General features: G+C 37.1%; 1 protein-coding gene, 1 long non-coding RNA gene and 1 other non-coding gene across 5 annotated transcripts; 2 read left to right on the top strand and 1 right to left on the bottom strand.

Moving 5' to 3' along the window:
• Positions 1–46728: 46728 nt before the first annotated feature.
• On the bottom strand, positions 46729–277980 carry ALCAM (activated leukocyte cell adhesion molecule). 3 transcript variants are annotated; one of them, XM_059886023.1, is made up of 16 exons: positions 277232–277980; positions 118059–118159; positions 113460–113679; positions 106409–106473; positions 104658–104745; positions 104013–104195; positions 98926–99053; positions 97092–97224; positions 78031–78143; positions 75269–75404; positions 75026–75163; positions 71889–72017; positions 69995–70033; positions 69588–69705; positions 50711–50826; positions 46729–49158 (listed from the first exon to the last, which is right to left on the bottom strand). In XM_059886023.1, exons 1-15 carry the CDS (start codon positions 277302–277304, stop codon positions 50739–50741), a joined length of 1752 nt encoding a protein of 583 aa, XP_059742006.1. In that variant the 5' UTR covers positions 277305–277980; the 3' UTR covers positions 46729–49158; positions 50711–50738.
• On the top strand, positions 128110–136249 carry LOC132345526 (uncharacterized). Its single transcript, XR_009494922.1, has 3 exons — positions 128110–128152; positions 129884–129973; positions 135484–136249. It is a non-coding gene; the product is annotated as an uncharacterized lncRNA (long non-coding RNA).
• Positions 262908–262979, top strand: TRNAW-CCA (transfer RNA tryptophan (anticodon CCA)). The gene has a single exon. It is a non-coding gene; the product is annotated as a tRNA-Trp (tRNA).
• Positions 277981–288358: the final 10378 nt, after the last annotated feature.

The following is a 288358-nucleotide window of genomic DNA, read 5'->3' as shown; positions in this document are numbered from 1 at the left end:
CATACAAAAAGCTAGAGTGATCAAGAGAGTATGGTACTGGTACAACAACAGAAACATAAATCAATGGGACAGGTTAGAAAAACTAGATTAAACCCATGCACCTATGGTCACCCAGTCTATGACAAAGGAGGCAAGAATATACAGTGGAGAAAAAACAGTCTCTTCAATAAGTGGTGCTGGGAAAACAACAGCTACTTGTAAAAGAATGAAATTAGAACACTCCCTAACAACATACACAAAACAAACTCAAAATGTATTAAAGACCTAATGTAAGGACACTATAAAACTCCTGAAGGAAAACACAGGCAGAACGTTCTTTGACATAAATCTGAGCAAGATCTTTTTTTGACCCACCTCCTTGAGTAATGAAAATAAAAACAAAAATAAACAAATGGGACCTAATCAAAGCTTTGCACAGCAAAGGAAACCATAAACACAATGAAAAGACAGCCCTCAGAAAGGGAGAAGCTATTTGCAAATGAAGCAATTGACAAAGGATTAAGCTCTAAAATACACAAGCATGCCTGAGAAACCTGTATGCGAGTCAACAAGCAATAGTCAGAACCTTGTATGGAACAACTCACTGGTTCAGGATTGAGAAAGGAACACAAGGCTGTTTATTGTCACCCTGCTTATTTAGCTTATATGCAGAGCACATCAGGCAATATGCCAGGCTGGATGAGTTACAAGCTGGAATCAAGATTGCCAGGAGAAGGATCAACAGCCTCAGATACGTGGATGATACCTCTCTAATGGCAGAAAGCGAAGAGGAACTAACAGCCTCTTGATTAGGGTGAAGGAAGAGAGTGAAAAAGATGGCTTAAAACTCAATATTAAAAAAACTAAGACCATGTCATCCAGTCCCATCACTTCATGGCAAATAAATGGGAAAAAGGTGGAAGCAGTGACAGATTTCCTCTTCTTGTGCTCTAAAATCACTGTGGATTGTGACTGCAACCATGAAATTAGAAGAGAACAGCTTCTTGACAGGAAAACTATGACAAACCTAGACAGTGGATTAAAAAGCAAAGACAAAGGTCCATATAGCCAAGGCTATGGTCTTTCCAGCAGTCATGTATGGATGTGAGAGCTGGACCTTAGAGAAGGCAGAATGCCAAAGAATTGATGTTTTCAAACTGTAGGGCTGGAAAAGACTCTTTAGAGTCCCTTGGACAGCAAGGGGATCAAACCAGTCAATCCTAAAGGAAATCAGTCCTGAATATTCACTGGAAGGACTGATGCTGAATCTGAAGTTCCAATACTTTGGCCACATAATGTAAGGAGCTGACTCATTGGAAAGGCCTTGATGCTGAGAAAGATTAAAGGCAGGAGAAGAGGGCAACAGAGGATGAGATGGTTGGATGGCATCACCGATTCAATGGACATGAACTTGGGCAGACTCCAGGAGATTGCGACAGTCAGGGAAGCCTGGCATGCGGCAGTCCATGGGGTCTCAAAGAGTCGGATACGACTTGGTGACTGAACAACAACCACCACCAATTACTAGTAAGGAGGTTGAATCGGTGATAAAAAAATCTCCTAACAAAGAAAAGTGCAGGCTTCACTGATAAATTTTACCCAACTCTGAAAGAGGAATTAACATCAATCCTTCTCACACTCTTCCAAAAACATCCAAGAGGAGGGAGTGCTCCTACACCTATTTCACAAGGTCAGCCCTGGTACCTCATACCAAAACCAAAAAGGACAGCACTGGAAAATAAAACTCCAGGCCAATATTCCTGATATAGATGCAAAATCCTCAACAAAATACTAGCAAACCAAATTCAGCAGCACACTGAAAGAATCATTAATCATGATCAAATGGGATTTGTCCCTGAAATGCAAAGATATGCAATATGCAATATACAAAAAAATCAACATGACACATCATATGAGTAAAATAAAATAATCATATAATCATCTCAACAGACGCAAAAAAAGCATTTGACAGAATTCAGTATTCATTCATGATTTAAAAACTTAACAAATTAGGCATATATTAGGAAAATATCTTAACATAATAAAGCCCATAAATGACATACCAAGGCCACAGCTAACATCTTAATGGTGAAAGGTTGAAAGTTTTTCCTTTAAGACGAGAAACAAGACAAGTGTGTCCACCCTCATCACTTCTATCACGGTACTAGAAGTTCCAGCTGGAGCAATTACATCCCCCCCCCAAAAAAAGAAGAAAAGGTATCGGAATTGAAAAGGAAGAGGTTAAAATTATCTCTATTTGTAGATGCCATAATTTTATATATCAAAAAGTCTAAAAACTCAACCAAAAAAAACAGATCTAATCAATGAATTCACTAAAATTGCAGATAAAATTAACATACAAAAACCAACAGTGTTTTTATATACTAACAAAAAATTTTCTGAAATTACAAAAATATCAAAAAAAAAAAACTACTTAGGAATAAATTTAAGAAGGTGAAAGATCTCTACTTTGAGAATGCAAGGCATTCATGAAAGAAACTGAAGATGACACCCAACAAATGAAAAGTTATCCTCTAGTCATTAACTGGAAGAATTAATGTTGTTAAAGCATCAGTAATATCAAAATCTTTCTGTAAATTCATATGATCTTTATCAAGATTCAAATGGCATTTTTTATGAAAGTAGGAAAAACACTTTCCTACTTTTATGAAAGTAGGAAAAACACATGACTGAATGTTGCTCAGTCATGTCTTGGAATTCCCCAGGCAAGGATACTTGAGTGGGTAGCCATTCCCTTCTCTGGAGGATCTTCCCAACGCATAGATCAAATTCCGGTCTCCCACATTGCTGGTGGAGTCTTTATCAGCTGAGCTACAAGGGAGGCCTCATAAAACCACAAAAGACCTTGAATAACCAAAGAAATCCTGAAAGAGCAAAGCCAGAGGCATCACACGTCCTGATTTTAAGCTATACTATAAAACTACAGTCATCAAGCCCATAAATAAGCCAATGCACCTATGGGCACCTTATTTTTAACAAAGGCAGCAAGAATATACAATGGGGCAAAGACAGCCTCTTCAATAAGTATGCTGGGAAAACCAGACAGCCACCTGTAAACGAATGAAATTAGAACACTTCCTAACACCATACACAAAGATAAACTCAAAATGGATTAAAGACCTAAATGTAAGACCAGAAACTTTAAAACTCTTAGAGGAAAACATAGACAGAACACTAGATGACATAAATCAAAGCAAGATCCTCTGTGACCCATCTCCTAGTAAAGTTGCTTAGTCATGTCCATCTCTGTCCATGGGATTTCCAGGCAATAGTACTGCAGTGGATTGCCATTTCCTTCTCCAGAGGATCTTTCCGACCCAGGGATCTAACCCAGGTCTCCCACATTGTAGACAGACACTTTACCGTCTGAGCCACCAGGGAAGTCCTTATATCTCCTAGAGAAATGGAAATAAAAACAAAAGTAAACAAGTGGGACCTGATTAAACTTAAAAGCTTTTGCACAGCAAAGGAAACTATAAGCAAGATGAAAAGATAACCCTCAGAATGGGAGAAAATAATAGCAAGTGAAACAAATGACAAAGGATTAATTTCCAAAATATACTAGCAGATTATACAACTCAATATCAGAAAAACAAACAATCCAGTCAAAAAGTGGGAAAAAGACCTACACAGACAATTCTCCAAAGAAGACATTCAGATGGCTAACAAACACATCAAAAGATGCTCAACATCGCTCATTATTAGAGAAATGCAAATCAAAACTACAATGAGATACCACCTCACACCAGCCAGAATGGCCATCATCAAAATGTCTACAAACAGTAAATGCTGGAGAGGGTGTGAAGCAAAGGGAACACTCTTCCACTGTTGATGGGAATGTAAATTGATACAGCCACTATGGAAGATGGTTTGGAGATTCCTTAAAAAACTAGGGATATTTCGATATTTGGCAAAACTAATACAATTTTGTAAAGTTTAAAAAAAAAAAAAAAACTAGGGATAAAACCACCATATGACCCAGCAATCCCACTCCTAGGCATATACCCTGATGAAACCAAAATTGAAAAAGACACATACACCCCAATGTTCATTGCAGCAAACTATTTACAATAACTAGAACATGGGAGCAACCTAGATGTCCATTGACAGATGAATGGATAAAGAAGATGTGGTACATATATACAATGGAATATTACTCAGCCATTAAAGGGAACACATTTGAGTCAGTTCTAATGAGGTGGATGAACCTAGAGCCTATTTTACAGAGTAAAGTCAGAAAGAGAAAGATAAATATCATATACTAATGCATATATATAGACATAGAGAGATGGTACCAAAGAATTTATTTGCAGGGCAGCAATGGAGAAACAGACATAGAGAACAGACTTAAGGACATGGGGAGAGGGGAGGAGAGGGTGAGATGAATGGAGAGAATAACATGGACACTTACTTTACCATACATAAAATAGATAGCCAATGGGAATTTGCTTATGTCCCAGAGAACTCAAGCAGGGCCTCTGTATCAACCTAGAGGGGTGGGATGGGAAGGAAGATGGGAGAGAGGTTCAAGAGGGAGTGGATATATGTATACCTATGGCTGATTCATGTTGAGGTTTGACAGAAAACAGTAAAATTCTGTAAAGTAATTATCTTTCAATTAAAAAATAAATTTTAGAAAAAAATCAACTAGAAACTGATGAAAAATGGCAAAAACAAAAACAAAAACAAAAACCTACATTCATCAAAACAGTAGACCAATGAAACACCTTTGAGAGCTAAAATATAAACCAAGTAGAGAGGGTTTACAAGGGAGGGAAGAATACTCAATGGAGAAAATACATTCTCTTCAATAAATAGGTCCTGGGATAAGTGGATATTCACACACAAAAAAGTGAAACTGGATCCCTATCTTACACCACCTACACAACTTAAAATGGATTAAACACTTAAATGTCAACCTAAAACCATGAAACTCCTGAAAGAAAACATAGGAATAAAGCTCCCTGATTTGGGCCTTGGTAATGATTTTTTGCATATGGCACCTAAAGCACAAAGAACAAAATCAAATACAAACAAAATTGGACTACATCAAATTAAAAAACTTCTTGTGAAACAAAAGAAACAATCAACAAAATGGAAAGACAACCTACAGAATGAGAAAAAACATATCTGCAAATCATATATATGACAAGGGATCTAATACATACATACATATATATATATATATATATATATATTAAAAACCTCATATAACTCAATAGCAAAATAATAATAACCCAACTTAAAAACATGCAAAGGACGTAATAGACATTTTTCTAAAGAATACATACAAATGTCCAACAGGTACATGACAAGATGTTCAACATTACTAGTCATTCAGTTCAGTTCAGTCGCTCAGTCGTGTCCGACTCTTTGCGACCCCATGAATCGCAGCACGCCAGGCCTCCCTGTCCATCACCAATTCCTGGAGTTCACCCAGACTCAACATCCATCGAGTCAGTGATGCCATCCAGCCATCTCATCCTCTGTCATCCCCTTCTCCTCCTGCCCCCAATCCCTCCCAGCATCAGAGTCTTTTCCAATGAGTCAACTCTTCGCATGAGGTGGCCAAAGTACTGGAGTTTCAGCTTTAGCATCATTCCTTCCAAAGAAATCCCAGGGCTGATCTCCTTCAGAATGGACTGGTTGGATCTCCTTGCAGTCCAAGGGACTCTCAAGAGTCTTCTCCAACACCACAGCTGCTAAGTCACTTCAGTTGTGTTCGACTCTGTGCGACCCCATAGCCAGCAACCCACTAGGCTCCCCCGTCCCTGGGATTCTCCAGGCAAGAATACTGGAGTGGGTTGCCATTTCCTTCTCCAATGCATGAAAGTGAAAAGTGAAAGTGAAGTCGCTCAGTCATGCCCAACTCTTAGCGACCCCATGGACTGCAGCCTACCAGGCTCCTCCGTCCATGGGATTTTGCAGGCAAGAGTACTGGAGTGGGGTGCCATTGCCTTCTCCTCAGGGGAATGCATATTAAAATCACATAAGATATCACCACACCTTTTAGAATGGCCATCATCAAAAAGACAAAGATAATAAATACTGACATGAATGTGGAGAAAAGGGAACCCCTGTGTACCACAGGTGGGAATATAAGCTGGCATTGCCACTATGGAAAATAATACAAAGGATTCTCAAAAATGTTTAAGTATAATTACCATATGATTCAGCAATTCCATCCCTGGGTATGTATCCAAAGGAAACAAAAACACTAACTTGAAAATATCTGTACCGCAGTGTTCATAGTAGTATTATATTTACAAAAGCCAACACATGACAACTACCTAATTATCCACCAATGAATGAGTGAATGAAGTAGTTGTATAAATACACAATGGAATATTCAAAAGTGAGAAAATTCTACCATTTGGGACAGTGCAGACAGACCTTGAAAGCATTATGCTAAGTATACTAAGTCAGAGAAAGAATACAAATAGTGTATGAATTCACCTATATAGAATCTCAGAAAAATAAAAAACAAAGCAAACTCAAAGAGGTCAGACTTAGTGTTACCAGAGGCTGAGGGCTGAGGGAGAAGAGCTGGAGGAAGGTGGTCAAAGGCACAAATTTCCAATTAAAAGATAAAGAAGCACTAGGAGTTTCATCTACAACATGATGACTGTAGTTAACACTGTTAAAGGATATATAGAAATTTAAGAGTGTGGCTCAGTCTTAAAGAATCTGCCTGCCAGTACAGGGAATGAGGGTTCAGTCCCTGGGTTAGAAAAATGCCCTGGAGAAGGAAATGGCAACCCACTGCAGTATTCTTGCCTACCTAGCAAATTCCAGGGACAGAGGTGTCTGGCGGGCTACTACTGCACTTGGGGTAACAAAAGAGTCGGACATGTCTTAGCAACTAAACAAACAACATGATATACAGAAGGTTGTTAAGAGAGTTATCTTAACAGGTTCTCATCGTAGGAAATTTTCTTTATTCTTTTTTGTATCTATATGAGATGACAGATACTAGCCGAAATCAGACCATGATGCTATGAGCCTCAAACTTGTACAGTGGTGTGTGTCAACCAACTCTTAATAAAACTGGGTGGGGGAGAACAAAACTGAGATGTCCCTGAGTCAGAAGAAATTCCATCTGTGGACTGCAGTTAGCTCCTGCTTGAGAGTGGCCAGCCTGCTGGTCTGCCCTGCAGATCTGACTTCCCAGGCCTCACAATCATGGAAACCAGTTCCTTGATCTCTCTTCCCCACTGGTGCAGGCAGAAACAAATGACTGCACTAGAATCAGTAAGCATGGCTGCTGTAATAGAAACCAAGTCCAGAATATTAATCAAAATGTTTTGATAATTAGGAATCACTGGCAGTGGCTTAAAATATTTGGGTGGAATACTGTTGCCAAACATATTTTTCTTTGAACAACAAACTAAATCCTATCAAGCTACAGGTCTGATCTATGTGCCCCTAACTTGAATCTCTATCATTATAATGATAGAGACTGGTTTTATCTAGACTGGCTTATCTAAGACCTTTGAATCAGGAGATAAGGTATCCCTTTGACACTGTCACAAGTATGTAATGCAAAGCTTCTTTACAGCCTCCACAAAGGTGCTGCATCTCCTTACTAGTTACAGCCAACCAGGAAAGGACCTTGGCTCTGGGAGTCTGGATGCCAGCATAAGACATGACAGGCTGAGGGCAGGGGGTCAGGAGATAAACCAAACTTCAGCCTAAGTGCATATCAGAATAGGCCAAGTGAGTCTGCAAATACACTCTAAGGTCATTTTCCTTATGAATGCATTATTGGTACATACATACGCTGCAACTACACAGTTCTACCACTGGCTCCCTGACCAAGGGAGTGAAGCCTGCTAAAATGAAAAGGGGATATTTGAAACCCCTAAAGTAATCCTTACCCATAAAACACAATACTGAACCTTTGGAAAAAATGTCAAAAGTGAGTACCAACATCAAGTCTTGAGAAGATATAAGAGTGCTGGTCTGGGTTAAGTTGTGTCCCCCTCCATCCTCATCCTCAGTACCTCAGAATGTAACCTTATTTGGCAATAGGGTTGTTGCAGATATAATTAGTTAAATTAAGATAAAATCAGGCTGGTGTGGTTTCTTAATCCAGTATGACTGGTGTCTTTGTATTAGAAGAGGAGAGACACAGAGAAGAGAATGCTATGTTAAGAAACAGATACTCACAGAGGGATGATCCCGTGTGACGATGGAGGCAGAAACTGACGTGATGAGCTACAAGCTAAGGAATGCCAAGGCCTGATGGGCAGGGCCAGAAGCCAGGTAGAGGCAAAAAATGATTTTTCTCTGCAGATTTCTGAGGAAGCATGGCCCTACAACAACTTGATTTTGAATGTCTCGACTCTAAGACTGTAAGACAATATATTTTCTGTTGTTTTTAGACACCCAGCTTATGATACTTTGTAACAGCAGCCATAGGAAAATACAAGAGACCTGATCCCTTTCCTATCTTCATTTAACTTCCATTTCATCAGTGAAAAAGTTAGATGGGTCTTGAAGAATTCAATGTCTTAGCAGATCAGGTAGTAACCTCAATTATAGCTGACTACTCAGATGGGCCTTGCCTGAAGAAAATCAACAAAATCTCTAGTACATAGTACAAAGTTACTGAGAAGGCAGATGGTTTATTATTTTTTTAATGATATTATACATGTTTTAATGCCATTCTCCCAAATCATCCCCCCCTCCCTCTCCCACAGAGTCCAAAAGACTGTTCTATACATCTGTGTCTCTTTTGCTGTCTTGCATACAGGGTTATCATTACCATCTTTCTAAATTCCATATATATGTGTTAGTATACTGTATTGGTGTTTTTCTTTCTGGCTTACTTCACTCTGTATAATAGGCTCCAGTTTCATCCACCTCATTAGAACTGATTCAAATGTATTCTTTTTAATGGCTGAGTAATACTCCATTGTGTAAATGTACCACAGCTTTCTTATCCATTCATCTGCTGATGGACATCTAGGTTGCTTCCATGTCCTGGCTATTATAAACAGTGCTGTGATGAACACTGGGGTACACGTGTCTCTTTCAATTCTGGTTTCCTCGGTGTGTATGCCCAGCAGTGGGATTGCTGTGTTGTATGGCAGTTCTATTTCCAGTTTTTTAAGGAATCTCCACACTGTTCTCCATAGTGGCTGTACTAGTTAGTTTATTTTAAGCCAAGTCTATCAGAATCCATTTTCTTTCACTTGGAAGAGCCAATAGTATTTTTTACAATCTTAATTAATCTCTATGTTAACATTCTAATTCTCCATCATACCTAGGTCCACAGGGATTTCTGTCATCACATTTCCATCGAACATTGCCTGTCTGCTACATTAAAGACTTCATGTCTACTGGACTTGATGAGCATAATACACATAATATCTCAGGAAGAAAAACGCATGCAGATAATGCACAATAAACCCCAAGAACATTCAAGGACATGCCAGTTTAGGGAAATTTCTGGATGTCTATTTCCAGGCATGGTACAGCTGTAGAGGAATGACAATTGCTTCACTTTGTCCTACCAACTACAGCGAAAAGGTTAAATATTCAGTGGGCCTCTTTGATTTTGGATGCAACATAATCATATCAGGATGTGCTGCTCTATCTACCAACGGAGAAGGCAATGGCACCCCACTCTAGTACTCTTGCCTGCAAAATCCCATGGAAGGAGGAGCCTGGTAGGCTGCAGTCCAAGGGGTCGCGAAGAGTCGGACACGACTGAGCGACTTCACTTTCACTTTTCACTTTCATGCATTGGAGAATGAAATGGCAACCCACTCCAGTGTTCTTGCCTGGAGAATCCCAGGGACGGGGGAGCCTGGTGGGCTGTTGTCTATGGGGTTGCACAGAGTCGGACATGACTGAAGCGACTTAGCAGCAGCAGCAGCAGCAGAGTAGGTGCCCCAGCTGTCCTAGATTGTGTTCCAAGAGCTCTATCACCTGAGTCTTCAGATGATCAAACAGTGCTTAAATATCCCATGGACCAGAGTGAGTGAAGTCGCTCAGTCGTGTCTGACTCTTTGCGACCCCATGGACTGTAACCTGCCAGGATCCTCTGTCTATGGGATTCTCCAGGCAAGAATACTGGAGTAGGTTGCCATTTCCTTCTCTGTGGGCCAGTGGAATGTTAAAGGGAGCCTGCCACAAACTCCATATGAGTGTTTCAGAGTTTCAAGCAATAAAACACTCTTTTCAACAATTCTCCTTTTGAGACATAGCTTTGGGCTGTTGCAGGTTCTAGTAGAGACTGGAGAAGTCTGTCACCAAAGAGCCAGGAACCTGAACTACCCATGTTACATTGAGCATCATCCATGGCCTAAGCCATCTGGGCATGTGCAGCAGCAGAGCGGCATCTAATGGCGCAAGAATTTTGCATGAGCAGGTGACTGATATGTATAGCATACTTAAACCCGATGCACTGATTCCTCTCCCTCGTCCCACATTTTTGGTCTCATGAGAAAGCTCCCTATGAAAAGTTGACTGAACAATAAAATGGCAACTGCTTTACTGACATTCTCTCCAAAGATATGGAAGATCTATCCCTTTAGTGTGAAGTGACAATCATTAATAGAAACCAAGGAAGGATGCAGAAGTCTAGGTAAGTGCCACAGATGTTCTAATACATAAGGTCAGCGTGGCAGTTGTACCTGTCCTGAGGGTACAATAAAGGGAGCTTCCAACACGTGAAACAGAGCTGACTAGCGGGAGGGAGTGGGTGTATGGAAAAAACCTAGCAGGGAGATTTTTCAGAAGAGACTAGGCAAACAAGTATTTGAAATTTGAGTTAGATTGGATGTTACTATGTGTTATCTAGTAAAGAGAATATACACATAAGTATTTAAGCCTTCACAAAAGAATCGAGCTTTTAAACATTTTAAAAAATTAGAAATTCTTGTGTGGAATTCTAACATTTAAAATACACAAAAGCAAAGACACTCTGATTGAATGGGAGACATGCTGGAAGCTGACTGCTTCCCTGTCTTGGTCTCCTTCCTACTGTTAAGCTGCCACTGGTTTAAAAGCCATCAGTGTTTAAGTTTTTACTGAGAACAAAATCATACCTGCGTTTTTAAAAAAACAGCATCAAATTAAAATGGAAGACAACCCAAGCTTTCCCCAAAAATGTATTTGAAAATTGTAAAAATGGTAGTTATAAATTATCCTCCTGTATATTTGACAATTTTTACACTTATAAGTCTCTTGTTTTTTCTGCAGTCTCAAAAAAGTCTCAGTGTGATTCTAGAAGTACAGAGTAATGTAAAGGCTTGAAATAAGGATAAAATATGTGTTTACCAAGTGTGTCTGGGCCCCATGGGGATTTAATAGTCTTATCCTACACCTACCTTGAAGGGGGAATTAACATTTCAGTAAAACCTATAGCAGTTTCTAAGGCTTTGTGAAATTAAATTCGTTTTGGGGGATTCAATACAAATTTTGTAGGAAAAAGGAGGAGAGGGCTGTATTTGCAAAAATTTTGCCACACAAAAATACTCAATATAACTCCCCCCTTAGACTTCTGAGTTCTGTCTCCAAAGTTCTAATGCATCTACAGTCATGTTATTTCCCTCCCATCCTTTCAGAACTCAATGTTTCAAGCTCTCTTGACTTTGGATTTCACCAACACTTCTATTCTCAGGTCTTGCTATTAATATAATCTTTCCCTTATTTCCTCCCCTAGATACAGAGCCTTACCATTTGCTCAGCAAAGCATGCAGTCTTCCTACACTCCATTTTTCTGAGAAGTCAGTAAATAGCTGATTATTCTGTCATTATTTTCTATCATATTTTTAACTTACTTAGGTTCATGTAACTGGTGGAATAAATCTCCATCGACACCCAGTTATATATATTTCCCACCTCCTTCATTACTTATATAGTTCCTACCTACCCCTACCTATGGCCTCTTCATGGCATTATTACAGCAAACTTCATAATACTATACAGGCAGAAAAAGCTAGATTAAGTCATAGTAACAAAGGAATCCAAAATCTTGGTGATAGGAAAAAATCTAAATATATGTCTTGCCCTTTCTGCATACCTGCTGTGGCTTCCCACCACACTCCAGAACTTAGTCTGATGAAGCAAACACCATCTCAAACATTCCTGGTCACAGTAACAGGAGAAAAGAGAGCTCTGCTGGCGGGGAGGTAGGGGTGCTGGGGGGGGAGGTGGTTTGAAAGCAATAATTGAATGCACAGGTCCAGATGTGCTATATATCTTCTTATACCTTATTACCCATCCACAGAGAGGCCAAAAAGCACATTATTCTATATGTGGAGAAGGCGGGAAGCCAGAAATACTTGTAGTCATCATTAATGATTACCATGCTGTATTAATAACATCTCAACCCACCTCTCATTTTTCTCCCCCACAAATGCAGAGGTGTAATTTCTAAGGTTTTGACACAGTTTGTTTCTTGCCACTTATTTTATATCTTGAAGGATGTACTGCAAAAACAGCTCTTTCTACTCTACTGTCTCCTTTTTCTCTTCTGAATCTCCAGTTTCCTTTTTTCTAAGTATTGTCAACAAAATATTTTATACACGCTATAGAAGAGCTGGAGGATGAAGTGTGGAATTTTGCCAAATTCACTCTAAAATGTTGCCTGAAAGCTTTCTTGCATGAGAATTGTCAGAAAATAATCTGAAGATTCTCAGTCTCTTCAATTACCCCAAGGAAAGACAAAAGCGAGCCAAAGATTAGTAGTAGATATAAACCAAAATGAATTTTTGTCACTTATATCATTTAAAGTGAGGGCTGTGTGTGTATGTGCACGTGCTTGGTCATTCAGTCGTGTTTGGCTCTCTGCAGCCCCATAGACTGTAGCCCACAGGCTCCCATGTTCATGGAATTCTCCAGGCAAGAATACTGGAGTGGCTATTAATGCTTTGGCCCAGATTCATTTGTCAGAACATATAGTTTGAATTTCAAACCCTGAACAAATGAAACACAATAAAGGTGAAGAATACTGCAGTTACAAATAGAGAGGAAGAAAGAGCATTAAGAAAAGGGACTAAGTGAAAGTGAAAATGGCTCAGTCACATCCGACTCTGTGACCCCATGGACATACAGTCCATGGAGTTCCCTAGGCTAGAATACTAGAGTGGGTAGCCTTTCCCTTCTCCAGGGGTCTTCCTAATCTAGGGATGAACCCAGGTCTCCTGCATTGCAGGAGGATTCTTTACCAGCTGAGTCACAAGACAAGTCCAAGGGTAGTGGCTAACGAGGGCATTATCAGTGGTGATGTTATCAGTGATTGAAAGTGGAGGACAGAGTTAGGAAGAAGGGACTGAACCAAATACACCTTCACAGAATTGTGTGTATGTTCTTATCTCCAAGGACAGTCTTCCTTAAAATTCTTAAGAAAATAAAAGTAACCTAGAGTGAAAAAAAAAAAAAGAAAGAAAGAATACTAGAATGGGTAGCCATTTCCTACTAGTGGGGACCTTCCCAAACCAGGGATCAAACCTGCGTCCCTTGCATCTCCTGAATTGGCAGGTGGGTTTTTTTTTTTTTTTTTTTTTAACCACTAACACCACCCAGGAAGCCCATAGTGAGGGGGCAGCAGTAATTCACCATTGGCTTATAATCGATTTGTAAAAATTTCTCCTTTCTATTTAGATTGGAGTTGATCGGTGGCTAACCTCAGATATCCAGATGACACTACTCTTATGGCAGAAAGTGAAGAAGAACTAAAAAGTCTTTTGATGAAAGTGAAAGAGGAGAGTGAAAAGTTGGCTTAAAGCTCAGCATTCAGAAAACTAAGATCATGGCATCTGGTCCTATCACTTCATGGCAAATAGATGGGGAAACAGTGGAAACAGTGGCTGACTTTATTTTTCTGGGATCCAAAATCACTGCAGATGGTGATTGCAGCCATGAAATTAAAAGACGCTTACTCCTTGGAAGGAAAGTTATGATCAACCTAGACAGCATATTAAAAAGCAGAGACATTACTTTGTAAACAAAGGTCCATCTAGTCAAGGCTATGGTTTTTCCAGTGGTCATGTATGGATGTGAGAATTGGACTATAAAGAAAGCTGAGCACAGAAGAATTGATGCTTTTGAATTGTGGTGTTGGAGAAGACTCTTGAGAGTCCCTCGGACTGCAAGATCCAACCAGTCCATCCTAAAGAAAATCAGTCCTGGGTGTTCATTGGAAGGACTGATGTTGAAGCTGAAACTCCAATACTTTGGCCACCTTTTGTGAAGAGCTGACTCATTTGGAAAGACCCTGATGCTGGAAAGATTGAGGGCAGAAGGAGAAGGGAACGACAGAGGATGCAATGGTTGGATGGCGTCACCGACTCAATGGATATGGCTTTGGGTGGAGTCCGGGAGTTGGTGATGGACAGGGAGGCCTGGCGTGCTGTGGTTCATGGGGTCGCAAAGAGTTGGACACGACTGAGTGACTGAACTGAACTGATTGGTGGCTGGTATTATAAATGATTTTTTCATCACAACATCCAAGACTGATTTGCAGATAGTAGGCAGTTCCAAACTGTCAGTTACATTGTACAATAAGACACTAATTGCTTCTAGGAATGTTTAAATAGGCCAGTAGAAGGATTTTTTTTTTTTCTGCAAAGACCCTTTCTTGTTTAGAATTAATTTTAATACTCTATATAATCTACTTTCACAACAACTTTATAAGTATGCATTATTTTGCCAAATTTTAAAGTGGAAGAAAATGTTCTCCAAAAGATTAAATTACTTTCTCAGTTGTAAGTGATGATTTGGTCATCAGGTATCTACAACAGGAATTCATGCTTTCATAAATCCAGGATTGTTTCCATTAAAAATCTGTTATAACTCTTGAAGCCAGATGTATCATTTAGGATTGGGTTTCGCTGCGTATATCCAGAATGGAACAAGACAGAAGTTCTTTTCTGTTGTCTCTATGGGGAGGTGGGCAGATTTGAGCCGCTGTGGTGACCCTAGGGAATGATTCAGGACTCCCTCTGCTGTCTTTATTCCTCAACATGGCTGCCACCCTCAGCAACAGTTTATGCTCCAAGAGCACAATTGGTCTCCTGGGGTTTCCAGCCATCCCCTCCCTATTGAGGGTTAAATGGAGAATTACTAAAAATGAGCATTTCCCAACCAAGTCAACTCTTCTTAAGCTGTGTATTTTGAAGTCCTCACGACACTTCCATCTCTGTGTCATTGGTCAGAACTTAGCATGTGACCAATCTCATTCTAAGGGTGGCTGGAAACCTGTGGAATTAATATTTAGTTCTGAGAGATATGAACTCAGTAAAACTCATGGATCTGATACCAAGGAGGAGGGGAAGAATGGACATGACATAGGACAATGGCTGTCTCTGCAACAGTTTGGTACCTATTTTAATCTGAATATTCTCTCCATCTTCAGTTCAGTTGCTCAGTAGTGTCTAACTCTTTGCGATGCCATGAACCACAGCACGCCAGCTTCCCTGTCCATCACAAACTCCTGGAGTTTACCCAAACTTATGTCCATTGACTCAGTGATGTCATCTAACCATTTCATCCTCTGTCATCCCCTTCTCCTGCCTTCAATCGTTCCCAACATCAGGGTCTTTTCAAATGAGTCAGCTCTTTGCATCAGGTGGCCAAAATAGGAGTTTCAGCTTCAACATCACTCCTTCCAAAGAACACCCAGGACTGATTTCCTTTAGGATGGACTCGTTGGATCTCTTGAAGTCCAAGAGACTCTCAAGAGTCTTCTCCAGCACCACAGTTCAAAAGCATCAATTCTTCTGTGCTCAGCTTTCTTCATAGTCCAACTCTCACATCCATACATGACCACTGGAAAAACTATAACCTTGACTAGACAGACCTTTGCTGAAAAAGTAACATCTTTGCTTTTTAACATGCTATCTAGGTTGGTCATAACTTTCCTTCCAAGGAGTAAGCATCTTTTGATTTCATGGCTGCAATCACCATCTGCAGTAATTTTTGGAGCCCAGAAAAATAAATTCAGCCACTGTTTCCCCATCTATTTGCCATGAAGTGATGGGACCAGATGCCATGATCTGTTTTCTGAATGCTTAGCTTTAAGCCAACTTTTTCACTCTCTTCTTTCATTTTCATCAAGAGGCCCTTTAGTTCTTCTTCACTTTCTGCCATAAGGGTGGTGTCATCTGCATATCTGAGGTGATTGATACTTCTCCCAGCAATCTTGATTCCAGCTTGTGCTTCTTCAAGTCCAGCATTTCTCATGATGTACTCTGCATATAAGTTAAATAAGCAGAGTGACAACATACAGCCTTGACATGCTCCTTTTCCTATTTGGAACCAGTCTGTTGTTCCATCTCAAGTTCTAACTGTTGCTTCCTGATCTGCATACAGGTTTCTCAAGAGGTAGGTCAGGTGGTCTGGTAGTCCCATCTCTTTCAGAATTTTCCACAGTTTATTGTGATCCACACAGTCAAAGGCTTTGGCATAGTCAATAAAGCAGAAATAGATGTTTTTCTGGAACTCTATTGCTTTTTTGATCATCCAGCAGATGTTGGCAATTTGATCTCTGGTGCCTCTGCCTTTTCTAAAACCAGCTTGACATCTGGAAGTTCACGGTTCACGTATTGCTGAAGCCTGGCTTGGAAAATTTTGAGCATTACTCTGCTAGTGTGTGAGATGAGTGCAATTGTGCAGTAGTTTGAACTTTCTTTGGCATTGCCTTTCTTTGGGATTAGAATGAAAACCGACCTTTTCCAGTCCTGAGGCCACTGCTGAGTTTTCCAAATTTGCTGGCATATTGACTGCAGTACTTTGACATCATCTTTTAGGATTTAAATAGCTCAACTGGAATTCCATCACCTCCACTAGCTTTGTTCGTAGTGATGCTTTCTAAGGCCCACTTGACTTCACATTCCAGGATGTCTGGCTCTAGGTCAGTGATCACACCATCGTGATTATCTGGGTCATGAAGATTTTTTTTTGTACAGTTCTTCTGTGTATTCTTGCCACCTCTTCTTAATATTTTCTGCTTCTGTTAGGTCCACACCATTTCTGTCCTTTATTGAGCCCATCTTTGCATGAAATCTTCCCCTGGTATCTCTAATTTTCTTGAAGAGATCTCTAGTCTTTGCTATTCTACTGTTTTCCTCTATTTCTTTGCATTGATCACTGAGGAAGGCTTTCTTATCTCTCCTTGCTATTCTTTGGAACACTGCATTGAAATGAGTATATCTTTCCTTTTCTCCTTTGCTTTTCACTTCTCTTCACAGCCATTTTGCTTTTATTAATTTCTTTTTCTTGGGGATGGTCTTGATCCCATTCTCCTGCACAGTTTCACAAACCTCCATCCATAGTTCATCAGGCACTCTATCAGATCTAGTCCCTTAAATCTATTTCTCACTTCCACTGTATAATCATAAGGGATTTGATTTAGATCATACCTGAATGGTCTAGTGGTTTTCCCTACTTTCTTCAATTTAAGTCTGAATTTGGCAATAAGGAGTTCATGATCTGAACCACAGCCAGCTCCCCGTCTTATTTTTGCTGACTGTATCGAGCTTCTCCATCTTTGGCTGCAAAAAATATAATCATACTGATTTTGGTGTTGACCATCTGGTGATGTCCATGTGTAGAGTCTTCTCTTGTGTTGTTGGAAGAGGGTGTTTGCTATGACCAGTGCATTCTCTTGGAAAAACTCTTATTAGTCTTTGCCCTGCTTCATTCTGTATTCCAAGGCCAAATTTGCCAGTTACTTCAGGTGTTTATTGACTTCCTGCGTTTGCATTCCAGTCCCCTATAATGGAAAGGGCATCTTTTTGGGTGTTCTAAAAGGTCTTATAGGTCTTCATAGAACCGTTCAACTTCAGCTTCTTCAGCATTAGTGGTTGGGGCATAGACTTGGATTACCGTGATATTGAATGGTTTGCTTCGGAAACGAACAGAGATCACTCTGTCGTTTTTGAGATTGCATCCAAGTACTGCATTTTGGACTCTTTCATTGACTATGGCTACTGCATTTCTTCTTAAGGATTCCTGCCCACAGTATCTGAGTTATCTGAGTTAAATTCACCCATTCCAGTCTATCTTAGTTCGCTGATTTCTAGAATGTCGACGTTCCATTTCCAATTTACTTGATTCACGGACCTAACATTCCAGGTTCCTATGCAATATTGCTCTTTACAGCATTGGACCTTGCTTCTATCACCAGTCACATCCACAACTGGGTATTGTTTTTGCTTTGGCTCCATCCCTTCATTCTTTCTGGAGTTATTTCTCCACTGATCTCCAGTAGCGTATTGGGCACCTACCGACTTCGGGAGTTCATCTTTCAGGGTCCTATCTTTTTGTCTTTTCATACTGTTCATGGGGTTCTCCAGGCAAGAATACTAAAGTGGTTTGCCATTCCCTTCTCAGTGGACCACATTCTGTCAGACCTCTCCAGCATAATCCGTCCATCTTGGGTGGCCCCACATGGCAAAGCTTAGTTTCATTGAGTTAGAGAAGGCTGTGGTCCATGTGATCTCCATCTTAAACCTCCAGTAAATAATGATTAACGCAGAAAATTACTATGAAATTATAGTTCTGCATTTTTATCATTTGTGAGGTATACTCTTTCACCACCACCTTTTCACATGATGTATCTTATTGTCAGTAGAACCAATACAATCAGTGAGGAGAAACTTATCATTACTTGTCACCTGCCCTAACAGCCAGCTTCTGTTTGCCTAAGTTTACCATAGATGATGCATAGATGTCGCCTTTTGTTGTTGTGTTAGTTGCTCAGTCATGTCTGACTCTCCATGACGCCATGGACCGTAGCCTGCCAGGATCCTCTGTCCATACTGGAGTGGGTAGCCATTACCTTCTTCAGGGTATCTTCCTGACTCGGGGATCAAACCTGGGTCTCCTGCACTGCAGGCAGATTCTTTATCATCTGAGCCACCAGGGAAGCCCAGGTGTAATGGAGACTTACATTAATAAGAGCTCCAGAACCTGAGCCTCTTTTGACTGAAGGACAAAATTCCATTCCTTGCCACACTTGGATAAATTTAATAGTCATTTATTCTTTCATTTACTCCATAATTCAGAAGTATTTCTTGAGTATCTAAAAACAAGTATTGTCCTGGGCCCTGAGGATGTGCCAGATACCATGTCTTTGCTTTCATGGGTATGGCAATCTTCTGGAGACAATGTGACACGGAAAACAAATTGTATAAATATACACACACACACACACACACACACACACACACACATATACACACCAGAAGGGCTAAGTGCCAAGAAAAATAAAACAGGTATGTGATAAGGGGTGTGCTGTGGGAAGCAGGGTCATCTTGGAATTTACAATCAAGTAAAGTCTGGTAGGTGATACTTTTGTGGATAGTTAATTGAAAGCAGAGTGCTGACGTGCATGCCCAGAGGAAAGACACTCCAGGCAGCAAGGGATTTAGGATTAACCTTATCTCTCAGACACAATATTTGATCCAGTGACAAAAAAAGAAAAGAGCTATCAAACCATGAAAATACATGGAAAAAACTTACATGCATATAGCTAAATGAAAGAAGCCAGTTGGCAAAGCTTCTCCACTGTGTGATTTCAATATGACAGGCTTGAGAAGGCAAAACTGTAGCAACAATAAAGGATCAATGGATAGATACTAGAGGTCTGTTAGGAAGGAATGATGAACAAGTGGAAAGCAGAGGCTTTTTATGGCAGTGAGCCTATTCTCTATGATGCTGACAGTGAACACACCGCATTATGCATTTGTCAAGACCCACAGAATGCACAACAGAGTGAACCCTAATGTGGACTACGGACTTTAGGTAATTATAATATAGATATTGGATCATCAACTGGAACACATGTACCATACTAATGCAAGTTATTAATAACAGGAATGTGCATGTATGTGAGAGGGGGGAGAAAGGAGGGTTGGGGAAAAGGAGTATAGGGGAATCCATTCTTTTGGCATAGTTTTCCTGTAAATTCTCTAGAAAGCCTTTAAAAAAATAGCTAGGGGAAGAAATATGCATAAAAGGATAAGATGAATTTGTGACTGCTTTTGCGATCTACCACAGCATCAAAGACCATCTGCCAAACCTCCGGATTCATCTCTTAATTCATCTCCCCAGGCTTCTGGTCAAATGGCTTAGCAACTCCCAACCCAGGCCCTGAATACAACTGCATTTCTACACCCTGGTACATTTCCTGATGTTCTTCCCTTAGCTCGAGGGCTCCAAACTCCCCTTCTCTGTGTATTAAAGTTCTTTTCATTTCTTAATCAGATTCTCTTATTTTCTCCATAAATCTTGTTTGTATCCTTTAGTCAAAAATTATCCTCCTCCTCTTGTTTTCCAACAACATCCTGCTAGTGCCTTATTATTGATCCTGGTTGGCCTTATGTTATGCTGTTGTTGTATGTTTTTGAATCTGTTCCCCTTGAGGGCCAGTTCTTTATCTTAATTTTGATTCAATTATAACACTAAGCACAGTGCAAGGCATGTAAGTGGGACCAAGTGACTGTTAATTGGAAACAGTAATTTAAAACGTAGAAGAGAAGTGATAATTTAGTCACAAAAGTCTTGTTTTCTTGGTTTTCCAAAGCAGTTTGGATTTCCTGGTCCTCTTTCACTGCTAATGACCCAAATTACATTTTACTTGTAAAATAGAGAGAATGATATGGAGAGACAGTGTATGTTATTAAATTACACAAACAATAATAATAGGAAGTGATTTCATGTAAAGTATGTAGTGGAAAGGGAAATCGGATCTATTGAATATAAAAAATATCACATTTAACTTAGGGGCTGTGGTGAAGGAAAATACATATAAATTATTAGCTATTAGAGCTAGCAGATTCCTATTGTAATTGACAATGCTAACACTATAAACACAGTTTCATGAGAATAAATTTGGAGTCAATGCTATACCATTTGGGGGTATATTTTTCTTTATTACCTTGACAATCAGAAACAGTGGGGATTTGAGTTGCTGATTTTAATTGATAAGCAGATTGCTTTTTGCCAACTATTGAGCTCTAATGGCCAAGGTCTGCTCATTTTTTCAACATCATTTCTGTGCAATTGAAATAAAATGATCAATTATTCTTTTAAGCACAGCATCTGTGTTTCGAGGGCAAGTTAAGAACGGATGTAAAAATTGATTTTGTGGATGAGTCTCAGAGGGGTACTGGCTCTTTCCCTTCAGGAAAGTTCCCATCTTTGAGCAGAAGGCAGCTGCTAGAATTAGGGCACACGTGGCAGATATGTGCAGGTTTAGTACACAACCTATGGAGCAGTTTAAACTGGTAACAACTGACATAAGTGAGAGCTAATCTAATGCCACATTAGCTGAGAAAAACAAGTTACCTAAAGAGAGCAATAACTACTCAGTGTTACATACCTAGAAGGGAAAGAAGGCCATGACCCTAACAATACACAGCCTCTCCCGCTGCCACTATGAGGGACATGTGGGGTAGGGACAAGAACCAAGGAGGGAGAATCTCCATTGATGGGAAACTTTATCTTCTTCAAAATTCGGTAACAGCTTCACATAATCCCCTGGGCTTTGTAATATACACTTGTTAATACAAATGTTTGTAGGGATGTGCTTAGTGATAGAACATGGTGCTTACAGATGTATGTATTCTATTATATCTGTATGCATATCTGTATTATGTACATCTGTATATCAGTTCAGTTGTGTCTGACTCTTTGCAACCCCATGGACTGCAGCATGCCAGGCTTCCCTGTTCATCACCAACTCCAGGAGCTTACTCAGACTCACCCCCATTGAGTCAGTGATGCCATCCAGCCATCTCATCCTCTGCCATCCCCTTCTCCTCCTGCCTTCAATCATTCCCAGCATCAGGGTCTTTTCAAATGAGTCAGTTCTTCACATCAGGTGGCCAAAGTATTGGAGTTTCAGCTTCAACGTCAGGCTTTCCAATGAATATTCAAGACTGATTTCCTTTAGGATGGACTGGTTGGATCTCCCTGCTGTCCAAGGAACTCTCAAGAGTCTTCTCCAACACCACAGTTCAAAAGCATCAATTCTTTGGGGTTCAGCTGTCTTTATAGTTCAACTCTCACATCCATACATGATTACTGGATAAACCATAGCTTTGACTAGATGGACCTTTGTTGGCAAAGTAATGTCTCTGCTTTCAAATATGCTGTCTAGGTTGGTCACAACTTTTCTTTCAAGGAGCAAGCATCTTTTAATTTCATGGCTGCAGTCACCATCTGCAGTGATTCTGGAGCCCAAGAAAATAAAGTCTGTCATTGTTTCCACTGTTTCCCCATCTATTTGCCATGAAGTGATGGGACCAGATGCCATGATCTCAGTTTTCTGAATGTTGAGTATTAGCCAATTTTTTCACTCTCCTGTTTCACCTTCATCAAGAGGCTCTTTAGTTCTTCACTTTCTGCCATAAGAGTGGTGTCACTGGATATCTGAAGTTATTGCTATTTCTCCTAGCAATCTTGATTCCAGCTTGTGTTTCATCCAGTCCAGCAATTCTCATGATGTACTCTGCATATAAGTTAAATAAACAGGGTGACAATATACAGCCGTGACGTACTCCTTTTCCAATTTGGAACCAGTCTGTTGTTCCATGTCTAGTTCTAACTGTTGCTTCTTGACCTGCATACAGATTTCTCAGGAAGCAGGTCAGGTTGTCTGGTGTTCCCATCTCTTTAAGAATTTTCCACAGCTTGTTGTGATCCACACAGTCAAAGGCTTTGGCATAGTCAGTAAACAGAAGTAGATGTTTTTCTATACATACACACATACATACATAAATGCATGCATATCCATATACATACATAAACGTATGTATATCTGTACTTTAGAAAATGTATGTATATCTGTATGTATTCTATTAGTTAGAAAATAGTATTCATAAATGTATGTATTCTAAAGTGTATACCTAGGATCAAGATAACACCAGAAGAAATAATCTGTAGAAGAAAGAAAGAATCTTTCTTCTACATATAGCCCAGAATGTAGAGGGAAAAAATGAGCAAGACTATGATATGCATAAACCCAACTCACTTAATACTCTACATGACATCCAAGACATGCCTAGTTCGAAAAGCTCCACCAATTCACTGACATCCCCAATTTTGATTAAAAAGATACCCTCCTGTTGTTTCATTTTCAGTGATGGAGCCTAGAGTTCATATGATCCATTCCTCTGCTGTGAACACCAGCCCAGGCAGCTATCTGTATCCCTACCCAACCCAACACACACACACACATCGCACTCCAACCTCAAGGGAGGAAAGACAAAATTCTTCATTTACCAAAACCATAAAAGCATTTAATTCATTTAGTTGTTTTGACTAGTAACTGAGCCAAATTTTATAAAATTCCTTGTACATGGCAATCTCATAAAAACTGCTGTTACTGTTACTACTGTTGCTGCTACTGTCTGATTCCAAGGCAACACATAATCTAGGTATTAACCGTGATGCATAATGAGTTCATTGTGATATAATGTAAAGTGCTGAACCTGGAATCACATTCAAGAGAGTTGGCTTATTTACTCTACCTCCCTGAATCTCCACTTCTCCCTCTGTAAAATGGAGCAGTAGCATTTACCTCAGGATTGTTGTAAGGAATTGATGTACAATAATTAGGAAGTGGCTGGTGATGGATAAATGTCAGTATCTTCTGCGATCTTCTTCTAAACCCTGCCTGTGAGTGTCTCCACTCGAGATAAGAGGTCGCAGCACTTGAATCAGTGGGTTGTACACCTGCCATTCCTTCCTACTCTGAGTGATGGATGAAAACCTGTTATCTCTTTCTAAGCAGCAGCTGCTGTTGACTGCCACACAAGTGTTCCCGGAACATATTGTGAGCAGACAGTGACACTTTATGGCCCATAGTCAGCTGACCATTTCTCTGGAGGAGTGAAAAACCCAAATACGGTATGTGAACCAGTGCAGTCAACCTATTCAGAATTTGGACCTGGATGGGTACAAGAGTGATCGCGTCCTTAACTACCCCATTTCCAGCAACACTGCATGCTTACGAAGCACTTAAAAGTCCATTCATTGTAAATGTGCATTTAAAATGCCCCAGTTTTTATGTTTATCTCTAAAGCCAATTATGTTCCTAAATTTGTTTTGCAAGTTTTCTCCCAGGAAATTTCCAGTCATTCTCCAGATTTAAGCTATTGTATGACTTTTTATCTCTTTCCACCATTCTTATCTATTCTACTGGCCACCAAGAAGTTTGTAAAGAAATTCAAGATGAATATTAACATGAATCCTGTACTAGCACTTCTGCAGAGAGGCAGAGTAATCTGGGAGGCAAGCAGGATACAGGATACTGATCGTCTCTCTGTAGGGGATCTGTATCAGTCAAGCCTCGCTTCTCTCAATTATGAAAGAGAGAAGAATGCATTCTGGTAAAGAATGGTTGAAGCTTAAGTGAACACACGAAAGGGAAATGCCTAGCACATAGCTGATGCTCAACTTTTCTATGGGTCTTCCTTCTCTACACACCGATTTGCTCAGTCTATCCTTGATTCCCCTTGTTAAAAACTTACTCTGAGCCTCTTGCCTATTTTAACTCAGCCCTGTCACAACTTCAGAGAAGCAATTTGTAGCACGTAGCTGCAGAAATACCCCAACTGTGTAATTTCAGAGCTCCCGTGCTTGGTGGCGGGGATGGGAAGGATGGAGCCTTCCTGGGAAGAAGCAGTGACACTGTGGCTCCACCCGCTATGAGACCACAGGCGGCCTGACAGACAGGCACGTTTTCCAGGTGCCCACTGGGCTCAAAGCACCTGATTAGGCTCAGTGAGGGCAGACAAAGGAAAGAGATGATGGACCTCCTGCCTGGCTGCTCCTTCCACCAACTGCTCAGAAGCCTGAGAGAAGCCAGGGAGTCAAGGTTAGCTGGAAGATGTCATACCACAATGTACTCTACTCAAGCAGAGCTCATTTTGAGCTGGCAAGTATTGTTAGCACAGAAAATATTCATTCCTGGAGTAAGGAAGCTGGAAGTTAACCAGATTCAGAGCACTCAGGGGGCCTTGTAAATCACAGAGCTGCTGAACAACCTGAAAACTCCACTGAGAACAGTGAGAGTATGTATTCCAGTTACAAAGGAGCATAGAAGCTTTTTGTAAACCCAGTGAAGGTAGATGCTGTGCGATCGCTTCACAGAGAGGACAAAATCTAGGACAGCAGCTACAACAAAGCCACAGAGAAGCCACAGTCCTGGTGTCTTTATTTTTACTCAGTACTTAAGTTTTTGGATCTGTCATTTGTGAATATTGCCTGATCAAAAGGAAAACCTCCTGTGTGAACAGAGAAGGGGTGGGGAGGGCAGAGGCTACTTTATCTCTGCAGTGGATCCGTCCCTCTGCCTTGCCTGAGGAGCTTGGAAGAGCAGACTGTTCCAGCTGGAGATAACGGGGAGCATGATCGCCCCGCTGTCTCAATTATTTCTGAAATGCAAAAGTGCAAGGGCAGATTTGTATTTAGGAAAAACCCAAGCCTTCCCACACAGTTGTGGGCTTTGTTCTCCCAGTTTTCTTCTCAGAGTTCCACTCTCTCTGGGAGAACTAGATTCTCGCAGAAACTGAACCAAACTGGGAAGATTAATCCAGGTGGGTTACATGCCAGTTTTTCAACAAATCTTTGAAGGTGGATGTGTAACAGACATTTCTAATTATTTATAATGACACTTCTATTACTATGGCTCTTTTCTCCTAAGGACTTAGATTTCAGCATGCTCTAGGGTACTGCTATTCATCACAGGTTATTTGTTTAAAAATTGAAGTAAGGGGGATATGCAATAGGCAATCTAAAATCACATTTTATGCATCTTTCCATTATTAACATTTTTATATTACCAAGAGTGACTACTTTCTTGTGTCAATTATATTTTTTAAAGACAAATTTCAAAGTTGTAACTTAAAAGATTTAAAGTCAAAGTCAACAATAAACTTCAGTATAGGAGAAAGAACTTCAGATTTGAGACAAAACACTAGGTTTAGTTTAACTGTACCACTTTAGAAAATGTTATTTACCCTTTCCAGCCCCAGTGTCGTTAGGTATAAAACAAGGATGAAAGTGTTTATGAAAATGAAAATGTTGTGGTTATTAGAGTTGAATTGTAGCTATGAGTTGAATGTGATCAATTAAATACACAAAAGCTATCAGGTGAAACAGTTTATGACAGTGTTTTCCTGGGTAGCGGTTCACGTTCACAGACGGAAGGATAGCTTTAAACAGAGGTCCCATATTTGAGGACCATGGATAAAGTTTCAAAGATGGATTTCCCCAGGAAGTCCACAAATACCCTGAAAACAATGAGCAAAACTTCCGGGCACCTGTGTATGTTAGGACTCTGAGTTGCAAGTGACAGAAACTGAACCCATATCAACTTACCCAGACAAGAAAGTACAGGTAGAAGCCTGAGGAGCTTGGAACAGGTGGAACCAGGGCTTGGAATACAGCCAAGTTGCTTGCCCCACTTGGTAGCTGTTTCTTTCTTAAATGGGCATTATTTGTAAGCAGATAGGGTGTCGGGGGGTCCTAGAGAAAGAGAACCAGGCATGGTTTTCTTTACATAAGAGAAACTATTTTGGCCTTAACCATTTTGTGATCTAAGCCTAGCTAGAATGCTTGCTCTTGAGCAGGTCTCAGTAACTGATGTTCTTAAGGAAATGCAGAAACAAAGGAAAAGTAGTCAAGAAACAGTCATTCAAAATACAACAGAGTCCTGGTTCCTTCTCCAAGGTATACACAACAATCTGATACAAATCTGAGTTCTACAGGAACTAGGTCCCCCCACCCAGGTGGAGGATGGAATGATGATGTTGATCCTCCAAACTTCAATCAACTAAAGCTTGGACTCTGGCAACCTTTGCCCCAATTCTATAATGAATTCTGCTCTGCTCAAGCCCCTTCAAGTACACACATACCCTTTTGTCAAGGGTTCCTTCATTTTGGTGTTGGGGAGACACTACTTTGTGAACGATCCCTCGCATTCTTCATACTTGCTGCAAGTAATAATAAATCCCTCCTCCCGATCTCTGGGTTGGTTGCGGATTTCAGCAAACCTAGTTTTTGCATAACATATTCACTTTTACACAGCTGACCAGCTCCTCAAAAACATGTTGACGGGCATGGATTCAGACTATCACTCACCCATACTCGAGAGGAACTGGTTCTCTCTCTTCCCAAGAGGTCTCAGGAGACGACTCCTTGTAAAGAGACTTCTCTCATTTTAGAACATCACTGTGACCAGGAGGCAGAGTATTGAAGATGCTAATGAGTACCACCTGCATGCCGCAGAGTAGGAAAAAGGAAAGCATTTCCCAGGAGAAAAGGAGATTGCGTATGGGGAGAGAAAGTTCACATAAATGGACTATTTTGTGGGAATTCTTTATCAGATTTTCAAATGTTTACATTCACCATAGAGGAACCACACATATCTACAGATTTGAAAATTAAAAGGGTATTTCCTCTTGTGGAAATGTCTTAAGGCAGATATTTCTTAAAGAAACCTAATGTTCTGTGATACATAAAAAGTTTTCACTTAATTTTAGTTCTGTGATTAAAAGATTAAGTTACTCACTAAAACCTTCACATAAACAAATTAATATTCCAATTGACATGCAAAGAAGACTACAATTAAATTCTCAGTCGGCATCTTAGGTTCCATAAAATGGCTAATATCTGTAAATAGACATCCGTTAACTTCAACAAATATTTGAATACTTGTTATGCATAAGATTTTGAGCTTAGATAATGTCAAAATATAGTTGATCATTTTGAGGAAACATCCTTAACATTTGTGATGATTAATTTTACTTGTCGACTTAACTAGGCTATGGTGTCCAATCGCTTGTCAAACACCAATCTTGACGTCGCTTTGAAGGTACATTTTAGACGTGATGAACACTGCAATCAGTAGACCCAGGAACGCAGATTAGTCTCTATACTGTGCACAACTCACCTAAACAGCTGAAGCCTTTAAAAGCAAAAACGGGTTTCTCAAAAAAGCAGTTTGGCCTCAAAACTGCAGCATAAAAACCTCACCTAAGTTTCCAGCCAGCAGATTCCCAGCTTTCAGATTTTGGACTGAATACTGCAACACTAACCCTACCTTGAATTTCCAGCCTGCTGTACAGATTTCAAGACTCGCAAGCCCCACCATCATGTGAACCAATTCCTTAAGGCAAATCTCTTTCTTTCTCCTACTGGCTTTGTTTCTCTAGACTCTGGCTAATACAAGATCCCTAAAATATAAAGAGTATCAAAAATTGAGCTGAAAATCCAAAAATTAAATCAGCAGAAGAAGCAGACCTTCTGCAAGGTCACCTACCTTGACGTGGACTTCGATCACCCGCTTGAAAACATCCCACCAGCAGCGCAAGCAGCGGGGACAGCGCGGCGGGCGGAAGAGACCTTTGCAAGAAGCCTGCTCTGGGCCAACGCGGCTGCGTGAGGCTGAAACCCAGGCGCCGCCCACGGAAAGCCTGAGATGGTAAAGATGCATGTGTGGGTCATGATCGTCCTGCCTGAGATGGTGGTTAGCGTGGGATGGGGTGGGTGGGCTACAATTGCAAGAGCTTCAACCAGGTGCAAATCAAGCCTGATGGGCCCCCACCTGAGCATGTTCTCAGTCACCTATAGGGCCTCTGAAGCTCTTGGGGGGCGGGTGGGGGGGGAGTGCACCACCCACTCCAGTGCTCAAGTAGCCTGCTCTGCCAATAAAGGCACAGAATTCTCAAAAAAAAAAAAAAAGAGTTCTGTGACTGTTTCACATAAAAAGAAATACCAAAGACACTTAATGTTTTTCAAGATTAGGGAAAGCACATTAACAGTAAATTAAAATATCTATATTACATATCAGAATGACAAAAAAAGAAATAGTTTCAATGTGTACCAGTAAACAAATGAACTCTGTTATCAGGTAACCACACAGAGATAATTTTTTTAACCTGTGGTCACTTAATTATATTAAGGTAGTTAAAGAGACTTTCAGTGTGAGAAAACAGAGAAAAGATAGGCAAAGTAAAACAAGTTAAATGTAAAACTGCTAGCTTAAATTTGAATTAGAAACTCATTTTTCTCTTAAAAAACAAGCACATTTCTTGACTCTGTCCACAGAAAACACCTAATAGCAACGAGAAGCTGTGTGGTTTGTGAATATAATTTCTACTAAAATATTCCAGGGCTCTTGATGAAATAAGTGTTTATAGCCAGACCTGGGGCAAGTGATGGGAACATGAACTTGAGACATCTTACTGTACAGGAAATAAGGAGTTTGTCTAGACCAATGTCCTCACATCAAAAGAAAACAGAAACCAACATGTAAAGTGCTCTCTCCCTATTGGCCTAAAATGTGGAGCCCTATAATGGCACCCCACTCCAGTACTCTTGCCTGGAAAATCCCATGGATGGAGGAGCCTGGTGGGCCGCAGTCCATGTGGTCGCTAAGAGTTGGACAAGACTCAGCGACTTTGCTTTCACTTTTCACTCTCCTGCATTGGAGAAGGCAATGGCAGCCCACTCCAGTGTTCTTGCCTGGAGAATCTCCGGGATGGGGGAGCCTCGCTGGCTGCCATCTATGGGGTCGCACGGAGTCGGACATGACTGAAGCAACTTAGCAGCAGCAGCAGCATACCAAGGTCACAGGTGTGGAGCCGTGGACCACAGTCACAGGAGAAAAATCTCTGGAACTTACCAAGCCCCATAGCAGCTGTTGCCTTGAGCCTTGTGATCTAAACTGGCCAGGTCCCTGACCCCATGTTTGGTAAAAATACCCATGCTATTACGCACCCTGTAGCATCCTAACCAATCACCTAGTGCCGCCTTTCTAGAAGGAATTTTCTGTCTCGAGGCTATAAAAATTGGCTACTAGCCTGTGAAATGGTTTTGCTCTCCCTTGAGCAGGCCTGCTGTTCTAACAGCATCTCCCACTCTAATAATTTTATTTTCCTCTCATTCTGCCTCGTGTTTGGAAATTCTTTTTCAACCTGCACACAGACCATGATGAATAGGACAATGTGAGCATCAAAATAATAATAATGCCAATGATAGATTGAAATGCATATGATATATAAAAATCCATTAGCTCATTAATATTCCTGAGGAAAAACTATTCCTTGGTTACCATTTGGAGTTCGTAAGACCCAATGCTGTTCCTCTAAAAACTGATGCAAGAAGAACCAGGCATCTATTCTTCCTTTCCTGTAGAAACTTTAGGGTAGGGTAACTAAGTAATTAATGTGTGTAGTTATTTATAGAAGACTCTCCTCTAATATCGGAGAAGGCAATGGTACCCCACTCCAGTACTCTTGCCTGGAAAATCCCATGGATGGAGGAGCCTGGTGGGCTGCAGTCCATGGGGTTGCTAAGAGTCAGACACAGCTGAGCGACTTCACTTTCACTTTTCCCTTTCATGAATTGAAGCAAATGGCAACCCACTCCAGTGTTCTTGCCTGGAGAATCCCAGGGACAGCGGAGCCTGGTGGGCTGCTGTCTATGGGATCACATAGAGCTGGACACGACTGAAGCGACTTAGCAGCAGCAGCAGCTCCTCTAACATATGCTGAAATAATGGTATAATTAGAAAATCACCATTTGCAACCTCCAGGTTATCAATGGAGCTGGAAAAAGGTCATCAATGTATGTTCAACCATTTGTTAAAGATTGATAGGGAAATTCATAAGAAATACTTTGAACCCCAAATCTAATAATCATTAAAAGTGTGACTACCACTTAACAAGTGTTAGTGAGAATGTGGAAAAATTGCTACCCTTGTGCACTACTGGTTGACATGTATACAACTGCTGTGGAAAACAGTACAGCAGGTCCTCAAAAAATTAAAAATAGAATTCCGATGTGGTCCAGCAATCCCACTTCTGAGTGTATATCTACCAAAATTGTAATCAGGGTCTTGAAGAGATATTTGGACACCTGTTTTCATAGCAGCACCATTCACAATAGCTAAAATGTGGGAGCAACCTAAGTGTCCACTGAAGGATGAATGGATGAGCAAAATATAGTATACACAAGCAATGGAATACTATTCATGCTTAACAAGGAAGGAAATCCTGAAAATACTACAAGATGGATGAACCTTGAGGTTATAATGCTAGGTGAAATAATCCAGTGACAAAAGACAAATATCCTGTGACTTCTCTTGTATGTGGTAATTCTGATAGTCAAAATCATAAAGACAGAAAGTGTAATGGTGGATGCTAGAGGCTGGGGAAAGGGAAAGTAGGTTGTTTTATAATAGTTTTAGAGTTTCAATTTCATAAGATAAAAAGCTGTAGGGCTAGACAGTGTTGACAGTTGCATAACAATATAAATGAATATGATACTCCTGAACTGTACATTTAAAAGTGGTTATGCTGGTGCCTAGGTGGCGCAGTTTTAAAGAATTGCCTGCCAATGCAGGAGATGCAAGAGACTTGGCCTCAGTCCTAGGGTTGGGAAGATACCCTAGAGTATGAAATGGCAACCTATCCCAGTTTTCTTGCCTGGAAAATTCCATGGACAGAGGAGCCTGGTGGGCCACAGTCCGTGGGGTGACAAAGAGTCGGACACGGCTGAGCAACTGAGCACAGCACAAAGTACAGCATGCAGGCACATTTTATGCTATGCATATTTACCACAATTTTTTAAACTGAGACTATTAGGCATGAACCTCCTGATGTGATACAAAAGGAACTGCATATTACAACCTACAAGAGATGTTTGCCTAGATAATTGCAACTAAATCTACTCAAGCATCTGCATTTAACCACGTGTTTACAAGGAATGTATATGTATGTACTCAGTCACTAAGTTATGTCAAACTCTTTGTGATCCCGTGGACTGTATCCCACCGGGCTCTTCTGTCCATGGCATTCTCCAGTCAAGAACACTGGAATGGGTTGCTGTGCCCTCCTTCAGGGGATTTTCCTGACCCACGGATCAAACCCACATCTGCATTGGCAGGCAGATTCTTTACTGCTGAGCCACTTGAGTTGAATTTGGAATGATAAGCAGATTGAAGTTTGATAGGAGAAGGGAGGGCTTAGAGGAAAGCATTGAAAGCAGGGACCATATCACAAGAATAAAGGAGGAGCAAGCTGTTCCTGCAGGAAATAATAGGCATTGAGCTTCATTCTGGAAGACCTTGAGTGTAGATGTGAGAAGACACAAATAAATAAAAATAATGGCAATCACTCATGAGTGCTTTATAGGGGCAAGGCACTGGATTTTTTGTGCTCATTTATTTCTCAGCAATCTTGTATGAGAGGCATTGCTTTCATTGTTATACAGATGAAGAATCTGGGGCTTACAAAAGGATAAGTGATGTCCTCAAGGACGTGTGTACTCACATGCTCAGTTGTGTCCAACTCTTTGTGACCCCCTGGACTGTAGCCTGCCACGCTCCTCTGTTTGTGAGATTTCCCAGGCAAGGATATTGGAGTGGGTTGCCATTTCCTACTCTAAGGTCCCCAAGGACACTCAACACTTACAAACAAAGACGATTTCAAAGGTTCAACATCATTGCTTTCTTGACAATAGAATAGGAAATTCTTGAAGAAAGTATTGCTTATACCTCTCTAGCTAAAATGCAAATCACTCTTTGTGACTTGTCCCTGGATTATTTATCATATATTATATTTAATTGATTCAAATACCTTCAATTACAAGACTCAATGATTTCATGTACCAAGAAAAATGTTGTCAATTAGGGTAAAATACAATGTTTCATCATTTAGAATTTTTATTTGCTACCCATTGAAGGAATTTCTATGGTATTATTTAGACATTTATTTTGCATCACGTATCACTGTTATTATATATAAAATTAATGATATTAGCAAACTATGTTGGCTAAGGATTCCTAAAATTTCTTAGCATGCAATGTGGACTCTCCTACATTGCTTTTCAACTCAGTCAGCAAGGTCTATATTCTTCTATACATTTTCCTCTGTGCCATCAAGAGCCAAAATATACTTAAAGTCCACTGGTGTTGGGTACTTGTCTGTTTTGCCATAATATACAGATAGTCTACTTTTGAATTCCACTTAGAAGTTAATCCATTTTTTTTTTCATGTCCTTCCCACCTCCTCCTGCAAATGCCTTTATCCTATGAGGTAAAAGAGTGCTTCTGATTTTCCTCCAATATACTGAAATTTAATTTTGCAAGTTTTGATGCTATAAACTTTCATATTTTCTTGTAAAATGACATCTATGGCACAAATGCTGTGAGGCAAAATAAGGTGTCATTGGGTATAACTTGTATCTTGATTACAGAGGTGTTAAAATGTGAGAAAGAAAAATGAAGGCCTTAGCACTGCTAAATATGGTAGTGGAAAATAACGTATTTGCTTAAACATTATGAGGTGTGGAGACAGAACCAGCTGGGAGACTGCCTGGGTTAAATCCTCTCTTAAATTACTTACTGCAATGGCACCCCACTCCAGTACTCTTGCCTGGAAAATCCCATGGATGGAGGAGCCTGGTAGGCTGCAGTCCATGGGGTCGCTAAGAGTCGGACATGACTGAGTGACTTCAATTTCACTTTTGCTTTCATGCATTGGAGAAGGAAATGGCAACCCACTCCAATGTTCTTGCCTGGAGAATCCCAGGGACAGGGGAGCCTGGTGGGCTGCCGTCTATGGGGTCGCACAGAGTCGGACACGACGGAAGCGACTTAGCAGCAGGAGCAGCAGTGTTTCAGCAACAGCCTCCCTTTCTCCCTAATTTCTCCCTGTCTTTCCTTTCTTCCTTCCTGCACATATTTATTGAATGTCTGTCATGAACTAGACATTAGTATAGGTATTTGGAAGTCATTAGAAAAAAAAATAAGGATCACACCCTTATCCATTTTGATTTTAATCTTAAGGAAAAGAAACATCTGAAAATTGTAGAGAAAAATAAAGATACTTTAGATGAGTGGGCTATGCAAACAAGTCAACAATCAAAACAAAAACATTTTTTCCTACAGTCAATTTAGACTCTTCAGAAATTACTTTCTGATCTTTATATTAATCATTTGCATAATTATGTGAATAAATTATGTATATGCATGTATTACTCTTTAAAATTGAAATACATATGGAGCTATTTGTACAGAACATCATGTATTCGTCAAGGTGAAGAAGAAAGACTTCTGCCTAAAATGATGATCAGTGAAATGCAAAAAAGGCAGCAGCATGAAAATGAAACATAAATGAGGTTTATAAAATTATCTTGGATATATTTCTCTGTGGTGTTGTTTTCAGCCCAGATGATCCCCACCCCACACCTTTAGCACATGAGTTCTTGTTTAAATAAGATGCCTTTGGAGTTACTTTGCTGTTACTCATATGTGTTATGAATTTTGTTTTTCCTCCCTTAAATCCATGGAGAATATGTATCCTCCCTAAATGCATTTAGTCATCTTGAACTTGAAATATTTCCTTGGATTCCTCATATAGGAACAAATCTATTATTTTGTACAGGGAATATTTTTTTTTTCCCTTTGCTTGATATCACAGGATAAATTTTCAGCAATTTAAATTTAAATGAATCAATGTGGTAACTTTGATTTGCCTCTGTTCCTTCACAGCCATATATAGTAGTTTGCATTAATCAAATTAATAATAAAGGGATTAAAATCTAACTTCTAAGGGAAGGATGTGTCAGTGGTATTAAATGTTGAACTTGGAATGATTGTTCTTGCATGTTAATTATTAGCTGCCTGAGATACAGAAGAAATTCAAGGAAATGATACTCTAACCATATGTTACCTTAATTTAGGAAAAGTTCCTTTAAAGGGTGAACTGCATTGCACTGGGCTTTCTAATCTGACCACACACTAATTTAGATCAATGACCTCTAGTCCTGTAAGTCCACTGTCATTGGCAGTCATTGGGAGGCTTTTGTAAAGCTGTTTACAAAGTTACATATCAGGACACAACAAAAGATGCATTTGCTTACAAAATCGAATTTGTAATTGTGTGCAATAGAAAGGTCATCTCATTAGTTGTAGTGGTGAACAGATAATTTGTGGCATCCTGTTTTTGGTGTGTGGGTAGACTTGAGAAAGAGGAGAAAGTGGAAGGAACAGTAAGCAAGAAAGGATCACAAATGTGGTTTTTATCAACTGCTTAATTTCTTTCAGCAGCCTAACTGCTGCCACTTAATGGATTCCACAACACAGATGACCATTTTTCCTTTGTTAAGCCTAGGTATACAAATAATAATGGGGCTAAATCAGCAATTGTTTGGTTGCTGTAGTGTCCGTTCAATGACTTTCAGTCTAAAGAACTAGACATCCCAGAAGAAAAGAGCCTTCTTTTTGAGTCCCCTATCCCTGGATGGAAACTTGGACAGGACTCATGACTTTTTGGCTCACTGAGAGCTAATAGACAGTTCTGTAATTACTTGAAATCACAAAACATAGTCTCATTTCAGCAAGGAAGAATGTTCAGTCCAAGATATTAATCAAAAATTTGACAACTCAATCTTCATTGTGAAGGAAGGCTTTTCATTTTCTATTTGCTCTGACTAAAGCTTGAGCACAGAAGTGCAGTGTGACTGCTTTTTCCCCATTACCACCACACACTTGCTTTGTATCTGGAGCTTTGACTTTTGGGACTTGGAGTATGGGGAAGGAGGAGGGAAAAGCCTAGAGAGGCAGGAAGTTTATTTATTGATGGTTTCAAGGTCTCTGGCCTTGGAGGATATTTAAAGCTGTCTCTTCTAATTATTCAATATTCTCCCCCTCCAATATAGCACAGTAGGTCACAGACGCAATAGACTAAGCTACAAAATTCTCCAAGCCAGGCTTTAGCAGTACGTGAACCATGAACTTCCAGATGATCAAGCTGGTTTTAGAAAAGGCACAGGAACCAGAGATCAAATTGTGAACATCCGCTGGATCACCGAAAAAGCAAGAGAGTTCCAGAAAAACATCTATTTCTGCTTTATTGACTATGCCAAAGCTTTTGACTGTGTAGATCACAGTAAACTGTGGAAAATTCTGAAAGAGATGGTACAAGACCACCTGACCTGCCTCTTGAGAAACCTATATGCAGGTCAGGAAGCAACAGTTAGAACTGGACATGGAACAACAGACTGGTTCCAAATAAGAAAAAGAGTATGTCAAGGCTGTATATTGTCACTCTGCTTATTTAACTTATATGCAGAGTACATCATGAGAAATACTGGGCTGCAAGAAGCACAGGCTGGAATCAAGATTGCCAGGAGAAATATCAATAACCTCAGATATGCAGATGACACCACCCTTATGGCAGAAAGTGAAGAGGAACTAAAAAGCCTCTTGATGAAAGTGAAAGTGGAAAGTGAAAAAGTTGGCTTAAAGCTCAATATTCAGAAAACTAAGATCATGGCATCTGGTCCCATCACTTCATGGTAAATAGATGGGGAAACAGTGGAAACAGTGTCAGACTTTATATTTTGGGGCTCCAAAATCACTGCAGATGGTGACTGCAGCCACAAAATTAAAAGACGCTTACTCCTTGGAAGGAAAGTTATGACCAACCTAGATAGCATATTGAAAAGCAGAGATATTACTTTGCCAACAAAGGCCCATCTAGTCAAGGCTATGGTTTTTTCAGTGATCATGTATGGATGTGAGAGTTGGACTGTGAAGAAAGCTGAGTGCCGAAGAATTGATGTTTTTGAACTGTGTTGTTGGAGAAGACTCTTGAGAGTCCCTTGGACTGCAAGGAGATCCAACCAGTCCATCCTAAAGCAGATCAGTCCTGGGTGTTCATTGGAAGGACTGATACTGAAGCTGAAGCTCCAATACTTTGACCACCTGATGCGAAGAGTTGACTCATTGGAAAAGACCCTGATGCTGGGAGGGATTGGGGACAGAAGGAGAAGGGGACAACAGAGGATGAGATGGCTGGATGGCATCACTGACTAGATGGACGTGAGTCTGAGTTAACTCCAGGAGTTGGTGATGGACAGGGAGGCCTGGCGTGCTGTGATTCATGGGGTCGCAAAGAGTCGGACACAACTGAGCGACTGAACTGAACTGACCTAAGCTACAAAGGAAGCAAGTAACTAACTGATTGAATTAGAAGAGGTGATGTCACCCCAAACAATACTCTATCAGTCTTAGTTGTACTGGGTCATGTGCGTCCATATTGCTACAAACTGCAGTAGACTAGAACAGAGTAAGGTGAACGTACATCCATCCAGTGTCTCCTGTTCAGCTGGTCCTGTGGTCCTTTTGCTTATGTCAGACCTTGACAGGGCCATTGAGCATGCTAAAAGTGGCACAGATCTGACTTTAAGCTAGAATGAGGACCCTTCCATGGGTGTTTTCCAAGGTCTCGTTTTCCAAGACCATTTCCAAGGATAACTACAAACAGATAGGCCAGAATTTGCCCAGGAGCTAATCTATTAGACCACATAGCACCAGCACATCAGCAGTTCTCAGAGACTTTGTCTTTCTAATGCAGAAAAAGATACTGTTCATGGTTTTGATATTTAAAAAAAAATACCTATTTTTTTGCTTACTGCCTCCATCTTTGTAATCTACACTCTGTTTTACCGGGTTTCCCTGCTCTGCCAAAAGCTCCAATTTGCATTCAGTAGTGCACACAGAGTCATTTTCTCCTTAACATTTGTATTTTATTCTTTAAAAGGCAATAGTCTCTGATGTAATCACCATTCTTGCCATTTTACAGATGAGATAAGTGAGGCTCAGGACTTTGAGTCTTGCGCTCCAGGCCTCACTGCTAAATAAGTTACAGATCCCTATTCATTTGGGAGTCCATTCAAAGACTGCAATTTTTTCATTAAACCAATAAGTACCTCTGTCTCTCAAGAATAATCTGTGCCATTTGGGGAACACAAGAAATAAAGTACCCTTCTCTCCCTTCATACCATCGTCACCATTACTTTATCTCGGAGGTAGTGGAGAGTTGGGTTTGCAGGATCTGCAAAAGTTGCAAGAGAATTCAGTGAGGGTGTATGCATGTGTGAAAGTGAAGTTGCTTAGTCATGCCCGACTCTTTGCGACCCCATGGATAGTAGCCTGCACCAAGCTCCTCCGTCCATGGGATTTTCAAGGCAAGAGTACTGGAGTGGGTTGCCATTTCCTTCTCCAGGGAATCTTCCCAACCCAGGGATTGAACCCAGGTCTCTCACATTGTAGACGGACGCTTTACTATCTGAGCCACCAGGGAAGTCCGTATGCATGTGTATGTCTGTTTAATAACGCCATCCCAATTATTCGCTATTTAAATAGCCCTATTCATATTTTCCTCTGCTTACATTGAACCTTCCTGCTGAGAATTTTTATGTCTTTAAAACTTGGTGCCTGAAATGTGAAAACAAAGGAAAAGGTTAATGAAAGCATAGAGAAAACTTTCCTGATATCTTTTGGGTTGTTGCCTGTGCTCTTTTAGATTCATGTTCTGACTTAGTGTCTGAATACCTGAGTGCTTGCTGATTTGTATGATTGTCCTAATGACCAATGACATGAATTACTGAAAACCTAATTAGGCCTTTTGAGCTAAGAATATTTTTTAAGAGACTCTGACATTTGGTGAGAAATGTGGTGTCAGCGGAATATCTAGCCTGAATATAATTTCTAATTTGGGAAAAGTATTGGCATGTAATTATATGAGCATATACAGAGAGCAATTATATGAACCTGTCTTGAATGCTGAACTTTGGAACAATGAGAAGGGATGAGTGTGGGCCAGAGCCAGACAGAACACATAATGTGCCCAGTCTGACCAGAAGCTTGTATATACACTTACAACTTATATACTTAAGATTGCTGGATAGCTACTTGGCATTGCTCCAGATAATTCTATGTGTTGATGCCAAAGTGCATTTAATGCCACACAGAAGAGTTGGAGGTCCTGGTGGGAGAACATTGATCCCAGAAAGGTCAGAGAAGAGGGAAGCATTTCAGAAGCCCAAAAATCTAATCATTGGGGTTTTAATGAAATGTCTCTGATTTTTAGAGGAGAAATCCTTTTGATATTAATCTGACCTCAGAAGTCAACCAGGAACTTATTTGCCTCTGCAGAGGTGTACCAGTTATCTACTGTCATATAACAATAGTCTCAAAACTCAGTAGCTTGAAACAACCCTCTATTATTATAACACTCATGTCTGTGGGTCATCTGACAGCTGATGTGACCTGGGCTCAGGTGATCTTGGCTGAGCTTGATCACATGACTGTGGCTGGTGAGGAGCTCTGATCTAGCCGCGGCTTGTCTGAGGCACTTGACCTGGTACAGCTATGGTCCAAAGGTCCTCAGCCTCCTACTGGCATTAACAGGCTTGTCTTGGCTCATCCTTCTCATGGTGATGACAAGAAGGCAAGAAGAAATGTTGTAGGCCCCTTGAGGCCTAGGTCCAGAATAAGAAAATGGCTACTGGTCACTTCTACACAATTTTATGGGTCAAAGCAAATCATATGGCTGAGTCTAGAGTCAAGGGGTGGGAAAATATGCTCCACCTTTTTCTAGGAAGAACTACAGTCACATGCAAAGAGTATGAAGACAAGTTAGGGAAAATAATCGTGGTAACTAATGTAACAGATAGACCATAGAAGAAACAGGAATGCTGCTTGCAAAAGCATTTAATTTTAGGAAACATCTTCTGAAACATACAAAGAGAGGAATGGAAGGAAAGGACTTATCGTATGGTAGAGCTGTGGTGTGTCTTCTTCTAAGAAGAAATGTGAGCCAAGGAGAAAATCAAAGGTTGTGGAAGCTTTGTGACATGCTTCATATCACCAAGTCATCTTTTAGCAAAAGATCAGTTAACTGCAATTCCAAATACATGTGCTTTAAATCTGGGAACACGAACTGATTTGGAGAATCAAGTCATAACTGAACAGTTCCCCGTGCACCTCTAAGTTCCCAGACCTCTGCTGCTCTGTTCTGCTCTTTCATTTCTAAATTGGAATGTAAATTATTTTGGTAAAGCCCATTTGACTTTGCTTCCAACCACATCGTTTCTCCATTGGATCAAAAGCCTGGAAAAAACATTTTAAAGAAGAAACTGAGAAGTCGATTTCCACCCTCAGCTATACACATCCATATACTACTTCCGCTGGTTAAGAATGGGGAATAATGGAGCTAGCCCGACAAGAACTGTCTTACTGGCAGTTTTTCTTAGGTGCAATGCCAACAGTCACTGGGTAATGATACTGAGGGGGTTAATGTAAATTTCATTCCATCAATAATACAGCATAAAAACCACAGCATTACTATTTATAAATCTAAACAACCCTTTGGATGGAACACTAATTCCATATATTGCTATTGTCATCAGGACAACAAAAAATATAATGAGTCCAGTTGCTGTCTGAGGAGGCCTTACAAATAGCTGTGAAAAGAAGAGAAGCAAAAAGCAAAGTAGAAAAGGAAAGATATACCCTTTTGAATTCAGAGTTCCAAAGAATAGCAAAGAGAGATAAGAAAGCTTTCCTCAGTGATCAGTGTAAAGAAATAGAGGAAAACAATAGAATGGGAAAGACTAGAGATCTCTTCAAGAAAATTAGAGATACCAAGGGAAGATTTCATGCAAAGATGGGCTCAATAAAGGACAGAAATGGTATGGACCTAACAGAAGCAGAAGATATTAAGAAGAGGTGGCAAGAACACACAGAAGAACTATACAAAAAAGATCTCCATGACCCAGATAATCACGATGGTGTGATCACTCACCTAGAGCCAGACATCCTGGAATGTGAAGTCAAGTGGGCCTTAGGAAGCATCACTACGAACAAAGTTAGTGGAGGTGATGGAATTCCAGTTGAGCTTCTTCAAATCCTAAAAGATGATGCTGTGAAAGTGCTGCACTCAATATGCCAGCAAATATGGAAAACTCAGCACAGGCCACAAGACTGGAAAAGGTCAGTTTTCATTCCAATCCCGAAGAAAGGCAATGCCCAGGAATGCTCAAACTACCACACAATTGTGCTCATCTCACACACTAGCACAGTAATGCTCAAAATTCTCCAAGCCAGGCTTCAACAGTACATGAATGGCGAAATTCCAGATGTTCAAGCTGGTTTTAGAAAAGGCAGAGGAACCAGAGATCAAATTGCCAACATTTGCTGGATCATCAAAAAAACAAGAGAGTTTCAGAAAACATCTGTCTACTTTATTGACTATGCCAAAGCCTTTGACTGTGTGGATTACCACAAACTGTGGAAAATTCTTCAAAAGATGGAATATCAGACCACCTGACCTGCCTCTTGAGAAATCTGTATGCGGGTCAGGAAACAAAAGTTAGAATTGGACATGGAACAACAGACTGGTTCCAAATTAGAAATGGAGTATGTCAAGGTTGTATATTGTCACCCTGCTTATTTAATTATATGCATGGTACATCATGAGAAACACCGGGGTTGATGAAGCACAAGCTGGAATCAAGATTGCCAGAAGAAATATCAATAACCTCAGATATGCAGAAGACACTTCCCTTATGACAGAAAGTGAAGAAGAACTAAAAAGCCTCCTGGTGAAAGTGAAAAATGAGAGTGAAAAAGTTGGCTTAAAGCTCAACATTCAGAAAACTAAGATCATGGCATCTGGTACCATCACTTCACAGCAAATAGATGGGGAAACAGTGGAAACAATGGCTGACTTTATTTTTTTTTTTTGTCTCAGAATCACTGAAGATGGTCACTATAGCCATGAAATTAAAAGACACTTACTCCCTTACACTTTATTTATTTATTTTTTTGGCTCAAAATCACTGAAGATGGTCACTATAGCCATGAAATTAAAAGACATTTACTCCCTGGAAGGAAGTTATGACCAACCTAGATAGCATATTAAAAGCAAAGACATTACTTTGTCAACAAAAGTCTGTCTAGTCAAGGCTATGGTTTTCCCAGTAGTCATGTATGGATGTGAGAATTGGACTATAAAGAAAGCTGAGCACCGAAGAATTGATGGTTTTGAACTGTGGTGTTGGAGAAGACTCTTGAGAGTCCCTTGGACTGCAAGGAGATCCAACCAGTCTATTCTAAAGGAGATTAGTCCTGTGTGTTCATTTGAAGGACTTATGTTGAAGCTGAAACTCCAATACTTAGTCCACCTGAGGCAAAGAGCTGTGTCATTTGAAAAGACCCTGATGCTGGGAGAGATTGAGTGCAGGAGGAGAAGGGGATGATAGAGGATTAGATGGTTGGATGATATTACTGACTCAATGGAGATGAGTTTGAGTAATCTCCGGGAGTTGTTGATGGACAGGGAGGCCTGGCATGCTTTGCTCCATGGAGTCACAAAGAGTTGGAGACAACTGAGTGACTTAACTGAACTGAATAGGCCAGTATCACTGATGAGCATAGAAGCAAAAATCATCAACAAAATTCTAGCAAACAGAATCCAACAACATATTAAAAAGATCATACATCATGACTAAGTAGGCTTTATCCCGGGATGCAAGGATTCTTCACTATTCACAAATCAATGTGATACACCACATTGACAAATTGAAAGATAAAAACCATATGATTATCTCAATAGATGCAGAGAAAGCCTTTGACAAAATTCAACGTACATTTATAATAAAAACTCTCCAGAAAGCAGGTATAGAAGGAACATACCTCAACATGATAAAAGTGATATATGATAAACCCACAGAAAATATTATCCTCAATGGTGAAAAATTGAAAGCTTTTCCCCTAAAGTAAGGAACAAGACAAGGATGCCCACTCTCACCACTTCTATTCAACATAGTTTTGGAAGGTTTAGCCACAGCAATCAGGGAGTAAAAAGAAATAAAAGGAATCCAGATTGGAAAAGAAGAAGTAAACTCTCCCTGTTTGCAGATGACATGATCCTCTACATAGAAGACCCTAAAGACACCACCAGAAAATTACTAGAGCTAGCCAATGAATATTATAAAGTTGTAGGATATAAAATTAATTCACATAAATCCCTTGCATTCCTCTACACTAACAATGAGAAAACAGAAAGAGAAGGAAACAATTCCATTCACCATTTTAATGAAAAGAATAAAATACTTGGGAATAAATCTATCTAAAGAAACAAAGACTTAAATATAGAAAACTATAAAACACTGATGAAAGAAATCAAAGATTTCTTAGATGGAGAAATATACTATGTTCATGGATTGGAAGAATCAATATAGTGAAAATGAGTATACTACCCAAAGCAATCTATAGATTCAATGTAATCCCTGTCAAGCTACCAATAATATTTTTCACAGAACTAGAACAAATAATATCACAATTTGTATGGAAATATAAAAAACCTCGAATAGCCAAAGCAATCTTGAGAAAGAAAAATGGAACTGGAGGAAGCAATCTGCCTGACTTCAGGCAATACTACAAAGCTACAGTCGTCAAAACAGTATGGTACTGGCACACAGACAGAACCATAGATCAATGGAAAAAAATAGAAAGCCCAGAGATAAGTCCATGCACCTATGGACACCTTATTTTTGACAAAGGAGGCAAGAATATACAATGGAGAAAAGACAATCTCTTTAACAACTGGTGCTGTGAAAACTGGTCAACCACTGGTAAAAGAATGAAACTAGAATACTTTCTAACACCATACACAAAAATAAACTCAAAATTGCCGGAGCAATTCCAACTCCAGCAACCAGGGATTCAACCTGAAGAGGTGAACGGTGTCGGCGAATGAGACAGCCTCTTATTTTTCTTGGACTGCCTGTTTATTTCAAGTTTAAGATTCTCTTTTATACTTTTACAAAAACATTAGGCCAGAGGTTTGACATTTTCAGTTCCCCCTGTCCCAGATTTATTATCTCCATAAATCATTGTTGCTCTTCAAACAGAGTTCCTGCTTCAGTGATTCTTTTGGAATCAGCCTTATCATCTATTATCTACCTCCTCTAACGTGTCCTATAGTTAACTTGTGATTACCTAGTAACTCATGCTACATTCCTCAGTTTAGTACTTATCTTCCTAAATCCTGTTTGCCCCTAACATCCTGAGCTCACTATCTCTTAAAAAGGCTTCTAGCTATAGTGTCTCTAAAAATTCCTAACTTCTAAAAAAAATAAAATAAAATTTCCTAACTTCTATAAGCTATTGTAAAATATGTTAACTTTACAACATTCCTTAAATCTTTAACTTCTAACTGTTTTAATTATTTCTAAGCCCTAAATTCAGTAAACTCCTTTGCCATAAACATTCTCCTCACAAATAGGCTTCAGATAGCAATCCCTCCCATGGCCCCAAGCTATGGCCTATGTGCTCATCCTGGAACACTCTTTTGTAAAAATCCTTGAACAAATGTCAATGGTTAACTTTATGAATTATTTTCTGAGCACAGCTGCAGAAGGCTTTGTGCCTTCTCATGCTCTTCTCAGGAACAATAAGCACCTTAATATTCCTTTTCAGTCAACTTAGCCAAGGAAAGGAAAAGACAAGTCAGAATTACAAGGCCTAACTCCTTCATCCTGGGGCAGTGCCTACAGAATGAGAAGAGGGGTCTGGGGCCGTGCCTTCATTTTGTCAGTAATGTCTAATGAGGCTCCCAACACAAAATGAATTAAAGATCTAAATGTAAGACCAGAAACTATAAAACTCCTAGAGGAAAATATAGGCAAAACACTCTCTGACATACATCACAGCAGGATCCTCTATGACCCACCTCCCAGAGTAATGGAAATAAAAGCAAAAATAAACAAATGGGACTTAATTAAACTTAGCTTTTGCGCAACAAAGGAATCTATAAGCAAGGTGAAAAGACAGCCTTCAGAATGGGAGAAAATAATAGCAAATGAAGCAACTAACAAACAACTAATCTCAAAAATATACAAGCAGCTCCTGCAGCTCAATATGAGAAAAATAAAAGACCCAATCAAAAATGGTCCAAAGAACTAAACAGACATTTCTCCAAAGAATACATACAGATTGCTAACAAACACATGAAAAGATGCTTAACATCGCTCATTATCGGAGAAATGCAAACCAAAACCACAATGAGGTACCATCTCACTCTGGTCAGAATGGCTGCTATCAAAAAAAGTCTACAAACAATAAATGCTGGAGATGGTGTGGAGAAAAGGGAACCCTCTTACACTGTTGGTGGGAATGCAAACTAGTACAGCTACTATGGAGAACAGTGTGGAGATTCCTTTAAAAACTGGAAATAGACCTGCCATATGACCCAGCAATCCCACTGCTGGGCATACACACCAAGGAAACCAGAACTGAAAGAGACACGTGTACCCCAATGTTCATCGCAGCATTGTTTACTATAGCCAGGACATGGAAGCAACCTAGATGTCCATCGGCATACAAATGGATAAGAAAGCTGTGGTACATATACACAATGGAATATTACTCAGCCATTAAAAAGAATGTATTTGAGTCAGTTCTAATGAGGTGGATGAAACTGGAGCCTATTATACAGAGTGAAGTAAGTCAGAAAGAGAAATACTAATATAGTATATTAACGCATATATATGGATTTAGAAAGATGGTAACAATGACCGTATATGTGAGACAGCAAAAGGGACACAGATATAAAGAACAGACTTGGACTCTGTGGGAGAAGGTGAGAGTGGGATGATTTGAGAGAATAGCATTGAAACATGTATATTACCATATGTGAAATAGATCACCAGTCCAAGTTCAATGCATGAAACAGGGCACTCAAAGCTGGTGCATTGGGACAACCCTGAGGGAGGGAGGGAGGTGGGAAGAGGGTTCAGGATGGGGGACACATGTACACCCATGGCTGATTCATGTCAATGTATGGCAAAATATACTATAATATTGTAAAGTAATTGGCCTCCAATTAAAAAAAAAAAGTTATGTGGTGCATGTATATGTGATATATATATATATATGTATGTGTGTGTATAGGAAGTACTTAACAATGTGATGTGATATATTAAATTTAAATACAAAATTGTTTGAACACACATTATACAATTTAAATATATAATTTCTAATATATAATATTAAAATATTATAGTATTTGTATATTTAGTCATTTGAATATCTAGGAATAATCCTTTATAGATGGTATAAGCAGTTCATGTACCAATTAATATTTCTCAGTTTTACATATCATGAAAAGGAGGATCTCTCTATTAAAGAAGTGTGGAACTATAATAGATTTTGGTGAGCCCAGCCTTTAGAATCAGATCTGGTTTGATACCTTACTTACCTACTTAGAAGGTAAATGTACTCAGGAGTTATAGTATCTCTCTAAAGCTTAGTTTTCTTCTCTTAAATGGGGGATATTTAATACAACTTATAACTTTTAAGGATTAAATAAGATAATATATAGATGGGCAGAGCTCACAGTACGGGCTCAACAAATATTAATTACTTTCTCTGGCATGCTGCAGTCCATGGAGTCACAGAGTTGGATATGACTGAGCGACTGAAATGAACTGAACTTTCTCTGACACACATAGCTAGCTTTACCTTATTTTGAGGGGGAGGCATTTCTAGGTTCATTCCTAGGTAATGTCAAATAGTATGCTGAATGAAGTGTTAGAGAGGAAGTGAAGAAATAGGTAAGGGTCCTCTTAGTTCAGTTCCGAGGACAGCCACATGGGACACCCACATAAGCATGATCCCATGGTTGAAAATGGAGACACATATTACAGAAATCACCACTTGTGAAATCGAGGACTAGCTGAAGTGGCCCACTTGACATAATAGGAAGGCAGAGACAATTTTATTTTGCTGCATTACCTCTCCAGGGCGATGGGGACTCATAGTGAGTTTTCAACTCTATAATAAAGACAACTACTTTCTATGCATTGACATCCTAGTTTAGACAAGAGGCAGACCAGCTGTGAGAGATGTGAAGACATATTTCAGTTTTATTATTTTAGGTATAGATGGGTATGTTAATCCATTTCCACATACAATTCCTGTAATCACAGATAGGGAGTGAACCTTGAACTGGCAAAACCTGTCTCCTGTTGTCAAAGAGTTAAGTTGGAAAGATGGAACCTCAAAGTTGAGAATTGGTGTATCATCTTCCTTCCCAGCCTTGCTGTGCTGATGGTTGCGGGCACACACACAAGCTTTCTTTTTTATCCAGGCACTGATCCACAGATAACAATATTGTCTCTTTCTTCCCCCTGGCAAACTTTCTGCTTTCAGTCCATAGCTCAGAGTTTCCCATGTTCTGCTCTCTAGGTTCTGACAGCTCTTTTCAGACTTATTAGAAGCCAAGAAATAATTGTAGTATAAAACTCTCTTTCTATTGTCACATTGCTTCTTTCTGCAAATATATCTCAGGAGTTAAACTTTGAACCTTTGATCTCTCACACCAAAAGAAAAAAAATATTTATATGAAAGTAATTTAATTTTAGTGTTCATGGTTTATTATGGAAAGGAGGTGTTTAAAATTTTTAGAATTTTTTTAACAAAATTCTAAGATAAAAGAAAAAAAGAAATCACAGTATTTACAGAGATAACAGAATGGCATAGCCATGCAGAACAAATAACTTTGGTTTTTCCCCTTTCACTTTGGTTTAAATATTGACCAAGATTCAATTTTTTTTCTGCCAAATAAAACTTCAATAAATCAAAGTTTAGAGGCAAAAATAACATATTTTCTTTTTTCCCATCATATTTTATACAGCATTGAGTCTAAATAGGATATTTTATATATTTAATTCATACCAATACACTATAGGAAGCTTTTATTAAACTGAGTCACTATTGCTCAGACAGCAAACGGTTTACAAATGTACAACAATGTGTATTTCTAAATAATGCAAAAGTGGCATTTATTCCTAATATTCTTCTGACTTTAACCTTTAATTTATTTTTCATTGCCTTCCTAATTAATTATTCCATCAATCTCAAAAACAAACACCAGTTTTCCTTTCCTCCCAAAGAACACAGTTCTATACCTGGGAATCTGATGTTCATTTTTTTTTGGATAAAATTATGTAAATCTTGGGACAAAAATGGCCATGCCATGTTCTCCCAGAAACCAGGCTTCTACTTGAAAGAGCAAAGTTTAAAAGTCTAGTCACAAGCAGCTATTGGCCCATATCCAGTCTACCTCAAAAATTTTCATTTAATACTACCACCCTATAGAGTTCCTTCAGCATAAAACATGTTTATAAAGTTACAAATTTGAATGTAACTAAAGATACATAGACATTTTATTATTACACTTTAACATACTGCTTGATAAATTATGTACCAGTTAAAAACACTAAATGATCTCAAGGTGCATTCAATATCTGTAGCATAGTTAACAAAAACACACACGAAAAAAATATATATTCTATATTCTGTGGAAAATAACACAGCTTTGATAATGATCACTGTTAAAAATCTCCAATTCTGACTGATATCTTTTTTTTAAAGGAAATAGGTATAATTTTAAGGCAGTGGATAACCCAAAGGATTTAACTCCAATTTTCAGTTCCAGTGATATACATTGTAACCTATGAAAATGGGAATGTTAGCCATGAGTTTTCCAAACTGTCTCTTATACACTGACTTTCTTTTTATTTTGACAGAAAATAATTTACTAGCAGGTGTCTCTAAAGGTAAATGGTACCCAAGTTCTGTGTGCTGTTTTTTTTCATAACAAGAAAAAGCCTCAGTTTGGGAGTACTATTTATTATTATGTGTATGTCCATATGTGTGTGTGATTGCTTCTGAGAGTCAGCTGGTGGCACATTCACAGAAATAGTTCATCTGGTGCTTATCAACCTGACTCTCTGCCTGCTCCTCCCTAGTGAAAAAAATCAGTTTTTGATAAGGGCAATGTGTGTCCCCAATCTTCACAAGCTTCCACCTTTGGGATTTAGGTGCTTGTGAGAAAGTTTGGGGGGATTACTGATAGCAATCAGAATCAGAAAGGTACCTGCTCAGATTATTCATATAAACAATTAAAATAAAAACATCACATTATACATCAGATTAACAGCAACTCCCAGAACAAAGCTTACAGTGTATAAAAATAGCTACGTAAAAAATTTACATAAAAGGCAAACCAAAAAGAAATTCTCAGTGCAGACATTTACAGAAAAAAATCAAACCAACACAACATATGACCTATCATCATGGCTGCCAAAACTTGTTATTGTTTGTAATTTCATTTCATTGTTTTACTTGAGATAATTCCTGAAATCCTGTGACAGCTTGGTAGAATGAACTGCTTAATACTTGAACCATGAATTGCTATCAGTGTCTTTGTATATGTCTTAAATACAATCCACGTTCATGCTTCAATTGTTCTATATAGTTTTTTTCTGAAATTATAAAAAAAACACAATTCAGATAAGTTACCATAGCAATCACTTTTTACAATTGGTATATGCTTTATACTAAATGTGATACTTCACAAGAACTTTTTTTTTTTCCCCACAAGAACTTTTTATAAAACTCTATCATTCCTGAACCTAGCTGCAATCCCAGGTATTGTTGCAGCTCTTTGATTAATAATTTTTTTTTCTGAATTGTTGAAAGTCTTTATTTTGGGGAATCTTGCTTAATTCTTATGAAAATTATAAGGTTTTCCAGGAAAATATTTCATTCTGTTTCTTTTCAGGTTAAAAATCTCATTTATCCCTTCAAATCACACCCTATTTTGTAGGCTTTGTATTCAAGCTCATTTTCCTTTGAGAATTTACTCTATCTGATTTTGAAGAAAACAGAAGGCAAACTCTATGTTTATAAAGGATTGAGGAATGAATCCTAGAGAAGCAGAAATAAAAATCAGGTGGGAATGCTGCATGCTTGGCCTGCAGTGGAAGGCAGTATGGGGAAGGAATTCAGTTTTTACTCCTTTCACCCCATCATTTTGAAATTCTGGTTTTCAGATTTTAAAAATGTCTTATTTCAGTCATTTTATTTTTCTTTCCTTTGTGCATCCCTCTAATTTCAATTCCTTCCCTTGTTCTCATCTCCTTTATGAGATAAACTTAGGTGACCTACTCAAACTGTTAAACTTGTGGTTTACTTACAATCAACCAAATTTCACTGTGGTTGTTGGGGACTTTTACATGTATGAATAAAGTATGGTAACACTTATTCTCAAGGACATAAAAAATAATTTGTCCAAATGACTTCTCTGTTGGACTGGCTTGAGAGAACATAAATAAAAATAAAATGTTCAAATTGCAGGTGGCAATACCATGGAAACATACCTCTTGGAAACTGTCTTTAAAATCAAATTCATATAGCTATTATATATAGATATATGCAATATATATGTATGTATATAATATCAATATGTACATTATATACACATATATATGCATATATAGATACATACATATAATATATACACTATTTGGAAAAGTGTGTACACACATACAAATTTGTTCATCTTTTCATTAGAATGATTTGAGAAATGGCTGCATAAATACACTGACCCTTCTAAGTATATTAAACCCTTGGATTAAAATTTTTATATTTTAAAATTGTTCTCATAATTGCTTTTTAAAGTAAAATATGAGAATGGCTCTTACCTAACCAAAACATCAATTTATAAAATTAAGCTTTTTGTACTCAGCAAAATTTTTGGCATTAGACTGAAAATGCTCATTGAATGTTAAAATCTCTAAATTGAGTTCAATTATCCTGAGGACAATGATTTGCTTGAGGATGGGGAGTCCATTGAGATTCCATTCTTCTGAGAATACCTTTCTGAGTAACCAAAGTTTTCTTTGGAAAAAATTTCTTCCTGTTTTTAAAGCTGCAATTATAATGCATGTTAATGTCAAGGCCTTCCCTTTTACCACTAGAATGTTTCATATTTTCCTGGGAATTATCTTTGTAAACCTCACACAGCCTACCCACCTGGATGACAAGTGGAACAATTTCTCTCTTAGGCTTCTGTTTTGTGATTGTTTTCTTCTAACTTTTTGTTTTCTTCCATATTACCAAGGTCCTTGTTTACATGTTTTGATGCAGTCCTATAAGAGAATTAAATACACATTATCACATTGACAAACATATTTAACTTTTCTTAAAAACTGGTTTAAAACTCAACATTCAAAACACAAAGATCACAGCATTCAGTCACATCACTTCATAACAAACAGATGGAGAAACAATGGAAACAGTGACAGGCTATTTTCTTGGGCTCCAAAATCGGTGGACGGTGGATGGTGACTGCAGCCATGAAATTAAAAGATGCTAGCTCCTTGAAGGAAAAGCTATGACAAACCTAGACAGTGTATTAAAAAGCAGACACCTTACTTTGCTGACAGAGGTCCATGTAGTCAAAGCTATGGTTTTTCCAGTGGTCATGTATGGATGTGAGAGTTGCACCATAAAGAAGGCTGAGCGCCAAAGAACTGATGCTTTCCAACTGTGGTGTTGGAGAAGACTCTTTAGAGTCCCTTGAACCCTAAGGAGATCAAACGAGTCAATCCTAAAGGAAATCAGTCCTGAATATTCATTGGAAGGACTGAGGCTGAAGTTGAAGCTCTAATACTATGGCCACCTGATGTGAAGAGCCAACAGATTGGAAAAGATCTTGAAGCTGAGAAATATTGAAGGCAGGAGGAGATGGGGACAACAGAGGACAAGATGGTTGGATGGCATCACTAACTCAATGGACATGAGTTTAGGCAAGCTCTGGGAGTTGGTGAAGAATAGGGAAGCCTATCCCATGCAGACCATGGGGTTGCAGAGTCAGACACAACTGAGCAACTGAACATTTTTAATATTAGAGTTCACATTAATGTACCTTTTAAAAGCAAATGTTTTACATCAAATACACATATGCCCTTAGGATGAACAATTCCACATCTGTGAGCCTTGACTGGTAATAGAACACATTTCACTGAAACTATCTTGACCCTGGGGTTGCATTACATATATGCTAAGAGAAATAGAAGTCATCAGGGAAACCACAGTGATGGTACTTCAAATTATTGTTGCTATATAATTCCTAGTAATTGTTATTGTTGTTCAGTTGCTAAGTCATGTCTAACTCTTTGCAATCCCATGGACTGCAGAATGCCAGGCTTCCCTGTCCTTAACTTTCTCTCAGAGTTTGCTCAAACTTATGTCTATTGAGTCAATGATTCCTAGTAATACTTACACTTTTAAAAATTATATAACACCAGATGTGTTTCTTGATTAAAGAAGCTGGGGTAGAAAATGCCATTTTTCCCTAAAAGTGAAAAATTTTAGAGAATATGCTATGCTTTAAATAGAATTCTGTAACTCATTTGCCAAGAATCACAACTTAAAAGTGTTAATAGTATTTAAGAGTGTATGTTTTATGTCCAAGTGAGATAAAGACATACAGCTCATTCATATTGGGACATTAATTATATTTAGCCTAAATTTAATTTGTGATTAAAAAAATTTTAATTTAGCTTAAATGACAGTCTTCTAAATTGTTCATAAGCAGGAGAGAGTCCTATAATATGTGACAGGACAGATATGAATTTCAGTTCAGTTCAGTCGCTCAGTCGTGTCCGACTCTTTGCGACCCCATGAATCACAGCACGCCAGGCCTCCCTCCGTGTCCATCACCAACTCCTGGAGTTCACTCAGACTCACGTCCATCAAGTCAGTGATGCCATCTAGCCATCACATCCTCTGTTGTCCCCTTCTCCTCCTGCCCCCAATCCCTCCAGCATCAGAGTCTTTTCCAATGTGTCAACTCTTCGCATGAGGTGGCCAAAGTACTGGAGTTTCAGCTTTAGCATCATTCCTTCCAAAGAAATCCCAGGGCTGATCTCCTTCAGAATGGACTGGTTGGATCTCCTTGCAGTCCAAGGGACTCTCAAGAGTCTTCTCCAACACCACAGTTCAAAAGCATCAGTTCTTTGGCACTCAGCTTTCTTCACAGTCTAACTCTCACATCCATACATGACCACTGGAAAAACCATAGCCTTGACTAGATGGACCTTTGTTGGCAAAGTAACGTCTCTGCTTTTCAATATGTTATCTAGATTGGTCATAACCGTTCTTCTAAGGAGTAAGCGTCTTTAAATTTCATGGCTGCAGTCACCATCTGCAGTGATTTTGGAGCCCCCAAAAATAAAGTCTGACACTGTTTCCACTGTTTCCCCATCTATTTCCCATAAAATGATGGGACCAGATGCCATGATCTTCACTTTCTGAATGTTGAGTTTTAAGCCAACTTTTTCACTCTCCTCTTTCACCTTCATCAAGAGGCTTTTTAGATATGAATTTACATATATAATATAAAGGTATATATACCATTATATATATACATATCTATAATATAGATGGTGTATATATATAATGTAATGGTATATATATATAATGTAATGGTGTGTGTTTGTATATATATATATATTTATGTATATATGTATATTTATATATATATGTATATATATATGTATATTTATATATATATATATAAAATGTAGATGGATATATATCCAGTATTCTTGCCTGGAGAATCCTGTGGACAGAGGAGCCTGGTGGGCTGCTGTCCATACGGTCACACAGTTGGACACGACTGAAGCGACTTAGCATGCATGCGTGCATTGGAGAAGGAAATGGCAACCCACTCCAGTATTCTTGCCTGGAGAATCCCAGGGACAGAGTAGCCTGGTGGGCTGCTGTCTATGGAGTCTCATAGAGTCAGACACGACTGAAGCGACTTAGCAGCAGCTGCATACATATCACAGATTTTTTGAGTTCTACTGTCTAATTAGTTACTTTGTGTGTGTGTGCTCAGTCACATCTGACTCTTTGCAACCCCACAAACTATATCTCACCAGGCTCCTTTGTCTATAGGGTTTTCCCAGCAGGCATACTGGAGTGAATTGTCACTTCCTTCTCCATGGGATCTTCCTGACCAAGGCATCGGACCCGTATCTCCTGCATTGGCAGGTGGATTCTTTACCACTGAACCACCTGAGAAGCTTAATTAGTTACTTAACTAGTAACAAATAAAGTCTTAGTAACCTCAATAATGGAGTTTTCCAGGTGACTAAGTGGTGATGGACAGGGAGGCCTGGCGTGCTGCAGTCCATAGGGTCGCAAAGAGTCAGACACAACGAGAGACTGAACTGAACTGAAGTGAAGTGGTAAAGAATTCACTTGCCATTGCAGGAGACCCAGGAGATGTGGGTTTGATCCCTGAGTCAGAAGATCCCCTGGAGGAGGAAGTGGCAACCCACTCTAGTATTCTTGCCTGGAAAATCCCATGGACAGAGGAGCCTGGCGAGCTACAGTCCATAGGGTCCCAAAGAGTTGGATGTGACTGAGCAACTGAGCATGCACACATGCAACCTCAATAAAATCCATAGAAGATAATGTACCCATAAAAAGTGTACAATGAATTTTCAAAAGTGGATGCACGAATGTAACTGGTAACTGGCAACTAGCTCAAGAAACAGAATGGCTTCAGATGTAGAAGTCCCCCATTATACTCCCTTCCAGTCACTGCTACCTCCCCAAAGGTTATCACAATCCAGATTTTTCACAGAATGGTTTTATCTGTTTTTATAATTTGTTATAAATGGAATCATACCACATGTATTCATTTCTATCTGCCTTTTATTTAAACTCAACTTTATGTTTGTGATATTCACATATTATGTTGCATGTAGTTGTAGGTTGTTCATTCTTTTTTTTTTTTTTATTGCTGCAAAGCATCAGATTCTTTTTTTTTATTTTTATTTTTTTATTATTTTTTTTAATTTTCAGTATACATCCCACTTGCATAATATCTAAGACAGAACTATGTCATACCATATTCTTTTTTTTTTTTTCTGAAAAATTTCACAATATAATGTTGATAGTTTACCATGAAGAAATTAAGAAAAGAGAATAGTTTCTAATGTTTATCCATGTATTGACTGTTCGTAGTGCTCTTTACTCCTTCCTGTATTTCCCAGTTTTGTTTTGATATCATCATCATTCATAAAGGACTTTATCATTTTTTATAGCTCGTGCATGCTTCCTTAGCTTTCATTTCTCTGAAGGTGTTTTCACCCCCATTTCAAAAGATACTTTCAATGAATATCTATTACAGAATTGACAGCTTTAATTTTTCAGCACTTTATTATTATTTTTTTTATTTGATAAATTTAACGCCTTTTATTGCCATACCTCATTTTACTGTGCTTTACTTTAGTGAGCTTTATAGATACATGTTTTTTTTTTTTCCTTGTTAATTTTCTGTTTAGTTGATCTATCCATAAGTGTGAGTGGGGTATTAAAGTCTCCCACTATTATTGTGTTATTGTTAATTTCTCCTTTCATACTTGTTAGGATTTGTCTTACATACTGTGGTGCTCCCATGTTGGGTGGATATATATTTATAATTGTTATATCTTCTTCTTGGATTGATCCTTTGATCATTATGTGGTGACCTTCTTTGTCTCTTTTCACAGCCTTTGTTTTAAAGTCTAATTTATCTGATACGAGTATTGTGACTCCTGCTTTCTTTTGGTCCCAATTTGCATGGAAAATCTTTTTCCAGCCCTTCACTTTCAGTCTGTATGTGTCCCCTGTTTTAAGGTGGGTCTCTTGTAGACAACATATGTAGGGGTCTTGTTTTTGTATCCATTCAGCCAGTCTTTGTCTTTTGGTTGGGGCATTCAACCCATTTACGTTTAAGGTAATTACTAATAAGTATGATCCCAGGTTGTTCATTCTCATTACTGTATAGCTTGTTATTGGGCTGATTTATTTCATTGATGATGGACATTCTTACTCTTTATTCTTTCTGGGATTTCACTTATGTTGATACATAAGGTAGACCTTTATATGTGTCCCACGTGTCTCTTATTCTCTTAAGCATCCTATGTATTCTTTTCCTCTCTGTGCCTCAACCTCTATGTGTTCTATTGATCTGTATTCTAGTTTGCTTCTCTTTTGTACTGCTGTGGCCAATCTACTTCTAAATTTATCTACCAGAGACATATTTTTAATAACCCAAACCCTAACCTATTTTAATATATTTCAGACCTATTTTAATATATATTTTAATATTATATAATGTAATATGGTGGCTTAGACAGTGGCTCAGATGGTAAAGAGTCTGACTGCAATACAGGAGAATTATATTTAATATTATATTTTAAAAAATATTTTAAAGTTAATTTCAATTTTTGACTCCATCTCCTTTGGCCATCTTTCTTTCACTTTCAATATATTATTTATAGTTTTAGTAATATCCTTGTCTGTTAACTACAATACCCAAATAATTCACAGATCCGCTTGTCTGCTTTTCCTCTTGATTATTGATTATATTTTCTTGACTCTTTGTAAATCTAGTCCTTTTTATTTTGCATGACACCATATACAAAATAATAGAAGAGTCTACACACAATGTTATTTTCCATCAAATAAGGTCCCCCCTTTACTTTGTTAAGCAGAAAGGTGAGCAGATAGGATGACTTCAATTCGGTCAGGGTTTGAGCTAGGTTGAAGCTCAGTTGCAGTTTTAGTAAGATTCAGTCCACATCTGGTTTGTCCCTATCCCTAAGTCATGGCCTTCTCAAGCTTCTGATTGAGATTCTGACATGTCTCGCTTTCTCCAGACCTTAAACATAGAGAGATCCAGCTCTTCCCATCATAGAGTCTCCACCCCGGTCTCCAGGCATCTGTCCTGTAACATTTCAAATGTGGTCAATCTCTTTAGTCTCCTTGACTTGAATGTAAACTCCTTGATAGTAAGGACCATGTTTTACTTATACCTTCTTGTCTGAATAAGGTAGGCACCCAAAATATATTTCTTTTACTGAATTGAACTAACTGGCCTTATTACACTTCTTATGTATTTCCTTTTACTGTTCCTTATGATATTAGTGTTCACCACTATCAAGTCTAAACTAAAGAGCCTCTTGACAAGAGGTGAAAAAGAGAGTGAAAAAGCTGGCTTAAAACTCAATATTCAAAAAATTAGGATCATGGCACCTGGTCCCATCACTGCATGGCATATAGATGGGAAAAAAGTGGAGGCAGTGACAGATTTTTTTTTTTTGGGCTCCAGAATCACTGCAGACAGTGACTGCAGCCATGAAATTAAATGATGCTTGCTCCTTGAAGGAAAATTATGACAAACCTAGTGTTTTAAAAAGCAGAGGTCATTTTGCTGACAAAGGTGCATTATAGTCAAAGCTATGGTTTCCCAGTAGTCGTATATGGAAGTGACAGTTGGACTATAAAGGCTAAACACCGAAGAATTGATGCTTTCAAACTGTGGTGTTGGAGAAGACTCTTGAGAGTCCCTTGGAGTACAAGGAGATCAACCAGTCAATCCTAAAGGAAATCAACACTGAATATTCACTGCAAGGACTGATGCTGAAGCTGAAGCTCCAATACTTTGGCCACCTGATGCAAAGAACCAATTTATTGGAAAAAACCATGATGCTGAGAAAGATGGATGGCAGGAGGAGAAGGGGACGACAGAGGATGAGATGTTTGGATGGCATCATCAACACAATGGACATGAGTTTGAGCAAATTCTGGGAGATAGTGAAGGACAAGAAAGCCTGGTATGCTATAGTCCACGGGGTCTCAAAGAGTCAAACATAACTTAGTGACTGAACAACAACAGTATAAAGTCAGAACACGCCCAGCTGCTTTTTCACAGATAGGTAAAATAGAATACTTTTGATAGCAATCAGCATAGTGATTGCCTAAGGGAAAAAGGATGACAGGGCTGTATAGGAAGGAATTCCAAAGGGGTGATGGGGTGCTCTATATCATGATTGGAATAATGGCTACAATGGTGTATACATTTACCAAAACATATTTAATTACATATTAAATGTAAGCAAATTTTACCTTAATATAAAATTATTATATAGAGAAAAACTAAAGCATTATCCTCATGGCCAAGAATTGCAAGAATCAGGCAAAAAGTACAATGAGAAACTGGATACCATTCCTACTTCCAATTCTACTCACTTTATAGGTGGATTTAGTATTTGTGTAGGGATGAAGGGTAATTTCTGTGATTTCAAAAAATTCTATCAAATAAAAGAAGGGGGTCTTGAGAGGAAGGGAGTGACTAGAATTCTAAGGAAGTTGTGATTTTCAGGGAAAATCACAATATTTTTCAGCATATTGGTCAGGTAAAATCAGGCTAAGAATCACTGCTTACAGTTTGGTATTATGAAAAAGAGTTTGTTAAGGGTAACATGAAACATATTTGTAGAATATGTTTGTAGAAGGAGAGTTGAGCAACTTCAAACTGATTATTTTTAAAATTAAAAAAAGGAAAAAAAATTCCCATCTTTTCTTAATCTCACTGTCCAAAAAAAAATAACTGCTAAAACTCTTATTATGCCTCATTGTGCCCCAGGCCAAGCATTTAGAAAAGGGCCTGGGGCACACTGAGGCATAATAGCTTTAGGATACCTCTGTTTTACATTGAAGTACACTAATAAACTTGCTTGTGGTTACACAGCTAGCAAACAGCAAAGCCAGGATTCAAACTCCAGTAGTCTGGCTCCAGGATCTATGGGCCAAGTTACACAGTTATACAAATATGCCAAGTGTTAACCACTGTGAAATGTTTTAAATAGAAATAAATTAGTGTTGCTGCTGGGGGAGGGAGGTATTCACTGAGTGCATGTATGTAAGATTTACTTGAAGATTTTACAAATTTTTGTTACTGAGAGTCTGCTCTCTCTAACTGGGAAAAAAACTCTAGAACTTACTCTTGGGCTTGATTACTTTTGGGCTCAGTTTAGAGCTTGATGTGGTAAAAATAAATATAATTTTATGGATGTGTCTTTTTTTTTATTTTATTTTATTTTTAAACTTTACAATATTGTATTAGTTTTGCCAAATATCGAAATGAATCCGCCACAGGTATACCTGTGTTCCCCATCCTGAACCCTCCTTCCTCCTCCTTCCCCATACCCTCCCTCTGGGTCGTCCCAGTGCACCAGCCCCAAGCATCCAGTATCCTGCATCGAACCTGGACTGGTGACTCGTTTCATACATGATATTATACATGTTTCAATGCTATTCTCCCAAATCTCCCCACCCTCTCCCTGTGTCTTTTTTAATTTTTGGAAATTTTAGCGGTTTGAAAGCATTACACAGGTTAGAAATCTATCTACTACTGGAAGAGAACAAAATTTTATTTAAACCATTCTTTTGAGCAATATTTTCAGTCAATATTTTTTTTAAGTTGATTGATTTAAGGAAGGAGGTTAAGGCATTTATAAACAATGAGCATTTCGGTTAAAATACAAATTATTACAATTACTTGTCTGGAGAGTTATGCATCAGTCAACTTTTTTATAATTTTAAAATGAGATAAAATTTAAATAATAGAATAACAAATTAATATTGGAAGAAGCTCTGGAGGTGACCCTCTAATCAGTAAAGTGGAGAGAAGAGTCTTAACCCTGAGGTTAGTAAACCTGAGTTCTAATCCTCATGTGTCAAGTGTGAGCTGAGTCCTTAGACAAGTCCCTCCTCTTAAGATGTTTGCTCTTCTGTAAATGGGGGACAGTAGGTCTACTCCTAGGGCTGGTGTGAGGATAAATGTAGAATATATGTGAAAGTCCCCAGGAAGTGACAGGGACTCAAAACAATGGTGAGTCCTGGATTGTTGCCCAGCCACATAGCTACTGAGTGGCCGAAGAGAGTTCAATCCTCTCTCTCAACTACTCCTCTGTGTTATTTCTGTAAGTGCAGTGCTGTTAAGCATTCAAGTTGCTTTTAAGTAACATTTTAGAAGATTCTTTAACTTTTTTGTGAGATTTTCCCCAGTACTATAAATTTGTTACCAGATCTCTTTGAAAGAAGGTAGGGAACTAAATCCAGCAGTGTCTTCTAAATGTGCCTTTGCTTTAGAGTTACTAAGAGATGGGATAGAGATGTTACTAATGCTACAGTGGAAATCACATTGCAGTATATAAATGTATCAAATCAACACATGGTACACTTTAAATTTATTCAATGTTATACATCAACTATAGCTCAACTAACATAAATTTAAAAGGGGATAAAGGAGGTAGGAAAAGTGAAGGGGGTAGAAATGGCAGACATAGCCAATATATCATAATCTTGGAATGTGGTGTCATTTGAAAGGATACATAAAGTGTTCTAACAGAGTTGCACATTTGGAAAATAAAAACAATAGCCATGTATAATAACTCATACATGAAAGAATTCATAGGACTTTAGGTTTTCCAAATGTAGGCATATGTATAACAAATTTGAAAACTGAGAGGCAACATGAGGAATTATTAATACTTCCCAGTTTAAAAGGGCATTTTCTATGATTTCTACTATATAGCATGCCTGGAACACAGCACAGAAGGGCACCAGGATCACAGGTATTTACAACTGGGACCCTGGCAGTGTGGAATTGCCACTCTCAGCAAACCTGCCATTGATACCTGTGCAGGTAATCAGGATAATAACCATGAGAATAGTTATTTTTCTTTATTCCTTGGTCACAGCTCTCAGCAAAGTAAGCTTCCCCCTAGGCTAACCTTAATAAAGAGTTAGAAGAGGAGAGGAGGGCTCTAAGCCCCACATCTCTGAAGGACATTTGTCAGCAGTTTTGGGGTTTGAAGAAGGAAATAAAGAAAAATGAATAGTTGGACTTCTTAAAGTTTTGATTTGATATCTTTAGCATTTCTTCAAATGACTGTCCGAAGAAACTCTCTACCAAAACAGGAAATCCTAATATTGGCAGTGAAAAATAGAAGACAGCCTTTCATTTGGGCAATAGCAGATATGGGAACCACCATTATGTCAGTGGATCAGTGGATCAAAATAAATGTAACAACACTGAATGTGCACAAAAGCAGGATGCCACTGGCATGTATTCAGCATCATGGTTCAAAGCATTTCCTTTAGGTGGGTGATTTAGGCGTTTCCTTTAGGTGGGTAATTTAGGTGTTTCCTTTAGGTGGGTAATGTGGTAACAGTATGGGCAGAAGCAGAAACTTGAGAAATAGGACTTCCCTTCACTTTTGAAACAATGATTTAAAAAAAAAAACACATGAAATTAAACAAATTAAGTGAAATGCTAAAAGACACTTACTCCTTGGAAGGAAAGTTATGACCAACTTAGACAGCATATTAAAAAGCAGAGACATTACTTTGCCAACAAAGTCTGTCTAGTCAAGGCTATGGTTTTTCTAGTGGTCATGTATGGATGTGAGAGTTGGACTGTGAAGAAAGCTGAGTGCCAAAGAATTGATGCTTTTGAACTGTGGTGTTGGAGAAGACTCTTGAGAGTCCCTTGGACTGCAAGGAGATCCAAACATTCCATCCTAAAGGAGATCTGTCCTCGGTGTTCATTGGAAAGACTGATGTTGAAGCTGAAGCTCCAATACTTTGGCCACCTGGTGCGAAGAGCTGACTCATTTGAAAAGACCCTCATGCTGGGAAAGATTGAGGGCAGGAGGAGAAGTGAACGACAGAGGATGAGATGGTTGGATGGCATCACCAACTCGATGGACATAGGTTTGGGTGGACTCCAGGAGTTGCTGATGGACAGGGAGGCCTGGCGTGCTGTGGTTCATGGGGTTGCAAAGAGTCAGACATGACTGAGTGACTGAATTGAACTTAACTGAAGTGAAATGCATGTATATAGACAGGCTTCTCTGGTGGCTCAGTGGTAAAGAATTCACCTGCCAATGCAGGAGATGCAGTTTTGATCCCTGGGTTAGAAAGATCCCCTGGAGAAGGAAATGGCAACCCATTCCAGTATTCTTGCTTGGGAAATCCCATGGACAGAGGAGCCTGGTGGGCTACAGTCCATGGGGTTGCAAAGAGATAGACAGGACTGAGGGACTAAGCACTCAAAGAGAGATAAAAATGGAAATTTTGATGCTATCTCTTCCCACTGGAAATGGTTCAGTTCACATGTAGTAGGAGAGAGCAGGGCCATGGACACTTCTGCTCTTTTGGGGGGCCACGACCTTGTGACTGACTGAATGGGGACTCAAGCATTCCCACATTGTCTTATTTCCTATTTAGTCTCTTCTATTATTTATGCTTTGATAGAATAATGGGGCATTGTCTTTTATTCCTCTTTTGGCTGCCTGCCAGGCTATGCGGTAGTGAAGGAAAAAGAAATCAAAGCTTGGATTAGCTTGATGTCTAATATAAGGCAAGAGGCCACATCAGCTCTGCACTTGAAAACACATCCTCCAACCCCTAGCACTACATAAAATGCCAGCATGCAATTAAAGTCAGAGATGAAGTTTTAATTCCAAAGAAGTCCTTGTGAGGCAGCAAAATATATTTGAAAGTTTATACGGGATACGGAATAATATACTGCATGCATTAACTTGGGCAGGTAATATTCACTGAGCCTTAGATACTATGAAATATGTTTAAGAAGGCAATGGCACCCCACTCCAGTACTCTTGCCTGGAAAATCCCATGGACGGAGGAGCCTGGTGGGCTGCAGTCCATGGGGTAGCTAAGAATCGGACACGACTGAGCGACTTCACTTTCACTTTTTACTTTATGCATTGGAGAAGGAAATGGCAACCCACTCCAGTGTTCTTGCCTGGAGAATCCCAGGGACGGGGGAGCCTGGTGGGCTGCCGTCTATGGGGTCGCACAGAGTCGGACACAACTGAAGCGACTTAGCAGCAGCAGCAGCAGCAGCAGCAAACTTACCTCATTAAATTTTGAGGATTTCAGTTAAGTAGTAATACACTAGGAAAGTCACTCAAAATGTACCATAAATGGTCCTTTAACCCTGTATTTTCAAGTCATTCAGCGGGGAGTCAATCTTTCCTTATGGGAACATTGATTTTAGAGAGAATATTGATTGAAAATAGAATTCAGTTAAAATTAAATTTCTTGCAAGATCCTCTTCCATATACTAAGAGATACTAATGAGAAGAGTTTTAGAAAGGCTTAATATAACCATATTTCTTAAAGTTTTGAGGTTAAAGACTAGTCTTCTTTAGTCTTTTGCCAATTTAGGACTGCCTGGTTTTTTTCCCCTAAGACAGTAGGAGAATAGTAAAGCATTATATAAGGCAGAACTGACAAAAGATATTTGTGAATTTTAGACTTCCACATTGTCCTCATATTGTACAAAAACTTCATGAAAATAGTCATGAGTTTCACAGTTGCAAAAGATAAATCTCTTGGTAAATTTCCAAGATCCATACAACATGTATTTTGAGATTATAAAGGTTTGGTTGGTGCTTACTTTCAGTTTAGTGATAAGAAGTATGGTGGCCAAGGGTCTCTTAAATGTAACCAATCAGGAAATTATGGTTTTAATATACTTCTGAATAAGCTTGTGGCTACATCATGCTGCCTTACATTTTTTCCTTTATCTCTGACTCTTTCAATTTTTCAGTAGTTCTTATACCATAAAAAATGTGGGAGAGAATTTAGAACTCAAAAAGTAACATTTAACTTCCTCCAGATATAAAAACAATGTTCAGAGAATATGATGGAGTGAATGGAGTAAATAATTTTAAAAGTCATTGAATTATCTCTAGGTCTAGGTCTTCATGTTTCCATGTTTCCTATTAAACATGGCTCAGATGGTAAAGAATCTGCCTGCAATGTAGGAGACTGAAGTTCAATCCCTGGGTCAGGAAGATCCCTTTGAGAAGGGAATGACTACTCACTCCAGTATTCTTGCCTGGAGAATTCCATGGACAGAGCAGCCTGGTGGGCTACAGTTCATTGGGTTGCAAAGAGTTGGACATGACTGAATGACTAATATTTTCACTTTTTTTCACCTGTTAAACAACTAGATATGAACTGGGTTTAGTCAGTTAATATCTTTTGCCTGGAAATGACAGTTAATACCCTGCATACATAGGAAATTGCTGGGATCCGGCATATTGCATATTGAGTGCATATTGCATATTGCATATTGAGTGCAGCACTTTCCACAGCATCATCTTTCAGGATCTGGAATAGCTCAACTGGAATTCTATCACTGCCGGGAGCCAGCGTGAGGAACTCTGCCCATGACAAAGGTCATGAGGAAGGAGGCTCGGCATACGCAAAGGCGGGATCAAGCCTCAGGAGTCCCCCTGGAAATTCTCGAGCATCTACCCCCAAAACCAGAGTCTGCCTACTTTCTGCTTTGTGCTTTCACCTACACCTCTGACTTTACGGGGGGCTGTCCCCCACTACCTCTCTCTGAAAAAAGAGTTAGCTTACAGCTCCAGTTAATAATTCCTGGGTGTGACAGTGTTTAACCTACAAACTCCTTTGGAAATCCTCTAGCCTACCTGAATAGGTTTTTCCGGCCACATGGGATTGTTCAGAGCCTCCCAACTGTGAGAGGCAGGAGATGTTCTAAACTGTCTAAACACAGATTCCTTTGAGTAGTTAAAAGATTGATTAGAAATTGTATTGGTGAAGGGTTTTTCACTTATTGGGCCAATGTTTGCTGCTAAGTCTCCATACCCCTTACCTACTGTGTCCTTGGCAGTGTATTGATTGATATAATGGGTGTATAGAAATGTAAGTAGTAGCCTCAATGTTTGTAACCTTGGACCCTTGAGTTAATTCTTTTCTTGATTGAGCCCACCTCACCTTTGCCCTGTAGGAATGCAGCTTTGTCCAATGCTTTTTTGGAGGCTGGTGCCTGACTTTGGAATAATCACCTTTAGAAAAAGATAAGTTTCTTAAAATGTTAACAGACCTCCTGGCCACAAGATGATATAATTCACCTGAACTTTTGCATATGATAAGTTTGAAAGCCTGGCTTCAATTAGGACCAGGAACTGCTGTCCTTGCATGACTCCATCCCTTCCCCCATTATCCTCTATGCACAACTTAAGGTATAAAAACTACTTTGGAAAATAAAGTGCGGGCCTTGTTCACTGAAATTTGGTCTCCCCATGTCGCTCTCTCTCTCAAATTCTGGCTGAGTCTCCATCTGGAGCGCGGAACCCGCCATGCTTGCTAATTATGCCTGGGCTTCTAAGATCCGACCGGGGAGGCCTCAGTGTCTCCTCTCCTTCGGGAGAACGGAAGGACGCCTGCGGCCTACGTAAGTGGTGCAAACTTCTTGTCTTGAAGTTTTATTGGTCTCCCACGTAAACCAAGCTACTCAGCCTCTTTTCTCCACTGAATTTTCCTACTGAGCTATCCTCATTCTATTACTCTTTATATCTTTGATAAATATTTAAATAAATAGGTCGCCTATGCCGTCTCTTCTTCGAATACCCTGGATCAGCCGGGGCTGGACCCCGGCAGGAAATGATGAGTTATCTATTCTCACTATCAAAATATCTCAAAAAAAAAAAATTTCCAGTGAGCAGTTATATGAATCAAAACAGTAGAGAAAGCACGAGTCCTTATTCTGCAATGAACATACCATATCACAACGTCAAGCACCACTGCTAAGTATTTCCTGCTGCAGTTTTCCATATTTAAAAATAGATATAAAAATATGTATCTCATATGAATGTAATGGGGAGTTCCTGGTTTTTGAGTAGTCATTAGGTATGTTGTACTCAAATTCTGCTGCTAAGTCACTTCAGTCGTGTCCGACCCTGTGCGACCCATAGACGGCAGCCCACCAGGCTCCCTCATCCCTGGGATTCTCCAGGCAAGAACACTGAAGTGGGTTGCCATTTCCTTCTCCAATGCATAAAAGTGAAAAGTGAAAGTGAAGTCGCTCAGTCGTGTCCAACTCTTCATGACCCCATAGACTGCAGCCCACCAGGCTCCTCCATCCATGGGATTTTCCAGGCAAGACTACTGGAGGGGGTGCCATTCTACTTGGGCATAAAAGATTGTTTCTCTCATTTCTCTCTCCACTGACATTAAATTGCTAGTGCAAAGAACTAATTTAATTGTTGCTACAAGTTGTTTGTAATAATGTGTGACTCACTAAGATTTTTGACGGCATCATTTCACAGGAGGGTAAACACAGGGGTATATTTCTTTAGGTATCTGAGAAAAAAAGTCTGAACCATATCTTTATTATTAAATTCTCTCATATCCATATAAAATGGTGATGAATTAAGCTAAACGTAGAAATGAAACTCATATTGATTTGTAAAGGTGAAGTTACCTAGAAGAAAAGGAAGAAAGGGAGTATAGTGGACCCAAAAATAGACTTAAGAACTCTTAACCTGAAAGCTCTTATTATGAATCTGCATTTACTCTGGGCATAAGTATTAACAATAACTCATATAGCAAAAATGCTTGCTTATCTCAGAGGGGAGTAAAAAAGCTAGTCAGGAATGTGAAGCACTTTCTAGGAGAAGGAAATGGCACCCACTCCAGTATTCTCACCTGGAAAATCCCAAGGATACAGGAGCCTGGCAGGCTACAGCCCATGTGGTTGCAAAGAGTTGGACATGACTGAGTGAGCACAAATGTGAAGCACTTAGCAAATCTGAAGAGTTCTGCAAAGTCTTAATAAAAACACTTTGATGCTTGAGGTAAAACTGCAATTTATTTTGATTACCAATAATACTGACTCTAGCAAAGTTGGTGCACTTTTCAATAAATAACAGTTATTTAGACAAATGTCCAAGTCAGATGGTAAAATAAACACTTAATTAACTGAAGTACTTAATTGATGCTTTTGAACTGTGGTGTTGGATAAGACTCTTGAGAGTCCCTTGGACTGCAAGGAGATCCAACCAGTTCATTCTGAAGGAGATCAGCCCTGGTTTTTCTTTGGAGGGAATGATGCTAAAGCTGAAACTCCAGTACTTTGGCCACCTCATGCGAGGAGTTGACTCATTAGAAAAGTCTCTGATGCTGGGAGAGATTGAGGGCAGGAGATGAAGGGGACGACAGAGGATGAGATGGTTGGATGGCATCACTGACTCGATGGACGTGAGTCTGAGTGAACTCTGGGAGTTGGTGATGGACAGGGAGGCCTGGCATGCTACAATTCATGGGGTTGCAAAGAGTTGGACACGACTGAGCGACTGAACTGAACTGACTGACTTCAAAAGAAATGTATGCAGTCTTAGTCCTTAAACTAAAGACATTATGAAGCTAAATGTCCAGCATTTATTTACCCATGATTTTAATTCTGGGTTACCATATGGTAATATACAATGACATAACAACCTCCCTGCCCTCCACACACATTTTTTTCCTATTCATAGAAAGACAAATAGGATATGATGAAATATTGGCAATCAGAGTAGGATGATTAAGGACACTGGAGAGTGCCATGAATTTCACATTCATTTGATCATAATGTACAAGACTGCTGTTTATTTTTCAGTGAAATTTCAGGATACAGAGAAATTTTATTTTTATTCTTTAAGAAGTAAAATTACTTTGAAGTACCCTAAATAAAAATTACCTTCAGAAATCCTAAATAAATAAAACCAAAATACTTTAGAGGCCAAGTTGTTAGATTTGTGAGCACCTCATTATAGATTATAAAGGAAGGATAAGATTTTGATAGTCGGGAAACTTAGACACATAGAAGGAGAATATCTAATAAGATAGATACTGCCTCTGGGAAATTGCATTTCCTCTCTTCTACATGGTACAGACAGTCTTCTAAGCTTTCCATGGAAACCATGGGTACAAAGCAACAATGAAGAGTTTGTAGGTAAAATGTTCACTGAGAAAAAAACCCACATTTGTTATCAAGTGATAGTGTGGACTGTTTAAGACTGAGGACTAAAGTGCTAAGACTAGCAGTGGCTATGCCCTAGTGTGAGAGTGGACATGCATATCAACTACAATACACAACAGGAATGTGTTTCTGCCTCTCTGAAGAGAGAAAAAGTAAGGCATAATGAGAGAAAATAAGACTTAGGAATTAAACACCAAGATTATAAAACACTACTGCCTTAAATAAAATATAATTCTGTCGCTTACAAGTATATGATCTTAAGCAAGCCTTATAACCATTCTCTGCCTTAGTTTTTTTCCAAAGTGAAATATGTATAATAAGATTATCTACTTCAGAGATGGACTGTGAGAACAAGGCAGAACTCAATCCATGCTCATATTATGTGAGTTTAAAAATTCTAAGCTACTACCTTCCTTTGATGGCAGATCCGTTCAAATATTACTTCACTGAAATTTGTATCTGTAAAGAGTAGAACCATGGATCTGATTCAGTCTGTTTTTTCTTTTGATTTTAAGTTAACTCAACCTGAGTTGTTGATAGGGGTTATATCAAAACATCAAGAAAATACAAAATAAAGTCCAAAGTTACCACAAGCTACACACATTCCCTTGTAAAATTCAATTTCCTCATTTATAAGATACAGGGGTTTGAAACTCATGATTGAAACCAAGGGTATGCCACAGAATCACTAATAGAATTTTTATAAAATGCAATGCAAGAACTCCATCTCTGTCCAATTGCATCTGAATCTAGGGTCAGAGCTGGGGCAATGAGGAGTACTAGGCACATGTGTATGTTAAGAATCTTCACTGTTAAGGGTGAAAGAAGGAGTAAAAAAGCATGTTTAAAACTCACCATTCAGAAAACTAAGATCATGGCCTCTGGTCCCATCACCCCATGGCAAATAGAAGGGGGAAAGTGGAATCAGTGACAGATTTTATTTTCTTGGATTCCAAAATCACTGTGGATGGTGAGTGCAACCATGAAATTAAAAGATGCTGGATCCTTGGAAGCAAAGCTATGAAAAACCTACACAGCATAGTAAAAAGCAGAGATATCACTTTGCCAACAAAGGTCTGTATAGTCAAAGCCATGGCTTTTCCAATAGTCATGTACAGATGGGAGAGTTGGATCATAAAGAAGGTTGAGTGCTGAAGAATTGATGCTTTTGAACTGTGGTGTTGGAGAAGACTCTTGAGAGTCCCTTGGACTGCAAGGAGATTGAACTGGTCAATCTTAAAGAACATCAACCCTGAACATTAACTGAAAGGACTGATGCTGAAGCTAAAGCTCCAACTGGGCCACCTGATGCAAAGAGCCAACTCACTGGAAAAGAACCTGATGCTTGAAAAGATTAAGGGCAGAAGAAGCACGACAGAGGATGAGATGATTGAATGGCATTGCTGACTCAATATACCTGAGTTTGAGCAAACTCCAGGAGACAGTGAAGGACAGGGAAGCCTGGCATGCTGCCGTCAATGTGGTCCAGAGAGTTGGACACAATTTGGCGACTGAACAACAACTGTTTATTGGATTTTCATTATAAAACACTATTAGATGATTTGTGAAGTTGACTCTACATTTATTATTGTATCATTCTAATAATCTTTAATCTAAACACCATTTAGTCATTTTTAAAGTAATTTTATTACTTTAATCATTTTTTTTAATTCAACACAGCATAATGATGACTTTTCCTCTGAATTAGATCCTCCTATAAAACAAAGTGACCTAACTAGAATCTAAGAGGAGTAGTGACAGCAAGGCAGCTTGACCTCACCAACAATTTTGCTGCTGGCCTGTCACTGTAAAGACACCTGATGTCCCCATGGGATATACTAACCACTTTTAATTAATGTCCACAAACCTCCATCAAACAATTCAGAATAGCTGACTCCTAGGGACTATGTGCTTTTTAAAAACCTACCTATGCATTGAGAAAAATAAGATAATTCAATTTGGACTACTGACTGAAAAAAATAAGGGGACACGTGTGAAATCACTCCAAGCCATGTCCCCAGTGTTGGTAATGTAGCCACGGTGAGCTGAAGCAAAATGTTATCAGCCTGACTTTGGGCAATATGTCTTTCCTCTTAGAGAAATTTACATGCTCAGCTGAAATAAACATAATGAACACATTGAATTTTCTCCCTGTGAAAGTCAATGAACAATGAAGATCTTTTTTCTTCAACTTACTTTGATTTCTTCATGTATAGCCAATAGACGACACCAGCAACTAGGGCAGCGAGGAGGAGACCAACAACAATTCCCACAATTAGTTTTGCCTGGTCATTAACCTTTTCTTTGTTTTCATCTACAACAAAGAAGAGAAGCCCATGCAATTACAGACAATGCCAAGCATTTCTGAAAAGAAGTCAATCTAGTTATTATTTCTGATTAAAAATGACCAAGGCTCACTACTAAGAGTAACATGCAAACTTGTGCTTCTAAGGGATTAAAATTTTAGCATTCTTACTATCTTGTCTCATTTGCTATTTTAATTCAAATCAAAATGTGGCAGCTAGGAAAATTATTTATGCAATGACACTTCATAAATCTTGAGCAGATAGTCAAGGAAGAAGAGCCGGCAGCATAGTACCTACCACTTATCTCGTCTGCCTCATCGTGTTCTGGAATACTTACTGAAATGAAAAATGTTAATATGAAATTAAAAACAAAATTTGTTGATATATGAAAGTCACCTTTACCATTATAGTATGATGTAATAATACTCAAAGATAAAATATCTATTCTACAGCTGAGGGTAGAAAAACTTACATTTAATAAAGCATGAACTTCCGTACAAAGAAATTCATCTTGTTTTAAAGAAAAGACAGTAGTTAAAACTGCAAAGGTATTGATCTACCATAGAAAACTTCACAACTGACAAGCTATAGTATTAATCTGAAATCCATAACTTTCCCACTATCTACCACCTTTTAATAGGATTTCTTTTTTTAGGAGAAACAAGTTGCAGTGCATGGAATCTACAGTGTAGTGTTTCTCAACTTCAATTTTCCTGCCTCGGTGAAGGAGAATTTATTTTCATACTCTAGTGTCAGAAATTTGCCACTTAGAGACATTTTCAAAGTGGTAGGAGTGGTGGTTAAAGCTGGGGACATCTCAGAGGTGAAGGTGCAATATATGTGATGCTTGTAAAAACCCTCCAAATGACTAATAGCACGATGATCTTGGCCCATTTAGAGGATTGTCACTGTGGTGGATTATCATTTAATATTAGACTAAATAAATATTTTTCTATGAACATGGGCTTCCATCAGAATTTTCAGTGATCATTGTTAAAATGCAGATTCCTAGACCCCTCCTCATACCTACTATATTGGAATTTTAGGAGGTGCTCATTGACTTTGAAAATGATGGTATTAAATGTTGATCAAACCACTGCAAGGTCTATAAGCCACTGTTCAGTGGGTTAGAATTAAAAAGAGAGACTTGTGTTCAGGAAGAAAGGATAACTTCTCTTTTAGGTAGGACAAATCAATACTCACTGAATTGAATTCAGAGAAGTCAATGCTCCTATTTTAGAGTTAAATTCATTTGGCTCTTTTCTCCTGTCAATCCAAAAGGTTTTTTAATTCCAGTCATATTCTGTTAAGGGCCATTATCTTTAGAAAATTATTTTCTCCTAGCTTCAGCTAATTCCTAGCCAGTATATCTCTATCTTGCTAAAATCACATAGAGAATTCCAACTGACTGAAGAATGAAAGTTTGGAGAGTCAGTTGGTATCCTGCCCAGATTTGAGTCTCAGTCTAGGCCAGCCCTGATTTAAGACTAACACAGCAAAATAAAGAATTATAGAATTGAAGATGAGAGATAACTTCAACTTAAATAAAGAAGCAGCTATTGGTATCCATTACCTTGATTTCAGCATTGACAGGTTTTTTTTCACTTTCTCTGAGATTATCTAATTTGTTTGATTTTTTAACCTATGATTCAAATTTGATATTCAAATGCATCAATTTTTGAAACTAGATTTTTGGATTCCTGATATCAGTTTTACTACCAATTTTCTGAGTGACTTTATGCATGTGGCATTCCTTTGCAAAATAAGAATAGGATAAATACCACAAAGAATTGAAATGAAAAATAATAGATTAAAGGGAATTAAAAATTTACTAAAATTAAAACTGTTAGAGAAATGTTTTCAGGTAATCTTTGAATCATCTGAACACAAAACATGGATTAAGTAAGAGCAACATAGTCCTTATCCTCTGTTGATCTTGGAAATATTCCTGTACAAGATAAAGTCTCTGATCCATAAAACATGAAATGATTTAACTGTCAAGACAAGGATTGTAAAGAATAGACACCAGGAAGAAAAAAAAAAGAACCTTATGATGATGATACCAAATGCAAAATAAATAAATAAAACTTACCATAATGCAGTACAGGAAGATGGAATTGAAGATTTTAAACTAATGAAGAATAACTTCAAATTTTCTTACTTTTTTTAATGCCAGAAAGGAAATACTCACTAGCAGAGACATTCAAGGAGTTTACTGTTCTCTCCAGCTGGTTTTCTGCTGTGCAAGTTAATGTAACATTCTCTTCAGGGGAAATGATAATTTTACTATAATACCTGCCATTGATATACGGAGATTCCTCTGTCTGGAAAAAGAAAAGGAAAATGGCTTTAGAAATGGAAATGAATTAAAAACATAGGAAAGAGTAACACTGAATGAAACAAGATAGGTGCGGTGCTCTGCGGCATTATCTGGCATGCAAGGGTATATGTAAGTTCATAGATGAGACCATTTCAGGTTTATAACTACATCAGAGAGGAAAAAGAATAGTGAATCCATACTTGGATTTCTCTTTATGTTTCTATTATTAATTTTAATAATTAAACTAAGCTGTTCTTTTTCAATAGATGCTCGTTAGTTTATATTTTGGCATGATAGTACCTATCTCAAAATAATTAGAGATTAACTCATCACCAGTTTTCTTCTAATAAACTTATGAGTTTAATTCTATTTGTAAACTACATCCTCAGTTAGTAGAGCATGAACCTCTTAATCCCAGGGTGATAGGTTCATGCCCTAAGTTGGGTGGTTGCTCTCCTATGTTTAGGGCTTCCCTGGTGGCTCGGCAGTAAAGAATCTGCCTGGAATGCAGGAGATGTATGTAGGAGATGTGGGTTCAATCTCTGGATCAGGACGATCCCCTGGAGAAGGAAATGGCAACCCACTCCAGCATTCTTGCCTATATTCTTGCCTGGGCAATCTCAAGGACAGAGGAGCCTGGTGGACTACAGTCTGCAAAAGAGTTGGACGTGACTTGTGGACTAAACAACAAAACTCATTCCCCTCCACTATAACGGTGAATTCTTTTATTTTAAACCATGATACATACGTGCATAGGTATGTATGGTTTTCTCATGGGAAAACCAGACTCTTTTTCTCAATTTATTTGAGTTAAATACAGAGGATGGGTTCTTTTTCAGTGACTAGTGATGAGGGTAACCACTGCTATTTAATTTCTTCAAACATAAGAGACAATTCACATTACTCTCTTCTGGATTCTCAGTCCAACTCCACTAAAGCAAGCATGTACTGGCATTGTTTTCTGAGACATATTATACACACCACGTCCTCTAGTCCTCTATTGCTCTATATGTGCTTTCTTCTCAAATGCATTGTAAAGGCCTTGAGGACAGGAGAGAGCTTCATGATTAGAGATATCATGGAGTCCCTGGGATAGGGGTGGGACAGAGGTATCAGCAGTTGTAAAATAATAGATTCACCATGTGATTGAGGAAGGAACAAATAAAAAAATTATGGCTGGATCAGCACAAGCCTAGGACAAGAAAAATAACATATCACCTAGTGGGCCAGAATCAATCCTTCTCCTTGACAATGAAGAATGGATTATTATTTTTATCCTCATAGTAAGTTCCCCTGCTATTTTTCCAATTCCCACCAGTATTTTTCATATGACTTTCTCACTGGACTTTTCTCATATGACTTTTTTTTGTTTTTATTACTTTATCTCTACAAAATGCCTTTGCCTATTTCTAGGTTGACCTTTTAAATCTTTGCACCTTTTTCTTCATTAAACACTTATCTGATACTTATTTTTCTATTTTTTATGTTTGCATTATCCAGAAACAAAAGGTTTTTTTGATATAATTATTATTAAATTGAACTAGAGAGCAAAAAAAAGAATAGAGTAGAATAGAAACAGTCATTTTTGATGCTAAAAAAGAGATCTAAACATTGTTAGCAATTCAGGTCTTTATTCTGAAATCAAGAGCCTCTTTGTCATCCTCAGGCATATTCTCTTGCTTGTGTGTCCCATCACATATAACCAAATCAGGAAGCATTTGCTTGTGTCCACTCCTTTAGGGACATTCCATACTTGAGTTATGCAAGTAAACATGCATCACGCATAGCTGAAAGAGCCAAAATTCACCAAGTTCTGCAAAACTAGACTACATAAGCTGGACCACTAGCCCACCTTCCCTAGACAGAGAAAGGGTGGACACTTTAAATTATGATTCTGGTTTATGCATGCCTTCTCAGATTTCAACTGAGTCTAAAGCTGGGAAAGAGGGAACACAGAAGATTCAAATAATCAAATGGCTCATGGGGGTATTCCTGAGGAATCTTTAAGTGGCTCCACTGAGAAGAGAGACATGAAGACTGTTGTGGAGAGAATGGAATTAACCAGTATGTCAGTAACCCAAGTTGACTGGCAATTTAATGGGATTACATATCTGAACAGTTTGTGATAAGCCAGATTCTCATATTTTTTTTTCAAAGAGAAAATTATTGGTAGTGTTCATACATTCTTAGCCTTCTACTACTGCAAACTAAAATGGTGTGACAAAGGTACAAATATTACTGTTTGGTTTACATACAAGTTTGTTCAGCAGAAATCATCCTAGATACTATATATTTAGCTAGCCATACTTTGGCCCCAGTACACACAGATCAGACCATATGTTCACAGTGACTATGTTCTTCACCATTCCCCAGGGCCAAGTCTCAAGAAGAAATGACCCATAATGTGCATAAAAGTAAGCAAAGTGTAAGTGAGGCCACTTATACTGAGATATGGAAGTTCAGGATGTAGGTAATATATACCTTAATGTTTTAATCACCCAAATTTCAGGAATTAGTGACCATGGGGTAATACCTAATTTATATATTTTTAAAATTTATTTTTAATTGGAGGATAATTGCTTTACAATGCTGTGTTGGTTGCTGTGGTACAACAATGTGAATCAGCCTTAAGCATACATATATCCCCCCACTTGAGACTTCCTCCCACCCCCCACCCTATGACACCCCTCTAGGTCATCACAGAGCACCCTATGCTATATAGCAGCTTCCCATGAGATATCCATTTTATACATGGTCATATACGTATGTCAATACTACTCTCTTAATTTGTCCAGATACTGACCACAACAAAATAAGTCTTCCATGCTCCATGACCCTAGGATTTTAAATTTCTGTTTGAGCTACGGTCTTCCTTTGGGAGAAGTTAGCAAAAGCTTCCTCTGAGGACATAGCGTGAATTTCGTGTTGATAATGTTAGCTTACAGTTTAGATACCTAAATAAAACCCTACACTGCACCAAGTACAGCACTCAACAAGAAGACAAATACTTGCTTGGTTTATGACACTTCCACTGCCAGTAATTGTCCACTGTATAGCTGGCTTCGGAAAACCTTCCACATGGCAGATTATTGTTTTAGACAGTCCACTGGGATCAGTTTTCTTTGTCATTTTGATTTGAGGTTTTCCTAAAAATATTACAATTAAAATAAGATGTTGAACTGAGATCATAAAAGAAACAGATATTAAATTCTCAAAGAAAATTTTGAATTGGTGCTCACGTATTTTATTACCTTCTACAATTAGAGTCAACGACTCTCTTTTCTTTAATCCTTCAACCTCTTGCAGAGCTGTTTCACAGACATAGTTTCCAGCATCCTGATAATGAAGACTAGAAAATGATGGGCTAGATCGAAGCTTGACGTTATCCTGATTAAATAAAAAGTTAATTATGTCACATGGCACAATTATAGCTCTCCATGTATTTATTATATAATAATAAAGACTAAAATTATTCTTCTGGGTCTAATGAAAATTTCTTTTCTTAACTTCAAATGCTTTCACAAATAGACTTCCTTTTTCCTCTGAACTTTTAGAGTTAGACAAATCAGAGTTTTATTTCAGACTCTTCCATTTACTGAATTTATATTTGGAACAAGTTCATAAACTTCTGAGATTCAGCTTCCTTACTTGTAAATAGGGTAGTAATCTTACCATATTAAAGACAGTTATCAAGACATGGAATCTATTACAGAACAATTAAGACAAAAATGTTTTTTAAAGAAAACTTTTAAATGGCTTACTATACTAAAATTTCTATGAACAAATAAAATGCAACATTTAACTTTGAAAATAATTTTATATATAGAAAATAATACTATTTACCAGGAATTGAAATGCTCCTAAGGCAACCAAACACAATCTTAAGATTATATGGTCTTTGTACACTATAATTTTTTTTCCATTTCCATCAACTTACCAACAGGCAGGCAACATTGATCAGCACTACTGATATGAGTTATTTAATCAACAACAGTAACTGCAGCTTCTGTGGAAACTGGTTTAACCAAGTAAACTTAGCTTCTCTAGTTCTGAGTAAAACACACCGTGAGTGTTCATATACCAAAAACCTATCAAGCCCTTTGACCATTAACTACCACAAACACATCATGTTAAGTATTCAGTCTATGGAGTGACATTTTAACTATCTGAGCAAATGAAATGTTGTGATGAGGCTGTGTTTAAGAGAAAATGAAATAATAAACTGAGTTTTAAGAGTTAAGATAACAAGTAACAGAGGATCTGGCATGAAAAGAGATCAAAAACCAATAGAAAATAATTTACATTTTCATCTAAAAGAAACTGGAGCAATATACTTCCCACAACTTTTTACAAAGATAATTCTTGTCAACCCCTATTTTAAGTGGTTTGATGTGTTTTTGTCAACCCAATACTGCTTAAGTGCTTCTGCTACATGTTACATTACAGGAATAAACAGACAGGGTGTATACTAGTTAAGGATTTGAGTGGAGGGAACATAGTAACAACCTTTCCCTTTGTTGATAAAGAAAGAAAGTGAATGTGAAGTCGCTCAGTCATGTCCACCTCTTTGCGACCCCATGGACTATAGCCTACCAGGCTCCTCCGTCCATGGGATTTTCCAGGCAAGAGTACTGGAGTGGGTTGCCATTGCCTTGACACAGGGATTGAACCCAGGTCTCCCAGATTGTAGGCAGACACTTTACCATCTGAGCCACCAGGGAAGTCCTGGTGATAACCTTATCTATGTTGATAACCTTAGTTAATAACCTTATCTCAAATCACCAATTTCCAATCCTACTAATCTCAGTCTAAAAAGATAACAGCAATGCTTGGGTCCCCAGATAATGACCTACATTTCAGATGATAACAAGAACATTAGCGCTCAGGACAGCATATTAAAAAGCAGAGACATTATTTTGCTGACAAAGGTTCATCTAGTCAAAGCTAGTAGTCATGTATGGATGTGAGAATTGAACCATAAAGAAAGCTGAGCACCGAAGAATTGACGCTTTTGAACTGTAGTGTTGGAGAAGACTCTTGAGGGTCCCTTGGACTACATGGAGATCCAACCAGTGAATTGTAAAGGAAATCAGTCCTGAATATTCATTGGAAGGACTGATTCTGAAGCTGAAGCTCCAATGCTTTGGCCATCTGATGTGAAGAACTGACTCATTTGAAAAGACCCTGATGCTGGGAAAGACTGAAGAGGGGAGAAGAAGGGGACAACAGAGGATGAGATGGTTGGATGGCATCACCGACTCAATGGTCATGAGTTTGAGCAGGCTCCAGGAGTCGGCGATGGACAGGGAAGCCTGGCATACTGCAGTCCACGGGGTCGCAAAGAGTTGGACACAACTGAGCGACAGAACTAAACTGAACTGAAACACTCAGGAAATACAGACTAAGCTCTTAGTATGTTCCAGGTGTTCTACTATGGCCCAGGGGTGAAAAAAGATCACTACCATCAAGGAGCTACTAATTCATGGAACCCACATTCAAACACTTAAGGTCAGTCTCCAGAAAGGCAGAAGGTTATGTGACTATAGTGGTGTTTATGCTGGGTAAGGCCTGAGCCTGAGCCTCTACTCTGTCACCTATGAGCTCTCTGATTTCTCTCACTTCAAGTTCTTTGAAATAAAGTAGGGAACTAACCATTTTCTTGCATATTTCACAGGGTTGTTATAAACACACTGTTAACAACATTATGGGTTAAAACACACTGGAAATTGCTAAAATATATAACTGTATATGCGTGTGTGTCCATATGCATGTGTATAATTATTTAGTAAATACACATAATTAAATTAATGCCCCAAACTAAGTTTCAGAGCAACAATTATGGATGCCATAGTGATGTTGAGTACCTCTAAATTTTATTGTAGTAATCTTTATTATTATATATAAAAAAAAGAGAGTATGAGTTTTTGTATATAAACATATTACACATGAATATACAAGAGAAGCCTAAAAGGAGTCAGTCCAAAAGTGGAACATTACCAAGAAAATTACTTACTTTCATCCACACCACAGTTGCATTCCTACTGGCAGATATTGTGCATGACACAGGCAGAGCATCGCCAATCTGCTTAGTCACCTCCCCACTTGGGTTTAAGGACAAATCCAAATCTGTGAAGCAGAAAAATATGCTTGAAATACAACTCCAGAAAGTAAGACAGTCAAAATATTTTTGGAGAAAAAAAATAGATGAAAGAAAGAAAAACTCCTGCTAACTCTACTTGAAATTCAGAAGTGATTTATGTGACTGAAATAACTCAAGTGTAGCATAATCACTCTAGTTTTTCAAGCCAGCTTTGAGACCAGTTTGGGCAAGTGTGAATGGTCAATTTAATTGATTATGCGTTTATATGCAGTTATCATGATTGATGTTTTGAATGCATGTAAGTATTCATTTGGGGTCTATCACCTTCAGAAAAAAATTCTTAAATCATTTCTGGAAGAAAATAAAGATGATGACTAAGTAAATATTATGAGAAGAATTGATAAGACATACCATGGGAAATCAAGTATATTTAGACAGCAGGTGATAAACTAAATTATCATAAGGTGTTTACACGTTTCTTCAGAGAGAACTGACTACAGTAGCTAGATATTAAAAAAAAATGCTATCCCATTTCTCATGCAGTTGAAATTTTAAATTTAATTTTTTTGTTGTTGAAGGATAATTGCTTTATAGAATTTTGTTGTTCTCTGTCAAACTTCAACATGAATCAGCCATAGGTATACATATATCCCCTCCCTTTAGAACCTCCCTCCCATCTCCCACCCCATCCTACCCACTAGGTTGATACAGAGCTGCTGTTTGAGTTTCCCGAGCCATACAGCAAATCCCCATTGTCTATCTATTTTACATATGGTAATGTAAGTTTCCATGTTACTCTTTTCATACATTTCACCCTCTCCTCCCCTGTCCCCATGCATAAGTCTATTCTCTATGTCTGTTTCTCCTTGTTGCCCTGAAAATAAATTCTTCAGTACCATTTTCCCAGATTCCGTATATATGCATTAGAATACGATATTTATCTTTCCTTTTCTGACTTACTTCACTCTGTATAATAGGCTCTAGGTTCATCCACCTCATTACTACTGGCTCAAATGTACTCCTTTCTATGGCTGAGTAATATTCCATTGTGTATATGCACCATAACTTCTTATCCATTCATCTGTCTATGGACATCTAGGTAGCTTCCATGTTTTAGGTATTGTAAATAGTGCTGCAGTGAACAAAGGGATACATGTTGTCTTTTTCATTTTGGTTTCCTCAGGGTATATGCTTAGGAGTGGGATTTCTGGGTCATGTGGTGGTTTTATTCCTAGTTTTTTAAGGAATCTCCAAACTGTCTTGCATAGTAGCTGTATCAATTTACTTTCCCACCAACAGTGGAAGAGGATTCCCTTTTCTCCACACACTTTCCAGCATTTACTGTTTGTAGACATTTTGATGATGGCCATTCTGACTGGTGTGAGGTGATATCTTATTGTAGTTTTGATTCACATTTCTATAATAATGAACAATGTTGAGAATCTTTTCATGTGCTTATTAGCCATCTGTATGTCTTCTTTGGAGAAATGTCTGTTTAGGTCTTTTCCCCATTTTTTGATCGGGTTGTTTGTTTTTCTGGTATTGAGTTGTGTGAGGTGCTAGTATACTTTGGAAATTAATCCTTTGTCAGTTGTTTCATTTGCTATTATTTACTCCCATTCTGAGGGTTGTCTTTTCACCTTGCTTATAGTTTCCTTTGCTGTGCAAAAGCTTTTAAGTTTAATCAGGTCCCACTTGTTTACTTTTGTTTTTATTTCTGTTACTCTAGGAGATGGGTCACAGAGGAACTTGCTTTGATTTATGTCATCAATTGTTCTGCCTTTGTTTTCCTCTAAGATTTTTATAGTTTCTGGTCTTACATTTAGGTCTTTAATCCATTTGGAGTTTATCTTTGTGTATGGTGTTAGGAAGTGTTCTAATTTCATTCTTTTATATGTAGCTGTCCAGTTTTCCCAGCATTTATTGAAGAGGCTGTCTTTGTGTCATTGTATATTCTTGCCTACTTTGTCAAAAATAAGGTACCCATAGGTGCATGGGTTTATTTATTTGCTTTCTATCTTGTTCCATTGGTTTATATTTCTGTTTTAGTGCCAGTAGCATGATGTCTTGATGACTGTAGCTTTGTGGTATATCTGAAGTCAGGAAGGTTGATTCCTCCAGCTCCATTCTTCTTTCTTAAGACTGCTTTGGTTTTTTGGGGTCTTTTGTGTTTCCATATGAATCATGAACTATTTTGTTCTAGTTCTGTGAAAAATGCCATTGGTAATTTCATAGGGATCACAATGAATCTGTAGATTGCATTTGGTAATATAGTCATTTTCACAATATTGATTCTTCCTACCCAGGAACAAGGAGTATCTCTCCATCTGTTTATGTCACCTTTGATTTTTTTCATTAGTGTCTTATAATTTTCTGTGTACAGTTCGTCTCCTTTGGTAAGTTTATTCCTAGATATTTAGTTATTTTTGTTGCAATGGTGAATGGGATTGATTTCTTAATTTCTTTTTCTGATTTTTCAGTTAGTATATAGAAATGCAAATGATTTCTGTGCATTGATTTTGTATCCTGCAACTTTGCTAAATTCACTGATTAGCTCTAGTAATTTTCAGCTACTTTCATTAGGGTTTTCTATGTACAGTATCTTGTCATCTGCAAACAGTGAGAGCTTTATTTATTTTCTGATCTGGATTCATTTCTTTTTCTTCTCTGATTGCTGTAGCTAGGACTTCAGAACTAAGTAGAACAATAGTGACAAAAGTGGACACCTTTGTCTTGTTTCTGATCTTAGGGGGAGTGCTTTCAGCTTTTCACTATTGAGAATAATGTTTGCTGTAGGCTTATCATATACGGCCTTTACTATGTTGAGGTAGGTTCCTTCTATGCCCATTTTTTGAAGAGTTTTAATAAATTGGTGCTGAATTTGTCAAAGGCTTTTTCTGCATCTATTGAGATGATCGTATGGTTTTTATCTTTCAATTTGTTAATATGGTGTATCACATTGATTGATTTGTGTATATTGAAGAACCTTTGCATCCCTGGAATAAACCCAGCTTGATCATGGAGTATGAACTTTTTGATGTTTTGCTGAATTCTGTTTGTTAAAATTTTTTGAGGATTTTTTCATCTTGTTCGTCAGTGATATTGGCCTGTAGTTTTTGTGTGTGTGTGTGTGTGTGTGTGTTGTCTTTGTCTGGTTTTGGTTTTAGGGTGATGGTGGCCTCATAGAACAAGTTTGGAAGTGTTTCTTCCTTTGCAATTTTTGGAAAGAGTATTAGAAGGATAGGCATTAGCTCTTCTCTATTTGATAGAGTTCTCCTGTGAAGCCATCTGGTTCTGGGTTTTTGTTTTTTGGGAGATTTTTGATCACAGCTTCAATTTCAGTGCTTGTAATTGGGTTGTTCATAATTTCTATTTCTTCCTGGTTCAGTCTTGGAAGATCAAAATATTCTAACAATCTGTCCATTTCTTCCAGGTTGTCTATTTTATTGCCATATAGATGTTCATAACGGTCTTTTATAATCCTTTGTATTTATGCATTGTCTGTTGTAACCTATCCTTTTTCATTTTTAATTGTGTTGTTTGCTTCTTATCTTTTTTTCTTGATGAGTCTGGCTAATGGTTTGTCAACTTTGTTTATCATCTCAAAAAACCAGCTTTTAGTTTTATTAATCTTTACTACGGTTTCTTTCATTTCTTTTTCCATTATTTCTGCTTGGATCTTTATGATTTCTTTCCTTCTACTAATTTTGGGATTTTTCTGTTCTTCTTTTTCCAGTTGTTTTAGGTGTAAAGTTAGGTTGTCTATTCAATGTTTTTCTTGTTTCTTGAGGTAGGATTGTATTGCTATAAACTTCCCTCTTAGAACTGCTTTTGCTGCATCCCATAGTTTTTGAGTTATCATGTGTTTATTGTCATTTGTTTCTAGAAATTTTTTGATTTCCCTTTTGATTTCTTCAGTAATCTGTTGGTTATTTAGGAATGTGTTGTTTGATCTCCATGTGTTTGTGTTTCTTACACTTTTTTTCTTGAAATTGATATCTAGTCTCATAGTATTGTGGTCAGAGAAGATGCTTGATGCACTTTCAATTTTCTTAAATTTACTGAGGCTTGATTTGTGACCCAAGATGTGGTGTGTCCTGGGGAATGTTCCATGTGCACTTGAGAAGGTGTATTCTTCTGCATTTGGATGGAATGTCCTGAAGATATCAATGACATCCATTTCATCTAATGTATCATTTAAGACTTTTGTTTTCTTATTAATTTTCTGTTTTGATGAACTGTCCATTGGTGTGAGTGGGGTATTAAAGTCTCCTACTATTATTGAGTTATTGTTAATTTCTCCTTTTATGTCTGTTAGTCTTTGTCTTATGTATTGAGGTGCTCCTATGTTGGGTGAATATTTTCAATTGTTATGTCTTCCTCTTGGATTGATACCTTGATCACTATGTAGTGTCCTTCCTTATTGCTTGTAATCTTCTTTATTTTAAGGTCTATTTTGTTGATATAAGGATTGCTACTCCAGCTTTCTTTTGCTTCCCATTTTCATGGAATATATTTTTCCATCCTCTGATTTTCAATCTGTATGTGTCTTTAGGCCTAAAGTGGGTTTCTTGTAGACAGCATATATATGAGTCATGTTTTGTATCCATTAAGCCATTCTGTGTCTTTTGGTTGGAGCATTTAATCCATTTACATTTAAAGTAATTACTGATATATATTCCTGTTGCCATTTTTTTAATTGTTTGGGGTTGATTTTGTACATCTTTTTTCTTCTGCTGTATTTCTTGACTATATAAGTCCCTTTAACATTTGTTGTTAAGCTGGTGTGGTCATACTGAATTCTCTTAACTTTTGCTTCTCTGAAAAGCTTTTTCTTTCTCCATCAGTTTTAAATGAGAATTTTGCTGGGTACAGTAATCTTGGTTGTAAGATTTTTCCCTTTCAGTACTTTAAATATATCCTGTCATTCCTTTCTGGCCTGCAGAGTTTCTGCTGAAAAATCAGCTCTTAAGAATATGGGGTTTCCCTTGTATGTTACTTGTTGCTTCTGTGCTGCTTTTAATATTCTTTCTTTTGTATTTAGTCTTTGTTAGTTTGATTAGTATGTGTCTTGGCATGTTTCTCCTTGGGTTTATCCTGTATGGGACTCTTTGTGTCTCTTGGACTTGAATGACTATTTCCTTTTCCATGTTGGGGAAATTTTCAACTATAATTTCTTCAAAAATTTTCTCATACCCTTTCTTTTTCTCTTCCTCTTCTGGGACCCCTATAATTCGAGTGTTGGTGCATTTGATATTGTCCCAGAGGTCTCTGAGACTATCCTCAGTTCTTTTCATTCTTTTTACTTTATTTTGCTCTTCAGAAGTTATTTCTACCATTTTATATTCCAGCTTACTGATTCATTCTTCTGCTTCAGATATTCTGCTACTTATTCCTTCTAAAGTAGTTGTGATTTCAGTAATTGTATTGTTTGTCTTTGTATGTTTATTCTTTAATTCTTCTAGGTCTTTGTTAATTGATTCTTGCATTTTCTCCATTTTGTTTTCAATATTTTTGATCTTTACTATCATTATTCTGAATTCTTTTTCAAGTAGTTAGCCTATTTCCTCTTCTTTTATTTGTACTTCTCGTTTCTAGTTTGTTCCTTCATTTGTATAGTATTTGTCTGCCTTTTCATTATTATTAACTTATTGTGTTTGAGGTCTCCTTTTCCAAGGCTTCATGGAAAGTTGAATTCTTTCCTTCAAGAAGGTTTAATTTTTTCTTCCTTTTGGTTTCTGCCATCCTAAGGTTGATTCAGTGGTTTGTGTAAGCTTCTTATAGGGTGAGATTTGTGCTGAGTTTTTGTTTGTTTTTTCCCTCTCATGGGCAAGGCTGAGTGAGGTGGTAATCCTCTCTGCTGATGATTGGGTTTATATTATTTTTTTGTTTGTTGCTTAGATGAGGTGTCCTGCACAGGGTGCTACTGGTGGTTGGGTGATGCTGGGTCTTGTATTCAAGGGGTTTGTTTGTGTGAGTTCTCACTATTTGATACTCCTTAGGGTTAGTTCCCTGGTAGTCTAAGGTTTTGGAGTCAGTGCTTCCACTTCAAAGGCTCAGGGCTTGGTCTCTGGTCAGAAAAGAAGATTCCACAAGTGGTTTTTTAATGGCATTAAGTGAAATTAAAACAAATATCCAAAAATGAGAAACCAAAGATGAACCCCAGACAAATGGCAGTTACAAAATCAGGCAAATAATAATTAAGATAATGGAATACATACACACACACACACACACACACACACATATATATACCCATGAGCAAAGTCAAAACTGTCCAACAAAAATAAAGTACAGTTGATTTATCCAGCAAACAAAGGAAATAAAAAATTATATTTACCAGTTAAGAACAAAACTAACTAAAGCACAAACTCAAAAAAAAAAAAGAAAAACTAAAGCAAGGTGCCAAATGAGGAATAAAGCTATGAAAACAAAACTAATAAATATGTTGAGAGGAAAGAAAGAAAAAAAAGAAAGAATAGATATGCAAAGTTAAACAGAGGTAGATGAAGATTTATACTTATTAAAGATTAACTGCAAGGGGAAAAGAACAGTAGGAAGGGCAAACAAAGGAATAAATGTAGAGAAAATATAATAGGTTTAAAAAAATTAAAAATTAAAATTATTAAAAGGAGAAAAGAAAACAAAACAAAACAAAAACAGAAGAAGAAAGAAAAAAAAAAGGAAAGGAAAACTCCACTGAACTTCAAAAGCCCAATGTAGAGGCAGAGGTTTATAACAACAATAAAAAGTGTGACTGAATATATACATATACATCTATAAGCAAAATCAAAACAGCCCAACAAAAATAAAGTACAGTCGATTGACCCAGCAAATAAAGGAAATCAAAAATTATATCTACCAGAACAAAACTAACTAAAGCACAAACTGGAAAACAAAACTAAAGCAAAGTGCCAATTGGGGAATAAAGCAATGAAAATAAAACTAACAAATATGTTGAGCAGAAAGGAGAGAAAGAAAAATATATATATGCAAAGTTAAATAGAGGTAGATAAAAAAGATTTATATATGTTAAAGATTAACAAGGGGAAAAGAACAGTAGGAAAAGCAAACAAAGGAATAAATGTAGAAAAAATAATAATAGTTTTAAAAAAATTAAAAAGAAAAAAAATAGGAAAACTCCACAGAACGGCAAAAGCCCAACATAGAGGCAGAGGTTTATAACAATAAAAAAATGTGACTGTGAAAAAAAATCTCAAAAGCTTAATTGGATTTCATAGTGCCAATAAAACAGACAACTACAACAGAGGGGGTTCAAAAAAGGAAACAAAAAGAAAAAAGTCCAAAAGATTCTACAGAACAAGTCAAAACATAAGAATAATAAATGTTTTTCTTGAGTCACTGCTGTCAGGGTCTTTACCCTTGCTGGGAGTCACAGTCTACCTTACCTCCCTAGGATGCCCTCCAACACTGTGCTGATCTCTGGACCTGCTTTGGGCAAAGCAACTCAGATTCAACTCAGATTCTGGTCCTAGTCCTGTGTGTTCTTGCCTCCAATGTCCACAGCTATCAGAACTAGTGCGTTTTCTTTTGTGGTAGCTCTCAATGACCTTTTATATATTCCATAGATACAGAGTCTGCCTAGTTGATTGTGTGGATTTAATCTGTAGCTTGCACAGTTGGTGGGAAGGTTTTGGGTCTTCCTTAGCCACACTGCCCGTGTGTTTCAGTTGTGGTTTTATTTCCACCTCTACACGTGGGTCATCCATTGAGGTTTGTTCTTGAGGCTGCCCTGGAGGACTTGGATTTGTCCCTGTGAGGGCCAGGTGGAGGTGGTGCAGCTGCTTGGGTTGCAGGGGTTCTGACAGCAACAGGTACCCAGGGAAGTTGGCAGTTAGGGCAGCAGGAAATATAGTGCTCTAGAAGGGTATGGCAACCAGTATTGGCCAATATGCTCCCGTATTCTTGCCTGGAGAATCCCCCTCCCTGACAGAGAAGCCTGGCAGGTCACAGTCTACAGGGTCTCAAAGACTCGGACAGGACCAAAGTGACCCTGTGCGCATAGATGAAAGACTTTTTTGGCCTTTGGCAGCTCTGCCCCACTGAGAGTTGAGTGTGAAGGTGGCGCAGCTGTTTGCCTTGCAGGGACCCTGGCAGTGCCAAGTGCGTAGGGACACAGACTGCCTCCGCTGCAGGAGTTATGGCCCTATCAGGGTCTTTTTTTGAGCCTCTTGTAGCTGGCGATCAGAAGGTCTCTTTGGCCAGTCTTTCTCCATAGCTCCACCCATTCAGGCGTTTAGTGGGTTCCCTTGCCTGGGGTCCTTCTGTGTTGTTCGGCACATAGAAGGGCCCCCTAGCTGGGGTCCTACTGTGTAGATTGGTGTGTCAGGTACTTACAGGGGCACCCTGGGTGGGGTCCTACTCTAGTTCTGCACCTGGGTGGGGTCCTACTTTGTAGTTCAGTGCGTCAGGTGTTTGATGGGCCAGCGTCTGTATTGTTCAGCTGCTGATGCTGGCAAGTGGGGAGAGAGGCTATGGTGATGGCTCCACCCCCTACGTGTGACTCAGCATTATTGCCTTGCTTCCATGGCTGCCTGGTTTTCCTCCACTGGCATTTCCCACCACGATCTCCTCCCTCACATCCCCTCGATCTGTCTCTCTGCAGTCAACAGTATCCCTTGCTCTGGGATTGCTCCACAATTTCTAAACCCCAGCTCCCAGCCGCTGCACCTTCCAGGGGACCAGCATTCCTGTTTGGGATGTGTATGGCTGCAGCAAGGACTATCTGATTCTCATTCCATTTAGACTGCCACAGATCAGCTGTTTCACTCTCAGCCTTAAATGCTTCTCCTCTGACTTAGATAATTGCCTTGATGTAGGGATCGGACCATTGCTTCAGTTCCCCTACACAAGAAGTGCAAGTCCAGTGCTACTAACACTCCTGTTTTTTCCCCTAGTTTCTTCATCCTACTGAGCTTGGCGTGGTTTTATATAATCTTTTCCACTGATCAGGTACTCCTGTCTGCTCTCAGCTGGTGTTCTGCATGCACTTCTGTGTCTGAAGGTGTATTCCTGATATATCCGTGGAGAGAGATGTGTTCTACATCCACCTACTCCTCACCATCTTGTTCTCTCCAGTTGAAATTTTAAATAAGATTTATTGTTAGGTACATTGTCAGCAGATACCATTTTTTAAAAACACAGCATAAACACATCTAAGGAAGTATAATCTTTCAGATGGAAAGTAATTTCTATAAAAAACTACTGTCATAGTATGATTTGTATGAGGAAAATCCAGTTCAATAGAACCTTTATTGTACAGCTACTAGGTTCCAAGCACTGACAGGAGATACTGAGATGAATAATGAGCTTACAATTCACAATTTGAGGTAGAGGTAATATGCACTCTATGTGATGACACTACATAGCAGCATGAAATCAGTACCTAGTGGTAAATGTGTTATAGATTAGGAGCTCAAGACATATTTGCTGAAAAACTAGAGTAAAGGCTACAGACAGAGGTACAAGCAAAGACTTATAGGAGAGTGGAGAACAGAACCAAACTGGGTTTCAAGGCAGTAATAAAGGTTTTGTATGGGAGGTGATATCTGTCTGTGGCCCCTGATGGTTGAGAAGGGCTTTGGTAAGTGAGATGTTGGTAAAACTTCTGCCACATAAGTAAAGGCAAAGAGGTAAGAGAGGGTGGTGGATTTCACAATGGTGAGTAAAATGGTATCAGGGGTTAAAACACATGGAGGATAAACCTATACAAGTAATTAAGGCTAGCCTATGAGGGACTATGCTTGCCATACTAAGTGAAGTGAAAGTACTAGTCTTTGCAACCCCATGGACTGTAACCTGCCAGGCTCCTCTGTCTTTGGAATTCTCCAGGCAAGAATTATGGACTGGCTAGCCATTCCCTTCTCCAGGGGTTCTTCCTGACCCAGGGATTGAACTCGGGTCTCCTGCATTGCAGATGGATTCTTTACTGTCTGAGCCACCAGGGAAGTCCATTTCAATTTGGTGATTTAGATGTATTCATTCATTAGTTAAATAAACATTCAGAGATGACAAAGCCTATTAGACATTATTAGAGTTATTGTATGCATCTGTGCTAAGTTGCTTCAGTCGTGTTCAACTCTGTGCGACCCTATGTACTGTAGCCAGCCAGGCTCCTTCTGTGTCTATGGGATTCTCCAGGCCAGAATACTGGAGTGGGTTGCCATGCCCTCCTCCAGGGAATCTTCCCTACCCAGGGACTGATCCCATGTCTCTTAAGTCTCCTGCACTGGTAGGCATGTTCTTTACCAGTGGCATCACCTTGGAAGACTGCCATATGGAGTTGGGACTCTATCCTATGGCAGTGGGGATTTGCCATTGCACCTTGTCCTTCCCTTTGGTTTTTCATGTTATAATCACAATTTGTTGATTGTTTGCAACATTATTTTTAATACTTGTTTCACCTACTAGGCTATAAGCATCATGAGGGTAGGGACCATGACCTGAGTTGTCACTGTGTATCCACAGTGCCTGGCACATTGTAGTCCTTCAAAAACTATTGTTGAATGAAGTGAAGAAGCATGTTTCTCAGTTTCTCATTAATATAAAAATATACATTATCACATAGAAAAGTGGAGTTTCCTCAGACAATTTTGTTGAGTTATATTTAGATGAGAATTCAATTCAGGTCGAGTTAAAGCCTTTATTAGTTGGACAGATAACTTGCCAGTGAGAAGACAGAAGTTTTTTTAAAGAATGATGATGGAGTTTGAAAGCTCAGATGAAGAATCTATATGTGAATGAATCAGCAGAGGACTAGTACTTCAGCAACTATGATTCTGTGGACTGAAAGCCTAATAAGAGGTCTGTTCTGCTATCATGTGCAAGTGCTGATGGGCACTTCTCTATCCACTCCCTTTAGTCATCTATGAAAAGAAAACAAATCTTGATTTTTTGGAAACAATTTAGGATAAGTAGGCTAAAGTAGGATTTTTATGTTTTCATTTCATGTGAAAGTGAAAGTGTTAATTGCTCAGTTGTGTCTGACTCTTTGCAACCCCATAGACTGTAGTCCTCCAGGCTCCTCTGTCTATGGATTTTCCAGGCAAGAATACTGGAGTGGGTTGCCATTTCCTTCTCCAGGGTTCATTTCATGTAATTTAGAGGAAAATCTTGATTTACTTGCAATGTTGGTAGCTCAGCTGGTAAAGAATCTACCTGCAATGCAGGAGACCCGGTTCAATTCCTGGGTCAGGACGATCCTCTGGAGAATGGATAGGCTATCCACTCTAGTATTCTTGGGCTTCCCTGGTGACTCAGCTGGTAAAGAATCCACCTGCAATGCAGGAGACCTGGGTTCAATCCTGGGTTGGGAAGATCCCCTGGAGAAGGGAATGGCTACCCACTCCCAGTATTCTAGCCTGGAGATTCCACAGACTGTATAGTCTATGGGGTACCAAAGAGTTGACACGACTGAGCAACTTTCATTTTCTTCACTACTTTACCTTTTAAAGAGCAATACAGGCTTTAAAGCCCAGTGTTAGAGCCTACCTTGCAAAACCTAAATGTATTTAAATTAAATTTAATTAAATTGTGCTGAAATTCAATTAAACTGTTGCATGCTTTTAATTTTTCTTTTTTTTTTTTAACCACAGCTGATCACTGAGTTATTATGCAGCTGCAGCCAAGCCTTGTGCCTAATCCTTCTGCTCTCTTTCCCTTTCTGCATGATATCCAGGTGGGTTCTGAGTAGCTAGTATCTCTTAAACATAACCACATTGTACCATCTCTAAGCACTGGATTATTGATTACTGGTCCAAAGATCTCATGAGCAATGATTACAGAAAATTATTCCACAGGCAATTCTATTTACTGGTTATATTCCCTCACTTCACTTCTTTTTCCCTATGGAGCAAACTGAATAAATGATCCCAGGACAGAATAGTTCTCAGAGAAAAGGTAGCACAGTTGTTCTCTGAGAAGTTGCTGCTTTCTCTCTAACTTGCCCCTGATGCCAGACACATTCTGATCTGTTCGACATGAAAATGAGCAAACAGAGAAGTAGCTTGGTTGTGAATCTTAATATTCGACTGTCACCACAGTGCCCTCCAGGGTGTGCTCCCAACATGAGACACTCAAAAGCAACCGTCTGGTTACTCTATTCCCCAATGTACTGCCTTACATCTCCTTCAAAGTTTTAACTCCTCTTCTACATGTTTTCCAAGCATTATCGGTAAAGTGAAAGATTTAGAAACATTTTCTCAGAACAGTTTCTAACATCTCTTTCCACTTTGAAACAAAGAAACACAATGAATAGGATTGTAATGGATCATGTCTAAAGAAACCTTACTGTAATGGGTCATGGCTAGAGGTGTTGTTGGGTACAATGGACTTATTAAAAACTTCCATCTATATCTCTAAGCAAAACTGACATTTGCCCAAAGAATGCTGTGAATTCTAGTGTCACCAGGGAGAAGTTCAAATTAGTTGCCCATTTCTACAATGCATTGGGTACATCAGTACTATAGACAGTCAGGAATTACAAAAAAGAGAATTGAAATAAAGGTCTATTTTCTATATATATTTATTATTTTAAATCTCCGGGAATAAATATAACTTTTGGAGCATCTTGTGTATAAAAGAGGGTTAAAAAGTATGTCCATGGTGATTTTCAAGTTATGTTTCCAGAAAATTCTTGTCCTTCTGTACAGAGACCATTAAACAACTCTTGGTGGTATCTACCTCCTCCTCCAAAGGAGGAGGTAGATATTCAACTTTGAGTCTATTCAACTTTGTGTTGCTTGGGTTGAGGGATTAAGAGTACTCTGTAAATTAAAAAAGATACTTAATCTATACTTTTCTAGGCCAAATGAAAAGTTTTTAAACTTCAAGAATACTCTAATATTAACTTAAAATATAAAACAATTTGTTACTTTAAGGTATATGTATTGTTGTTATTGCTCCTCTCGGCTGCTGCCCCTGATCTCGGACGTGGGGTAACTCCTCCTGGTCTTGGACCCTGACCTCGGATGCAGGGTAGCTCCTCCCAGCCGCCGCCCCTGACCTCGGACGTGGGGTAGCTCCTGTTGGCTGTTCCTGCGCGTCGAAGCCTGGCACTCTTGGCCACTGACCCTGACCTCGGACGTGGGGTACTCCTCTTGGCTGCCTCCTCTTGGGCATGGGGTCCTCCTGGCTTTTGCCTCTGACCTCAGACGTGGGGTAGCCACCAGCGCTAAATGCGCCGGTTGCAGCTGCCTGCGCCGGAGGCCAGGGGCAGGGGCCGGGAGGACCTACCCCACGCCTGAGGCCAGGGGCGGCACCCAGGAGGAGCAACCCCACCTCCAAGGAGTGGTGGCTGTGCGGGCACAGGAGGGCCTAGAGGAGCTATTCCACGTTCAAGGTCAGAAGTGGGGGCAGCAGTGAGGAGATACCTCTTGTCCAAGGTAAGGAGCAGTGGCTGCGCTTTGCTGGAGCAGCCGTGAAGAGATACCCCATATCCAAGGTAAGAGAAACCCAAGTAAGATGGTAGGTGTTGCAAGAGGGCATCAGAGGGCAGACACACTGAAACCATAATCACAGAAAACTAGTCAATCTAATCACACTAGGAGCACAGCCTTGTCTAACTCAATGAAACTAAGCCATGCCCATGGGGCCACCCAAGACAGGTGGGTCATGGTGGAGAAGTCTGACAGAATGTGGTCCACTGGAGAAGGGAATGGCAAACCACTTCAGTATTCTTGCCTTGAGAACCCCATGAACTGTATGAAAAGGCAAAATGAGAGGATACTGAAAGAGGAACTCCCCAGGTCAGTAGGTGCTCAATATGCTACTGGAGATCAGTGGAGAAATAACTCCAGAAAGAATGAAGGGATGGAGCAAAAGCAAAAACAATACCCAGTTGTGGATGTGACTGGTGATGGAAGCAAGGTCCGATGCTGTAAAGAGCAATAATGTATAGGAACCTGGAATGTCAGGTCCATGAATCAAGGCAAATTGGAAGTGGTCAAACAGGAGATGGCAAGAGTGAACATTGACATTCTAGTAATCAGCGAACTAAAATGGACTGGAATGGGTGAATTTAACTCAGATGACCATTATGTCTACTACTATGGGCAGGAATTCCTCAGAAGAAGTGGAGTAGCCATCATGGTCAACAAAAGAGTCCAAAATGCAGTACTTGGATGCAATCTCAAAAACGACAGAGTGATCTCTGTTCGTTTCCAAGGCAAACCATTCAATATCACAGTAATCCAAGTCTATGCCCCAACCAGTAATGCTGAAGAAGCTGAAGTTGGACGGTTCTATGAAGACCTACAAGACCTTTTAGAACTAACACCCAAAAAAGATGTCCTTTTCACTATAGGGGACTGGAATGAAAAAGTAGGAAGTCAAGAAACACCTGGAGTAACAGGCAAATTTGGCCTTGGTATACGGAATGAAGCAGGGCAAAGACTAATAGAGTTTTGCCAAGAAAATGCACTGGTCAAACACCCTCTTCCAAAAACACAAGAGAAGACTCTACACATGGACATCACCAGATGGCCAACACCGAAATCAGATTGATTATATTCTTTGCAGCCAAAGATGGAGAAGCTCTTTACAGTCAACAAAAACAAGACCAGGAGCTGACTGTGGCTCAGATCATGAACTCCTTATTGCCAAATTCAGACTTAAATTGAAGAAAGTAGGGAAAACCACTGGAGAAGGCAATGGCACCCCACTCCAGTACTCTTGCCTGGAAAATCCCACGGACAGAGGAGCCTGGAAGGCTGCAGTCCATGGGGTCGCTGAGGGTTGGGCATGACTGAGCGACTTCACTTTCACTTTTCACTGTCGTGCATTGGAGAAGGAAATGGCAACCCACTCCAGTGTTCTTGCCTGGAGAATCCCAGGGATGGCGGAGCCTGGTGGGCTGCCATCTATGGGGTCGCACAGAGTTGGACATGACTGAAGTGACTTAACAGCAGCAGCAGCAGCAGGGAAAACCACTAGGACATTCAGGTATGACCTAAATCAAATCCCTTATAATTATACAGTGGAAGTGAGAAATAGATTTAAGGGACTAGATCTGATAGATAGACTGCCTGATGAACTATGGATTGAGGTTCGTGACATTTTACAGGAGACAGGGATCAAGACCATCCCCATGGAATGGAAAAGAAATGCAAAAAAGCAAAATGGCTGTCTGGGGAGGCCTTACAAATAGCTGTGAAAAGAAGAGAAGTGAAAAGCAAAGGAGAAAAGGAAAGATATAAGCATCTGAATGCAGAGTTCCAATAGCAAGGAGAGATAAGAAAGCCTTCCTCAGCTATCAATGCAAAGAAATAGAGGAAAACAACAGAATGGGAAAGACTAGAGATCTCTTCAAGAAAATTAGAGATACCAAAGGGACATTTCATGCAAAGATGGGCTCGATAAAGGACAGAAATGTTATGGACCTAACAGAAGCAGAAGATATTAAGAAGAGGTGGCAAGAATACACAGAAGAACTGTACAAAAAAGATCTTCATGACCCAGATAATCACGATGGTGTGATCACTCACCTTGAGCCAGACATCCTGGAATGTGAAGTCAAGTGGGCCTTAGAAAGCATCACTATGAACAAAGCTAGTGGAGGTGATGGAATTCCACTGGAGCTATTTCAAATCCTGAAAGATGATGCTGTGAAAGTACTTCACTCAATATGCTAGCAAATTTGGAAAAGTCAGCAGTGGCCACAGGACTGGAAAAGGTCAGTTTGCATTCCAATCCCAAAGAAAGGCAATGCCAAAGAACGCTCAAACTACCGCACAATTGCACTCATCTCACATGCTAGTAAAGTAATGCTCAAAATTGTCCAAGCCAGGCAACAGCAATATGTGAACCATGAACATCCAGATGTTCAAGCTGGTTTTAGAAAAGGCAGAGGAACCAGAGACCAAATTGCCAACATCCACTGGATCATCGAAAAAGCAAGAGAGTTCCAGAAAAACATCTATTTCTGCTTCACTGACTATGCCAAAACCTTTGACTGTGTGGATCACAATAAACTGGAAAATTCTGAAAGAGATGGGAATACCAGACCACCTCACCTGTCCCTTGAGAAATTTGTATGCAGGTCAGGAAGCAACAGTTAGAACTGGACATGGAACAACAGACTGGTTCCAAATAGGAAAAGGAGTACGTCAAGGCTGTATATTGTCACCCTGCTTATTTAACTTCTATGCAGAGTACATCATGAGAAATGCTGGGCTGGAAGAAGCACAAGCTGGAATCCAGATTGCCGGGAGAAATATCAATAACCTCAGCTATGTAGATGACACCACCCTTATGGCAGAAAGTGAAGAAGAACTAAAAAGCCTCTTGATGAAGGTGAAAGAGGAAAGTGAAAAAGTTGGCTTAAAACTCAACATTCAGAAAACGAAGATCATGGCATCCGGTCCCATCACTTCATGGGAAATAGATGGGGAAACAGTGGAAACAGTGTCAGACTTTGTTTTTTTGGGCTCCAAAATCACTGTAGATGGTGACTGCAGCCATGAAATTAAAAGACACTTACTCCTTGGAAGGAAAGTTATGACCAACTTAGACAGCATATTGAAAAGCAGAAACATTACTTTGCCAACAAAGTTCCATCTAGTCAAGGCTATGGTTTTTCCAGTGGTCATGTATGAATGTGAGAGTTGGACTATGAAGAAAGCTGAGTGCCAAAGAATTGATGCTTTTGAACTGTGGTGTTGGAGAAGACTCTTGAGAGTCCCTTGAACTGCAAGGAGATGCAACCAGTCCATTCTGAAGGAGATCAGATTTCTGGGATTTCTTTGGAAGGAAAGATGCTAAAGCTTAAACTCCAGTACTTTGGTCACCTCATGCGAAGAGTTGACTCATTGGAAAAGATTCTGATGCTGGGAGGGATTGAGGGCAGGACAAGAAGTGGGTGACAGAGGATGAGATGGCTGGATGGCATCACCGATTCAATGGACGTGAGTCTGAGTGAACTCCGGGAGTTGGTGATGGACAGGGAGGCCTGGCGTGCTGCGATTCATGGGGTTGCAAAGAGTTGGACAAGACTGAGCGACTGAACTGAACTGAACTGATTGTTGTTATTGTTTAGTTGATAAGTTGCATCCGACTTTTTGTGACTCCATGGACTACAGCAAGCTAGGCTCCCCTGTCCTTCACTATCTCCCAGAGTTTGCTCAGATTCATGTCCATTTAGTTGTGATGCTATCTAAACATCTCATGCTCTGCTGCCCCCTTCTTCTTTTGCTTTCAATCTTTCCCAGCATCATGGTCTTTTCCAGTGAGTTGGATCTTCGCATCAGGTGGCCAAAGTATTACAACTTCAGCTTCAGGATTGGTCCTTCCAATGCATATTTGGGTTGATTTCTTTTAGGTTTGACTGATTGGATCTCCTTGCAGTTCGAGGGACTCTCAATATCTTCTCAAGCACCCCAATTCAAAAGAATCATTTCTTTGGCACTCAGCCTTTTTTATGGTTCAACTCTCACATCCGTACATGACTACTGGAAAAACCATAGCTTTGACTATATAGACCTTTGTCTGCCAAGTAATGTCTCTGCTTTTTAGTACACTGTCTAGATTTGTCAGAGCTTTTCTTCCAAGGAGCCAGCATCTTTTAATTCTATGGCTGCAGTCACCATCTGAGGTGATTTTTAACCCAAGAAAATAAAGTCGTCACTGTTTTCATTGTTTCCCCGTCTGTTTGCCATGAAGTGATAGGACTACGTGCCATGATTTTCATTTTTTGAACGTTGAGTTTTAAGCCAGCTTTTTAACTCTCCTCTTTCACTTTCATCAAGAGGCTCTTTAGTTCTTCACTTTCTGCCATTAGAGTGGTAACATCTGCATATCTGAGGTTGTTGATATTTCCCCCAGCAATCTTGATTCCAGCTTGTGATTCACCCAGTGCAGCATTTTGCATGATGTACTCTGCATATAAGTTAAATAAGAAGGATGACAATATACAACTTTGATGTACTCCTTTCCCAATTTGGAACCAATCCATTGTTTCATGTCCAGGTCTAAGTGTTGCTTCTTGACCTGTATACAGGTTTCTCAGGAGGCAGGTAAAGTAGTCTGGCATTCCTATCTCTTTAAGAGTTTTTCACAGTTTGTTGTGATCTACGCAGTCGAAGGCTTTAGTCAGTGAAGCATGGTCAATGAAGCAGAAGTAGATGCTTTTTCTGGAATTCCCTTGCTTTCTCTATGATCCAACGAATGCTGGCAACTTGCTCTGGTTCCTCTGCCTTTTCTAACATCAGCTTGTAAATCTGTAAGTTCTCAGTTCACACACTGCTGATGCCTTTCTTGAAGGATACTGAGCAGAATCATTTGAAATGAGTACAGCTGTGTGGTAGTTTGAACTTACACACAAGAACTATACAAAAAAGTTCTTAATGACCAGGATAACCACAACAGTGTGGTATCATTCACCTAGAGCCAAACAATCTGAAGTGTGAAGTCAAGTGGACCTTATGAAGCCTTGCTACAAACAAAGCTAGTGGAGGTGATGGAATTCCAGCTGAGCTACTTCAAATCTTAAAAGATAATGCTATTAAAGTGCTGCACTCAACATGTCAGCAAATTTGGAAAACTCAATAGTGGCCACAGGACTGCAAAAGGTTAGTTTTCATTCCAATCCCAAAGAGAGCAATGCCAAAAAATATTTAAAAAAAGATACACATGAATATTTTAATACCACAAATTGAAGACATTTAGATAGGAGACAGAGGTTTATCACTGCCAACAGTTACAATTATTAGATCTGTTCAAGATTTTAATACTGTAGGGCAAATTTAATATTGTAGGGCAAAGGGTAACATCAGATATGCAGATGTTACCACTCTAATGGCAGGACCAAATTTGGGTTCACTCTGATGGTCTCTAGTATATCTATCGAAATCACATTATTTAAGAAAAATAGAGTACAATTTATTTGAAAAGACAGCAGAGTTAGACTATGAGAAAAGGCCTTTCAAATGAAGTTAGTAAAGAAGAATAAATTGACTTACAGTGAACTGTGATGGCTGCTGAAGCAATCATGCTTTTTTTGTCTACCAGGGAGCATTTATAGTCTCCTGTTGCATTGCGTTTCACATCTGTCAGTGTGTAAGTATTTGAACTTCTAATTCCTTCAGGCTGTCCCTTTTGATAGAGGCAAAAACATCAGATGATTATACTTGGTAGCTACAATAAGAACAGTTGTATTTGTTGATAAAAATGACATTTTTCTCAGATAAGAAAAACAAAGGAATATGTTTCTTTGATTGGAAAAATGATATTAGATTTTGTATGATCTGAATCCTGGGAAAGTAACTGATAATTTGATTCTAAGGAAATTGAGAAGGTAATTTACATTGTATTGATGGCATATATTTTGACATTATGGCTTGTGTTAAAGTAAAATTTAAAAAATAGCTAATATTTTATTTTTACATTTATCTCTTAATTTAACAAAAAGATTTGAGAGAGCTTAAAAGAAAACATAACATATATCAAATTAAAGAAAGAAAGCAAGGAGGGAGAAAAGAAAGGAAGGGAGGTAGAAGGGGAGGGAAGAAGGAAGGAAGGAAGGGAGGAGAAAATAAATTTTTAAAAGAAAAAAGAACTAGTAACTAAGAATTAAAAAATATATTTTAAGTATTAGGAGTATATATTAACAAAAAACATAGTGACTGCTAAAACTAAGACACAAATTTGGCTCTGTAATCCCTGAAAATCAATGTAGAAACGTAATTAGTTTAAAATTTTCATTTGTATATCAGACAAAAACACTATGTCAATTTATTAGGATACATAGAATCATCTGTCAACATTTAAGTATAAAGGTGAAAGTGAAAAGTGTTTAGTCACTCTGTCGTGTCCAACTCTTGGCGATCCCATGGACTGTAGGCTACCAGGTTCCTCTGCCCATATTCCAGGCAAGAATACTAGAGTGGGTTGACATTCCCTTCTCCAGGGGATTTTGACCCAGGAATTGAACCTGGGTCTCCTGCATTGCACGTAGATTCTTTTCATCTGAGCCACTAGGAAAGCTCCTTAAAGTAAAAAGAAATCACTTATACTTGTCTTCTGAGTAATCTGTGGTTGATAGTCTTAAGCATTACTGAACAATGCAGTGGGTAGCATAATGAACAGACCCCTGCAGTAAACACAGTAAGAGTTGCATATGGCTTCTCCCAAAGCAATGTTTTGTCAAACACAAACCTGAGAAGGCTATGGGAGAGCAAGCAAGTGTCCTCAGACGTAGCTCTCACCTAGTCTGGTTCCACAGCACTATGACATCTAGAACACAGCCAAATTATCCTCTAGATGTCACTTCTTTCAGTTCCAATACTGATAAAAGTTAAGAAAATGGCCCTTCATGACCATGTATGATGGCAAGATATAGCCCATTGCTTTCCTCTATCAAGCTAAATATAATGGGCAACACAAGTGTCCCTATATTGGACGTGTTCAGGAACACCCTCTGTGTGGATTTAGAATGCACATCAAACCACTTGCTATCATCATTCTACATTTTATATTTGTCTGCTTATGAAGAGCAGATTATTTTGGTTTATTTGGATGATGAGACTTTGAGTTTCTACCATTATGGTTTCCTATGATCAGGTCTTCTCCTCTTTGTCCCTGATTCCACTTAACATTGAATAAAAAAAGGCAAGAACACTGGCATATGCCAAAAAACTTTTAAAGGACATTCCACAGGTGTCCGTTGTCTCTAAGAATAACATCCTTTCTCACTTAAGCTGCCCAAGAACATACAATTCTTAATGTCAGCCAACTGCCAAACAATAGGGCAGAATGATAGCCGTCTAGCTCAAGTAAAAATCCTGAATCACTTACTGGTAAGTAAAACAAAAACTCCTCAGGAGGAGGGTTACCATTTCCCAAGCATTTAAGAGTGATATTGTCCCCTTCTTTGATGGCATTTTTTGATGGCAGCACTTGTATTGTCACCTGCTCTGTAGGATCTGCAAGAGTCACAAACACAAGTTAACCATTTCATCAAGTACCAAATTACTTTGTACATATAATGTAAGTGACTAAATTATACACAGTTTTCTCAAGAAGCTAGTAATGGTAATTACTTAAATGTATCTTTTTATAGAAGGACTGAAGTTAATAGCTACTTGCTATAACAAGTACTAATCTTGGTTAGAGCAAACTACAAAGAAGCTCTGTTACATAAAAATCAATTTCTTCTTAGCAAAATGTCTTTACCTGAAATAGGAATGACCATAATTATTTTATGTGTAAAAGACCAGTAGGAACAATCTCATTGTATAATCTCATTATAAGGACATTTAACTATATTACACATATCTTACAGTTTGGAAAGATTGCTAGAAAAAGAGCTAAAACTATCAGGCACCCCCACACTCATATTACACAATAATATCTTATATTAAATAAAAAGGGACATGAGCCAAATAATACCAGGAAGATTTTTGGTCTGCAGGAGAGCAGATTTGCTTTCAGAAAGATGAATCCCATAAACAGAGCAAGACCCTTAATATAATACAATCAACAGAACTGTGAATGTATTGTAATTCTTTTCTGTTCATTGGAGCCAAGATGCAACCTTAAATTCCATTTTGGTCATTTTTAAGGAGAAAATAGGGCTAAAGGGTATTCTTTGGTCAAGGCTACTGCTCAACAGTAGAATGCTAAAGGAATTAAAAGCTGGATGCACAGTGGACCATATCTACCCAACAGGAAATCAAAGGAGGCGGTGTTGGCAGTTATAAATGACCCATTTTCTAATATATTCACTTGTTATGTAGCTGGTAATACAATGAACAATGAATTTGGAAATCATATAATGTAAAGGTTTATTTTAGAGAGCCTTTTCCACAAGGCTTAATAACTACTGAGGCATGTGTCTATATTTCCAAACTGGCAGCACTAAAAAGAATCCATCTATGAAGACTTACTTTGCTATTAGCTAATAAAGTGAGATGAATAAGTAGTATAGCTGTTTTTTCTTCTATCTCTTTCAATCATTTACTTGCCTTTCTAAGATTAAAGGCAGAAAAAAAAAAAAAGAAACCTAGAAGGGTTGTTATAGATTGCCTCTGACTTTTTTCATGCTTGGGCATTTCTGAATATTTGCCCAGAAGGTTCTGAGGCTAAACAGTAATTGACTTAGTATATTTGTTCATTTTTCTGAATTTGCCCGAGGTAATTCCCTGACCAGTTCTCAGTACAGTGGGAAAGTAAATAAAGTTTGTCCCCCACTGGCCTTCCATTTTTAGGCCTCCCTCACTCATTCACATGGCCCTTCTCTGCCTGGTTTGGTCTGTCTCACGTCACTGCAGCATATCTCTGACCAAAGCTGACACCAGAACAGCCAGGAATCATAATCGATCTTACTTTCTGCTTTATTTTAATCCTGCTTGTCTGTATCCCTTCTTCAATAGGCTCTGCTCTGTACTGGAGAGTTGAAGACCTAGACTGAGATCAGGGGGTTAATGTAACACGTTGGAGTTTTAACAGTGGCTTTCTGGATGCTGGCTAATGTGCGTCCAACAAAATTAATGATCTCATACTCTCCCTTTGACTTTGAATTTTACTCTATTAGTAAATCATCAGTCTGCCAGTTACTCCAGCTTTCTCCTTTGTCTTCTCTTATCCACTCAATCACCCAATCTTAATGACTAATCCTTATATTTTGCATCTGATTCTTCCCTTCTCTTCTCCCAACACTTCCCTAGTGAAGGCTCTAATTAATCTACATCTGAAACATTGCCACTAAACGACATTTAGTTCCTCACCATAAGCCTTTCTGTTTTCTACATCTTTATACATATTTTCTCTAAATCAGTTTTGGAAATAGTGCTTTGACTATTACAATGATATTTAAAGTCTTCATGCATTCCCAACAAGCAAAGATTGAAATAAAAATTTCTTAATCTGGTATCCACAACTGCTTTGAACTTACTTTGGGTAAGAATCATATATCTCATTACTCCATATATACCCCTACATAATAAACAAAAGGGTCTACTCAGTTTTTCTTTTTCTCATCTCTCCATTTATCTTATGTTCATTCATTTGGTTAATACTTGTTTAGTTCAAGTACTAAGTGCTGGAGTTACAAAGTTGAAAACAGCAATTCCCTGTCCTTAGTGTCCATCATAAATAAAACTCTTTTATGATGACATCAAACTTATAAATTAAGACTGTAACAACATTAAAACTGCCTAAGATGCATAAGCATAGCAATCACTGGTAGCTTATAGATTCACCAGATGAGGAAGCTTCCAGTTGGAGCTGACCCCAGAGCTAGGTTTTGAAAAATAAGATGTTTGCTGGATAATAAAGGTGACAGCGTGACAGCATATAAATAGGAATGTACACAGCATTCTACAGGAGGGATTTGGAAAATAGAACAGATTACAGAAGGCAGTGAAGTGGTGAAGGTTGAGAAAGGAAAGGGCCACGGCTATAGGAGACTCAAGGCATTTTTGAAATTGAAAATGTAAACATCACCCTGAAAGATCTGGGGAGTTGCTAAAGAGTTTTCATCACAGGAGTAACATGTTCCCATTTGTGTTTTAGAAAGATATTTCTGGCCGCAGCTTGCAGGGAAGTTTGGGGTGAATAGACAGGAGAACTATTTTTGAAGCTGTTACAAAAATACCAGCAATGAGGAATGGTGGCATAATCTTAGGCAGTGTCAAAAGGCACAATTAGATACACACAGATGAAAGAGGTATACTGTGAATCAGATATACACAGATGAAAGAGGTAGATTCTATAAAACTTTCAAGATGAATTGATCACATTTCTTTATCTTGAATGTATACTTCTGTACTTTTCATTTAGTTCCTCTTTCTCTTCTCTGAAGTCATACTGGAGCAATGAAAATCGCTCAGTCATGTCCAAGTCTTTGCGACCCCAGGGACTATACAGTGCATGGAGTTCTCTAGGCCAGAATACTGGAGTGAGTACCCGTTCCCGTCTCCAGGGGATCTTCCCAACCCAGGGATCGAACCTAGGTGTCCCTCATTGCAGTACCAGCTGAGCCACCAGGGAAGCCCACGAATACTGGCATGGGTAGCCTCTCCCTTCTCCAGTGGATCTTCCTGATGCAGGAATCAAACCAGGGTCTCATACCTACTGGATGAGAAACTCTAGAGCCAGGTCCAGTAGTCTGTATTCTCACAAGTCCTTCAGGGGGTTCTGATGCACAATAATGTCTGGGGATCACTATTCTTGCACACCTGAACTCTCAGGACTATTCACTGAGTCTCTGTGGCACTTACCAGTTGCAACCTTGCACTGACAATTTCCTTCTGATGCACATATCTTCTCTACTGGAGAAACCTCTTGAATGTCAGGACAATGTCTTAAACACTTTTGGGTCTTAGCTTTGAAGGCCAGCACTGCATACATTGTGGCTTCTCAAAAGCTCTGCCAAATATGTCCCGCACAGCCAGTCACAGTAAAATCATTTCTTTCTTATTCATCCAAGGACTTTTCTACCCATCTATTTCCCCATGCCTGATATTCACATAGATTCTGTTCTTTCTAAGCCAATTTTCCAATCTTTTCCACTCATCTTGATGTTCTTTCCTATTTTGTACTTCTGTACTTACACCAAGATAGTTTATTTCCAATTGAATATCTCTGAACAGAGTTCTATTTCCACATACAGAAATAATAGTTTGATTTTAGATAAGCTGTACATGATGAAATCCTCTCAATCCTTGCTTTTAAATCAAGTTGAAACTTGTTTACAAAGTTTAAGGCAAAACATCTCATGATGGTTAGAGCAAGTGGAATTTCAGTTTTGCTCTTTATATAAGATTCTGCACTTCATGGAACCCAAATAGAAATGTAGCTGAGATAAAACTCTTTGAAGGTTTAATGGGCATTTCTACCCTTTCTCTCAAATAGATGTAGAAGTATTAGGTTATTCTACAACATATGACAGTATTATGGGAATTTATAATTCATTAAAAATAGTGAAATATTCTGTATCATTCCCTGAAATATATGTCTATATATTTTTCATTCCCTGAAAAATATGTCTATATGCTTATTAGGTAAAAATGATAATAGTACTTATTAACAGGCATTTAATGTGCTACATATAGTGCTATTTTAGATTTTTCATTTCACTTAATCTCCATAACACCACCATGAGTTAAGTATTATATTTTTCCTATTTCAAAATATGAAAACTGAGACAAAGTAGTTAAGCTTATTTTCTAGAAATACATAGTAACTGACAGCAATGAAACTTGATTGAGCCAGCATCTTTGCTCTAAATCATATTATCTTGACTTCCATCTTATAGGAAGGAACATAGCATTGGAGAAAAGGATTCTAATCCAGTTGCTAAAGCTAATTTAGGGCAAGTCTCTGAGTCTCATTTTGCTGTTAAATAAAATAATGGACTTAGATGATCAAGAAAGTTCCTTTGTAGTCTAATATTCCAGGTTTTAAAATCTGTGGTGTAAAGTTAAACAAAATACCTTGGAATTCAACATCCTATCTAACTTATGCAATTGATTGCACTATTAAAATATTTCTCTTTATTAAAATGGAAATTCCATATCTAGAAAACCAATCAGTCATAAGTCTCTATTCATCTGTCATTCATTCAGAAAACCATCAGCGGCATTCTGAACTCCTACAAAATCCATGACTATGTACCAGGGTTGAGAATTAACAGAAGAAATCAGACTAAGTTAGAGAATACAGAGGAGATGATTATAAATAACAAAGTAGAGACTTAAAGCTATCATAAGATGGGTGAGCATTTATTCTATAGGTCTTGCAAAAAGGAAGATATTACTTGGGTACTATGGAATAGGGATGGGAATTTGGAAATAGATTCCAAAGAACTTATGAATTGGGACTTAACATTGGAACATTTTTTCCAATATATTAAAATTGTATAATTATATTGAGGTACTTACAGTAAATATCAAAAACTGCTTGTTCAGAGTAAACTGTTTTCTGGCCAGATGGTCCATAATATGTCACAGAGCAGGTGAATGGCATTTGTATGTCAGCCTTGGTTGTCTTGTACTCCAGGGATGAAGTCATGGTATAGAGCTGAGTTACTGAGTCCATTTGCTTTCTAAAAATTATGACCACCGCTGAAGAAAATAAAGAACACTAATGGTAGGATCTTTCATCGGAAAATCACAGCCCTTAATTAACTGTCATAAAAACTTTGAGAAGTGGTTTCGTCCTTCTTACTGCATTTAACAGGAGGGAAAATTGACATGTAGTGAGGTAGATGTCTTTTCAAAAGCATGAATCAGAGACATGGACAGAAATAGAATCCTGGGAATTTTATCTCCCACTCACTTTAATTAACTTCTAGAACATGCCATATACAGAGATAATTTTCTCTGCTCTTGATTCTTCTGCACAAGGTCTAAAATGACGGGTTTTAAAAAATCCCTTACTGATTTAATGGATACTTAAGTAACAAAGAATATAGAGTCATAAATCAAAAGAGGGCAATGCATTTAGACTCAGGATAGACTAAAGAATGCTTAGACAAGAGAAAGGCAAAACAGGTCACCTGAATTTATTGCCCACTTCTTACCCACCTCCTTCAAGAGGTTGCAGAACTTTTCCATTCCTGTACCATGTGATGTTGCCATCTGGATAACTGTCTTTTGAAATGCACTCACCCAACTGCAATATAGAGAGGAAATATTACAACCTTGGTTCCATCACGGGTTGTCCATTTGAAAGCCCCAGACTCCTCAAGGGATGCAGAGTTACTCCAATGATTTCTTGATCCATTCATTTTACAAGTCCCAACTAAGGACTGAATGAATGCACTCTTACATAAAAACAATGTCTTGTGTTTAAAATTATAGTCTTGCCCATTTTAAAATGTGCAGTAGATGCTGCCACCATTAGTAAAATCACATTCATTTAAAAGCATTACCCAATTCATTTTGACAGTCTTCATTTTTAACGTTAACTAAATAATATAACTGCATTAACATTGGCTATTACCATGGTTGATAGATCTGCATTTGAAAGAATCATTAACAGTGTTAAAATGAGGCTGCCTCTCCAACTTCATGCTACATTTCAGATGACATATACTTACAATGAACTGTAATCCTCACCACTGTACTTCACATGTGTTTTTAATATTTGTGTGTGTGTGTGTCTGTGCATGCGTGTACATGCTCAGCCATGTACAATTCTTTGCAATCCTGTGGACTGTAGCCCACCAGGCTCCTCTGTCCATGGGCTTCTCTAGGCAAGAATACTGGAAATGGAGTAGGTTGTCATTTCCTACTCCAGTTTTTAATATTTGCTGCTGCTGCTGCTAAGTCGCTTCAGTCGTGTCTGACTCTGTGCGACCCCATAGACAGCAGCCCACCAAGCTCCCTCGTCCCTGGGATTCTCCAGGCAAGAACACTGGAGTGGGTTGCCATTTCCTTCTCCAATGCATGAAGGTGAAAAGTGAAAGGGAAGTCGCTCAGTCGTGTCCGACTCTTTGCGACCCCATGGACTGCAGCCTACCAGGCTCCTCCGTCCATGGGATTTTCCAGGCAAGAGTACTGGAGTGGGGTGCCATCGCCTTCTCCGTTTTAATATTTAGTGTTTATCAAATAATATTATGCAGTCAACTTTAATCTGATTCAAGGAATTTTGAACTTGCTTTTTCCTCCAATAAAGGAAATTTGGGCTATTCTAATTAGTGAAAATGAGATTATGAATCAGGTGATGTGCTCATATATGGAACTCCAATTTTGTCTTTCCTTCAAATCTCTGCTAATATGATTGTACAAATCTGATCTTATACCTTTACTTCAACTTTTCAATAGTTTGTCAGTAAGATAGAGACCAAACATTATACATGACAGAAGGTTTGTCAGAATCCAGCCTCTCTTAACCCTTGAGACTTACTTCTTACTGGGCTCTCTTGCCCACTGGCTTGAGCACCCAAAATTCCAGCAGTACAAATAATGTGCTTCCCAACCATGCCGTTTCCTTTCACATGGTATTATTTCATATTGTTGGAAAGCCCTTTCTGACTGTGGTGTGCAGAAAATGTACTCATCTACCATGACTTCATTAAACATTCAGTTCATTCAAACAAGAAAGACTTATGCTTTTTTTAAAAAGAAACTCTCATCTCCCCCTCCTCCCTTCAGAAATAACCACATCTTCCTCTGTGTCTCCTTTCTACCTTGTGCAGACTTTCTGACTGGTGCCTGGAACACTGGCAACTCCACAGAGCAAAGTCTATCTTATTTGTCCTGGCATCTGGGGACAAGAAAAGGCATTCAACAATATACTAAGGAAAGGCAATCAATCAAAAATAAGTTCTTACCTTTTTAAGCTTGTCTGTCTCAAGAAATGGGGCTTTGCTTACAATTTCAGGTTTCGATGGTTGCTCTAAAGTTAAACAGAGAAATTTTAAGTGTATGTGGAAGAAGAAAATGGACATTTGTGATTTGGTTTACAGAAAAATAATTTACTCAAAGTAGAAAAATAAGCAACACAATAAAGTTTTCCCATATAATCTATAATTAATAAATCTGGTTAGCTACCCATTCCAGATATTTGCTTTATTATATTAAATATTATTTTAAATGCTTATTACTCCTGTGAATAAAATATTGGTGACATTTTCTGGATGCTTTATAAACAGTGAGTATGGTTTAGATGGTAACAGAGGTTAATGTATTAAAGAGGACATATTATCTGCAATTGATTACCATGTGCACTTTCTACTTATCAATAATTTCCAACTCTTTAGATGAAAACTGGAGTTCACATGAATTTGAATCACAGGGGTGCTTATTTAAAATACAGATTTCTGAGCTCTACCAGGCCAACTGAATCATATCTAGGGGAAATCCTATAAACCTATCTATTCTTAAAACAAGTTCCATTGGGGATTTTGGGGCACAGTGTAGTTTAAGAATCACTGCTCTAAAATCAAGGGAAATATATAGTGGTTAAGGGATGTAGAAACTCAAGTTTCCTATTATCTCAAACCTTGTCTTTTAAGTGAAGTTATATTATGAAACTATAAATGTGAGAAAATCTTTCAAATTTGGAACCTAAGATAATGGACAGAGGCATTTTCAATATAGGAAGTTCTATAAGCATATATTCTAATAGAGGCTTTGGGAAAAACTGATTACAAATTGGATCAGCATGGTATTATTTAAACTTATTTTATTCTAGCCTTTAGTTGTCTATCACTGATGGATTTTTTAACTTATTAATTGGCCTAACAATTAGTCTATAGAAAATGGATACTTCCTCACACTGTCATTGATTTTTATGAGTTTCATGGAGAACTATTCTATTCTCAAATAAATAGACAAAGACAACCAGCTATCCTTTCTTCCATAATCTTACTGTCTACCACTGTACATTTACTACCGAACTAAACTTGTTTTTCTATAATTATTATTCAGTTTGGAATTCAGTTATCAGACATGTTACCTAACCAGACCATTATAGGAACCATGAAAGAAGACAAAAAGTCTTTGGAACAGCAAAATGGGTATCACCAAGATTCCAGGCAAAAATAATGTAATCTTCTTCAAGTTAATATCCAGAGTTAATTTTCCCTTTGCAATTATTTTATATTAGAAATTAGAACAATGAATAATAATAGTGAATTTGCCTATGTGTTGAACTTGCACTTCAATTATAGGAGGCCTGCTGCTGCTGCTAAGTCGCTTCAGTCGTGTCCGACTCTGTGTGACCCATAGACGGCAGCCCACCAGGCTCCCCCGTCCCTGGGATTCTCCAGGCAGGAATACTGGAGTGGGTTGCCATTTCCTTCTCTAATGCATGAAAGTGAAAACTGAAAGTGAAGTCTCTCAGTCGTGTCTGACTCCTAGCAACCCCATGGACTGCAGCCCCCCAGGCTCCTCCATCCATGGGATTTTCCAGGCAAGAGTACTGGAGTGGGTTGCCATTGCCTTCTCCAGACTATCTACTGTTAATTCTAGAAATATAATTTTCTTGATACAGTTTCCTGAAGACCAATTATCTATATTCTAAATGCACAGATTCAGTTCTAATGAGGTAGATGAAACTGGAGCCTATTATACAGAGTGAAGTAAGCCAGAAAGAAAAACACCAATACAGTATACTAACGCATATATATGGAATTTAGAAAGATGGTAACAATAACCCTGTGTACGAGACAGCAAAAGAGACACTGATGTATAGAACAGTCTTATGGACTCTGTGGGAGAGGGAGAGGGTGGGAAGATTTGGGAGAATGGCATTGAAGCATGTATAATATCATGTATAAAACGAGTCACCAGTCCAGGTTCGATGCACGATACTGGATGCTTGGGGATGGTGCACTGGGACGACCCAGAGGGATGGTATGGGGAGGGAGGAGGGAAGAGGGTTCAGGATGGGGAACACATGTATACCTGTGGCGGATTCATTTCGATATTTGGCAAAACTAACACAATATTGTAAAGTTTAAAAATAAAATAAAATTTAAAAAAAAGAAAATATAAGAAAGATTAAAAAGTGAAGAAAGATAGAAAAATAGAAAAGAATAACAAACAATTACATTAATACAAATAAGAAGTGACCTGGCTATCTCATTGCTAAGAATGTGACCAAAAATTATGAAAAACTACTCAAAATAAATAGCAATTTCTTGGAAATATGTAGCCTTCTACACATCAGCAAGTCCTAATTTTGTCACTATTTTAAAATACAATAATTAAAGCTCATAATTACAACTTGAGTTACTGATAAAACCTTAAATTTTGTTCAGAATCCAATGTTTGATGGCAAATGTCCAATGCCTTTGCGATAGGGCTACATCCAAAATATTTAAACAGAATGAAAATCTTGGGGTTTGAGTAAGTGAAAGTTCTCTGGGAACTAAAGTCAGCTACTCAGTGACACCTCTTTCAGAGCTCAAAAGGGGAAAAGTATTATATTAATTTATGTGGTTGATGAAAAGTCAAGATTAACAAGAAAAAAAGAGCAAATAGTTTTCTGTTTTCTCTTCAGTTACTATCTACGCCTGGAATATATATAGATTTGAAAAGATCCTCTAAAAAATTAGATTTTTAATAGAAAGTGCAGGTGGGCAGTTTTGTTAGGTTGCACTAATGTCTAGTTCATGAAAATCAGATGACAACTCGGTTAGACACATATTTCCTCTAATGTAGAATATATTCCTCTACTGTAATTTATAAACTCTGTATAACTGTCAATACTGGTGTGATAAAACTGTTGGTCTTTTCCACATGTCCATGTGTGCTTGTTTCCATAAACACTCTCTAAAATTTATTATTTCAATAAAAGAAAGTTGCAGCAAACCCAGGGAAACCTGATGAAAGGATACTTAAAATTTAGTTCTATTTGTACAGTTGTTCATTTTCCTATTTAGAAGAAAGAGTCATATTGAATACTGAGGAAGTAAGGCTAATACCAATTGCATTTCTTTGAGTTATTTTCTCAAACTTTTGTTTCAAATATTTCATATTAAATACATATTTTGCAGGTAACTTTCTCTCATATTAGCTTATAACAATTGATGAGTATCGGTTAGAGGACCATAAAAGAGGACGTGTACTATTTTAGCAAAATTGCATATTGATTCCAAAGTGTTTGAAAAAGCTTTATGTGAATTACATCTTAATATGATTCATGGATTCATAACTAAGTATAGAATTGAAAGGAAAGGTCATGTCACAAATTTATTAGCATTATTAAAATAATTTTGTCAAGGGTTTCACAGCCAAGTGAGGATGAAGTGATGAACACAAAACTACTCTATATCACCCACAATGCACTAGAGTTATTCTCAAAAGCCAAACAGAGGACAGCTCAATTTGATATGGGAGGAGAGTAAGAGGCAGGTGCACTGGCTACAGTGAGTCAAGGATGCTTCTCTCAGTATTTTCTCGACAATCACCTCTTGATGTACTTTAAGTAATCATCATGAGCATGAAATTATAGTTTATTTTCCTTATGAGATGGGAAGAGGTATTATTTTTTACATTTAAAGGATCAAAATTAAATATACAGGGTAGATCTCATTTGTTGAAAGGGTTATTTTCTGCTTCTTTCACTAAAAAAAAGAAGTGACTTGCATTTGAAGTTGAATTATTTTCACAGGGAGGGTTGGAGGAGGGATGCTCAGTTCTGATAAATATTGAGCTCAGTGTCCAAATGAAAGCTCTAAAATAACACTGTGATGTCAACCATTACTAGGAGAAGAGCTGGCTGGTCCAGGTAGACACCAGACTCGGAGTCACAGAAATAGTCTTCCTTTTAACACCACACACACCAGTGCAGAAGATTAGTCTAGACTGTGATTTTCAAAGGCTTTTTAGTGCTCAAGCCCTTCTCTCATTTTTTTTTCCCCTGAAAAAAATATCATGAAAAAACTTTGAAACATCGAGGGACTAGAATTCTAGTTAATCAAGTAGAAGCAGCTCCTCACTTTCCTCAGCCTTTTTCATTATCTCCTCAAGAGAATTCTAGGAACAGAGTGGGAAAATCAGCACCTAATCTGAAGTACTCACAGATGAAGAGAGACTTGCACCCCTTGCCCTGACTGGTGAAGTCATTTGTCCAAGGTCAGAAATTAGTAGCAGATCTAACAAAGCTAGATCTCCTGATGCCCAGTTCAGTGATTTTCCTATTATACCACCGACAGCCATTTAGCCATTTGGCTCTCTGGGCACGCATTCAACCTCTAAGACTTTTGCACAATCACAACAATGAATCTTTGGGAGAACTTTTAAAGGTTTGCTCTTGCTAAGGGATAGTTTTATTAACTTCAAATGTACATTAAATGCAAACAGTCTGATTTTAGTGCCATTTAACTACCAAACAAAAATGCCTTATTAGTGGTGACAAAGCACCGGACTTATTTTGGATCTGGTCTGCTTTACCGGCATGATTTCTTGCATGAGAGATATAGCTTAGAACTGAATAAACAAACCTTCATCAGAGTAATAAAGTCATCAGTCATGGCCTCTAGTTTGAACGAAAACAGTTTGACTTTGCTTATGAGGCGGACATTCTGCAGCAAGCTGATTTGGGATTAGCTCACGTTAACCATACTCATTCTGTGGTACACAATGCATGTTGCTAGGTGACTCGACAGAAGGAAACAGAGGACTGATTGATGAGCCTAGTAACTCTTAAGTGACTTCAATATGTACATGCACAGAATGAAAGCCTCCATGTCACAGCTGCTATTTGCTTCACAAATAACGATCCAAAGTAAATTCATTATTTTTTAAAAAAGCAAAGTACCTATATGCTCTTGCAAACTCTTTCTTTATCAAGAGCTGTGCTGTTTATTTAATTGGACTTGGAGGGTCCCACAGTTTCTAGTATAAAACCCCATTTTCAAAAATGTATAACTCATCTATTTAAATTCTTCCTGGCCCAGAGCCTGGAATGCAAATTCTGTTTCTGAGAATCACTTTGTTTTCAACAACATCCAAAAGAGAAGGGGGGTAGCGGGAGCTGATGGTATACAGGGTGTGAGTTTGTTTTTACAATCATAGATATCCCTGTATTCCAAAGCAGCTTACAAATTTTATCGAATTAAGCCAACTGAATTTCTGAGCATTTAAAAATTATATTCTAAAAATTGTATTCTGAAAATGGAACAACCTGGATTTTTTCAACTTTCTTGTAGCTTGTCTTGATATTTGGTAATTTTAACATAATAACAAGAAATGTGACAATGACATCAATACACATAATCTTTAGAGTGATGTGACTTAATCTCTGTACCTACTGCAGTACATTCCTGTATACTTATATTTACGACATCATGGCCTAATTAAAAGATTTTGGATGCTCTCTTTAGAAAAAATGTTTCTAGCAGTGCAAAATTCATCTTCCTAATAACACAAAAGTGAAATAAAAGGAAAGAAAAAAATACATGGGACTTTGGCAAATACAGGATGGAGATTATTTGGGGTGTTTACTAGAAGGGGGCATAACTGAGAAACACTTGGTACTTGGTTTGATCCATAAAATAATTGAGTTGAGTTGATGGTTTCTGGAAAGTGCCTTCTAAGCTGAAAGGTAATCAACTGAAACATGTAATATGCTTTTACACGGTTCTTCTGGAGAACAAAGGCTTCTTTGATAGTATAAGCACTCTTTGAATCCTTGTCGTGAGCCCAAAGGAGCTTTGAAGTCCATATAAATGCTTAAGGGACCATCCTACTTAGTTGCATGGGCTATTATAAGAGAAACAGGAAAAATCCAAGGTTACTTGCTGTAATAGCAAGGCCCTCTGGGTTTCTTTCTTCCCTGTTTATTTTAATAATTTCTAGGTGCTGTCAAGTTATCAGAAAACAGTGGAAAAAACAGAAAAGTAAGACCTTCTTGCCTAATTAAAAAAGACTGGCATTCTGAAACCTTTGAGACCTATTTTTCTCCCTGTAATTTCTAAGATATGATGCAATGAAGGTGGGATATTTTAAATATTAAAACATAAAACATTTTAATTAGAACTTCTCAAGTCATTTATTTGCAGAGCTATTTGTACCCTCACATTAACTACATAGTATCATTAGCCAAAGTAACCTACAGTAATTATTCCAAGCTTCTTTACAACTTTCTCTTCTTCCAATCCTACTCTACTTTTTCCCCTGATGGATTCCACATACACCTTCAGAGTGTGGTGAACTTCTTTATTTTATGGCAATTTTCTAAACCATTTGAACACTCTCAGAATGTAAATCAACAAGCATTAAGTGCTTAAGGTCAGAATGTGTGTGTGTACACACACATATACACATATACATATACAGAAAACTTAGGTCTCCTGCTTGCATTTTGTTATTGTTATACATCAAAATGGCAATTTTATATGGTTTAGCTTAATGTATACTTATATATGCATTGATATGCATGAATATGTGTATCAAAAATGTTCAAATTTTTCCATAACATTGTACAGAAAATCCCAATGAACTTTCTGGCCAACCCAGTATTATGTATCTATGTATTAGTATTTATCACATAACATTTATTTGTACATGTCAGTGAAAGTAAAAGTTCACAGGCTAGTTTTTATTTAACAGTACTTCATATCACAGGAAATTGTATCCAACAAAACAACAGAATATTCTTTTATTCCCTCACTGCAAATAAAAAAATATTCTGTTTCTTTGTTGGATAAAATTCTTATTTGAATTTCAGGTTTTTGTTTTTCTCATTGACAGTATGCATGAGCAGAATGAAGATCTCTAGAAGTCCTCTTACGCGATACCTGCTATACTACAGGTATCACTACAGAGAGTGATAGTACAGGAGACACTACCGAGAGTTCAGCCTTGTTTCTAAAGAACATTTTCTAGGACCAGTCATCAATCCCACTTAGCAGTTGCATTCGGACTACTTACTGAACACCTTGACTACTGTAGGAGCCTCAAACACGTCGTCCTCAGTTACTAGCATGCACACAAATCTCTTTTCATCACTGATCTTTGCATTACTGATAGAGAGAGTATAGTTTTCTGAGAGGTTCAATCTGTCTTTGTATTCTGGTACATCGTCGTACTGCACACTTTTCTTTGTAGAGGACCTGAAGGCAATAAATACTGGGGAGCCATCGGGCTTTTCCTAAAAGTTAAAGTAACAATACATTAAAAAACAGGCATATTTAGATATTTCAGTATTACAGTCAGAGCAACAAAATTTTCTTGGTCATGTTATTCCATCAATATTTGTAGTTCTGTCCAAGAAGAATAATTTTGGATATGAGCCTCCCATAAATCTTTGGTTACAGAGGATCACTCTTCATAAGGGAAAAGCTTTAAGTTCTTTTACAGCCATCAGCAAGTATACAAACATGAAAGGATGGAGCTTAAGTGATCCCAGCTTTTCTTGCATCTGAAGGACAGAATTGGTATGTTTTGAAATTGACAAGGGTTGGCCTTATGTATAATATAAAAGAAAAATAGGTGAAAACAAATGTGTTTTGTGTTATGCTACAAAAGGATTCTCATTTAACTATCACAGTAACATACAGTTGAGCTGCAAACACTCGTTTAGAAATCCTAGGCAATTACCTTTAGCATGTTCATTACTTTAATCCATATACTTTATGTGCCCACACTTTTCAGTTTCAGTCAGAACTGACACAGTTGACCTTTACACATAACATAGTTTAATGAATCCTCATGGAGGAACAGTATATTTGCCCTTGCAAAAGGATCGTGTCCATTAAAGCAATGGAATCCAATTAATCACTAAAACCCATGGTTTTGCTATCTGAGTCATAAAACTTAGCTCAGAGGGCTTTCATACAAAAACTTATTATCAAAATAAAATATAATCTGGCATATACACTTATGCCAAGAGCACTGAGACATATAATTCATTTCTTCCTTTGCTCTCACAAACATTCTCTTACCTAATAACAATAATCAAAAATAAGGGGCAATCTCTCTTCTACTTGGGGCTTCTCAGTGGTACTAGTGGTAAAGAATCTGCCTGCAATGCAGGAGCCACAGGAGATGTGGGTTCGATCCCTGGGTCGGGAATATCCCTTGAAGGAGGGCATGGCAACTCACTCCAGTATTCTTGCCTGGATAATCCCATGGATAGAGGAGTCTGGCAGTCTACAGTCCATGGGGTTGCAATGTATTGGATACGACTGAGCAGCTGAGCACACATGCGTGTACTCTCTTCTACTAAACTCACAAGGTCTTGAAGAAAATAAAATATAATAAAACATTTTAAAGTGTATGACAAATTTCAAGGTGTTAAGAGAAGTAACATTTAAAAAATTGTTTTATTTACTACCGTTATGAACTCAATGCTTGTGACCCTCCCAAAGTTGTACGTCTAAGCCCTAACCCCCAGTGTGGGCCTTTAAGAGATGATTAGGTTTAGATGAGGTCTTGGGGATGGTACCCTCATGATGGAATTAGTGCCCTTATAAGAAGAGAAAGAAGCACAAGTGCTCTCGCTCTCTCAATGAGAACACAAAGAAGAGGTCCTATGAGCGCATAGCAAGTGGCTGCTGCTGCTGCTGCTAAGTCACTTCAGTCTCGTCTGACTCTGTGCGACCCCATAGATGGCAGCCCACCAGGCTCCCCCGTCCCTGGGATTCTCCAGGCAAGAACACTGGAGTGGGTTGCCATTTCCTTCTCTGATGCATGAAAGTGAAAAGTGAAAGTGAAGTCACTCAGTCGTGTCTGACTCTTTGTGACCCCATGGACTGCAGCCTACCAGGCTCCTCCTTCCATGGGATTTTCCAGGCAAGAGTACTGGAGTGTGGTGCCATTATAGCAAGTGGCAGGTGTTGGCAAATTGGGAATAGAGCCCTCTTCAAGAACTGAGTCAGCTGGCACCTTGATTTTGGACTGCTCAGACTCCAGAACTCTGAGAAATAAACATCTGTTTATTTAAACTACCAGTCTGTGGTAGTTTGTTATTGCAGCCTAAGGTGATTAAGACAATTACTAAGCTAAAATTGGAGTCCAAAAGGTTCAGTTGGTTGAATATCTGAATACATAAGTAACATTCTCTTTAAATCTTTTAATATTGCTACAGGTTTACAGCACGAATCCTTGTACTAAATCATTCCTTCATTAAGAAAAATATGTTAGACCAGTATCTTAAATTTCTATAGTTGTTCACTCATGCAAGAAATGACAGTTATGACATTTTGAGCACTTAACTATAAGCCAGGGTACTTTCTTTGGGCTTCTCGTGCATTAATGGATTAAATACTTATAACAACCCTGTAAATTAAACATAATACTGGCCTCATTTATAGACAATGGAGACAGAGGTTGGTTAAATAACTGGTCCAGAGCCCCAGCCAGTGTATCTCAGCAGGGCCAAGACTGGAGCTTCACAGCCTGGCTCCAATATGACTACATTACATCACTCTTGACAGCCTCAGATGCTTCTTCTGTACGAGGCACAGAGGTGGATGCTGGTGAAGAAGCAGTGGGAGTCGGGTAGGATGGGGTGCACAGGGAGGTATGATCTCCATTATGGGAGATCTCCATTATGGGAGATTACCATGCAGCAAGAGAGAAATGAATCCATCTTTCCTCTGGGTTTGCTCCCTTTCACTCTTTCCAAATCTGCTCTTTGTCTTTCAGGTTACATTAAATTGAGGTTGTATACTGCATCTGGGAATCAAGACTGCTTTCAGAGCATATGGCACTTCAAATATAGCTCATCAGTTTATTGCTGAAGCTTTTTATTTCATTAACAGTTTGAAACCTGCCATTATTGTTTGTTTTCACTGCCATTGTGCCAGTTCAGTTTAGGTGAAAAGTATTCCCTGAGCATCAGAAATGTCGATAATCACAGAAGTTTTTCACCACTGGATTCCATTTATGTTAGCACTAAGTTTGACTCTAGGTGGTAGCCTCTCAGACCCTTGGGATTTTAGGATTGTGAATAGACTTTGTCCTCATAGGCCTTAACTTTGTATTTCCATTTTCATACGGAACCAGAAATAGTTAAAAATTACCCAGGATGAGCTGGATATTAGGAGGAGGGAACAGGGAAGTGCTATGCTGCCTTGCCTTCTTCTTCTGCCTTCACCTACCCCATCACAGACTGTGTTTAGAACTCAGTGGTACCACACTCACAATAGTTTACATTTTTCACGCAATTATCATGTGCCCAGTACTAGGTAAGTATTCTTATATAAATTACTTCATGTAACCTTCACAACAGTGTAAAGAAGATTATCATTATCATCTCATTTTTTTTCCATGAGAAAGTGGGGATTAATTCACTTGTCTGGAATTCTATAGCCAGTACATGATAGATTATGTCAGTCTGACTTCAGAACCTGTACTTCAAGAGATTGTGTTTCACTATCCCTTGGATGCAACTATGCACATTTCTATTCTGTGGAACATTTGTTCTTGCAGATATCTGAGAGAAAAAGTTGTGTGGTTCAATAAACCTAAGAAATGAATGAACTCAGACAATTCATCATGTAGCTGTATATAGGAAAGGCTCTGAGAAGTATTAAAATACAACAGTTTTCAAGAATTATTGGACCATCAAATCCTTTTCCTATTCAAATATCTTTTAACATTTCAAGGACCTAGGGAAAATTTGCCAATTGTGTTCAATGAAACATATGTCCTCTGTTCAAACTTGCAAACTATTGTGTCTTATGTGATCTAGCACTGGGAAATGGGCCTACAGATGCTTTTTGTTGGTTTTGGTAAATAGATTGAGGTATTTTATCAGTCAAAGTTTTCCAGCCTTTCCACTTCACCTACTAGGATAGCTATCCTGCATTTCCAACCTTGATACCTGAGAAAATATGATTTTGCTAACTGTAAGAAATGAATGGATGAGATGGTTGGATGGCATCATCAATTCGATGGACATGAGTTTGAGCAAGCTCCGGGAGTTGGTGATGGACAGGGGAGCCTGATGTGGTGTCCATGGGGTCGCAAAGAGTCAGACACGACTGAATGACTAAACAGAACTGAAAAAACGAATAAAATCAGCAATGTTAAATTTTAAAAGAAGCTACCACATCAACTGAGTTGTAAGACCAAGTACCAGAAATAGGCTGCTAATACTGATGACTAGTTTTCAGTGAACATTTGAATGCTCTGGTTCCTGGTACATCTTGCCTTTAGAGTAACAATACCAAACAAAACATGAGTATGTAGAGAATGGCAACCATTTTCCTCTAAGCTCTGTCCTATACTCCTTGAGTTTATTCTGGAATTCTGCCATTTCTTTTGCTTTGAAAACTTCAGGGTGACTCTTTCAGACTAATTTGAGCTACGAATGATCTGTTTATTGGCTTTATTTTAAAATAGCATTTGTTATGTAAGGAAGTATTCTTCTGATATACTCAACACATTAATTTCATCTTCTTACATTTATACCCACAGTTAAATGTTACCATTATGTTATTTGAAATTCACATTTACTCATAGAAGGAACTTTCTTTAAAAGACTAGAGGCAACTAACCAAGTCCTAGATAGGTCACACTTACATATTTCCATTTGCCAAACATGAGATTCTGAGGTACATCAACTCGGCAAGGCATGATAATGGTATCTCCATATGCTGAGTTTACAGTATACCATCCAAGACCTTTAAAGGAAAGGAACAAAAGAGAGACAGAAGAGTTCAAATATTCTCTTGAAGCAGCAAAGCAAATAACTTTAGTACAAGATGCAAGTCTTAGCGAAGGTTTTGTATTATAATTTTATCCTATATGAAATTTGTATTTCATTAAATTATGCAGTTAGAACATATTTCCTATTTAAATATCAACAGCTCTTATTTAACTACTAAGCCTTTGAATGTTATATGATTCAAATCCATAAATCTCAGTTTTACCAGGGAATAGATAAGTGCATGGGTGCATGGTAAGTCATTTCAGTTGTGTCTGATTCTTTGCGGCCCTGTAGTATGTGGCCTGCCAGGCTCCTCTGTCCATGGAATTCTCCAGGAAAGAATACTGGAGTGGGTTGCCATGCCCTCCTCCCGGGAATCTTCATGATATAGGGATAGAGCCTGCATCTCCTGTGGCTCCTGTATTGTAGGTGGATTCTTTATCACTGCTGCTGCTGCTGCTAAGTCGCTTCAGTCGTGTCCGACTCTGTGCGACCCCATAGATGGCAGCCCACCAGGCTCCACCGTCCCTGGGATTCTCCAGGCAAGAACACTGGAGTGGGTTGCCATTTCCTTCTCCAAGGCATGAAAGTGAAAAGTGAAAGTGAAGTCACTCAGTCGTGTCCAACTCTTAGCGACCCCACTTACTGCAGCCTACCAGGCTCCTCCAACCATGGGATTTTCCAGGCAAGAGTACTGGAGTGGGGTGCCATTGCCTTTATCACTGAGCCCTGTATAAATAAGTAGTATTCACCCACTGGTGAAGCCCCATATAAATAAGTAGTATATGCCAAAGGAACCATATAGCATCTGGGATTTATTTTCACCTTCAACTGTATTATATAAGGAGAAAATTCACTGTATTTCATAGAAACATAGGACTATACAAAGAGATTAATATGCTTAAATTTTTCAAAACTGGGTTCAAATATATTTGTGATTTTTATTTGAAAATACTCTTAAATTTAACTTCCAGAAAATTTCAAAAACTATCAAAAACTAAGAACACATACAAATAAGCCCACAACTGAATCTTAATTATAAGTGGCAAAATGAGCATGAAAGTGTCCTGCTTTACTGTAATAATGGTTAAAGTACTAGTTTTCATTTTAACTCTACACAAAATATTAACATGATAAGAATCTGTAGGGAATTCCCTGGTTGTCCAGTGGTTAGAACTTTGCACTTTCACTACTAGAGAGAGGGTTCAATCCCAGGTAGGGGAAACAAGATCCTGCAAGCAAGGAGAGGGCAAAAAAGAAAAGATTTGTAGTATGAAGTTTCTTCATGAAATGATTACACTGCTTTTTCGGTAGACAATCTAACTTGTCACTAAAGTATAGAAAACTTCCTTATTCAATACTTTATTGAAAAGAATGAAAATTATAACTAATTGAATTATCAATAATTTCCACATTTTTAATAGATATGTAACATACTATTCAAATTTATGACATTTAAAGAAACATAGGCATTTAATTTGGCAATAATATAGTATTTAGCAGATCTTTTTACCTTACTTTATTTACATCTGTCTTTAAGATTAGATACATTTACAATTATTTAATTGTATTAAATGATTTAATATCTATTAAGATACAACCAGTACTTTTGCCTGGAGAATCCCATGGATGGAGGAGCCTGGTAGGCTGCAGTCCATGGGGTCGCTAGGAGTCAGACACGACTGAGTGACTTCACTTTCACTTTTCACTTTCATGCATTGGAGAAGGAAATGGCAACCCACTCCAGTGTTCTTGCCTGGAGAATCCCAGGGACGGGGGAGCCTGGTGGCTGCCGTCTATGGGGTCACACAGAGTCGGACACGACTGAAGTGACTTAGCATAGCATAGCAAGATACCTCATAATGGGATGCGGAGTGTGAAGGGGCTAACTAAATTGAAGAGAAAAACAAACGATATTTTGTCCACCAGGTGGTGCTAAAGTGCAAAGCTAAGGTATTGTACAATGCATAAATAAGACCATCTTATGACTTTCTGAACAAACAAGACAGGGTGGATACTATCTTTCACTGTTACCCATCAGTCACAACATGTACAAAAATTTCATATTAACCTTAGTAAAGAAAGAAAAGGAATTCTGTCAACTGAGGAAGGTACTTTCCTTTAAAGCAATTTTGCTCCAGTGAACAAAAACATTACAGAGAACACAAATTTTCACAAAAATAAACCACACAACTACTTTTCAGGATTTTTAACATCATTAAAATGAAGAATACAAAGTATAGTATAAGCCATAGAATGTGTTTTTAACTTGCTATTAGAGACAAAATTTGACTAAAACTTTCATTACCTATTATTTTATAATGAAAAATTAATTTTTATCAATAATTTTCAATTGTTTAATGCCAATCATATTGTGATTTAAATTTCTTTTTACAATAAATCATTGAAGAGCATAAGACTGTAGATGAAGAAATGGTCTCTTCAGCTTTATTAAAATAAAAATTGTAAGGATTTAGATATGTGGTTGCAGACAAGCAAACTTCTGGCAGTTAAGAAACTGTTTTATTTCACAAGTAGAACTTGGTTTTGTACAATACTTTGGCTCCTAAATGTGGAACTTGTATCATGTATTTTAGGATCTGTTCAAGCACTGTACACAGGGTCTTCCAAGCCATGGAAACAATTTTGTGATTTAGTATTTTTTTCATGACTATATAGCAAGACACTTGAATATGTAATGACTCTAGAAAGTTGTGAATCTCTTCCTTAAATTATGGCAAGACATGAATGTCTAATTATTTTCTGTATTATAAAAACATCTTTTGACAACTGATGGTGTTCCCACGGTTAGTCCAGGAGTGAAAACAGATTACAGGGCTTAGGTACCAATGAGGTGATCCTTTGCTAGGTAAAGGGAAATAAAAAATGCCTTTTCTAAAAAATGTAATGCTCTGCTCTATCTTACAGACCATTTTTCTTTCCTCTTGTCTATAAAGCTTCAATATACAGCAAACTTTATAATTGATTTAAAATTTTAAAATGCTATAATTTTATAATTGAAATTAAACCTATGTGAATTTCAAGTACATAATGTATTAGCATGATGAAAGCACAATTATAGCAGGGAAGGGAACACATTTTTTTTAACCACAGTATCCCAGGAATAATTTCTGGCACTTAATGGGCATCTAATAAGATAATTTTTCATTTGAATCTTGTGGAATCCTTTCCACTTTAGTTATCAAATTAACATCTTTGAAACCAGGGAGGCATTGACAACACCAGAACTTTCAAAATTCTTATTCCTGTCACCTACTGTAAAGGCTGTCATGTACTGTCTTCAATGTTTAGGGAACATGGATTTCAGCTTGAATGGCATGCTCTTACTTGAAGAGAAACAAACACAAATTCGATGTTTTTATGAGTTTATGGATGAAACTACAGGAGAGAACATTTCTTCCTTCCCTTTCAAGAGAAATGAAGCACTGTTTGTACTCCATGATTTGCAAAAGTCCTTAAGAAATACCTTTTCCTTACCTGTGATGACCATAATACAGAGTTGTTTTTAAAAGTATTTGCAAAGTTATGGACTGGGTCTTTTACTGACAGCTCGATATCCAAAATTAGCCATGACAGGACTTCCCAGAAACATAGAGCAATAAGACATTTGACAAGAATGAGCATAGTAGGTAAAAGAGCGAGAAGAGAGCGAAGCCCTGGTCCACAGACTGAGGGCAGAATGAGTGATAATCATTTGGAAGGCATTAGGAGCCACAATCACAATGATTTTAGAAATAATTTTCAAGTTTGCCATATTCATCAACTTTCCTGTTCAGGTAGGAGTATAATGACTCCCAGGTTCATCTGAAAGAAAGACTTGTACCTGTGGGAGAGCTAATATTGTTAACCCTCTAGGGATAAAGTAGCTATAAAGACTACTATGATTTCATGAAACATTGGCTTCCTGACACCTCTAGGGCACCTCAGTCTTTGAGATGGAAGTGCCAGGTAGACCCAAAGCACCTGTCAACACAAATAATTCTGTTTATACTTTTCATGGAAGCAAGAGATTTTATCTTTGAATTGCCAAGTCTGAATTAAATTTAGCTTACTAGAATCTCCCTGCAATTACTTCCCTGTAATATTAGTTTGTTAAATTATTCATGGTTTTGTAGTCTAGAGATTATTGGATATTATTGCAAATATAAAATACCTATGATGTCCTTTCTCAAAGAGGCTAAATAGAAAATATAGAAGGAAATGTGTGTGTGCACAAAGGTTTGCATTTCTGTTCTATAACATGTTATGTCTATATGTACATGTCAGAAGATACTTTAAACTGGGCTAAATCACCTTCTGTATTAAATGTGTTCTAAAAATTTAGTGTAATGTTATTCATTATTATTACTGTTGCTATCAAAATGTCATGACATAGAATAAAACATAAATATGTGCTATACTTGAATAGCATTGTGTAGTTATTCAGTCATTCTTATGAAGAATTATTAGCTACAGATAAAGAACTATAGAACTAGAAAGGTGACATAGGAGAATTCAGTGAGAAAAAAATAAGACAAGCACAGACCAAGAAAAATCTCTTGACCAAATAATTTCACATATAGCATTCTCAGGCAAGTGATCATAAAATATAAGATAATTATAGTTATGTATTTTATACAGCAAATAATTTAAAGAGGCACTAAAACAGACTCTGGCAACCTTTTGAAGTCAGGTGAATGCTTTATATTTCTAATTAAAATAATAAAACTGTAATAATTTGGGCCATATTGGTGAGAATTTCTTTTTCTGTGTAGAGTAATTCTTAAGGATGGTCAATGTCTGAGTAATCATTCTTTTTGCATTATTGACAAATAGACATCTGCATTGAGGTCACTTAAAAGTCAGAATCTGCTACCATATTTCAAGCAAAAGTGCAGCAAATAATATAGAATAGTATAAGACCAAAATTCATCAGAGTCTGTTTTACAGGCTGTAATTTAGTGTGGTTAATTATTTTTTATTGCACTGATACTTTGAAAGCATCATCATCCTTAAAAGCATTTTTTTTTTTTTAGCTCTGTAGCTCTGGTCGGTGCCATAGAAGGGTAAATCATTTTGCAATGGGCTCAGAGCTTATGACATAAAAACTATATTCCAGTTCTACAGAAATGTTAGAGAAATTTATTTGTGCAAATGAACTGTTGGGGGAGGAAGTAGGTAAAAATGAGAGTTATCCTTAGAAATTACTTTCATATGTATTTGACTGATTTTGACAAACATGCCAGTGTCCCTATTTGCTTTATTAATGAATTAAGATATGTACAACTCTAATTAAAACAGGTAGTGTTTCTTAATTTCATCACTGTTGACATTTGGGACTGAACAAATCTTTACTGTGGGGGGCTGTCCTACATAATTCTAGCAGCACCCCTGTCTCTGCCCCTCAGATACCAATAGCACCTTCTTCTCAGTAAGACAACAGGAAAATCTTCAATCATGGCAAATGTCCCCAGGAGGCAAAACTGCCCCCAGAAATCCCAACTAGTTAAGAACTACTGGTTTAGACCTTCATTCATTTAATAAAACTGTGGTTTCCAATAAAGGGATCATTGTTTTAAAACAGAATCTTAGCGTAGGACTAAATAATCACTGAATATGAATGAAGGGATGGAGGAAGCAATTGCACATAATAATATCTATCAAATTGGTTTTCTTCACAGAAACATATTATATTAAACTACAATAGGAGGATTGATTTCTGACTTTGAAACATTGGGATCCAATCCAATCTAAGAAATTACAAAAGATCTATTTCACAGAAATCTACTTCATATATTCATTATACTGAAACAAATTGTATCTACTATATACACTTTCTAAAGTGTATATATCACATGTATCTTATTTTTTTTTAATTTAAATTTATTTATTTTAATTGGAGGCTAATTACTTTACAATAGTGTATTGGTTTTGCCATACATCAACATGAATCCGCCACGGGTGTACACGTGTTCCCAATCCTGAACCCCGCTCCCACCTCCCTCCCCATACCATCCCTCTGGGTCATCCCAGTGCACCAGCCCCAAGCATCCTGTATTGTGCATCGAACCTGGACTGGTGATTCATTTCTTATATGATATTATACATGTTACAACATGTACCTTATTTGATATGATAAAATATAATAGCTCTACTGATAGAAGATTAAGCTGATGTCTTTAAAGAGTCTTCCAAACCTGATTTTATGATTCAATGACACATAATTATATCTCATAATTCCTCTCATAAACTACTATATTAAACAAGAGTTTAAAATCTTTGTCAAGGTCATGTAAAATACAACAAGTAAGATTTCTGTGTGTGTGTGTGTGCGAGCGTGTGCATGTGTGATGTGAGTTCTTGTAATTCCCAAATAACTTGGTTGCATGGCAGATGGGAGAAGACATCTAAGGGAATCCAATGTCACTTTGTGAAACTGAGAAAACAGCTATGCAGCCTCTTTTTTCTAATTCAATTTCATTCATAAACATGGCCACATGGGGGGTCAAATTGGGTCTTTGCTGAATCAGAATTAGGAATACAATTTTTCAAAGTTTACTTCTACATTGCCTTTCATAAGTATCATATATTATAATGTAGATATAGTTGTGCAATGGCTACATATCAGAAAAATAGTAATTCTTCCTTTTTTTTTCTCTCACCAGTTGCTACAATTTTAGATATGCATTGTGTGCATACGTGCTTCAGTCATGTCTGACTCCTTGCAACCCTTTTTACTGTAGCCTGCCGGCTCCTTTGTCCATGGAATTTTCCAGGCAAGAATACTGGGGTGGGTAACCATTCCCTTCTCCAAGGGATCTTCCCAATGCAGGGAGTTAACTTGCATATCTTGCATCTCCGCCATTGCAGATGGATTCTTTACCATTGAGCCACTGAGGAAGCCCCATAAATGCATTATATTATGTCTTTTAGATAAATGGTTAGGCCACTGTGGAATCACATTCAGATGAAAAAAATCTTTTTACTAAATTATAAAATACTGCTAGTATTCAGGAATACACTATAATATATGTGTTTTTAACATTACTTCCAAGTTTGGCATGTTATAATGCTCAAAATATTTATCTTTTTAGTGGAGTATAGGTCAATTTAATAATCCATATTATATCACAGAAGGGACATCTAGAAAAACAATATAATTTAAAAAAATATAGTGACCAGTTTGCATTACTGTGCTGAACATTACCTTCTCAATTTACCATGTGAAAATAAAAGTGGAAGTTACTCAGTTGTGTCTGACTCTTTGTGATCCCATGGACTGTACAGTCCGTGGAATTCTCCAGGCTAGAATACTGGAGTGGTTAGCCTTCCCCTTCTTCAGGGGATCTTCCCAACCCACAGATCGAACCCTGGTCTCCCACATTGCAGGCGGATTCTTTACCTGCTGAGCCGCAAGGGAAGCCCAAGAATATTGGAGTGGGTAGCCTATACCATATGCCTCATTATATAAATATCCTAAGCATATAATGATATATGAGCCTGATAAGTCACCCTTATTTCCACTTAGTTTAGGTTTTACTTCATCTCTGCTTCATTTTTTATCATTGCTCCTTGGGACCATCTGCTTTGACTGAATTCCTACATATTCTTCAAGGCCCATCTCAAAAAATCACCTATTTATACATTAAACAAGCATCAAGTGTTTACTGAACACCTACTACAATCAACACCTACTACTACTATCAGGGCTTCCCTGATAGCTCAGTTAGTAAAGAGAATTTGCCTGCAATGCAGGAGACCCTGGTTCAATTCCTGGGTTGGGAAGATCCCCTGGAGAAGGGATAGGCTACCCCTCCAGTATTCTTGGGCTTCTCTTGTGGCTCAGTTGGTAAAGAATCTGCCTGCAATGCAGGAGACTGGGGTTTGATCCCTGGTTTGGGAAGATCCTCGTTTTTTATTATAGTAATTTTGACAAATTATATCTTTGCTTCTCATAAGGAACATGTCCTAAAACTGGCAGTTTACCCAAATTCATAAACGCACATAAAATTTTCTTAATAAAATGCAATAAACTGTTACATTTTTTTACTTTTTCTTTCCTTTCACCATCAACACCAGCATTTGGATTCCATTTGGGGTCACTTTTAAATTATAAAGCAAAAATTTTACTTAGAAATGATTTAAAAGCAACAGAAATGATTTAATTTATGGACTTTTTTCTTACTTTTTGTGAAATGCCTCAGGAATTTTAAACCAGCAAAACACAAACTCTACTGTACTTGTTAGAATTTCTTAACTTGGGATCCATAAATGGACTTTATGGCATCTATGAATCCTCTAAAGTTATTTTTTAAAAAACCCAAATTGTAGTATACCGAGGCATCTCTTTTTAAAGAAAGAGAATTCAGAACTTTTATTAGATTGTCAAAGATTGCCTTGAATTAAAAAATAAAATATTTAAGGTTCATTCTAAATTGAACAGAACTTATGGAAGCATAATTTGATGCTATCTATCAAATTTAAAATGCAAATACCCTTTGATCCAGTAATTATACCATTGAGGATCTAGCCTACAAAAAGTTTTTGCACAAGTGCATGATTATATATAAAGATAACACAGAATTATTTTGAATACTAAACAACTGAGGAAACTAATGTTCATTAAAACAGAAATATAAGCTAGAGGGTGTATCTACACAATGCTCTCCATGAACCCACTGAAACAAATAGGCAAATACTTTGTTTTCCTTTTTGTCTGCATATATTTCAGTATTTATTCTTTATCATTCATTTATTGGCTATTGAGTGCTCGCTTTGTGCCAAGGGCTGTCTAGGGTAGGCAATTCACATTGATAAAAGGAAAACACCCTGTATTCAGAGTTTAAATTCTAGACATATATATATATATATATATATATATATGAATTTTAATTTCTTTTCAAAAGAGGGAGAAATTATCAGTTTAATTTCTCCACTATGCTGCAACCTATTTGAAGGAAAAACCTACATTGCCCTCACTTTGAAATTCATCACAGCGCCATGAAGGTTGCAGGTGCTCAATAATAATGGGTAAAATAAAGCCCCATTGCAGTGCACTGAAAGGAACTCTATCAGATCATATTCTTACAGCCCTTAACTTTTAGTCTTCATTTAACATTTCAGAAAACCATATACTATTCTTTGGGATTCTAGGGAATCCGGGAAGGTGGGGATAAAGCAGATACTGAAGTAATTAGAATTCAATATCTTAGCATTGTCCACCACCAAAAAGCTATTGTGTTTTAAAAATATTTTTAATGGAATAAAACATACACTCAAAACAGTGCACCGACCTAGATTTACATTTGAAATGTCACCAAGAGCATCAGGATTTAGGGTTTCTTTGACAGTTTTCTTCACATTCTTTGTTCTGAAGATGAAACTGGGGTTTCCAAAAATTTGTTTCAAAGGGGAGCTGTGTGTCACCAAGTCCTCATTCCTCAGTGATGAGTTTTTGACTGGACTACACAGTCTCTGTAAACACTGGTCCCTTTGTGGGGACAAACTCAAATAAAAATACTTAAAAACACTTCATGCTCTATTGCAAGGCAGGGGGAAGGCAAGAAGACTACATTGAACCAGAAATTTAAAATTTGTATATGAAAATACTAATCTTCTATATTTTATTTTAAAATGTAGTAAAGGAGACTAAAGAAAAGAACGTTTAATCATGTTTCCCTTTATATTCTACAGTTCACACATTATAATAATTACAAATATTTATGCAACTAATAATTTATGTAAGTTGAAATTCATAAAGTTGACTATTTTCTACTATCATGCTTCTCTCCTAATTATCTAGGACTTGATGCTATGTCATTAAGGAATTAATCAATAAAATGAAAAGAATCAGTAAACATTATTTTCCTTTTGTTTCTCTCCCTCAATTCAATTTCCTGCATTAATTTTTGCATTGTCTCTATTCAGATCCTGAGGACTTCATTTGGGAACCAGCTTAACTAAAGAGGTAGGTAGAAGAAACCCCTATTTGAATACTGTCCCATGTTAGATGCAAAGGAAGGATGAAAACATTTATGCTCAAAGTTTAACTAAGTGTATCAGTTCTATTTGAATACTGAAAAGTTACATTTTCCCATGTAAGTTGTATTGAAATTGTGAATATGACTTAATTATTTTAGCAAAGACAATAACTGTATTGTATTCACGAAAACACTATCAACAGGAAAGCAGGCACAACGCTTCACAAAAGACCTTAAGTGCATCATCTGAAGTAATGGGAACTTTTGGAATTTAGACTAGAGCCTGTCTTTAGAAAGAGTTCAATAGTTATTGTGACATTATTAAATTTGTTGTGTGCAAATAATTTAATGCCATGGCAACAAAAAGACCTCTTGATTTGAGATAATCAAAGCTGTCCTTGATAACACTCTCCAACTCCCAAACAACAAATTCCTAATAGCTTTTACATTTCTCAAATGTCTTAGAAAAAACATATCATAAATATTTTTAGCCAATAAGATCATCATTGTTTTCAGAGAGCTTCTATTAATAATAGCTTGTGCTAATTTTATTGCTTTAGCATTTAAAGTAATATTCTATAGCATTAGAGAATTTTACCCAATAATTGAGGTAATGAATTACGGGGGAGAGGGAGGGGATAGCAAATAAGTTGTCAAGGCTCCTGAATGAGCAGAGAAGTAAACTTTTGCTTCCTAATTGCTTGAGTGATCTTGTCCAGGATGCCTGCTTCTGGAATATTCCTGGTTAAGTATTTAACTAGGTACCAAAAAATGTTTACATAGGTTGAAATAGCTTTTTGCTCTTTTCTTCACATGAATTCCAATTAGCACTGCCTATGTCTCCTGAGGATATAGATTTGTACAATCAAACATGGTAAGTAATAAAGGTTAAAAAGCTATTTAATAGATTTCCCCACATATTTTGTGAAGATTGCTGGCTGATTTCCAAGACTTAGATTCGTGTAAATTCCACGCTTTTAAATTGACAACTTCCCACAGGAGTTGTAATATAAGTTAAGGTCATAGGAAGAAAATGATGGCTTTCTATGGCATTTGCCCTTTTTTAAGAACTAAACTCAGCTTACTATGAAATCTAGTTTTCTAGTTCTTATGAGGAAGAAGAAATAGAAACACTTGTCCAATACATATTTTTTGAAAGCAATTAAGACCGCAGGAAAAATAAAATTTTCTTTAAAAAATTTAAAAGTAAAACAAATAGTTGCACAATAGGAAATCAACATAATATACTACATAAAAATGAAATTATCCTCCACTCTTAAGAGGTTTTGTGTTGCTTCAAGGACAGGTCAGCATAGAGAATGACACCTGCAGTAGCTTGTCTACAGTACAAGCTCAGTGGTATTGCTCTGAAATGCATGAACTTAGACAATATTAACAATAACTTTGATATATTCCACTTTCCCTGACAGTCATTACTCTTAATTGATGAGTGGGAGGAAAAGTGGGAAAGAGAACAAGATAATTTAGGAAAGCAATGAATAGAAATGAGAAATATAGGAAGTTGTATTGAAAGGTAGTTTTAATCTTTTCTAAGGATATCAGAATGGGGAAATGCTTTTAAAGACCTTGTAAAATCTGGACCTTAATTTGGCTGAGCTTTGAAACTCTTCCTTACTCTTAAATAAGTTGCTGAACACTTTGTAATCCCAGAGGCTCATTGTAACTTTAAAATGTGTCATATTTATACTGTGATTTAGGAAAAGGTTTAATGATCCGCAGAGTTTCTGGAAGACTAACCATCATGGACAAAATGGCAAAAACGATAACAACAACAAACACCTAGAAAGGTGAGCAAGTTCTTACAGCAGGAAATGGCTCTTTTGCATTCAGCTGAATTATCTAGGCCAAAATACCAGAGTGGGTAGCCTTTCCCTTCTCCAGGGATCTTCCCAACCCAGGATCGAACCCAGGTCTCTTGCATTTCAGGCGGATTCTTTACCAGCTGAGCCACAAGGGAACTGGCCCTCTAAAATTAGTAGGTTATTGGATCCTAGAAAATTCAGATTGCAATAGGGGTATAGTGAAAAAAAAAAATCAAACCTACAGTTTGATTTAGTAAAGAGTTAGCCAAATTAAAAGCAAAAAATACATTAGAGCAATTATAGCAATAATAATGGACATTTTATGGTGATTTATAGTTTGTAGTACTCTTTTATGTATATTGTACATTTTTGCATTTGAATCTCACAATAGCCCTATATGATGAATGAATAAATGTTTATGGTGAACACATACTATGATGCTTCCTTTGCTGATGGGATCCTGTTCACCCTTCAAAGCCAAGAGACTACTACACAAGAGACTACACCAACAATATCAAACCAGTATGTAGTGAAGCTAGAGCACCAAATTAATTCTCACCTGAAGTCCAATACTCATCACTATCAGATAAACAGAAAATGATGACACATTCTTATTTCATTTTAAATTGTGGTTAAGCTAGGAATATTGTTTGAAAAGTATAAAATGTTTTCCGTATGTATTAGTAAATAAAACTTTCATATTTAACATTATAAAACCTATAGATCAGAAGGACAGAAGGACTAGCAAGAAAATAAACTATCAAGTACCACCTCTTTCTCAGTTGGATGTTATATACCAACTGAGCATTTATTGCCAGGAAATATGTGAAGTCTTGTCTATGACAGCTCATCTGATTCTCAGAACACAACAGAAAACTGCTAATATCTGAAATAGATATCTTTCATATAAGGAATCAGAGGTATAAGAAGGCTTTTAAGTGTAGACGAGGCACCTTTGACAGGTGGAATAGCACTTTATTTAAGCATTTCAAACACCCAGCACAGTAGTGAAAATAGAATAGACTACCAAGAAAAATTTATTGGATGAATAAAATGAAGGTTAGGATTCAAATTAAGTCTAACTTTAAAACTCATGCCTTTCCTCTCCATCAAAAAGAGTTTTCACAATTACAAGTTTTTGAAAACTTTTTACTTTTTATTGGGGGTATAGTTGACTTACAACGTTGTTTTAGTTTCTAGTGTTGTAGTTTAGTCCCTAAGTCGTGTCCAACTATTGTGACCCCATGGATTGCAGCCTGCCAGGCTCCTCAGTCCATGGAATTTCCCAGACAAGAATACTAGAGTAGGGTGCCATTTTCTTCTCCAGGGGAACTTCCTGACCCAGCAATCGAACCTCGGTCTCCTGCATTGAAGGAAGATTCTTTACTGACTGAACTATGAGGGAACTCCATCAAAGTAAATAACTTTATCAAAGTAAATCAGTTATACATGTACATACATCCACTCTTTTTTAGATCCTTTTCCCATTTAGAGAAGCATCCTTTTCCTATTATAGAGTATTGAGTAGAGTCCCTTGTACTGAGTTAAAAATGTTTAAGTTCACAAAAAACCTTAACATAATGTTTATTCATAACTGCCAAATTCTGGAAGCAACCAAGATGTCCTTCAGTAGTGAATGGATAAACTAGGTGGTACATGCAATGGAATATCAGCAATAAAAAGAAATGAGCTACCAAGCTCATGAGCTCAAGCTCATGAAAAGACAAAGGAAACTTAAATGCACATTGCCAAGTGAAAGAAGTTAATCTGATTGATCTTCTGTATCAATCTGTATGACTCTGACATTATAGAAAAAGGTGAAACTATGGAGATAGTAAGGAGAGGAGTTCCCAGGGGGTTGATGAGAGGAAGGATGGGATGGATAGACAGAGCACAGAGAATGCTTTGAGTAGTGAAATTATTCTGATACTATGATGGTGGATACAAATAATTATACATTTGTCAAAACCAATAAAACATACAACACAAAGAGGAAAACATAAATTATAGATGTTACTTAATAATAATAATGTGGCAATACTGACCCCTCAGTTGTAACAAATGTACCACACTTATGCAAGATGTTAATAATAGGTAAATAGGGGGATGGGGACTGTTTAAGAGTATAGGGGAACTCTTTTCTATTGAATTTTTCTATAAACCTAAAGAAGAACAATGTACATAGTTTCTTCAGCCTATGGAATGTATACATTCTATATTCAGACAATCTCATTTAAATTCCCTTGGTTAAGATGGAAGGAAGGACATAAAATCTTCAAGGACAAAGCTTTGCATCCACCAGTAAAGGTGATCTCTGTCTAACCAGCTGCATCCCCAGGCAGCTCTCTGCAGGTGCAGACAACACCAAGACCTCTGCTGAACAGTATCCTGGGTGGTTGTGCTGCAGTAAGAAATGGTGTTTTATGATTATGTTTTCTACATATTCTCAATCCCACCAAGGTGCTAATAATATATTTGGTTCATCTTTGGATTAAAAGAGATAATGTCTTTGATAATTCGTTCATGGTTACTTCTCGGGAAGATAATGATGCTCAAAATCCCCCTAAACTTCATTTTATAATATTTACCTCCTTGGCTCTGCTATTCTTAACAGTTTTTAAAGACAATAGTGTCATTAAGGTTAAAAAAAAAAATCACTGTCCCTACACATTAAAAGAATACCAGGTTACAGAGATGAGCTGCTGGAGTGTTAGCAAGGCTTCATGTTATATCATGTGTTTGGTTTATGAATCTCATTTGAGTTCTATAACTGAAAATACTCCTAAAGCTTCCTCTCAAGGAAGAAATTAATTAAAAACAAACAAACCAAATAGAAATGACTGGGATGCTTAGACTGTGTCACTGTCTGAAAATCCAATGGCAATTTTCAAGTTAGTTCCCCCTTAAGAGCTTTACCAAAACATGCTGTAAGTGTGCATTCTTCAGCTACAATTTTACCTGTGTATATAGAACAGATGATAAAGAACATCTCTGAAATCAGCTTTAAAATGTTTTCTTCATTATCATTTTTTCAATTGTCAGTAGCCTCAACATACAAGTATGAATATTGATGCATATTCAATCTCTCTCTCTCTCTCTGGAATATATATATATATATATATATATATATATATATATATATTCCATACCTTTATAGGTAATCAGTATGATTTTAGAATTTGTTATTCAGAAATTCATTGTTTCTTACCTCTAATTTTAAAACCTGAGAGATATTTTACAAAGGCAATTTCCAAACCAACATCATACCTAATAGTCACCCAAGGTAAACCTATATGGTCAGTGAAAATAACTCATACACAAGTACTTCAGAAAGATATCATTAGGGAAGTGTGCTATTCATTCTAAAACCTTTAAAGCTAAAAGATAATTTATAATGATGTACATTGGAAAGCCAGTGCAATCTACTGAAAATGGAAAATTGCATGTGCCTGAAGAATAGTCTATAGTAATTACAAGTTAAACATTTTTCCAATATTGTTGATGTAACTGAGAAACTATAAAAGATATATGCTAAACACCAAGATCCACAGTTTGCATCTCATTATAAGTATTTTATTATTGACTTGAGTCATATTTTCCTTAATTTTTTCTAAAAGCCTAAGAAAATAAAATTTCCTTAACCCAAAAGATTGTATTTCAAGTAATTTATAAAAGCATTGTACCATAAAGCAATTGGTTGGCTACAATATGTCAGATACTGTATTCCTGTTCAGCACACAAACATAAAAAAATTATCTATTCGAAGGAGATTAAAATCTAGAAAAAGAGGCAACAGACAACACTACACAGGTATGGTTCAAGCCCTAATACTAAGAAGGTAAGTGACCTACAGAGTTAGTTGAACTATATGTTCTCCTGTTTTCCAGCCATTAAATAGAAGATAATAGTATCAAGCTCAAAGGGTTATTGTGAATATTAAATAAATTAATGTGTAAGCTGCTTAAAGGGCTTCTCTGGTGGCTCAAACAGTAAACAATCTGTTTGCAATGCAGGAGACCTGGGTCCAATCCCTGGGTTGGGAAGATCCCCTGGAGAAGGAAATGGAAACCCACTCCAGTATTCTTGCCTAGAGAATCCCATGGATGGAGGAGCCTGGTGGGCTACAGTCCATGCGGTCACAAAGAGTCAGGCATGACTGAGTGACTTAATACACAAACTGCTTGAAAGAATACTTTTCATACAAATGCTCAGTAAATGTTAACTATTAATAAAAGATGCTCAACATCATTAATCATTAGGGAAATCAAAGCCACAAGATACTACCTCATACCTCATAGGATGGCTCTTACTAAAATGGTCAAAAGGTACATGCTAGTCAGAATGTGGAGAAAAAGGAATCTTTGTACACTGTTGGGGGGAATGTAAAATGGGTACAGCCATCATGGTAAAGTACAGATATAAATAGAAATACCATATGATCAGCAACCCACTTCTTGGTATATATCCAAGAAAACAAAATCACTATGTCTAAGTGATATTACACTCTCACAGTCACTGTGGCATTATTCACAGTAGCCAAGATATGTGAACAATTTAAATGTCCATCAATAAAGAAAATGTGATACACACACATACATACAACCACATAATAGAATGTTATTCAGCCTTAAAAAAGAAGAAAATAAGGAAATTCTGCCATTTGTGACAACATGGATGAATCTAGACATTTCACTGAGTGAAATAAGACAGACACAGAAAGACAAGCACTGCATAATCTCACTGATATGTCGAACATAAAAAGCCCAACACACAGTAACAGAGAGTAAAATGGTGGTTGCTAGGGCTTCGGGGAGGGGGAAATAGGGAGATACTGGTCAAAGGCTACGAGCTTTCAGTTATGAGCAAGTTCTGGATACCTAATGTACATGCATGTGTGCTTAGTCGCTCAGTCTTTCTGACTCTGGCGACCCCATGGACTGTAGCCCACCAGGTTCCTCTGTCCACGGGACTCTCTAGGCAAGAATACTGGAGTGGGATGCCATTCCCTTTTCCAGAGGATCTTCCCAAACCATGGATCAAACCTGGGTCTCCTTCACTGCAGGAGGATTCTTGACTGACTGAGCCACAAGTGATTATGCTGCTGCTGCTAAGTCGCTTCAGTTGTGTCCGACTCTGTGTGACCCCATAGACGGCAGCCCACCAGGCTCCCCCGTCCCTGGGATTCTCCAGGCAAGAACACTGGAGTGGGTTGCCATTTCCTTCTCCAACAAGTGATTATAATTATTAGTAATGCACACATGAAATTTGCTCAGATTAGATATGAAGGTTCTCATTCTATCCCCCCAACAACACACAAAGGGAAACTATTTGAGGTGATGGATACACTGGTTAGTTTAAATGTGGTAATCACAATGCAATATGTGTATCACAGCATCATGTTACACACTTCGCACACATACAATTTTTTTTCTGTCAATAATATCTCAGTAAAACTCAAAATGTTAGCTATTATACCTCTGTCTTTTATTATTTAGGGGAATCAAAGAGATTATGTGCCAAATGTACAAGCAGAGGAGAGATTGATGAATAGACTGAAGAAGGCTTTATTCCAAAAGGACATTCATATTGACCTTCACAGACAAGGATTTCTTCAAGTGAGAAGGAGAATGAAGGAAAGTGCATGCAGATGAAATGCTGGGAACAAGAAGTATGATCTCATTCAGCCAGTGTGGCTAAAACTTAGGGCATGTGGGAGGTAATGGAAGGAAATACAGCTGGGAAGGCTGCTTCTGGAGTGATACTTAAACAACAGCTTAAATAATCTGGATTTTACCCTATAAAGAATGTGGAAGCAATAAAAGGGTTTTTTGGTGTATTTTAAGGATGGCAGTGAAGTGGTCAGATTTTTGCTGTTGAAAATTCTCCTTAGCAGTGTTGTGAAAGATAATCAACTACAGCAGAGACTAGGGGATGGTAACCTTGTTAGAAACTTACAATGTTTAGAAGGTCAAGTAATCATAGTGAAATATGGCAAGAGAATGAAGAAGACAAAGCACAGTGAGGAGGAGACACTTCCAAAGTGGAATCTATGTGAGCTTCATGTAATCACAAAGTTCACATTTCCCAACCCAGCTGGGTACACTGCTCATGTGAAGAAGAGATAACACTTTGTCTCGTAGAAGCACATCATGCACCATGTGTGAAACCACACACAAACTAGGCAAATAGGAGAGCTGCCTTTTTATGTTAGCTTTTTGGAAAAAGCTTGAGACTAAACAATCAGAACCGTCCAAAGCAAATATTAAGTCTGGTGGTGTTAAGTGCTTGGATTTCTAAATGCAAATTGTTAATGTAACTTGCATTTTGGTTTTAACACATGCAAGCCCTTTTTGGTAAACACCGCAAAATACAGAAAGAGAAAAGCCATGGTGCTGGAACTTATATAGTCCTAAAGACAATTTCCTGCTTATTATTCCACTAAGGCTTTGTGTTTACCAGTTAGAACTTTTGATGAAAAGAGCAAAAATGAAATGTAAAAGAAAAAGACCTACAATATTGAGCTTTTAGGTCACTACTAATTTTTCTTTTTTAGAGCAGTTTCTGAATTCAATTGGGATTCCAGAAGTGTTTCTTCAAGCACTGATGAGTGGGTCAAGGATCTCATAAAGCTCTGATATAAAATACAAAACCTGATACTATGTATAAAATAGAGAACTAATGAGAATATAATGTATAGCACAGGGAACTCTGCTTAATGAACTGTAGTGACCTGAATGGGAAGGAAGTCCAAAAGGAAGGGAAGATATGTATATGTGAGCTTCCCTGGTGGCTCAGATGGTAAAGAGTCCACCTGCAATGTAGGAGACCCAGATTTGATCCCTGGGTTGGGAGGATCCCCTGGAGGAGGAAATGGCAACCCACTCCAGTATTCTTGCCTGGAGAATTTCATGGACAGAGGAGACTAGTGGGCTAACGTCCATGTCCACAAAGAGATGGACATGAATGGGCGACGTGGGCCCATTTTTCATGTGTATATGTTTAGCTGATTCATTTTGTGGTACAGTAGAAACTAACACAACATTGTTAAGTAATTATACTCCAATAAAAATTAATTAAAAATACAAAGCCATTGTACTATTATAGTTTAAACATTCCAATTCAAGTGACAGTGTGACCAAAGATGGTTGCCAAAGACTATAAAGGGAGAGGGTGGAAAATATTACTTCTATATCTTTCAAATACCCCTTTCAGAAGTTGCTGGTAGCTGGGAGTTAGCAGCCTCTGGTGGTGTTCTCTTTCTTTCCTTGCTGAACAAAAGCATAATCAAACAATCTGTGCCCTTGCTGCCAGGAAGTCAATCAATTCGACTAACCTGCACCTGCCTGTCTAATGTCCTTTCTCCTGTTCACCATTCAGCTGCTTCTGCGTGCTCTCCTTAAATGCCTGGACTTTAGGAAATGATTTCCAAATTATGGCCTCAAGTCCCCAGGATCATGGACTGTCATCTCCATCCACTTTTTCATTCTTAAAATGTCTGCCATTGATGTGATAGAGATTATCAACTGTCTTTATTAATAATTCAGTATAAAATATTGAATCTGCAACTCATAGTTGAAAGAACTCTGATGTGGTAGTCTAGGAACCTGAGTTCTTGCCTCATATTTGCCTTGAAATCATCAAGAATATGCTTTCTTAGGCCTCCATTTATCCATGTATAATATGATATAAAACAGGGCTTAAATATTCTAGGTTTAACATTCCCAAATATGAGAAAAGGATTCCCATGTTGGATTCTCATAAAGAATTCTTGTTAATTTTCAGCTGGCATTTGAAGCCATATTACTTTTATGTCTGGGCTGGCAAAATCTTTAAAAAAAAGAGAGAACATGTCAGATTTCTTATTTTCGCTTTATAACTTAAATTTGCTGTTGGCATTTCCAGTGAATATTTTAGAAACTTGACACTGACAAACTTTGGTTTTGGTTTCTAACTTCGCATCAATTGATGAGTGTTTTTAATTTAATTTTAGTTGGCTTTATATTGGTTACCAGTATCACTCAAGGATTATTAAAAACTTTTATACATTGGCTCAGCATGTAGTATGTTTTCAGTATGGGCATGTATCATATTTTGCATTACTCTAACAGTATGCAATACTATCATAACAGGCTCATGAGTCTAGAAACAGTGTTACAGAAAATTCTAAACTGAGCACATAATAATTTTGTTTAATTTTGGAGCAAAATGAATTAATATTATTTTAATCTTAATTACTTCTACTATAGATAATAAAAAATTACTGCCTTTCAAAATTAGAGTAGCACTTCATATATTTAGGATTACTCAGATATAATTTTTAGGCAATTGAAATCTAGCCCATTATGTACCATATTACATTAAATTTTTAATTCTTTCAGATGGAAAACATTTGTATCACATTGCATACTGTCCTGAAATTCAAATCAAATTATATGATAATACCTAACATTTATATATTACTTAAAAATGCACTTTCCAAGAAATCATCTCTTAAACCAAATATTATTCAGAATATAAATGAACTTTCTTGTGGTAATTCAGTTATTTCTACAAGCACATACTGTGCTATAATTCAGACAGGATCTTGGAAACTATTGAAATGATTAAACCTATTTGCTCTAGTATATGAAACAGCACAGCCCAATAGAATTTTGACATCACTATGTTTGTCTGAAATGACTTATCTTTTCTCTCACTGTTCCTGTCAGGTGTCATTCTTACGAATGATAACAGCTCAGATTTGCACGGTACTTGAGAGCCTACAAACCCTTTCCCATACATTGTTCCATCTTATGATTGCCTCATAGTCCCTTTCCAAATTGCCAGGCCTTTGAAAACAAGATAATCAAACTTAAAAAGAGATTCTATTTAAAGAGTAAACAATCTCTGTGTGAGGGCCCCAAGGACTTTCCCAAAGAATAAGGTTAGGAATGGTCATGGACACCAGCATTTATTTTGGCTGCTGAGAACCTATGTGTTTCCCATAGATTCTTGGCTGGGCTCTAAAGGGTTGAGTTTGGCAGATAAGAAGCCTCTGACTCTACAAAATACTCTGTTATTGCACTTTATACAATGGATTGTCTAGTGATTTAAAGGCATTGTACATTGGAATGAGAAATAACCTTAGAGATTATTCACTAGAGGTTACTCATCATACAACTAAGGAGGCTGAAGACTAGAGCATTTTTAGAGCTAAAGGTGGAACTGACTTCAGGAAACAACTCTTCTGCTCCCAATCAATGTTCTCTCTATTAACACCACAATGTGCACTTGTTCTAAATCTCTCTGATATTTTTAAGATACTGAGCTTTTGGAATCTAGCCAAATGATATGATGAAGATAATGTATTTTCAAGTGTATGTAGTACGACATACGGTGAAGCATGTAACAGAATGACTGCCTTTCCCACTATTAAACTGTAAATACTTTATAGGTATTTTCTCCATAGTTTTGAAAGTTGGAGAGAAAACACTGTAAAAGACATACTGAGTTTTAAAAAAATGTTATCTGACTACTCCCACATACAAAGCCTATATTTTGAAAATACAAAATCCTTAAATAAGAGGCAAAGAAAAAAGAAAAGGAGTGAGAAAGGGAAGAAAGGGAAAAAGTAGGAAAGGAGAAAAGAAAGGAGGGAAGAAAGGAGGGAGGAAGGTAGAAAGAAGGGAAGAGATGGAGAAAGTAAATCATTCTTTGCATTTTAATAATAAGGAAGTATAGCAATTTTTGTGTTTCAATAATTTTCTCCCATTCTATTAATAATATGAACTATAATTAGTTTATGGTTAAATCAGCATAGGTATTTCAACTATAGCTTTCTGGCAGCAGGGAAAGAGTGGCTAAATTGGTCACTTGTATTCTAAGTGATGGTGTGTGAAAAACTGATTACTATTCCCCCTAAATTCTTCAGTTTCAACCAACACAATTAATACCAAACACTTTGGTGTTCAAGTGAGTGACAGTTTTGACTTGATATTTAGTTCTTCTCAGGTGTTCAGAGTAGGAAGAAATAATTGCCTATTACAATCTATTAGTAGTTCATTCTGACAAACAATCCTGTTTGTCAAATGACCGCAGTGGAATAGAAGAAAAATGGATGAAGTACTTTTAATATTTTATTTTAATAAAAAATGCATAATTTTTATGCATATGCATATGCACATTTTATGCATAATAAAAGCAGACTAAATATTTCACTGTAGAAAAGTCAGTTTTTTTGTTTTTATTACCTAACAACTTTTCACCATGTTCACACTTAACAACAACAATAAAAATGAAAGTACACTTTTTTCCTTGGTTAGGAGAAATTGACTTGAATATTTGCAGATTTATTCTCATGATAAATTAATGATGATTCACATATTAGCTTTGGAAGTAGAATTCTGGAAAATAAATTCTACTATTAATTAATGTAGAAACTGTGCTGGTAAATCAAGTATAACATCTGAGAAATAAATTGGAGGACTTTAATTGGTCAATATGGGTCCTAAACAAAACCTATAATGAGGACCCTGAGTAGACTGTGTGAGTTAAGCAAATCCACAGCAGGTTTATCTTCTCCAAAGAGGCTCTGAAAGCAAAGTGATTGTTAGCTAAAATATTTTGAAATAAAAAACAGGCAATATCATATTAATTTAAAGAACCAGCCTTCACCAGTACAGCAATTCTAAAATTCCCACTTTAAAAAGTAGTTCTCCTGGGGATTCCAAGAGTTAAGTGGAGATGGAAGAGTGAAGAATGCATCCATATCTGAACTGAGGTAATTAGGGTAAGATGTTCTCTCTTGAAATCACATCAGCTTTCCACCTAAAGATCCTGAGGATATATGTTTGGTTCTGTCTGCCACCATTTACTTATTTGATCATGTGTTTAAATACAATAGGCCAATTACACCAAACAACCACATTTCCACCTCCAGAAGACTATAACCAATGAATACAATTTAGTTGGTTGGAAGAAAGATAGGCATGAACTAATTTATAGAACATATCTTTAAGGTAAAACATATTTCTTGTCACTAGAAGTTCAGTTCAGTCAGTCAGTCGTGTCTGACTCTGGGACCCCATGGACTGCAGCACGCCAGGCTTCCCTGTCTATTACCAACTCTTGGAGTTTATTCAAACTCATGTCCATGAAGTCAGTGATGCCATCCAACCATCTCATCCTCTGTTGTTCCCTTCTCCTCGCGCTTTCAATCTTTCCCAGCATCAGGTTCTTTTCCAGTAAGTCAGCTCTTTGCATCAGGTGGCCAAAGTATTGGAGTTTCAGCTTCAGCATCAGTCCTTCCAATAAATATTCAGGACTGATTTCCTTTAGGATTGACTGGTTGCATCTCTTTAGAGTCCAATGGACTCTCAAGAGTCTTCTCTAACACCACAGCTCAAAAGCATCAATTCTTCGGCGCTCAGCTTTCTTTATAGTCCAACTCTCACATCCATACATGACTATTAGAAAAACCAAAGCTTTGACTAGATGGACTTTGTTAGCCAAGTAATGTTTCTGCTTTTTAATATGCTTTCTAGGTTGGTCATAGCTTTTCTTCCAAAGAGCAAGCATCTTTTAATTTCATGGCTGCAGTTACCATCTGCAGTGATTATGGGGCCCCCAAAAATAAAGTCTGTCACTGTTTCCATTGTTTCCCCATCTATTTGCTGTGAAGTGATGGGACCAGATGCCATGATCTTAGGTTTCTGAATGTTGAGTTTTAAGCCAACTTTTTCACTCTCCTCTTTCACCTTCATCAAGAGGCTCTTTAGTTCTTCTTCACTTTCTGCCATAAGGGTGGTAGCATCTGCATATTTGAGGTTATTGATATTTCTCCCAACAATCTTGACTCCAGCTTGTGCTTCATCTAGCCCAATATATTGCATGATGTACTCTGCATATCAGTTAAATAAGCAGGGTGACAATATATAGCCTTGACATACTCCTTTCCTAATTTGGAACCAGTCTGTTGTTCCATGAACAGTTCTAACTGTTGCTTCTTGACCTGCATACAGATTTCTCAGGAGGCAGGTCAGGTGGTATGGTATTCCCATCTCTTGAAGAATTTTCCAGTTTGTCGTGGAAAGTCAAAGGCTTTGGTGTAGTCAATAAAGCAGAAGTAGATGTTTTTCTGGAACTCTCTTGCTTTTGCAACGATCCAATGGATGTTGGTAATTTGATGTCTGGTTCCTCTGTCTTTTCTAAAACCAGCTTGAACATCTGGAATTTCACATGCTATTGAAGCCTGGTTGGAGAATTTTGAGCATTACTTTGCTAGCGTGTGAGATGAGTGCAATTCTGTGGTAGTTTGAACATACTTTGGCATTGCCTTTCTTTGGGATTGGAATGAAAACACTAGAAAGATAGAATTAAAGGACTTTTCTATTCATAACTCAAAGCCATGTTAATATTATGTGTGTGTTTTTGGCCTGGGGATTTGGGAAAGAATTAATAAAACATACCTTATCACTAAAATGATAATATTATAGTATGAAGATAAAACTGCATGACTTCTATATTCTGTTTTAGCTATAATTTACATTCTATTCTGATCTTTTGTCTTAACTGATAATCCACTTATCAATTTCTGATTTTCGCTTACCTTAGTTCATTTACTTTTAGGGGAGATGAATACAGGCATATTTTAATTTATTTTCTAGGTCTTAGATATTGAAGATATGAGATCTCCATTCTACATGGCTTTGAGAATTCAACTTTACTTGGATTTTTACAGTGATCTAAATATCATTTCTAGTCAGCTGGTATATTTTAAGCACTTTCATGAACTCAGAAATAATTTGTGACATTGTACCATCGAAATTTATTGCCATTCATTTGCTTTTAAAAAGGTTGAGATAGGTTGAGTCCTTCTCATTCCTAAACATATACATCATTTTTACCATATACAATATAATTCAAAAAACTGTGAAAAACATTAGTATTTACATAACCTAAGGAAGAAACTGTTTCACTCTATTTTAGAGCAGCTTGTGATGAATTACATCTTCATTAATGGAACAAAGCCACTATCTAATATCACAATGACCATACCATGGCAAGACAGAAAAACGCACATTATACTAATAGATAAGGTAGCTGCCCACCCCCCAACCCCCGCCCCGCGTGCGTGCACACACACACACACACACACACACAGCAAACTGACAAACATAACATGCTGGTAAAAAGGTTGTCAAACTTTAGACAAACTGCATTATGATTCTTCTTCTCTATTTAGTATGGAGACCTAAGTCCAGAGCACGTTATTCACACACTCAACATTTAGAAAACTTCTCAGTAATGCTGATGATTCACATTTAGTTTGTCTGACCAGAAAGTATGGAATAGCAAGCAGAATATTATACAGCAGGGGTCCTTGACCTCTGGGATCTAATGCCTGGTGGAGCTGAAGAAACATAATAGAAATAAAGTGCATAATAAGTGTAATGTGTTTGAATCATCCTGAAACCACCCCTCCCTACCTCACCCCCACCCCTGGTATATGGAGAAATGTTGGGGACTGCTGCTATAGAGCATGAGGGAAAAGCCCAAAGTTTTGCTATTCAAGTGTTCTGGTTTGAAGCCTAGCATCATGACTTCCTAGATGTAGAAGTCTTGAGTATATTATTTAATCCTCTGTGCTTCTCTACTTCACAAACTGTAAAATGGGAAAAAACTGTATCTCTCTTCCAGCATTAAGTAGATAATGAATGTAAGACATCAGTCACTCTGAACATGGTAGATGCTTCACAGAGGATAGCCCAATTTTCACTTTCAAACAATAAGAGCCGAGGAAATTCTGCTTGGCAACATATGAATTCAGTGACCACATCTTCCAAATGAAAAATTGAGACATAGTCTGCCAAGTATGAATGCGTTTTTGGTGACAGCAGAACAGAGCATTTGAAACTGGAAATGTCACTGCAAAACCATGATGGGTGTTTATCATGCTATGAGGAATATAGCCATCAGGAGCACATCCAAGAACATTCATTTTTAAAGGAATTTTATTTAACAACCTTTGGTATTTTCACTTCAAAAAGAAAGGAGACTAACTAGAGCACAATACACACCCCAAAAGTCATTTTCTCTGAAAAAGATATTCTTATGACAGATTTCATGTTGTTATAAATTGTAGAGATGAGCAATTCTGATGAATTGCATATAAAGTCAAATATAAAGAGCACTTAAAGGAAGCTCCTTATCAGTTAGGATGACTTGGGAATGCTTTCCTTCCTTCTCTACCTCCTTTTTCTATTTAGTGTCTAGAGAGAAAACACTGCTTATCTTCAATGCATTCCGTGACCTTTTAGAAGTCCCCCTTTCCTAGTGAGAATGATTTGATGTTGTTTAAAGAAAAAAAAAAGAGAACATCCTCATGGTTTTCTGTGCTTCAGTGGGAAGCACACTTTATTTGAATTTCTTCCTTAAAGGATACCATAAAACTTTCTTTTCTTCATTGATTCAATTCAAAAATAGAGTAGAAAATTTTTTTCTTTCATTACTAAGAATACTTAGAGGGAGGTAATAGAGTGAAAGAGGAGATGTAAAAAGCTTATACAATTCATATTTGAGGGATAATCTTTACTGAACTTCTTCATTGCTCCTTTTGTGTCTTCCTTATACTTATGCCATAAATACATACATACATATTTTTTCAAAAAACTGGACAATCAGAATATCTAACATCACTGAGTATGGTAAAAAGCAATCTCTTTACAAACTATCTCTTCTAGTAATAATAAATTAGCCCACAACTTTACCCAAGATTGTCTTATCTATCTCAATTACTGTATTCTGTTATTGTACTTAACACTAAGAATGTCAAAAGACCTTGTAGAGAATGGAGAATGAGAGAGTGCATGCAGAATGATGTCTGCAAAGTCAAACAAAACTGAAGACAAGGAGGGAGCTAGGAAATATGTATTTCTTCTTCAGTGATTGAGGAGGGGAAACATTTTTTTAAAAACTCTGTTTAGATGACAGTATTTAAAAATGTAATTTTTCTTCTTTCCCTCCATCCCTAGTCCATATTTCCCCCTTTCTTTTCATACACAAAATAAGAAGCAAAGTTCTTTGTAAATTCTTGGAACAGAATTGATTTTTTCTTAAAGGCTATCAGATCTTTTTTTTAACGACATAGACAATAATATGAAATGTTCTTAAGCAATGAAAATATAGTAGCAGTGTCATGCCTCTATCTAAACTAAAATCATTGGCTAAGAAATCATTCAACTGATTTGCAAAATCTAGATATATTCCTCTATTTCACAAATATTATTTAATATTATTTGATGTACTTTGTTGTCATGATGTGCAATGTTTCATATGTAGAAGAAATTCTCTGATCATTTTTTTTTCATAGCTCCTACAAGTTTTTCTGGTGGAAAAATAATTAGGTAATTTCAAAATTCATTTATTTTAAAGAAAGATCTCGACATTTCTAATAAGCACTTCAAACTTACCACAAATAGAAGTATTTATGCTTTGAGAACATCCAATTGTTGAAAGTTAAGAAAAAGCAAGAGATGGAAAGCAGAAATAGTTCAGTTCTCTTTTATTAAAAAGTTTATATGCATGGCTCATAAAATACACTCCGTAATTCTATGATTTTCCATGCCCTTAACATTTTCTTTATCTTTAGACAGAATCATCAACCCATTCTTAGCTAATCATTTATTTGCTGTCAAAGGTAGTCAATGGCACTTGATCTGGTTTGCTAATTTTAGACATAAACTGACTCTAATCTTTTGCTGCACTGTGTAAAATGTATCCCACCCTGCTTGCATATTTTGAGTACAACCTCAAACTCTTCTACAAAAACAAATTCTTATTCATGTTGCTTTTTTTGTTTCTACAAGTTTGGCATCTGATTCTTCCATTGCTGGAATTTGAGTCTGTCATTTTTTTGGAACCAGGACTCTATCTCTCATAGATTCCCTTTCTGTCTACACCCATCATCATGTTTTTCTTCTCCTGTAGAACAAACAAGCTTCATTCTCCCCCTCTTCATACCAAAGTGTCCTTCTTGTATTGCAGTTCATATCAAAGAGGATTCTTCTTAAAGAGAGATGAAAATACTGCCAGCCCCTAAGTGGCCTCAAGGGCTTGCAGCACCAAAGAGGAAGAAACTAAAAGGCTACATTACTGTTGGAGGATCAGAAATCATCCAGATTTCTGATGTGGAATGCGGGGTCAGGTGAAGCACCAAAGAGACCTCAGAGCTCTCAAGAGCATGGGCTCATCACCACAGATGTCACTCAGACACAGAATAAGTGGTGTTATTTTGGTGAAGAGGATATAAATGGTCAAAGCTCCCAGGTAAAAAAAGAAAAGAAAAGAAAAGAAAACTCTCCCAACTTAAATGAGTAATGAGTAAGGAGGAAGCTAGGAAAGCTTTTGAAAGAAGGGAGAAAGAAGGATTAATGCATCAAAGAAAAGAGAGGCATATGGGAGTAGCAATATAAATAAGAGAGAAGACAAATAGATGAGGAGCACCATAAAAGTAAGGAGAAAGCATTGCTGCCTGTCAAATTGGCATTGAAAAAAATTTTTTTAAAAAAGAGGTTCGATGCGCGATACTGGATGCTTGGGGCTGGTGCACTGGGACGACCCAGAGGGATGGTGTGGGGAGGGAGGAGGGAGGAGGGTTCAGGATGGGAAACACATGTATGCCTGTGGTGGATTCATTTTGATATTTGGCAAAACTAATACAATTATGTAAAGTTTAAAAATAAAATAAAATTAAAAAAAAAAAAAGAGAGAGACTTAATTTTTTCCCTTCTTCTCAGATACACAAGTTTAGCTGCTTAGGCTGAGAAAAGAAAAAGAGAAGGAATGAGAAAAGGAAGGAAGAAAGGAAACTCCGTCATCAAATAAAAGATCCTTTGCTACATTCTAGAATATGTCATCCTAGTGATGTTATGCTTAATTATTCCCTTAAAAATATTATCAAAATCACTCATATTACAAGAAAAGTAAAGTTGATGATTTTAGAAAGATAAATATAACTAATTAGGCACAATGAGCACAGTAATTTTTTTCTAAAGGACCCCAAATCCTCACAGATATCCTCATTGGCCCTTCTTTCCAGCAGGTAACTGGCAAAGAAAAATTGATTTCATTCCATAGTAGGAAAAATGAAACTGTTGCGTGGTTTTGATACATAAAAGGATTTTAAACATATCATCTTTAGAAGAAGACAGTCCAGGGATCAAATGCTGGCTTCATCATTTATAAGCTAAGCTTGAGAAGTTATTCAAACACCCTAAACCTCAATTTCCTCATGTATAAACTGAGGATAATGAGAGTCTTTATTTCCTAAGGTTGTTGTGAGGTCAAAATGAGTTCATTTAAATCACTGTAGCAGAGAGCCTAATACATCAGAATTTTTTTATTGCTGCTGTAACAAATTACTGCAAACATGAGGCGAAGTGTTAGTTGCTCAGTCATGTTTGACTCTTGCAACCCCATGGACTGTAGCCCATCAGGCATCTCTGTCCATGAGGTTCTCCAGGCAAGATACTGGGGTGGGTAGCCATTCCCTTCTGTAGGGGATCTTCCTGACCCAGGGATCAAACCCAGGTCTCCTGAATTGCAGGCAGATTCTTTACTGTCTGAGCCATTAGGGAAACCACAAACATAGTGACTAAAAACAGAAGAATTGATTATGTTATAGTTCCTGGAGGTCAGAAGTCTGACCTGGGTCTCATTGGGCTAAAATCAAGGTGTCAGCAAGGTTATGTTCCTTTCTGAAGGCTCTGTGGGAGAATCTACTTTCTTGCCTGTTGTTGCCGTCTAGAAGCTGTGTGCAGTGCATTCCTCTTCTTGTTACCCGACTCCTACATCGTCAAAGTCAGCAAGATTGCCTGTTTTTCTCACTGCAGCATCAAAGCTTCTCTGCTTCCAAGAACTCATGTAATTATGTTGGGGCACCTGGACAGTCCAGGATAATTTCCTCTTAATCTCAATGCCTTTAATATTAATCACATCAGCAATGTCCCTTCTGCCATGTAAAGAAATATATTTCTGGGTTCCAGGGAACAGAAGGTGGGCATGTTGGTTGGGGTCAGGTCATTACCCTACTTCCCACAGCTTAGTACCTCAGAATTTACTACATAAATGTAATTACTTTATTATTTTTATCATTACCATTACTAATTTTATTGGTATTAGCGTGGTCATAGGCCTACAGACTCTCATAACTTAGGTGTTATCAGTGACCCTGACCTCCCATACATATCCACACCTCTCATTTCGCAGTTGAAGAACTAGAAACCAAGAGATGGGAAATGAATTACTCAAGGCCATCCAGCCAATTGATGCTGATTTTCCTCAGTTCATCTCATTCTTGGCTCCACATAGTGCTTCCCCCATATTACATAGCTGAGAAAAGTAATCTTAAAAGTACACCTAATATTTATACTGAAGTTTATTTGCATAGAGCCTCAAAAATGTCAAACCAATTATTTAAGTTGCATAACCAACAGCATAAATTAAAACAATAATTATTCTACTTTTCATAGATTTAAGATATATTAGGGAGGATGCTTATAATTGCTAAACTTCACTAAAGCCAGATTAGAATTTTGATTTGGAAAAAGTAAGTTTTTAGAGCACAGATATTTTATCTATAAGCCTCTCCTTTCCTTGCTTGTTTTTTCTTGTATATTTCTTTCTTTGTTTTGTACCCATAGTTCTGAACGAATATGTTGTTTGTTCAGCAGGAAAAAATTAACACCACAAGAAGACAACAACTTATTTCATTTCTAATTTATGATAGCATTATATCACTCACCTATTATTCAATTTTTATTCAAAGAGTTTCTATGTTGATTCAAATAGGTTACCCATTGGGATTGTTTGATATATTCCGGGTTATAGTTTGAAAATATCCACCTGTATACTTTTCTACAGGGAAACAAGCAAAGACTAATGATATATTACAAATCTAACAGCCAATGGTCTGTTTTGATTTGATAGACACTTTATATAGACAAATTTTAGACATAACTATGTTTCTGTTCTCTAATACATATCAATCACATTATGATAAGGTGTTTGATGGCTATCCTTTCTTAGTCCCCTAATAAATTTATGCACCTCACTTTTTAGTTGTTCTTCATGGTATTCCCAGGTGGCGCAGTGGTAAAGAATCTGTCCTCCAATGCAGGAGACACAGGTTTAATCCCTGGGTTAGGAAGAGCCCCTGGAGAAGGAAATGGCAACCCACTCCAGTATTCTTGTCTGGAAAATTCCATGGACAGAGGAGCCTGGTGGGCTATAGTCCAGGGGGTTGCAAAGAGTTGGACACAACTGAGAATGCATGCCTAATAGGCTAACTTTTCAAATTTCTTGACTTCTGATGCATGGCAGTATTGAATTTACTTGAATGAGAAACAAACTACTAAAACTACCTCACAATTGCACTCATCTCACATGCTAGCATGGAGAAGGAAATGGCAACCCACTCTGGTATTCTTGCCTGAAAGAATGGACAGAGGAGCCTGGTGGGCTACAGTCCATGGGTCCTCAAAGAGTCAGACACAACTGAAAAACTAAGCACGCACATGCTAGCAAAGAAATGCTTAAAATTCTCCAAGCCAGGCTTCAACAGTGGGTGAACTGTGAACTTCCAGATGTTCAAGCTGGTTTTAGAAAAGGCAGAAGAACCAGACATCAAATTGCCAACATCTGTTGGATCATCAACAAAGCAAGAGAGTTCCAGAAAAACATCTACTTCTGCTTTATTGACTATGCCAAAACCTTTGACTGTGTGGATCACAGTAAACTGTGGAAAATTCTTCAAGAGATGGGAATACCAGACCACCTGACCTGCCTCCTGAGAAATCTGTATGCAGGTCAAGAAGCAACAGTTAGAACTGGACATGGAAAAACAGCCTGGTTCTAAATGGAAAAGGAGTACATCAAGGCTGTATATTATCACTCTGCTTATTTAACTTATATGCAGAGTACATTACGCGAAATGCTGGGCTGGATGAAGCACAAGTTGGATTCAAGATTGCCGGGAGAAATATCAATAGCCTAGGATATGCAGATGCCACCACCCTTATGGCAGAAAGTGAAGAAGAACTAAAGAGCCTCTTGATGAAAGTGAAAGAGAAGAGTGAAAAAGTTGGCTTAAAACTCAACATTCAGAAAACTAAGATCACGGTATCCAGTCCCATCACTTCATGGCAAATAGATGGAGAAACAATGGAAACAGTGACAGACTTTACTTTCTTGGGCTCCAAAATCACTGCAGATGGTGACTACAGCCATGAAATTAAGAGATGCTTGCTCCTTGGAAGAAAAGCTATGACCATCCTAGACAGCATACTAAAAAGCAGAGACATTACTTTGCCAACAAAGGTTTGTCTAGTCAAAGCTATGGTTTTTCCAGTAGTCATGTATGGATGTGAGAGTTGTACTATAAAGAAAGCTGAGTGCTGGAGAATTGATGCTTTTGAACTGTGGTGTGGAGTCCCTAGGACTGCAATGAGATCAAACCAGTCAATCCTAAAGGAAATCAGTCCTGAATATTTATTGGAAGGACTGATGCTGAAGCTGAAACTCCAATACTTTGGCCACCTGATGCAAAGAATGGACTCACTGGAAAAAACCCTGATGCTGGCAAAGATTGAAGGCAGGAGGAGAAGGGGACGACAGATGATCAGATGGTTGGATGGCATCACCGACTCAACGGACGTGAGTTTGAGCAAGCTTCGGGAGTTGGTGACTGACAAGAAAGCCTGATGTGTTGCAGTCCATGGGGTCACAAAGAGTTGGACATGACTGAGTGATGGAACTGAACTGAACTGAATTAGAAATGTTAACAGAAAAGTTCTATCAATATCTAAATAAATCATTCTTAATCATTACTCTTTTGTGAAAATTCTTCATCCTTTTTTTTTCTTTAGGACATTGTGGGAAGAGGTTAATATTTATTAACAGAATAACTGGTATTATCTGGCAAGAAGCCTATCCACAATAAATTTAACTATTTGAAATTTCTAGGTGACGGAATTCCTAGTTTACATGTAACTGATAAATGGCAAGTATATTTTTCCACAATGTTCCTGCCTTGTTAAATATATCTTCTTATGGAAGTGCTCATATATGCTCAGTCACTCAGTCATGTCCAACTCTTTGCGACCCCATGGACTGTAGTCCGCCAGGCTCCTTTGCCCATGGGATTTTTCCCAGCAAGAATACTAAAGTCAGTTGTCATATCTTCCTCCAGGGGATCTTCCTGACTCAGTGATCAAATACACATAGCCTGCATTGGCAGGTGGATTCTTTACCACTGAGGCACCTAGGAAGTATTATATTCCTTAATATCCAAGTGTCCTAAGTATAAACAAGCATAGCAAACATGATACTCAAAGTATGTATTATTCTGTGACAGACTGGATTTTTTTGATAATTCTTCCCTGTTAATTTGTATTCAAATTATACATTAACATTAACAAGAAACTGCAGACACTGGAAATTCATTTTTCATTTACAGGAGCCTGCTGCTAAGTCGCTTCAGTCGTGTCCGACTCTGTGCGACCCCATAGACGGCAGTCCACCAGGCTCCCCCGTCCCTGGGATTCTCCAGGCAAGAACAGGAGCCTGCCTATACAGGGTCAAAGATAATGGCTATTCAGAAACATTAGTGCCAAAAACACTGAAGATTTATTGAGTCCAATTCAATAAATGATGAAGAGGGGAACAGTCCAATAGGAAAGAAAGTGAAAGTGAAAGTGAAGTCGTTCAGTTGTGTCCGACTCTTTGCGACCCTGTAGACTGCAGCCCACCAGGCTCCTCTGTCCATGGGATTCTCCAGGCAAGAATACTGGAGTGGGTTGCCATTTCCTTCTCCAGGGGATCTTCCTGACCCAGGAATCCAACCCAGGTCTCCCACATTGCAGGCAGACACAGGCAGAGCCGCGAAGCCAGGGTTTATTCTCAGTCCAATAGGAGTATATTTTAAATTTAATTTTACATGAACATTTAGAGACCACAATCCTAAATCCTAATGTATATCCTGCTTTTTTCTCACCCATTTCTTCCAACCAACACACACACACACACACACACACACACACACAGAGTTACATTTCAAATAACAGAAAATATATAGGAAACAAAGAATCACAGGGCACAAGTGTGTACTTATGAAAGTAATATTTCACTTCTGTTTTCAAAGGTACTACAGGCTAAGAGAATTCAGTGTTACAAAGTAAACCTGAACAGTTATCTTTATTTACCCAATTTCTTTCACTAAGTGTTAAAATAATTCTATTGAGTACGGTCATTTGACATCACTCTTCTAGCATAAGGTATCAACGAAATGTTTCTGAAAGTCTAGGAACATAAGAGGCTCAAACATTTGGTATTTAGAAAATGAGAGATTATAAAAACTTCACTACAATGCCTAAATAAGGAAGACACTTGCAACCTAGAAATTCTTAATAAAGAAGACTTTCAGGAGGGAGGACACTTGCTGCCTAAGATATCATATATTTTTAGCCTCACTTCTCCAAATTCCTTACTTTGCTAGGGAAACAAAAGTTCTTAAAATGTACATTGGAATCAGACCTGAGAGGCAGGAACTGATAGCAGCACTAACTTTACTTAGAAAGTGTTATTGGATCTCCTTGCAGTTCAAGGGACTCTCAAGAGTCTTCTCCAACACCACAGTTCCAAACCTCACCAAGGAAATGCTACTCAGTCCTGAATATTCATTGGAAGGACTGATGCTAAAGCTGAAACTCCAAAACTTTGGCCACCTGAAGCGAAGAACTGACTCATTGGAAAAGACCCTGATGCTGGGCAAGATTGAAGACAGGAGGAGAAGGGGATGACAGAGGATGAGATGGTTCGGTGGCGTCACCATCCTGATAAACATGAGTTTGAGCAAGCTCCAGAAATTGGTGATGGACAGGGAAGCCTGGCATGCTGCGGTCCACGGTGTCGCAAAGACTCAGACACGGCCGAGTGACTAAACTGACTAAGTGTTTCCTTGTCTTATATAAATGTACAAAATTTCTTATCCATGCATCTGTGGATGTACAGTATGTTTTTTCTGTATCTGTGTACTGTAAATAGTGCTGTGTAAACATTTCCAAATTACAGTTCTTTCCAGGTAAAGGCCCACAGTGCAAGTACTGGACCTTATGGTATCTCTGTCCTTGGGTTTTTGGGGAGTCTCCGTGCTGTTCTCCACGGTGGCTGTTACTAATTTGCAGTCTCACCAGTGTCTTAGGAATGTTCTTTTTTCTCCAGTTCCTCTCCAGCATTTATTGTTCATAAAGTTTTGAAATTGACCATTATGACTGGTGGGAGGTTATACCTCCATGTATTTTTGATTTTCATTTCTTTAGTAATGATTGATACCAAGAGTTTCTACTTTTTTTTTTTAACGTGTTTGAGTAAAATTTTCCCACTTAAAAAAAAAAAAGAAAGTGTTATTGGCACACCGACTGGAATGTGAAAAATAAAACAGGTGAAAATCATTAAATGGTGACCTAGCTAAGTGAGTTTAAGTGATGGATGGGGAAAAGTACCCAGATAAATTTATTTATGGTAATAAGTCTTTCTCTATGCCAAGACAGTCTTCAGAAAATGCAGTTTATATTCAGATTGAATTATACCTAAAGGCAGCATAAATGTACATATTTACACTGACACTTCTTTTATATATCTTTCCCTGGAGAATAAAATGTTCTAGATGGGAAAATTTACAAGATAACTAAAGCATACTCATTTAATTATAAAATTATATCAAGAAAACATGTTTTGACATTTTGGGTGGCAATTTCTCTAAAATGCACTGAACATCCCACTGATTTATCCATCAAACTTGATCACATGCTAAGCAGAAACTATCCTATTTTAGATGATATAAGGGTCAAAATTATTGCCCTGTTATTTAAGCAAATGAATTCTCTGGGAGGTACTATGCAGTTTGAGTGATGGACTATCCACTAAATGCCTTCTGGATTGCTGTATTTCTCTAGATTGTGATACTTCAATCTCTTTTATCACTGTCAACCTCACTTCTTTATCATGTCTGGTTTAAGGATTTTCCCTTCCTTTCCTTGCTTCTTTTAAACTATGCTTCACTAAAATGAACTAAACCATAATAGAGAATCAGACAACTGAGATATAAAATTCAGGAGTCTTTTTTTTTTTATCATTTTATTTTATTTTATTTTATTTTTACGCATCAGAAAAAATTTTATTTCACATGTTTTCCTTAAACGTTGCTAAAGAAATATTATAGAACTCAAATAGTATTACAACCACAATCCTCAATCTTCCTACTCCAATAATTATTTTTAGGCTTAATTTAATTTAATTTTATTTTATTTTATTTTTGAAAATTTATGCCTTTATTTCAGTTGTTGTGTTGGCAATATCAATCTTAAAATAATGATGAAAAGTTAACTCTTTCCAAATATGGGTATTTTGGGTTATGGTGAAATAGCAGTAGCTTTAAAACAGTATAGAAGCTAGATCCTACCTATCTTTTCCTGGAATGCCCACTTCAACACCAAGCTGTCAGATACATTCCTGAACTTTTGAAGACATTATAATGATGGTAATGTCAGGCCAGGATAAAGAAAAACAGAAATGATCAGAAGACTGAGGGGAAAAAGACATGAGATGGAAAAAAAAAATAGTTCGTATTGTCGACACCATCCAGTCTAGCAATTTTTACAGATGCTTTCTGTTTGCTCGAGACAGTTTATTGCTTATGTTATTTCTTCTGTTCCTTTTTTTTAAAAATTTTTCAGCACTTTATTTATTTATTTTTTTTAATTTGATAAATTTAACGCCTTTTATTGCCATACCTCATTTTACTGTGCTTTGCTTTAGTGAACTTTATAGATACATGTTTTTTTTTTTTTTCTTTTCCTTGTTAATTTTCTGTTTAGTTGATCTATCCATAAGTGTGAGTGGGGTATTAAAGTCTCCCACTATTATTGTGTTATTGTTAATTTCTCCTTTCATACTTGTTAGAATGGTAGAAATAAATGAATCAGAGAGGATAAAAGAAAAACGAATTAAAAGAAATGAGGACAATCTCAGAGACCTCCAGGACAATATTAAATGCTACAACATTCGAATCATAGGGGTTCCAGAAGAAGAAGACAAAAAGAAAGACCATGAGAAAATACTTGAGGAGATAATAGTTGAAAACTTCCCTAAAATGGGGAAGGAAATAATCACCCAAGTCCAAGAAACCCAGAGAGTCCCAAACAGGATAAACCCAAGGAGAAACACCCCAAGACACATACTAATCAAATTAACAAAGATCAAACACAAAGAACAAATATTAAAAGCAGCAAGGGAAAAACAACAAATAACACACAAGGGAATTCCCATAAGGCTAACAGCTGATCTTTCAATAGAAACTCTTCAAGCCAGGAGGGAATGGCAAGACATACTTAAAATGATGAAAGAAAATAACCTACAGCCCAGATTATTGTACCCAGCAAGGATCTCATTCAAGTATGAAGGAGAAATCAAAAGTTTTTCAGACAAGCAAAAGCTGAGAGAATTCTGCACCACCAAACCAGCTCTCCAACAAATACTAAAGGATATTCTCTAGACAGGAAACACAAAAATGGTGTATAAACTCGAACCCAAAACAATAAAGTAAATGGCAACGGGATCATACTTATTAGTAACTACCTTAAACGTAAATGGGTTGAATGCCCCAACCAAAAGACAGAGACTGGCTGAATGGATACAAAAACAAGACCCCTACATATGTTGTCTACAAGAGACCCACCTCAAAACAGGGGACACATACAGACTGAAAGTGAAGGGCTGGAAAAAGATTTTCCATGCAAATTGGGACCAAAAGAAAGCAGGAGTCACAATACTCGTATCAGATAAATTAGACTTTAAAACAAAGGCTGTGAAAAGAGACAAAGAAGGACACTACATAATGATCAAAGGATCAATCCAAGAAGAAGATATAACAATTATATAATATATATCCACCCAACATGGGAGCACCGCAGTATGTAAGACAAATTCTAACAAGTATGAAAGGAGTCTTAAATAATCACACAAGAACCTACAGGTAGCACTTTCTTCTTCTTGCATAAGGATAGATATAGAACTAGTTTTGGATGAATATTATTGAAATAATTGTTAAAAGTCTGACTTATGAATATGGTATACATGAATTTGCTGTCTTTCACCTCAAACTATTAGAATATTAATATGGATTAGGATATGAAAAATGTGGTGCTTATTGATATCACATGGGAGTTTGCTAGAAAAAAGCTCAGTACTACTCCATCTTGAAATCCACTGAATCATAATTTTGACAATATCCCCACAAGAACTTAATGCATATTAAATTTAAGAAACACTGATTTAGAACATAATACTCTCCAACAACAGGCTCTACAATGACGAAATTTCATTACTATCACCTGAGAAATCAGGAATTTCTGTTCTGAGAGCTCAATTTTTCCCTTTAATACTCTTCAATTTACCTTCATGGATTATTTTTACTATCTTACATACCCTCAGAAAATTGTTATTTTCAAGGAAAAAAACCTGAGTTGAAATAAATTTGTTGCAGATAAAGGGATATATTACTCAATTCATTTAGAGCCAAGAATCATAGATTTTTAATTCCTTGAGGAACATTATAAATTTTCAGGATCAATCTAATCCCCTCAATTTACACAAGAGAAAACGGAAGTCCAGGAAGATGAAATGACTTGGTTTAACACACTAATCAAGTATTAGCATGCTTTATTCTATCTTAATCACAGATCCACTCAATTCCTTTTGTTTGTTTAAAATATTTTTTTCTGTTGAAATTCATGCACTCTTTTCTACTCATCAGTATCAAAACTGTTCAGTGGGTTCATTCTCCCTTAGATTAAACTCTACATATCTTTATCAAGACTTATAGTAGGAGTCCCATGTATTTATGCCTCACACTTAGTTCAATCTCCAGTATTCTTGCCAGAAAAAATCTTATGGATAGAGGAACCTGGCAAGGTTACAGTCCTTGGGGTCGCAAAGAGTTGGATACAACTGAGTGACTGAGTTTAAGTTAAAGCTTCATTCATTTTTCCACAGAGTTTTCCTGATCTCCATTTCTCCTTTGCATTCAGGTTAGTGGCACTCTATGCAAGCTCCTTAAATTTTACTGGCTCAGCCTAGGAACTCTTCTTAAAGTAGCAACTGAATCTTTCTCTACTACATCATCAGCTCTCAGGAGCTAATCTTACTCTCTACCTTTATAAGTCTTTAGTCACATCTTGTAGGGTTAGGATAAAAAACTCAACTCCACCTTCCTCTCAGACCTCATAACTCTTAACAATAAGTACTAGTGTTAGTCATGGCAAAGGCATGGTTGTAGAAGATTATGAGCTCTGGTGAAAGAGACAAATATTAAGAGCTTTTTTGTTTCTGGCCTCTCTTTCTTGAGCTCTCTTATAGCTCTTGGATTACTTGTTCTATTTGCATTATTTTCTCTTATTCTTTCTATGTAGCTAATAGGTGAGCAAAGGACAGGAATACATCATTTTCTTCTCACAAGCCTACGCCATAAACCAGGAAAATAGGGAATAGGAGTTGACCCCAAAATCAGATCTTAGTCTCAGCCTTTTTAGCCTATTCTGTGCTCAGCCCAGGAGCACAAATTCCATATGGCTATAAGTTTAAATCTAATTAGTAATAAAAGGTATACTTTACCTAGAATCTCCCTCACACAGAACTCTCCATGAGGATTTGGGAGATGGATGTGAGGGGAAGAAAAGAAGGAGGGGCTTCTTATTAAAAATGTAAATAGGCTCCAAACAGTTTTTATAGTTAGATTTTTAAGAAATAGTTATTTCACCTCTAAAATGTATGCTCTTGTATCTTAGCTGGTTTTCCCAAATCCAAATGAAAGCTTTCTTTTCTGTGTGGCTTATAGATAAAACTCTTGCAAAACTAGGCAAAAATCCTCTTCCCTCATTGGTAACCTATTTTGAATCTGAGCCTAGCACAGCAACTAAATAAATAAATATGTTTGTAGTCTGCTCAGAGAGATAGCGTAAGAATAATTCACTGTTAAAAATAACCTAATTTTTAATGCAGGTGTTTAATTTCAAAATAAAATTCATCCATTTTAAAGTTAGACTTCATGCTAACCAATTTGAAAATTAATGTTGAAAGATAAATGTAACCTAATTCCTGAAGTATTTTTCATCTATATTTTTAGGAATGCCTTTGGATTGGTTAACTATCAGAAGCTGGCCTTTCTAAATGCCCCATATCTAGCAAATTAATTTAGCTGTCAGTATATGCATCTTGTTCTGTGGTAAATTATTAGTGAACAACCAGTGCAATTATAACAGATGAATACTCACTAAGATGCATAAGATGAGAATTCAAAATGATGCAGAACACATTCTCTCCTTATTAAAAACAAATACTAATTCCCCTAATATGGACTTTGTTTCGCATTTTGCTCTCCCTGGCCTCTCCCTTAAAGAAGAATTACTGAGTTACAGCTAAGTATAGTATAAAGACACAATTGAAGTTTGTTGAATGCCCACTTCAAAGGTAGAAAATATATCAGGCTTTACAAGCTGATATAAGTCTTATTTGGAGAATTGCAATTCATGCAAAAATTCAGTAAGTGCTACATCTCAAATAACTGAGTACAGTAAGCATCCACTAAGCATGAAAGAATCCTTAAAGAATCAAACTGAGCTTTAGAAGTATCTATCACAATATTAATATCTTCATTCAATAAATTGGATTGGTATCTCTCCCAGTAGGATTATCATTGTAATGACACTGCCCAGCAGGATACTATTTTATAAAGCATAGGAAGATCAGTGCTTTCATCTAAAAATATTAAATTTAGAAAGGTTCAAAGTTGCTACAAATAGGTTAACTCTTTCAATGCTTTTGCTAAATGTTATTGAAAGAACTGTTTAATCCAAATAGTTCTTCAAATATAAATCAGTGAAGTATTCAAGGCAAAACACAAAGGCATTTTTTGACCAGAAGCAGTCTGTGTGTGAGTGCTAATGCTAGCAACTGAATGCACCATCCACAGGCTTCTTTTCATACTACATTAGAGATGCAATATTTGGTTTTGCAAGAATATCTTTTATTTTTGTCTTCTAAGTGGAATTTATTTTTTTAATTTGAAATTTGATCATTAAACACTGGACAATGAATAAAAGATTGCTATTTATTTTAATTTTTGAGCAAATATTTAGGGGATGTTTGGTAAATACTGAGAATGTTTTCAAGATTTCTACTATTTTCCAAAGAAATCCATCCTGATTTTAAGTTTGTTTATAGGCTTAATGAAAATTATTTGCTTTCCTAAAGTATGAGCATGTACGGGGTCACTAGCTTCTGAATAGTTTCTCTAGTTGAGCTGTTTTCATTTTGGTGGCACATTTCCACAACAGCTGTTTATTCCACATGTTTATGTTGAAAACATATTAATCTGAGCACCTGGATATAATTATCATTATGTACAAATGTCTTTGGATGTTAATGATCCCTCTTCTGCCCTTTCTCTATTGTCTGAAACCTGATGTTATTAAGAAATAATATCTTTGTGTCATCATGGTACTGCTAACATCCTGAAAGTCATCCACATTGATTTTGGTTAAGAAAGCTTGAGTTCCGGTAAATATTCTTCAGTTAACTGTGTATAACTCAATAAATAGATATTTCTTTTTTTTTCCATGGGAGTATGTATTAATATTGACTTGGTAATAATAATATAACTCACTGATCTTTGTTCATCTGGAAACATTTAAATTTAACAATTTTTTCCTTGAGATCTGGGTGTGACAAACATGTAAGATGCCATTTGGATTAAGCTGGTAAAGGAAAATATCATCATTGCTCAGATTATTGATATTATTGATATGGTTTCCCAGTTGATATAATGAATACAATTCATCTAGTAGAGCAAACACAGCAAAAGTTGCTCTCAAACTTTACTCTTTATATTATTTCAACATTTCCTTCCATGGTTGATATTCTGATATATGACATGAACTTGACATATGATGGCTCTATTTGTCTACTTCTATCCCCTAGGAAATTGCTTCTGGTCAAGAATGCTTACTTGTTTACTTTCAATACTGTACATAAAATATTGGCTCCTGAAGAACCACTTTATTAAGTCCCTAAAGTTTACAAATAAAAGAAAAAGATAAAGACTCATTGAGACTTGTTTAAGAACACTCAGCTTGTTAAAAAGCACTTGTAACTTAATTGGGTTTTGTAAAACGCTAGACAGGCTAAGCTCTGACATTCAGAATAAAGCAAACTATAAATCTGAAAAAAATTATTCATTACCACATGTACTTCATTTCACCCCTTTCACTTGTGGTAACATGCATTTTAAAATACATATTTCTTTTTTTGACTTCATGGTATCTTGCTCTCCTGATACTCTTCTATCCTCTCTGGGTTATCCTTTACTTTCAGTATCTGCCTGGATGTTTATGTTGTATCAACTGCATCCAGTTGCCAGGATCTGTCGGTCAGTATAATCAGCCCTGACCATGCTTCTGTGAAAATCTTCTTCACCTGAATGTTTCACACACATCTTTAACTTAATATGGCCCCAAATGAACAACTATTTCCTTGCTTTCCTCACTCTATCATCCATAGGCAAATAATTTTTCTCCTATATTTTCTACTTGGTTACTAATTCAACAATCTATACAAGCAACCAAACTGGGCAGGTGAATGTCACTCTAGATTTCTCTACCACTCTCAGTTCCCCACACTTAATCAAACACAAAGTCCTCCTAACATCTTATATGGATGTCTGTCATGTGTCTTGTCCTCATTCTCTCCATTCTACCACAGTTCATATAATGCCTGTGAAAACACATAATATGTGCTTTATAAGTTTTTATGGATGAATGACTAGAACAAGAATGAACAAATGAATGACGACTAAGACATCGTTCCTATCCTCATTTAGCTCACTGTCTAGCAAACGGAGAAAGATAAAGACATATTTTTGTGATGTATGATGTTCCAAGAAAAGTCATATATAAGAGGTCACCTAAGCTGGGGTGTGAGGAAGTCTTTCTAAAGAACAAAAATCTAGGTAATGAATAAATTTACTTACTCATTTATAATCTATTTAGTTTTCTACTAATCTCTTCAGATTTTGTAGGGGAGAAATTTGGATGGGCTTTCCTCATGGCTCAGATGGTAAAGAATCTTCCTGCAATGCAGGTGACCCGGGTTCAATCCCCAGGTTGGGAAGATCTCCTGGAGATGGGAATGACTATCCACTCCAGTATTCTTGCCTGGAAAATTCCATGGACAGAAGAGCCTGGTGAGCTACAGTCTATGGGGCTGCAAAGCGGAACATGACTGAGCGAATTTCCTTTTCACTTTGGGTGGTTAACAAAAGGAAATTCAGTGGTTTCCACAAAGACCAGTTTGGCTTTTCTGCTCCCCAGGTAGCCATGACTGCTTAGATGTTCTTGGGCACATTTTTTTTCCTAAAAGACCTATTCTGTTTTACAAAATTAATGACTCACAGAAAAAGACTTAGCCCCAGATTTTGATAAAAAATCATGAAACATAAGGCTTTCATTAATTAGCAGATTATGTTGTTCTATAAACTTAAATGAATTCAGATGAATCCTTATGTTTTAATATAAAGCATAGGCTGCACAAATACACTGATAAAGCTATAGGATAAGATTCAGCTTCAGCCTTTGTGTGAGATGAGCTCCATGGGCTGCTCTCAGCTATATGATGACACTCAAAAGGAACAGGTATTCCTAGTGGTCTTTACTACTTTTATTTGGTCTGAGATGGACAAATAATGTATTAACAATAATAATAGTCATAATTCAAATTTTCCTAATATAATTTCTAGAAAACAAATCTCCTTGAAAATTTAGAAAATTCTTCCCATATAATATTCAATATGAATTAATATTAGTAGTAAATTATCAAGTTTCAAGCAGTATTTCCTGGCTCTATGTTAAAGTTTGTTGTCCATTAAATTTTCTTTTTGGGGTTAATTAGTTTACAGTGTTATGAAACCTACCAAATAATAACTTTGTTTGCTCTCTAATTACCAGACATGATTCAGTAAATAGTGAAGAGAACAATAGATTTAATTCTCATTTTTAATTTAAACATACAAATTATCTTTAATGAATCAGTCTAGCATCTCAAATAACGCCTTTATAGTTTCATAAAGAAAACACTAAATAATACCTAAACAACAGAGGGAAAACATAGCTTTATTTTATATTTTCCATTAAGAAAAACTCTCATCACTAAATTTGTGCAACTCTCTATCTTAATTCAGTGTATGAAATATGTGGAGAAATTTATTAAACAAAATATTCCCCTATTTGGTTCCTTTTGGTAAAGGCACTATTTAAAATCTGTACTTAATGCCAAATAGCCAAAAGAATCTTGATAAAGAATAACACTGGAGGTATCATGCTCCCTGATTTAAAACTATAAAATACAAAATTACAGTAATCAAAACAGTATAGCATTAGCATAAAAACAGACTATATTATTGTAACATATATATTAATGTTATATAATGAGATACATATTAACGGAACAAAATAAAGAGCCCCTAAATAAACTCACACATATATGTTCAATTAATTTACAACAAAGAAGGCAAGAATATATGATGGGAAAAGGACAGATTCTTCAATAAATGATGCTGGGGAAACTAGATGCAAAAGAATAAAACTGGACCAGTCTCTTATACCATAAAGAAAAATTAACTCAAAATGGATTAAAGACTTAAATGAAAACCCCAAACCATAAAACTCCTAGAGAAAACAAAGGTGGTAAGCTCTTTGACATCAGTCTTAGCAATGTTTTTTGGGGATCTAACTTCAAAAGGCAAGGGAAACAAAAGAAAAAATAAATAAATGGGACTACAGCAAACCAAAAAACTTCTGCACAGTGAAGGAAACCAACAGAAAATAAAAAGGCAGCCTACTGAATGGAAGATGTTTGTAAATCATAATCTGATAAGGGGCTATTATCTAAAATATATAAAGAACTCCTACAACTCAATAACAAAAAAACAATCCAATTAAAAAATGGGTAGATGATCTGAATAGACATTTTTCCAAAGAAGACATACAATGAATAGGTGTATGAAAAGATGTTCAACATGACTCATCGTGAGGGAAATGCAAATCAAAACCACAGTAAGATATCACCTCACAACTGTGAAAAAGCTATTATCAAAAAGACAATATAGCAGGTGTTGGTGACAATGTAGAGAAAAGGGAACCCTTGTACACTGTTGGTGGTATTGTAAATTGGTGCAGTAACTATGGAAAACAGTATGGTGGTTCCTCAATTAAAAATAGATCTACCATATGTGATCTGGCAATTCTACTCAGTAATTTTCCAAAGGGAAAAACACACACACACACACCAATTCAAAAAAGATCTATGCATCCTCCAGTGTTAGCTGCAGCATTATTGACAATCGCCAAGATACGGAAGCAATCTAAGTATCCATGGATAGATGAATGGATAAAAGAGATGTAGTGCATATATACTGTACAGTGGAATACCAGTCGAAATGAAGAATGAAATCTTGTCATTGTGACATGGATGGACCTTGAGGTTATCATGCTAAGTGCAACAAGTCAGAGAAAGACAAATACCACATGATTTCACTAATATGTAGAACCCAAAAAATAAACAAATAAAAAAACTAGAGACAGACTCATAGATACAGAAAATAGCCTAGTGGTTGCCAGAGGGGAAAAGGATGGAACAGGTGAAATAAGTACAAACTTTCAGTTATAAAATAAATACATCATGAGGATATAATATACAGCATGAAAAATATAGTGAATAATATTGCATTAATTTTATACGGTGGCATATGGTTACTAGACATATTGGGATGACCATTTCACAATGCATACAAATGTTGAATAACTATGTTGAACATCTGAAACTAATTAATACTGTACGTCAACTACACCTCAAGAAAGACCAAATCATTTTAATAGTAAGTTAACTGAAAAGGCAAAGTAATAAAATAAGATCTGTATTCAGTCTGGACTACTTGTAGAATTAGTTTTTGAAAAAGATGATAAAAATACTACTAATTCAGAATTACACACCACATTCTATCATCATTTCACATACTTTTACTTTCTTTCCATGGTAAAATTACATTTTTAACTTAGTATCCTATAACCTGTGCTATGAATGATCTAGCTTTTAGAAAGGAAAGGGAAGGCATCACTTACATCAGTAAAAAATGAAATTCCAGTTATTTCCCAGTATGGGAAGAAGAATAGCATCAAGCTATGTATAATATGTCTGCCCTGACTCCCCTCGCAATTGTTGAGTAACATTGAAAAGGTGTTTATAGACTACAATTATGTGCTCAGTTTTTGGTTTTAGGAAACAAAAATATATTTATGTCTTACATAAGTGCAGAGTCTGATAGCATTTGCTTTATTGGCCCCATTAAGTAACCCAAACTCACCAATTTTCTCAGTTTTCTGGCTAAAAAATACATTTTACTTTCCACTATCATGACTGCTAATGGCTCTACTCTTATAAACAGTGTTAGGAAAAAAACCAGAACTTCTTATATCCCAAGGTTGTGCTACTTTCAGCCTCTGTGAGGGTCAACAGATAGGGCAATGAGAGAAGTTATGCACTGTCACAGCCTGAACAAAATCTCATCAATCAGAGAACAAGATTTTACTCTCTGGTGCTTTCTTTTCACTGGAGTGGAAACAAAGGAAAGAATCCCCAAACAAGCAATTCTGATGAATTACCATGTAAGACTATGAGAACAAAAGGCAGTGCTTATATCTCAAGTATGCAGTTTCCAACATGAATAAATAGTTCTTAGAAAATACATTTTATCTGAATTTTATTTCATAAACACAGGAGGTCCAAAGTAACAGCACATAAAAGCTAAAAAAGATCTGAAGTCAAGCTTTATTCTATGTATGGAGAAGAGAAATGTTCTCATCCTGACAAGAACTTTTTTTTTCACTGCATGTTAGCCTAGCACACCCCTTACACAACCTCAGATGTCTGGCCACGGTGAAGCCATGCTTTGGAGGGATTTTGATCGGAGCTCTATGAGTCTGTTAAGTCAATGGATCAGAATTCAGCTCACTTCTCAAACCACCTCTTGGAAACTGCTTCCAAAACTTTACAATATGTATTTACACACACACACACACACACACACACACACACACACGCTCCAGCAAGCTGAGGATTAAAAAGCACTAAACAGACCAGAAATCTGAGGCCAGTGAATGAATAAACTTTTGATTTATTCTTACTTCCATGGTTTTTCCCATATATCTTTGTTAACACACTATGTCAAAATGTGTACATTCATACTGTTGGGATGGGTAGTAAGGAATATAGAGATTCTACATTCAAGGTTGTACCTAGTATAGGGTAGGAATAGATTAGATATAAGGGAGTGGAATCTCCACGGTACATGATCTGTTCAAAACTTTGCAGACATAAACATTAGGCGTAATTAGATTTTAGGAGACTGATTCTCAGTATCTAAACTCATAAAGAATGGCTATTTAATCCAACTAAAAAGAAATAGTTTCAAAATAGATGTATATAAAACAAGATTGACCATGTTAATAACAAGCATAAGAAACATGCAATGGATATTTTATGTCAAATAAAATAGACTCAAACGAAGAGTATTACTAATATAAAAGAAACATTTCAGGGTACTAAGAGAATTAAAAAGATATAATCCCATGGATGGAGGAGCCTGGAAGGCTGCAGTCCATGGGGTCGCTGAGGGTCGGACACGACTGAGCGATTTCACTTTCACTTTTCACTTTCATGTATTGGAGAAGGAAATGGCAACCCACTCCAGTGTTCTTGCCTGGAGAATCCCAGGGACGGGGGAGCCTGGTGGGCTGCCGTCTATGGGGTCGCACAGAGTCGGACACAACTGACATGACTTAGCAGCAGCAGCAGCAGCAAGCAATCATAAATGCATACAAACCTAATAACAGAGCTTCAAAGTACATGAAAGCAGAAATATATAGAATTAAAGGGAACAATAAATAATTCTACAATCATAGTTGGAGATTTTTAATATCCTCTTGGCAACTGATAGAACAAGTAGTCACAAAAACACAATACAGAGATATATAATTGTAAACAACACAGTCAACTACCTTTGCCTATTGATATTTGTATAATATAAATATAAGACCTTAAAAGAAAGGAATATGAATGTAAAAAATAATTATAAAATTGGGTATCTATTTTTGCTACAATTCCAAAAACATTATTATTTTGCAAAACTCATTAATCAATCTTTGGTATTCAGTCTCTTAACAATCTTTTCACTGATTGTAAATCTATTTGTTATTATATAATTAACCTTAGAAATCTTTGTTAAATATGTATAATATGTTGTACAATAAAAGGAAAGCGTTTGCAAAATATTGATTACACAATTTAAAATACAGTAACTGAACAATTTGTAACCTGATCAAACATCAACAAAATATTTAATTCAATTCTTTAAGTGTGAATGACAGAAAGCTTTAAAAAGTCTCAATAAAGCTTTAAACATTTACTTTTATTTAACATACATAATCAAACATCTATTTTGTATTTTGCTTTAGTTTTTGAAGCACTTACCTTTTAAAATCTAATTAGAGAAGAAAATTTTCAATTATGTATTTAGTAGCTTGATAATTATTTTTAAAATATCCTCTATGTACATGTGAGGCATTATTCCAGAAGCTAGGGATATATTCATAATCTCTGCTCTAATAAACTTTATATTCTAATGGGGAAGTAAGAAAGCAAATAAGAATATAAAAATAGCTAACTATTTAATTATAATGGTGCTATAAAGGTGAAGTAAACAGTGATGCCTGGAGAAGGAAATGGCAATCCACTCGAGTATTTTTGCCTGGAGAAACCCATGGACAGAGGAGCCTGGCAGGCTACAGTCCATGGGGTCACAAGAGTCGGACATGACTTAGAGACTAAACCACCACCACCACCAAACAGTGATATCAAAGTATGTGGTAGATAGCTTCAAGAGACAGAAAATGGAACTGAACTTTGAAGAATGAACAAAAGTTAATTAATCAATGAAGAGAGTCTAAGAAAGAGAGAAATACATGAAGCTTGAATCAAAAAGGGGAAAATGTATTTGAAAGACCCTAGAGAAAGCCTGTTAATGGATCACAGAAGAAGGAAGAATCGTTACCAGGTAAGGCAGGCAAGGTTAGCTAAGCCTGGTAGACCAAGTAAATGATTAATAGCTTTTTCTCTAGTTGCGGTGGATAGTTAAAGCACTTGAGACAGGTGATTTAAAATTGAAAAGTAGATATTCTGAATTTAGAGAGTCAAAGAGAACAGCAAACTATAGTTCCTAGGTTTCTAGCCTAAGCAACTAAGTGGATGGTGATGCCACTTGCTGAGATGGGAAAAATAGAAAAGGTAGAAATCTGTGGAAGAATTAGGGAGTACTTTTTGGGACATACTGAATTTTAGTGGAGGTGCTGTAAGACATTCAAAGGAAAAAGTTATGGGTACAACTCAATATAGAATTGTATATCAGAGAAATGTTTTAGTTTAGAGGTATAAATTTTAAGGATCATTATCACACAGATGACAATGAATGCTATGACTGTGAATGAGAACATTTAGAGAGAAGAGAATTGCTATCAAAATATGACACTTGAAGCTCAAGCAACTTTACCACTTGGAGAAGGTTAGGTAGATGAGATAAGCCAGCAAAGGAAAGAACAAGTGTGTGCAGTGCGGTGAAGGGCAAGAAAGTAGTGCCTAGAGGAAGCAATCATCATTAGCTTGTGGTGTACCAGAGAAGCCATGCAAAATGAAGAACCCCGAATCCTGTTGCTTTAACATTATGGCCTACTATTGATTTTACACTGAATCACTTTTTTGCTGGAGGGATGAAACTTGGAGGAAAAAGCTTAATGAAAAAGGCATGTGTTATTAAAAAGGAAGCTGGGTTAAAAAGGAAGAAAAAGAAGAAGGTGGCCATTGGAAGAGTGAAGAAAAGTAGGGTTATATTGATAGAAATACATTTTTTTTTAAGTTGGTAGCATTTTGGGAATGGTGATGAAGGCAAGGGTCAAGTTCAGAGGCAGAGAGTACAGACAAAGGAGAGTGTAAAGCACCTGAGAAACTGAGAGAGGCTATGACAAAGTATGAGTTAAGTTTTCATTAATTCAATAATCAGAGACAACATTTAGAAGAGCTTTCTCTTAGATTTATTCAAATAATCTGATATTTTATTTAGCATGAAATTTATCAGTTATATTTGATGCTAAAAAACTTTACTGCCAAATTATGTATGTGATTAAGTCTTCTTTATTTAAAATGTATGCCCCAGTTAATGAAAAGTTATAGATATGTCTTATCTACTTAGCAAAGACTACTTTAAAAGGAAATGTTAACTTAACCAGCAAATTAGTTTTAAGCAAGTATACAACTGAAACAGATGAACAGAATACATACTGCAATTTACTGTTTTATTTCTGGAGATTTACCTGAGTGATTTCTTCTCAGAGAAACCAGAGTGTTTTTAAAAATCTCATTTAAAAATTTTCTAGCATACAAGCCAACCTCATATGAAGGATGTTATATAATTATTTGTACCTTTAAAATGTATTCATCGAGGAAACTACAAACCTAAAGCCTTCTGCATTAATAGATTTTGCTTGATGGTTTTAATTCAGAATACAGGCTTTAAAACAAATGCCCTCTACCTACCTACAATGTAAACAAACACCATCAAGAATATAATAGGTTAGAAAGTGTACTGCCAGATTTTTACCCACAGCAGGGGGATAAGTAGGTGACTCTGGATGTAGCTACAAGAGCATGGCAGTTGTAGATATTTAGATATTGTTTGCTCTAATTGAGCTGCTCTGGGGATGAACTTCAATGAGCCAGTTGAATGAGTGGACTGTCTGTAATGTATTTTACATGTGACACAAATAAAAAGAACCAGGAATCCAAAGGAGAGAGATACAATAATTTCAGTAAATATAATAATAATATAATTTAAAGTTATGGTATGTCTACTGCAGGGGCTTCCCTGGTGGCTCAGTGGTAAAGAATCTGCCTGCAAATGCAGGAGACATGGCTTCGATCCCTGGTTCAGGAAGAACTCCTAGAGAAGGAAATGGCAACCAACTCCAGTACTCTTGCCTGAGAAATCCCATGGATAGAGCAGCCTGGCAGGCTACAGTCTACGGGGTCACAAACAGTCAGACACGATTGAACAACTGAACAATAACAACAAAAATGAATAAAGGTACATATGGCTGCTATAATCTTATGTCCTAGAGACAGTTTAACAAACTGAACAACCTCTCATAGAACAAGGGAACATAAATTGTCATAAAATTTTCCACATAATGCTTCAATCTAGTCTACAAACTGCAATGTGGAACAAGTTGGAGCACATACACAAACACATGAAGCTGCTTCATGAACACCACAGAGAAAAGTTAACATGCGGATTGCATTCCAATAGTTCTATTTAGTGTCTAATTACATATTTAACTCAGAATTATGGGAGGGCAAGTGACAGAACAGCATCAAAATTCTTGTAACAAGGTCTACATAATCCATTTGATGTTGTTGGAAAAACAGCATATGTTTTGGGTAATTGCTGAAATCTCAAAGGATATTTTCCCAACTTCTGAGAGTGAAACCAAATGCTACAAACCCCAACCACTACCTGTGATACTGATGGAACCAGGTACATAATCACAGTGATGGGGTCAATAATTAAGTAGTCATTAACTCTTAAAAGCATGGTTTCAACCTTGAATGTAACTCTTTGATAACTGGGTATAACAGACATTTGAAGACAGCCACTTTTACTCTTTAAAGAAAAACTGTCCTGTTTCCATTGTTAGCAGCGGCCCACATTGGCTAGGTGGCTTGATTGACCTAAATATCTCTCCAGGATTTAAGAGGGAAAGAATGGAGCAGGAGATGGAATGTGCCATGAAACTATGGGTAGGAGCATTACACATATATTCTTTAGTCATAATGCTTTTTGGTGAGAAATGTAAGCAAATAAGAAAGTATCTGCTGACCTTTTAACAGAACAATAATCAAGCTTTTTACAGCCAAGATGTTCTTAGAAAATGACATCGTTACTTCCCATAAGTTTCTTTTTCAGGTAATTTTTCCCCTTTTCTCAACAGTTTGGCCAGAGTAAATATAAATTCTGGCTTCCAAAAGAGAATGATTTAACCATTAAACAATAAAGAATCTTATTCCCCATGCTATCACATTTGACCTATTCCACATTAATAAAATTTTCCAAGCAATATTCTAATTAAATGAAAATAAACCAATAAATTAACCTACATGTATAAGAATAGATGGTCCTGTAGATGGTCCTCTTATTTCTCCTATTATCTTCCTTCTCCTTCCCCCAGTCTCATTCTTTTGGGGGAGTTGATATTGAGAAGAAGGACAGAAAATTAGTGTAAAGTAAATGTAGCATTTCACTGAGCAGCTTCGAGAGTTGAAAAATTCAGTACAAAGCTCAGAAAATGGAACATTCTAATGCAATTTTCTAGTGAACTTAAACTAGGGAGGAAAAACAGTCTTTAAATATTTCAATTATTCTTTAAAACCTTTTGAAAGTGATTTAACCCCTTTATTGGCTTATTAATTATAGTCTATGGAGAAAAAAAAACATATTTGATGAGTTAGATTGTATAAGTCAGAATCACTGTTATTAATAATAATTCTCATTGTACATTTCTGGGATGATATCAAAGTTTGGACTGATCGTAAATAATCTTCAAAAAATGCCATAGAAAGTTCTCTTCTGAGTAAATCCTGTTTATCACTTGCTCTTTTTTTCTCTTTTCTCTTTCATTTAAATCTGAGCACTATAAAATTCTGATAAAGTGAGAACTATAGTTAATTCTATTCATAGTAACTTTAATTTTTATATGTATAAATAATTTTCAATTATCAAATTATGAATTATTTTAATTATATTTTAACCTCTAAGCACTTGCTTCCTAACTTCCACTAACATGGTTGATTAACTCATTATTAACACAAATATATTCATTATTTATTGTGGCAAAGTAACACCTGGAATGATGGTTCTATTTATTTATAAATTAATTGTGTAAGTTCATTCTCATTCTGGTAAATATATGAAGAACTTTTAGGATGGGAGAGATTACATACTGTCTTAATCTGTAGCGCGTGGAAGATGGAATGCTAATCCAAAGGAGAGGAGAGGAAAGCTGCATAGTAATTTTTTTTTTTTTAAAAAGAATGATTCTCAGTTTATCTATTTATTAATAATATGAACCTACTATGTACAAAGCACACTTGAATTCTGGTACCCAGTTTCCACCTTTTAAGACTTTAGTGAATAATTGAAAAAAAGGATGACTTTCAATTTAGGTAAAAATTGTAGACAGAAATTAAACCTATCATTTGCTGAGTACTTACCAAGTATCAGCCACATTAAAATACTATATTTATATACACACACACACACATATGTGTGTGTATATATATGTGTGTGTGTATATATATGTATATGTGTATATATACATATATATATATATGTGTATGTATACATATATATACACATATACACACATATATGTGTGTGTGTATATATAAATATATATATAGAATGTTATATATATATATATAGAATGTTATGTATAATATACGTATATATCACAAAACCCCACACATACAACATATCATAGTGTCTCTAGGGAATAAGAGATATTATTTCTGTGTTTATAGATACAAAAACTGAGGCTCAGTGAGGTTAAGTAAACCAGAGAGTTTATGAGTTCATGTTTCAATATGAGAAGGAGATCACACTGTCAGCTAAAATAGTAATGGTATATATTTTCTACACACACCTTATTTATTTGGTCCACAGACAAAATCCTATAAAACCAAGAAACATATGAATTTGCCCAGTGCCATTATCTATTTCTAAGTTCAACTCTCAATTCTTCCACTTTCTGCTTACTTTTGGTCTCTTTAGTGCCTTCAAATTACATAAATAACTTCATATTACATAAATAACAGTAAGATCCATAGTCTTACTGACTTAACAAAGCAGAGTTTGGAGCTAACAGCATCTGAAGCAGGGTTGGGTGGAGGAATCTTGGAAAGGAAAAAGCTGAAGAGGGGCAGGAGACAAATACTGTAGATTACATTTGCCTAATAACTAGCAGAGCCCTGAACTATATACACATGAGCATTGAAAATTCTAAGAAACCCAATTAAGGCTAAAAGATATGAACAAATTGCTAGCTACTTCACCAAGCTGTGGAGACAAAGCTTGAAATTAATTGCCTCATAAAGCAAACAAACAAAAAAACACTCTTTGGGAGAATATAACAGAATCTAGAGTCTTTACACGGAGAAGGCAATGGCACCCCACTCCAGTACTCTTTCCTGGAAAATCCCATGGATGGAGGAGCCTGGCGGGCTGCAGTCCATGGGGTCACTAAGAGTCAGACACGACTGAGCGACTTCACTTTCACTTTTCACTTTCATGTATTCAAGAAGGAAATGGCAACCCACTCCAGTGTTCTTGCCTGGAGAATCCCAGGGACGGGGGAGCCTGGTGGGCTGCCGTCTATGGGGTCGCACAGAGTTGGACACAACTGAAGTGACTTAGCAGCAGCAGCAGCAGAGTCTTTACAATGCATTCATTATTCACAAGTCCTGGACTTGTGTATAATAATAATGAATAATCTAATATTATCACACATATAAAGAAATAGAATAATGTGATTCACATGTATGGAAATGACAGCCAAAGAAAACTGGCCTTTGTGTGACCCAAATGTTCAAATTAGCAGGCAAGGACTTTTTTTTTTTTTTCCAGGCAAGGACTTTTAAACAGCGTATTATAATTATACTCAAAGATATTTACTCAAATATATATATATATATATATATATATATATATATACAGATATATACTCAAGGATATAAAAAATCAGTAAACAAATAAGAAATGACACCAAGAAATAAAAAGAAACCAAACAGAATTTTATAATTGAAAAAGTCAGTATCTGAAATAGGAGGTTGAAGTGGACCTACAACATTCATTTAGATAAATACCAGTGTTTTCAGACATGCCAGCTTCACATTTTAAGTATGAACTCACAATAAAACTAAACTGAATATTATTTTATGTGCTCTCAGTCATCGTTTATGACTCTGTTCAGCCCTGTTAGTAAGAAATTCTTTTTCAGAAAAGGAATAGAGATGACAAAGTAAATTATATCAGCAACTTGTCACATGCACTGCCCACGAGACATGAAAACACAACCTTTTCACAACGGACATGCAGTTTCATGGGTTGATTTTCCTGCAATGCCGACAGGATGCAAAAAGCATTCATATGATCTATTCCTCTATAAAAATAACACAAAGAAATGGTTTTTGATCAAGTTTACAGACACAGTCTATTAAAAAAGTTCACCATATGATATTGCTTAGGAGGGGTATCAAATAGTCAAAGCTATGTTATTAGATCTCTTAGGATTAATCTCTAACCAACCAATGGTTGATCACCCAAACTTCTTACTAACTAATGGAAAATCCCATGGACGGAGGGCCTGATGGGCTGCAGTCCATGGGGTCGCTAAGAGTCGGACACGACTGAGTAACTTCACTTTCACTTTTCACTTTCATGCATTGGAGAAGGCAATGGCAACCTACTCCAGTGTTCTTGCCTGGAGAATCCCAGGGATGGGGGAGCCTGGTGGGCTGCCGTCTATGGGGTCACACATGACTAAAGCGACCTAGCAGCAGCAAGGTAGTTTTATTATATATTTTATAGTTATCCTAGTCTGTAGCAGAAAGAGCAGTAAAGCCAAGAGTTTGGTATAAGGTTGTTTTATTATTTCTTGATCAAACATGTTGTTTGTTCAGTTTGAACCATTTGCCTTCTCCTAAAAACCACAGTTTGTTCTATTACACCATATACATGGCTCAATGATGAAATTAGCCCATTCTATTGTAATTGTCCTTTTCTTGCCTACATCCTTCATCACATTCAAACTTCTTGAGAGAGGTATGAATTACTGCTTTCTCATTAGCCAACAGGCAACCACATGGAAAGAATCACAAAAATTGACCCCTCAGTTCAGTTCAGTCACTCAGTCATGTCCGACTCTTTGTGACCCCATGAATCGCAGCACGCCAGGCCTCCCTGTCCATCACCAACTCCCGGAGTTCACCCAGACTCATGTCCATCGAGTCAGTGATGCTATCCAGCCATCTCATCCTCTGTTGTCCCCTTTTCCTCCTGCCCCCAATCCCTCCCAGCATCAGAGTCTTTTCCAATGAGTCAACTCTTCGCATGAGGTAGCCAAAGTACTGGAGTTTCAGCTTTAGCATCATTCCTTCCAAAGAAATCCCAGGGCTGATCTCCTTCAGAATGGACTGGTTGGATCTCCTTGCAGTCCAAGGGACTCTCAAGAGTCTTCTCCAACACCACAGTTCGAAAGCATCAATTCTAAGGCGCTCAGCTTTCTTCACAGTCCAACTCTCATACCCATACATGACCACAGGAAAAACCATAGCCTTGAGTAGACGAACCTTTGTTGGCAAAGTAATGTCTCTGCTTTTGAATATGCTGTCTAGGTTGGTCATAACTTTCCTTCCTCACAAAACAGAAAATTTAAAGTGAGAGATGAAAAAGTGAAAAAAAAAATTTCAAGATGTCTGAGGCAGTGGTGGACAAATGCAATAAAATTGTAAGTACCACAGTGCTGTTCTGCAAAATGAGATCCGTCATTTGTATTGCTCATAAGTGCATTTTTTATTTGGTACACTGCAGGCACCAAATAATTTTTCTCACTTTAGAATCAGGGTCTGAAAATCATCTGAAATTTAAGCTAGGAAGAATCAATATAAATCTGAAGAAATGATGCTGAAAAATCTTTTATTTATTTCAGAAATAAATCTGAAAAAATTTAAGGTATCTCCAAACATCACTGAAGATCTTGAAATTTTTCCTAATTAAAAATATGTCACAAAAGATCAAGAGTCAAATTATCTACGAAAGTCACCTTATAGGAAAGATTATACTACGAGAAGCATGCAATTAATAAGGAATATTGAAGAATAAGAGTCATATAGTAAAATGTTTCTGTACGTCTCTTACACACTCTGTGGGAGAGGTTTTTTTTAAGACTAAAATCCAATATTGGTTATCTACAGAGAAATATTCCTAGGTTGAAGAAGATTCATTTCATTAAGCCTGCACTAGATGAAAATGTCACTCTTTATATAACTCTGTGTTTATGAAATATCTATTTAATCTGTAGACTGACTTTCTGAAGGAATCTACCTACTAGTGCACCAAGCTCTCATTAGGTAAACATTTCTGTGCTTACCAGGAATGAAGAAAAATAAATCAATATTTACTTAGCCAATAATACATTCCAGAGAAGTTCTTATGCAATTTTCATATATGGTCTATGTAATTCTCAGCAGAGTCCTGAATAAGTATTATATTCATTTTACAAATAGAAAAATTAAATTCAGAGGGATTAAATTATATAGTCAAGGTTACACAGCTGTTAAATGGTGAGGTTCAGAATTAAACCTCATTCTACATGGTTCCAAAGTCCATACTCTTTCTTTTCTACTATAAATTGATAAAATGCCATTTTGCTTCATAAATCAATTTCTGATGAGCCTGCTTAGAGCAAATCACTTCTACAGAGTCTACTCAATTACCCTATGTGGAATTGATAAAATCAAAAGTCTAACTCATTCAAGCAGTTGAGATTAGACCTTGAGTCTCCTGGTGGAAAAATCCAACAACCAGGCTTCTGGCATTTGAGGCTAGAAGTCAAATATCTGTTTGCTCATTTGACCTGGATCTAGACAGAATCAATTCAGGTCATTTGTCACTAATTAATATGTGCTGAAACAATGTTCTAAACATTTAGGGTTTATAACCTTTTCATTCTGCATGTCTCAGAGATGCCAGAGTACAGTCGCCTCTTGATTAAGCTGGATGGACAAGTTAACCTTTGAGCTACACCCTGGAACATGAGAAAGAATGGCTTTGTTAACAAATGGAGCTGGGAAGAGAAGGATGTTTTTTAATATGAAAAGAACAGATGGATATAAGAACAGCATTTAAACACTTCTTATACAAAAGCAAACTCTTCAGAACATATGCAGCCTTAATAAATGAGTAACCATTAAATAAAAATGTGAAGATGGCACAATGCTAGAGAATGCTTTTGCCTGATCTCTGGCCCCTGATGGCTGAAATGTCTTGTGATTTGCACTTAAGAGCATAGTTACCCTGGCCTATTCATCCATGATTTTTTAGAGAACATTCAAGATGACCAGAAAGGCACTTATTAGGTATAGAGAGCACTGGAAATTAGGGGAGTCTGGACCTACAAAGACAAGTGCTCCCCCAAATACTGAAGAGTTATGAAACCAATCATAAAGCTGGGATAACAGAATAGCTGTCATCACATTGTTTGAGTTAGAAATCAAGGACCAAGAAATAAATGGTGGCAGGAAATAAAAAAAAATTAGATACTAGGGACTATTTGAGTGTTTTGAATAAAAGATGAATGTAAAATTAATGTTGTATGAAGATGATGGCCACTTAGAGACTGGCATCACTTTGATTTTTAATGAAATCATCGTAGATCTGAGGTTTGAAGGACAGTGACTGCCTCTCTTCTTGCAGTATTTTTTTTGGTGTTTAAAATCAAAACCTATTTACCTCTTTGGTAATACACAGTGGTCTAACTCTCCTGTTGTTGTTTAGTCACCAAGTCCTGTCCAAGTCTTTTGTAACCCCATAGACTGTAGCCCGCCAGGCTCCTCTGTCCATAGGATTATCCCAGTGAAAATACTGGAGTGGGCTGTCATCTCCTCCTCCACGGGATCTTCCAATTTAGGGATTGAATCTATGTCTCCTGTCTTCACATAATATAAACCATGCTAAGTTACTAATTATTCAATTTTTATTCTATTACACTGCATTTCATAGAGTCAAATATTCCTCTACATAGAAGCTTTCAGTGAAAATTTTGGTGGAAAAAATATGAATTTGCCAACACTGTAAATATGCTTAGACAAGACAGGACTGTCTCTGTTCTATGCATTACCTCGCGCGTATATGGAAGTTGACAGATTGGCTTTTGTAGAGCAGCAGATATTTTACATGCATTAAATACTGAGAAACAAACTGCACATCTTGTTAGCTTATTTTAATCTTGCTGTGGTGAACAAAATATCTGCACATTATAAAAACCTTCCTTAGGAAGGATACAAATTTTATAAATTGCCAATCCTCCAGATAAAGTAATCTGCAGTCCCTGGGAAATTGCTATTCCTTCTATTGATTGAGTAACTTCAAGGAAAACACTTCAGTAACAGAACAAAATCTCCCATATTCCTAAACAGCTTCATTGCATCTCTGAATCCATGGCCCCAATATTCCACAGTTATATATTATAACACATTCACTATGAAAAATGTAATAGACATCTGTGTTATCTCCAAAAGTCAACAAAGGAATTTTTTAGAGTAATTGCAAATTTTAAACTTTTCAAGAGAATTAGTTTAGCCTTGTGATGCAGGTGGTACTCACTGAATAATCCTCCTTTTCTAAAAACCCTCCAAACGTTCAATTCATATAAATTGCAAATCAAAAGACTTAACAAGAAAATGTTATATTTTCATCAAAATGCTTTAAGTAAGTGTTTCAAGTTGTTCACTGTTGGAAAATTCTGTTCTTAAAGTTATGTCACTTAAAGGTTTCTGCACCTTTACCTTCTTAGCATATAGACTTACTGGGCACAGAAATAGACAAATTAGAAATATATGGTGAAGATAAAAATTCCATCACAGCAGGCAGGAAAATGTATGCAAGAGAACCACCATTAAATAAACAACCACCCTAATAGCTGCTGCCGGAGATAATGTTGTGCTGACACAGTAAAACAGGGCTGAAATATTACTGAAATTCAAATGCTGGGAAGTTCCTTTTGGGTATATAGTTTTTAATAAAAATTATTAAGTGATACTGACTTTTATTCCTTTTCATGATTGAAATATGGTTTTCTGAAAGGTATGCAACAAAATAAGGTTAAACTGCATTATATTTGTTATTTGGTATGTCAGCTATGAAGGAGTAGCTTTAAAAAAAATAATATCCAAGATACAGATTTAAGATGGTCATGCTGACACTTTATTTTTCTTGTACATATGGATCTGATCTCTCTCAATTTTCAACTTAAACTTGGAGAGTGCACAGCTAATATTCTGTGTGTTTTGGAACAGTGCCTGGAAAAGAAGACTGTGAGAAATGGATAGAGAGGTTAGGCTAGCAATATAGCATTTTTGAGTAGAATGTCACTATGCAATACAAGCTTTGTAAGTACATATTTTATATTAAACTACTTAGACTTCAATACTTTTGGAATGGTTTTCAACTGTTTTATCATGTTTTAAGAGTAATACTAAGTTTGAAACACCAACGTATGTTAACTTTATGTGCAGCAATTTCCTTTCCTATGAGCAGTGAACAACTGAATTAAACTTTTCCCACCAGTACTTACTCATATTCATTGATTAGCAATGTAATTATTCTTTAAACACATTACATTTTACTCTGTTAAATATGGGTCTTTTGACATATATGTCAATCTGTAAAATTAATATATATCTCAATCTATAGTTTAGAAAGTATAAAGGCATCTGCTGAAGCTAGAATGGCAAATATTTTAAATTCTTATACATGTATATTATATAAAATTAAATATTATATGTAATAAAAAATATTTGGGTGGATATACCAGTACTGCTCCCATTCTCCAAAATAGTTGTTCTTTCTCTTTTATGCTTCTCTACCTATCTCTCTGCAAATCTATGTGGCACATTCTCAAAGGGCATGAAAGATAAGAAAGAAAAGTATATAAATATTACTCATACTGATTTTAATATTTATCCTAATGATAAGTATTCATTTGATAGCTGTTGAATGGAATTTATTCATTAACTGACCAAAAGTTTGGCTATCCACTTCTAACTTTTTACAAACTTTTGATGAACATGAGATGGTTTTATGTTCATTTGCTTCTAGAAATATTTTGACAATTATATTTGACATGCTACAGAATCTTATATACAAAATATCATTTTTGATTATATTTTCACAGAATTATGGAAATTCTCAAATAATTCCACTTTCTTCTAGAATAACTGAAGTATATCTAGTATGACTGTCCATGTAATCAATTTGAAACAAGGTTGGTTTGACTTGCGTCCATATGCATGGGAGACCATGTATTAATAGGAATTGTCATCTAGAGTCTGAAGTAGTACATGGAACATAGTAGGTATTCAATAAATATTTTATTACTTAATGAACATCTCTATGTTATCCCAAGTCAAGATAGGAGGTGATAGAGCATGGAAAAGAAAACAATGGACTAGGGTTTAGAAGAAATGGTTTCCGTCCTTTCTTTTTCTCACTTAGTATAAGAAGGCAATGGCACCCCACTCCAGTACTCTTGCCTGGAAAATCCCATGGATGGAGGAGCCTGGAGGGCTGCAGTCCATGGGGTTGCTGAGGGTCCGACACGACTGAGCGACTTCACTTTCACTTTTCACTTTCATGCATTGGAGAAGGAAATAGCAACCCACTCCAGTGTTCTTGCCTAGAGAATCCCAGGGATGGGGGGGCCTGTTGGGCTGCCGTCTATGGGGTTGCACAGAGTCGGACATGACTAAAGTGACTTAGCATAGCATAGCATAGCATAAGCTGTTCACTTAGCTTATTTGTATTCCATATTTATTCCCAATAATTTGTCTTCCCAAATTATTGTATCTAGGCTTCAAACTGCTTTTGCTTGGAATGCTGCCCCCCCTGCTTATTGTGACCAATAGCCACTCATTCTTATTAAACTCATTAAGTTTCAGATATCATCACACTCCTTCACATGATTCTGGTTTAACCTCAGCCAGCATTGATCTCTTTCCTTTTACACTTATAAGTTCTTTAACATGTTGTAAGTCTTACTTCCCCAGTACAATCTCATGTTCATCAAAAGTTTATAAAAACTTAGAAGCTGATAGCCAAACTTCAATAACAGTTTGGTCAGTTAATGAATAAATTCCATGCAGCAGCCATCAAATGAATATGTACCATCAGGGACATCCAGAGGTCTCAAACTTACAACTGAATTGTCTCAAATATGTGTTTTATTTGACCATCACACAATTTCAATGTTTAACCAATCGCAGATATTCATGTGAGAAAGGATGACAAAAAATAGTTTTCTAATTTCTCTTAGAAAAATACACAATCTGGTCCCACTGGGCCTGCTTCTTGTCTAGCAGTGATCAACCAGAGCTGAATAACTACTGCCCTATTTAGTCCAGGCACATATTTACATTAATCCCCACCCAGCATGAACCTGTGAGATTTTAACTCCTGAAGATACTTCATCCTAATATACCCACCCTCAGAACCACTCTGAAACATCCACCCCATACACACAGACTCCAAACTTACTTGGTCTCTAAAAAGACCCAAGGTCTCTATCTATATATTTGTTAGGCATTTCATATTTTAAATGTTTAAATTTTAAAAAGCTATCTAAATTGTCAGGTTATCTTCCTGTTTCCTATATGTCCGTAAAGTGAGATTCAACTTAAAAATGGTGTTGAATCTACTTCTTATTTCCCATCTTCACTATTGATACATTGAGCAATTAGAAATCAAAAAGCCATTTTGACTTCTTCATCTACATATCCAGTTATTTCCCAAGTTCTGTCAGATTTACTGGCAGAGAGAGCAGTTAGGGTGATCGTGGTGGTGGGAGGGGGACTCATTTTCTCCTCTCCATTCCTATTGCTTCTTGCCCTCAGTCTGCACTTGGTGAAATGGTGCCCCTCACTCTGTGAGGGTACCTGTCCTTAAAATTAACAGAGCTGCACTAAGCAACTCCATTTAGCTCTGATTTCAGATTCCAGAAACCAGAGTCAATTTATAGTCAACAGTAAAAGAGTTGTTTTAGAGCCCAAATTCACTTTCATGGAGCTTGCAAAATGGCACTTCGAAACATTTACAATGATCTAAGAGACGATTGGTGAAATGTTTTGGCACCAGCAAGTCTGCTGTGCAGCTCTCAAGACAAGTGGCATTTCAACCTATATCCTACTTGACTTTATTAGAAGCACTGTATGTGAGAGAAACAGGAAATTTGCACAGCACTTTTAAAGTAATGCGGTGAATTATAAATTAATGAGGGTTTAGTATGGGAAGGGAATAACATCTGCAGAAGAGCGGATTTCATAAAGACAAAAGGGAAAAAGGTTTCCCTTAATAAAACATAACCTTACTGCACGCACAATCAATTCTCAATTAGTCATACCAGAGAGAGTATCCACCACAGACTGTCAAACTGCCTCTCTTTAACTGCTTCCTTTCCCCCACACTGTTTTCTGATTGTTCCTCCTCTCACCCAAGATGCTCCTTGAATTAATATTTCCAACAATTTTCTTCAATCTGTTTCTGCCATCAAAAAATCCAATTTTCTTTTTATTTCAATGGAGTCTCTATTGCATGATACAGCTTTTCCTCCCACAGTTTCCTGGCCTTTCTCTGCTCAAGCCTAATGTTTAGTCAATCAAATTGGGTAAGAAGCCAGAAGAGAACAGGAACTCAGAGGAGAAATGATTTCCCTAGGAAGTTCTCCAATTCCTTCTTTATACCTCTTTAATGAGCATACAGCAATGAAGTCATCACTTTGGAAGTGCAAACAGACAACAGAGAAATTTTTGGAATGCTTTCAAAGTTCAATTCAACAATTATGGATTGAGTACTTACTTACTATGTGCAAAGCCTTTAAGTGGGTACATAGGAAAAAGAACTCTCTACCCTACAGGGCTTACACTCTAACTGGAAGGGGAAGTAGAAGATAATTTTACAAATAATGAAGACCCACACCATGACTTGTATCATAGTAATACCATCAATGTTTCATTCAATAATGTCAGTAGACAGTAACCAAACATTCACTACTTTTTAGATGCCCTATAAAGCCCTGGGGATACCAGGATAAACAAGATAATACCCTATCTTCACAGTCTATTAGGAAAGTAATGCAAGGAAACAGTTACAAACATCAAGATTAAAATGTTCACTTAAGTGCTATGTAGAAAAGCATGGCTATATGTGTGCCAGAAAGAAAGTTTCTATCTCTGCCCAGGAATGGGCAGGAGTGCCAAGAAAGTTTTCACAGAGAAGGAGCTGCATCTTGAAGGGCAAAGAGAGAAAGGCATTTAATACTGAAGGACCAGGATGTGCAGAAGCCTGGAAGTATGAAAGAACATTCTGCATTCCAGAAGAGTTCATAGTTCTGTAAGGCTGGTGTACTCACAGGACCTGACCGGGGGTGCTGGGAGACAAATCAAGGAAGAAATATGATCCTGGAAAGCTTTTATGAGTTAAGCACCCAAATAGGTGTCAAAAATTTGTGTGAATGAATGAATGAATAAGGAGTTTGGCTTTTATTCTAAACGTGTTGCATATGTATAGAAGGATTTGCATTTGGGAAAAGGTTCCAGAAGGTGAATGTGATGGTTGGATTGCAGGGGCTAAGATGAAAGGTATAGAGACCAGACAGGACATTCCTGCAGTTGTCCATGTAAGATGACGTGCATGTGTGCATGCTAAGTTGCTTCAGTCATGTCTGACTTTGCAACCCTGTGGACTGTAGCCCACCAGGCTCCTCTGTCCGTGGGATTCTCCAGGCAAGAATACTGAAGTGGGTTGCAATGACCTCCTCCAGAGGATCTTCCTGACCCAGGGATCAAACCGAGTCTCTTATGTCTCCTGCACTGGCAGCTGGGTTCTTTACCACTAGCACCACCTGGGAAGCCCCATGTACAATGATATGAGCCCTCAATACAGGGAGAGCTGAAAAACCAGAGTAGAACTGTTTCAGAGGTTAAATGGCATAGCTTGTTGAATAACTGGATATGAGGAGGTAAGAGAGAGCTCAAACATGAAGTAGTTTTTCAGGTTTGTAGTTTGGATAATTGAGTAGATTTTGGTGCCCTTCATACAGATAGGGAATCTGAGAAGAAAAGCAAGTTTTTAATTCTACCTAAGCTACCACATGCTCAGCAGAAATTCCTCAGGTACTTATTTGAGGTTCATTTGATCTTTACTTGTGGGCTTCCCTGGTGGCTCAGACGGTAAAGCATCTGCCTGCAATGTGGGAGACCCAGGTTCAATCTATGGGTTGGGAAGATCCCGTGGAGAAGGAAATGGCAACCCACTCCAGTACTCTTGCCTGGAAAATTCCATGCACTGAGGAGCCTGGTAGGCTACAGTCATTGGGGTCGCAAAGAGTCAGACACGACTGAGCGACTTCACTTTCTTTCTTTCGTTCTTATCTTTACTTAGATAATTTAAAAATAAGCCTAAATACCTAGCTTACCAATTCAGCATAAGTTAGAAACTGAAATTTTTGAGTAGGTAGGTTTCACAGAGCATTAAGAAATGAGAGCCAATAGCTTAAGAGAAAGAGGCAAAAAAACCTTAAAAGCAAACAAAACCACACCAACTGGTGCAGTTTTTATTTCTGGCATTGCTTAATGACATTTACCATTTCTCTATGTGCTGAAGTAGAATGCTACCCTGGCCCACATATGCCAAGGTAGGTTTTCCATACAAAACTTAACAGTCCACCCAGCTTCACTAATGGGTTAAGCACATGGCTCCTCATTTAAAGGAGCAGCTTAGAACTACTGCATTCAAGGTACTTTCCAGGGAAAGTAACCTTGAACTTAATATTGCTTAATACACAGTAGCGCCACCTTTTCTGTAGTTTTGATTTCCATGGTTTCAGTTACTTTTAGTCAAAAACAGTCTGAAAATATTAAATGGAAAATTCCAGGAATAAACCATTCATACATTTTTGAAATTTCTGGCTTTCTGAGTAGTATGATAAAATCTCATGCTGTCTGCTCCATTCCACCATTCCTGGAACGTGAATTGTCTCTTTGTCTAGAGTATCCAGCCTGTAAGTCACTGAGTAGTTGCTCCCTTAGTAGCCATCTGAGTTATCAGATCAACTGCTGGGCTATCACAATGCTTGTGTTCAAGTATCCCTTATTTCACCTAAGAGCCCTTCAGCATAATAGTGGTAATGCTGGCAATTTGGATATGTCAAAGAGAAGCCATGAAGTGCTTCCTTTAAAGTGAAAAGGTGAAAGTTCTTGAATTAATAAGAAAAGAAAAAAAACTAGGCTGTGGTTGCTAAGATATATGCTAAGAAGGAATCTTCAATCCATGAAATCATGAAGAATGGAAGAGAAATGTGTGCTAGTTTTGCTGTAGCACCTCAAACTGTAAAAGTTATGGCCATAGTGCAGGATAAGAGCCAGTTAAGATGGAAAAAGCATTCAATCTGTACAGTAAGATATTTTCAGAGAGAGACCATGTTCATATAACTTGTATTACAGTAAATGGCTATAATTATTATATTTATCATTGTTATTAATCTCTTACCATGCTAATTTATACATTAAACTTCATCATATGTATGTACATATAGAAAAAAACATTGTATATATTTGGGTGCAGTATGCCGGCAGTTTCAGGCATTCATGAGAGATTGCTGTATATCAAAAATCTGGGTTAAAGAACTTTTAAAGTTCTGTAATGATTCCTGATCCAACCATTCCTCTAAAATTTATTTTCTGAGTTAAATGATTACCCTGGATGTAGATATTCAGTTGTAGTGTGCTGGTTCAGCTATAAAGTTGTTTTTCTGAACTGCATGTACAGTAAGGATGATTATAAGAAATAGTTCTAGGAAACTAGCTTTTCTTAATCTTTCTAATGAGTGTATTGCTTAAGAGATTCTTTAGTACAATATCAGTACCCTTTCATTCATTCAAGATATATTCATTGATTATCTATAATTTTTCAGACACTGTGCTAGATTTTAGAGATAAAATATGATGAATAACATAGCACCACTGCTATTAAGAAACTTTCAAAACCACGGTGGAGAAAGATGATTAAACAAGTAATTATAATACAATGTTGTAAGTGCAATGATACTGATATGTCTCAAATGACAGTACTACAGAGGAGGGGCACCTAACAATGCCATTGTAGGAATGCATGTGGAATTTCTAAGTGTTCTGAGTAAGTCAGTGAGAAGTGGTACGACATGCCAGGTAGAATTAGAGAGCATATGGGAAGGCATGGAAACACTGTAAAGTTTTTCTCAGTACCAGAATAACTCTGATTCTTCTGCACATCTGAACACGAGAATGTGCAGCACATATGACATCTCCCTATTTTTGTAGGATGCTAGTCACTTGTGCCTTCCTTTAGCAAATGAACAGCACTTCCTAATACACACTTTGTAGTATTATCATCCCCAGCCTCATCTTATTGGTTTTACTTAATTCATCTGTGTCTTGATTTCCTTGCTTTTTAACATTATTTTAAAGTCATTAAAATGCATTTTGTAAGGAATAGTAAACCCTTTAGCATAAAGTGGAGTATAGATAAATAAAAAACTCTAATGGGGGGTCATGATAATAGTAACATCTTTTAGAACAAAGGCAAATAACTCCAAACACTTGATCATCAGTGTGTAACTGATATTCATGATGCTCACCCCTAAATCATCAAGAAAAGTTTAAACCTTTTATGTTCTATATAAATCAGGATGGGGAGCACATGTACACCCGTGGTGGATTCATGTTGATGTATGGCAAAACCAATACAATATTGTAAAGTAATTAACCTCCAATTAAAATAAATAAATTTAAATTAAAAAAAATAAAGTTCACTTGTTTTAAATACCCCGATCATTTAAAAATGGTTAATTTAACATATTAGTGTGAATAAACTTATAAACCTTTAGATCAAAACCATGTCTAACTGGAATTGCTTTTCCCTGAGGTCCATAATAAGTAGAAGCTTTCATGTGCTTGATTTAGAAATACTTTTAATATAATGTAAAAATCTACTTAGCTAGTAAAAATAAAAATCTCCAAGCTAATAAATTCTTTTTTTAGCTTAAAATAGTTTGTTCACTGTTAGTTGCCACTAAGTGAAACCTAGCTAATAGTTAATCTGTTGGATAACTTGGTGATTAATCTCTATGAGTATGAATAAATTAAGGAAAGTATTATTTGATTATAGTATTAGTTGATAAAAGCAAAGCACCTGTCATAATCCTGCTAGAGTTTTCAGAATTACATTAAAAATATTATAAATATAATGCTATCTCCCTTTCAATTAGTGACTTGAGCAAGTCATTTAATCTCCGAGTGCTTAAGTTTTCTCATATGTATAATGAGTGAAGTACTAGCATATAGGGCAGATTTGAAGATAAGATTAAATGAAATAATACATATTTTATATAAAACATAAAATTGTACCTGACAAATTAAAAGTACTCAAATAGAATACAAATATTTTTATTAGTATTAATTTTCTCAAAGGGGTTTCTGACACCCACACAATTAAAGAAACACTGCCCTATATTTTCATGACTTTTATTTTAGAAATTATGTGAGTAACTAAGATTGATTCAAAGTATTTAAAATTATTTTTAAAATGATAAATGGGCCTATGTGAGGTGGTGCGGGAGATGACAGTTGGCCCAGGATATTGAGAAGATGAAGGATAATCTGAGATCTGCAAATCTGCATACCAATTTTTGTAGAACTTCTACCAAAATGCATCTGCTTCCACAGAGCATCTGCTTCCACAGAGCAAAAAGGAATGACATGGAGGGATAATATAGAATCTCAGTCAAGATCAGGAGGAAAAGAATAAAAGAGGAGATTCCAACCACAGAAAACAAAAAAGGAGAAGAAAATATCATGACCCTGTGATTTAATTGGTGGAGTATCTCAACCATTACTTAGATTGGCTACTCTATGCAACATATGAAGCACCTTCAAACTGATAAATTTGTGGTAAATATTCATGGTGCTATTATTTGAATTATTATTAGTAGCATTTGGGAAGCAATAAGTAGTACCCAGAAGGCAGTAACCATGTGGAACACTTTTTTGCTTCAAAGACACAAGGACCTATCATTCTTTATTTTTTAATGAGAACTGTGGTAGTTTGGCATCATAGACTAGTTTGGATTCAATCAGCAACATTTTTTTAAATTCATCATTTAGGAAAAAAGAAAATGAGAAAACAATCCATTTGATGAAAATAGTATACTTCCATTGAAGTACACAGCAATACCACCATTCTCTTGGTGATTTTCCTCCTCTATTTCTCATTAGCTTCATCCCATTAAAATTTTTGACAAATATAAATCCTATAAACCTGATTGGTTTGATTAACCTAATAAAGAAAAAAAAGTCAGCCACTTATCAACCTTCACCTGACATTGACATAAAGTCTTTACATGGCACAGTTCCTGGGCTTTGTCATTTGAAATGGGACAAGGGATAGCTTAGTAGAATGAATAGGGTTGCAGTGCAACAGTTTATTAAGCAGCTCACAGGAATGATATTGAGAGGTAACTGATTAATTGAACATTGAAGCCATCTAATCAAATAGCAGACACAATAAATATGTTTCTTCAGAGATAAATTATGCCCTGATTAGCATATTCATTCACAGAGTTGAATTAACTCTTTATCTGCTTTTAAAACTTTGCTTAGCTGTAAATAATTACCTCTTTCATGTTGTTCTAAAAATGCCTGGTGAACATGCCTGTATCCTTCAAGATTTGAGCAGCTTATTCATTAATTATGCAAGCTTTCTGTTCACAAAAGAGGTAAAAAGTCCACTGAGCCATTATTATTATTCCACACAACCACAGGCAGACAAAGCATACAATATAATTGAAGATGAATCAGTAAGAAACAAGAACCTAGGGTTTAATAAGAAAGGGAGAATAGATAGTTGCGAAAATATTAAAATCAAAGATCTACCAAGTCATTTATAAATGAAAATATGCCTTTTGAAGTGTGAAAGCATGGTAATTATTTTTTTCATATGAGCCTATGGAAAAGATGGTCACTTTGCGTTTATGAAGTTTCAGCAAAATAAAGGGTTGAACTTAAATCAGGGAAACTGGGGGAAGATGAATTCACAGAGCGTAAAGCAGTTCATTTGTACTTAAACTGTCTTCCCTTTTGCTAATACTGGAGCCTTGTCCCCTATTTTTGACACCCGGGCAGAATCCAGTTGTCACAGCTGTGTAGCTCAATGAATAGCAAGAGTCTGCTCCCTATGCTTGTGGATGCTCATCATCAAAGAGGGTCTGTCACCCCCTAGTCCAGAGGCAAGTTCCCTGCCAGCCTGAAGGAACTGAGCTTCATGGGGGAAGGGCAGAAAGTCCCAGAGATAAGAAATGTGGCCTTGTCAGCATCTGAGCCCTGGCAGCATCTAGTCCTAAAGCAGAGTCCTGATTGAATTCCTGTGTCAATGATTTTCTTACAGAAATTCAAGCTCCACCAAGGAAGAGCTCTCCGGGAAAGAGGTCCTATGAATGCCTCTGCTGCCACAGATGTCATGTGGAAAATTGGATGGAGCCATGGTTACTCATCTCTCTGAGTTGGAATTGGCTAAAAGGGCAGTATCATGTGTAGAGGCAAGATGTTACAGAGCTGTTGGCTGAAAAGGGATTCGGATTACTGGAATTATTTATTCTAATGGAAACTAAAGGACTATAAGTGAGATTTTTTTTCTTTCAGCTTAGAAGAATTTCAACATATCAGGGGTGATAATGCCTAATATTTTATGCATATATTTGCATTTTGTATATACATGTACAGATGAAGACTGCTTAAAATTGATGAGAAAGAGTAGGTCTGTCTCTGTGTACCTCACTTCCTCTCTGTTTTTTATTATTTATTTACCACATTTCTACAGTTTACAAAATCCTAAAGTTGAAAGATTTGTAGGCAGAAAGAAATAATATGTAAGATGTATTTCATATATATGATAATTATTTTAAAATGATCAGAACAAGGAAGTCTCTAAACTGGAACTGAAATGATTTCATAATGTTACTGAAATACTTATAGTTGAACTTCAGATGACTTTTAAATAAATAACTCTAAAAGAAAATAGTGTATCTATTAGAACTTCACAATCACAACTGCTTTTATTTGGTTGTGGTGGTATCTACATATCGAGGGTTCATGTTAAACACATCCAATTGCAATAATATATAAATCTATATGAAAAATATAATCAGGACCCAATCAAACATCTTTCTCCTCATATTTTTGATCTACTCCTTAGAGCATTATAAAGATAAAGTGAAGTACACCTTTTCAATCTATTCGTGTGTTTATTGGCAACAATGTTGTGAAGGAAGACAGAAACCCATTTCACTACCAAAACCCAGCATTATTTGATAACAAGAGCAGTTCAGTTCAGTCACTCAGTTGTGTCCAACTCTTTGCGACCCCGTGAATCACAGCACGCCAGGCCTCCCTGTCCATCACCAACTCCCGGAGTTCACTCAAACTCAAGTCCATCGAGTCAGTGATGCCATCCAGCCATCTCATCCTCTGTCGTCCCTTTTCCTCCTGCTCCCAATCCCTCTCAACATCAGAGTCTTTTCCAGTGAGTCAACTCTTCGCATGAGGTGGCCAAAGTACTGGAGTTTCAGCTTTAGCATCATTCCTTCCAAAGAACACCCAGCACTGATCTCCTTTAGAATGGACTGGTTGGATCTCCTTGCAGTCCAAGGGACTCTCAAGAGTCTTCTCCAACACCACAGTTCAAAAGCATCAATTCTTCGGCACTCAGCTTTCTTCACAGTCCAACTCTCACATCCATACATGACCACTGGAAAAACCATAGCTTTGACTAGACGGACCTTTGTTGGCAAAATAATGTCTCTGCTTTTCAATATGCTATCTATGTTGGTCATAACTTTCCTTCCAAGGAGGAAGAGTCTTTTAATTTCATGGCTGCAATCACCATCTGCAGTGATTTTGCAGCCCAAAACAATAAAGTCTGACACTGTTTCCACTGTTTCCCCATCTATCTCCCATGAAGTGATGGGACAAGATGTCATGATTTTAGTTTTCTGAATGTTGAGCTTTAAGCCAACTTTTTCACTCTCCTCTTTCACTTGCAGCAAGAGGCTTTTTACTTCCTCTTCACTTTCTGCCATAAGGGTGGTGTCATCTGCATATCTGAGGTTATTGATATTTCTCCTGGCAATCTTGATTCCAGCTTGTGCTTCTTCCAGTCCAGCATTTCTCATGACTTACTCTGCATATAAGTTAAATAAGCAGGGTGACAATATACAGCCTTGACGTACTCCTCTTACTATTTGGAACCAGTCTGTTGTTCCATGTCCAGTTCTAACTGTTGTTTCCTGACCTGCATATAGGTTTCTGTTATTCCCATCGCTTTCAGAATTTTCTACAACTTATTGTGATCCACACAGTCAAAGGCTTTGGTATAGTCAATAAAACACAAATAGATGTTTTTCTGGAACTCTCTTGCTTTTTAGAGGATCCAGCGGATGTTGGCAATTTGATCTCTGGTTCCTCTGCCTTTTCTAAAACCAGCTTGAACATCTGGAAGTTCACGGTTCATATATTGCTGAAGCCTGGCTTGGAGAATTTTGAGCATTACTTTACTAGTGTGTGAGAAGAGCAGAACACTTGTCAAAAACAAGCTAGAGCTTTGAGGATTATATTTTTCAAAATTATAAACATAAACTTGTCTTCCTTTTAATATTACAAGTGGTGATTTACCTTTAAAAATATATTTAATCTCATTAAATTCTGAAATTTAATGCTGCACTGAAATTACAACGCTTTTACATCTTTCCCTCTTAGCTAATCCTTCCAATTTTTAAAGATGAAAATTACCTGTTCATGTATTACTTAACCAACATTTATTGTATTTGAATATGTGGCAGCTGTGTAATGGAGTGAATTAACTTACGTATGTCTTCAGTGTTAATTTCTCCAATTATTTTTGTTGTTGTTGCTCTTTAAGTTCATTATAAATATAATTATTGTCTGCCAGACTAAGATGAATTAAGGTCACAAAAATAATTTGTTTCATAAATTATTCATCAAAAAAACTGCTAGTTGTTTCCTGGATGTACTTGGAATGTATGAGTTATATACATTTGTGTATATGTATCAGTTGAGTTCAGTCCCTCAGTTGTGTCTGACTCTTTGCAACCCCATGGACTGCAGCATGCTAGGCTTCCCTGTCCTTCACCAACTCACGGAACTTGCTCAAACTCATGTCCATCGAGTCGGTCATGCCATCCAACCATCTCATCCTCTGTCGGCCCCTTCTCTTCCCACTTTCAATCTTTCCCAGCATCAGGATCTTTTCAAACAAGTCAGTTTTTCACATCAGGTAGCCAAAGTATTGGAGTTTCAGCTTCAGCTTCAGTCCTTCCAATGAATATTCAGGGCTGATTTCCTTTAGGATGGACTGGTTGGATCTCCTTGCAGTCCAAGAGGCTCTCAAGTGCCTTTTCCAACACCACAGTTCAAGAGCATCAATTCTTCAGTGCTCAGCTTTCTTTATATTCCAATTCTTACATTCCTTACATGACTACTGGAAAAACCATAGCTTTGACTAGAAGGACCTTTGTTGGCAATGTAATGTCTCTGTTTTTTACTATGCTGTCTAAGTTGGCCACAGCTTTTCTTCCAAGGAGCAAGAGTCTTTTAATTTCATGGCTGTAGTCACCATCTGCAGTGATTTTGGAGCCCAAGAAAGTAAAGTCTGTCACTGTTTCAATTGTTTCCCCATCTATTTGCCATGAAGTGATGGGACTGGATGTATGATCTTCGTTTACTGAATGTTGAGTTTTAAGCCAACTTTTTCACTCTCCTCTTTCACTTTCATCAAGAGGCTCTTTATCGTCTTTGCTTTTTGCCATAAGGGTGGTGTCATCTGCATATTTGAGGTTATTGATATTTCTCCCAGCAATCTAAATTCCAGCTTGTATTACATCCAACCCAGCATTATGCATGATGTACTCTGCATATAAGTTAAATAAGCAGGGTGAAAATATATAGTCTTGACATACTCCTTTCCCAATTTAGAACCAGTCTGTTGTTCCATGTCCAGTTCTAACTGTTGCTTCTTGACCTGCATACACATTTCTCAGGAGGCAGATAAGGTGGTCTGGTATTCCCATCTCTTGAAGAATTTACAAGTTTGTTGTGATCCACACAGTCAAAGGCTTTGGCATAGTCAATAAAGCAGCAGCAGATGTTTTTCGGGAACTCTCTTGCTTTTTTGATGGTCCAACGGATGTTGGCAATTTGATGTCTCGTTCCACTGCCTTTTCTAAATCCAGCTTGAACATCTGGGAGTTCATGGTTCATATACATATAAACTTCTTTCTAGGGTTGTTGTTGCTGTTCAGTCACTAGGTTGTGTCTGACTCTTTGTGACCCCATAAACTGCAGAATGCCAGGCTTCCCTGTCTTTCATTATCTCCCTGAGTTTGCTCAAACTATGTCCATTGAGTCAGTGATGCCATCCATCTTTCTAGTGTTGCTTTCAATATTTTCAAAATGAAAGGTCATTGTTCATATTTGTTACGATCTGCATAGGTGATTACTTACCTGACTATTTATCTTTTAAAAAGAGCAGAAAGATAAAAAGCATGAATATTTTTTAAAAGTATATACAATAAAAATAATATTACTAAGCATTTGGTTCTATTTATAAAGATGAATACCTTGAACATTGGAGGGACCAGATTTAAATAATCATGGCATTTTGAATTATTTTTTCATCTTTAGAACAAATTTTAAATGTGTTTTGTGGCTTTTTGAATTTATTTTATTTGGTCAATATTTTTGTTTACTTAAAGAAAAATCCCAGATAATCTAACTGATTAAGGGAAGACATAAAAAGTCTAAACACACCAATCACTAGTAATGAAATTGATTCAATAATCAAAAAACCCACCAAATAAAAGTTCAGAACAACATGACTTTACACCAAACTTTTATAGAAGAGAAAACACCTATCCTCCTCAAACTATCCCCCAAAAAATTTAAAAGGAAAGAATGCTTCCAAACTCATTCTATGAGAGTGAGTTACCATTACCCTGATACCATAACCAGATAAAGACACTACACAAGCAAATATTAGAGTCCAATATGCCTCATAAACATACATGTAAAAATCCTCAACAAAATATTAGCCAACAAAATTCAACAATGCATTAAATAGATTATATACCACTATATACCATTATCATGGAGAAGGCAATGGCACCCCACTCCAGTACTCTTGCTTGGAAAACCCCATGGATGGAAGAGCCTGGTAGGCTGCCGTCTCAGGGGTCGCACAGAGTCGGACACGACTGAAGTGACTTAGCAGCATACCATTATCAAATGGGATTTATTCCAAGGATGGTTCAGTATGTGCAAATCAATCGTGTGATACACCACATTAACAAAGTGAAGGATTAAGAATCCTGTGGTCATCTCAATAAGTGGAAAAAAAGCATTCCAGAGAATTCAACACCCGTTTGATATCACTGTCAACAAAGTGGGTGGAGAAGGGACATACATCCGCTTAATACAAACTATGTATGATGAACCCTCTGAAATCAGGAACAAGACAAGAATGCCTAGTATCACCAGTCTTAATCAAGATAGTATTGGAAATCCTAGATAAAAAAATAAGACAAAAAAAGAAAAAGAAAAAAGGGAGAGATAAAAGGTATCCAAACTGAAAAGAAAACAAAACAGTCACTATTTGAAGATGACATTATGCTACATATAGAAAATTTAGGTATTTTATTCTCTATGATGCAATTGTTTTCTTAACTTCTCTGTCTGATAGTTCTTTTCAATGTAGAGAAATGCAACAAATATCTCTATATTGATTTTTTTATCCTGCAACTTTACTGAATTCATTTATCAGTTCTAATAGGTTTTTGGTGAAAACTTTAGTGTTTTCTATACATTGTATAATGAAGAAAATCCAAAAAATAGGGGGTATATGTACATATATATATATATATATATATATATGATTCACTTTGCTATACAGTATAAATCAGCACAACCTTGTAAAGCAACTGTACTTTAATAAAAATTAATTTAAACAAGAATAAAATACCTAGGAATAAATTTAACCAAGGAAATGAAAGACCTGTATTCTGAAAAATATAAGACATTGAGGAAAAAATGTGAAGATGATGCAGATAAATGGAAAGATATACTATGCTGATAGATCAGAATTAATGTCATTAAAATGTTCATAACTACCTAAGTAATCTGCAGATTCAATGTAGTCCCTATCAAAACATACATGACATTTTTTCATAGTACTAAAACAAGTAATCATAAAATTGTATGAAATTCCAAGAATCCTAATAGCCAAACAATCTTAAGAAAGAAAAATTGTAGCTGGATGCATTATGCTCTCTGATTTCAAAATATACTACAAAGCTACAGCAACCAAAATTGTATAGTACTGGAACAAAAACAGGGACATAGATCAAGGTAACAAAATGGTGATCCCAGAAGTAAACTCACACTTATTTTGTCAATTAATTTATGACAAAAGAGCAAAGACTATACAACCAGGAAAAGAGAGTCTCATAAATAAATGATATTGGGAAAACTGGACAGCAACATGCAAAAGAATGAAATTGGACAACTTTCTCACACCATATGTAAAAATAAACTCAAAATGGATTAAAGACTTAAAGGTAAGACCTGAAACCATAAAACTCCTCCAAAAAGACATAGACCGTGTACCCTTTGACACTGTCATTACCAGCATTTTTTTTGGATTTCCCTCTTCAGGCAAGGGCAACAAAAGGAAAAAATAAGCAAATGGGACCACATCAAGTTAAAAAGCTTTTGTGCAGCAAAGGAAACCATCAACAAAATGAAAAGGCAACCTACTGAATGGGAGAAGATATTTCAAATCATATATCTGATAAAGAGTTAACACCCAATACATATAGGAACTCACACAATTCAATATCAGAAAAAAAAAATAATAAATGGACAGAGGACCTGAATAAACATTTTTCTCAGGAAGACATACCAATGGCCAACAGACACATGAAAAGATTCTCAACATCACTAATCATCAGGAAAATGCAAATCAATACCATAATGAGATATCACCTCACACCTGTCAGAATGGCGATTACCAAAAAAAACAAAAATCAAGTTTTGGCTAGGATATGTGTAGTTACTAGGATTGAATACTATTGTAGCTACTATGGAAAACAGCATGGAGGTTTAAATTAAAGATGAAACTTCCCTGTGATCCAGCAATTCTACTTCTGGATATTTTCCTAAAGAAAACAAAAACACTAATTCAAAAAGGCATCTTCCCCACTTGTTACACTGCTATATACAATAGCCAAGAGATGAAGACAAAACTGAATATTACTCAGCCATAAGAAAGAATGAAATCTTACCGTTTACAATAACATGGGTGGACCTAGAGAATATTATGCTGAGTATTGATATATGTCAGACAGAAAAAGACAAATACTGTATAAGTTCACTTATATGTGGAATCTAACAAAACAAAACAGAACATAAACAAATTCAGATACAGAGAACAAACTAGTGAATGCTAGAGAGGAAGGAGGTGAGAAGTTGGGTAAAATAGGTGATAGGGATTGAGGAACAAACTTCCAGTTATAAAATGAGTAATTCACAAGGATGTAAATGTACATAGCAGGGGGCCCCAACTCCTGGGCCCTGGACTGCTACCATGCATGGCGTGTTAGGAACTGGGCCACACAGCAGGAGGTGAGAGGCAGGCGAGCGAGAGAAACTTCATCTGTATTTGTGGCCACTCCCTATTGCTTGTATTACCATCTGAGCTCTGCTTCCTGTCAGATCAGTGGCAGCATTAGATTCTCTAAGGAGTGTGAACTGTATTGTAAACTGCATATGCAAGCGATCTAGGTTGCGTGTTCCTTATAAGACTTATCTGAAACCATTCCCACTCCTGGCCTGTGGAAAAATGTCTTCCATGAAACCAGTCCTTGGGGTCAAAAGTAAGGGGACCACTGATGTACAGTATTGGGAATATAGTCAATAGTACTGCAGTGCCTTTGTATGGTAACAGATGGTTACTAGACTTGTGGTGATCAATGAATAACATATATAAATGTTGAATCACTATGTCCTAAACGTGAAATAACATAATGTTATACGTCAACTATATTTCAATTAAAAATATATATTTTGTCTATTTGTAGAAAATAAATTGTAATACCACTGTAAAAGCAAATACAACTACCTTTATTTTGAGTGATTATAAAAAGCCATATTTCTTGCCCTGTTATGAACAGATCATGCTATTCTTACAGTCATTTTTTAAAAATTTATTTTTAATTGAAGGATAATTGCTTTACAATATTGCATTGGTTTCTGCTACACATCAACATGAATCAGCCATGGGTATACATATGTCTCCTTCCTCTTGAACCTACCTCTCGCCTCCCATCCCTTCCCACCCCTCTAGGTTGTTACAGAACCCTGGTATGAGTTCTCTGACTCATAGCAAATTCCCATTGTCTAGCTATCTTACATATGGTAGTGTATATGTTTCCATGCTACTCTCTTCATTCATTTTTTTAAAGGCCTTTTAGAAACTAGTAGTGGTTTCATTTTATTCAAAAGGAATAAAATCAGTTCAGCAATAGACTATATTATACAATTATCCCAAATTCTTTTTATCATATCAGGAACTTTATTAAAAATTTAGTCTATGTTTTTGTCATCATGACAACAGTCCTCTGAAACTGGGTATAGATTGAAAGTAGGCATTAAAGAAACATTTGATTTATCTTCTAATACTGTGAAAGTAAGAGTTCTGAATTTGATTCAAGGTATGAAAGCTATAACTGGCCTGATTTAAAATTACTCATGTCAGCAAGTTTATATGCAACTTCTCTAAGCCTATTTTAATAACAAAACTTCTCTCAGCCTATTTTTATAACAAAGATATTTCATTTTACATTTGCCCAGTGTTGAAGACACAAGCATACATATATATTTTTTAATTATAATTTCAAGAGAAATCATATTTTCTAGTTTAAAAAGCCTATTATTTTACACAAACCTCTGCTATGGTTTTAATTACTGATTAATTGAATTTTATTATATACCTTTTACTATTATTCAATGTATAATGTTGAATTGTATTTTGTATAGCTGTGATTTAATTCATTGGTTCTAAACATTTCTTCTGCTTTTAGGAAGCTCATTTGCACAATATCCTTTACTCAGAAACATCGCACATGGGCAGTATGAATTTCAATGCAATAGAAATGAGGGAAACAGGGAGGCTGCTGCTGCTACTGCTAAGTCGCTTCAGTCGTGTCCGACTTTGTGCAACCCCATAGACGGCAGCCCACCAGGCTCCCCCGTCCCTGGGATTCTCCAGGCAAGAACACTGGAGTGGGTTGCCATTTCCTTCTCCAATGCAAGAAAGTGAAAAGTAAAAGTGAAGTCGCTCAGTCATGTCCGACTCTTCGCGATCCCATGGACTGCAGCCTACCAGGCTCCTCCGTCCATGGGATTTTGCAGGCAAGAGTACTGGAGTGGGGTGCCATTGCCTTCTCTGAAACAGGGAGGAGGCATTTCAAATTTAGAGAAAGTTGGAGAGGGAGGATGCAATTTGTAAAAGGTACCTTTAAGGACCATGATTTAAACCTTATGAAAATATGCTTGTCCTCATATAAAAATTAACAACTAAATGAATAATCTTTCAATTTAGTTTTCCAAATAATACATATTATTTTAATTATATATCTTAGGGTGTGCTGAAAAACGAAATAATAAAAAAAATCCTTAGGTTAAAACAACTCTCTTCATGAAAAAGTATCCTATTGATATTTCTTGTAATCATGTTTTGACATATTGTAGGCTTCTTCCAATCTGAGAACTTTGAATTTAATTATTTAAAAAAAGTAATTCTTTCTTTTAAAAAGTCTTTTTTTTTCCCTTAAAATATTTGACTTTTTCTTATTTATCCTAAGGCACAAAGTAGAAAGATATCTTCATTATTACCTTGAGGGGAAATGTTTTAATTTAAAATAAATTTGTAAAATTACTTGGCTCACATCCTTCAATGTTTTAATACACTTTGAAAACAATAAATGTCATTAAGTTCATGATGTCTCTGAGAGTTAGGATGGCCCTAAGTGTACCCTGGTACCTCAAACCTGGGAGACAAAAAGAGGTGCAAAGGCCAAAGATAGATTGGCTCTGGTCATATTCTAATTCTAATTAATAATATAAAATCTCAGTCAGCCTCAAAACCAGCATCAACCCATTTATAAGCTTTCAATCTTCTACTCTTCCCAGTGTGCATGTGTGTGTGTATGTGTGTGTGTATGTGAATCCCCTTGGTTATTTTAAAAAGCAGAGAACAAAAAGTCTTAAAGTAAATGATAAAAATTGAGGCTTGTCTATAAAGTACTGAAGTTTGAAAACAGGTTCTAAATGCCATTCCAAAAGAACAACAGCAATAACCTACATGTAATGGCAGTGGCCTTGGAATAAACATATTGCTACTCAGGGTGACTCCTTACAAGTATGTAGCATTCATTTAGATATTTAAGTAGAGTTGGATTTCTTTAAATATCAATCTTGTTAACATTATCTTACAGTCATACTTCAAAACTTAGAAGAAATGCTAAACCCTTCTTTTATGAAACATTAATATAATGAGGATTTGGAGCCTGTTGGACAGGGAAAAAAAGTTTTGCAGAAGTTTTAGATATGTAGAAAAACAGACATTTGAAGGTGAGTTGTGAATGGGCTAGAATACTATTTCATTTATTGATCACAGGATTTACAAGAGGCAACATGGGAAGGATGCATAGTCAAGGTCAGCTGCATCTTTACATTTAAGTTCATATATTAACTGATGAGCTATGGCTCTATATATTTCCTACTGGAAATCTGTGAAGGCTTTTTCTTTCAATTGATTAAAAGCAAAGGAAAGTTGACAGGGGAACTAATGAGCTATGCATAATGAATAAGTTGGCAATGTTCTCTTCTAGTCAATATTCCCTTTTATAAAAATGGGAGCAGAAACCTGATTCGATGCATTGCCATAGAGGCTGATCTGTGAACTTTGGCCACCGTAGCAACTACACTGTTAAGAACCTTTAGTTACCACAGTTAAAGAGTATATGTAAACATGAAAACAAAATCAATTATCTGATTCTGGACTTAAAAAATGGTGAGCCTGCAAGAAAAGTCATATCTAATATTTAGAACTTGTGTTTCCTTTTATTCTTGTTTGGTCACAAAGTACATTGGTCCTTTGGCAAATGGCCAAATGATATTTGGGCTTCTATTCAAAATCCAGTGATTATGTTTGATGTACAGAACCAAATTGTAAATTCAGGTCTTATTATTTATTCAGGTCCTATTAGCTAAGGCTTTAGCTGGACAAGGAAATGGTAAACCAACCCAGTATTCAGTCAGTTCAGTCACTCCGTCATGTCCTACTCTTTGAGACCCCATGGACTGCAGCACATCAGGCCTCCCTGTCCATCATCAACTTCCGGAGCTTGCTCAAACTCATGTCCATCGAGTAAGGTCATGCCATCCAACCAGCTCATCCTCTGTCCCCCTTCCTCCTGCCTTCAATCTTTCCCAGCACCAGGGTTTCCGCAATGAGTCAGTTCTTCATGTCAGGTGGCCAAAGTATTGGAGCTTCAGCTTCAGCATCAGTCCTTCTAATGATATTCAGGACTGATTTCCTTTAGGATTGACTAGTTGGATCTCCTTGTAGTCTAAGGGACTCTCAAGAGTCTTCTCTGACACCACAGTTCAAAAGCATCAATTCTTCAGTGCTCAGATTTCTTTATGGTCTTCTCACATCCATACATGACTACTGGAAAACACCCAGTATTATTGCCTGGAAACTGCCTCTGCCATGGACAGAGGAGCCTGGTGGGCTATAGTCCATGGGGACGCAGAGTTGGGTATGATTTAAAAGACCGCATGCACAAGGCCTCAGCAGCTAAGAACAAATGCTCTTGAAAGGGTTTTCTAACTCATACAAAGCCATAGGTGAATTTTTTTTAAAAGAGGATGTTTCTTTTCTCTGTTTCCACACCCTTATTCTGTTATCCCAAGAAGATTCACCAAGACCCAAATGGCCTGGACTTCCAAAGAAACTCACACCTTTCCTATATTGCCTGAAAAGAAATTTTCTGGGGCAGCAGATCTGAGATAGCATTAACAGAAAAGCAATTTGTTTGGTTATCTGACGGAGGTAATTTATGTAGAAGTGTGCAATGACTTACATTTCTTGCCTGACTTGCTTTTTAAAAAAGGGATTATTAACATAAATGAATCTTGATTACTGACAGGAGATGGTAGGCTCAGTGCTCTTTGCTAAAGTCTTCCCTAGGGCATGTTGGAGGTAAGAGGTCAGTAACTTGGCAACCCTTTAAAGACTGCAGCGACTTTTTAGTTCAAAGTCTCTTATTTGATGGCCTCTGAGCGAAGTGCCGAAGACAGTGTCATAAAAGAGACACTCCAGTCCCCATCCTTGAGAAGTTGTAACTTGAGGAGGTTGTCTCCTCACCATCTCCCCTCCTCTAGCAAGAACAAAAAAATTAAGCAAAACAGAGCAAAATAAAACAGGTCTGAAAAGACTCTATGCTACTCCAGGATGGGCAGCAGGATAATCAGTAAATATTTTGCTTTTTAGCTTTAGAGTTGCTCAATAATATTTTTTTTCTTATCAAAAGTGGTACCACTTAGGAGTTTCTCTTTCCGGTTTCATTTTGCTTTGACTTTCCTGCTCCAAGGTTCCCTTCAGTTCACTCGCTCAGTTGTGTCTGACTCTCTGTGGCCCCATGGATTCAGCATGCCAGGCTTCTCTGTCCATCACTAACTCCTGGAGCTTGCTCAAACTCATGTCCATTGAGTCAGTGGTGCCTACTCAAGGTTCCCTTACTTGATTTAGGTGTTATTTCTTGTGCGGACCACAGCTAAATTACTCCCAGGTGTTTTCTCTCATCTGAATTTGTTTTCTCCTTATCCTGTTAAGAGTTTTATCCTTATCACTTTAATCTGCATTGATAAGTATTGTCCTTTGCAAATATTAAATGATCTTTACATATGGTTGAATGAATGATATACAACTGATATTTTTCCCATAGGAAAGAAGTAATACTGTGTATCTAAATCATCTTTAGAAAGAAAAGTTTACCCAAAGTAAGACCATAACTTCATATGCTTTTAGATTCAAGACAGTAAGTCAAATGCTGCAATCCATGAAAAAATTTTCTTAATTTGTATTAAGATGGAAGAAGAAAAGAATTTAAAATAACCATTAATGAAAAAAATTATTCAAGTTTTACTGAACCTTTGACTCAACAAATTGATGAAAACTGATTTTGAAGCATTAACAATTGACTGTGTTTACAAAAGCACCATAATGGAAAAGTACATCTAAATTTTGTCATTCTTATCTGTTTTTTTAAAAGAAATATTTAAAAATGAAACTAAAGGACAGCACTTCAATTAACCATGACAGTATTCATTTAAAAAATCTCTCCTATAATGGTTAAATATTACTAGATGATTTTAAATTGTTTACTGTGCCAATAAACAATTATTATAAATGACATAAATATTTTATTTTTAGTCATAAATCATAAGGTAAAAGAAAATCACAGCTTGTCTGACTTGGTATTTTGAACTTAAAGCTAAATGGAAAATAACTACCATCTTTATGATTAATGGTGCTATAGGTTGAGGGCTTTTATTCAAAATATTGATTTAATTGATTTATGCCCTGAACTAAATAAGGAAATGAGAGAAGAGAAATAGCATGGACATTCAGAAATTACTGAATATAATGTAAAATTCTGAAAAATAAATTGCAAAGATACAGCAATAAAATAATTTTCTTTTTTAGAATACAGGATAGTGTCACACAAAATTTTATTTTTTACAAAAAGCCTGAATGTTAATGTTAAAACATAAAATGTAATTCATTTTTATTCATTTATTTCTTTCCATCATTTAAAAAAAGAAATAGAAAAAATGGTATTACCTATATAGCTTAATCTAGTTTTTCTGTTATTTGTATTCCATTCATTAGCATTTCATGCTGGAAATCTTACATTTCTTTACTTTTTGTGAAAGTCGCTCAGTCGTGTCTGACTCTTTGTGATCCCATAGACCGTAGCCTGCCAGGTACCTCTGTCCATGGAATTCTCCAGGCCAGAATACTGGAGTGTGTAACCATTCCCTTTTCCAGGGAATCTCCCAACCCAGGGATCAAACCCAGGTCGCCTGCATTGCAGGCAGATTCTTTACCAGCTGAGCTACCAGGAATCTTTGATTTAAATTTTAGGCAGTAATTATTGATATGCATTTTTTTATGATGATATTTCAGAGCAAGGGAAAGTAAAGAATACTTATGAAAAGAGAGTGGATATGTTCTACAAATTCTGCTAGAACTTTCACATGACATGCCTAACTTTATTCAAAGACAAATTTAAAATCAAAAAGAAAAATTACTGGCATACACAAAAATGGTACCTATAGTTTAATGTAAAATAAACTGTTATAATAGTAGAATATTTATTAACACTTTGAGCTTTATTTCTGGTGATACAGACCAGAACTGAACTGTAAAAGTATTCTTTTAACCACACTTTTCCTTTCATGTTATAGCCAATAAAAACAATGACAACAACAACAAAATAGCAAGTTTTGTAGCCACAGGGAATTCTGCTCTCTATTAAGCAACTATACTTATTGTCCTGACCTGCAGCCTGGAAGATTCCTTCAGGAAATATAAAATAGAATACAGAAATTACTCACTCAGGATTGGGATTGGATTCATTCTGTGCTCTGCGTACTTGTATCCTGATCTTACTGCACCTGACCTTTTTAATTCTAGATCAATACTTGCTCCAACTTTCCATTTTAAGATACAAGAAGGTCAGAATTCCACACTGAGTCCAGATTCTTTCCATCCCCAATTCTCATTCATGTGTTTTACTTATCTTATTTCTTTCTTCCCAACAGAATCACAAGCTCATTTTAGAAAGAGACTGTTTCTTTACCCAGATCATAGTAAGTATAATTTGTTGAGTACTTACCATATGGAAAGTGAATTTCATGATTTTCTACACATACCAACAACAACAACAAAAAATCCCAAACATATAAAGTGTTTTTGTTTAGTTTCATTTTACAATTGGCCCTTGAACAACATGGGTTTAAACTGCTTGGATCCACTTATATACAGATAGTTTTCAATAATAAATATTACATGATCTGTGGTTGGCTGAATCCAAGGATGCTGAGCAATCTTGGATATGAAGGGCAAACTATAAATTACAGGCAGATTAACCACTGCATTATCCAAGGGTAAACTGTTTTACTTTGTCATTTTTATTGATAATGAAACTGAGTGAGTGCTGTCGCATTAGTCATATCTGACTCTGCGCAACCCTATGGATGGTAGACTGTCAAGCTCCTCTGATGGGATTCTCCAGGCAAGAATACTGGAGTGGATTGCCATATCCTCCAGGGGATATTCCCAACCCCAGGATCGAAACTACAGCTCCTAAGTCTCCTGCATTGGCAGGTGGGTTCTTTACCACTAGCGCCACCTGTGAAGTCAATGATCTTTTTTTTCCTGAAAGATGAGTGTGAAAAAAGCCTGAAAGATGACTTTGTGCATATGAGTTGTTGGGCAGAATCATATATTTACAAATAGGGTTTGAGTTTAGGCTACAGCTTTTCTTTTAAAGTTTAAATGGGGCCTAAATTTAAAATTGATAAAAATGTAAATTTTCCTTCAATGAGAGCTGAGGAACCTTTTCATATGTATAGATGTAAAAATAGGCTGCTTCTAATTTGTATACAATGGTTTAAGTATGATATTTTGTATTCATTTGTAACAAAAATGAATACAAAATGAAAAGGAATTCATAATACTGTAATAAACTTTGGGATAGATTTTAAATGAGAAACTTTTTATGTTAACTTACATCCTTTTTCTCTCTTGGAGGAAAAAAAAAGTGTTAAATCAGATTCAGGAAGAGCCTATTACCCAGGAAGATGATATGCTATTAGGACAGTAGTTCCTTTAATATTAGAGCTAACTAGATTTTACTAAGTTCATGTAATATAGTTGAATTAATTTAAATATCCTTATGTATTAAATTTCCTTTCTTATTAGCTGTTGTTAATGAAGTGTTCTAATGTTTTAATATGTAAGAACCAGCCAGAACTTCTTTCACAAAACACCTAGAATTTTTAAAAATCATTTTTATTACTTTAGAAAAGAAAACAACAACAACAAAAAATCCTTCTAGGTAATATCAAGAATGTTAAGGAACAGTCTTTAAAATTTTTCCTTGTCTCAAGATACCTGGGGACCCTGAGGGGTAGAAGTGATAGAAAAATAAAAACTAATTTTATCTTTGCCATGAAATTATATACTATCACAGCAACAGTAGTCCAGAAATTCAAAAAGGTTGTTCTAAAGAATACCGAATGAGCCCCCCCCAGAAGGTATATGAAAAATAATTAATCTTTTTACTAATAAAATTAAACAAAGGTTACTATTATGTATGACATATTACAGGTTTAAAAATTCTGTTATTGAGTTTTTAGAGGACTGTAATTATTATAGTCAATAATCAACTATAAAGAGAATAAAAGAAAATTCTTAGTATTTCTCCTCAAAATTATAGTATGTGGAAGTGAGAAATGAATTAATGCAAATACCCTCTTGAATCAAACTTGAATCTAGTTCCCATATCATGAAGTATATTATGCCAGGTATCATGAGCTGAATGTGTATGTCCCCTTAAATTTACATGTTGAAGTCCCAACTTCAATATGATAGTATTAGGAGGTGGGGCTTTGGGAAGTGATTATGTCCTAAGGGTGGAGCACTCTTGAAGGAGATTAGTGTCCTTATAAAAGAGACCCCAGAGAGTTCCCTTGTTCCTTCTACCACATGAGGACCTGAAAAGAAAAAGATCATTTATAAATCAGGAAGTGGGCTCTCATATGACACTAAACTTGCTGGTGTCTTGATACAGGACTTCCCAGTCTCCAAACTATGAGTAGTATTACCTGTCTATTATCTTTAAGCCAACCAGCCTATTGTATTCTGTTACAGGAGCAAAAAGGTGAAAGTGAAAGTCACTCAGTCAGGTCCAACTCTTTGCGATCCCATGGAATTCTTGAGGCAAGAATACTGGAGTGGGTTGCCATTTTCTTCTCCAGGGGATCTCCCTGACTCAGCAATCAAACCCAGGTCTCCTGCACTGCAGGCAGATTCTTTATCATCTGAGCTGTGAAGGCAGCATGAACAGACCATAACATTATTTTGCCAGAGGTCAACACATATGTGGTCTCTCCCACCTGGGCTCCAAAATCACTGCAGATGGTGACTGCAGCCATGAAATCAAAAGATGCTTACTCCTTGGAAGGAAAGTTATGACCAACCTAGATAGCATATTAAAAAGCAGAGACATTACTTTGTCAACAAAGGTCCATCTAGTCAAGGCTATGATTTTTCCAGTGGTCATGTATGGATATGAGTTGGACTATAAAGAAAGCTGAGCACCAAAGAATTGATGCTTTTGAACTGTGGTGTTGGAGAAGACTCTTGAGAGTCCCTTGGACTGCACGGAGATCCAAGCAGTCCATCCTAAAGGAGATGGGTGTTCACTGGAAGAACTGATGTTGAAGCTGAAACTCCAATACTTTGGCCATGGGATGCGAAGAACTGACTCATTTGAAAAGACCCTGATGCTGGGAAAGATTGAGGGCAGGAGGAGAAGGGGATGACCAAGGATGAGATGGTTGGATGGCATCACCAACTCAATGGACATGGGTTTGGTAGACTCTGGCAGTTGGTGATGGATAGGGAGGCCTGGTGTGCTGTGGTTCATGGGGTCACAAAGAGTCGGACACAACTGAGCAACTGAACTGAACTGATGGGCAGGAACTAGGGATAATCACAAGGTGTACTCTAAGAAAATCTAGCAGTGTTTGTGTTCTCTTTTAATTTACTCATATTAAATTTAAGAAGGAGAAAAAATAGCATTTATTTTTCTGTCAACAGCTCTAGATGGTATGTTTTACCTTGTGTGACTTGCCACTGGTGGCTTCAGCTGTGCTGACTACAAAATTGAAGATAATTAATCATTACTTCTTTCTGTCAATAGCATACAATGATAAGCATGGTTTAAAAAAAGAGAAAGAACAATCCAATCTCCACAGAAGGAGTTGCAATTTACTAAATCATACAGAAGCCTAAAATTTCTTGAGGAATCAACACATATGCCCTCATTTCACAATTGAAGAAAGTTAAGAGTTTTGCCTAATGTCATATCACTGCCTTGTAGCAGAAGCAAAGACTAAAACACAACAAACCATACTAGGATTTTACTTATCTTCATACTATAATTTATTTTCAGAGACTTCCTTTTAAATCACAAACATAAGAGTTTACAATATTTAGTTAGGCTTAGAATTCTATTCACATGTAGAAAACTGGTTCACAATTTCTACATATATGTATTATCATTAGGCAGAATTTCATACTGTGCACTACTAAATAAGAGTTCAATAAACAATGATTTTATTAGCACCTTCAAAATTCCAACATAAGCTTATGCAAGAGTTAAGAAATAAACAGCTTCATTTCTGGAGAATTGGTTATCTTTTAGGTCAGTGGTCCATAATTTACCTAATGCTACTTTAGTGTCCTGATAAATTTAATTTATGTTTTCTCACCAGTAAGAATGGGTCTATGAATTACTTTAGTAATTCCCCAAGAGGATAGAAAGGCCAATGTAGAATATATTTAGATATATTAAAAGATATAAAACTTTTAGTAAAGGAAACTCAAAATCTGAGACAAAATATTCTCTATATTACACTTTCAAAAAAAGGACAAATCATTTAAATTAAAATCTAATTTAAAATAAATACTGTATGTTCAACCTAAGTGAGAAAAGAATTTGAAAAAAAAAATAGATACATGTATATAAATAACTGAATCACTTTGCTGTACAGTTGAAACTGCCACAACAATGTTCATCAACTATACTCCAATATAAATTAAAAGCTAAAATAAAAAAAATAAGTAGATCTTAGCAAAATGAACTTTTCACATTTCAGTCTCATTTACCATGAACTCCACTATTCTTGACTGGAGAATTCCATTGACAGAAGAGCCTGGTGGGCTACAGTCCATGGAGTTGCAAAGAGTTAGACACAACAGAGATAAAAATTTTATTTTATTTTATTTTACTATGAACAGAAAACTAAGACAATTGATTAAGATAAAATCTTAGGTATTTGAAAGCTTTCCCAAAATTGCATTCTGTTTTTCTTAATGGTTTCTCACTTCTATGTAAATCACAAAATTTATAGTCATATTAAATTAGCTATAGTATGAGACAAAAAGTGCTTTGAAGTTCCTGAATGAAAAGCTCTGTTTTAATGCAACACATTATTAATTTCATAAATGCCAAATAATTTAAAAGAGAAAGTCATTTTATGAGAATAGGTTTTGAAATTGATAAGAATAAGAAATTCTTACTATCAAGGGCACCTTAGTCTTATTTTTTAAGATCAGTTAGTCTCATAATTAAGACCCTTCCATATATCCCCAGTGGTGGGACGATGAGGTAAGTAATTTGGGGCGGGGGGAGAAAATATGGAGAAACTCTTCTATTGCTCTTAATTAATCACTCAGTCTTCTTTGTGGCAGCAGATCCAGGAAAACTTCTCTGCAGTGAGATAAAGCCTAATTGGAGGATTCATTCTGACCAGCTCATAATGTCTATCACAAAATTTAAAGACACTGTCTATAACCCACTTAAAGGGTGTCAGCTTGTCTGAGAGTGTGCATATATTTTCGTACTGTGAAGGAAGTAATGTCAAGCTCTGTTTAGAAACTTCCTCAGCACATTCCAAAGACAGTAGAGGAGGAATTTGGTAGCTTAGACACAACTTTTTCATGGATTCTATGAAACAATATTCAGGGTCTTGTAGTGAAAAACTACTTGTCTGGAGTATCTGAATGTTTTATTGAATCAGAGGAAGATCTGATTTGAAACTGCACACTGAACATTTATTTATTGATAGAGCCTGTTTGTCCTTAACAAATCTTGGCATTGAGGACCTAGCATCAACTAGGATATTCTGTGACAAGCATCCAGCAATAACAGAAAAATTAAACCAAGAGTGGTTCTTAGAAATGTATCTAACATAGTACCTGATTATTATAGCAGTAAGCAAGAATTTTCATTGTCTCTGGAAGGAGGAAAAAGTGATATCTAAACTTAAGTGTAATATTTGTACATTCTCTCTGCTTTACTACATGGCCATTTCTGAAAGTTCAAAGTGTTATGAACAGAGTTCTCCAGTTTAATTTATGTGTGTGTGTGCGTATTAGCTGGGCAATTAGTTGTATTACATTTAACTGGTTAATGTTCATGCTCCTATTGTTTCAGAGACTATGATTAGAACAAAAGTGTATATATAAATCCTTGTAACACACTGGTTACAAAATGTGGTCCACTGGAGAAGGGAATGGCAAACCACTTCAGTATTCTTGCCTTGAGAATCCCATGAACAGTATGAAAAGTCAAAAAGATAAGAAAATGAAAGATGAACTCCCCAGGTTGGTAGGTGCCCAATATGCTACTGGAAATCAGTGGAGAACTAACTCCAGAAAGAATGAAAGGATGGAGCCAAAGCAAAACAACATCCAATTGTGGATGTGACTGGTGATAGAAGCAAGGTCTGATGCTGTAAAGAGCAATACTGCATAGGAACCTGGAATGTTAGGTCCATGAATCAAGGCAAATTGGAAGTGGTCAAACAGGAGACGGCAAGAGTCAATGTCGACATTCTAGGAATCAGCGAACTAAAATGGACTGGAATGGGTAAATTTAACTCAGATGGCCATTATATCTTCTCCTGTGGGCAAGAATCCCTGAGAAGAACTGGAGTAGCCATCATAGTCAACAAAAGAGTCTGAAATGCAGTACTTGGATGCAGTCTCAAAAGCGACAGAATGATCTCCATTCGTTTCCAAGGCAAACCATTCAATATCAAGGTAATCCAAGTCTATGCCCTGACCAGTAATGCTGAAAAACCTGAAATTGAATGGTTACATGAAGACCTACAAGAACTTCTAGAACTAACACCCAAAAAATGTATCCTTTTCATTATAGGGGACTGGAATGCAAAAAAAGTAGGAAGTCAAGAAACACCTGAAACAGGTAAATTTGGCATGGAGTACAGAATGAAGCAGGGCAAAGGCTAATAGAGTTTTGCCAAGAGAACGCACTGGTCATAGCAAACACCCTCTTCCAACAACATAAGAGAAGACTTTATACACAGACATCACCAGATAGTCAATACCAAAATCAGATTGATTATATTCTTTGCAGCCAAATGGAGAAGGTCTACAAGCAAAAACAAGATGGGGAGCTGATTGTGGCTTAGATAATAAACTCCTCATTGCCAAATTCAGACTTTAATTGAAGAAAGTAGGGAAAACCACTGGACCATTCAGGTATAACCTAAATCAAATCCCTTACAATTATAAGTAGAAGTGAGAAATAAGATTCAAGGGATTAGATCTGATAGACAGAGTGCCTGAAGAACTATGCACAAAGGTTCATGACACTGTACAGGAGGCAGTGATAGAGACCATCCCCAAGAAAAAGAAATTCAAGAAAGCAAAATGGCTGTCTCAGGAGGCCTTACTAATAGCCATGAAAAGAAGAGAAGAGAAAACCAAAGGTGAAAAGGAACAATATACCCATTTGAATGCAGAGTTCCAAAGAATAGCAAGGAGAGATAAGAAAGTCTTGCTCAGGAATCAGTACAAAGAAATAGAGGAAAACAATAGAATGGGAAAGACTAGAGATCTCTTCAAGAAAATTAGACATACCAAGGGAACATTTCATGCAAGATGGGCACAATAAAGGACAGAAATGGTATGGACCTAACAGAAGCAGAAGATATTAAGAAGAGGTGGCAAGAATATACAGAAGAACTATATAAAAAAGATCTTCACAACCCAGAAAATCATGGTAGGATCACTCACCTAGAGCCGGAGATCCTGGAATGCAAAGTCAAGTGGGCCTTAGGAAGCATTACTATGAACACAGCTAGTGGAGGTGATGGAATTCTAGCTGGGCTACTTCAAATCCTAAAAGATGATGCTGTGAAAGTGCTGCAACCAACATGCCAGCAAATTCGGAAAACTCAGCAGTGGCCACAGGACTGGAAAAGGTCAGTTTTCATTCCAATCCCAAATAAAGGCAATGTCCAGGAATGCTCAAATTACTGCGCAATTGCACTCATCTCACATATGAGCATTGTAATGCTTAAAATTCTCCAAGCCAGGCTTCAACAGTACATGAACAGTGAACTTTCAGATGTTCAAACTGGTTTTAGGAAATGCAAAGGAACCAGAGATCAAATTGCCAATATCTTCTGGATCATCCAAAAAGCAAGAGAGATCCAGAAAAACATCTATTTCTGCTTTATTGACTATGCCAAAGCCTTTGACTGTGTGGATCACAAGAAACTGTGGAAAATTCTGATAGGCATGGAAATACCAGACCACCTGACCTGCCTCTTGAAAAATCTGTATGCAGATCAAGAAGCAACAGTTAGAACTGGACATGGAACAACAGAGTGTTTCCAAATAGGAAAAGGAGTACGTCAAAGCTGTATATTGTCACCCAGCTCATTTAACTTATATGCAGAGTACATCATGAGAAATGCTGGGCTGGAAGAAGCACAAGCTGGAATCAAGTTTGTTGGGAAAAATATCAATAACTTCATATATGCAGATGACACGACCCTTAGGGAAGAAAGTGAAAAAGGACTAAAGAGCTCCTTGATGAAAGTGAAAGAGGAAAGTGAAAAAGTTGGCTTAAAGCTCAACATTCAGAAAACAAAGATCATGGCATCTGGTCCCATCACTTCATGGCAAATAGATGGGGAAACAGTGGAAACAGTGACAGACTTTATTTCGGGGGGCTCTAAAATCAGTGCAGATGTTGACTGCAGCCATGAAATTAAAAGACAATTGCTTCTTGGAAGGAAAGTTATGACCAACCTAGATAGCATATGAAAAAGAAGAGACATTACTTTGCCAACAAAGGTCCATCTAGTCAAAGCTATGGTTTTTCCAGTAGTCATGTATGGATATGAGAGATGGACTATAAAGAAATCTGAGCACTGAAGAATTGATGCTTTTGAACTGTGGTATTGGTGAAGACTCTTGAGAGTCCCTTGGACTGCAATGAGATCCAACCAGTCCATCCTAAAGGAAATCAGTCCTGAATATTCATTGGAAGGACTGATGCTGAAGCTGAAACTCCAATACTTTGGCCACCTGATACGAAGAACTGACTCATTTGAAATGACTCTGATGCTGGGAAAGATTGAAGGCAGGAGGAGAAAGGGACGACAGAGGATGACATGGTTTGATGGCATCACTGACTCAATGGATATGAGTTTGAGTAAACTCCAGGAGTTGGGGATGGACAGGGATGCCTGGCATGCTGCAGTACATGGGTCACAGAGTCGGACATGACTGAGTGACTGAACTGACTGAAGATACTTGTTTATACCAGTTATTTGTTTAGTTCAGACTCTGCAGGATGATTTTCTTTCTAATATGCATTTTCCAATGCCTATATTTGAACCAAAGTTTTGATATATGGCAGATAGTCTCAATCTGAGAATAACAGATATACAGACCATGGCAAGTGACTGAAAGAGTTTTTTAAAGCTAGTATTGGAAAGTAAGGTATTAAATAAATACAAGATTATATACATCAGTGGTATCAAATTATTACTAATGATCATCTTATGTATTAAGCACAGTACTAAGTTTGACAGCCTATCATTTAATTCTCATTAAAAACCATATAAGATAGACTCTATATTTCCTTTTTACAGATAAGGTAACTGGGGCTCACAGAGGATAAAAACCCTAGCTAAACCAATTTTTCAAAAGACAGAATCAAGATTTCAACCCAGATCTTCTTGGATTTTAAACTCTTATGTTTTTCATTACAAAATGCTACCTCAAACATAGCAGCTTTCTAAGACAAGTGTAATAGAAACTGCTTCTTTTAGGATTGTATTTAGAATATGAGATGTTAACATATAAGTTTATATTTAATTACATCTCATACATTATTTTCAAATGTTTTAAGAAAAAAAAAGCTATTATTTGTTTGTTTCAATTTTCCTACAGAAAAAAATAGGATTGATATGCATGAATTCTGAAAGGCTTATTTTATTTCAAACAAACCCTAAAACAACAAATATGCAAGTTGCATGTTTTTCAGTTGTCAATAACACTATTTTAAAGAACATTTCCATGGAGACCTCTTTAGAAGTATGAGTTTATCCTTTCCTGAATATTCCCTAAGAATAGATTATTCATATGTCTAATTCTGGCATAAATGTATATGGGGGAGATTTATAGCCTTAGCTGATTCTTTCATTTTACAGACCTGTTCATTATTACACTTCAAATTTTGCCACATGAAATTCTTTTTCATATTGAAAACACACTCCTATTAAAAAGCTTTTGTTCAATAAGATTTTATTATAGCCAAGATGTGTGCAGAATTGAAAAGTAAATTACTATCTTATACTTTTAAATGATTTGGTCCTCAGTTTGGATAGAACAGCTTTTGAAATATGACAGTTAATGAGAGCACTGCACTTCCATTTACTTTCATAATTCATAACAAAAACTGGGTGGAAACACCTTGAAAACAATAAACACACACCCAGGAGAGCTTAGACACTTTTCCTTGCATAGTTAAGCTCCTTAGATTGATTGCTTTAATGGCCCTGCTTTGTACCCCTTCCCGTACAGCCTATGCTTGCCACATGATCTTTTAGTTCTGCTCGTTAAGGAGGCACAGATCTCTTTCTCTCTTCTTAAATTTGGGCTCACATTGAATCTTGCTTTGACCACTCTAATGATAGCAAATGTGATACAAGAGTCTTCAGAAAAGTGCTTACACATTGCTGCTCACTCTTGCCCAAAACATGCCCAGACTGGTCTCCCTCATGAAAAGAGATCTTGGATTGGAGCTAATTTGCCCCAGTTATGATCCCTGAGCCAGCTGATACCTCTGACCTCTCTCCCTCCCCTCTGACACCTTCACCTAAGCAAACCTAGCCAAAATCAGCCAAGGTTAGACCAGACTGGCTGAACTCCATGGACTCGCAAGCTATATAAATGTTTATTTGTTATTTGCTGCTAAGTTTTAGTGGTTGTTTATAATGTCACATTACTGCAGTTCAGTTCGGATCAGTCTCTCAGTCGTGTCCAACTCTTTGCGATCGCATGAATCACAGCACGCCAGGCCTCCTGTCCATCACCAACTCCCGGAGTTCACTCAAACTCATGTCCATTGAGTCGGTGATGCCATCCAGCCATCTCATCCTCTGTCGTCCCTTCTCCTGCCCCCAATCCCTCCCAGCATCAGAGTCTTTTCCAATGAGTCAACTCTTTGCATGAGGTGGCCAAAGTACTGGAGTTTCAGCTTTAGCATCAGTCCTTCCAGTGAACACGCAGGGCTGATCTCCTTTAGAATGGACTGGTTGGATCTCCTTGCAGTCCAAGGAACTCTCAAGAGTCTTCTCCAACACCACAGTTCAAAAGCATCAATTCTTTGGCGCTCAGCTTTCTTCATAGTCCAACTCTCACATCCATACACGACCACTGGAAAAACCATAGCCTTGACTAGACGGACCTTTGTTGGCAAAGTAATGTCTCTGCTTTTGAATATGCTATCTAGGTTGGTCATAACTTTCCTTCCAAGGAGTAAGTGTCTTTTAATTTCATGGCTGCAGTCACCATCTGCAGTGATTTTGGAGCCCCCAAAAATAAAGTCTGACACTGTTTCCACTGTTTCCCCATCTATTTCCCATGAAGTGATGGGACCAGATGCCATGATCTTCGTTTTCTGAATGGTGAGCTTTAAGCCATCTTTTTCACTCTCCTCTTTCACTTTCATCAAGAGGCTTTTTAGTTCCTCTTCACTTTCTGCCATAAGGGTGGTGTCATCTGCATATTTGAGGTTATTAATATTTCTCCTGGCAATCTTGATTCCAGCTTGTGCTTCTTCCACCCTAGCATTTCTCATGATGTACTCTGCATATAAGTTAAATAAGCAGGGTGACAATATGCAGGCTTGACGTACTCCTTTTCCTATTTGGAACCAGTCTGTTGTTCCATGTCCAGTTCTAACTGTTGCTTCCTGACATGCATATAGGTTTCTCCAGAGGCAGGTCAGGGGTATTCCCATCTCTTGAAGAATTTTCCACAGTTTATTGTGATCCACACAGTCAAAGGCTTTGGCATAGTCAATAAAGCAGAAATAGATGTTTTTCTGGAACTCTCTTCCTTTTTCCATTATCCAGCATATGTTGGCAATTTGATCTCTGGTTTCTCTGCCTTTTCTAAAACCAGCTTGAACATCTGGAAGTTCATGGTTCACGAATTGCTGAAGCCTGGCTTGGAGAATTTTGAGCATTACTTTATTAGCATGTGACATGAGTGCAATTGTGCAGTAGTTTGAGCATTCTTTGGCTTTGCCTATCTTTGGGATTGGGATTACTGCAGATATATCTAAATTATATACTCTGTCTCTTCTCCTTTTTCCATCTTTCTAAGAGTATAAGTGGGGATCTGCAATTAAGAAATAAAGTGAAAGCGAAGTCGTTCAGTTGTGTCCGACTCTTTGCGACCCCTTGGACTGTAGCTTATCATGTTCCTTTGTCCATGGGATTTTCCAGGCAAGAACACTGGAGTGGGTTGCCATTTTCTACTCCAGAGGATCTTGCTGACCCAGGGATCGAACCTGGGTCTCCTGCATTGTAGGCAGACACTATACCATCTGAGCTACCAGGGAAGTCAATTAAGAAATAAGTTCATCTTAATAAAGTACATTATATATTTCTTAATTAGGAAACAGCCCATGAGCACATTTCTACATTCAGGTTTCTATTAAATTACCATTTACTGAGCATCTATTATATTTCTGGCACTGTGCTAAGAACTCCAAATATAAATAAATAGTTCAAAAGATATGTCTGGAACTGTTAGAGCAACAAAATAAGCAAAGTAGTAAAGAAATATGATTGAAAGCATAAAATGAATATACATGAGCATATATGGATATAAATGATTACATAAATAATAAGGGAGAACAGATAAATGTCCCATGCAGAATGTGTGTGTGTGTGTGTGTGTGTGTGTGTGCATGCACGCATGCTCAGTTGTGTCTTACTCTTTGCAACCCTATGGACTGCAGCCCACCAGGCTCCTCTGTCCATGGAATTTTCCAGGCAAGTATACTGGAGGGGACTGCCATTTCCTAGTCCAGGGGATCTTCCCACCCCAGGGATGGAACCAGTGTTTCCTGGGTCTCTTCATTGGCAGGCAGATTCTTTACCATTGAGCCACCTGAGAAGCCCATGTATGATAATTCTGAGTAATTTAGGTAGGTACTTTACACTTAAGGAGGCAGAGAATAAATAACCTGTCCTTAAGTGAGGGCTGCACACAGTGACTTCTTTCCAAAATGCATGGTATAGAAAGAGGGAAAAAGAGTAACTTCACTGGGCAGAAACCTAACAAACACCAACTCAGCCAGGCGTTCGAGGTTAACAACAGCAGCTGTTAATCATGTTGATAGTATGAACCTCGGATATGATGGGATGAAAATTGCATTTTGCCTCTGTGGTTTCCCTCCTCAAAACCTAATATTTTAATCCCAAAATTATCACAAGAAAAACAACAGATGAATCCCAATAAGGAATATTCTACTAAATAACTGACCAGTACTCCTCAAAACTGTGAAGATGAATAAAAAGGGGAATAGGGTGGGATTTGAGCAACTGTCATAGTAAAGAAGACCTTAAAGAGGCATGATGACTGAATGAAGAGGGGTGTTCTAATGATATTAGGGCAAAAACTAAGAAATTCTGAATAAAGTATGAATTATAATTAATAATTACTTAATTATTATTCATTCATTAATTGTGACAAATGTACCATACTGTTTAAGATGTTGAGAACAGGGAAAACTGGGTATGGAGTACATGGGAATCTGTGCTATTTTCACAACTTTTCTATAAATCCAAAACAGTCTGAAATTAAACTTTTATTAAAAATATAGTGTCCCTGAAAATATGCAACAATTAGTATGTGTTTTTTTAAAAATGAATCATTCACTGCTCTACTGCACAGATGGAAGATTTTGATTGATTATATACAACATTTTGTTTATGTATTATTGACTTGTTTGCTTTCTCTTTCATTACCTAGGAAGATTCTCTTGAAATTTCAGACAGTTTTTCTAAAAAATCTGAAAAATTATTATTTCCCAAACAGTGTTATAAAGAAATGAATTTTAACAGATTGCTAATTTAATATAAATCACTAGTAAACAAATAGTATCTCATTCTGAATTTGCTAGGTAAAGTAATTTTAATTTTAAAATGAATTTAAATGAACGTATCTTGCACTATTTTAACATAATTTTGAAAGTATAATGTAAATTGAATAATCACATAGTTCTCACTATCATTTTCTAAAATTATGGTCAAATATCACTTCTTGTCACAGTTTTCTGGAGAAGATTAATGGTAAGATCACAGAGATAGCAGCTGTTTAAATATTCTTTTTATTTACAAAGCTAGCTTAATAAATAACCAGTCTGCTTAGCAACTATAACCTTTTTTTCAGCTGCAAAACTTTCATGAAGGTCCCCTACATATACAGAACATTATTATTTTTTAACACTAGTTTATTATCCTTAATAACTTAGTGGTATGAGACAAATGTTCATTGAAGTGACAGAAATAACCATTAGCTCATATGTTTGGTAGCTTTAAAGAAATGAAAGCTATCCATTGAGCTTTGGTAAACAGGTCTAAAAGATAAAGGAAGCAGGTGTAGAAGACATTTAATAAAACATGCCTCTCATTTTTATTCCTTTTCTGTTTGGTTTCTTGGGAATCTCTGTTTGACAGTGAACTGCAGTATATTTGCTTCAGGCAGATACTTTTGTTCTTTCTGTCTACTGATGTGGCAACCAAGAGAAGAATAATAGAAGAATAGTTGACACCTAATATTGTCTTAAAGAGCAAAATAGACTTTTTGCAGATAGGATTATAGTGTGAAACAATTTAAGATGTTGGGTTTTGTTTTTGTGTGTATGTGTGTGTGTGTGTGTTTCCAGCCATGCTGTATGGGGGATCTTAGTTCTGTGACCAGGAATCAAATCCATGCCTGCTTCAGTGGAAGCATGAAGTCTTGACCACTGGACTACCAGGGAAGTCCAAGACATTGGTTTAGTATTTATTATCTGAAGTTGGCCATAAAATGGAAGCATAGATTTCAAAGGTTAGAAGGCAATCATGTTATGCTTGATTTTTTTTTTTAATCTGGAAGGAAGAATATTAACATAAATTCACTAAAAGTGTTTTGCTCTGTCCAATGTGAAGATTATATTGAGTATAAATGGACAAATTTAAATCACTAGGTCATAAAGATTAAAGATTTGTTCTTCCTTTCTTAAGGACCTGGAAGGGAAGGTCCTTCCTTTCTTAAGGACCTTAAGAAGGGAGACCCTTTCTTAAGGACCTTAAGAAGGGAATTACACCAATTCCCTTCTGGAGACCAACTCCAGTGCACTGTGGGACCAGTTTGTTTTTTTGCATGCCCTCACAAACACACGTTTCAGTTTTAATAAATATTTTTGGTTAACAGTTTCAGACACTAATAGTATTAAGCCACCTTTGCTTTGTGTAATGGTCCATACAACTACCATGTCTCCACAGGAGATACAAATAGTGGAATTATTAAAAGATATATAAATGCAGTGTTCCATGAATTACCTTTTAAAAGTAGAAATTCTAAATATTTATTAGAAGACTGTAATATCTACTATTGCACTTTCCTCAATATCTCATTCCTTCTTTAATGAGATTAGCAGAAATTTTATATATAATAAATTTATATAAATACATAACAATATTTGTATATACATTACTAGTATTTATAGTACTGCATTATATGTAGTATTCTAAAAATATGTATGGAGTACTCAACTAATCTCTCAACTAAACTCAACTCAGAAATTTTATATATAATAAATTTATATATACAAAGTTATACATAATTAATTTATATATACATAAAAATGTATATATATATATATTACTAGTATTTATAGTACATACATTATATGTAGTATTCTAAAAATATGTACAGAGTACTCAACTAATCTCTTCCAGTACCAGAAAACATGACTATCACAGAAGATAGTCATAGTTGCAGAGAAGAACCATTAGAATTTTTTTTCAAATTAAAAAAAAGTGGCTTATAAGGGTGAAAAATTAAGAGGTAAAAAATATTCTGATGTCCCTGGATTTCTTTTTTTTAGATTTTATTATTTCCAGATTCATTAAACCTTAAGAGGAACATTGTGTCAAAGGGCCTTTTAGCCCTGGAAAACATTTAGCTTGAAAAACTTAAGCATCCAATTCTAAGGTCGTCATGGGAGTTTACCAAGGATATGAGTAGTGTGATTCTAAGAGCACACAGCAACTCATGGTCTTTCTAGGCATTCTAATATTTAGTTCAGGTGCTTCAAGGTTATAAATCAAGGATTTTAAAATGTTTTCCTTTCTTTTTCAAAATTGCTTTGTGTAGGGGCTAGAGGGATAAAATATATCTTACCTCAATCTAACCTTTGATTTGTGTATCATTTTAATAAATATTATAAATTGTGTCTAGTTCTAAAATTAGACACGTCTGGATGAGCATGTCTGGATGCTCATCCATGCTCATCTATCTTTGGATGAGCATTTCTGCTCATGTCTGGAAACGTCCTTTGCGTACAATTTGTAAACGTTTTCCAATGGAAAGAATTGTGCACATAGTAGTTAAATTTCTAGGAGAGCTGAGAGAAGCAAAATAACAAGTGCTGAAGAGCTGGCAAGGAGAAATCAAGGAAAGAGTTAAAAAGTACACATGGGTTAGGTTACCCTGAACCAAAATTAAGTCTAGGTTAATCTAAGAATCTAGTCAATTATATGTACTCTCTCCATACAAACCCTCAAAAGCACTCCAAACTTTACTAAAGAACATTGTGAAGCTCATTTAAGGACTCTGTTCCAGAAGCTCAGGTGTTAAAGAGTCCTTGCTTTAAGTAAAGTGTCAGACAAGGCAGAGAAAGAGATGAAGAATGGTAGATGGTTCATTCTTTCCTTCACCACTCAAAGGCAATCTTCAGCCTATGATGATGAAACAGTGTGAACAGATGGCAAAAAGTAGCAGCAATGGAAGTTTTAAGGCAATCTAAAGTAGAGTTTGTCCTTCTACCCACATCCCACCTTTTTTTCCTCTCTGCCTCTCAGTTCTTCCTCTCCCTTCTCCTCTATCACTTTATTACAGATGAAAGAAAGACACAATTGTGTCAGGGGCAGCCTCAGTTTACCAGAAAAGGAGGAGCATAGCCATTTGGAGTCTTCTGGTAAGAATGAGAACGATAGCCTTGGTCAGCCATTCCACTTCACCAGTTATCCTGGCTGCCCTCTCCCCACTTCCCTACTGTGTCTGCTTTCCCTGCATTTCCCTACTGTGCAAGGAACTACTAAGAACTAGAGACAGTTCTTTGGAAAGGATGGGCAGTGGTGAAGGAAAGAAAATGATTTCCTTTATTTTTCCTTCCTTTCACACTCCTAAAGATTTCTTCAAAGCCAGACAATTTCCACTGGCACTGAGGAAGGCAGCAGAATCTCTGTGTCTCTCCAGAAGGAATGACTATTCAACTGTAAGAGAACTATCTTAATCATTGAATCATTGGATATAAATACAAAACTACCCATATTGTAAATTATGCTTATTTTTAATCAATAATGGAAACATTAAAAAATACATTTACAAAAGTCTAGTGATTCATTTTTGCTGTTAATTCTAGTCATATTTATAATATCCAGGGAATAATATGTTATATGCTAATTTACATTTTACATTTCAAAGTGAAAGTGAAGTTGCTCAGTCATGTCTGACTCTTTGAGACCCCATGGACACCAGGCTCCTCCGTCCGTGGGATTTTCTAGGCAAGAGTACTGGAGTGGGTTGCCATTTCCTTCTCCAGGGCACTTCCTTACCCAGGGATCGAACCCAGGTCTACCACATTGTAAACAGATGCTTTACCATCTGAGCCACCAGGGAAGCTAATTTACATTTTGCATTTGAAGCAAATAGTAATTCTACATTGTCCAGACCTTTAGGCTTCCCAGATGGCTCAATGGTAAAGTCTGCCTGCCAATATAGGAGATGCAGGTTTGATCCCTGAGTTGGGAAGATCCTCTGGAGTAGGAAATGGCAACCCACTCTAGTATTCTTGCCTGGGAAATCCCATTGACAGAGGAGCCTGGTGGGCTACAGTCAATGGGGGTCACAGAGCGTCAGGCACAACTGAATGACTAAACAGCAGCAGCAGACCTCCTTTAACATATCCAAGATGAGTTATATCCCCAAGGAAATTCCTTCACAAAAGTAGATAATGCTATACAGTCTTGAATTTTTTGGCCAGCTGTTATATTCTTTCCTCCATTTTCTGTTAATCTTAAAAGTAACCAAAAGATAAAAACAACCATCACTGTCCCAGTAGAGATGTCTGGGGATTGATTCTAAGTCTTCCTAAATTCTAGTAGGCTTATGAACTTTATGGTATCTTGCCAAATGAAATCCCAAAGTCTAATTCAGAAGAATCCTCATTGCTTAAGCAGTTAACAAACTGTATAACTGGAAAGCAACTGAAACTTTTTCTTCATGTCAGAATATTGAGGGGTTGCTTTTTAAAACCCTTTTGAGTATTTTTGATTTCTAACGTAATATTGAAATAACTTAGGGGCCAAGAACCTTAAAAAATAGAATAAACATAAAAAGATGATTATTTTTATTTGACACCAACTATAATTTAATTCAAACTGCTAGTTTATCAGCTCAAAAACTAAAGGCCTATATAACTCAAATGATTTACCCAAAGTCACTCATCAAGTTAAAGTCACTATATATAGATCAAAAAATACCCAAACTTTCCACTCAAATTAAGTTTCTAGTTTATAACCCTAAAATGAGGAACAAGTGTATAACCTAAAATGAGCAAGACAGTGCCTACAAAAATAGCAAAGTAGAGTTTAGTTTTGCTATGATCTGAAGGCCAGCATTCCCTTCTACTCAAAGCATAGGTCCCCTATTAAAGTAAATCATTGAAATCTTCTAAGGATCTCATTTTTGAAAGAGAGACTTCTACTTTTCTAAGAAATAAACAAATCAGCAACCACAGAGCAACTAGGTAAAGTCTGCTGCTCATGTTATGACAGAGTATTTTGCCATTCCAATAATCATGTGATGGATACTCCAATTCCCCAGAATCTGCCCCCCACTTTACTGTAAAAAGTATCAAACTATGCCAGCAAAAACTGCCTACTAGTTGTAGTATTAATCTTTTTACTATGTACATACCAGTGGCTATTTAATCTATGCCTAGTTATTATAAGGTACTGAATGTTACATTTAAAATACAAGCTTACAGCTAATCAGAAGCTAATTAAAAACTTTACACTATAATTTTCTCTGCTTGCTTTCATCTGTAGTTTTACAGGAATAATTATGTGATTTTTATAGTGTAATCTATTTGATTTTTATAGTGTAATACATTTAATCTTTATGATAAATTATTCTTTAATTTCTGGAGAACAAAAATCAGTTTCCTAGACTAAAAAAGTGCTCAGCTGAAGCTCTAAAAGAACAATATTCCTCTAATAGAAGCTCCTCCTCTGACAATTTGAGAGGGTCTCCTCTGGATAAAGAGAAAATTTCTCAAGCCTAACTAGATATTATACAGACACATGAAAAAAAAAGTAAAGCAAATGGAACCATTGTGTCACCAAACATATAGCACAGCCTGAACTCAAGTAAGAAAGTAATCTTTTCAGAAAGATTAGCACTTACACTGAAATAATTATAGATGTACTTAATAATTATGAAGCACAGAACATGACTACATACATACAGAATTTTAGCACTTATTCTTCTATTTATGGTTATAATAACTTGCATCTTTGAGCTCCATCCTCCCTATCTCTAGAATGAAACTCAAAATAGCTGAACGCACTGCCACCCACAAGCTTGAGGCCAGAGTTCAAGTTCTAGTTCTAGTTCTTACTTCAGGGTACTTAGTGCAATGGCAGGTACACAGCAGGTGCTCAGTTTTTTGGATATGTCTAAAGGTGATGAAAAATGGCAGGTTTCTTTGGGAAAGGGCAAGATTAGCAAGAGAAGTAAGGATAACCTCGTCAGAATATTGATGTGAAGCCCCAGCCACACTAAAATGACATCAAAACAATGATATCATGTTAGAACACTATGCTATTTCAAAGAAACAAATCTTTGTTGATAGATTATGATAGGTGAAGAAGAGGAAAAAGAACTTACTCTCTAACCTGTGAATCTGGCTTCATTCACTTAGCAGATGTGTTCAGTTGTATCCAACTCTTTGCAACTCCGTGGATTATATGTAGCCTGCCAGGCTCCCCTGTGCATGAAATTTTCCAGGCAAGCATACTGGAGTGGGTCGCCATTTCCTTCTCCAAGGGATCTTCCCAACCCAGGGATCAAACCCACGTCTCCTGTACTGCAGGTGGATTCTTTACCACTGAACCACCAGGGAAGCCTTGAATACTGCAGTGGGTTGCCATGCCTTCCTTCAAGGGATCTTCCTGACCCAGGAGTCAAATTTTTGTCTCCTGCATCTGCTGCATTGACAGGTGGATTCTTCACCACAGATCCACCTGGGAAGCCCAAACTGGCCTTACAATTATTTAATATATCTACCCCAAATTCTAAGATAAGCGAAGTTAATTCTTCAGTATAATACCATAAAAGTTCTCATTCTTATACCAACATGTTTTTGCTCTGAAATGCCCTCTCATTCTCAGCATAGTAAAAATAACATGATTTTTGGATTAAAAAAATCTGTTTTAATATGAATTCTGACATTTGACTAGATGTATAATTAGGAGAGCATGGCTCCTTATAAATTTGGACTAAGTACTTAATAAGCTTTTTTGTGAGGATTAAATGAGATAATAATAATGAATAATGGACATAATTTATTGAGAACATACTGTGGCTAATAGCCAATCCAATACCATTATACATGTATTTAAACACCACGTTTTTTACCAGTATTTAAACATGTATATATTTACATGTATGTAAAATGTATTTACATGTTTTACATGTATTTAAATACTACCCTTATGGTGGAAAGCACAGAAGAACTAAAAAGCTTCTTGATGAAAGTGAAAGAGGAGAGTGAAAAAGTTGGCTTAAAACTCAACATTCAAAAAACTAAGATCATGGTATCCAGTCCCATCACTTCATAGAAAATAGGTGGGGAAACAATGGAAACAGTGAGTCTTTGTTTTCTTAAAGTGAGAGACTTTATTTTTGGGGGCTCCAAAATCACTGCAGATGGTGATTGCAGCCATGAAATTAAAAGATGCTTGCTCTTGGGAAGAAAAGCTATGACCAACCTAGACAGCATATTAAAAAGCAGAAACATTACTTGGCCAACAGAGGTCTATCTAGTCAAAGCTATGGTTTTCCCAGTAGTCATGTATGGATGTGAGAGTTGGACTATAAAGAAAGCTGAGCATCGAAGAATTGATGGTTTTGAACTATGTGGTGTTGGAGAAGACTCTTGCGAGTCCCTTGGACTGCAAGGAAATCCAACCAGTCCATCCTAAAGGAAATCAGTTCTGAATATTCATTGGAAGGACTGATGCTGAAGCTGAAACTCCAATACTTTGGCTACCTGATGTGAAGAACTGACTCATTTGAAAAGACCCTAATGCTGGGAAAGATTGAAGGCAAGAGTAGAAGGAGATGACAGAGGATAAGATGGTTTGATGGTATCACTGACTGAATGGACATGAGTTTGAGCAAGCTCAGGGAGTTGGTGATGGACAGGAAGGCCTGGTGTGCTACAGTTCATGGGGTCGCAGAGTTGGACACAACTCAGTAACTGAACTGACTGACATGTATTTATATACTTGATACTTGTAATAACACTATGAAGTAAGATAAGATACCATTTCTTATACATGAGGAAGTTGGGGCATGGAAAACTAAAGCAATTTTCTAGTAAAGATGTGTGGTTTCTGAGCTGGCACTGTTAACTTCTAAAAAACATATGTATCTGTAGTAGTGTTCCTGGTATAGTAGAAAATGTTACTAAATGAACAATCTGAAATTTTAATAAGAAATCATTTATTTAAAAAAATACTAGGCATATTTTCCTCAAACTATTCAAATACAAGTAGCTTATCTGACACAAGATAAAACAGTTGCCATGAATCAAAGTTACTGTATATATAATTAGGCTCTTAGCTCTATTTTCCCTCTATAAAAAGTGTATTAACTCTTAACTATAGGATCAAGATTTATTAATGTGTGGATTTCTTTAGACTTAAATACTAAGGGATCTTTTCTTTATATTAAATTAAAACATTAATTTGTAGAATAAAATGACATGAGTGTATATAATTTTCTAGTAAAATCTGTGAAAATACTGTTACCAACTAAAGTAATTTGGTTACTGCAGTAATACAAATTTTAGTCATTAGAGAAACAAACATGGTCCTGACAAAGAATTAGAATTAGTATAGAACTTAACCCTTGCTCCTTGGAAGAAAATCTATGACAAACCTAGACAGTGTACTAAAAAGCAGAGACACTACTTTGCTGACAAATGTCCACATAGTTAAAGCTATGGTTTCTCCAGTAGTTATGTACAGATGTGAGAGCTGGACAGTAAAAAAGGCTGAGCGCCGAAGAACTGATGCCTTCATACTGTGGTACTGGAGAAGATTCTTGAGAGTCCCTTGGACAGCAAGGAGATCCAACCAGTCAATCTGAAAGGAAATCAACCCTGAATATTCACTGGAAGGACTGAAGCTGAAGCTGAAGCTTCATTACTTTGGCTACCTGATGCAAAGAGCCAACTCATTGGAAAAGACCTTGATGCTGGGAAAGATTGAAGGCAGGAGGAGAAGAGGATGACAGGATAAGATGGTTGGATGGCATCACCAACTCAATGGAAATAAGTTTGAGAAAACTCTGGGAAATAATGCAATTTGATTAGTTCTTATGGTAAAAGTTTATTAAAAATAGAATATGTGGTCATTGAGATTTTATATTTTCAATGTTACACTCAACACAGAATTTTCATGGACCACAAAAGAAACATAGCAAAGATAGTATTCTCTTTTTTCTATCAATTCCACAGTGTTTCCCTCCTATCATAGGCTCTTGTCTTATATTTAATTCAGTCAGTTAGAATGTTAGTGGTGATTAGTAACTGTGACCAGTGCCATTTGCTTACTCTCTCTGAAGCTATTTCTGGCTCTTTGAAATAAAGCTAACAACTCTTATCTCTGAAGGTTATTGCTACTATTAAGGGAGATAGTATAGGTAAAACACATCATATCTAAAATATGTTTTAAATAGACTCTGAGGATTATAAAAAATGTTTACTTAATTATTTGCCCACAGGTTGCCAATCCTGAAAAAAACTGCTCCAAAGTTACTACTAATTTATCATTCATGCCTTAAAATGCAACCAAATTGTGTTGCATTTAACCCTGAATCTTTTAACCCATACTCCCACAGAGATGACAAATCTCTGTCCTTTCGCTTTCCTTTCTTCTGCACAGACATCTTCCACACCTTCACCAAAATATATTGCTCCCTCATTTATGTTCTCATAGCAATATCTCCATTATTATCCCCATCCTAGTGCATTATAGCTAGCTGTGAATATGCGTGTCATTTTGACTGCACTGAGTACATCCAGAGAGAGAACCTGACACCTTCTGGAATGCCATCACTGAACTGAATGACTCAGGAATGGCTTTAAGAAATAAATGCTCTATGAGGTAAGGAAGATAATACTAAAAATTATTATTTGATAGGAAACAATTTTCAAAATTCAAATATATAATTCCAAATGCTCTTGTCTACCGAATCAGTTCAGCTCCCTGAGAGTTCAGTCTGTGGTTACTCGATTCTGGCCTGAAGTTTAGATGCAATATTTCCTCAAAGCTAACATTCTTGGAACCAGATTTTGATTCTCGTATAGTGGATAGCAACCTGTGGAACCTGTCCTTGAATTTTGCTAAGTTAAAACAATCTTTTCAATGTTCTTTGATACAGAACTCTGAGAATATAATAAAAGGCATTACATATCTAGGCATTAAACACTTTTGGAGCACCATTTTTAAAGAAAGGCAAGTTTTGTCTAGGTTTCTGCAAGTGTTCTATACATGGCAAGTTGGAAAGAAGAAAGCAGCTCCTTCTGGAGCAATAAAAGAGCAGGCTTCTCATTTTTCACATTTGGGATACTCAGGTATCTTCATTCCTTGTAACTGTTTACTAGTCTGTGTGCTACTTGTGGAATGAAGGAACTTCAGGAACTCTTTAGTGAGCACAACCTGAATCAGTTCCTATCCAGTTCTTCCTAAAGGACAATTCAGATGTCTGGTATTTGAGAGGGGCTTCCACAGAGATGTGTGAACATTCACTTTCTATTGGCTTTTTAAACTTTCTATTATACTGGTTTTTGTCTTTTCAGAGGTAAAGGCCTTTTTGAGAAACCAAGAAAAGCAATGAAAATTCTCTTAAGAAGAATGCAAGTGAGCAGATACTACAATAGTCATATCACTAAAACAACATGTATGCATCATATCAGTTTGGGTGTCCACAAACATGACTTAAATTGAGTTATATGTCAATGAATTGTTTTAAATTTTTATTGTTGAGAACCAAAATAAATGCGGTCACTTGAAGATCATGTATACATGAAGAAGAAGAAAGGAAAAGAGGAAGGAGAACATCCAACAGTGACTCTATGATGCGAGGTAACTCAGTTGTCTACAGGAAAATTGGAACATGTACACTTTAGGAAATTTTTTAAAGTCTTTAGTATTTGTTAATCTCTCACTTTAAAATATGAAATAATATTTATGATTCTTCAAAAATTCCAAAAAAGGTTTTTATATTTGATCTTATACATATATATACATATACAAGCCCCATCCATCTTCCACATACATATCCAGATGGCTAAAACAGAAACCTATAAATGTGCCAGGCACACAGTAGGCACACAACAAACACTCATTTTGGGAAATGAAGCTCAATTCTTTTAAAAAATTTTTAATTTGGGTATAGTTTTTTACAAAGATGTGTTAGTTTCAACTGTACAATGAAGTGAATCAGCTATATGTTTACAAATATCCCCTCCCTTTTGGTCCTCTTTCCCTCCCTCCATCCCACCCACCTAGATCACCACAGAGCAAAAAGCTGAGCTTCCTGTGCTATACATCAGGTTTCTCACTAGCTGTTTTACACATGGCAGTGCACATAGTTCAGTCCCAAACTCCCAATTCATCCCTCTATTGTCTGTGTCTCTATTCCTGATGCAGATCAAAACTACAATGAAGTATCACCTCATACCACTCTGAATGGCCATCATCAAAAAACAAACAAACAAACAAACAAATGCTGGAGAGGGTATGGAGAAAAGAGAATCTTCTTGCACTGTTGATGGGAATATAAATTGGTAGAGTCACTGAAGAGAACAGTATGGAGGTTCCTTAAAAAACTAAAAATAGGAAGGTTGATTCCTCCAGCTCCATTCCTTTCTCAAGACTGCTTTGGCGATTCGGGGTCTTTGTGTTTCCACATAAATTGTGAAATTTTTTGTTCTAGTTCTGTGAAAAATGCCATTGGTAATTTGATAGGGATCACATTGACTCTGTAGATTGCATTTGGTAATATAGTCATTTTCACAATATTGATTCTTCCTACCCAGGAACAAGGAATATCTCTCTATCTGTTTATGTCACCTTTGATTTCTTTCATTAGTGTCTTATAATTTTTTGTGTACAGTTCATCTTCTTAGGTAAGTTTATTCCTAGATAATTAATTCTTTTTGTTGCAATGGTGAATGAAATTGATTCCTTAATTTCTCTTTCTGATTTTTCATTGTTAGTATATGGAAATGCAAGTGATTTCTGTGCATTGATTTTGTACCCTGAAACTTTGCTAAATTCACTGATTAGCTCTAGTAATTTTCTGATACCATCATTAGGGTTTTCTGTGCACAGTATCATGTCATCTGCAAACAGCGAGAGCTTTACTTCTTTTCCAATCTGGATTCCGTTTATTTCTTTTTCTTCTCTGATTGCTGTAGCTAGAACTTCCAGAACTATGTTGAATAACAGTGGTAAGAGTGGACACCCTTGTCTTATTCCTGATCTTAGGGGGAATGCTTTCAGTTTTTTACCATTGAGAATGATGTTTGCTGTAGGCTTATCATATATGTCCCCTAACTATGTTGAGGTAGGTTCTTTCTATGCCCATTCTCTTAAGATGTTTAATCATAAATGGCTGCTGAATTTTGTCAAAGGCTTTTTCTGCATCTATTGAGATGATCATATAGTTTTTATCTTTTGATTTGTTAATATGGTGTATCACATTGATTGGTTTGTGTATATTGAAGAATCTTTGCTTCCCTGGAATAAACCCAAATTGATCATGGTGTATGAGATTATTGATGTGTTGTTCAATTCTGATTGCTAAAATTTTGTTGAGGATTTTTGCATCTATGTTCATCAGTGATATTGGCCTGTAGTTTTCTTTTTTTGTGTTGTCTTTGTCTGGTTTTGGTATCAGAGTGATGGTGCCTTCGTAGAAGAGGTCCTTCCTCTGAAATTTTTTAAAAGAGTTTTAGAAGGATAGGCATTAGCTCTTCTCTAAATGTTTGATAGAATTCTCCTGTGAAGCCATCTAGTCCTGGACTCTTTGGGAGATTTTTGATCACAGCTGCTATTTCAGTGCTTGTGATTGGGTTGTTCATAATTTCTATTTCTTCCTGGTTCAGTCTTGGAAGATTGAACTTTTTTAAGAATCTGTCCATTTCTTCCAGATTATCCATTTTATTGCCATATAGTTGTTCATAATAGTGTCTTATAATTCTTTGTATTTTTGCATTGTCTGTTGTAACCTCTCCTTTTTCATTTCTAATTTTGTTGATTTGACTCTTCTCTCTTTTTTTCTTGATGAGTCTGGCTAGAGGTTTGTCAATTTTGTTTATCTTCTCAAAGAACCAGCTTTTAGTGTTATTAATCTTTACTATTGTTTCCTTCATTTCTTTTTCATTTGTTTCTGCTCAGATCTTTATGATTTCTTTCCTTCTACTAATTGTAAGGTTTTTTTTTGTTGTTGTTGTTGTTCTTCTTCTTTTTCCAGTTATTTTAGGTGTAAAGTTAGGTTGTCTAGATATTTGATGTTTTTCTTATTTCTTGAGGTAGGAGTGTATTGCTATAAACTTCTGTCTTAGACCTGATTTTGCTGTATCCCATAGGTTTTGAGTTGTCATGTTTTCACTGTCATTTGTTTCTAGAAAATGTTTTCTAGAAATGTATAATCAACTTACATGACTTCAGATTATACTACAAAGCTACAGTCATCAAGACAGTATGGTACTGGCACAAAAACAGAAATGTAGACCAATGGAAAAAGATAGAAAGCAAAGAAATAAACCCATGCACCTATGGATACCTTATTTCTGACAAAGGAGGCAAGAATATACAATGGGGCAAAGACAGCCTCTTCAATAAATGGTGCTGGGAAAACTGGACAACTACATGTAAAAGAATGAAATTAGAACACTTCCTAATACCATACACAAATACAAACTCAAAATGGTTTAAAGACCTAAATGTAAGACCAGAAACTGTAAAATTCTTAGAGGAAAACAGAGGTGGAACACTTGATGACATAAATCAAAGCAAGATCCTCTATGACCCACCTCCCAGAATAATGGAAATAAAAACAAAAGTAAACAAGTGGGACCTGATTAAACCTAAAAGCTTTTGCACAGCAAAGGAAACTATAAGCAAGGTGAAAAGACAACCCTCAGAATGGGAGAAAATAATAGCAAATGAAACAAATGACAAAGGATTAATTTCTAAAATATACAAGCAGCTCATAGAACTCAATACCAGAAAAACAAACAACCCAATCAAAAAGTGGGAAAAAGACCTAAACAGACATTTCTCCAAACAAGATATACATAGCTAACAAACACATGAAAAGATGCTCAACATCACTCATTATTAGAGAAATGCAAATCAAAACTACAATGAGGTATCATTACCATATGAAGTTCAATTCTACTTTCGCTATGTGACCCTCATCACAATGTGAACTATGTGGTACTATGCTTCCTTGCATGTCATTATTATTTAATCATTCCCCAAGGAAATTAAATTTTTCATAACCATCTGTTTATTTTGACCACCACATACTGTTAAATCACAGATTAGTAGCAGATACTCCAAATGGAGAAATGATTCCTTTGAGACCACTCATAATTTCTAGTATGTTACATTTTAAAAAATTCTCCATAGGAAATTTTATTACCATCTACTTTAAGGCCTAACAAAATTTGGCACTTTATGTTCATTTTCCTTCCTTATCTCTGGACTCTCCCTGTTAAAATGACCTTTAAAACATTGCAGAGTTATTGCATTCCCTGTGATGTGGTTAGGGGCAACACTTTAATCACTTCTCAAAGTGAATGTACCTCTCTTGACTTATTACCTCATTTTTCCATTAGTGCTCTAGAAACATTATTGTTTCCCTGACTCCTATTTTTTGTTTTCATTTTTATTAGTTATGTCTGTTATAGTCCGAACTTAACTGTTTGACTTTCTCAAATGCAGCAATGAAAAGAAGTGGCACCAATGTGAATGTGACTCAGAAATCAAGTTGCCTCCTGAACTTAAACACTCCAGATTTCTTCCCTAACTTAAATTTCTTTGGCCTCACTGTATCCTTTAGGGAAACAAATGATAATTCAAACTGTAATTTTGTAATGTACTGAATTCTTTTAAATTTTTGAGAAAGAGGGTAAATTTACTATTTTGTACATATAAAAACTATATAGTAAATTTTTATCTTATAGCATCCTCTTTTAGAAGATTATAAAAATAAGAGGTCTTGTAGATGTGCTGGAATTGTGCGGAAAGATAAATATCTTAAAATACAGCAAAGTATATCAACTGTTCAAGGAAACAGAAATGGAAACTGATAAGGAATTTTATTTGTAAGAAGGCAAGAAAATGGTAGAAATGAAAGAGCAGTTAGATGATAATATGTAAGGAAGGAATTGAAAATGTTTTATGACTTCGTATAAAAAATAGAACTCTGAAAAAACTCCATTTACAACAAGTTGCACTTCTGGGGTGAAAAATATTTAGGAGACTCAAGAAACTAAAGATATAACTGAATACCTAAAATAGGAAACAGTAGCTTTTGTCCTAACTGTACTTTTTATAACTCCATACTCCTCATTTGTATTTTGGTTATTATAGCTTTTTTATGCAAAAACTCTCCAAATTCTGAGCCAGATGAACCTTAATGTATCAAATTAACTTAGTAGCAAAATCAGACTAAATCAACCAAATACACAAACAAAGAAACAAAACCACACACACATCAGAAGAAAAAAAAAATCCAATTCTCAATCATCACAATCCATGGTTTTAGAAAAATTTACTCTATGACATGAATTTGAACTGTCATTAATTTTTGTAAAATCTCATTGTAGAGCAGACTGATTGAATGAAGCATATCTGCTTAACTGCAGAATCAAGGAGAACTGATGTCATACTCAGCCTATCAGCTGTTTCTTGGTGGAGAATTAACTTAAAAGCTTTTAGAGCATTTAAATTCTTACTCTAAAGCTAACCAACACTCACAGTGCCCCATGTGAGAAATGGAAATATGATTTTTAAATGGACAGCTGGTGAAGATTACATTTTAATATTCTTAAAACCAAAACAGTCACCTCCTCAACCCCCTTATTGTCTGTTTAACCTTTAAAAACAAAGTATGAAACATTTTCAAAACACACAAGATTTACATTAAAGCTTAAACTTGATGAATGCAAAGACCTCTGTAGAGAGAATGAGCACAGCCATGTATCATAGGAGGAAATGAAGACAAAATATGTATCTTCACTTAGGGTGAGTCAGTACCAATGCATCAGTCCCCTCAAATTAACCAGCAAAAGGACAATCCCTTTTTTGTGGTATTTCTAACCAAAATATCATGTCCTCAGGTTACAGTGAAGAAAATAATACTCATCTTTGAAGAAATAAAGGGGGTTAATAATTTCTCAGAGGCTCATCATCAATCATTTAAACAATATTGACAAAAAAAAAAGGAACAGATTTTGTTTTGTATGTCCTGGGAGAGTATACAATAAAAGGACATGAATGCTTCACACTAATCAAAATTACTGCTACTACTTCAAGAACTATGAACAAAGCTGGTGGAGGTGTTGGAATTCCTGTTGAGCTATTTCAAATCCTAAAAGAGGATGCTGTAAAAGTGCTGCACTCAATATGTCAGTAAATTTGGAAAACTCAGCAGTGGCCACAGGTCTGGAAAATGTCAGTTTTCATTCCAATCCCAAAGAAAGGCAATGCCAAAGAATGCTCAAACTACTGCACAATTGCACTCATCTCACACGCTAGTAAAGTAATGCTCAAAATTCTCCAAGCTAGGCTTCAGCAATACGTGAACCGTGAACTTCCAGATGTTCAAGCTGGTTTCAGAAAAGGCAGAGGAACCAGAGATCAAATTGCCAACATCTGCTGGGTCGTCAAAAAAGCAGGAGAGTTTCAGAAAAACGTCTATTTTTGCTTTATTGATTATGCCAAAGCCTTTGACTGTGTGGATCACAATAAACTGTGGAAAATTCTGAAGGAGATGGGAATACCAGACCACCTGACCTGCCTCTTGAGAAATCTGTATGCAGATCAGGAAGCAAAAGTTAGAACTGGACATGGAACAACAGACTGGTTCCAAACGGGAAAAGGAGTACGTCAAGGCTGTATATTGTCACCCTGCTTATTTAATTTATATGCAGAGTACATCATGAGAAACGCTGGGCTGGATGAAGCACAAGCTGGAATCAAGATTGCCAGGAGACATATCAATAACCTCAGATATGCAGATGCCACCACCCTTATGGCAGAAAGTGAAGAGGAACTAAAAAGCCTCTTGAGGAAAGTGAGAGAGGAGAGTGAAAAAGTTGGCTTAAAGCTCAACATTCAGAAAATGAAGATCATGGCATCTGGTCCCATCACTTCATGGGAAATAGATGGGGAAACAGTGGAAACAATGTCAGACTTTATTTTTTGGGGCTCCAAAATCACTGCAGATGGTGATTGCAGGCATGAAATTAAAAGATGCTTACTCCTTGGAAGGAAGTTATGACCAACCTAGACAGCATATTAAAAAGCAGAGACATTACTTTGTCAACAAAGGTCCATCTAGTCAAGGCTATAGTTTTTCTAGTAGTCATGTATGGATGTGAAAGTTGGAGTATAAAGAAAGCTGAGAGCAGAAGAATTGATGCTTTTGAATTGTGGTGTTGGAGAAGACTCTTGAGAGTCCCCTGGACTACAACGAGATCCAACCAGTCCATCCAAAAGGAGATCAGTCATTGGTGTTCATTGGAAGGACTGATGTTGAAGCTGAGACCCCAGTACTTTGGCCACCTGATGCAAAGAGCTGACTCATTGGAAAAGACCCTGATGCTGGGAAATATTGAGGGCAGGAGGAGAAGGGGACGACAGAGGATGAGATGGTTAGATGGCATCACCGACTCAATGGAAATGGGTTTGGGTGGATTCCAGCAGTTGGTGATGGACAGGGAGGCCTGGCGTGCTGCAGTTCATGGGGTTGCAAAGAGTCAGACACGACTGAGCGACTGAATTGAACTGAATATATAAATTGAAAAAATGAAGTAATATTCATAGAATATACACTATGTTAACTGCTTTACATGTTACCTTATTTTACTTTACTAGTCCTCATGAGGGGAGTAAAATTATCTCCCAATTTCCTGATTTAAAATAAACAAATAAAGAAATCCCACAAAACCTGAGACTAAACTATTTGTTCAGGGTAATAGAATCAGCAAGCAGTCAAGCTGTGATGTGAGTCTAAGCCTCAATGGTTAGCAAAAGACTATTATCTTCCTACTAGAGTTATTTCATTTAATTCAGTAAGTGTTCACTAAATATCTATTACTCATATATGTTACATATTTGGACAAAATGGTGAAAAAAATGGAATTGCCATTGTCCTCAAGAAGCTTAAGAATCAGTTGGAGAACACCTTGCCCAAATGACTAAACATAACACAATAATGTAGTGTAAAATCCTGAGGATTTAGGCCAGGAGGGCATGGAATGGAGAGAAAGTGAGCCATCAGGAAAGATTTGGGGAAAAGTTCCTAGAACTGAAGGGAGTTAACCAGGAGAAACAGGATTTTTAGATGCAGAGGAAATGGTATGTGTAAAGGTCTTAGGTGGGAGAGTAAAGCAGGGAGATTTAGAGGGAACAAAAGAAGTTCAGTAAAGCTGAAGCTTGGGTATACAGGAGATGAACATCACTAGGGAATGTCACTAGGCCACAGCGTTGTGCTTTTCCATAGTTCCTAACAGGGATTTTTATAAGAGGTTATAAGACGCTATTGAAACATTTTAAGCAATGGATGACACAGATTTTTTTTCTAAAAAAAAATTTCCAGCTATGAGAATAGACTGTAGAGTTTCCAAAGGAAATGTGGGAAAATTAGAAAGCCATTGCAGTAGTTCAAGGAAGAAATGAACTAAGAATAGACCATTTCTTTCTCATAGAAATGGAGAAAGTTTATTGAGACATAACTAGAAATAAAATCAACATAATTTGCTGATTAACTGTGGAACATGATGGATAGAGTGATGTCAAGAATAATTCAGAATATTGGTCTAAAAATTGGTTGACTAGTCATGCCACTTATCAAACACTGGGAACACTAAAAAAGGGGCTGTTGCTGCAGCTGCTAAGTCGAATCAGTCGTGTCCGACTCTGTGCGACTCCAGAGACGGCAGCCCACCAGGCTCCCCCGTCCCTGGGATTCTCCAGGCAAGAACACTGGAGTGGGTTGCCATTTCCTTCTCCGATGCATGAGAGTGAAAAGTGAAAGTGAAGTCGTTCAGTCGTGTCCGACTCTTCGCAACCCCATGGACTGCAGCCCACCAGGCTCCTCCGCCCATGGGATTTTCCAGGCAAGAGTGCTGGAATGGGTTCCCATTGCCTTCTCCGTAAAAAAAAAAAAGGTGGGGGGGGGCAATAAGGGGCAATTTCATTAAGATAACAGTTATTATTATCAATAATAATAATGATGATAACCAACTGTTGAATGCTATGTAGCAGAAATTTTATATGCGTTTTCTCATATTCTCACAACTGCCCTCTGAAGTTGCTATTCTAATTATGTCAATTTTATAAGCGAAAAAAATTAAGACAAGGAAAGTACTTTAGTAACTTACCCACTAGTATGAGCCAATGCCAACTAGGAGGATGTAAGAAAAAAATCATTAAAGAGAGATTAGATGCTATATTTCGAAAAAGATCAAGGCATTGTTCAAGTCTCCTCTTAGTACTCTGTATCCTAAGGGGACATCCTAATGAATTTATTCTCCATGGGAAATCATTGGTCAGAAGACTCTATACTGCATCCTTGAAAAAGAGCAAGGTCAAGTTTAGAATGACAGATGGAGCAAAGAATTAGGAGCCAGACAGAAGCTAAATGAAAGGGCCAAATTTGGAAACAAGCATGATTGTTGGAAGACTACCATAAATAGCATTACCCAGCACACCTGCCTTGTCTGTTGGCAGGAATATAGTGCAGGAGAGTGCCCAGCTGTCTTATAGAGATACACTAAAGAATTTCAATAGGAAAATGTACTAAAAAGAAAATAAAACATATACCAACTTTACCTCAAAATGTGAGTAATTCTCATTACATTTTAACTGTACAACCTACAGAATAACACTATGAATGCTCTCCGTAAACTCCTTATCCATAAACTCCTTATGGTGGCATAAAGGAAAGTTCAGTTCAGTCACTCAGTCATGACCGACTCTTTGCAACCCCATGAAAGGTAGCATGCCAGGATTCCCTGTACATCACCAACTCCTGAAGCCTACTCAAACTCATGTCCATTGCATTAGTGATGCCATCCAACCATTTCATTCTCTGTCATCCCCATCTCCTCCCGCCTTCACCCTTTCCCGGCATCAGGGTCTTTTCAAATGAGTCAGTTCTTCACATCAGGTGGCCAAAATATTGGAATATCAGCTTCAGCATCAGTGCTTCCAATGAATATTCAGTACTGATTTCTTTTAGGATGGACTGGTTAGATCTCCTTGAAGTCCAAGGGACTATCAAGAGTCTTCTCCAAACCAGAGCTCAAAAGCATCAATTCTTCAGCGCTCAGCTTTGTTTAAAGTATAACTCACATCCATACAAACTACTGGAAAAACCATAGCTTTGACTAGACAGACCTTTGTTGGCAAAGTAATGTCTCTGCTTTTTAATATGCTGTCTAGGTTGGTCACAGCTTTTCTCCAAGGAGCAAGCATCTTTGAATTTCATGGCTGCAGTCACCATCTGCAGTGATGTTGGAGCCCACCAAAATAAAAATTAAAAACAATAAAGTCTCTCACTGTTTCCATTGTTTCCCCATCTATTTGCCATGAAGTGATGCGACCAGATGTCATGATCTTAGTTTTCTGAATGTTGAGTTTTAAGCCAACTTTTTTCACTCTCCTCTTTCACTTTCATCAAGAGGCTTTTTAGTTCTTCGCTTTATACCATGAGGGTGGTGTCATCTGCATATCTGAGGTTACTGATATTTCTCCCAGCGATACTGAATCCAGCTCGTGCTTCATCCAGCCCAACATTTTGCATGATGTACTCTGCATATAAGTTAAATAAGCAGGGTGAGAATGTATAACCTTGATGTACTCCTTTCCTGATTTGGAACCAGTCTGTTGTTCCATGTCCAGTTCTAACTGTTGCTTCTTGAACTGCATACAGATTTCTCAGGAGGCAGGTAGGTGGTCTGGTATTCCCATCTATTTCAGGATTTTCCACAGTTTGTTGTGATCCGTACAGTCAAAGACTTTGGCATAGTCAATAAAGCAGAAGTAGACGTTTTTCTGGAACTCTCTTGCTTTTTCCATGATCCAGCAGATGTTGGCAATTTGATCTCTGGTTCTTCTACCTTTTCTAAATCCTGCTGGAACATCTGTAAATTCATGGTTCACGTACTGCTGAAGCCTGGCTTGGAGAACTTTGAGCATTAATTTCCTGGCATGTGAGATGAGTGCAATTGTACAGTAGTTTAAACATTCTCTGGCATTGCCTTTCTTAGGGATTGGAATGAAAACTGACCTTTTCTAGTCCTGTGGCCACTGCTGAGTTTCCCAAATTTGCTGGCATATTGACTGCAGCACTTTCACATCATCATCTTTCAGAATTTGAAATAGCTCAACTGGAATTCCATCACCTCCACTAACTTTGTTCGTAGTGATGCTTCCTAAGGCCCACTTGACTTCAGACTCTAGGATGTCTGGCTCTAGGTGAGTGATCACACCATCGTGGTTATCTGGGTCATGCAGATCTTGTTTATATAGTTCTCCTGTGTATGCCTGCCACCTCTTCTTAATATCTTCTGCTTCTGTTAGGTCCCTACCATTTCTGTCCTTTATTGTGTGCATCTTTTCATGAAATGTTCCCTTGGTATGTCTAATTTTTTGAAGAGATCTCTAGGCTTTCCCATTCTATTGTTTTCCTCTATTTCTTTGCATTGATCACTGAGGAAGACTTTCTTATCTCTCCTTGCTATTCTTTAGAACTCTGCATTCAAATGGTTATATCTTTCCTTTCCTCCTTTGCCTTTAGCTTCTCTTCTTTTCTCAGCTATTTGTAGGCTCTCCTTGGACAACCATTTTTCTTTTTGCGTTTCTTTTTCTTGGGGATGGTCTTGATCCCTGTCTCCTATACAATGTCACAAACTTCCATCCATAGTTCTTCAGGCACTCTGTCTATAACATCTAATCCCTTGAATCTATTTGTGACTTCCACTATATAATTGTAAGGGATTTGATTTAGGTCATACCTGAATGGTCTAGTGGTTTCCCCTACTTTCTTCAATTTAAGTCTGAATTTGGCAATAAGTTCATGATCTGAGCCATAGTCAGCTCCTGGTCTTATTTTTACTGACGGTATAGAGCTTCTCCATCTTTGGATGCAAAGAATTTAGTCAATCTGATTTCAGTATTGACTATCTGGTGATGTCCATGTATAGAGTCTTCTCTTGTGTTGTTGGAAGAAGGTGTTTGCTATGACCAGTGCATTGTCTTGGCAAAACTCTGTTAGCCTTTGACCTGCTTCGTTTTGTACTCCAAGGCCAAATTTGCCTGTTACTCTAGGTATCTCTTGGCTTCCTATTTTTGCATTCCAGTCCCCTATAATGAAAAGGACATCTTTTATGGGTGTTAGTTCTAGAACTTCTTGCAGGTCTTCACAGAACTGTTCAAATTCAGCTTCTTCAGCATTACGGTTGGGGCATAGTTGGATTACTGTGATATTGAATGGTTTGCCTTGGAAACGAACAGAGATCATTCTGTCGTTTTTGAGATTGCATCCAAGTACTGCATTTTGGACTCTTTTGTTGACTATGATGGCTACTCCATTTCTTCCAAGGGATTCTTGCCCACAGTAGTAGATATAATGGTCATCTGAGTTAAATTCATCCATTCCAGTCCATTTTATTTCACTGATTGCTAAAATGTCGATGTTCACTCTTGCCATCTCCTGTTTGACCACTTCCACACCATTGGTAAAAGTATAATGAAGCTGTATTCTTTGACATAAAATTGTAGGGTTGATTTGGCAAAACTAATACAATATTGTAAAGTTTAAAAATAAAATAAAATAAAAAAAAATTGTAGGGTTGATTTAAGAAGAAAGAGCACAAAGACAAAAATCTCGATGGAAAAAGATTTTTTTTTTTTCTTTTTTTTTATTATCAGTAACACCTTCTGGGGTTAACATTCTCAAGTAAAACTAATTTATATATGGCTACTTTGATTCAACATACTTGCTGGTTCATGTTGTTTCCAGAAGAAAACCAATAAATGTTTCCACCATTTTCATTAATTTGGCCATGGGGCTGAGCAGCAGGTTGTTTTCTGAAGGGAATATCTATAAACTGTTGTCAGTGGACAGAAATTTTCATTTCCTTGCAAAAGCTGGTCCTTAGGAGATCACTTATCTGGAGATCTCTACTTATCTTTCACTTCACACAATTTCTGCCTTTTAAAAATTTATTTCCAAAGCATAGACTTGAGACACCTATAAGATTTATTTGTTTCAGGAAAACTATATGTCCCATAGTTTTTCTTTCTAAAGAACTTTATCTCAACTAATTAATCCATAAAACCTCTCTGAGACCAAAGTGGTGAAAGCAAGTATTTCATGTTTATTGAGAAAAAGCAAATTTAGGCATCTTGCCTGGAGTATCTCAATAAAAAAGCATGGAAAAATGTGGCATCTATCAGATATTCCAATATGCTCTCTAAATAAGACTCCACAATAGTTTCAGGCTGCTGGCCTGACAGTGCATGCAAAACAGTACTCTAGAGAGAAGCCAAAATTTTCTGAGCTGGCACAGATCTTGCTGGTGCTTTATCTAATATATCTCTTGAATCAGCTCTACCAGTTCTGCTCTCAATGCTGTCGATCAGATTGAGTTTGTCTCTTACCTTCATTGTAGCTTCTTAAATGCTCTTCTTCTTTCTAAACTTTCTCCCCAAACATATCTTAAATACTATCATCAGACTTGCCTTTCTCAAATACAAGTAGTTTCTTCATTCCCTCAGTCAAAAAAGCTTTTGATATGTTTACAAAATAAGCTCCACACCCCTTATCTTAGAATTCAAATCCTCCTCAAGTTTAACTACAACTTTATTTTTGAACTTTATCTCCCACTACACTGACTCTTAGTCCATCTTTTACCAAGAAACACAACCACACACACATACATGTGCATATACCCTATATTCTCTGAACATGCTTTACGCTTTCTCAAATTTGAGTTTATTTGATCAAGCTGTTTTGTAAAGTACTCTTAAACTTCATAGCAGCCTTCACACACTTCATAGGTCAACTGCATAAAGAAGCTACCCAATTCATCCCAGTTTGATAAAAATCTATATTTCTCTTCTAAACTCACAGTACTTTGAATGTGCATCTCTTCAAACACTTTCACTGCTTATCTTAAACTTTGTGTTTCTCTGCATCACTGGATTTTAAATCACTAAATAGAAGAACTTTATCTAAGTATTAATACTTGTATTTATTCCCCTCCATCAGTGTTGGGCATGATGTTTTACATATAGTAAGCACTGCATTTGCTAAACTTAATAATGTTTTATCAATTACATCATAGCACATGTCCATTTTAGGTCTAAGTAAAGATAATTATGTCCTATATCATTTTCTTCCATTCATTGATTGCAAAAATTCAATAAAAATATTCCACATTCTATTTTATTACTTTTCATTGTGTTTCTTCGATAAAAAGAGATTGTAACTAAAAGGAAGCCTACAATGATCAAACACATGTTGCAATAAAAAGGATCTGTGGATATATTACCTATCCAGTATTAATTCTGCTCTATATCAAATAGAGATTCTTGGCATTATTACACTGATAATTCTAAACAACTTGTTAAATATCAGTCCTTTCATTTTACAGATGAGAAGGACAGAAACGGAATATGTGACTTATCCTGTGCCCAGTTATTAGGTTCCAGAGCAGGATCTATAAGTTAGGTTTATTTTACCATAGAGTCTAGACATGTTCTAGACTACAGCACAAATTCCCAGGTCTACAAAATTGAAATGCAGTGCAAATATGTATAGAAGAGATGGAGAGACTATTTTTCAACCTTATTTGTATAGCATATTTATAGAGAGATTTAACATGAGAAAGAACTACTAAACAAATATATCCTTCTAGAAATGCCCCAGCCTATAATATTTAACCTAAAATATATGGTGTTACTATCAGATACGTATTTTAAATCATATGATAATTTAAAAATATAATCTTTGCAGACATAATAAATACCAATTACTGTGCCAAGTATTTGATTCACTAATTAATCATCACAAGAACAATAAGGTAAATACTTCCATACATTTTACAGATGAAGAAATGGAAATTCAGAGATGGTATTAATTTATCCAAGATCACAATGCTAGGTAGGGGTGGGACATTGATTTAGAACCAGGACTGCTGGAATGGCAAGATATATTTCCTAACTATATGTGCAAGTTTATATAATCCAGGCAGAGCTTAAGCAACTGAAATGTTAAATTTAGATAAAGCTTTTATTATTATTTATCATATGTAAGGAGTTTACATGCATGAGATTTATAATAATTTTGTTGAAAATGTTTCCTTGAAGAAATTCTAATTAATATCCTCTTTAACACAGCCTTTGGTTGTTACTGAGTATTTAATATAAAATATTAAACATAGTAGATGAACATTAACTTATAGTTCATATTTTTATTTACATGCTGTTCTAGTATTTCCCAAAATTAGGAGCCAAGGGAAATTTTTTCTTAAACTAGACAAAATCACCATTTGTTTTCTGCTTTTGTTGACTTGTGGCGCTATATCTAAGTCATTTTTCTTCCAAAGAACATAGCACTTAAGACTGTAAATCATCTCATGTATAAAAGAAACAATATGGCACTTAAAAATATGATTCTGAATTAAAATTTGAGCATTTCCCAAACACAAAAATACAATGTAAGATTAATAACTCACAAACAAGAAGTGCAAATGGATCACTAGTTCTACTGCTTTTAATAAAAAATCATTTTTACTTCTAACAGTGTTACTATGAGAGGAATATATTTGTTTAAATTTTGAATACCACATTTCAGACTAATTATAATTATGCAATTTAAACATCATCTACCATTTCAGTTAACAATGAGAATAAGGCACATCTGTTTCTAATAATTTTGGCCTTCAAGTTTTTCTTTAACTACATGCTTCAAGATTGTTAAAGTCGAAATGCTGAATGTCCTGATTATTTGGTCACACGAATCTCTTTTTCCCCTTATGGGTACAATTCTGTGACACTAAAAATTTAAGAATTACTTTATACTATACACTCAGAGGTCTGTAAATGACTTTAGAGGTTTATCCTCTCATTCTCCAGGTTTTACTCATATCATTCTATATGTATGCTATTAGTCCTGATATTAAATATCTTAAAGGGAAACGATTTCATTTCCTCCTTCAGCAATTTGTTGCAATTCATAAAATGCCCTAACCACTATGACAGTTTTTCCATTCTTCCTATTTACAATATAAATGTTACATGTGATTAAATCATTTCGTACACTTTTCATCTGAAAGATAAATACATTCTACTCCATCATCCCTGGTGGCTCAGATGATGAGTCTGCCTGCAATGCAGGAGGACACGGGGTTTGATCCCCGGGTTGGGAAGATCCCCTGGAGTAGGAAATGGCTCCCCACTCCAGTCTTCTTGCCTGGAGAATTCCATGGACAGAGGAGCCTGGCAGGCTGGGGTCAGAAAGAGTTAGACACACTGAGCAACTAACATACATACCTCCTCCTTCATTTTAAGTTATATTTCTCTCCAAGGTTATGAAACCCCAAACACAGAGGACTGTAGAACCTTCTATATATTCTGCTCCTTAGCATTAGAAGCCGTTCATGTCAGTAGTTACTCATGGAGTCAAGTGAGGACTTCTGTTGCCATAAAGGCAGCATTGCTAAGAAACCCCTGTTCAGCTCTGTAGAGGTGATAATCAGCATCTCTAAACTCTGGACACTATATACCAATTTGCCCTTAGTCCCTTTACTGATTTTGATGAATAATTTCCTCATAGATAATCTCTGTACAATGGGAATAGCCCATGTTTTAGGGGCTAATTTGAGAATTAAATGAGTTAAAACATGTGAAGAGCTTATAACAGTGCCTGCACATAGTAAATAATCAATAAATGTCACTTGTTGCTCCTAATACCATGATACTATTTCAATTACTCCTATTATTTACTACTATTGCTCTTGCTACTACTACTGCTGTTGCTACTGTGACTATTATTACTACTACTCCTTTACTACTACTACTATTGCTACTACTATTACCTCTTTGATTCTCTTCTACTGCCATTAGACCCTGGCAGATGCACTTTTTCTACCATGTGGGGCATCCAGAGTGAGCTTTAGGGAACTGAACGTCACTTCCTCCCAACTCGTACTGCTAAGACGCTTCAGTCGTGTCCGACTCTGTGCAACCCCATAGACGGCAGCCCACCAGGCTCCGCCATCCCTGGGATTCTCCAGGCAAGAACACTGGAGTGGGTTGCCATTTCCTTCTCCAATGCCAACTCCTAACTCTCTTAATTGTACAGTTGAGCCAGGCTCTCCCTGATCACATGGCCTCTAACATAATTATTATCCACAGTTGATAAAGACACTGCAGCAAATTTATACACATCAGGGCCTCTAGCTTTTCTGCCCCTTCATCCTTCCTGAGAGCTTTCTGACAGTCTGTCATTTTGTAAGATCTGCATTAGTGTTCTTCCATTAACATGAATAATTGAAAGTTGCCTAACAGAAATATCTTTCAATATTATATGATGTTTATCAACTTCATAAATGGGCTGTGATGTTTTGTATACAAGTATATATAAAATTATAAGGACAGGCCAAAAATTAAATTTCTTAAAAACTGTTATATTGGGAAAATATTATACTTTTTTCTCATAAGGTGATGTCAAATGAAATTTTGAAAATAATTAAAAATACTTTTTTAAAAAGCAATTTGAATTTTCAAAATGTCACACAGTCATTCTTAATGTTTACTCCTTAAATCCCCATGGGAGAGTATGTCATCATCAAACATTTTTTTTCACAGATGAAAGGTCTAACTTGTAGATATGAAGCCACTTAAAGATGAGTCAAACTGTGATTAGATTTCACAATCTCTAAGTCACTGGCATGCTGCTAAGAGTATTGAAGTACTGCCTGCCACAGAAAGGTAACAGAATAAATGAGTTAGCCTTTAGGTTTCCAAATAAACCAACAGTAGATCATCAACCAAGTAAATAAAGCCTATTTCCATGGAGCTACAAATAATATCAGAGTACACAAACACATACACACCATAGACAAACACATAGACACACATGTACAAAGGAAAAATGGGCACACGCCTCTGCCCTGATTTGCTTTGAACTCACTCTGATTCTCTGATGGATTTTATGGAAGACCTCAGATGCTACGTCCTTCCCACCAATGTTAGACAACTTGTTTTTGTGACTTCTAACACTGCCTGTCCAACCTGCCTTTCCCATAGTGCTAATTCTGAGTGACCCAGATTGATGATCTTAGGGACTGAAACTGCAAATGGACGGCTGTTCAGATGGCCTTGTTACAACATCAAAGGTGACTGTGAGGATAAAATAAAGCCAGTAAAGTTACAAGTAGCAAATTCAAATTCATGTAGGTATTATTACAAAAATATAGACCAATCTGTTGTATATGCATTGCAATCATATAGCTCCTGTTAGCAACGTATGGCACAGTAAACTATTTTTAGGACAAGAAATTCCTAGTACTATGATAAAGTGTCTAGAATTAGCACATTTCTTGACAGAAATTTCCATTGAGTACAAATGAAATCACTAGATTACGTAACAGTAAATTGTTTCACTTGTTTTCTGTATAAGCCATATACTTGAAATATTTCAGTATTATTTTTATCATTCTCTTTGCTTGGTGTTTGTCATTATTCATTATCTCAGAATTACTTAGTGTTTCTCTTCTCTGCTTTTCACTCTCAAGCAGTAGTTCTCAATCATAGCTACACGTCAGAATCAACTCCAAAGTTTTTTTGTTTTTTTTTTTTTACTTAATTGCCTGCAGTGAAAGTCAGTTATTAGTATTTTGTAAGACTCCCAAGATGATCCTACGGTGCAGTCAGTATTGAAAACCACTGATCTACAGGCATTTACTTTGTTTCTGAGAATCAAATCATTACCTAATAATGAGTAAAGGCAGTAGTCACTGAAAGGATTACAGTATGGGAGTGGAAACTGCATAATTTATTCTACATGGTATGAAGAATATCCTACAAAAGAGTTGAAATTATTAATTTTTTAAATTCTGTGAAAGTAGGGACTATGTCTATCTTGGCTACTACTACATTTCCAGGTGTTCAGTTCAGTTCAGTTCAGCCACTCAGTCATGTCTGACTCTTTGTGACCCCATGGACTGCAGCACACCAGGCCTCCCTGTCCATAACCAACTCCCGGAGCTTATTCAAACTCATGTCCATTGAGTCGGTGATGGCATCCAACCATCTCATCCTCTGTCATCCCCTTCTCCTCCTGCCTTCAATCTTTCCCAACATCAGGGTCTTCTCAAATGAGTCCTTATTAATAACATAGTAAACAATTGCTGGATAAATGAATAAACAAACAACCATACTGAATTTATTGGGAAGGAAAAGAAATTTCTTATGAGAAAATTATCTGAATATGATCTTCTCCTGAAAATTCTGTCTAGCTCCTCCAATGTATTGCCCCTGTGTCACAGTCCTTTAAGTAGTAAGGGACTTCTCAAGTAGTTGTATATAGAAGTCAGCAAGGTTTAAATGTCTCAGTGGCACTTCATTAAACACATGATACAAATTCCAGAGAGACAGCTATTACACTTTTAAGTCCAACTTCAAAACAGAAGTAGAATACATATAAACATATATGCATATAAAATTGTATATAAAATAAAGGTATCAATATACCTGTGACAGAAAGTAGGTAATGGTAGTGAGGGATGGAGTAAGGGAAATTAGAATAATATTTGCTACTTTTTAAGAGCAGTTTTTATACAAAGAGACAGAGGCTGTCTGTTAAACAAGTTAATTTAAGCCAGTGGTTAAGAATACTCTGTATTTTCAGGCCAATGGCAACTCTGCTGAAAGAAAGCCAAAGCTTTCCAAACAGAGTGACCCTTGTTGTCTTTGTGTGAACTGACCAGCTCTTTTGGATTTTCCAGGGAGGGCAGGTTTTCACAGTTGGGTGGTCAGAAAACTCCAATCTCTAAGATTGGACTAAAAACACAAAACCATAGTGATAGACAGAGCTGTGAACAATTATGAGACAGAGAAATTAATATTAACAACAATAACTAAATATAATCTTTTGCTTATTTCATTCACTGTTTATATTGAAGTTTGATAAGGAAATTTAAAGAGTTGCAGACAATAAATCTACATAGGTCTAATATGTATATATATGTGCAATACAATGTTAATTGAGACTAGGTATTTTTTGTTAGCTATTTTGAATTTTTTAAACTAGTTTTTTGGCAAATGAATAACTAAGTTAATATTTTAATATTTTTACACAGTGTTATATTTCGTCTTTTCAAATTCATAAAATTTAAAATGGAAGATGAGTCTTGTAAATGTAGCAAGCTATTTTAAGCTTCAGAGAAATAAAAGACATGCAATTTCCTCTGAAGCTAAAATGTATAAAACAAAAATAGGTCAGTAAATATTAACTAAATGTATTTTGCACTATAACAGATACAGAAATAAGGTGACAACTGCACAAATTTTATCTGAATAATTCCTATAGAATCTAAGATGCATTCATTTTGAGATGGAAAAGACCACCAAATTCAAGTAGCATTTTTCAAAACTGATAAAAGTTTATTGCTATCGGTATCTTATGGTAGTTTCAAATATACCTTATAAGAAATTCACATTTAAGGCTGTGTTTCAATGTACTTTGGGTAAACTGTCCCAAATCACTTAAGATTCCCAAGGGAAAGGGCTGAGACTGAGAACAAAATAAAGGAAGTGTAAAGGTAGTTAAAAAAAAAAAAAAGGCTTATGAAGGCTAGAGGCCCTTTTCTTTTGCTGCTCTTGGCAGAAGGAACAAAGTGAAAGGCAATCTTTAGTGTTAAGAAAAATGCAGACATGAATAATGGTGATTAAAAATTGGTAAATACTACCAGCTTCTTTATAAATACCCTTCCTAAATGTACTATGTTTAATCGTTTAGTGTACAAAAGATATGACCAAAGCAAAAGCCATAAAAGAGGTTTTCATGCTAGGAAAATAATTTATACAACAAACACAAGTGTAGTCATTCTAGCTGGCATGCTGCTATCCATCTTAATTATTGCAATAAATGAACTGCTGGCCATCACTTTTAAACGACTATGCAAATCTGGAGGCTTACCAAAAGATCAGAAAGAAAAGCTTTATGTTAAAATAAAGTGATGATTAGATTGGAAATCAAGCCATAATGCTGATGATACATTTTTCTGGGATAAACAAGCTGGCTTTGTCTTTGAAAACTGTATCTATCTGACCTTGTAAATTTCTTGATTATTTTATAAGCAACTACACAATATGTGGGCTATCCAAACACCAGACTGCATATATAGAAAGCATACTTACTGCTGAAAATAACTACAAAGGGAGTCCTGCAGTGGGCAGGGGTCATCAGAAGGTAGGCTCATTAGAGACTGGGTAGATAGACAACATTGCCTTCCTCTGGCACAGCAGTTACCAAAGTGCGGTTTCCAGGAACTGCAGCACCAGCAATATAAGGGAACTTGTTAGAAATGCAAATTCTGGACCCCATATCAGAAGTGCTGAAATTGGACATTCTAGGCACTGGACCCAACAATCTATGTTTTAGCAAGCTAACTAGGTCCTTCTGATGCATGTCTGAGTTTGGGAACCATAGTTTCACTGAAATGAAAGCTCATGGGACCATATTGTGTTTGCTGCTGATCCCCACCACTCAACCTAGCACAATGGCTAGTTCATGGTAGGCACTCAAATATTTGTTGATTGAATTCATTAAAAAGAAACCTTTTTCTGAAATAAAGTAGACTTTAAAAGATATCCCAAATCATTTTAGGTATTTCTAGTGCTATAAATAAATAATTTCATTTACAGAAGTTAAACTTTTAAAAAAGTTTCATTTAAATGGAATCATTCTGATTCAAATTTAGTCAACTGCTGTTGAAAAACAAAATGTTCTTTAACAAGTTATCATGACAATCATTACATGCTGCTGCTGCTAAGTCGCTTCAGTCGTGTCGGACTCTGTGCGACCCCATAGACGGCAGCCCACCAGGCTCCCCCGTCCCTGGGATTCTCCAGGCAAGAACACTGGAGTGGGTTGCCATTTCCTTCTCCAATGCATGAAAGTGAAAAGTGAAAGTGAAGTCGATCAGTCGTGTCCGACTCTTAGCGACCCCACAAACTGCAGCTTACCAGGCTCCTCCATCCATGGGATTTTCCAGACAAGAGTAACGGAGTGGGGTGCCATTGCCTTCTCCGAATCATTACATAAATAGTTTTGAATTTATGAATGGGTAGTTTGTTCATTTTCTGTTGGTACTATTGGATGGAGGATTATTTGAGGAGGAATTGGTCTTCTTGAAAAATAAAATCTATTGCCTATTATTCTCCATAACTGGCATAAATTATTTATTAAACGTACTCATCCATTTAAACTTTTTAGCTATCATTTTTTGTTATTCAACATAATTTAATATATTCATTAAATTCTGTGTCACAAAATAGCTAGCACTTTGGATAGCTTCAGTTCATATATATCGATACATGTGCAAAATCTGCAAAAGATATCCTTTATTTTTCAAATTCAGTGCTCACAGAGGATGAACAAAAATAAAAACTTGAAAATAAGAGTAAGATGTGTATCTGCAAACTCTAAACTTATATTGCCAGTTAAATAAGGAAACAAATGCCAACAGGACAATTTATGAACCTCAAGGGGCAGAATAACGGCTGTCATCATTTTACAAAGTACAATTTTAGGAGACATGCTTTTATTGCATTTTTGTTTGAATTATAAACTTTAGTAGAAAATGGGAAATTGGGCACAGTCATATATTTTAACTTTAGCAAACCATGTGATATAGCCTTAAAAAGTTAATTCCATTCATCTGCAATAGGAAACCTGTCACCAGGATCTGAAAATTGGCTGAAAGCCAACAAATAGAAAGTCAATAAACAGTGTTTAATGCTTAAAGATATGCATTCCCTTTTTATAAAAATTACTATTTCACATGCTGATGTATAACAAAAGAACTATAGAACTGCTATGAAATGAATCCAGAGGCCATGAACTTTGGAAAGGAATGAAAACCCATAATGGAACAATCTATTCTCCTGAATGTCATCAGTGGTGTTAGCTATGCCAATAATTGCTGACACCAGGAGCATCCAGGGCAGGAGAAAAGAACAAAAGAAACAGAGGATCAGGTAGTGAAGAAAGCTATGGTTCCATCAAACTTTAATTCCTAGGGAGTACATATCACAGCAGAATGTCAAAAACTTTATTAAGCCCACTACAAATCTACTTTTAAAACCCAGCTGATATTAATGCCTTGATCCATCTTTTGTTTTCTCCTCTGAGGAAGAAGCCCAAGTTGCTAAGCACTCTATTTCCGTTTCTTGGCTCCTCCTCCTCCAACTTTAACAGTTTGCTTAATCAATCCCCATTTGCTCCGAAGTCTAGTTCTGCCACTTCAGCTTGCTCCATCTTCTCTGTTGACCCACATGCATATTAAGATCTCTTCTTTTCCAAATATACTCCATTAAATCAAACCCCTTAGCTCCTTGACCTCCTATTTCTCTCCTTATCATTATCAATCTCCATTTTCTGTCTGCATTGTACTCCATTGACTGGTGCCGTTGCTGTGTTCCTCTTACACCTTTTGACGTAGTAACTATCTTATTTGTCTTTATCCAGCACAATAGCTATATGCAATGGCATGCTCCTCATGGATGTCCAATAAATATTAAGTTAATTAAAGTACAAGTATTATTGTGTATTATTGTGCAAGTTTTACATAGTATTAAAACTTACTTACAAGTATTATATAGTAAAGAAAAGTATTATTGTGCCTGTCCAGTCCCTTCCATTACCACATTCCCAATTTTCATGAAACTGCAGAAAGCTGTCAACTTTCCCTCCTCCAATCGTAGCTGCTTGGTCTGAAGTCAGTATCTGATCCAAGCTAAGCCAAAAAGAATCCTTTCCGTGCTAATTTGGACCTGGAACTAGGCAAACAATGCTGGTTAGTTTACTGAGTGAAGATGAACCAAATCCAGGCGATATAGCCTAACCTTCAGCATTAGAATCAAAATATGATAGTTTGCAGAAAGAGAGAAGGCACACAAAGACAAAGAAAAACTAAGAAATGGAGAAAGAGAACTGACAGCAATCATGCCCTTGATTCTGTTCAGTTCCCAGTCCTAAATCCTAGGTGTATCATTTCCCGTTGTTATACAGATATTTTGTACCCTCATTATAAACCCCCTTTTTTGCTTAAACTACATCAAGTAGACCACTGTCACTGCAATAAAAGATCCTAACCAAAACAGGTACCAGAATCATGAGTCATATTTAGTTAATTACTTTTGACTTAATAAGAGAAAAGCATATTTTCAGTGTAAATAAAATAGAAAGCTAATGTGGAAAAGTCACTTGAAATCAGACAGAACAAATATATAACATGAGTATATACAGAGTAAGAAAGTAATAAAAATCATTTACAGGTGAGAAGTAGGAATCTATTTGTCATTTTGGGTTTTTACACATTTGTATATTTTCAGAAGACAAAAAGCTCTAGATATCCATTTTACTATATAGGATGAGGGTGACAATATGTGGAATATTGCCATGAAAAAATTCCATTGAATATGGTTCAACATAAAATGCAAAAGTGTACTCTGTTGTGGTCACTGTTGTTCAGTTGCTAAGTTGTGTCCAACTCTTTGTGATCCCATGGAATGCAACACGTCAGGCTTCCCTGTCCCTTACCACCTCCTGAAGTTTGTTCCAACTCATATCCATTGAGTCGGTGATGCCATCCAACCATCTCATCCTCTATTGTCCACTTCTCCTCCTGCCCTCAATCTTTCCCAGCGTCAGGATCTTTTCCAGTAAGTTAACTCTTTGCATCAGATGGCCAAAGTAGTGGAGCTTCAGCTTCAGCATCAGTCCTTCCAGTGAATATTCAGGGTTGATTTCCTTTGATTGACTGCTTTGATCTCCTTGCTGTCCAAGAGACTCTCAAGAGTCTTCTCCAGCAACACAATTTGAATGCATCAGTTCTTCTATATGGTTCAACTCTCACATCCATATTTGACTACTGAAAAACCATAGCTTTGACTATATAGACCTTGTTGTCATCACTACATATACATATTTTTAGTGGACAGCTATAAAAAAGTCCAGAGTAACCGTTAAAAATTTGAATAGTACAAAACCTTTGTCAATAAGTTAGCAGGAAAGTCACTTCATTAAATCACAGATCTTGCTTGTTAACTTATGATAAGCTTTAGGTGCAATTCTGTGGTATGTAATGCATACTTCATTTACAATGCTTAACCTGGTCATTATTAACCTATCCTGAACTTGTTTCACTAATTATAAAACTACTTCTACTTTCCATATTAATAGAAAGGATAATAACATAAAGCAAAACCTTATGAGAACACCATGATGGATTCTGAAAAAGCAAAGGCAATCTTTGTAAGCTACTGAATTATTAAATAATTTTCCAAAATATATTCATTGGCTTGCCACACTTTCTACATGGCTGCAGTTAATCTTAAAATGAAAAAAGAATCATTTGCCAAACTAAATAAGTTTGCTCATGACAATAAATGCATGAGACCCATAGACCATAAAGCTGCATGAAATAACTCTGAAATAAGAAAAATAATTTTGTGGAGTACTTTGTGGAATATGTTTCATATCTTGTATTTTCTTAAAAACAGTGATAACTTATTAAAAGTCCTCTGGGACAAAGGTCTGTTTTTTTTTTTTACAAAGTCAGCCTAGGTTGAAGTAGTTAAAGAAAATCTTTGAAGCCCTAGTAAATGTAAATGGTAGCAAAGAAATGTCAATTGAGAAGCAAGTGATTTGCTTTTTGAAGATGGAAAAGCCCAAGCATCCGGGAGTGAGGGTGGAGGCTGACTGACCAGGGTTGTGTGCATCTGCAGCAGCCAACTGGAAACATATCAAGATGCCTATGCTTCCCTCCTTGCTCGAATATCCAGTTTGTGTGTGCCTGCTCACTCAGTCGTGTCTGACTCTTTGCGACCCCATGGACTATAGCCCGCCAGGCTACATGGAATTCTCCAGGCAAGAATACTAGAGTGGGTTGCTATTTCCTTCCAGTTTAGGTACCATCATCTCATACAGATGCACATAGGCAGTGAGTCAGGTGTTATGGGCTACATGGAAAAGGAAAAGAGGAACTAAATACACTCACCTTACTGCCTCAAACTATTCTGTACCTTCTTAGTGGGTTCAATGATCTAAGAATTAATTTTAATTCTTTCAGCTTTAGGTGTTTTACATACTGTTACCATACTTGGTGAAAGTGCCATAGTACTCTGCCTACCAATGTGGCATTCTTGAGGAAATGGACTATAATCACATTTTAAAAACACACAAAGCCTTTTTGTTTGCTCCTGTAGCTATGGGATTACTATGGCAATTTGAGGGGATTCATAATGCCTTTCATATACTATTCATCCCAGCTCATAAACTGAAAGCACTTTTACTTAAATCAGCCTGGCTTCTATACATGACAAGTGAGATCAGTTATAATACTCTGGAATTGTTGATTACCTACAGGCAGGTGTTCATTATATTTTTCAATAAAAAAAAAAACCCAAAAACCTTTTACTCCCTGTCTTAATTTTAGTATCTTATTCTTTCAGTTGTTTCTTTTAATACACGTTTATGTGTGTTTTAAAGTCTAATCTCTTTTGAATTAGCTCTTGAATAGCTGTGAACTAAATGTCAGATACAAAGGAAGGCCTAGAAATCAGAACAATTTGTATTTCTAAATGCCAGAATACAATCTAAAAGTAAGACACCATTAGACTGCCAGTACTGAAAAGAATCATTTTATGAGCAACGTGTCTGAAAAATGCCAGAGATAACGACTACAGGGAGATTGTGGCCCAAGTGGTGTTAATGAATCAGGTGAGTTATAAATCGTTTTGTATGAATCTACACTTGAAAAAATAATCCTTTGTTGTTAGAAGGATTGCGAGGAGGGTTAACTCTGCCTCACAGACTTTAGCTCTGCTAAATTCCTCCTATGAAGACTTAAGATTTAATATTCCTCCATTCCTCTAAGCACTCCTTAAATTAGAATAACAAAAAGTTTTATTTGCAGATATTTATGCTTTGAAATTTTCTAATTGATAAAACCTATTTGGTAATACAATTTTTCTATATTCTGTGTAGTAATATTTTATCTTTGATAACTCCTGAGTCCTCCAGCTTCTTATGAGGTGCTAAGAATTCAGCATACCAGCAAAAAATGATGAAAATAATACAATTATTGTTGGCTACTTCTCCAAATTTAAAATTAGTCTTAATTTAAGTAAGCTTAAAATTAAAAACTGGATATTATAAATTCCAAATTATGAAGAACTCATATGTTCATATAAGAACTTCATAGAAATAAACTGTGTAGACTTCTTTAGCAGGCTATTTTGCTCTTCTCTTGTATTTTTATTTTTAATGCAGAAATATAGTTCTAGATGACCCCAGAGAGCAAATAATCTTAAATTTGGAAAATATGTTTCATTTGTGTAATATATTTTATTTGTAAATGTGAATAGAATAATGTTTCCTAAGCACTGATTCTCCAAGCGTTTTAAATCAGAAACCAGATTAAACAATGCTAAACAAATTTCTTTACATCAGACATTAGTAAAGCTTATCTGTACACTGAATTTTAAGAGTGAGTATAAATATGTACCATAATTAGGCCTTCATGAATTTCATGAAGGCCTAATTATTGGGATCATAAGAGTATAAGAAATTTCATAATGAATTTCATGATGGCCTAATTATTGGGATCATAAGAGTATAAGAAACACTTCTCCAGGACTACAATTCCACAAGCTTCTAAATTTATCAATTTCATAAAACAAGGTTCAACAACCTTTGGTGTCAGAAAATTATCACTGATACAAAATTAAAATTTCTCTTATATGTTTTCTTCTCAGGCTTATTTGTTTATCTATACAGATGTGAATTTGTTACCTATATGCCTGAACAATCTTTTAATAGGTATCATATAGGCTTACATTTACATTTGCAAGTCACTTCAAAATATCAATTAACAAGAAACCTGTAATATTTAACTTATATACAGAGTACATCATGAGAAATGCTGGGCTGGAAGATGCACAAGCTGTAATAAAGATTGCCGGGAGAAATATCAATAATCTCAGATAGGCAGATGACACCACCCTTATGGCAGAAAGTGAAGAAGAACTAAAGAACCTCTTGATAAAAGTGAAAGAGGAGAGTGAAAAAGTTGGCTTAAAGCTCAACATTCAGAAAACTAAGATCATGGCATCTGGTCCCATCACGTCACGGCAAATAGATGGGGAAACAGTGAAAACAGCGTCAGACTTTATTTTTTTGGGCTCCAAAATCACTGCAGATGGTGATTGCAGCCATGAAATTAAAAATGCTTACTCCTTGGAAGGAAAGTTATGACCAACCTGGCCAGCATATTAAAAAGCAGAGATATTATTTTGTCAACAAAGGTCCATCTAGTCAAGGCTATGGTTTTTCCAGTAGTCGTGTACAGATGTGAGAGTTGGACTATAAAGAAAGCTGAGCTCCAAAGAATTGATGCTTTTGAACTATGGTGTTGGAGAAGACTCTTGAGAGTCCCTTGGACTGCAAGGAGATCCAACCAGTCCATCCTAAAGGAGATCAGTCCTGGGAGTTCATTGGAAGGACTGGTGTTAGAAGGACTGATGTTGAAGCTGAAACTCCAATACTTTGGCCACCTGATGCGAAGAGCTGACTCATTTGAAAAGACCCTCAGGCTGGGAAAGATTGAGGGCAGGAGGAGAAGGGGATGACAGAGGATGAGATGGTTGGTTGGCATCACCGACTCACTGGACATGAATTTGCGTAAACTTCAGGAGCTGGTGATGGATAGGGAGGCCTGGCGTGCTGTGGTTCATGGGGTTGCAAAGAGTTGGACACGACTGAGTGACTGAACTGAACTGTAATATCATCTTAAATTGATTTAAAGTTAAATGTGGACTAGTATTTTGTAAAATGTCAATAGAAATGAGGGGTCATTTTAATTCCAATATATTTGTTAAGTTTACTATAATAAATCAAAAAACTTTCATGGGTCTAAAGAAAAGAAACAGAAGCAAGAAACAGGCAAAAATGAGTATAACTGTTACTCTAAAATTTTATAATAATGAATGGCACTATATGCAGAGAAATGTTCTAATTTCTCAAGTCAAAATAAATACATTACTTTCTTGAGAAGAAAGTATCTCTTCTATAGTTTTGGTAGTAGCACTATTGTTTAATAATCTTTGTACTAGTAGCTTATTTAAAAATAATATACAAATTATAAATACTCAAATCACGTAAAAGAATATGCAGTTAAAACAGAAAAAGCTTCCTTCTGTCTTGTATCCCCTGCCCTCTCTTTCAGAGATAGCCATTACTAAATGTTCTTGTATGTTTTTCAGAAAAAAAATAGCTTTGTATACACAAGCATGTTAAATGACTATGTCTGTGTAAAGATATATTCCATTTTCTTGCAAATGAGCATATTACATACATTGTTCTGTCACTACTTTTTGCTGAATAAAAAAAGGATAAAGAAAACTATAGTGGGATAATTTTCCACTTTACATGAAAATTTTTTCCTCTTATGTATTATATTTGCATATATATAATATTTAAACTTTTCCATGGAAGGTTTAGCATATTAAAACATTATTTAAGATGTTGACAACAATGGCAATACTAACAATAATAGATAACATTTCAGCCTGTACTTCTTGCCATTCAATTTGCTAATCACTTTACAAAGATTATCTCATTTAGTTCTTTCAGCAACTCTGATATTATTACTACTTTCACATTACAGATGGGCTTCCCTTGTGGCTCAGCTGATAACAAATCCACCTGCAATGCAGGAGACCTGGGTTCAATCCATGCATTGGGAAGATCCCCTGGAGAAGGCAAAGGCTACCCACTCCAGTATTCTGGCCTGGAGAATTCCATGGGCTGTATAGTTCATGGGGTCCCAAAGAATCGGACAGGACTGAGTGACTTTCACTCATTCACTCACATTACAGACAAGGAAACTGACCTAGAGACATTACATAACCTGCCCACTTAAATATCTGTTTCAGTTATTCATTCTTCCTCTTTTCTTTCACAAACTCCTTAATATAACCACTCAATTTATACTGTCTATGAGTGCATGCATGCTCAGTCACTTCAGTCATATCTGACTCTTTGTGACCCTCTAGACTGCAGCCCACCAGGCTCCTCTGTCCATGGGATTCTCCAGGCAAGAATACTGGAGTGGATTGCCATGCCCTCCTCTAGGGGATCTTCCCAATTGGGGGATCAAACTTGCATCTGTCTTCATCCTCTGTATTGCAGGCAGATTTTTTTGCCCACTGAGCCACCTGGGAAGCCTCTATGGTCTTTATATCTTGAATTTAAAGTCTCAGGTCTCTGAAACCTAAAGAGCTAAAAGATCCACAGGGTCTGGTTAGACTCATTTGCAATCTAATTTTTAAGTTCAAAATCTACCCATGTGGGGCTTCCCTGGTGGCTCAGTGGTAAAGAATCCTCCTGCCAGTGTGGAGGACATGGGTTTGATCCCTGGTCTGGGAAGATTCCACATGCCACAGAGCAACTAAGCCCATGCACAACAACTACTGAGCCTGTGCTCTAGAGCCCAGGAGCCACAACTACTGAGCCTATGTGCCACAACTACTGAAGCCCACAGATTCTAGAGCCGTTGCTCCAGAATAAGAGAAGCCACCAAAGCACATGCACCACAACTAGAAAGTAGCGCCCACCTGCCTCAACTAAAGAAAATCCTGCACAACAATGAAGACCCAGCACAGCCAAAACTAAATAAATTTAAAAATCTACCCATTTTATCTTTTAAAAGAAAAAGAAGTCTGATCTCTTAAACTAAGTTTCCTAAAAGGATATTTCAACAATTGAATATTAAGCTAAGGTTCAGATCCAAAATTACAACACTCAAAAACATAGACAATTTGAACCAGAGGGATCTTAAGTTACAGTTTCTATCATGTAACAGGTAAGAAAAATGAAGTGTTTATCACCAAGTTTATTATCCTTTCATACTGATCTCTGCATTGAAAGAGATATCAGAAAAATCTCTGCCTTGATTATAAAATACATATAAAACATCCCAGACAGACAATTGGCTATAACATTTTGTAACACTATCAGAGATGGCAGTCTCTGAGTCATTCTCAAAAGCAGCAAATTCATAGTCAAGGAACTATCTTTTTTCAGTAGCTGAACCCTGTGTTGTGATTATTGATGTAGGACAGCTGTCTGTGAAGATAGAGTCATGGATCAGTGTTTTCATCACAGCTATTAATTCAGTTTACCCCTTCCTTCTCCAGACTTTAACTCTTCCTCACAAGACCTGTATTCTGTAAGGTTTAATCAAGTTTATTGTTTTTCTCTGCACCAAATCTAACTTCTCTATATCTTTATTTCAAATATAGAGACCAAAATGAAAACATGATAGTAGATTCTCATCAAGTATGTTCAGTGTTGACTAGGGGAGAAGTTATATCCCTCCTGTCTGCCATAATTCCACACACTGATAATGCCTGTCTATACTTTATTCTTTATTTCTACAGTTTATTGTTTTATTTATGGGACAATATGATTGGTAATCTCAAACTGCAAAATGTTACATGGCTAGCTCTTAATGAGCACATTGGTGAGAATAAAAGAACAACAACTAATACCAAGAGAGGCAATGCAAAGATCCTTTTTATTTGGCAATATAATTAAATCACATAACACTTATAATCACATGGAAGGAAACACCTATAATCACATGGAAGGAAACTCACCCACTTATAATCAGTCACATGTTCTGGCCTAATATCATCATTGAGCAACCAAAGAAACAGAAAACAACAAAATCCCAGGACAGAACTGAAACTTGGGGCTCGTATTTCCTCTCCAGTCTCCTACATCACTCTGCCATTGATCACTGGCAGTCAAGCCTCACCAAGTAGGAAAGCTCCTGGTCACTGTTATCAACGCCACAACGATCCTGGTTACTGTTACTGATTTAACAATGATAAACAAACACTCACTATTAAATATTTTCTAGTTTAATCATTGAACAATAAAGTTAGTGAAGTATATAACTGTTTTCTTAGCTTCTTTTTCATTTTATTTTACTATTTGTGAAGCAACTATAGTTAATAATGTAGTTATGTGGTTAACAAGTACACACAGGTACTGTTGTGAGAATCAATTCATTTTTAAAAAACTTAGTAGTACATCCCATATCCTGCAAACATCTAAAGAGAAAAAACTAACAGATTGTGCAATATTTCCAGAAGGCAAAGTAAATAACCACAAAAAAGTAAAGGATGATCTTATGTTTGAACTGTTTCTGGGCTTTGTTTGATGGTATTTTGTGGGGAGTGGAGAGGTTTGGTTAAATATTTTATTTTTATTTCCGCCTGCCATTCCTGTAGCAAACTCATTTGGAAGTTCAGCCTGTTTGACTACTAAACACTGCTGTGGAAAATGTAATTACCACTCAGTTATTTTAATTTTTAAGGATAAATCTCTAAATATCTATCTAGAAAATTATCTGAGGTGAGAAAAGATAAAACTCAAAATTTATCAATTTGAAATATCATTAATATAATGATATATAATAGTATAATTAATATAACACTTAATATGATATTAACCAGAGTGAGATTAAAACTATTGGGAAAATAATGTTTATTAGGTAACTTGATCATTCTACCTTTGACCTTGTTTTCATGTTAAATGATTAAATTCAGAAGGATACCATTCTAAACATTAGAGATTGTGCTTGAAAAAGGAATATAATGATAACGAGTTATTTGGTAGTTCTTGAATTGGGCTTTGTATTCAAACAGGCATGTGTCTCATAAATGTGTGTAACTCTATAGGAAATAATAAACATCTCTCACACTATTTCAACTTTTAAAAAATCCACAACTCATTTAAAAATCAACTAAATACATATATTTATTTTAATATAATGACAGGCCAAGTTGAGGCTGTCAGGAAGCAGGGTCTAATGTCTCAGGATAAAGGCAATGGGGAAAGAAGGTAGGAAGGTAGTATGTGGGGGAAAGTGTCACAAAATCTAAGCATGGGGAGTAATGTCCCCAGCCAATAAGAATTGATTTGGCTGAATTCTTGCCTTATGAATAAACCAGGGGAGGGAAACTGTAAGTGGAACCAAATTTGCAGTTATTATGGTCTTGAATTCAGTTGGCTTAAGCACGAGCCATTGTGCAGTTGATGCCAAACAGATGTAGAGGCACCTGTTCTAACCAAAGATATTTCACTGGTTCATTTTTGTATACCTAACTCTGGTTTTCTAATACCCACTTCTTCCTTCTTCAGGATATCCACCCATCAGACTTCCTTTTCCAGAAGCTGAGTAGTCACCCACTTATCTTTCTGTTATACTCATTTCTCTAACTTTAACTTTCTCTGCAAACTTGGGAGTTAAACTCTTCATTTCAGCCCAGACCCACTCTTTGAAACAGAAGCTCAATGCTCAAGTCTTATCTCAGGCCCACTAATCCCTAGGTTTAGGGCAGATCATTTAATACTATGTTAATAGCATATGCTCCATCCATCTGTGGGGCGAGTAGTTTCAAAAACACTGTCTTAGCAGATTCTCACTGGTTCATGTAGGGAACTGGATTTGTATAAACAAGACTTCAGCACTCATCACCGATCAGAATATGCATAAATATGCTTAGTTGGAAAATGACAGTTATATTGTATATTTATATAATTTCACTATTAAATGATATGCCCTAGAATTACTTGATTTAACTTAAGTTGATCTCCAGAATTCAGCAAACTTATACCATTCAGAATTACCCAACTTTGATAATTTCACATTCTGCTATGGTAATATTGGATAGACACTGCTAAATTTGGTTAATAATTATCTGGGTTTCAATAGAGATTTGCATCAAAATTTCTCCACAAGAGGTTTCTTTCCAGCCATTGTTCTCCCTACTCCAAGATTTAAAAAAAAAATTAAGTGATTTTTAGTTATTGAGAAGAGAGATTCAAATTTGGAATTACTAGAGAATATTATCAACCAGGTGCTGAGCTGAAAAGAAAAATTATTTTATGGTATGATGCTACTGGTCCACATAAGCAATCTGTGATAAACTCTTTTTAAATAGCAATTTCTCTTTCATGCTAGAATTCAAGTTTTGTCTCTCTTTTCTCTCTGTAGAGAGGTCCACTCATTCACTCTTATATATTCCTCTGTAGTACAGGCTGCCCCCTTAAGCATTCCTTGTCTTTTATAGCATATACAAAATACTCATTTTTTCCTGTAATCACATCTTCTATAAGAAAATTTAACTTTTGAAACCTGTTAACATAGAATGAAATAAGGCTCATTGATAACGAAAATTATTTCATTGTATTAACCTTAGATTCTCTATCCATGGAAAATTGAAAGCTCTATGATTTATATATTGTCTGACACGACTGTGGGATGATTGCTTTGTTGGATCACAATATTGTTACTGTGGAGCCTATATGAGAACCCTAGAATCCATGCAACATTTGTCATAGAAATCAGTAACATTTTTTCAAGCAGTAGAAGACATTAAAAAAAAAAATTATCATGTGGACTACTTGATTAATCCAGACTTTTGACAGGTCATTGACATGGCCCACCAGTTTTATATATATAAATAAAAAGTCTCATTTACTTGGCTTTATTTGAGAATATGTTTACAGTGATTAATTTTTGATACATGTGCATTCAACACTATACACATTCAAAGTCCTATATTATAAAGGCTGAAAGTGACAGTAGACTTGGTAACTCAAAAAATAAATAAATTTAAAAAATAATAATAAAATAAAAAACTAAATGGCCTATGCACACTATTATATGTAGAATACATAATCAACAAGGACCTACTGTATAGCATAGGCAACTGTACTCAATACTCTGTAATAACCTATATGAGAAAATAATCTGAAAAAGAATAGATATATGAATAACTAAATCACTTTGCTGTACCCCTGGAACTAACACAATATTTTAAATCAACTATATGCCAATGAAAATATAAAATAAAAAGTATAATCTTTAGGCTTAAAATTGATTATACAAATATATTGGTCATTCTTTTCTAAGGTACTACTGTGCATGGAGCATACCAGGTATATAATCTGTGGGAAATATTAATGACAATGTGTTGCATTTGTGTTGGTTTATCTGGACAAGTACTTTTATAATATACTAGAAAATATTAGAATTTGTCTGTGGGATTCAGGACTTGAGTATCAGACCATAGAAGTAAAAATTTACTAACAAGGTATTCTATAGGGAATAACAGAATAAAGCCATGATAGGAAAGTTAAAATTCCAAACAACTGGGAAGGAGTCACGGTAAAGTAAAAAATAAATAAAGGCTTATGTTTTAAAAAAGACTTTAACTAGAAATCTTATAAGGATTAAGATTACTTTACCCAGAGAAAAAATGTAAGTTTCAAGTGCACAAGGTTTATTTTTCAGTAAAAACAAAATCCATTTTTTTCATGAACTTTTCTCTATCTGTGCCTACATTTTAAAAATTCTTCAATAAAAAATACTTCTGCAGAAGTAACACTAGATTTTTTTCAAATTATCTCTGATATTTTACCGTTAACAGCCTTCAAGTCATGGCCCACAATACATACATATCTTCTGTGGTACAAATATATTCAATATTGCCTGTGTGACTAATAAACTTCTAATGAAATCTTTTCTATCCTGTTTTTGCCATAATCAGGAAAATGCCCTGATCCAAAGTTTTAACTTAAGAATTCGAAACAGGAGAAATAAAATTATTACCAGTCATTTACTGCCTATTGAGGATGTGTTCCTACAATTTTCCTAGGAAAAATTAAGTCTTAAAAACAAAAATAAATCAGTTTAAATGCACTTCTGTATTTCTCTGGATGATCTTACATTTAATGTTCAATGTCTATGAACACTAAAGGAACACAGTTATTAAGGTTTTTATTTTATGTTAACCTGGATTGACACCTGGAAGTAAAATTAGACCAACTTTACTCCACTTCTTTGTATACTTCATTGCATAGCTTGGGTGAAAAAGTGAAAGTCAGCTGCCCAATCGTGTCTGACACTTTGTGACCCCATGGATTATAGCCCACCAGGCTCCTCTGTCCATGGGATTCTCCAGGCAAAAGTACTGGATTTGGCAGCTATTCCCTTCTCTAGGGGGTCTTCCTGACCTAGGGATGGAATCCAGGTATCCTGCATTGCAGGCAGATTCTTTACCATCTTAGCCACCAGGGAAGCCGGCAGCTTGGGTAAAATATGGCAAATATTTCTTTTCAAGAACCGTAATTCAGGACATTATCCGTTCTCTAATTGAATTTCTAAAAACCATTGAAAAATTGTCCCCGTACAGATATTCATATATAAAATATATATATAGGCTTTATTAAGGGCTTTTTTCCCTGGTGGCTCAGCGGTTAAAGCGTCTGCCTCCAATGCGGGAAACCCGGGTTCGATCCCTGGGTTGGGAAGATCCCCTGGAGAAGGAAATGGAAACCCACTCCAGTAATCTTGCCTGGAGAATCCCATGGACGGAGGAGCCTGGTAGGCTACCGTCCAAGCGGTCCTAAAGAGTCGGACACGACTGAGCGACTTCACTTTCACTTTCTTTCACTTTATTAAGATTTCTATTTGTACTTAATGTATTTATTCAATCTTCATATATTTATGGGGGATATGGTGTGTATCAGTAGACTCTGAGTAGGAAAAGAGATTAAGACATAGCCCCTGCCTCCAGAACATAAAAATCCTCTTCTACAACTACTACTACTACTACTACTACTACTACTACTACTACTAAGTCACTTCAGTCATGTCTGATTCTGTTCGACACAGTCGAACACCCACCAGGCTCCCCCGTCCCTGGGATTCTCCAGGCAAGAACACTGGAGTGGGTTGCCATTTCCTTCTCCAAGGCATGAAAGTGAAAAGTGAAAGTGAAGTCGCTCAGTCGTGTCCGATCCTCAGCGACCCCATGGACTGCAGCCTACCAGGCTCCTCCGTCCATGGGATTTTCCAGGCAAGAGTACTGGAGTGGGGTGCCATTGCCTTCTCCGAAAAATCCTCTAAGGTAGAGAGAAATGAGTAAACCGGCATTGGGCAATAGAGGAAATTAGCTTTAGAACTACAGAGAGCATACACTTTAGGGCAATCAGGGAAGAATTTCTGAAGAAGATGGCATCCAAATTGTGTCTGGATGGAGATGCCAGTTATTTTTCAGGCAAAGAGATGGTGATGGAGGAGGGTAGAGAGAGAAATCTGGAATAAGACAGTGACATGAATAACAACACAGGGTCAAGGAGGTCATGGCACACTTAGAAGTATGCCTGGAGCACAGATTTCCAAGAAAGACTGTGTCAAGAAAGGCATGAAGGACCTAAAATGTTACACTTATAAGTTTGTATTTTATCTTTACAGTAACAGAGAGCCACTGAAGTATTTTAAGCAGAACAGTAACAAGATTCTTTCACATCTTAATTTCATTTTAATGGCAGATAGAAGAGATTGGAGGGGTGCTAGACTGAAGTTTGGGAAAACAGACTATTTTTTTTTAACTTCCTTAAAATTGCTTATGATCACTACTCTATTGTACTCTGAATCTAGGGTCTACATAAATCTGTCTTAAGCACATACACATTTTCTTACTCTTAAATTACCTCTTGCCAACTTACAAGAATGACCTAAAACAACAGTATGCTTTCAGACACTGTGAACTACAGTCTGCAATTTTAGCTTTAATTTTACCTCTAAATTTAGATCACAATGCAATTATGCTTCATTATCAGGTAAGAATTGTGTCATAATGAATATAATACTAATAATTAATGGATAAAGTCTAGGCATTTGTGAATGACTTGTTTCATATAACGAATAAATTCAGTTAATGACTAATAAATAACATGACATCACTGTCATTCATAGTCTACTTCTTGAGTAGAGAAAAAAGGTGGACTGGGGAGGAGCTACAGGTGTCAATTTTATAATTTTGAACAACCTGAGACCTCTCTGTTTTATGTGTTATATTAGTGGGAGTAAGTTGGGTTTATAATCATATTTGGGGGAAGTTGGAGATTAACTGAATTTAAATATTTCAGTAATATTAACAATGGGCTGAGAGCAGATTATTTGACAACCACACTACTGAATGAGCTTGCCCCTATTGCATGCATTATTACAGAAGAGGGATTAAACAATTTTCCCAGTGTCACCCAGCTAAGAAGGTGAAGAGTTGAGATGAGATCTCAAAACCACTCAGTTTGCCTCCAGAAGCCACACTCTCAAAACTCTAATCTAAACAGAAAGAAAGCTAAATTAAACAAGCACTTACTTCAAAGAATGCTTAAAACTATAATGAATAAGTTACAGGCCTCAATCCCAGGTTTCCCTACTAGCACTGCCATGAAAGCACATATCTAACTTTAATTTATGAAATGTTTAAAAGATGTCTCTTTGTTGGCAATTCTTACACGTACTGGGCCATTTCTTTAATTGATGGCATTTTTAAAATAAATTACCCTTGGTGGATTCATGTTGATGTATGGCAAAACCAATACAATATTGTAAAGTAATTAGCTTCCAATTAAAATAATTTTATATTTATATTTATATTTAAAATAAATATATATATAAATATATAAAATATATATATATATAATTTATATTTAAAATAAAATAAAGAAAGAAAAAAATAAAATAAATTAGGAGGTCTATGTATAGAATTAGGCAATTTTCTGTAGAACTCATAATTTCTGTTTTGAATAAAAAGTAAATAAGAATCATAATTTAAAAACCTTTTTTCTTAATTGGGCCTCCAGTAAAAGTTATTGATTACTACCGATTCAAACCTGTATAAATTTTTCTAAATCAACGTATAATTTTGAATCTTAGAATTTTTAAGACCTTAGAAATCATATGAGACAATACTTTCATGACAAAAGTGAACCCCAGAAAAGGTAAATGAATTGTCAGGGTCACACACAAGTGACAGAGTTCAACTCAGACTGAAAATATAGTTGGAGCTATCTAAATCAAGGGGATATTTGGAAAAATAAAAAAGAGCAAAAGATATGAGTATAGGCTATTTGCACATAGAAATCTATGATCACTTGGTTAAAAATCTAGGCAGAGTGTGAAAAATACCAGCTATTTTTCCTCTTCTATTCCAATATATAACTGTCTTATTTAACAGATATCACAAAAGTAATATCAAAATATTCATTATTTTATCACTGGAAATAAACTTGTCCTTTGATGTTTTGCTGTATTAATTTGAAGTATGCTTCTCAAGAGTATATCTACTTTAATTTCCTCTAGTGATTTATTATTCAAAGGATATAGAGAACTAAGAACTAGGGTTTTAAAACATATATTATTTGCAGAAGCACTTTTTGAATTCCATTAATAAGAGGAAGATATTGTTCAATTTCAAAAATATCATTAATATTAAAATTATAGATTTTTAATAATTTCATTATTAAATTAGAGGTCAGCAGAAAATCATAATAAATAGAAGCATCCTACAGTACTCATAAAAGTAAAGTAGTGGAGCTCCCTCTATTGAATTATGGTTGAGAAAATGCATCTTGTATTTAAAATCATAATTTTGTCTTCAAAACAACTCTATTATAATACTGTAAAACTTTTCCCTTTTTAAGCTCTAATACTTTTCAAATTATAGAAGCACATATGCAATATCAATTTCTAAGAATAATATTATAAATTGCTTATGTCTTTATAATTTTACAAAGTGTTATTTTTCTTTAACGATTTTTGTTTGCAGGAAATTACATTTTAAGGCTGCAATTTTCAATTTGTGTTTTTCTTTTGTTTTCCTTGAGTTCGTAAAACTGAAAAGCTACTTGGCAGATACTGGGACTATGATATATCCTAATAAGAATATGAATTCCAATTTTGTTATGGAAACTCAAAAATGTACTTTAATGGAACTAAATATATCTTCCAACTAGTAAAGTGAGGTATTTCACATATTTTTCTGTTACAAATAAACTGACATTTATTATAATATTATGAATACTGAAAAATGTGATTCATAATGATTATTATTGGTTGAGAGTCCACTTTGTGCCAGGCACTGAGTCATGCACTGTGCCTTCATTACTTTCTTGAATATTCACATCAAATGAACTTGATAGTATCGTAATCCTTGTTTTACAAACAAGAAGTTAAAGGCAAGAAACAGTAATCAAACTATTGTTCTGATCCACAGCCCAAGTTCTTGAGCTCTTGTGCAATGGAATATACTCTATGTATTGACAGTCTGTAAAATCTGTAAGCAGTGACAGTCTACAAAAATTAAGCAATTATTTTTTAATACCACTGAGGTATAGCCACAGTGTACACACACACACACACACACACACACACACACACAATCACTACTCAGGTAATTCAAATCCTTTTTAGCTCAATATTGAGGATCATTTCTAGAAAATGATAACCTCCAAACCATACCTGGAAACTCTACTCTTTTTACTGTTTAATCATTTATTTTAGAAAGAAGATATACTTATCAGCAAAGAGAAAAACAGCTGAGTTGATGCAGGTTTTGTTTTAATAAACATATTTATTTGCCATTCCAGTATGATAAGAAAAGCTGTTTTATCATATACCAATCAGTCATTCCTAAAGGAAATTTTCTATTTTAGAATTAGATTATGATACACTGGGGTTGGGCTTCGTAGAGGATTAATCCAACAGGATAAATGCAAATATATATTACATTTTTCTCTTAGATCTGATATCAAAAGCATTATTCATTATTCATATTTTGTTTATCTCTGCAAAAATATAAAACCTATGCCTTATGACCAACATAAACATTTTTCTTAGAAAATGTCATACCTATCACTAGGTAGAGAAAATGCCTATGGAATGAAGGCCACAAGTTTGAATATTTAAAAGTAAATGCTAGGCAGAAATTGCTTTATTTATAAAATTACAGTATGTACATACAGTAAGTCCATTATGAGCATTTGTTGCCTTTTAAAAATATATCTTCAGCATATACTTGTTGGAAACTTCATGTATCTATTTTATGGTTTCTCCACATAAAAGTAATTATAAAATTATACTTTACTCATTTCCATAGTTGGGCCAAAAATTACAGGGTGAAACATATGTAATAGCACTGATATTTTTTATAAACTTATGGAAGATGGTATTTTTATCAGCTCAAAACTAATTTTGACAATCCTGTTAAAACAAACTTGGAAGAATTTTTCAAAATATGATTTACTTAAAAATGAGGTCTGTTTAGTAAAACCTATTAAACAGAGTTTAGAAAATGGTGTTAGTGAGACCACCCACAAATGTATATTGCATCCACAATGAACTAACATGAATACTTGGAAACCACTTGTGTGATGAAAAGCATTATCAACTACTCAAGGTTCACATCTTGCTCCCTCTTAATCCACTGCTTCAGTTAATCTCATCCCATAGAGTATGAATCTTCTAAAATGGAAAAAAATATGGCTCATGATTATATGATTTATGTTCTAAAAGTTACCTATCTTATGTGGAAATAGCAATGATAATAATTCATAATAAATGCACTTCTTTCCTGCATTTGTGGCTCCATGGTCATGACTGAGCATGCACACACCCTCCTGTATACTGGGGCTTCCCAGGTGGCTCAGTGGCGAAGAATCAACCTGCCAATGCAGGAGACACGGGTTCAGTCCCTGGGTGGGGAAGATCTTCTGGAGAAGGAGATGGCAACCCACTTTGGGATTCTTGCCTGGGAAACCCCATGGACAGAGGAGCCTGGCAAGCTCATCTCATGGGGTCGTTAAAAGAGTTGGACAGAACTTAGCGACTGAACAACAACTCCTGTGTATTCAAGTTAGACATTAAATTGTCTATAATTTTCCCTTACATAAAGATGTGTGCCAATTATTCCTATAATTCTCATTTTCCCCACAAGCTCTAAATAAATAAGAATCAACATATTATCCTGGTTTTCTAAAAGTTATAGTAATAGTAGAGAAGTATGGGTAAGGTGCATCCGCATATACCTTTGTTGCGATTAAAGATATGCCTCTGTGTGCTAAGTCATGTCCGACTCTTCACGACATTATGGACCACAGCCCTCTAGGCTCCTCTGTCCATGGGATTCTCCAGACAAGAATACTGGAGTGAGTTGCCATGTCCTCCTCCAGGGGTTCTTCCAATCCCAGGATCAAACCCAAGTCTTCTGAGGCTCCTGCATTGGGAGGCAGATTCTTTACTGCTGAGCTGCTGAGGAAACTTCTCAAAGATACATATTCCATTTTTAAATAGAAATATAATTGACATATATTTGTTTTAGGTGTACAACATAATGATTTCATAGATGTATATATTGCAAAACCATCCAGCACAATAAGTTTAGTTAACTATCTTCTCCACACATAGTTACAATTATTTTCTGTGATGAAAACTTTTAAGATCTACTTTCTTAGCAACTTTTAAGTATACAATTCAATATATACTCTTTGAACTGTAATTATTAACAGAATCTCTTTCTAAATGTAAAATACATATATTCTTTGACTCAGCAATTTCACTTCTAAGATATTCTCCTGCCAACATAATTGATCTTATGAAGGAGAACCAGTATTAAAATGTCCACTACCACACTGTTTGTAATAAAGATTAGGAAAAAAATCTACATTTCCAAGAACTGGGGAAATGGTTAATTATGGTATGCACAATAAACTCCAATATACCATGTGAAAAAATGAGGTAGAGATGTGCTGATATTAGATATTCTTTTATTCTCCAAAATGTGCTTCTAAATGAAAAAGGAAAAGTACAAAATGGTATGTAGAGTATGTTCCCCCTAGGTATTTTTAAAGTGGAGAAAGTATACATGCAAATATGTGTTAGTATACAAGAATTTGAAAAAAATCAAAGAGATCCTCTGCTGAACCCCACAACTGGTAAGTAAATTAGGGAAATTACAAAAAAGAATTTGAACAACGTCAAGAAATTCCTGGTTACCTCCAGGAGTGAGAACCATATTCCTTCTCCTTAGTGTATTCACTCATCTCATTCCTTCAGTTCATATCTTCTGCTTAATTATCTCTCAACTTTAGATATCACTTCTTGAAAGAACCTTTCTGATTTGTTTTCCTAACCTCCAGACCAAATTTGGCCACACTGATGTAAAATGTTCTTTATGCATCCTCGTAGTACTTAGCAAAAGTTCTATCCAATAATTATATAATTAGTTGACTTATGTCTGTTTTCCAGAGAGAACATAATTTCTTGACATGAAAGACTTGGCTATTTAGTAGCTAGTTTATTACTGTATCTCCAGCACCAAGCTCAATGCTTTGCACATACTGAACATAATTTGAATGCTATTATATATGTTGAATGGTTAACTGACAAGAGTTTTAATTAATTTTGGCTTGGTTATATGATCTTAAGCAAGTAGCTGAGTACTTTTAAGGTTCTTCATAGCTCTAAAACCTTGAACCTATGGGTCTAAACATACATCAAACTAAAACCACTGTTGTCCCAAAAATGGTGATTAAGTTTCTTTTGAATTTTACTTCTCTTTACCTGTATGTTCCTCTATCTTAGCTGTCAAATAGAAGAACTGAACAAGACAGAAGTCTAAGACACCTTCTCAGTTTCCCAGTAACCTCTCTTCTATCACATTTTAGCTTCTGATCATGAATTGCATGCCTTTAACCCTTCAGTCTCTCTCTCCACATATACATACACACATACATACACAGATTAAACTTGCCATAATTTTATTCCAGGGGAAAATTAAGTTTGAACAGTGGGCAACAGTATTCTTATTGGACACTGCTCTACAATATATGAGCCCCTATAATATTTTGTGCCTAATAATCTGGAAAAGAAGGGTGTAAACTGTGGATATGGAGTTAAGGATCTGTAGGAAGGATCCCTGCTACTGCCACACCCGTCACTACTATTGTGAGAGGCAGACTGATTGCAAAAATAATACTAACCCTCTCTCCTGGTCTTTATCAACCCCTTTAGCAAAGTGATTTTTGGCTCCTTCCATTCAATAAATGGAGATGATTTCCCCATCCTTGAATTTGAGCTGGGATTGAAATTTGTCTTTACAAACAATGCGGCAGAATGGTTTTCCAGAAGACTTGCACACTTCTGCCTTCTCTCGGAATCCAGCTTCCATCAAGAGAACTAGCCTATGGAAGCTAATCAGAAAATGAAAGACTATGGAAAATAATCAATTTTTCCTGAACAACAACCAGTTAAATCCCAAACACAAAGCTACATAGGCTGACCCACAGCAGACTACAATAGAATGATATGGAACTAAAACCATAAGAGCACCCAAATATCTAGTCTAAATTGCCAAACAGAAAAATAATTAACTACATAAGACAGTTGCTGTTTCAAACCATTATATTTTGGAATACTTTATTATGTGGCATAGTTAACTGACACATTGTGGTTCAAAATTTTAATAAGAGTAGCAAGACTTATTTTTGTTTTTTGCTTGATTTGGAGCTAGGTAAATTTTATACCCAGAAACCTCTCAACTATTAGGGAAAGTACTTAAGAATATGCTGATAAGAGTTTTAGCCACAGTGTCCAATGCCCTCTCCCTTCAATCTATCGTATTAATAAGGACAAATCTATGGCACCCTTTAACTGTGTGCTTAGATAATACCTTCTCACGTTTCCTACCTCCATTTCCTTTTGGAGTTTTCGGAATATCTGAGACCCTCAGAGACAGATGAACCAAACAACCAGTGAGTGACCAATCAGGAACAGTCAGTCTTGACACCGACTGTCATGGTCATGTTGTTGGCTGTTGCAAGTCAGGTCACCATATCTAACTGATAGCTCACATATATACCATATCTAACTGATAGCTCACAACTGTAGCTCACATATACAAAAAGACTTGATACCTTCCTATAATTGTATAGATATCCTTGGTAATTTATTTTTAGATCTAAATTGACAATGGAGCTACTGAGAAACTTTACAGAAGAACAGAATGAGAATTGTGCAGCTGGCTAAGAAAGGATTTCAGAATCAAATTGAAATAGGCCTTCTCTAGATAACTCCACAGCTAAGTATAGCTTTCAGGTGAATTTCAAATACCACTACTCTCTTGGCATCTCAGGTCGATTTGATTTCCACTCCAGTCCATGGAATCCTTAATGTTTCACACATACTACAATATTCTGGGGTTCTAGCCATAACCTTATATCTCTGTCAAACTTGACATTAAAGAAACATATAACCCCTTATTGATACTTCACTTAGCTGATACTTAAAAAGGTTAGAAATAAGCAGTGTGTCAGGATGAGGAATGCCTTAACTGTAGTATTCTAACTTAAGTATTCTAAGACAGACACATAGACAATCAAGTCATTAATAATTATTGTGACCATATAATTTGCCATCCAAACTGCACTTGTGAGAGTGAAAGGGTACCATTAATAATTGAATAAACCAGGCATAATTCAGGAGTGTCTTGGATCTACCATGATGTATGGGTCATGGAGTGACAGAACAGAGTTTTAGGGAGTAAAAAGGCAGGGAAGCAAGCCAGAGGAACTGGACAGCTATCTAATATCTGATTAGACTTTTCTCCCACAATTTCATTTCATTGTATTGCAATACTATGAATTCTTAGAGGTTCAGTCATAGTCGTGTTCATTGAAGTACCTCAACTCAAAGTTGAATTACGTAATCCTTTGATTAGAAATTTTTGGATTTTGCACAACTCTGATTGCCCCTTGAATAGAATGGATAATTGGGAACTGACTGGATAAATAAAAGAGGAAGCACTAAAAGCTAATTTCATTCTTGGAACATACACTACAATAATGGGATCTGATAATAGGTTACCATAAAACAATTACTGAATACTACAGCACATTTGGAACTAGGCCTAGCTGAAATATATATGGTATTCTGTCTAATACGGTTGGGGGAGAGAACATAAATTTTGTTATCTAAACAGAGAAATTAGCTGGATGAAAATATCAGTAACTACAAATATATGATCATATTTTGTACACTATAGGGATACTTGTAATAACCGTAAGATTTAACCTTATCAAAAGCCAATAATATCCTTTTTTTAGATATATTTTAGTCTTGGCTTTGTTCTCCACAGGAAAAGGAAACTTCTGCCCAAATAAAAAAGTAATGAGAAATAAAAATGGACATTTTTCTGGTCTTTTTCAATCTGTATCGAAAATAAAAAGGAGCTGATATCCAAAAGTAATAATCAAATAAACATTAATTCATCACTTACCACTCCCAAGAAAATTTTCTTTAGTATTCCAATAAGTTAGCTGAATTCTTAATATGCTATATAAAATCATGTGTGAGAAATAAAATGGGCCTTTATGAAAACCTAACAAATTACACTTTGAGGGAAATTAAAGTTTCTGTGTATACACACAGGCACAGAGTTACTCTTTTATCATAGCTGCAACTATGTTGCTCTCCTGTATATTTGGGATACACATTGCATGTGTCTACTTGAGAGAATTGTTCCAGAGAGCTAGAACTCTTTGATGACGTTTTATGTGAAACAGATGACTAGAACAAAAAGAGGTGTGTTTGGGAATATATAATAGGGTGATTATAAAGCATTTAAAATACTATATGACAAAAAGCTGCCATCTTACACTAAGTAATGCTGACAACTTAGTGCTTGGTTTTACAAAGGCCTGTATTTAGTGTCATGAAAACTTGAGGGTGAAAAGGGGAAAAAAAGAAAACATTTTTGCCTGCTTTTAATAAAAAGTTCCAAGTGATAAGTGGAATATATTTAAAAGTGTTACTCTATTAAGGATATAATAAAAGTCTTAATATAGCATGTTTTACTTGAAAAATTCAAAATGCTGAGCAAGGGAGTTACTAATCTCACCAAAATCAGAATGATGCACTACACAAGGAGATAATTTTACAGATGGGAAATAAAAAAGGAGTAGAAAAATAACTTCCCCAAGGTTACAAAATTCTTATGCAGCATAGCTACAAACTGAACACATGAGTACTAATACCAATATAAAGAATTTTTTGTTAACTTTTAGGAGTCTTAAAGTAGGTTTTTGTTGATTTTTTTTCTTTTTAATAAGTCAACAATAGAGAAGCATTTCTTCTAAATTTCTATTTTTAAAGACAAGCTAGTTTAGATTTTCTAAAAAGTCAGAAAAAGTTTAGAATCTAGTCATAAAAATATTTTGGATTTCTACAGATTTCAAAATGACACAAAAGCCTTATTATATTCTATTTACTTCTATATTGTACACACAACTATGAAGCAAATCAAGTTTGTTTAGGAGCATTTTTAATATGTACATATAAGACTTTGAACATTTTAGCATAAACCATGACTTACATTTTATTCTAGGAACTATATATGAAGTTTAAATACAGCCAGTCTTCCAGAAGGGATGGGCTGCAGTAAAGAGTTTTTCTGTATCTGTTTTTTTTTTTTTTTTTTACGACCTAAAGCCTTTTCTGACTGTTGGGATCCCTTTTACCAGGAGAATGGGAGACTAATTCTATTATACATTTTTTAATAGTCTGATTCAGGCCCAGAGGAGTAAGCACAAGATATGAGTTTAAAAAGAAGGAAAAAAGATGGAAAACTAGCAATTGGGAGCCACTCACATTTTTCTAGTAATCAAATTTATAGGAATTGTGTCTGTCCAGGCTGTCTGAAAGCATTAGAAAAATACAATTGGAAAATGACTCTGCCTTGCCTAAATGGGCTTTTTACCTTAGGTCATTAGAAACAGAATTTTGAGCTGTCAGAGCTCTCAGCAGAGTCTCAGTCCACCCTTTTCCTTATATATGCGGATACTGAAGCCCAAGATGGTGAAATGACTTGCTCAAGTGCCTGAAGGTAAATGTCCTGAAACAAACCTAGGAAAGCAGTTTACTTTAAACAGTGACCCATTAAATTATGAATTGCTATTGTATTAAATCGTCAAGGAAACAGCAATATTACTGGCTTCTAAGCAGTTTGCAGTTTTGAAATTATAAATTTTAATAGTCCCAAATCAGGTAGTCTGAAGGACATTATTTGATGTTTTTCCCAAGGCCTGTTGAGATAAACAGATGTATTCCGAACATAATATTTCACTGGGGGAAGGGGGGGGGACCTTCAAGGGTGCTTATGCTTTGGAATGAACCTTATGTCAGTGAGCAATTCAGAAACATTGCAGAGAGGAGTGCACACAGATGACCCAAGAGAAGAAATAGATAATTACAGGACCCCACCTTCCTGTAAATAACCAAGGAAAGCCTTTTTAAAAGCAATACAAAATGTCACCACAGGCTGACGCTCTTTCTACGAGAATAATGAGATTCTTGCTCCCTCAGATGCTGAGCACATACTTCATCGCCTTTATCGCCGAATTCATTTTCCGTGGTTCATAGATAATTCTCCTTCTCCCTTCAAAATAGACTACATACCATGCCTACAATATATTGATTTCAATGCTATATAGTGACTATAGACGGAAAGACCTGCAGGGGCAGTTTCACAAACTCTAGGTCTAAACACACTGTCAAAAGGGCTCCGGAAATGAAGGGCTGCACGCGGGGCAGTCAGTTAGTGCCTTTGAATAAGCCAGCTATTGGCACTGCATCCCCACCGGGCTCGGCTGTTCTGAGGGATCCGAAGAAGGCGCACTTGCAGTCCAAGACTTGCGTCCAGAGTCTGGACATGGCGGTTTTAGTGTCATAATCCTTTCTTTGAAAACACACATGCCGTACGGAGAATCTGGAGCATACGTCAGCCGGGTAAATTCAAGGAAAGCGCCGATCTGAGGGTCCGAGCCTTCCGACCCGCAGATCAGTCGCGGGTCGGCAGCGGTAAGGGAGCCCTCCCGGGCTGGCTGGAAGCATGCAGTTGGGTGCCGGAGAGAAACGCGAGCTTGCTGCGCCAAAACAGTCGCCCCAAGATCCGAAAGAGGAACCTCTCCCTTTTTAGCAGTTACAAGTGCGGAAAAACCTGTCCTCCGAGGTGGCCCAACTGAAAATAAATTCAGCACTGAAAAGGAAACTGGGCGTATGCGTGTGGTCTGGGGGTGGAGGATGTAGGTGAGACTTAAACTCTTAAGGTGGCCAGGGGGTTAAAACCAACTGTAGGCGTGTGGATCTTTGCATTTTACAAACTACAGCACCCTCACGCTCCCTCCTCTCCCCTCGGCTCCTGAGTGAGTGCCCTTGCTTCCCACACCGGACACTGGGATCTGGAAAAAGTGAGATCTGTACAGTGCCTGACCCAAGGGGGTCTCCCCTTCCTCCTTCTCAGGTGTTCTCGCCCCACCCCACCAGCTTTCAATCCGGTTCAACTCTCGCTTCACACTCCCAGCCCCAGAGCCGGAGATCTGTCACAGACCTCTCTTGCCTCAGAACAGCACGCGAGCTCATTACCTCAACTAGAAATGTAACTTTAAAAGAGACCAGATCTGGGGAGGGCACCCACCTCCCGCGTACCACCACCACACACACACAGCGGTGGCAGTTCACCAACACCAGGGATCTTCAGGCTCTAACCCCCAGCCTCACTCTCCCCTCCTTTCCTGGGAGACATCCAGAGGCTTTCAAACCTCTGCTTTGACCTGAGCTTGCCAACAACTAAAGGTATGTGCAGAAATAAAAGATGAGAAAAGCAAGTGAGTTTTCCTTTGATAAAAACTAAAGTAAGGAGCAAGAGGACAAACAGAAGCCGGAATAACAGGAAGTAGGAGTTTTATCTTCAACTGTCTAGGAGGGGCTACAGATCAAAACTTCAAAGGGAGAAAAGAATGTCCCCCCAAATCCTCAAGTCAAGGGAAAATTAACCTGCTGCTCTGGCAAGCGACTGCGAGCACGCGGAACGCCCTGTGAGGATCAACTCCTGTCAGCCACCCAGCGGGTCTCGAGGATGACAGCGCCAGGGGACGTCCCTAAGGGCGAGGAAAGGGATTCCCAGACGAGATATATTAGTTGTTGGGGTTTTTTTTTTTTCCTTATGAGTCTCAACACAGAACTGAAAACTGAGGTCGGATCACCGGTCCTGACCAATCCTCAGCCGCCTCACTAAGGGCGCACAGACCTGGCTGCGGATTCCAGTCCAGGCTGCGTCCTTTGCCCGCCGTCACCCCCACCCTCACAACCCACCCAGACAATGGAGGAAGGGGCTTCCAAGCCGCGGCCGGAGCTTTTCAGCGGATCCAAAGAGGAAAGCCCTCCCTTCCTTTCTTCACCTCTCACCCAGGGGAAGTTACCAGGGGATTTATCACGAAAAAGTGCGAGTTATTGCCTCAGAGCTAAGCGAAAGGGAAACTGCCCAGAGCGCAGTGACGTGGACTTTGATACCCGGGGGGTTGTCAGAGGGCGAGAGCCCGCCACCCAGGCGGGAGCCGCATGGGGGAAGGGGAGAGAACCAGACGAATCTCGCCTGCGGGCCCCCTGAAGCCCCGACCCCGGCCGCACCCAAACTTCCTGGAGATTTATCCAGCGCCCCAGTCGCTGCCCCAACTTGAGCCAACCGACCAAACTCAAACATGCGGCACAGGTGAGGGAACCCAGGGCCAGCTCTGTGCCCGCACCACCGGTCCCTTACCTCCCCCATCCGCCTGGGCGCGCCGCCCACGGGGGTGGGGGGCGCGAGGCCCGGGCCCGGGACCTAGGAAGCTGCCCCCCGGTCCAGGCCGCCCTGGGGCTGCTCCGAGGCCCCTGTTCTTACCTGGCCTAAGGACAGTAGCGGAGATCAAGAGGCAGAAGACCAGACGGCAGGAGGGGGCCGCCTTCGAAGCCATATTCCTCCTCCTCAGGGACCACCGACAGAGTCCGCGCCGCAGGAGGGGGCGTCGTCCCCGGCCCCGCGCGCTCGCTCTCCGGACGCTGGGGCAGAGGCTTCTCCCTGACACACTGCTCTCTGGGCTGTGGCGCTGCACCTTCCCGTCTCCGCCGCCCTCAACTTTCCACCACGCAGTGCCCAACTCCTCCCGCCTCCGCTTCCACACCCGCCCTCGGCCCCTTTGGCTGCTCCTCCCGGGGCCGGCGACCCTCTCTTCCCGGGAGACACTTGAATAATTCGGAAAGGTATACGTGGTTCTTTTTAGCGGGTCCGTTGTTTTCCTTCTCTCGTAATAATAATAATGGTAGTGGCAGTGTGCATAAAAGGCCCAGTATTAGGAAAGAACTGCTGGGGGTGGCAACCGAGGGGCGACAGGTCCAGGCGGTCTCCTCAGGTGGCAGCGGCGGTGGCAGCGACAGCAGCGGCGCCAGCGGCGGTCTCTGGGCTGCTCTGAGTGGAGGGACTGGAAGGCGTGTGTAAGCTGCCGCTCTCCTCCTCCCTTCGCCTCCTCCCTCTCTCCTCTCAGCTCCCCGCTTCGCAGGAGGTAGAGCCAAGTGCAGGTGGTAGGAGCGGGATCCGCAGCCTAGAGGCGCTGCAGGACCAAGTCCCAGACTGAGGCCGAACCTGGAACTCCTTTGGGAAGTCGCGCGCGCCGCGTCCTGGAGCCCCAAGTGGGCGGGGTATTTTAGTGGCTCCGCCCCGGGGCCACGCCCGCCAATAGGAAGCGGACCCTGAAGCAGCCGGCTCTCGGTAGGGCCTCCAAGACCGCCACTTGCAGTGTGGTTATCAGAGCTCTGTTCAGACCTACTCTAACTTCACACTGCCCACGCAGCTTCGCAGCGTTTCATATTGCCCTTTTTGCCCCCAGACGCCTGTTCACTGGCTCACTCCTCAGGGACTTTTCGTCCGTGATATCGCAGCCTGCTTCTTCTGCAAAGGGAATAGTAGGGCAGGGAGGTAGGAGTACGGACTTTGCCAGACACTCTCAACTTTGGGTCCGATTTGTGGGGGGTGGGGAGCAAAAGAGGGAGGAAGGGGCTGGAGGAGGTAGCTAGGGTGGGAACTTGCCTCCGAGAAGTTAAAATGAACAGCTACTGATTGGCGCTGTTGGGGGAGCAACTCATTAGGCTGAGTTCTCCTTCTAACCTCCCGCCCCCCCTCCCCCCGCCACGTGCCCTTCTCGCACACACCTTTTGCGGGCAGATCACTTGAGTCGACTGCCCAGTTGCAAATAGAAAATATTTACTCTTTCCCTGGGGAAATTAAACCAGGAATTTCTAGATCCATACTTCGTCACACAGATTTTCCCAGTATCTGCAAAAGCCAAAGCGTGTGTCTTTTTTATTTTGAATTAAGCGGCGACTTTAAATTGCAAACAGAAATCTTCAAGTTACTCTAACAGCCAAGCTTCTTTTCCGTTTCAGAAAGCCAGGCATCCCGGCAGATGGACAGGCTTCTCCGGCAATTTCTAAAGATTAAATCACTTCCCAGGCGGAACATTAGGAAGCTGTGTTGCTTTCAGATCAGGCAGAGAGCATGAAGGACTATTTTCCCCTAGAACACCTGGGTGGAGCTGTCGAAGCCCTTAGTGGCTCTAAATCCAGGATGTGGGATCACAACTCTCATCCACAAAGCATAATAAAATCTTGGTCCCAGAACCACTTCGCCAAGGCATTGAATAGCCTTCCGTGCATCACAGGGTCACCCCTGTGTGAGGCTAGTTTCCAGAAGAGAATGTCAACTAGCAATCTTCACATACTGCGCTCTTTCATCAGAAGGCTTGAGTCACCAGCTAGATGGGGATGAGGGGAGTTGGTGGCAGGAGAAATAATAAAACAAGCGGGAGCACGGTCGCGTGTGCACACACGTCTTTGAATTCTTTTTCTTTTCATGCTGAAATCTCTAAGCTCCCTCTTCCGCTGTGATTTTTATGATAAAGGCTGCCAGTCTTGTCTTCCTGGTTCTCCTTACATTACATTCACAGTATTCTAGAGTTCTTATATTTTTTCTCTCTAAATAAGTAGTTTCTCCCTCTTGATTTTAACATGAACATCTCATTTTCATCTATGGACCTACAAGAAGGCAAATGCTATAAGGCAAACACCTTTTAATTCAGTATTCCATGAGTTAAGTTTGACTGCATTGCTAGCATTCCGATGGGATCCTGTAGAAATCCTTTAGGGAATTGTTTCCCTTTTAACAGCAGTTCTAAGTAGCTTTACAGGGACAAATCATCCTAACTAGATATTTAACCTGGACCCCTCTCCCTCTCAACTCTCTCTGTCTGATCCCCTTTATTTTGGAATGAGGGTTAATATAGCATAACTGTTAAAAAGTGGATCTGCAAAAGGCAGAGTGTTTGATTTGGGTTTTGACATTTATCAGCTGCATGGTCTTGATGAACTCAATCTCTCTAAGCCTCAGTTTCCTTACTTGTAAAAACTGATAACAATAGTGCCAGCTTTGTGAGATTGCTCTCATGATTAAATGAAATCTCACAAATAGTTGGCTAGGCACAGTAGAAGGAGCATGGGCTTTAGGGAGCAATCAGAGTCTAGTTAAAACTCCTGTTCTGCATAAGTGAGTGACCTTGAGCAAAAGTCAGTCTCATAATCAAAGTGTGATGACACATCAGAGTGCCACCTTCAAAGGTGTGCAGCTAAGTTGGATCAAAATACAATCTATAAGTTGAGCATGCTATACATACTTACATTTAGGACAAGTATGATTGTAGGTAGTGCTCAGTTGCTCTAGTTTTCCTTTTAGAGAGGAATTTGTCCTCTCCTAGGAAAATATCTTAACATGACACTTGGAGCAGTAACTCCAAAAGTTATTACTCATCTATAGCTAAGGTCACAAAAGTGATGGTGAAACTACTCTATATTAAATCACATAATAAAAAAACGAGAAATTACAAAATAATAAAAATAAGAATTTGGCAGGGGAGTGAAGACAGTGATGCTGAGAAAAGAAGGGACAAAAAAAAAAAAAAAGAAGAAGGGACAATGACTAAGCCACACAATTCTAAACTGAAATGGTAGAAGACCTTTAAATACATTATGCTGCTGCTGCTGCTAAGTCACTTCAGTCGTGTCCGACTCTGTGCGACCCCATAGACGGCAGCCCACCAGGCTTCCCCTGTCCCTGGGATTCTCCAGGCAAGAACACTGGAGTGGGTTGCCATTTCCTTCTCCAATGCATGAAAGTGAAAAGTGAAAGTGAAGTAGCTCAGTCGTGTCCGACTCTGTGCGATCCCATGGACTGCAGCTTACCAGGCTCCTCCATCCATGGGATTTTCTAGGCAAGAGTACTGGAGTGGGGTGCCATTGCCTTCTCTGTTAAATATATTGTAAATAACATTAATAACAGTTATTGAACACTTACTTTTTGTTAGGCTATTCTAAACAATTTATATGAATTAGTGGAATAATCCCCCCTCAAAAAACCCTATGAGGGAGGTGCTAATATTGTCTTCATTTTACTCATGAAGAAACTGAAGCCCAGAGACATGGAGTAACTTTTCCAAGGTCACACAATCATCCATGATTCATAGTAATGGTAATGCCACAATTCTACCCAAGGCATTTTGATGTTAGAGCTTCATTTCTATTTACTTGCTTATCACTATCCACTTCATTTATCAGAAATGTGTAATAATAAATTTGACTTTTTTTGCTTGGGGAGGGGGGTGTTGATTAAATATAAACTCCTTTATAGTCTCAAAGCTTTCATAAAGGCCCCTACTCTCAAATACATTTCCCTGGAGGAAATTAGTGAAGCAGTGCACCCTATCTGCATGAGCGAGGTCAGTGCATATGAGATGACAATACTATTTCTAGTAATTCAGCATAAGTAAGAGCTCAGAATTGGAAATAAGCTTGAAATATAAGTTCCACAAAACAATGTAGTAGAGTATTTGTTCTTCACAATCTAAAGAATGGAGAGTTGGAATCACTTTACCTAGTTCTTAACAGGAAGACCTTTTCTGGTGCATCTGGATCACAATTGCTTTTGTTATAACCTAGAAAACAGTATTCCAATGATATTTACCAGTTTAGTCATGCATCAGAGCATCATAATGGGTACTTCTTATTGCAGGAAATAAAATGAATAATGTTCAGCCAGAGAAAAACATATTTCTTGTTACCTGAAACATGAGAAGCATTTTGCATCTCCAGTATAAAAGAATTCATCATCAGTCAGGACAGTATGCTGAAAGCAGTAACAGCACAGTAAACAATTTTTCAGTTTAGAATCTGTTGAGATCAGTTCTCAGGATCCCAGAGGCTCAGGTCAGGAACTTTTGCCCCATCTGTACTAACCCATCAGTATGTGACAATACAGTTAGGTGGGGCATGTGAGCATTTAAAAAGTTGAGGTGATTTTTTCTTTGATCAATGTAAACAATTTCCCACTAGAGATGAAATTTCCCAAAGATAGTTTTGGAGGCTGGGGATGCTTGTTACCACATTTGTCACAGTGTTTTGTGTGCCTTCCTAGTTTTTTAACAAAAGATGTATGCAATTCAAGAGCATACAACAAATCTGACTCACTTTGTCCCCACCCCCACCTCCCCAACAATGAGTACACATTTCGGGCCAATACTTTGCAAATACATAGAGTACTCTGTAAGTATGAGGGATATGTAATGAGAAAGAGTTCTTTACAGAACAGAGACCCTGAAACAAACAACAGAAAGAGTGAAAAATAGAGATGAAAAGTGTTTCCACTGTGTCTTCAATGATTGGACTGATATGTTCTGGTACCAATTCCAAAGTGTGGGGTTTTTTTCACACACCACCACGGAATTCTTGGACACTAGCTGAATGTTCTACAATTCAACTTAATTATGACAGTATCAGCCTGGTTATAGTCTTAACCAGAGAGAAGAAATGCCTAGGCAACTTGTATAGGAAGGAGAGCAGAGCTTCCTTGCTTTCTGAGCAAGCCTCTCTCCCCAAATATCCATCTGTTTACCAACCCAGAAGCTCTTGGAACCCAGTCCTTTCAAGTTTTTATGGAAGCTTCATTACATAAGCACCATTGATTACATTCTTGGCCATTAGTGGTTGAATTCACTCTCAAGTCCCACTCCCCACCCAGGAGGTCCAGAGGTGGGACTAAAGGTCTCACACTTTAATCACAGAGTCAGATCTCCTGGCAACCAAGAACCATCCTTAGGTGACCTAGGGCTTTCCAAAGTCACCTCATTAACATAGCAAAAGATCCCCTTTTCCCTCTCCTTATTTAGGAAATCCCAAGAGTTTTAGGAGCTGTGTGCCAGGAGTCAAGACCAAATATTATATTTCTTAGTATCACATACAATTTTACATCTAGGCAGACTAAGATTTAGGAAAGGCAAAGAGAATGAGTCAAGTCCTAGTCACCATAGTGAAAACCTTGAAACATAAGCTGAGAAACTTAATCTACAGGAAGAAGAGAGTGGAAACAATTATTTGTCATCAGTGAGAAGAAAACAGAGCCATGCTCACTGAGAACAGAAGCCTGACTAGTAAAGTTCTCCAGTGACCAGGCAGGGAATGGGCAAGGGCCTTGCCTAATGCACTGATGAGAGAGATTGAAATAGATTAGACTGAAATGCTAAGTGGTATTTATATTAAGTCTAGAAAGATACAATTATTTTAAAGAAGCACAGGGTTTACACAGGTACAAGACAAAGCTCTGTTTCATTTCCGGACCCTAAAGGCTTTTAAGTCAGTGATGCCTAAAATGACTCTAGACATGGACTGGGGAACAGAAGGGTATCTGTCCTTCTATAAAATTTTCTCTTGAACTTTATTGTTTAATTTTGATTAATAGTGATATAAGTCATCACTTGAATAAAATTTTGCAACTCACATCTTCAATAACATTAGCTAATAAAGCTGTATCACTGGAGCTCAGGAGGGCAAAAACTCAAAGTCTATGGTAAACACTAAGTTCTTATTCCAGACTGTGGATCATTCAGTGTCCGGGTACAAAAAGAAATTCACAGCTTTTTCAATCAAAGCAGAAATCCACTTAGTCATTTCCTTCCTGTCTTCTACATGAGAAATGGAGAAAGAATCTAGTAAGCTCTTTGACTATGAAATATATACCGTAACTATAAAACAAATGCCAAAACTCTTAGTGTATTGAACACTCATAATTCATTAGTGATTTCACTAGATGCATAAAATTTACTCAAAAATTATAACAGTCTGAGTTCATCCTATCAGTTGAGAGTTTCTCTTCCAAGGTCTTTATGTTTTCAACTTTTAACTGAAATATACCATTCTTTCAGTTTTGGGTAATTAGAAAGTGACTAAGAGTGTGATTATTCAAATTTTTGATACCTCAAAAGAAGTTTCAACATGATTACCTCTCCAAAAATTCTCCAAACTTTTCTCTACTTGCTCTGTCGTATGTCTGCTGTGCTCAGTCCCTCAGTCATGTCTGACTATGTGGCCCATGGACTGTACCCTGCCAGTCCTCTTCTGCCCATGAAGTTTTCCAGGCAAGAATACTGGAGTGGATTGCCATTTTCTACTCGAAGCATATGTCTGCTAGCCATTGTGATTTACTATAATTTCATTCAGGAATTAGAAGAGAACAAATAATGACTATCGAAATTGAAAATAATGTATTTTTGATTTTCTAAAACAAATCATCATGGATTTAATGGACCTCTGGAAAACTGAATTAATTAAATATTAACTAGGCCTAGGTTATGTATACCATTTTTCCTTAAAATAATTAAGATACTTGAGTTTACAGAAAAGCATTAAGAAGAAATTCTTGCATAAATTTATTATCCTTAAGGAGTTATTTTTTTAGAAGTGATATTAATTAACAAAAAAAGATTAATAACACTGAATAATGTCTCATTGATTATGTAACATATGAATCTTTTCATTTTAATGTTTCTTAGGGATTTACAAGCAATTGAGATGAAGAGTTTTCATTCTTTATTTAAATACAAGTTTGTTTTTTTTTTTCCTAATGTAGGCTTACTCTGAAGTCCAATTTCCTATTTCCCCATTTGATCCAATCAAACCACCTACCATATTCCCACAATCAGGCCTTTGCACTCGCAATTTCTAATCCTTGATACTCTTTAACCCTGTTATTAGTGTAGCTTACTCCATCATCTTTTCCAAGGTATTTGCTCAAATGTTACTGTCTCACTGAAGCTTTCCATGAACAACTGTTTAAATTTTCAACCCCCCCAGCCCCAATACTCCTTATCTTCCTTTCATGTTTCATTTTTTCCTCTATCGACTCTATCACCATGTAACATGATAGCTTGAAAGCTCAATGAGGGCAGAATTGTGTGTAGCTGGATGACTAGAATAGACAGACACATTAGTAGGCACACAATACTACTTGACTAATGAGTACATCCAATCATGAATGGTTGATGAATAATAAATTACTGTGAAAGGTAATTAATAAACTGAAACAGGTGGCACTGCTTTTACTGAAGTTTGATAAAGCAGCCTGCAGGTTCACTTCCCCCTTTAGATACTTCAAAACTTTTCAGCATAGTTAGGAAACCCACCAGGCCAGTGTAACTGTATCATATGACAGGTGAGGTAATTGAGGTCCCAGGAATCAGAAGACTTTATCAAAATTTACACAGATATGGGTAAATACCATCTTGCTTAAATGCAAAAGGACCACTTTCTGGCAGAGTAAATACACAAGATCCTCTGTAACTTTTAAATCAAATAAACCAATATAAAAAAATACTTGGATGCTATCAGGTATTATTAGTCAATTTTAAATGCAGTGTATTTAACCAAATTTTTTCGGAACAGACATTCTGAATAAAGTTCTATATAACATTTCTCTAAGACATGATTATGGATGCAGTATCAATATTGCAAAGTCTACAGAGGTGGCTCAGTTTTCAAGATTTTAAGCCTCAATGTTCTTTATACTTTGTTCTTTATAGGGTGCATTTGGAAAAATTATAATTCAGAGCAATGTATTCCACAAACATAGATGATTCATAACCTATTCAGCTAACAGTGCTATAGGACAAATATTTAATTTAATTTAATGTCCAGCATTTTAACATTACAGGGAGGTGTTTAATGTGCTTACTTTTCTTTGTAAGGGCAAGAAATCCACTTAATAATTGTACCTCAAGGTGAAAGCTTAAGAGAAAACACAATACATTTTAAAACAGCTCTATAAGCTAGTGCACAAGAAGATTTATAAACATGTATGTGCTTTCGTTGAAGTCACCAGAATATGTGATGTGTGTGTGAGCTGGCAGGAAAGTATCAATAGATGAAATGATTTTTAGCTATGGCTTCCAGTGTTGAAATTCTGTTAAAACTAGTTAATTGATACATCTTTTAAGGAAAATTATTTGCTTTTTATAAAACTGATATCCAAGTTATACAGTGAAGCATAATGTCCAAGAGCAGTTAATATATCAAGGTAGGAGATAATGCCCAAAGAATGTAACTCTCGATCATTTTTCCCAGTGAGTGCTAAGTCACCTAAGTGTCTGATTCTTTGGAACATTATGGACTGTAGCCCACCAGGCTTCTCTGTCCATGAGGGTTCTCCAGGCAGGAAGGACACTTCAAAAGAGAGTAAGATACATGGTTATTTCTCAGATTTTCTCAGGACTGAGACAAATCTTGAGTTTTGGATTAAACTCTCTAAATTCAACACTTAAAGGCAAAGGGACATCAAAGAGCAGCTTGAGAAGTGTGAATGGAAGGGGAATCATGGTCATCTATCCTTACTGATAAGATAATAGCCTTAATTACTCAGGTTTTTCTCCCACAGCAGCAACTGAGTCATCTTCTATTCTCACTTCTGCTCTCCTCATGTCTTCAACTTCTGGGATCTTCCCAGAAAGTCTAAGTAAAACTCCCAAGTTACTCTATCTTGAGGTGATTTTTCACCATCTGCCCAAATTCCTGCCTTTTTTTCTAGCACTGATATGTCTTTCCAGTTCTAAAGTGATCCGCATTTTCTTCTCTTGTCTTTTTCTCCCAACTGAGTGCCTTGTCTTTGGCCAGTTCTGTGAAAGCTCAGCTTCAAATACTAAAGTCATGACAATTTCTGAAAGAAGGAAGAGATGTATTATGGTCTGGATATCAGTGAAAGAAAGAGATATTTAAAGAGAGGTGAGTCATAGGTCAGGAAAACACACAATTAAATAAGAATTATCTTAAAATATAGGCCAAAAAAGGGAATTTAGTTCTTGGTATTTCCCCTTCCCCTTTCCTTCTGCTTTTTATTTATGTATTTGAGCTACAGAGACATTGTTTTGATAATGCCAGTTGGCCAGCAAGAGTTTGTCATCATGTCGGGAAATTTTTACTAAAGTTTTTGTAATGGTCAGGATACTTTCAACTGAAAAATGACAAACACATGATCCAAAGAGTATAACTGAGAAAAAAAAAAAAGAAGAGGAGGAGGAGGTGACTTACTGGTTTAAATGGCTGGGAATCCCCAAAGTATGTATATGTTTAGGCATATCAGGATCAAAGCATTTGAACAAAGTTGTCAAGACTCTTTGTTCTTCTTTCCATATTTCAGCTCTATATCCCTTTGCTTGTCTTGGACTGTTTTCTTAGTTTCTCTGCTGTGGCCCAACTTCTTTCATCCAAAAAGATACCTTCAAACCTACCTTTGACCAAAAAAGATACCTTCAAACTTAAGCTTATATTCATAGGGATTGAAATTCTAAGGGAAGAAATAGCCTCTAACTCATGGAAATAGGTGGGGCTTCCCAGGTGATGCTAGTGGTAAAGAAACTGCCTGCCAGTGCAGGAGACATATGAGACAAGGGTTCAATCCCTGGGTTGGGAAGATCCTCTGGAGAAGGACATGGCAACTCATCCAGTATTCTTGCCTGGGAAATCCCATGGACAGAGGAGCCTGGTGGCTACAGTCAGTTCGACATAGCACACATGCACACATGGAAAAGTGTACAATCGGTTTTACCCATCTCTTCAGTAATTTACTGTAAATAAGAAGATCCAGGACCATGACTGACCAGTCCTGAGTCATATGTCCACCTCTGCAGCCAAAAGGTGGATGGGCATCACACTTGACGGTACCTCAGAATTACAGGGATGGGGGCCATTCCCTAAGGAGCAGACAAAAACAGTAGATATACACTGCATTTGCTTTATGTTATTTTTAAACTGATTCTTAGAACCAAGATGCTTTCTGTTCAGATTGTGTACAACAAGAGCTTTTGATCGCTGCTGCTGCTAAGTCACTTTAGTCGTGTCCGACTCTGTGCGACCCCATAGACGGCACCCCACCAGGCTCCCCCGTCCCTGGGATTCTCCAGGCAAGAACACTGGAGTGGGTTGCCATTTCCTTCTCCAATGCATGAGAGTGAAAAGTGAAAGTGAAGTCGCTGAGTCGTGTCCGACTCCCAGGGACCCCGTGGACTGCAGCCTACCAGGCTCCTCCATCCATGGGATTTTCCAGGCAAGAGTACTGGAGTGGGGTGCCATTGCCTTCTCCGGAGCTTTTGATTTTGAAGGTGAAAAACAGAAATATTCTGTAACATAGGAAAACCTAATCTTGTCTTCATCCTTGCTCCTTTCTAAGGGCTAGATCACTGGCACAAAGAGAAAACAGGCATTACTTGAAAATTCTTACTAATGGTTTCCCAGGTGCCTCAGTGGTAAAGAATATAATGCAATGCAGGAGACACAGGAGATGCCGGTTCTATCCCTGAGTTGGGAAGATAACCTGGAGAAGTAAATGGCAACCCACTCCAGTATTCTTGTCTGGAAAATTCTATGGACAGAGGAGCCTGACAAATTGCAGTCCTTGGGGTCACAAAGAGTTGGACACAACTGAGCGACTGAGCATACATGTCCTGCACATACTCTGTTTATGTGGGGAAGGAGTAAGCATTAGTGTTGTCCTATGCTTAGAAGGATGTGAAACAAAGTGACAAAATAAATATTCTGAAGTATTCACAAATATGCTTATTTCCTCTGAGAGTCTGCCAAACAAACAGGTATTTCCTCAGGACTTCTT

This window comes from Bos taurus, chromosome 1, assembly GCF_002263795.3.
Source record: "Bos taurus isolate L1 Dominette 01449 registration number 42190680 breed Hereford chromosome 1, ARS-UCD2.0, whole genome shotgun sequence".
Classification (NCBI taxonomy): Eukaryota; Metazoa; Chordata; class Mammalia; order Artiodactyla; family Bovidae; genus Bos; species Bos taurus.
Note: the sequence above shows the minus strand (reverse complement) of the source record. Positions and strands in the feature narration are given on the sequence as shown.

Excerpts from the sequence above, each read along its gene's own strand:
- ALCAM (XM_059886023.1), bottom strand. The coding sequence starts at position 277,304 with ATGGCTTCGAAGGCGGCCCCCTCCTGCCGTCTGGTCTTCTGCCTCTTG. Across the intron at positions 118,160-277,231 it reads CGCTACTGTCCTTAGGCCAG|GTCTTGGATGGTATACTGTA; the intron begins GTAAGAACAGGG and ends TTTCCTTTAAAG. Across the intron at positions 50,827-69,587 it reads CTATACATGAAGAAATCAAA|GACTGCATCAAAACATGTAA; the intron begins GTAAGTTGAAGA and ends ATTCTCTTATAG.